The sequence below is a fragment of the Dermacentor variabilis genome, chromosome 3 (genome assembly GCF_050947875.1).
Source record: "Dermacentor variabilis isolate Ectoservices chromosome 3, ASM5094787v1, whole genome shotgun sequence".
NCBI classification, from domain to species: Eukaryota; Metazoa; Arthropoda; class Arachnida; order Ixodida; family Ixodidae; genus Dermacentor; species Dermacentor variabilis.
Genome location: NC_134570.1, coordinates 239257063 through 239545420, shown reverse-complemented (window position 1 = coordinate 239545420; position 288358 = coordinate 239257063). Strand labels below are relative to the sequence as shown.

The 288358-nt window shown below is 45.5% G+C and overlaps 1 protein-coding gene across 1 annotated transcript; it reads right to left on the bottom strand.

The window, feature by feature from the left end:
* Positions 1 to 143283: 143283 nt before the first annotated feature.
* On the bottom strand, positions 143284 to 274424 carry LOC142574442 (uncharacterized). Its single transcript, XM_075683519.1, has 5 exons — positions 274248 to 274424; positions 237654 to 237892; positions 191538 to 191717; positions 176626 to 176786; positions 143284 to 144114 (listed from the first exon to the last, which is right to left on the bottom strand). The coding sequence occupies exons 1-4, from the start codon at positions 274370 to 274372 to the stop codon at positions 176782 to 176784; spliced, it is 549 nt and encodes a 182-aa protein (XP_075539634.1). The 5' UTR covers positions 274373 to 274424; the 3' UTR covers positions 143284 to 144114; positions 176626 to 176781.
* Positions 274425 to 288358: the final 13934 nt, after the last annotated feature.

Here is a 288358-nt window from a genome sequence, read left to right as displayed (position 1 = left end):
GGCTTTGCCTCTCCAGGTCAGTGAGCATGCATTGCAGTTGGTCCCCTGAGTTACTAAGCAAGGCAATATAATCAGCGAATCGCAAGTTACTAAGGTATTCTCCATTAACTCTTATCCCCAGTTCTTCCGAATCCAGGTATCCGAATACCTCCTGTAACCACGCTGTGAATAACATTGGAGAGATCGTATCTCCCTGCCTGACGCCTTTCTTTATTGGGATTTTGATGCTTTCTTTATGGAGGACTACGGTGGCTGTGGAGCCGCTATAGATATCTTTCAGTATTTTTACATACGGCTCGTCTACACCCTGATTCCGCAATGCCTCCATGACTGCTGAGGTTTCGACTGAATCAAACGCTTTCTCGTAATCAATGAAAGATACATATAAAGATTGGTTATATTCCGCATATTTTCTATCCCCTGATTGATAGTGTGAATATGGTCTATTGTTGAGTAGCCTTTACGGAATCCTGCCTGGTCCATTGGTTGACGAAGTCTAAGGTGTTCCTGATTCTATTTGCAATTACCTTATTTAATACTTTGTAGGCAACGGACAGTAAGCTGATCGGTATATAATTTTTCAAGTCTTTGGCGTCCCCTTCCTTATGGATTAGGATTATGTTAGGGGATTTCCAAGATTCCGGTACGCTCGAAGTCATGAGGCATTGCGTATACAGGGTGGCCAGTTTCTCTAGAACAATCCGCCCGCCATCCATCAACAAATATGCTGTTACCTGATCCTCCCTAGCTACCTTCCCCCTTTGCATTACTCCCAAGGCTTTCTTTACTTCTTCCGGCGTTACCTGTGAGATTTCGAATTCCTCTAGACTGTTCGCTCTTCCATTATCGTCGTCGGTGCCACTGGTACTGTATAAATCTCTATAGAGCTCCTCAGCCACTTGAACTATCTCATCCATATTAGTAATGATATTACCGGCTTTGTCTCTTAACGCATACATCTGATTCTTGCCAATTCCTAGTTTCGCTGAACGTATTCCTAAACAATCACAGCAAATAGCACCACCCTAAGTGTTATGTGCCTTCTGTCTCAAATTTTCTGTCAAAAATTGTTAGTTTGGGAAGCTGGGGTTGGCAGAAAAACTGATTTCTGGAGCAATATTAAATATTAAGTAGTGTTATCTCAGTGCTTTTACTGCTGTTTACGAATCATCGGGTCTTACAGTAAACAAAATGAGGAACAAATACATGTATTTTCCGCATTGCAACCCTCATGAGGTATTTAGTACTGTGAATTATAAAGGATTCTATATTTAGATCGGAAGACAGATTTTATTCCACTGAAAGGATGGCATCATGCAAATGATTCTTGCATTTGGTGCTATATATTTATGCAGTTGGAATGTGTATGCGTCGTCGGGGATATCGCTTGACATGTTTTAGATTGACTGTTTTCCCAATTTAGGCAAATTCGTATTCACAAACTTGTTTAGCAGGTGTATATAATTACCATTTGCAAGATACCAGGCTCTTGAATGCATGCTTAACACTGGGATGCACGCCGCCCTCTGATCGCATCAGCAAGTTCCCGAAAATCATCTACAAGGTTTCTTATCAATGTTAATTTGTTTGTACAGGAAAAACAGGGAATTTAAACAGGCGAATTAGGTAGCATAAGAATGAGGTCAGCAAGAAGCAAGCATCAAGAAGCACTGAATCAGGAAGCACTGCCGCTCGACACGCATAGACTATCAACAACAAGAATGATTGGGAAGATGTAAAATTCTGGCAGTGGAATGAAATCTGTCTTCTAACCTGTATCTAAACTCTTTGATTATTCAGTCTACTATCACTACCTTCACCTGAAACTTTCATAATCATTAGCGTATCTAAACAAAATCATCCTGAACGATTTGTTGAGACATAGTTACTAGTGCTAAAAAGACTAACGGAAAAAAGCTTGGACAGGACAGAGCGCTAGACTTCAACTGGCAGGCTTTATTCGGGAAAAAACATTCAAGACACCACTGTATGCTCATTTAAATGCGCAGACGGCCACATAAACGAATGTGCCACGTAGAATAAAACCACATGCGCAAAGAAGCCGATAGGCGTCCAGAGCAAGCCATTACAAAGCATTGATCAGGTTTTTCTCAACATACGACAACTCTTTATCAGTGAGTGCCAGGGATGGAGCGCTTACACATTCATCCGCAGCTTTTGAAATGCAGTATGCTTCAAATATTTCCCTATTTAACTGCCTGGTGAACGGTCTAAGCACTTACGTTTTGTGAAAACACAGGGAGCATTTTCGTGTGCATATACGGCAATGGTCATCCAAGTGGCTAGCGCCTGCCAGAGCATTTACATCATTCCTGTACTCCTTAAGCCGCTCATTCAGGTACCTGCCTGTTTGTACAATATAGCACTTTCCACAGGGAAGGGAAATTTTGCACAACACCCCCACGTTGCAGTCAACAAAGCGGGTGACATGGTCTTTAGTGCATGTACCTACCATGTACCTTTAGGGCTGAGGTGTGAAGGTTGAAGGGAGTGGCCATGCTGTTAAAAGCGTTCTCAGTTTTTTTAAGTGTGGAGTAGGTCTTAAGTTTACACATTAGTTGCCAGTACATGGTCGCCTACAATTAATAGATATCCGTATCATTATCAATGCTAATTCCATTTGTCGCATCTACTCCCCTAGCAGTATGAAGCCGTTGCTTGAGAACCATTCGGCCCAGTCCAAGCTAGTAAAAAGAAATATAGCTGCTAACTGCCTGAAAGCTGCTCTAGTAAAATCTTGTGTGCACCAGGTTTCCTGCGGCGTTTAGCAACAAGCGAGTCGCTTACGTAGGGCCGGGTATCCTGATGACACCTCGGTGTCCGTCACTGACAGCCTCCTAAATGAGGTCAAAGCTGACCCGGCAGCCGCTCCGTGCAATAACGCGCGCCCTAAGGGGTGCTCTGTGGCCGCGCCATGCGTACATGGGGTTGCCCACTGCCTAAAGGAGGGGGCGAACAAGTGCGGTGTGGGCTTAGAACGACAGACAGCGGAGCTAGCTGGTAAGGATTTATCATGCAAACAGGAGGTGAGGCGTGCAGACTTGACACAAGAGTAGAGAACTGGACAACACCAACGGCGTTCGCTTTGTCCGCTTTTCTACTCTCGTGTCCTGTCGGCACGCCTCACCTCTATTGTTGCATAATGCGGTGTGGACGTTCTTTCAGCGCCACTCAAGCTCGCAAAAATGTGCAGGCCGGTGAACAACGCAGGGAGTCAAGGTACATGCACTAAAGACTGTGTCACCCGCTTTGTTGACTGCGATGTGAAGGTGGTGTACAAAAATCCACTTCCCTGTGGAAAGTACTATATTAGACAAATAAGCAGGTGCCTGAATGAGCGGCATAGGGAGCATAGGAATGCCGTAAACGCTCTGGCAGGTACTGGCTTCTTCGATGACCGCTGTTATAGATGCACACGAAAATGCTCCCCATGTTTTCACACCACGCAAGCGCTCAGACGGTTCGCCAGGCAGTTAGATAGCGAAATAATGGAGGCATATAGCATTTCAAAAGCTGCTAATGTATGTGTAAGCGCTCGATCCCTGGCACTCCCTGATAAACATTTGTTGTTTCTAGAGAAGCACCTGATCAATGCTTTGCAATGGCTTGCTGTGGGCGCCTGTTGGCTTCTTTGAGCATGCGGTTTTCTCCTACGTAGCACATTAGTTTATGCGTCCGTCTGCGCATTTCATTGAGCATACGGAGGTTTCTCGGACGTTTTTTTTTTCTAAATAAAACCTGCCAGTTGAAGTCTAGCGCTCTGTCCTGTCCCAACTTTTTTTCCGTTAGTCTTTTCAGCGCTAGCAACTGTCTCAGAAAACGGATCAACACCAACTAGCTCAATGTTTTCGTTAATTCTGGCCGATATTCAAGCCTTCATAAGCTGCTTTGTTAACTGCTGATTGTCTGCGGGAAAGAGGTGTCCTTATGAAGACCATACCACCTACTTATTTCCCGGTTTTTGATCAATGATGAGGGAAGAATATCGGATTTAAACTGCATTGAACTTGAGCAAGTTCTTTGCTTGAAACCGTTGATTCATTTCCCTTTGCCATCTTTGACTCACCTGGTTAGCTAAATAGGTAGAAAAGCTGCAGGAGAAAGGTGGTGGCACCAAATTAGACTTGTGACCATGGGGACCTTTTCTTGGTCACTGGAGGAACTGCTAGTGATCTTGGCTTCTGCAGTCTACTGCTGTGGCCTCGGCATCTTTCTGTAGGGGCATGACCACGTTCAAGAAACCTTGTATCCACAGGCTGCATAAAAAAGAATAATGTCCTGAGCTAAGTCTCTTTCTTAAAAGAACCCATTTAACTTGTATTCGTAGCTTTGCGACACAATATTGCCGTGTGGCTGGCCACTAAAGGCACTTTACGTGTATTCGCGGGCTTCGCTCTTGAAAAAACTTTTATGTAGCACATAAGGAGTAACAGAAATCTGTATCTTGAGGCTTTCATGTCGCTCTACAGTCTTCTTATAGACACTTTTCATCTAATAATCTGAGAAGGTAATTAATTAGGAATAATTCTGTAATTAGGCAGAATGCAAAAATAATCCCAGTATCTCCAAGCAACTAGCTACATGGTATTTACATATTTCTAAATCTTGGTGCATGACAGTTGGGACACCCTGTAGATGAAAAAAAATATTCCAATTTTGATAATCATGTCATGCGTGCTATTGGTGGCTAGCTGCTTCAAGTAATTCTTTTACTAAGGTGGAAGCAGTTTTGAAGTTAGATTGTTTTCAGCAAGCGCGTGAAATCTAGAAAATCAAGCAAGAAGGTCAAGTTGTATTCACTATTGAGATGTTTAACTAAGAAGCTGGAGAAAAAGAAAGCAGGTCAGAACACCTACTAAGCAATGCAAAATTGGAAAATCTCAACTGAACAAGAAAGCACCTATTGAAAATGAAGCAGATAGCTGCCAGCTTATGTGGAGTACACCCTTGCTACGTAGTCCAAGTGGAGAAGTTGTTACCGCAATGCTTGGGCACCATATGAACGTAACAATCAACAACTTTAAGCAGTATATTAACACCATTAATTCAACTGGCCTTAGAAGATTCTCGATCTGAAATCCTCAAGAACTTGTTTTGGCGTACAATGTATTCTGTATTCTCAAAAGCTGGTTCTCAGGAAGCAAGCTTGCCGTCACAACTTTTCTAAAGGCAACTTCAGCTTGAGTCTCAAGATAAGCTTGGCGTGCAGATAAAGTGGGCAATGTAAGACAAACATCATAAACACTCTTACATGTTAACCAGCGGGCTCACTCATGAAGCTATGAAATTATGTGATGCAGACACATCATATATTGAAGCTGGTTTCGTGAAGTATTTCACGCTTCCAAGGCTACTTCTCCAGTTGTGAAAGCTGTCCCCACTACACAAATAAGCGATGAGAATAAAAAAAGAACTTCAACATGCTAACAACATGTTGGCCATTTGCACGCGACCAGCAGACCTTTTGGCTCCAAGCTTGCCTCGTGTAAATCTACTTTGCCACAGTACTTGCTTTGCCCAGTACCAGCCACATTAAAATTAAGTGTGTTCAGAGCCCATGCCCTCTGTTTTTCTGCTTTGGAAACAGTTTACAATGTGTTCGTTAGCATTGAGGAAAGTGACACAAAACACTGTGCACCACTTATCTCTAATATGTTTTGCTGGGTGCCGCTCGCCGCGATGAACACAGGTGAATCCAGTGGAAATGTGGTGTCGTGCAGCAGTTTGTCCTGGAAGCAGGGCGTATGGTACACTAACTAGTGCATGTAATCAGATAATATTGCTGCCGTAAAAATTTTTCTGCGTGGTTTTCCACATTTTAATAATTGTTGCTTCTACATGTATGGTAAGTGCTTTTACGACAGTCTGAACCCGTATACGATAGTATTTTCTTACATAAAGTGTTTTCTTATTTACCAGTGTTTCCAATGTCCACCCCTTATGTTAATGATGCTGTGGGTGCTGCAATAGAAAATTCTCGACACCTTCTCGAAACACTGCTCTTGCCTGCTTGGGTAGTTTACAGCACAACAGGCGGGTGTTTTAGGGGAAGAAATGTCACACACCCGTGCAAAGGAAGTGCTGCTGCAAATTTGTGAAGCGCCAACTTCCGGGACAACGTTGACTTCAGTCGAGGGAGCTTTCTTTCTTTCTTTCTTTCTTTCTTTCTTTCTTTCTTTCTTTCTTTCTTTCTTTCTTTCTTTCTTTCTTTCTTTCTTTCTTTCTTTCTTTCTTTCTTTCTTTCTTTCTTTATTCATTTATTCAAGACATTCCTTACAGAAATGCCGTGGGGGACGCGACAAAAGGCACTGAACGTGCCTGACTGGGCCTTGCCACCCTCGCTCGATGTGCTATTCACCCCCTGTAGTAGAGATCCGTAATTCGGACCCTTTTATACTGGCTTTCGTTTGTAGTCGGAATCTTGGCAACAACTCACACTTTACTTTTTTGAACCTGCAAAACGTGCAGAGAAAGTCACATCACTGTGTGTTGACTCTATGGCTCTATTTTTCTAAGCGAATTCCCTACACATTCTATCAAATCAATAAAAAAATACAGTTGGCCCATTTTTACTGTTGTTGCAAGACAGGCTAGTTGCTAGACTAGCGAAACATGTTACCAGTCCTCTGACAGAATGCAACAATAAAGAATACACTGGAAAGCTACACTACAAATTAATCTTAAAACTTCTTGTGCGCAAACAAACAGGGACGAAGAATAGGGGCAACACAAGGACGAGCGCTTTCTAGCAAATGATTTTATTTTTGAAGAACCAGCTGCCGACACGGGAGAAGAATGGTCAAGATCTTGCTATGAGAGAACCGGAGACAGGTTAGACATTTCACAGAATGTCTAAAGGTGGCCTGTTGGTCTGCTTCCGATGGTCTTTTTAACGTGAAGGCTTTTCGGGACTGGTGCAGAGAGGCAATTATTGTGACTGAGGCTATATGGAACAATGTTCGTCGAAAATTGCCGAAGAAGAAGAAAAGGGAAGTGCCAGAGGGACGCCTTCTATTACTAGGGGGTGCAACGGTGGAAGAACGGCATCAAAACGTTCTCAAGTTGGGGCCAAAGTTCTGCGTAGAACCAAGGATCGACATCGTCGACAGGTTATCACTTACAAGGGACATTGCCAGGAGTGTACCAGAGAAAGAAAAAGAACGATGTGTGGTGGAATGTGTGGACGTGGTGGCCAAAGCTTCGGTAAGCAATAGATCCAGACCCAATGTTGATAGGTCTGCTAAGTATTTGGTTGAGAATAATCTGCGTGTTGTTCAAGCAGACAAGGAAGGCTTTCTCGTACCAAATCATACCAAATGATTCTTACTTAGAAAAGGCTTTCCTAGCGGTGAACAAGTGCTTCAAGAAATGTGATGTGAATGTGGAAAACGTAAAAAAGAAAGCGGTGGAGCTATTGAAAAAATGTCACCAATATAAGCTTCCGTCACGTGTAAAGAACTCTAAAGGAATGAAATTGGAGATATTTTTTATGGCAAAAACCCACAAGCAAGAAATTCCGTTTAGGCCAATTGTGTCCGAGCGAGAGTGTTGGCAGGTTCTGGTCGCGGAGTTCCTGCAAAAAAATGTTGAATTCCTTAGAAGTACAGGATCCGTACTTATTGAAAAACTCTGAAGGCCTTGTGAATTGTCTGGCATCAGATAGTATAAGCTGCAGCTGGGGATTCAGCATAAATGTTCAAGATCTTTACTATTCCTTATCGCATGGGCCCTTAATGTGCAGTGTTAAAGATTGCATAACAAAGGAGAATGACGAGGTGTCATTCCGAAATACGTGCGGCATGGCCGTTGAATCCTTTCTTGAACTTCTGCATTTTTATCCAGCAAATACACATGTAGGATTCTGTGGTGAAACGTATATACAGGCAAGGGGTGTGCGCAACGGGTCAAAGGTAGCTCCCATCCTAAGTAGCATTTTTTTGGGAAGCATAGACAGAGAGTTCGCCAAATATTTAGAAGGTGTAGTAAGTAAGGCATACAGATATGTCGATGACTACTTGATTTTAGGCTGTCATGTAGACAAAGGTGCTTTCAGGAATAGGGTTGTAGAAGCCTTCAATTTTCTGGGCAAGGGCTTAACATTTACTTCGGAAGTACCGGTAGATAATAAGCTACAGTTTCTTGATGTGAAGTTAAAATTCCTTCCGGAACATGTGTGTTGGTCATTCTCACCCCGAGCTGGCAAACCGCTAATGAACTATGCCTCAAACCATTCCAGGCTTGTGAAGAGTAGGATAGTCATTTCGGGTTTCCGGTAAGCGTTGTTGAAGTCATGTCACCACACTGTAAAGATTGCATTATTTGAGCAAGTTGATAGGTTGAAAAATTCTGGGTATCCGCTCGCTGTGATGCTGGCGTCGTGCGCTAGACTAATGAAAGAACTTAAATAGGATAAAGGACAATGCACAAAGGATCAAAGGCAGAAGGATGTAGCTTCCAAGGTTTCAATGATTCCGTATGTGCACGGCATTTCACACAGACTTAAAAAGCTGGCTGGTAGTCATGCAGTAAAAGTGGTATTTTCGGCAAAAAACAAGATAGGTAGTGTGTGTTCTAAGGTTAAAAAGAAGTACGAAAGTAAGGATGATGTAAAGAAAGAATCTAGTGTTAAACATCCGCGCAAGGACCAATTTGTTGATTGCGCGAAGAACGTCATTTATAAGATTCCTATGACGTGTGGCCATGTGTACGTAGGGCAGACTGCGAGATGCTTTAACACGAGGTTAGCTCTTGTCTAGTCTAAAAGGTCGCCCTAGTACGCATTTGGCAATGCATTGCCAAGAACATGATTACTCACCTTGTCTTAGTAGCATAGACATTTTATATAGGCATAGGAATCAAACCGCTAGGGAAATTGTGGAAGCGCACTGGATTGAGAAACAAGAAGAAAGATGCATCAGCCATCCTTCCGTTTCATTATTGGATAAAGGAAATTCGCTTCTATCATCACATCTTTAACGCATTTTATTGTAAGTGGTTGTTTTATGCACCTTGCTGTTTTTATGTTGACCGGGTGGCTTTTGTCCATGTCTTTTTATCACAAGTGTTATATGTACTATTGACGTGCTCTCTTGACTTGATCGCGCAGATCTGCGAGTATCATATGCGCTATAGGCGTGCTCTGTTGACTAGATCGCGCAGATCTGGGGGTATCTAAAGAGACACTAAAGCGAACCAATAAATCAATTTAGACTAATTAATCATTTTTTCAGAACCCTGCAGACAGTCATTTCAAAAATATAGTTTAATTATTAGATGAGAAAATGAAGGTCCAAGTATCAGTATTTGAATTTCGCGCCGAAACCCCAGTGCCGGTACGTCAGCGTGACGTCAGGGATTGCAATATATGTTTTCCATTTGGGCCGCGTTGGCTGAATAAAGGTTCCCTAAACTTGCCATGTTTAATATTTGGTTCCTTTAGAACACAATATTGTCAATCTGTACGGCTATATATACTTAGTAGGCCCTAGAAGATGACATCAAAATCCAAGACGTCACAGCCCCCAGGTGCGGGAACTTAAGTAGGCGTCGCCACTCGTGTTTCGTTCTTGCGCTTTTTCTGGCTTACCAAACGTCTTATCGTTGTAAGAGTGGTGTTTTTGGTGTTGTAGAGCGGTAATTTACTGATGCAGAAAAAAATCATTTTTTCCTTTAGTGTCCCTTTAAGCAGGTGGTTCTTCAAAAATAAAACCAGTTGTTAGAAAGCGCTCGTCCTTGTGTTGCCCCTATTCTTCGCCCCTGTTTGTTTGCGCACAAAAAAGTTTTAAGATGAATCTGTTCCAACTAGGCCGATTCGCAGTTATACTGCAAATTAAATTTATGTGACACTGTATGATCATACAATATGGTTACTGTATGCTCTAGCCCTGTCACAAATAAAAGTTAATTCTCCAGTGTTTATGGCATACCTCTACTCATTCTGAATCATCAAACTGCACAACCAATGGTCCAAGTTTACACATAGTTGGCTTTTGATTGCCAATGTGATTCGTTTCCTACTGACACATGCAGTAATCCCACTGCAATAAGAGAAATGAGTCAAGGAAATGCCATGATGATCTTCCCAATTTGCTGAGTGAAATAGCAATGCCCAATGGCGCGTGGTTGAAGCTACATAAATATACAGTTTTTGCACAGCCTTATTGTTCAACAAGTAATGAAGAGGTATGCCACGCACCTCTGCATGACCAATGCAATCACTGAGGCTGAGACAACACTGAGGCTGCTGCTTGGTACTGTTCGGCAGTTCGCCTTTAGTTTACTGCTATACAGAATTGCTTACTTAGCGATAAAATGGAACTTTGAGCACTGGTCATCTGCACATGAATGATGCGACGGCAAATATAAAAAGAACACATATTCTTTATTCTTTATTCAGACATATCCCCGCTTAGCCCGAAAGCGTTACAGCAGGGGGGTTACAAGCATGAAAAGAATACATCTTGATTCTCACTGCACACCTGTTCACATGACAGTCTATTCCACTGAGCGATAGTTTTTACAAAAAAAGAGTTGGCATACAGGCCCGTCCTAGCCCGGTATTCTCTAATTTTGCACTGGTGGTCAGTGCGTGCCGATATATAGTTTGGCGGTTTTAAGTACATTTCCCTATCAATTCCAGTTTTGTTATGATAGATTTCATACAGAAGCTTTAGCCGCAGCCTCTTTCGGCGAGACGACAGGGACTCCCAGTTGAGCTCTGTTTTCATTGCTGTGCAACTGTGCCTCCTCCCGTACCTACTCAAGACGAACCTGGCTGCTCTGTTTTGTATTTTTTCTAGTTTATTTATCAGACATATCTGTGATGGGTCCCATAAGGTACAAGCATATTCCAAAATAGGCCGTATACAAGTTAGGTACGCCGTGCTTCTAAGGTTGGAATTTGCGCATTTTAAATTTCTTTGAATGTAATTCAGAGCAACTGCCGCTTTGCCAACTACATAGTCCACGTGTGCCCGCCAAGAGCAGTCGCCCGACAGCATTACGCCCAAATATTTAGTCTTGGATTTAGTACTTAATATATTATTCATTAGACTGTAGCTGGCATCGATTACTTTTTTCTTCTTAGTAAACCGCACATGGACGCACTTTCCGGTATTCAAATTCATTTTCCACTTTGAGCACCATTCGCAAATACGATCTAGGTCGGCCTGCAGTTTGAGAACATCGTCTTCATTATCGATTTTTCTATACACAATACAGTCATCGGCGAAGAGCCGCATGTTAGAGTCAATACCTAAGTTAATATCATTAATATATATAAGAAAAAGAAGAGGCCCCAGAACTGATCCTTGCGGGACGCCTGATGTGACCTCAAGATAATCTGAAGTAGTACCATTTAGGACCACACGTTGACGGCGACTTGACAAATAGTTCTTTATCCAGCTAAAAACACTAGAATCTATACTTAGCCTTCGAAGTTTATGAAGTAGTAAAGAATGGCAGACAGTATCAAATGCTTTGCGGAAGTCCAGAAATATGCAGTCTATTTGTCCACCCATATCAACCACCGACGCCAGGTCATCATAAAATTCAATCAGTTGTGTCGAACATGAAAACCCCTTGCGAAATCCGTGTTGTCTGTTCGTAAGCAATGTGTTGTCCGTTAGATGTTCCATGATAGCCTTATATATTATGTGTTCCATGATCTTGCACGAAATCGAGGTAAGTGAGATAGGCCTATAATTAGTAACTTCTTTTTTAGAGCCCGCTTTGTGAATAGGGACTACATTTGCAATTTTCCAGTCCTGTGGCATCTGACCAGCAGTTAATGACTTGCGAAATATTAAGTAAAGGTAAAGCGAGATGGCGTGAGAACACTGTTTTAAAATTCTCGGAGAGATACCGTCAGGGCCAATAGCCTTACTTTCATCAAGGTTTTTTAGCAGAGATTCAATGCCGCTAACGCTGAGTTCGATTGGTTTCATAAGAGGAACGTTGCTTTTGGATGATTTTGGGCTGCATGCAGATTGAGAAAGAAAGACTGATTGGAAATATCTGTTTAGGCATGTCGCTTTTTCTGCATCGTCAGTAAGAATGCGCTCATTGTAAATAATTTCATTTATTCCAACAGGATCAGACCCACATCCCTTCAAATATTGCCAGAATGGCTTAGGATTTATTTTCATTTTGTCATTTAATCGTTTAAGATACTGTTCTTTTGCTTTTTTCGACAGGTCTTTGTATTCGCGTGTAAATTCTTGTAGCCTTTTAAAACACGCGTGTGGTTTTGTTCTTTTATATCTTTGAAACACATGCCTTCGTTTTTTAATTAACCTCAATACACGAAAGGTGATCCACGGTTTCTTACGCTTTTGGAGTCTAGCCGATTCAATACTTGGTACGAACTTCTCTGTAAGGCCAAACAGCTTTTCTTTAAATGTGCTCCATAAAAATTCTACTTCATGTTCCTCCGCAAAGCATTCAAAAACAGGAAGAAACTCAAGAAGTTTATCCGAAATGGATGAATAATCGCCCTTTTCAAAGAAGAAAATTTTTCTGCTGATGCACTTTTTTATGCGCTGTACTTTCGTTTTGATCTCTGCAACCACAACCCGATGATCACTGATACCTGGAATGACATCAACATTACCAACTAAATTTGGCGAATTACAAAGGAGAAGATCTAGGGTACTATTAATTCGTGTGGGTTCGAGGACATACTGAAAAAAGCCAAAGCTATCAACCAGGTTCCTCATTTCTAGATTAATACGGTTTGCACTCATTAACTCGCATGTACCGTTTTCCCACTTTAGGTCGGGTAAGTTAAAATCACCCGCAAGCAGTATTATTTGCCCAGATACCTCCGAAACGATATCGTACAGTAATTCTAAAACACTGAAATCCGTACTTGGTGATCGATAAAACGCTCCAGTGACAAAAGAAAGATTATTAGTCAGTGTAACTGTGCACCAAACCGACTCGACCGAGTCATGACCGATGTTCAACATCGAAGACGAAAGGGACGAATGAACTAATATAAAAACACCACCGCCATGACCCGGCCTGTCATTGCGATACGCAGTATAGTTGCAGGGGAAGACATCGCTATCAGTAATGGATGGGTTTAGCCAGGATTCAGTACCAAACACTATATCTGCCTTTAATGACTCAACCAATCCGGCAAACTCATCTATCTTGTTGACTAAGCTACGGCAATTTACCACCGCAATAACTAAATCACGATAAATAGGGCAAATATCTTTTGTACGTCACCGTTTTGACAGGGCAATAACTTCTTCCTTCTCATCGTCCCATGTAAACGCTCTGCCATTTATGATCAGTTTATCGTCCTTCAACTTAACCTGGTTTTTCTTATCCGCCTTCTTTACTTTGCCGTATTCCCAAAGTTTCTTTCGCACTACTCGAGTTTCAAATGAAAAGTCCTGTTCTACACTGTAAGAGGAGCCCTTGAACTTGCTTGCATTCTTCAGAACGGCCATTTTTTCTTTATCGGATGAAAAATTTACAATTATAGGTCTTTTCTTCCGTTCATAAAAACGACCAACCCGATGTGCCCTTTGAACCGACTGCAGCTCGATTCCCAAATTTGTAGCGCAGATACCCTTTACCAAGGCTTCAGATTGTTCCCATGTTTCGGACCGATCATCGTCATCTATCCCGTAAAACACGAGGTTCGATCTACGGCTTCTGTTTTCGAGGTCTACATTTTTCTTTTGCAGAATTCTTACTTGATGGCTTAGGTCCCTAATTACAATTGCTTGTTCTTGTACTAGCTTCATAACGTTTCCTATCTGGTCTTGGGTTTTGTCAAGCTTGCTGTCCATTTCAGCCATTTTGGCATCGTGACTAGTTATCCTGGCATCAGTATTTTCTAACTTATTCATAATAGTATCCTGTAGCGTCTTTAAGAAATCCATTTCGCCTTTATCAAAAGGCCCAGGGTTGAGCTCAATGTCGCCGGAAAGAAGCAAGAGCAAAACGAGCCATAAAACTCGGTTCACAACCAAACGAAAACGTCTATCACGTCCAGTGCACTGTACTCGCGCTGTAGATGCAACACATCCCCGCGTGGGAAGAGCCGGCAACGCCATTACTGCTTTAGAAATTTCAATTAGGTGAACAGTACTAACCTGCAGAAACAACAGTGGCGTAAGCTGCATGTCGGCAAGCGTGCCGGCTCTAAATCCCACGCAGTCAAGGTGCTGTGCAGCTATATAGGCCAGTCCTGGGTCACGTGCTTCGCAATGCTCGACGAGCCTGCCGCCGACGTCATGGTCGAAGAAACCATCCCAGTGAGCCTTGCAGCATTCTTCGTACAGCGATGAGCTTGCGTCGATTGTCGATATGTGCGATGATGGGTCAGAAGATTGCTCGGGGTAGCACGGATTAACCGCACGCCCACCAAGCGGTCGATGTGCGATCACCGTCAAGGAAGCACCGAAAACCTGCAGAAACAACAGTGGCGTAAGCTGCATGTCGGCAAGCGTGCCGGCTCTAAATCCCACGCAGTCAAGGTGCTGTGCAGCTATATAGGCCAGTCCTGGGTCACGTGCTTCGCAATGCTCGACGAGCCTGCCGCCGACGTCATGGTCGAAGAAACCATCCCAGTGAGCCTTGCAGCATTCTTCGTACAGCGATGAGCTTGCGTCGATTGTCGATATGTGCGATGATGGGTCAGAAGATTGCTCGGGGTAGCACGGATTAACCGCACGCCCACCAAGCGGTCGATGTGCGATCACCGTCAAGGAAGCACCGAAAACCTGCAGAAACAACAGTGGCGTAAGCTGCATGTCGGCAAGCGTGCCGGCTCTAAATCCCCATATATTATGATTATAATGTGATGTGATGCCACAATGAAACCGAAAAAAATGCATACAAGTGGAAAGTACTTCTATGCCACCAAGGTTATCGGACAGGAGTTTGCTCGTGTGTATTTCAACACTGCTGCACATGCGGTAGCGATTCCAGTATTGTTGCCCAGTGGTTTAGTTCACCGCAGTTTGAAGTGCCAGAAAATATAAAGAAAGAAAACTGCATTGTAGTCTTGTCTCGAACAACAATATAACGTGAAGTGCATTCTGAGGCCCCAGACTATTGAAAAAATAATCTTGCATTATATTCATGCAAATTGGTAAGCTGCATGACATCAAAATCAAATCAAATCAAAATTTATCATGTTTGACATGATAAATTTTCATGATGCACCAGTGTTCAGGGTTCTATAGACAACGTAAAATACATTTAGTGCAAATATTGCCCTATGATAATACGCAATAAAGCAATTTATCATAATATAAGAGGCGTTGCTTTAATGTTACAACAAAAATGACATTAATAAATCAGAGCCTTGTAAATTTTAGCATGCAGGGGCACCACTTGGTTAAACAATAGCAATGTGATGTCTGTGTATACAAGTATGGCCCATTCATTTCTACCATTGTCTAAAAAGAAATAAATTTTCCCATCTAAGTCAGCCTCATACAAGATTAGAACTAATGCGTAAATTTCAAGTAGTCACCCTAACAGGAACACCTCATTCAAACTTGACAGCAAACAGGCCTCTGTTGACGCCAGACTCCTACAACCCTGAACCTTGCTTCATGCTTTCCAAAAAAATTATAGTGGTATATCACTTAACTCTAAAGCTATTCGGGTCTGCAGCATTGTAGAACACATCAACAAATGTCCCGTTTCGTGTGTGACAGCTGAAATTATTTGCTTGTGCAAGTTACGAAGTACAAATTAATATTACTTCTCCTTGTTTAGCATTTTTGCCTGCTAGACCACAATCGAATGACATCAATATATTGACACGCGTACTTATCTTTATCGGGCGACCACGTTTCGCCACCTAACAAATGTTATCGCACAGCGCGGGACGCGCCTGCATGCATCCGAAGTTTCTGGAAAGTTATCGATGCTTCTATCCCGTTGTCTGTTGTCGCCGAACCTTGTGCTATCAGATTTCATCGCGTGACGCGAATGGTGTAGAACTTTGTGGAAGGCACGCGGGGGGTCCCAACGATTAGTCTGGAACATTCGACGACTGTTGTATAAAAGCCGACGCGCTTGACCCGCTGACCAGATTTTCGACGATCGCCGACTGTGTTCGCCACTATCGTTGTGCTATAAGTGTAGCCTGTTTTGCGGGCACAGGTTCGCCCAATAAAATTTAGTTTTGTCGTTCACAGTGGTGCTACTGTGTTCTTCAGTGTCACCACTACGTGACATTTGGTGGAGGTGCTTGTGCGTTCATGTACCGAACGCCCCTGCAAAGCCGCGATCCAAGCCCGAAGCCCGAGGACAAAACCAACATCGCCCAAGACCAGCGTGCTAGCCGCAGACTGCAAGGACTGCCCCCAGAGCACGGACTTCTAGCTGAGTCGACAAAAAAGATCGTGGTCAAAACAACGGCAATGGCTGCCCCAGCGTCCCCCGTTATCCTACAACAACCTCGGGACCCACCGACCTTCCATGGAGCAGCGACTGAAGACCCAGAATCCTGGCTGGAGACCTACGAGCGAATCGCGAGTTTTAACAACTGGGACTCCGACGACAAGCTGCGGCATGTATACTTTGCCTTAGAAGATGCCGCCAGAACGTGGTTTGAGAACCGGGAGTCGACCTTAACGACACGGGACCTCTTCCGTAGCGGCTTCCTGCGCACCTTTACGAGCGTCGTGCGCAAGGAAAGGGCCGAAGCCATGCTGGACGCCCGAGTGCAGCTACCGAACGAGAACGTTGCCATCTTCACGGAAGAAATGAACCGTCTCTTCCGCCACACCGACCCGGATATGCCCGAAGAGAAGAAAGTCCGCCTTCTCATGCGTGGTGTGAAGGAAGAACTTTTCGGCGCAATGGTACGAAGCCCACCGAAGACCGTAGAAGAGTTCCTTCGCGAGGCAACCAGCATCGAGAAGACACTCGAAATGCGGAACCGGCAATTCAACCGCCGTACAAGCTCTACCCACTACGCAGGAATTCAATCACTGCCCACGGACGATCTGCGCGAGACCATCAGGGCCATTGTGCGCGAAGAACTGCGCAAGGTCTTGCCTTCGTCGCCGCCTCAAGTGGCCTCGAACGCCGACATTGTGAAAGAAGAGGTGCACCGATCCCTTGGAGTTCCTGAGGTGGAACCAGAATCACCGCAGCCGGAAGCAATGACCTACGCCACCGCCGTCGCCCGCCGTCAAGGCCCCCCTGCGCGACCGTGCCAGGGTCCTGCAACGCCGCAATTCCGTCGTCCGCGGCCGCCGCCGCCGCCGCCAGCGCGCCAATACGTCGCCCAGCGCACCTACGCGAGGAAGACGGGCATTTGGCGAGCCCCCGACTACCGCCCGCTCTGCTATCACTGCGGAGAAGCTGGCCATGTGGACCGCCGATGCCCATACCGCGACCTGGGACTGAGAGGGTTCGCCGTCAGCGCGCCGCGTCCACAGCTTGGGGAGCGCCCACGTGAAATCGCCGATTACCTAGCCGCCACTCAGTGGAACTCTCGACGACTGTCCCGTTCGCCGTCACCAGGCCGCTACCTGTCACCGCAGCGCCGACCGTACACTGGTCCAGCTCGGGGCCGCTCTGCGAGCCCATATCTGGAAAACTAAAAGCAGCAACCGATGGAGGTGCGGTTGCTGTTCGTCGAACTGACGAAGATCCTCCGCCGCCGACGAAGTCGATGAAGAAACCATCTCGACGACCTAATGACGACACGCCGCCGTCCCTACGAAGTCAGCAAGCCAAGACTACACCGACGAAAGACGACTTGACGACGCGACGTTCCAATTTCAGTTCAACACGACGCAGCCGTGATCCGACGCCAAGACCTAACTGCAAGGCCAGACAAAGAACCACCGACCTCGACGTGCTTCTCGACGGCCACGCAGTTACCGCCTTAGTGGACACCGGTGCTGATTACTCCGTCATGAGTAGACACATCGCCGCCCAGTTGAAGAAGGTTAAGACTGCATGGGAAGGCCCTCAAATTCGCACCGCTGGAGGACACCTGATTACACCGACTGGAATCTGCACGGCAAGCATAACCATTCATGACCGGACTTACCCTGCCACCTTCGTTATCCTCCAACAGTGCTCACGAGACGTCATTCTCAGTATGGACTTCCTGAACCAACACGGCGCAATCATCGATCTGAAGTCGAAGTCAATAACGCTGTCAGAAGATAAAGCGATACGCTGGAGAGCCTTCGTAGTCACCACGCCTTGAGTGTGCTCGAAGATCAAGTAAGCATCCCGCCTCGCTCCAGCATTGTTATTTCGGTCGGCACCAAAATACCCGCTGACGTAGAAGGCGTCATCGAAGGCGACCAACGTCTAGTGCTCGACCGTGAAATATGCGTCGCAAGAGGGATCGCTCGACTGCATGGAGGAAACACGAAAGTGTTACTGACAAACTTCAGCCAGGAGTTCAAGCACATGAACAAGGGCACGACGATCGCATACATCGAGGAAATTCTGGAAGCGAGCAATGCGTTTGTCCTCTCGGATTCTGTCGCATCCACCCCGACGACCGTAGTTCCCGAGCCAGACTTCGACATAAATCCAAGTCTCCCCGTGATTAAGCGGCAACAGCTCAGAAGTCTGCTTCGACGATACAAAGACTGCTTTTCGGCGTCATCGAAGATTCGACAGACACCAGTCGCAAAGCATCGCATAATAATCGAAGAGTGCGCTCGACCACTCCGCCAGAGCCCTTACCGAGTTTCGATGCGAGAACGCGAAGCTATAAGACAACAAGTCGACGAAATGCTACGCGACGACATCATCCAGCCGTCGAAAAGCCCGTGGGCGTCTCCAGTGGTTTTAGTGAAGAAAAAGGACGGAACCCTACGTTTCTGTGTCGATTATCGTCGACTGAACAAAATCACGAAGAAAGACGTATACCCACTCCCACGGATAGACGACGCATCGGATCGGCTCTGCAATGCTAAATACTTCTCATCGATGGACCTCAAATCTGGCTACTGGCAAATGGAAGTCGACGAAAGGGATCGCGAAAAGGCCGCCTTCATCACGCCAGACGGCCTCTTTGAGATCAAGGTTATGCCATTTGGACTGTGCTCGGCGCCTGCAACGTTCCAGCGCGTGATGGACACGGTTTTAGCAGGATTGAAGTGGCAGACCTGTCTCGTTTACTTGGATGACGTCGTTGTATTCGCCGGAAATTTCGACGATCACCTTAGGCGGCTTGCCACAACACTGGAGGCCATCAAGTCATCAGGGCTCACTCTGAAGCCAGAAAAGTGCCGCTTCGCTTGCGATGAGCTTCTGTTCCTAGGCCACGTCATCAGCAAGTCTGGAGTCCGCCCTGACCCGCAGAAGACAGCTGCCATCGCAAAGTTCCCGCAGCCCACCGACAAGAAGGCAGTGCGTAGATTTCTTGGCATGTGTGCCTACTACAGGCGATTTTTCAAGGACTTTTCGCGCATCGCTGAGCCGCTGACACAGCTAACTAAATGTGACGTCGAGTTCAAGTGGGAAACGCCGCAGGCCAACGCATTTCAAGAACTAAGACGACGTATGCAGTCGCCCCCCGTACTTGCGCACTTCGACGAGCACGCCGATACCGAAATCCACACTGACGCCAGTAGCCTATGCCTCGGTGCCGTCCTAGCCCAGAGAAAAGATGGACATGAACACGTGATAGCTTACGCTAGCCGGTCTTTGTCAAAAGCGGAAGGCAATTATTCTACAACCGAAAAGGAATGCCTCGCCATCGTTTGGGCTACAGCGAAATTTTGCCCTTACCTATATGGCAGGCCATTCAAAGTGGTCAGCGAACATCACGCGTTGTGTTGGCTAGCTAATTTAAGGACCCTTCAGGACGGCTGGCACGGTGGAGCCTCAGACTACAAGAATACGACATCACCGTAACATACAAGTCTGGACGAAAACACTCAGATGCTGATTGCCTATCGCGCCCCCCATTGACTCGCCGCCGCAAAGTAACGAGGATGACGGCGCCTTCCTTGGAATAATAAGCGCGGAAGACTTCGCCGAACAGCAACGAGAAGACCCGGAGCTAAAAGCTCTAGTCGAGTATTTGGAAGGGCACACCGACGTTGTCCCTAGGGCATTTAAGCGTGGATTGTCTTCTTTCACGCTACGAAACAACCTGCTCGTGAAGAAGAACTTCGCACCAGTCCGCGCCAGCTACCTTCTTGTTGTACCGTCAGCGCTCCATCCAGAAATACTGCATGCCCTACACGACGATCCAACCGCTGGGCACCTCGGATTCTCCCGGACGCTGTCGAGAAAACAGGACAGGTATTACTGGCCGCGTCTGACCGCCGACGTCGCCCATTACGTCAAGACTTGCCGAGAGTGTCAGCGTCGCAAGACACCACCGACAAGGCCAGCAGGATTACTACAGCCGATCGAACCTCCTCGCCGACCATTTCAGCAGATTGGGATGGATTTGTTGGGGCCGTTTCCGATGTCAACATCCGGGAATAAGTGGGTCGTCGTGGTGACGGACTATCTCACCCGCTTTGCTGAAACTTAAGCTCTACCAAAAGGCAGCGCAGCCGAAGTGGCGAAATTTTTCGTCGAGAACATCCTGCTGCGACATGGTGCCCCAGAAGTGCTCATCACCGACAGAGGAACGGCTTTTACAGCAGAGCTCGTCCAAGCGATTCTGCAGTACAGCCAGACAAGGCACAGGAGGACAACTGCCTACCATCCGCAGACGAGTGGTCTCACGGAGCGCCTGAAGAAGACCCTCGCCGACATGCTAGCAATGTACGTCGACGTCGAATACAAGACGTGGGACGCGGTCCTGCCGTACGTAACCTTTGCGTACAACACGGCGGTGCAAGAAACAACAGAGATCACGCCATTTAAGCTGGTTTACGGCAGGAACCCGACGACGACGCTCGACGCCATGCTGCCCCACGGCACTGACGAAGAGAATGTTGACGTCGCTAGCTATCTCAAGCGCGCCGAAGAAGCCCGACAGCTCGCCCGCCTACGGATCAAGAACCAACAGAGGACTGGCAGCCGACGCTACAACCTCCGACGACGCTTCGTCGAGTACCAATCCGGCGACCGTGTTTGGGTTTGGACCCCGATACGCCGACGAGGACTGAGTGAGAAACTATTGCGCCGCTATTTCGGACCCTACAAGGTCATTCGACGTATTGGCGCACTGGACTATGAGGTCGTGCCAGACGGAATTTCGCATTCACAGCGGCGCCGCGCACGATCTGAAGTGGTCCACGTGGTGCGTCTGAAACCCTTTTACGCACGCTGACAAAATTCCTTATTTTGTTTTGTTGTTTTCTTCGCTACGGGTGTTTTCTTTACTTTCGTTTGTATGCAGCATCAGGTCGATGCTTTTTAAGAGGGGGGTATTGACACGCGTACTTATCTTTATCGGGCGACCACGTTTCGTCACCTAACAAATGTTATCGCACAGCGCGGGACGCGCCTGCATGCATCCGAAGTTTCTGGAAAGTTATCGATGCTTCTATCCCGTTGTCTGTTGTCGCCGAACCTTGTGCTATCAGATTTCATCGCGTGACGCGAATGGTGTAGAACTTTGTGGAAGGCACGCGGGTCCCAACGATTAGTCTGGAACATTCGACGACTGTTGTATAAAAGCCGACGCGCTTGACCCGCTGACCAGATTTTCGACGATCGCCGACTGTGTTCGCCGCTATCGTTGTGCTATAAGTGTAGCCTGTTTTGTGGGCACAGGTTCGCCCAATAAAATTTAGTTTTGTCGTTCACAGTGGTGCTACTGTGTTCTTCAACGTCACCACTACGTGACAATATTAACTCACGGAACCTAATTTGGCTTATATATTGACATATATTGCTATCACAGCGGCGCCGCTCACGACCTGAAATAGTCCACGTTGTGCGCTCAAGCCGTACTACCAGCGTCCATGAACTTTGGGACTTCGCGTAACTGACCCTTGGACTTTGTTTCTTTTCGTTGCTCTGCCACTTCTGTTTAATAAGTGTCCTTTTGTGTTTCGCTCTCTTATATTTGTAGCATCGGGACGATGCTTTTTAAGAGGGGGTAATGACACGTGTACTTCTTTATCTTTATCGGGCGACGCGTTCTCACCACCTAACAAATGTTATCGCACAGCGCAGGACGCGCCTGCATGTAAAAGAAGTTTCTGGAATGTTATCGATGGTTCCATCCGCTGTCTTTCCCCGCAACTTGTGTTATCTGATTGCATGTATGCGCGACGCGAAAAGTGTAGAACTTTCTGGAAGAAACGCGGGTCCCAGCGGTTACTCTGGAACATTCGACGACTGATCTATAAAAGCCGCCGCGCTTGACCCACTGATCAGATTTTCGACGATCGCCGACTGGGATCGCCACTATCGTTGTGCTTTAAGTGTAGCCTGTCATTGTGGGCACAAGTTCGCCCAATAAAAGGTAGTTTTGTCTTTCACAGTATTGCTACTGTGTTCTTTAACGTTACTACCACGTGACAATATTAACACATTCGCATACTGTCACAGCTGCACTCTGTCACATGTGTTGCAATAACAAAGGGGTGCTTGTCCACCAGCTTTCCAACGTCACTACCAGTGATAACCTACAAAGCTAAGTAGATGGTCATGATTCAGGTAGCAAAAAGTTGATAAAAAATCCCCTCACTTTGAGAGCCACAATACTGCGATAAGTTGAGAGAGATTGACCTATTGCAGGCAGCAGACCTCTTCTCAGGTCCAGCAGGGCAACAACTAGTCTTTCAGTAAAAGAAGATGATTAATGAGTAATGATAAGTTACCTTTTTCCTCCTAAGTATCAATACAATCTGATTTCCATGCATACGTACTCCCCGCTTTAGTAATACAACTGAATTGTTCGTAAACTACAGTCTATGTGATTGCATTCGCTTCTCTTGTACGTCGCAATTTTTTTTCCTACTGTCTTATACGACATTTACAGCTTGCTTACTGACAAGAACGCCTTGGCTACCCAGACATCATTCGAAGCAAAACGTCTCGCTGCACCGCAAGCAGTTGCACCAAGGAAACAGAGCAGAGCAGCAAAAGCGAATAACTTCTTTTGCCCCTATAATAAAAATGTGCATGCCAGCAAGAAAGTAACGATCACACGTAGTGGGCCACTGTTATTATTTCGAACGTTTGTTTCCGTCTTCTAATTAATGTTCTTGCCGTATCGGATGCCCCGTACAAGCGTCAATACAAGTCCGCAACTGAATGCCGTTTTATTCTACGCTTTTAACGCAAGTTAGCAAGAAGTGCCGCACGGAAAATAGCGATCGCCATAGAGCCCATCGCGCTACCATTTAAATCGATCTGAAAAGATAGGTGGTCCTTTTCCCCATTCCTGCGCAATTTTTCCGTAAGACGCTGCTTGGTGGCCTTTTGAAACAATATTTCTGTTGGCGACGCCCGCTTACCAAAAAAAAATTTTTTTTAACACCTACGTTATTCAAGCCAAATAAAGTTAAAATAGGCTTACCTCATGAGCAAGCTACGAGCACGGTGTTGAACATCCGTTGAGAGCAGCAAGCTTATCGCGTGTACAAGCGCGCACGTGCACCCGAACACAGAACAGCTTCGTCAATGCCGCAGCGTGCAGAGTTATGCAGACGAAGTGAAACACATTGAGCGCGAGCATCTACGTGCTATGAAGGCATGTGACGAGCACACAAGCGTGCATCACACAGCGACAAATTTGAAACTTTGGCAATTCGTGCATGCCGAGACTCGAGTAGTGTAAGCATCCATCGCTTCTGTTCTTCGCTCCCGATGCGTCAATCTCTCTTCCTTGATTCCTTGCTCCACTCTTGAGTGCAAATGAAAACATATTTACGGTAAACTAACCATATTTAGAACATGAAATGACAAAAGCCAGTTCACTACACCTGCTTACATCAGAAGCGCAGCGCGAGCTGCCCCCTGGGGCCGCACTCTGTGAGCACGAAGAGCAAAACAGAATCGGCTTCGTTTTCGCATTCGTGCTCTAAGCCGCTATCTTGTACACGTTCGAAAAGCCGACGTTCGATTTCGCCTTACGCGATTGGACTAGACTGGCCTAGGCCGCGATATCGGCGCAGCCTGGACAATCGCATGAGGCGATATCGAACGTCGGCTTTTCGAACGTGTACACGATAGCGGCCCAAGTTCCTGTAACAGTAAAATAATTGCTTGACAAATAATTGAATTCTGAAAACGAGAACGCTTTCTATCCCACAAGGTAGTGCATTCCTTACAAAGATATTGAGAATGCAAGAAGACGAAAGGCAGAGAGGTCAGCCAGACGGTTTGCTTCTGCGCATAGCAAACCCCAGTGTTGCAATGCAGTGCAAAGCACTGCACTGCGATGAGTCAATAATCCCTGGCGTAGTGCTAATTTGGGCTTGCTGGCGCATGTGATTAACGGGTAAATAAATGGATAAAATTCATGGAACAAATGGTGTTGCATTCTGAGTCAAAAAGAAATAAAGGTTGAGTCGTTACGCCAACTCGGCACTGGGCGTTCTTTCTATCCTTTTCCTTTTTTTTCTTGACAGCACACGCAGAGTACTAGCACGGTGCCAGTCGCTTCATCTTCAGTCACCTTCCCATAGTTTGCACACATGTCGGCACATGTTCGCGATTTTTATTCTGCCGTACAAGCACGTGCATGCTCGACGATCTTGTTTCAAGGTGAAGCGCCAAATGTTTGCGATTACATCTTACCGCAAGAACTGACAGCACATTAACTGTGAAGATTTTGCGTAATCGTTGTGTGTCAATGAATGGACAGTTATTGACAGAGACGAGATATTTTGGAAATATTGTGGGAATGAGTTAAACGAACTACATTATAATTCAGCGAAGCCCTTTTACTCTTGGGTTAATTGCTCCTCGCGTTCGGAAATTCCATCCAGCCGTTGCACTTGGATCTACTGGCCGTCAGTACCGCTCGAGACCATTTGTTGCTAGATGCAAACACAGTTACAGTCATTATGCCACTCCCTGCTCTTCGGTACTCATTTAGAGTACGCACAATTTTTGGCGTACAGGACCAATGTCATTCCCAGTGCACTAGCACCTGAGAGCCGCAAGTTTGTTTACATAGGCACGTATGCCCACAGCTCTTCGTTCACTTAAGCATATATGCTGTATTATTAACTACAAAACGCTTCATTTGAGAACATTGCAAACACATACATATATTTGTGCATATGATCAGCGTTACAAGGCCCGCATGCCCGGCAAGCTGAGACCGGAATAGAGGATGCGTCATAGAGGAATAGAGGATACAGTCATATCATAAGAAGCCATATCATAAGGGCTCCTCGGTTAACCCCCTTTCTTCTCGTTTATATATATATATATATATATATATATATATATATATATATGCGACACCACGTACCCGAGCACACGAGGGTTGGACCCTCCCGCGTGTAGCCGTGCGCGGCTTAGCCGTGTCCGGGGAAAAGGGGATCATGGGGGTTGAGCCAATGCCGGGTGTTGGGACCCTTACGGCCCCTTGGCGGCGGCAACACACCCCTTTGGCCTCGGCTTCACGTAGACGGCACCCCCGGACTGACCCACCCGGGGAAAATCGGTAGTTGCCTTTTCCTGTCTCTCTCTCCCTCGAATCTTCGTCTTTCTCTTACTTTTCATCTTTCCGGTCTTCTCCTAGCTTCCGCTTACTTCCAATTTTTCCAGGCAGCAAGGGTTAACCTTGTGTGAATAGCCAACCTAGGTTATTTCATATTTGGTTATAGTGGTAATGTACAGCTGGCGTTTGCAGGCCGTGTTTCACATGCCCTGCAGCGTCCCCTTGTAAAACTCCACGGTGGGTGGCTGGCGTTACTGCCGAAATTACAATCTCCTATGGCTACTTCCTTTCCTTCATTACCTGATCGCTCCCTGGGGCGCACCGATGATGTTTTTGAATTTTTCTCCCGTCAAAAAGAAACTTTTCCACGCTTCCATGTAGTCCACTCCGAAACACCAAACAAACCCGTACGAACAATCTCACCATTTCTCGTGTCCAAGTCTCTGAACCAAGTTTTTGGTACAGGTTACAAAGCATCCAGAATGGCAAGCGGTGATCTCCTCTTGGAGCTCCGCAACAAGAAGCAATATGAGAACCTACCCAACCTAGTATCATTTGGCGACGCCAAAGTGACAGTAACTCCGCATCGTACTATGAATACCACCCGTGGCGTAGTGTCCGATGATGATCTCTTGGAGCTGACTGAGGCTGAGCTCTTGGAGGGCTTCAGTGAGCAGAACGTCATCAACGTTAAGCGAATTAACATGAGGCGTGACAACAAGGAAATACAGACCAAACATCTGATACTTACTTTTGGCACAAGTGTCCTGCCCGAGTTCATCGAGGCCGGGTATATCAAGCTCCGTGTTCGGCCATACATCCCTAATCCCCTGCGTTGCTTCAAATGCCAGCGTTTCGGTCACAGCTCGCAGAGCTGCCGAGGCCGCCAAACCTGCGCTAAATGCAGTGCTAATGAGCACACTTCTGAATCATGTGAAAACTCTCTCCACTGCGTAAACTGTGAAGGCGAGCACGCTGCATACTCGCGGTCGTGCCCATCTTGGAAGAAAGAAAAGGAAATAGTTACGATAAAAGTAAAAGAAAACATAAGTTTCAAAGAAGCACGCAGGCGGGTATACTTCCTGCCAAAGCACACCTTTGCCGATGTGGCGCGTCAGGGGGCAGCGCCACAACTGTCTCCCGCGGCTGCCCGACCCACACCCAGTGAGGCGGCAGTGATGCCATCCGCCCCCTCGGCGGCTGCAGCTAACGCTGCTACGCCAACACAGCAGACGGGGCCATAGATCCCGAAGGTGGGCGCAGCTGAGGCTGCCCCAACCCCCCCGGCCCCTTCCAGCGCTGGCAACAGCCGGCACAGCCAAATCCCTCAGGGAGCGCCATCGACCTCCGGGCTGGTGGGCGCAGGGCTCTTGCCTTCCGAGGCAGGGCCCTCACTGAAAACTTCTCGCTCGCAAGAGCATGTGTCCGGCATCTCACAAGAGGCAATGGACACTACACCTGTCCTCATGGCACGCCAAGCGCCTAAGGAGCGGCGAGGCTCCCTCGAACGCTCCAGAAAGGGCAGAACCCCGGTTACAGGGCCTCTAAAGAGCTCTGTAACCTAAGGCATCACTTCCGTTTCCGTACACACAGCACCAATTTACTCTAAATATGGATACACAAATTATTCAATGGAACGTCAGAGGTCTTCTTAGAAACCTGGATGACGTACAAGAACTCTTACACAAACACAATTCAAAAGTGCTGTGTTTACAGGAAACGCACCTAAAATCAAAACACACAAACTTTCTCCGACAGTACATAACTTATCGCAAAGATCGCGATGATGCTGTCGCATCATCGGGCGGTGTTGCCATTGTTATTCAGAAAGGCATAGCGTGTCAACGTTTGCAGCTACAAACGCCCCTTGAAGCAGTAAAAATAATAATATTTGGGGTTTTACGTGCCAAAACCACTTTCTGATTATGAGGCACGCCGTAGTGGAGGACTGCGGAAATTTCGACCACCTGGGGTTCTTTAACGTACACTTAAATCTAAGTACACGGGTGTTTTCGCATTTCGCCCCCATCGGAAATGCGGCCGCCGTGGCCGGGATTCGATCCCGCGACCTCGAGCTCAGCAGCCGAACACCATAGCCACTGAGCAACCACGGCGGGTCCTTGAAGCAGTGGCGGTTTGTGCTGTTCTCCTAAACAAACTTATCACTGTATGCTCGCTCTACATACCCCCACATTACAAATTAACTAAATATGAATTTCAGTCCTTCATAGATGAATTGCCAGAATCTTATATTGTTCTTGGCGATTTCAATGCACACAACAACCTGTGGGGCGACCCTCGTATAGATGCGCGAGGACGACTTGTTGAACAATTCCTTTTCTCTTCTGGTGCGTGCATTCTGAATAAGAAAGAACCCACATATTATTGTCTTGCCAACAAAACCTTTTCTTCAATTGATCTCAGCATAGTTTCTCCTTCTATTCTGCCTGAACTCGAATGGGAAGTTACAAACAATCCTTACGGAAGCGACCACTTCCCCATACTGATCAGAACATCTAAAGAAAACGAATATCCTCCACAAGCTCCTAGGTGGAAGATTGACACAGCCGACTGGGAGAAAGTCCGAACTCTTTCTAGTAGTTCATGGGATGACATGTGCTCACTGGGAATTGATGCTGCTGTGGAGTATTCTACAGCCGTTATAATAGATGCCACATCTAAATGCATATCACAAGTAAATGGCCTGTCGTGCAAACGGCGTGTCCCGTGGTGGAACGACGATTGTAGGATCGCACGTAAAAAACAGAACAAAGCGTGGGGGTTGCTACGCGCCTCTCCCACTGCGGAGAATCTTGTTAACTTTAAGAAGGTAAAGTCCGAAGGCAGGCGAACCCGCCGACAGGCCAGAAGAGAAAGCTGTCAGAAGTTTTTATCGGGCATCAACTCGTACACAGATGAGGCCAAAGTCTGGAACAGGGTTATTAGGATAATAGGGCGACAAGCACAATCACTCCCTCTGGTAAATCCACAAGGCGATACCCTTGAAGATCAGGCAGACTCACTTGGTGAGCACTTCGAGAGCGTGTCGAGCTCAACCCATTATTCTCAGTCCTTTCTCAAATATAAACAAACAGAAGAATGTAAGCCACTAATTAGACAATCCAGACAGAATGAACCCTATAGCCGCCCTTTCGGTATTGCCGAGTTGAGAGCTGCCTTGAACACATGCAAAAGCACTGTACCGGGACCTGACAGAGTCATGTATGACATGATCAGAAACTTACATACTGACACACAAATTACACTACTTACTCTTTTCAACACTCTGTGGGCTGCCGGATACCTCCCATCTACATGGAAAGAGGCGATTGTGGTTCCTGTCCTGAAGCAAGGAAAAGACCCTTCCTTGGCAGCAAGTTAGCGTCCGATAGCTCTAACAAATTGTTTGTGTAAGCTCTTTGAAAACATGATTAATCACAGACTCATACACTTCCTTGAACTCAACAATATACTCGATCCCTATCAATGTGGCCTCAGACCAGGGCGGTCAACAACCGATCATCTTGTGCGCATTGAAGGATACATTCGCGATGCCTTCGTACACAAACAGTATTTCCTCTCCATATTCCTCGATATGGAGAAGGCATATGATACAACATGGCGCTACGGGATCTTGCGAGACTTGTCGGAAATGGGCACCTGTGGAAATATGTTGTATATAATTGAAAGCTATTTGTCCAATCGCACCTTCCGCGTAAAAGTCGGCAATGCACTGTCACGTCCCTTCACGCAGGAAACTGGTGTACCCCAGGGAGGCGTGCTCAGCTGCACTCTCTTTATCGTTAAGATGAACACACTACGTGCTTCACTGCCACCGGCCATTTTTTATTCCGTGTACGTAGACGATATATAAATAGGCTTCAAATCCTGCAACCTCACAGTATGCGAGAGACAGGTACAGCAAGGCTTGAACAAGGTTTTCAAGTGGGCAGACGGAAACGGATTTAAAATCAACCCCCACAAAAGCTCTTGTGTTCCTTTTACTAGAAAGAGAGGCCTGGTTCCAGATCCTTGCGTTCAACTGTGTGGACATCAAATACCTATCAACAAAGAACACAAATATTTAGGTATTATACTAGACTCCAAGCTTACTTTTATACAGCACATTAAATATCTTAAAGAAAAATGCCTAAGGACAATGAACTTACTTAAAATTCTATCCCACTCAACATGGGGTAGCAACAGGAAGTGCCTGATGAATGTTTATAAGAGCCTAATTCGATCACGATTGGACTATGGAGCTGTTGTGTATAACTCTGCCGCTCCGAGCACACTAAAGATCCTAGATCCTGTCCACCATCTAGGTATCCGTTTAGCCACTGGCGCTTTCAGAACAAGCCCGATTGAAAGCTTATACGCGGAATGAAATGAATGGTCCCTCCATCTACACACGAACTTACATCAGCCTTTCATATTTCCTAAAAATACACTCCAATCATCAACATCGATGTTTTAACACTGTTAACGATATGACATGTACTACACTCTTCCATAACCGTCCCTCTGTAAGACAGCCTTTCTGTCTGTTACCACCTTGGGAGTGGCAGCTGATAGAATGTGACATATCCTTTTTAGAAGTAACAAAACACGCACCAGAGATAGAAATCCGAATGCATTTTCTAGAACTCCAGCACAAGCACTCCTGCGCAGGGTTCTACACAGACGCTTCGAAGTCAAATGCAGCGGTGTCTTATGCTGCCTTCGGCCCATCCTTCTCAGAATCTGGTGTACTACATCCGGAAAAAGTATCTTCACGGCCGAGGCCTACGCAGTATTGTCTTCTGTAAATCATATATGAAAATCAAAACTTCAAAAATCAGCGATATATACAGACTCCCTAAGCGTCCTGAAGGCCTTGATGTTACTCTATAGACACAAAAATCCAGTACTTAACGAACTGTACACCGTCTTGTGTAAAGCGTACAGATCTAACCAGCATATCATTATATGCTGGGTGCCTGGCCATAGGAGCATCGAAGGTAACGTTCTGGCGGACGAGATGGCCACATCAATCGCATCGCAAGCTGTTAACCCTACCGCTGCGGTGCCTGTCACAGATCTGAGGCCTTTCTTGCGAAGAAGATTGCGAGACCACTGGCAACGCATGTGGGACGCGGAAACGGATAATAAGCTCCACTTGATAAAACCACAGTTAGGATTCTGGCCCTCTACTACAAAATCGCGCCGAACAGATGTCCTATTCTGAGACGACAGAATTCTGAGACGACAGACGACGTTTGGCACCGATAATTTTCTACTCACTGGAACTGAGCCTCCAACCTGTGGCAGATGCGGGGAGAGGCTGACCATGCTCCACGTCCTCCTGGAGTGTCGCGAAGCCGAATCTGACAGAAAGAGACATTTTCCGTTAGCATACCGGCAGCACATTCCCCTTCATCCTGTAATGTTACTCGGCCCAGAACCGCTCCTTCACAGTAACGCAGTCCTAGACTTCCTGAAAGATGTTGTGTTACATGTAATTAGCCCTATATGTTCATAGTGTCTCCTCCCTTCAGAGGATGCCGCTGTGAAAGCTATTTCGTATACACATGCCTCTCGGTCCTTGCGTTTCAAGGGCTCTGGCGTGGCAGTAGTGCTCTTAGACATTTTTAGCATCTCGCATATTTTATATAATGCATCATTCTTTTTTAATGCATTTTAGGGATCATAGTACCATGTCATTAATCATTGCCATAATTTTATTACGTGTAATTTTTATGCAATTTACACAAACTCTTTTAGGCCCCTTTACAGCCACGTCACATTGAATTCACAGAGCCCATCAGACCACGACATATTCGTTATCACCAGCATGGCGCTGTTTGGGCATACCTGACCCTTGCGCCATTAAACCTCAAACATCATATATATATATATATATATATATATATATATATATATATATATATATATATACATGAGCACAAGAGCTCGTTGAGAGGGTGTGTATAGTTTTCCTCGCAAAAATACTGATGTGCGCTACACTATTTCTGCGCGAAATAGTGTAGCCACTGTACTATTACAGCGAAATTTCCGTAAATATTAAAATGGAGAGCACTTTCTGTGTATTAACGGGAGATTCTGCCGTATTATTGAAATCCGACATACTTTCCTTATTTTTACCTGCAACTTCTCCGTGTATTGACGGAAATTTCTTACAGTACAAGAAATGGGACTCGTTCCGCACCTCCCGGGCCTCCCGCACTCTACAGACCATCTGAGACACAGCTACTTGGTCCAACCAGCTCCAGCGTGACGTCCTCGCCGTGACTCGCCCCCTCCCACAAGGCTGCCCTGCAGACGCGATGTATTCCCATCTCCTGCATCTCTTGGAAGCCAATGCGGGCCTCTAACGCAGCTGGTGGCGCCAGCGCTGGAACAGAACACTCAGACGCCCGCTAGCCCGGCTCAACGACAAGATTGAGACGCATGCTGTGACCCTCCTTCGTGAAAATTGGGAATCCCTCTGTAGCAGGCTGACGGCAACATGAGCCCGCCTCAGTCTTGGAACTTATTCCGCCATCTTAGATACACCACAGACACAACCTCAGCAATCTCATATACACATTCGAGGCCTCCCTGCAGTAACTCTTCGAGACGCTTCGTGATCTGTACTTCCCCGCATATCCCCCCGGAAACCATCCAGACTACACAGGCTTCCCCAACGACCTCCTCGACCAACCCGTCACAGAGGCAGAAGTCAGGGCAGTACTTCAGCGCCTCAATACAGCCTCAGCTTCCGGTCCCGATGGAATGCACAAGGCACTACGAAACATCGATTCTCACTCCATTGCAACCCTAACCGAATGAGTCAATGAGTGCTGGCTACGTGGTGCCCTCCCACCTCAGTGGAAGGATGCTAAGGCAGTCTTCATTCCCAGATCAGGCAAACCACTTCTCTCATCTAATCTCCGGCCCGGCTCAGCCGGTATGTGGAGAACAAGATCTTGCATTTGTACATGCTTGTTTTCCGCCCGTGGTTATCCGCCCAGGACATCTTTCTACAACTGAAAGACCACCTCCTCGACTCCCCTGTGCTATCCTCGCTGTCGATCTAACGAAAGTTTTCGACAACTTTACCCACGCAGCCTTTCTAGAAGGCCTCCACGCCCCATGCGTAGGCCCAGGGATGTACAATTATGTCCGCGACTTCCACTCCTAGACCCCAGCCACACTCACCCTGGGCGACCACCGGCTCTCTAGTGCCTCACTGGGAGCGTGAGAGACGCCTAAGGGTGCTGTTCTGTCCTCTATCCCCTTCCACATAGCCCTTCTCTAACTCCCCCACCAACTAGCCCAAGTCCTCGACCTACATTTCAGCTCGTATGCTGACGACGTCACTGTCTGGGCCAACCGAGGCAGTGATGCCAACATGGAGCACAACCTACAGTCGACCCGCCGTGGTTGCTCAGTGGCTATGGTGTTGGGCTGCTGAGTACGAGGCCACGGGATCGAATCCCGGCCTCAGCGGCCGCATTTCGATGCAGGCGAAATGCGAAAACACCCGTGTACTTAGATTTAGGTGCACGTTAAAGAACCCTAGGTGGTCGAAATTACCGGAGTCCTCCACTACGGCGTGCCTCATAATCAGAAAGTGGTTTTGGCACGTAAAACCCATAATTTAACCTACAGTCGGCCCTCAGCATCCTCAACTCGTACGTTCGTAAGCGCGCCTTAGCCTTCTCCCCATCTAAATCAGAACTTTTCCTCTATACCGCCCCAGACCACATGACCCTACCAACCCTCCCATCTCACTCACGCTAGGGGACCACCCTATTCATCTAGTTTTTAAGATTCGCATCCCGGACCTCGTCCTTTACTCCCACGGCGCACATGGCGACACTCTCCAAGCTCTCCAGATCCAAACCCAATGAGCCACCCGTCCAATTCGTCGCGTGGCGCACCGACGCGCGGGTTTGAGAGAGCCGAACACTTTCTGCCTCACCCAAGCCTAAATAACGAGCAGCACGGCGTACGCACTCCCCTACCTCCCCTTTAAAGCAGAAAAAGCAGGACCGCGGCAACTCACTCCTCAACGCGCACGAAGGTGACCCTCTGCCTACAATCCCGGCGCCTCGTCTGCCCGACTCCGCAACCTCGATACACACAACACGTTCAGGAGCTGGCAGAAGCAACCCTAACAGCACAGTTCAATCAATCAATAAATCAATCAATTTTATTATTACATAAAAATAATATACAGATAGAAGTATACATAAGGAGGTCCCATAGTTAAAACTGAATTGGGACCTCCTGTTCACGGTTAACATAAAAGTTCATTTAGCAAGCAACAACAGCTCAATTGGTATAATTCCAGTAATAATAAATAATGACATAAAAATCTAATTAGATGAAGTAATTAATAGACAATATAACGGCAGTAAGCAATATTTCGAAACTAGATAAAACGAAAGTAAAAGAGGACGAAAGGGAAAAAGAAATTCAAGAAAAAGAAATTAATTACTTGTTGGAGTGCATAACAATGGCAGGTCTAAAACCAAAATCGGATTATACAATGCATAGTGTCACTTACGTATCACATAACAGAAAATTTTTCAGTTCATCATAAAACCGATGGGGTTTGAGGAGTTTTATTATAAGTGGTAATGTATTCCATGATGGTATGGCGGCCAAGTGAATTGTCTGTTTCCCATAATTAGTGCGCACTTTGGGCAGAATGAAGTTAATATGCAACGCAAAACGAGTTGAGTTAGTGTTTGTTAGAGATGATATAGGAATTAGCGATAACGATATTTTGTCATTTATTATTTTGAAAAGAAGAGTAACAAGGCTGTACTTGACAAGGGCTGCAACGTCTAGAATGTTATTTGCTTGTAGCAACTGTTTAGCATTGGTGGTGTGTGGATTCGACGTGATTATTCTAATTGCCTGGTTTTGGATAGTTTGTATCGGCTTCAGGTGAGTAGTGTACGTGTTACCCCAGGAGGTTATGCAGTAGTTAATGTGAGAGTGTACAAACGCAAAATAGAGAGAGAGCAACACAGATCTTGACAGGCACTGATGATAATGCGTATTCCATGTGATAACTTGTTTTTAATATGCGTTATATGGCGATGAAATTTTAGGTTACAGTCAATAATAACACCTAAGTACGTGCATTCTTCACTTGCTTGTAATAAATGGTCACCAATGGAAATGGGCGAAATGCATAGTGATGATTTATTCTGGGATGAGAAAAAAAGAAATTTAGTTTTAGTAGGATTAATGGTAGGTCTATTCATTTTAAACCATTCTAACAAGTTATAATGATCAATATTAAGCTTGGTTATTATCGTTGACAGACATTCGCCAGAAATAGCAATTGTTGTATCATCGGCATATAGTATACATTTAGAATATGTGAGGCAGTTAGGTAGATCAATAATATAAAGTAAAAAGAGTAACGGGCCCAATATGGATCCTTGTGGCACACCTAAATTAGTCATTTTAGGCTTAGAATGAGCATCGGAAACACTAACAACCTGGTATCTTTCTTGCAAGTAGCTGCGTATTATTAGTAAAGGAGGACCTGTGATACCAATTGAATATAGCTTAAGATAAAGAATTTCGTGGTCAATGCTGTCAAATGCCTTTGAAAAGTCTACGAATAAGGATGCTGCGAATTTACCGGTGTCAGTAGCTTTCTTTAATTGATCAGTAAGAGATGCAAGTGCTAGGTCAGTAGAGTAACCGGATCTAAATCCAAATTGGTCAGGTGAAAGAATATTAAATTTGGTTATGTATTTGAGCAATCGCTTTTCGATTATTTTCTCGATGATCTTGCTAAAAAGGGTAAAACACAGATGGGCCTGTAGTTAGTGATGAGCGATCGCCTTTCTTAAAAACTGGAATAACCCTACCACATTTAAGCTCGCGAGGAAATGTGCCTGTTTTAAACATGAGGTGAATAATTTCAGAGAGTACAAATGATATTGATTTAGAAATTATTTTAACATGACCAGGATGAATGTTGTCCAGTCCAGCACTAGTTATTTTTAAATTGTTCATTACTGATACCACCTCATCAGGAGTAGTTGGAAACATATAAAATGAATGTGGAAGGCGCTTTGATGCGTATAAGTTGTGTTGAGTTTGAGTGGAGTTATTAGCAAAAAAGAAATTACTGAAAGCATCCGCAATCTTAAGAGGTTCGAAATAAGTATTACCATCGTGGGATATTTTAGTTATGCTATCCGCTTCTTGTTTTCTATTGAAAAAGGAGTTCACTATTTGCCATTTTTTCTTTACGTCTGAACCACATCTAAGTATTGTTTCTTCGTAATATTTGGTTTTGGCTTTTTTAAGCCGTAAGGAAAGTGTGTTGCACAATTTCTTGTACCGCGCATGTAGGTTTAAATTGAATGGTTGTCTCTTAGTTTTTTTTATATAGGTTTTCTCGTGTGCGCATGGCCTTCAGCAAACTATCGGTGACCCAGGGATTTTGAGGTGAAGCCGCTTTCTTTCTGCATTTACTTATCTGAGAGTAGGTATGATAGTATGATATCAACTTTGCTATAAATCGCGAGAAGGCTACATGCGGATCATTTGTGTCAAGAGCAAAAGGCCAGTCAGTGTGAGATACTGCTGTTGAGAAGAATTTTTTATCAAAAACAAGTTTGGTGTAAGAATTTGAATAGGAACAATGTGCAGATGTAGTGCGCAGAAAAAGGGGAAAATGGTCAGTAATGTCATATTAAAGTACTCCTGCACCCGCCGTGGTTGCTCAGTGGCTCTGGTGTTGGGCTGCTGAGCACGAGGTCGCGGGATCGAATCTCGGCCACGGCGGCCGCATTTCGATGGGGGCGAAATGCGAAAACACCCGTGTGCTTAGATTTAGGCGCACGTTAAAGAACCCCAGGTGGTCGAAATTTCCGGAGTCCTCCACTACGGCGTGCCTCATAATCAGAAAGTGGTTTTGGCACGTAAAACCCCATAATTTAATTTTTTTTTAAAGTACTCCTGCATCAGGTGGATTCAAAAGATAAGACAATGCATGATCGATTAGAGTGTTAGAACCCCCAAGAACTGAACGAGTAGGGATATTAATAAGACATTCGTAACCAAAACTTTGGAAACAAGACGAATAATTGACAGAGCTCGGGGATGACTCCATTAAATTTATGTTCATATCACCCATAATTATGACATTTTTTGTCTCAGCGGATAACTTTGCCATTATTTTTTTTGAGTTGACTTGTTGACGAAGTTGACTTGCTTATTGGGTACCGCGGCCCTAGGTATCCGCTGACCTCAGGCATAGGTTTTCTCAATCTCTGTGCCATCATAGGGCCGATGGACGCGTGCCGTTGTTACTTTATCTGGTAAATTGCGTCTCCCTTGTGTCCTCAACTAAGGAGTATATATCTTGTACCGTGACTATTGGACATATAGGCGCGACTGCGGGGTGGCGCCGGGGCGCGAGCCCCCTCCGGAGCTATCCAGGGAGGGGGGGGGGTGGGTCTGAGCCTCCCTCGGGCGATGCCGAAGGCCCCTCCCACCCTTACACACACACCTAAAGTGCCATTACCAGCGCTTTGTCACTCATATCGTTCGAGGTATCTTTTGACTTTCCTCGACTTTGCACTTGAAATTTTACTGGGGCTAATATCTTACGGCATCATCATAGGCACAGACGTGCACGCCTTTAATTCATACTTTCGCTTTATTTCTGTAGATCCTGAAAATAGGAAGACACGCGTATTAGAAGCACTAGCGATGGCTGCCTTCACCCATATTTTCTCACTTCAACAATATCTTAAATTTCCACTGGAAACAGCATGCAAACATACAGTATATTTACATACAGAACAAAGTTTAGTATATTTTTGAAACACATGGAGATGCCCAATTAAAAATTATTCCTAAAGGTATGGATAGCCTATGCCTGCAGAATGTATACGTTTATGTATGTTCACGACGCTTCAAATCGATTTGTGCGCTTTTCTACCATGAAAAAACTTACAGACTTGAGTGACTCATTCAGCAGTCTTTTATCAATGGTGTGTGAAATGCACGTGAATGTTGTGTGTCTCAGTATTGCTTCTCATTGCTGTAAGCAATGCTAACAACTTATGAAAAAAAATTATTTTCAATAATTTACAACAGTTATTAGGAATAGAAACATCGTCAGTTGCACGCGAAGGTCATACAGCGTGATCTTATTGATCCCTGCAGTGCTGTAAACTTCAAGAACGCATGTGGTATGTCGGTGGATGCCTTTCTAGAGCTCTTATCCTTTTATCTGTCAGTTATTGAATTGAAAGGCTCCTTCTTCCTTCAGAAAAAAGAATATATATTGGCTCTGGTGTTGCTCCAGTGCTTTCTCAGATATCTTTAGCAAAATTTGACAGGAAACTTCAGGGCTTCTTTCAAAACAAGCGTGTATGCAGTTTTAAGCTATGTGGACGATTTTTAGTACTTTTAGCGCTTTTACCTAATGACACTCTGCCCGCAGCAGTACACTATTTATTGACTGCTTTTAAAGCTTCTTCACGCACTCTTAATTTCACTCTGATTTTCCTAGCAATCATTCTATCAGGTTCCTAACATCCTAACTAACATCCTTTGATGACGGGCATTTATGCTGGATGTCTTCACCTAGGGGCAAGAAAGCTCTTTCACCATTTGGATCTGCACATGCAAAGCTTGTAAAAAGAGGGATTGCAATGAATTTGTGGCGACACCCTCCGCGCACATTTCTGCGCACCCTCCGTCTTCTTATCATCTGGCCCAGCATAACACAGCTGCACGCTGGACTGCATGGTCGATAAAACAACGCCACCGTTACGTCACCCGAGGTATGCGTCACCGACGGTGGCTATAAAAACAGGCTGCCTGGCTGAGAAAGACCGCCATCTACCTTCCGCTACTGGGACGAACGTAGCGTCGGTATGCCCGTCCGCTGCCATCGTTATTCGAATAAAGAAGCGTTACGTTTTTACGTTGGGATTCGTCCTTCAGCAGACACGACATCCCACATCTGGTGACCCGGACAACGAACAAAACGCATCGCCATGGACGAACAAGACGCCCTTCAACGACAGCTGGAACTTCTCAACAGACAGCTTCACGCGCAGCAAGAGGGGATCCAGAAGCAAGAGCAACAGCTTCAGGAACGGCACGACCAATCCGATGGTTCCGTGCAGCAGCATCCTGCCGGCTCCGCCGTGGACGTCAGAACCCCGGCAAATGGCATCCCGCACGGCGTCTGGCGTGTCCCTGTCAAGCTTCCGTCGTTTTGGGCGGACTCGCCCGAGGTATGGTTCAGCACATACAAGACTTCACCCATTGCATTTCCGGCTGCCACGTTTTTTCCGTGCTAGACTTGGTCAAGGCCTACACGCAGATACCCGTCAATCCGGACGACGTCCCGAAAACTGCAATTATTACTCCTTTCGGCTTGTTCGAGTTTCCCTTCATGAGCTTTGGCCTGAGGAACGCTGGACAAACCTTTTAACGCTTCATCGACGAAGTCGTCCGCGGCCTCGACTTCTGCTTCGTATATCTTGACGACATATTGGTCTTTTCCCGCAACACCGATGAACACCACAGACACCTTCGTCTGCTTTTCCAACGCCTCGATGACCACGGCTTACTGGTCAATGTCCCAAAGAGCACGCTCGGCGCTTCAGTCGTCAAATTCCTCGGCCATGAAGTCTCATCAGAGGGAACTCGACCCTTACCTCAACGCATCTCAGACATGCAAAATTACACTCAACCAACCACCGCTAAAGACCTTCGCCGTTTCCTGGGCATGCTGAACTTTTACAGGCGTTTCTTGCCACACGCAGCCGACTACCAGGCTCCCCTCCATGATGCCTTGGCTGGTCTACGAGGAAACCAAACCGTCACGTGGACACCGGCTTTAACGGAACTTTTCGAAAAATGCAAAGCTGCTCCTTGTACCGCCACACTTCTCTCCCATCCTATGCCAGACGCTCCCTTGAGGCTCTTCACGGACGCCTCTAGCATCGCCGTAGGCGCCGCCCTTATGCAGCACGTAGACAACACCTGGCGTCCCTTGGCGTTCTTCGCCAAGAAACTCTCAGCTCGCAAAACGACCCCTTCTGCGGCCAGTCCCACCGACGAAACCACGACCCCCGCGCCGTCGAGTTCGCCAGCTTACTACAGAGAACTTCTGGTGATATACGAAGCAGTTCAGCACTTTCGCCACATTGTCGAAGCACAACACTGCACTATCTACACCGACCATAAACCTCTGACCTACGCCTTCTCTCAGCGCCGCGGGAAACTCCCGCCGGTCCAGCAGAACCAGCTCTCGTTCATCGCCCAGTTTACCACCGACATCCAACATGTCAGCGGGAAGGACAACGTGGTCACCGACGCGCTTTCACGCGTGGCAGCTATTAGCCCTTCGCAGATAACAGCTGATGTCCTCGCCGAGGCTCAGACTACGGAAGCTGAACTGCAGGAGCTCCTTAAGGGCGGGTCCTCGCTACAGCTGCAGCAAGTCCCCATACCTGAATCGACAAAGACTATCTACTGCGACGTATCAACAGCACGAAGCAGGCCTTACGTGCCCCTTTCCCATCGCCGTGGCCTCTTTAACCGGCTACATAATCTCAGCCATCCCGGCATACGCGCCTCTGCACGCCTCGTGGCTGACCGCTATGTCTGGCCCTCCATGCAGCGGGATTGCCACACATGGGCGCGCTCCTTCATTCAATGCCAGCGCGCTACAGTCACCAGGCATGTCACTTAACCACTCGGCGCATTCCCCCAAACCTCTGGTCGGTTTCAACACGTTCACCATGATATCATAGGGCCCTTGCCTCCAGCTGGGCGCTATCGCTACTGCCTGACCGCCATCGATCGGTACACTCGATGGCCTGAGGCATGGCCCCTCGAGGGAATCACTGCGGAAGACTCGCCTCGGCCTTCTTCGCTGGCTGGATTGCCCGCTTCGGGCCCCCTCATCGCGTCACCACCGACCAAGGACGACAGTTCGATTCGCACCTTTTCCGGCTGCTCGGGCTGACCATCGGGTTCGAACGCTCGCGGACCACCAGCTACCACCCATGCGCCAACGGGATGATCGAACGTTTCCACCGACAGTTCAAAGCAGCCACCATGTGCCACCCGGACTCAACCTGGCCTGAAGCCATCCCAGCCGTCACCCTAGGCCTTCGCGCCACTTTCAAGCCCGACATTCAGGCTACACCCGCAGAGCTCGTCTACGGGGAACCCCTCCGTCTCCCAGGCGAATTTCTCGCTGCACCGCCATCCACCACCGCGACGTCAGATCCCGCCGATTTCATCGCCCGGCTCCGACGTACAATCGCTGCCCTCCGCCCGTCACCTGCAGCTCACCACTGTAAGGCCGCCCCCTTCGTCTTGAAGGATCTGGCAACGTGCTCGCACACTTTTCTCCGCGACGACACCGTCCGCGGCCTTTACAGCCACCATACAGGGGACCCTACCCAGTTCTCCGTCGCGACGACAAAACCTTCACCCTGCGCATTAAAGGGAACGCCGTCCGCTTCTCTATCGACCGGCTGAAGCCGGCCTACACCGATTTCGCCGAATCAGGGAATACCAGTACACCCACAGACGTCCATCTACGACCGCTGACATCGCAGCCTGCTTCTGTCACTACACGCAGCGGACGTCGCGTACGCTGCCCAGATTTTTTTCAAGCCCAGAGGGCTCTCCACTCCGCGGGGGATGTGGCGACACACTCCGCGCACATTTCTGCGCACCCTCCGTCTTCTTATCATCTGGCCCAGCATAACACAGCTGCACGCTGGACTGCTTGGTCGATAAAACATAACGCCACCGTCACGTAACCCGAGGTATGCGTCACCGACGGTGGCTATAAAAACAGGCTGCCTGGCTGAGAAAGACCGCCTTCTACCTTCCGCTACTGGGACGAACGTAGCGTCGGTATGCCCGTCCGCGGCCATCGTTAGTCGAATAAAGAAGCGTTACGTTTTTATGTTGGGATTCGTCCTTCGGCAGACACGACATCCCACAAATTGTTTCCGCAATGCACTCGAAAGAAGCTGTCACCACGCTATTAAACGTAGCATTGATGCGCAATTCCAACGTTTAAAAGCCGCAGGGTTCCCTCAGCCCCTTTTGAAAGCGGTTGGTGAATCGCTGCTTCAGAGGCTAAATAAGGAACGTACGAAGCTGGTACATGTTGGGGCAACTGAACGTAGGAAACATGAAGTTATGCCGTATGTGCATAAAGTGAGCCACAAAATCAAGAAGGTTGCCGCCAAGCAGGGAGTAAGTGTTGTGTTTTCTGCCCCTTGTAAGCTTTCGAGTCTGTGCTCGCGCATTTCTCGAGGCAGGGGCAACGAACCACGTTTGCACAACGCAGCATGAAAACCGTTTTACGGCATGTGCCGCAGGGGTTGCGTATAAGTACCCTCTCACATGCGAAAGATCTTACATAGGCCAAGTTGGTCGATGTATTAATGACCACTCGCGTGAGCGCCACTCCTCCCTGAGGTCAGATAACGGTGCAAACTTGCCTCGCCATTGCAATGAATGTGGCTGTTACCCTTTGTTCAGCAAAGTAACGGTCCTTGGTAGGGGCAAGGGCAAAGAAGAGCGAGAAATCCTGGAAGCGTACTACATCAGTGTATTAGGTGACAACTGCATTAGTACAACCTCGGTGCGCTTACTTGAAATATAATTTGCATTTCTAGGTCGGTCACGATAGATGCGATATCTTTTCTTTTCATGTTCTGTGATTAGTGAGGCTCTGGTTGCGCATGCGCTGCTGGCCTTGCTGAAACTACGCCGTTTCTAATAAAGCTCACTTGATTGTCCAGTCGTTGTGTGAAGCTCTCCTCTTGTCCTTTGTGTTTCTGACTGGTTTTTTCCTTCAAGTATGTACCAACTGGCCCGGATTTCAACCCTTCTACCGTATTTTGCCTGAACCGAGTGCAGTTGGCGCAATTTAAAGTCGTAACGAATATTTACGTGAGACTTGCTTCTAAATATTGACACGTGTATTGCCTATCTTTATCAAGCGACCACGTTTCACCGCCTAACAAATGTTATCACTCAGCGCAGGACACGCCTGCTTGTATCGGATGTTTCTGGAATGTTATCGATGGTTCGATCCGCTGTCTGTGAACGAACGTTGTGTAATCTGATTGCATGTGTGCGCGACGCGAATAATGTAAACTTTGTGGAAGGCACGCGGGTCCCTGCGAACATTCGACGACTGATGTATAAAAGCGGACACGCTTGACCCACTGATCAGATTTTGACGATCGCCGACTGTGTTCGCCATTGTCGCCGTTCTTTAAGTGTAGCCTGTTTTTGTGGGCACAGTCTCGCCGAATAAAAAGTTAGTTTCGTCTTTCACAGTATTGCTACTGTGTTCTTCATACGTCTCTCCACGAGGCAATATCCAGTTTTATTAGCTTATCATGCCTATGATCATCCGAGCCCAACTAGGAAGTGACCAGTTATGAAACGGCATTCGGAATTGTACCTGCATGTACACACAGGTGAATTGAAGGTTTTATTTGAGTAAAAAACACAATAACAACCGAGTATACTTTTTTGCACATCACATTATTTTTATTGTGATAAAAAAAGCTGTAGCAGTGCAGTGACAGCTCCTACTACACGCATTGCTAGCAAGTGGTAACAGATATATCTCGCATATCTTTGTTGAGAACATTGCAGCTCTATAGAGAGTTCATTATGTAAGTGTTAGATCGCTGTATGTCGGTCTGGCTGCGCAAGCGCCAGACCGACTGATACACCGTCCCGTTTGCCCTACGTAGAACTGCGTATACTACGTATCAATCAGAGGCTAATGGAACATAAATGGTCGTTAACCGGTGGGTCGCCTTCTAATCTTTCGCTACATTGCCGAGATTGTAACTGCACGCCAGAGTTAGATGAATGCGCGATATTGTACAGGCATAAGAATGAAGATACGCGTCTTACGGTAGAGGCATGGCATATCTTTAATGGTGGAAGTGCGTGCGTGAGTCATTCTTCGATTACTTTACATAAGGAAGAGATTAAATGTCTTAACAGTTATCTCTCACTTAGACCGGCACGTGTACCCGACTGACACGTGGTGTTACCATTCCTGAGCATGCGCAGATGAGTTTTGTGTCTTCTTCTTTTTTCGCCTCAGTGCTCCCCTCAGTTGATAGTCGGCGTTCGTGTTGTCCACTTCTCTACTCTTGTGCCTGTCTGCACGCCTCAATTCTTTTTTGCATATAGATTCCTTACCAACTAGCTCAGCTTTCTGTCGTTCTAAGCTTCTTTTCTAGTACCCTGAGCCCTTTTCCATGTTCCCCTACTTATCTGCACAATCCTGCTTCGTTAGCTTCCTTAATTGCGATATGTATGCTCCGCGCTAGAACCATGTCTTGGTTTAGTCGTAATCGTGTCGTCCCATTGGAAGTTCAAATGATGTGCGGCTTCCTTCAACCATCAACTGGGCATGCCAGGAGGATTGGAGCTATTGTTTAGGCTGAATCATGGCGCCAAGTTAGGTTCTACCAGGAGTGTCTAAGGGTCCGTTGCGCGGCCCTGGGAGACGGTCGCCATTGGAACCGCCCCTATGCCGTGTGGAATAAGTTAGCCGTGCAACACGCGGACTTACTCTGGAGGATGAAACTTCCGGAGCTTCAACAAAGTAAGAGGAAACACCTTTCTAATAATTCACCGTCTAATAGCGTACTGGTTCTTGTAGGTGCCATCGTAAGTGATAGCCATAGAAAAACCCTTGCTTTAGGTGCTAAGCATTCTTTTAGGCCGGACATAAAACCCGTTGACGTTTTAAGCATACCGCGCTGCATAACCAGGTTCGTCGCGGAAGAACGCTCACGCTGTATTTCGGATTGCATTGCTAGCACTAAACAATCAAATTCTCATTTTAAGACGCCTGACCCTGTCCGACCGTTAGTTGATTACCTTGTGTAGCATAAACTTAGACCAGTAATATCTGATAAGAAAGGTTATTTCGTAATTATGCCAGATGACATGTTTTCAGAAAAAGCGATTTCAGCCATAGAAAAGAATTTACAGCCAGTAAAACTGAAGCCTTCGGTAGTTAAGCAACGTCCGGTTGACCTCTTGTCAAGACATAATCTTGATCGGCTAGTCTGTAATGTCAAGAAAGCTAAGTCCCTCACCTTAGAACTGTTTTTCTCGGCCAAGACCCATAAACAAGAAATTCCTTTTCGTGCTATAGGGTCAGAGAAAGGGACGTGGCAGGTCTGTGTCGCCAGTTACCTACAGAAATGCTTAGCTTCACTAGTTTTTTCAGACCCCTTTTGCTTACGTAATTCTCAGGCACTAGTTCAGTATTTGAGAGAGGAAAATCCTGGTGATTGTACAGCTTTTAGTATGGATATCGAAGACCTGTATTATTCCTTGCCGCAGGACGGGTTACTAAATTCCGTAAATGAGTGCATTAAAGAACAAGTGCAAGAATCGGCTTTTATTGACAGATGCGGTGTTTCCACGGCAGCTTTTCTAGAAATTCTTTCAATGTACTTGAAGTCGACGCTGATTGGATGGAGAGATGGCGTTTTTCTGCAGAAATCAGGCATTTGTATTGGCTCAAAGGTTGCCCCAATTCTTAGCAACATTTATCTGAGTAAGGTTGACAACTGCTTAGAGAGAGCCTTAGGTGATAGCGTTATCAAGATATTTCGGTACGTTGATGATTACCTTATTTTCTGCAATAGGGAAGAATTCGATTCCGCTGCTACCTCAGTAAGTGATCAATTTAAACTTTATGGGGGAGGATTAAAGTTTGCCAAGGAATTTCCTCAGCGACGCGTAATTCAGTTTCTTCACATTTCCTTGATCTTCGAACAAAACCATGTTTGTTGGCAGTACTCCCCAAGATCTTCGAAGCCGTTGCTAAACTTTCAATCCAAGCATTCTAAATTAGTAAAAAACGGAATTGCCATGTCGTGCCTTAAGTCTTCCCTCACCAGATCCTGCATGCACAAAATAAGCGCCAGTTTTAATGCGCAGGTCCGGCGCCTATTAGAAGCAGGTTATCCTAGTGTAGCGGTGCCACTGCGGCTGAGCGCCTAAAGAAGTCGGTTTCGAGAGGGACGGACGTGATTACAGAAAGCAGTAGTAGCAAAAAAAGAGTAGTGGCTATTCTATATATTCATTCAGTGTCGCACAGGCCTAAAAAAGTTGCAAGTAGATATGATGTTAATGTTGCTTTCCCTGCTCCCAATAAGCTAGGCAAGCTATGTGCTGCCGCACAGAATAAAAAGGAGCGGGTAAAAGGCAAAAACGAAGAGATATTTGTCCAGTGAAGCACAGTAAGAACAACATTTATACTGACTGTCGTATGGATGTGGTGTATAAAATTCCCCTTAGCTGTGGCCAGTTCTACGTATGGCAAACGGGACGGTGTATCAATCAGAGTAATGGAACATAAAAGGTCGTTAACCGGTGGGTTGCCTTCTAATCTTTCGCTACATTGCCGAGATTGTAACTGCACGCCAGGGTTAGATGAATGCGCGATATTGTACAGGCATAAGAATGAAGATACGCGTCTTATGGTAGAGGCATGGCATATCTTTAATGGTGGAAGTGCGTGCGTGAGTCAGCCTTCGATTACTTTACATAAGGAAGAGATTAAGTGTCTTAACAGTTATCTCTTACGTAGACCGGCACGTGTACCCGACTCACACGTGGTGTTACCATTCCTGAGCATGCGCAGATGAGTTTTGTGTCTTCTTCTTTTTTCTCCTCGGTGCTCCCCTCAGCTGATAGTCGGCGTTCGTGTTGTCCACTTCTCTACTCTTGCGTCCTGTCTGCACGCCTCACTTCTTTTTTGCATAATGTTTAACGCTAGAATGTCATCTATTGAGGTGAGTCTAGCAGTGCTATTGGAGGAATTAGAGGGCAGTAAATGGCATATAATAGGGCTCAGTGAAGTTAGGAGCACAAAAGACGTGTATACAGTGCTAAAGAGCGGGCACGTCCTGTACTACCGTGGCTTAGCGGAGAGACGAGAACTAGGAGTCGGATTCCTGATTAATAAGAAAATAGCTGGTAACATACAGGAATTCTACAACATTAACGAGAGGGTGGCAGGTCTTGTTGGGAAACTTAATAAGAGGTACAAATACAGGTATACAGGTATACGCCCCTAAATCCAGTCATGATGACCAGGAAGTCGAAAGCTACTATGAAGACGTGGAATCAGCGATGGGTTAAGTCAAAAGAAAATAAACTATACTGATGAGCGACTTCAATACCTGGGTAGGCAAGAAGCAGGCTGGAAACAAGTCAGTGGGAGAATATGGCATAGGCTCTAGCTATAGCACGGGAAATTTATTAGTAGAGTTTGCAGAAGAGAATTAGATGCGGCTAATGAATACCTTCTTCCGCAAGCAGGACAGGCGAAAGTGGACGTGGAGGAGCCCGAATGGTACTAGAAATGAAAGACACTTTATACTCTGCGCAAACACTGGCATCATACAAGATGTGAACGTGCTGGGCAAGGTGCGCTGCAGTCACCATAGGATGGTAAGATGTCGAATTAGCCTCGACTTGAGGAGGGAACCGAAGAAACTGGTACATAAGAAGCCGATCAATTAGTTAGCGGTAAGAAAGAAAATAGAGGAATTCCAGATCAAGCTACAGAACAGGTATTCGGCTTTAACTCAGGAAGATGACCTTAGTGTTGAAGATATAACGACAATATTATGGGCATCGTTAAGGATTGTGCAATAGAAGGCGGTGGTAACTCCGTTGGACAGCATGCCAGTAAGCTATCGCAGGTGACGAAAGCTCTCATCAAGACACGCCAATGTATGAAAGCCTCTAGTATGAAAGCCTCTAACCCTACAGCTAGAATAGAACAGTCAGAACTTTCCAAGTTAATCAACAAGCGTAAGACAGCTGACATAAGGAAGTATGATATGGATATAATTGCACATGCTCTCAGGAACGGAGGAAGCCTAAAATATTTGAAGAAGAAACTAGGAGTAGGCAAGAACCAGACGTATGCGTTAAGAGACAAAGCCAGAAATATCATTACTAATACGGATATGATAGTTCCAGTGGCTGAGGAGTTCTATAGATATGTATACAGCACCAGTGGCACCCACGACGATAATAGAAGAGAGCATAGTCTAGAGGAGTTTGAAGTCCCACAAGTAACGCCGGAAGAAGAAAAGACAGCCTTGGGAGCTATGCAAAGGGAGAAGACAGTTGGGAAGGGTCAGGTAGCAGCACATTTGTTGAATGGTGGGCAGATTTTTCTACACAAACTGGCCACCCTGTATACGCAATGCCTCATGACTGCGAGGGTACCGGAATCTTGGAAGAACGATAAGATAATCCTAATCCTTAAGAAAGGGGACGCCAAACACTTGAAAAATTAAAGACCGATCAGCTTACTGTCCGTTGCTTACAAAGCATTTACTAAGGTAATGGCAAATAGAAACAGGAACACATTAGAGTTCTGTAAACCAAAGGACCATGCAGGATTCCGTAAACGCTACTCAACAATAGACCATATTTACGCTATCAATCAGGTTATAGAGAAAAGTGCGGAATATAAGCAACCCTTAAATATAGCTTTCATTGATTACGAGAAAGCGTTTGATCCAGTCGAAGCCTCAGCAGTCATGGAGACATTACGGAATCAAGGTGTAGACGAGCGGTGTGTAAAAATACTGAGAGATATCTATTGCGGCACCACAGCCTCCGTAGTCCTCCGTAAAGAAAGCAACAAAATCTCAATAAAGAAAAGCGTCAGGCAGGAATATACGATCTCTCCGATGCTATTCACAGCGTGTTTACAGGAAGTATTCAGAGACCTGGATTGGGAAGAATTGGGGATAAGAGTTAATGGAGAATACCTCAGTAACTTGCGATTCGCTGATGATATTGCCTTGCTTTGTAACTCAGGGGACCAATTGCAATGCATGCTCACTGACCTGGAGAGGCAAAGCAAAAGGGTGGGTCTAAAAATTAATCTGCAGAAAACTAAAGTATTGTTGAACAGTCTCGGAAGAGAACAGCAGTTTACGATAGGTAGCGAGGCACTGGAAGTGGTAAGGGAATACATCTACTTAGGACACGTAGTAACTGCGGATCGGGAGAATGAGACTGAAATAATGAGAAGAATAAGAATGGACTGGGGTGCGTTTGGCAAGCATTCTCATATCATGAACAGCAGGCTGCCATTATCCCCCAAAAGAAAAGTGTATAACAGCTGTGTCTTACCAGTACTCACGTACGGGGCAGAAACCTAGAGGCTTAAGAAAAGGGTTCTACTTAAATTGAGGATGACGCGACGAGCTATGGAAAGAAGAATGATGGGTATAATGTTAAGGGATAAGAAAAGTGTAGATTGGGTGAAAGAACAAACGCGAGTTAATGACATCTTATTTGAAATCAAGAAAAAGAAACGGAGATGGGACATGTAATGAGGAGGGAAGATAACCGATGGTCATTAAGGGTTACGAACTGGATTCCAAGGGAACGGAAGCGTAGGAGGGGGCGGCAGAAAGTTAGGCGGGCGGATGAGATTAAGAAGTTTGCAGGGACAACATGGCCACCATTAGTACACGACCGGGGTAGTTGGAGAAGAATGGGAGAGGCCTTTGCCCTGCAGTGGGCGTAACCAGGCTGATGATGATGATGATGCATCAAATATTCATCGGTTGCTAATACCCACAACATGAACAACAATCATGCTTGAGCCCTTTGGAAACGTTTTATCAACAGTGCCGCAGCAACGTCGCGAGAACCGCCTCAATATAATGTGCTTCTATGCAAAATGGTTCACTCACTCGTATTTTCTTTCCTCTTGTTGCTTTCAGCAAACTTTCAGCACCAATCGGTCTTGAATCTTGAACGTAAACAAAGCTGCCCATCGGCCGTTCCATCTGTGGCCTCCTTCGAAGTCAATCCGGCTCGGTCACCATATACACGCACAAATGATCCATTATAATCGCCATTAACAACCGGACAAATGCCGGTGCAAATTTTCTGGGTTTTCAGCCATGCTTCATCCTTTCAGTTGTTGGGGTGCGATTGTTGCCAGACCTCAAACACCTCTTCCGCTAAATATATCAGTCGAATGCTCACAGTGGCAGCGTTGTCGAGCTAAAGTTGTGCATTGCGCCATGTAGTCGTTTGATTAGGAAGACGAATTAACGGAAATATATATATTTTTTAAGAGGAATCTTTAGCTCGGGTCATCATCATCATCAGCCTAGTTACGCCCACTGCAGGGCAAAGGCCTCTCCCATACTTCTCCAACTACCCCGGTCATGTACTAATTGTGGCCATGTTGCCCCTGCAAACGTCTTAATGTCATCCGCCCACCTAACTTTCTGCCGCCCCCTGCTACGCATCCCTTCCCTTGGAATCCAGTCCGTAACCCTTAGTGACCATCGGTTATCTTCCCTCCTCATTACATGTCCGGCCCATGCCCATTTCTTTTTCTTGATTTCAACTAAGATGTCGTTTACCCGCGTTTGTTGCCTCACCCAATCTGCTCTTTTCTTATCCCTTAACGTCACACCCATCATTCTTCTTTCCATAGCTCGTTGCGTCGTCCTCAATTTCAGCAGAACCCTTTTCGTAAGCCTCCAGGTTTCTGCCCCATATGTGAGTACTGGTAACACACAGCTGTTATACACTTTCCTTTTGAGGGATAGTGGCAACCTGCTGTTCATGATTTGAGAATGCCTGCCAAACGCACCCCAGCCCATTCTTATTCTTCTGGTTATTTCAGTCTCATGATCCGGATCCGTGGTCACTACCTGCCCTAAGTAGATATATTCCCTTACCCCTTCCAGTGCTTCGCTACCTATCGTAAACTGCTGTTCTCTTCCGAGCCTGTTAAACAATACTTTAGTTTTCTGCAGATTAATTTTCAGACCCACCCTTCTGCTTTGCCTCTCCAGGTCAGTGAGCATGCATTGCAATTGGTCTCCTGAGTTACTAAGCAAGGCAATATCATCAGCGAATCGCAAGTTGCTAAGGTATTCTCCATCAACTTTTATCCCTAATTCTTCCCACTCCAGGCCTCCGAATACCTCCTGTAAACATGCTGTGAATAGCATTGGAGATATCGTATCTCCCTGTCTGACGCCTTTCTTTATAGGGATTTTGTTGCTTTCTTTGTGGAGGACTACGGTGGCTGTGGAGCCGCTATAGATATCTTCCAGTATCTTTACATATGGCTCATCTACACCCTGATTCCGTAATGCCTCCATGACTGCTGAGGTTTCGACTGAATCAAATGCTTTCTTGTAATCAATGAAAGCTATATATAAGGGTTCGTTATATTCTGCACATTTCTCTATCACTTGATTGATAGTGTGAATATGGTCTATTGTTGAGTAGCCTTTACGGAATTCTGCCTGGTCCTTTGGTTGACAGGAGTCTAAGGTGTTCCTGATTCTATTTGCGATTACCTTAGTAAATACTTTGTAGGCAACGGACAGTAAGCTGATCGGTCTATAATTTTTCAAGTCTTTCGCGTCCCCTTTCTTATGGATTAGGATTATGTTAGCGTTCTTCCAAGATTCCGGTACGCTCGAGGTTATAAGGCATTGCGTATACAGGGTGGCCAGTTTCTCTAGAACAATCTGACCACCATCCTTCAACAAATCTGCTGTTACCTGATCCTCCCCAGCTGCCTTCCCCCTTTGCATAGCTCCTAAGGCTTTCTTTACTTCTTCTGGCGTTACCTGTGGGATTTCGAATTCCTCTAGGCTATTCTCTCTTCCACTATCGTCGTGGGTGCCACTGGTACTGTATAGATCTCTATAGAACTCCTCAGCCACTTGAACTATCTCATCCATATTAGTAAGGATATTGCCGGCTTTGTCTCTTAACGCACACATCTGATTCTTGCCTATTCCTAGTTTCTTCTTCACTGTTTTTAGGCTTCCTCCGTTCCTGAGAGCCTGTTCAATTCTATCCATATTATAGTTCCTGATGTCCGCTGTCTTACGCTTGTTTATTAACTTAGAAAGTTCTGCCAGTTCTATTCTAGCTGTAGGGTTAGAGGCTTTCATACATTGGCGTTTCTTGATCAGATCTGTCGTCTCCTGCGATAGCTTACTGGTTTCCTGTCTAACGGAGTTACCACCGACTTCTATTGCGCACTCCTTAATGGTGCCCATGAGATAGTCGTTCATTGCTTCAACACTAAGGTCCTCTTCCTGAGTTAAAGCCGAATACCTGTTCTGTAGCTTGATCCGGAATTCCTCTAGTTTCCCTCTTACCGCTAACTCATTGATTGGCTTCTTGTGTACCAGTTTCTTCCGTTCCCTCCTCAAGTCTAGGCTAATTCGAGTTCTTACCATCCTATGGTCACTGCAGTGCACCTTGCCGAGCACGTCCACATCTTGTATGATGCCAGGGTTAGCGCAGAGTATGAAGTCGATTTCATTTCTAGTCTCGCCGTTCGGGCTCCTCCACATTCACTTTCGACTAACCCGCTTGCGGAAAAAGTTGTTCATTATCCGCATAATATTCTGTTCTGCAAACTCTACTAATAATTCTCCTCTGCTATTCCTAGAGCCTATGCCATATTCCCCCACTGACTTGTCTCCAGCCTGCTTCTTGCCTACCCTGGCATTGAAGTCGCCCATCAGTATAGTGTATTTTGTTTTGACTTTACCCATCGCCGATTCCACGTCTTCATAAAAGCTTTCGACTTCCTGGTCATCATGACTGCATGTAGGGGCATAGACTTGTACCACCTTCAATTTGTACCTCTTATTAAGTTTCACATCAAGACCTACCACCCTCTCGTTAATGCTATAGAATTCCTGTATGTTACCAGCTATTTCCTTATTAATCAGGAATCCGACTCCTAGTTCTCGTCTCTCCGCTAAGCCCCGGTAACGCAGTACATGCCCGCTTTTTAGCACTGTATATGCTTCTTTTGTCCTCCTAACCTCACTGAGCCCTATTATATCCCATTTACTACCCTCTAATTCCTCCAATAACACTGCTAGACTCGCCTCACTAGATAGCGTTCTAACGTTAAACGTTGCCAGGTTCAGATTCCAATGGCGGCCTGTCCGGCCTGTCTAAATACGCGTAAAAGTAGAATTCGTTTTTCTCCATACCCGCTGCACCAAATTTGACGAGGTTTGTTGCATTTAAAAAGAAAACATAAAATATAGTGACGGTTTGTTTCAAATTTCGGAGTTGGGTCGTCAATTTGTAATGAAAACCATACAAAAATCAAGAATTTTCAAGAACGAAACTATCACGTTTACAACTCTGTGACTCAACAACGAAAAATGATAATACAATTCTGTGAGTTGACGTAGTAGTTCTGCGGAAACCCGCAAGGTGGAGAAGTAATGAATAAAGGAAAAATGAGACATCCACCCGTTTGTAGCAATTACTACAAAGGAAACCCATACGGGTTCCTCGAAAGAAAAGCCTCAAGTTGAAGAAAAATTCGTCCTGGTCCGGGACTCGAACCCGGGACCACCGCCTTTCCGGGGCAGCCGCTCTACCATCTGAGCTAACCAGGCGGCTAGCAGATGGCAGGGCGAAGTCGAATTTCTCGACAACACGAAGCAAAGGCAAGTGTTTGACGTAGTAGTTCTGCGGAAACCCGCAAGGTGGAGAAGTAATGAATAAAGGGAAAATGAGACATCCACCCGTTTGTAGCAATTACTACAAAGGAAACCCATACGGGTTCCTCGAAAGAAAAGCCTCAAGTTGAAGAAAAATTCGTCCTGGTCCGGGACTCGAACCCGGGACCACCGCCTTTCCGGGGCAGCCGCTCTACCATCTGAGCTAACCAGGCGGCTAGCAGATGGCAGGGCGAAGTCGAATTTCTCGACAACACGAAGCAAAGGCAAGTGTTTGACGTAGTAGTTCTGCGGAAACCCGCAAGGTGGAGAAGTAATGAATAAAGGGAAAATGAGACATCCACCCGTTTGTAGCAATTACTACAAAGGAAACCCATACGGGTTCCTCGAAAGAAAAGCCTCAAGTTGAAGAAAAATTCGTCCTGGTCCGGGACCACCGCCTTTCCGGGGCAGCCGCTCTACCATCTGAGCTAACCAGGCGGCTAGCAGATGGCAGGGCGAAGTCGAATTTGTCGACAACACGAAGCAAAGGCAAGTGTTTGACGTAGTAGTTCTGCGGAAACCCGCAAGGTGGAGAAGTAATGAATAAAGGGAAAATGAGACATCCACCCGTTTGTAGCAATTACTACAAAGGAAACCCATACGGGTTCCTCGAAAGAAAGCCTCAAGTTGAAGAAAAATTCGTCCTGGTCCGGGACTCGAACCCGGGACCACCGCCTTTCCGGGGCAGCCGCTCTACCATCTGAGCTAACCAGGCGGCTAGCAGATGGCAGGGCGAAGTCGAATTTGTCGACAACACGAAGCAAAGGCAAGTGTTTGACGTAGTAGTTCTGCGGAAACCCGCAAGGTGGAGAAGTAATGAATAAAGGGAAAATGAGACATCCACCCGTTTGTAGCAATTACTACAAAGGAAACCCATACGGGTTCCTCGAAAGAAAGCCTCAAGTTGAAGAAAAATTCGTCCTGGTCCGGGACTCGAACCCGGGACCACCGCCTTTCCGGGGCAGCCGCTCTACCATCTGAGCTAACCAGGCGGCTAGCAGATGGCAGGGCGAAGTCGAATTTGTCGACAGCACGAAGCAAAGGCAAGTGTTTGACGTAGTAGTTCTGCGGAAACCCGCAAGGTGGAGAAGTAATGAATAAAGGGAAAATGAGACTACCACCCGTTTGTAGCAATTACTACAAAGGAAACCCATACGGGTTCCTCGAAAGAAAAGCCTCAAGTTGAAGAAAAATTCGTCCTGGTCCGGGACTCGAACCCGGGACCACCGCCTTTCCGGGGCAGCCGCTCTACCATCTGAGCTAACCAGGCGGCTAGCAGATGGCAGGGCGAAGTCGAATTTGTCGACAGCACGAAGCAAAGGCAAGTGTTTGACGTAGTAGTTCTGCGGAAACCCGCAAAGTGGAGAAGTAATGAATAAAGGGAAAATGAGACATCCACCCGTTTGTAGCAATTACTACAAAGGAAACCCATACGGGTTCCTCGAAAGAAAAGCCTCAAGTTGAAGAAAAATTCGTCCTGGTCCGGGACTCGAACCCGGGACCACCGCCTTTCCGGGGCAGCCGCTCTACCATCTGAGCTAACCAGGCGGCTAGCAGATGGCAGGGCGAAGTCGAATTTGTCGACAACACGAAGCAAAGGCAAGTGTTTGACGTAGTAGTTCTGCGGAAACCCGCAAGGTGGAAAAGTAATGAATAAAGGGAAAATGAGACATCCACCCGTTTGTAGCAATTACTACAAAGGAAACCCATACGGGTTCCTCGAAAGAAAAGCCTCAAGTTGAAGAAAAATTCGTCCTGGTCCGGGACTCGAACCCGGGACCACCGCCTTTCCGGGGCAGCCGCTCTACCATCTGAGTTAACCAGGCGGCTAGCAGATGGCAGGGCGAAGTCGAATTTCTCGACAACACGAAGCAAAGGCAAGTGTTTGACGTAGTAGTTCTGCGGAAACCCGCAAGGTGGAGAAGTAATGAATAAAGGGAAAATGAGACATCCACCCGTTTGTAGCAATTACTACAAAGGAAACCCATACGGGTTCCTCGAAAGAAAAGCCTCAAGTTGAAGAAAAATTCGTCCTGGTCCGGGACTCGAACCCGGGACCACCGCCTTTCCGGGGCAGCCGCTCTACCATCTGAGCTAACCAGGCGGCTAATTCTGTGAGTTCCATCTAATATTGCATGTAAAGACAAAATTAATATGTTACTCATGAATGTAAAAAAAATTTAGTAATATGGAAATACAGCTTTTGCAGAACCCCTGTAACCAGCTTAACAAATTTACGCAAGATGTAAAATGACAAATCGAATTTTTCCGCTTTGAATGTTCTAATGGATGGCGTTTACAGAACCACGATATGTGTTCTTGATGCAGAGCTAGAGATTTGTAAACTTCGTGCTTCTATTTTTTTCATGCGGTCTAATATTTGATAATGTTTTTCACAATATCCCCAAATCAATATGCATATCCCCAAAAAGCCCTAAATCGTAATTCCCCTCCCAACAGTCACTAGAATTTAACTTTCTCTCTCAAACGCAACACATTTCATTAAAATTGGTCCAAGGATTTTCTCAGAGAAACGTTTTTGCGTTTTACAGGTATTATGATAGGCCGCGTCGGAGTTGGGCCAGAGCTAAAGCTTCCTCTTAAATAATTGTAGTTTTGATAAGCACATTTAGGAATAGTCTCGATATCAGACGCCTTTCTCGGTCGGTTCACTTCACTCGAGTCAAGGGCGCATTTTCAGGGCGTTCTTCGGCGGAGGAAATGTGGAGTATTGTTCATGAAACGCAACGGCGCCTTGAGTGAAGGAAGCCCCGTCACCTCGACTTGGCTGAGTCGAGAAGAGTTGAGTGAAGGCGTGTTTAAGAACAAAGGGGTTAGCCTCTTAGCGCAGCGTGGTCAGGAAAGAGTTGGTCTTGCTTCTCGATGTGGTGGTCCAAGCTGGGAAAAATTGAAATTGGCATATACCGGATGAGAAGTGGAGGCTGATGACACTAAATTCAAATGGCTGGGATGGGTTGATTTGGTCGTAGGGGACAAAGTTTGCGGAGCGCATGTGAAGCGCGCCCGTCTCCCCAAGGGACGCCAGCGTTCCTCTTCGACGGAGCAGGAACGGCGACGCGACGCAGCGTGCGGGCGCCGTTCTTCCGCGCACATTCCTTTTCCGCGTAAGCTCTCGTACGCGTTCTAAGTGAAGTTGCGTCGTGCCGCCGACAGGTATCCGCTGCCGTCAGCGAGCCGATGTACTCGCGCCATTGCTACTTTATCAGGTCGATCCTGTTTCGCAAGCAAGCCGAGAAGTGTCCCCACTTAAAGTTTATGTATTCGGCATTCGGTATTCGGTATTCGGCAGAATTCGGCAAACCGCACCAGCACGCACCGGTGCGACGGTGATTGGATGAAACGACGCATTGGGGGGCCGCGGTACGCACTTGTGCGATCTGCTGAATTTGCTAGTACACTGTTACCCGAGTGCATGCACGGCGTGCTGCCTTGACTGGCTGGCAGTATGATGACCTACCACCACTGAAGAGAATGAGCTGACTTTGCATGCTCGCCAACATTCCGGGAGCGTCGCCGCACACCTCTAGCCACGGCGTGACTAAGTCGACTGTGTGTGAACAACAATACGTGCGTTCTCGACTCTCCGTCGCTGGAGCCGAGTTTGACGAAGTCGCCATTGTAACTAAACGGGCTCGGCGGACCAACTATTGTTACTGAGTCGCGGGAACGTCTACTGACACCCCTTCCCACGCGCCGACCAAGACGCCAGACAATGGGCGGCCGGCGGGCGCGCTGCAGTTCGAGGAAAAAATGCCCCTACGGTGCCGGGTCGTCTCCCGTACGGTGCCTCGTCAACTCCGCTACGTTGCTTCGTCCCCCCTGCGGTGCCTGGTCAACTCGCCTACGGTGCTGAGACGGCCGTTTCCGTCACCTGGGTATCGGGAGAGAACCGAGTGTTTAAAAACCGCTGTTGTGCGGCTGCTCAGGACACTCTCTCTCAAGCAGTCATGTTAGACTGATGTACTTTCTCAAACAGCCATGTAAGACTGATTTAAATACTGTAAATAAACCTATATTCCTCATTCTCGATGAGCCCCGCAGGGGCGTCTGCGTAAGCAGGCGTTTGGTGTGTTGCGACACCACGTACCCGAGCACACGAGGGTTGGACCCTCCCGCGTGTAGCCGTGCGCGGCTTAGCCGTGTCTGGGGAAAGGGGGATCCTGGAGGTTGAGCCGATGCTGGGTGTTTGGACCTTTAAGGCCCCCGGCGGAGGCAACACACCTCTTCGGCCTCTGCTTCACATAGACGGCACCCCCGGACTGACCCACCCGGGGGATATCGGCAGTCGCCTTTTCCTGTCCTCCTCTCCAATCTTCGTCTTTCTCTCCTACTTTTACATCTTTCCTGTCTTCTCTTCACTTCTTATTACTTCCGTATTTCCTGGCGGCAAGGGTTAACCGTGTGTATTATATCCTGCCTTGGGTATATATATATTAGGTTATAGCGGCGATGCATGGCTGGCGTCTGCAGGTTCTCTTCCAACCTTGTAGCGTCCCCTTGTTGGGCTGGGTGGTGGGTGGCCACCATCGCCGCCGAATTTTCCAGTGTTTACATGGCAAACGCTTTCCCCCCCTCCAAGATCGCCCTCCAAAACGAGGGCGCACCGAAGCAACATTTCAGTTCCTATTAAAACCAAACTATGACACCTTCCCAAAGTTCCATGTCCTTCACAGTGAAGGCAACACAACTATTAGAAAACTATCACCTTTCATAGTATCCAAATGCCTATCAAACGCGATCGGATCAGGCTACAAAGCATCAAAGATGGCAAGTGGAGACCTCCTCCTCGAACTGACAAAGAAAGAACAAGTCGAAAAAATCAGTGAACTCAAAAGCATCGGTGACACTAATGTCACAATTTCCCCACATCGCTCGCTCAACACCAGCAGAGGAGTAATATCAGAAGAAGATTTCATGAACCTCAGTGACGAAGAGCTCCTTGAGGGATTCCAGGAGCAACATGTAATCAAGGTACAAAGGATAACACTTCGACGAAACGACCAACAGATCCCCACAAAACACGTAATACTTACATTTGGCTCCAGTACTGTGCCAAGTTCACTCGACGCAGGCTACCTGAAAATCAACGTCCGACCATATATACCGAACCCAAGGCGGTGCTTCAAGTGCCAGAGGTTCGGACATGCATCACAATCATGCAGAGGAAAGGAGACATGTGCAAAGTGTAGTGCCAACGACCATCCATCTGACAACTGCAATGCTCCCGCACAATGTGTCAATTGCAAGGGCGATCATCCAGCTTGCTCGCGGAGCTGCCCTTGCTGGAAAAGAGAAAAAGAAATAATTGCAATAACTGTAAAGGAAAAGATTTCATTCCATGAAGCGAGGAAAAGGTTAGCGCACTTACCTCAGGTAAGGTATGCCAGTGTGACGCGGCAGGGGGCAGCGCCACACCGGTCTGAGGAATCTACAGGGTCCACGTCCGGTACTCCTGTAGAAACCCCAACCGCCCCCTTGGTGGCTGCAGCCAGTGCTCCTCCACCAGCAACGGATACGGGCCCGCAGACAACAGTGCCGCAGGGCCCGAAGTTGAAGCGTACCCCACGGCCCGAGACGCGCGTCTCGGCGCCTGGCTCTCGATCGTCCAGTGCCTCGGAAAAGGCGATGGACGTCGATCCAAAAATCCCGGCGTCATTGACGCCAAAAGACCCGCGCTCCTTGGAGCGCACACAGAAGGAGAAACATATTTTAACTTCTGTGAGAAAGGGAAAGGTAACCTGAGCGGTTACCGCCCTTCATAAGAGTAACCAGGTTTTAAATAGATGTCACCTACAATTTGTAAGCTCACACACATAAGTATTTTTTTCCCAATTCCAATAAGATGGCTTTTATCATTCATTGGAACTGCAGAGGCCTAACTCACAATCTAGGTGACATCAAAGACATCATAAATAAATTATCACCAGTAGCATTCTGCCTTCAAGAAACGAACCTGGGACCCAAACATACACATTTTCTTAAAGGTTTTACTGTCATAAGAAAGGACCGCGAGCACTCCAGCCGTCTGTCAGGAGGTGTCGCTATTATCGTCCAAGGCGGCATCCCCACACGGAACGTTTCACTACAAACTGCGTTTGAGGCAGTAGCCGTCACTGTTTTAACATTTAAGACTGTCACCATACGTTCGTTGTACATCCCTCCCCATACCCATTTCACAACTCGAGATATGGAAAATTTAATTAGGCAGCTGCCGGAGCCTTTTGTTTTAGTTGGAGATTTTAATGCTCATTGCACTCTTTGGGGCAGCGATAAGAATGATCCAAGAGGACAACTGATCGAAGATTTCATTTTGACAAACAACATCTGTCTTTTAAATTCAGGTGCGCCAACTTATTTTTCACCAAGTTCACGCAATTTTAGCTGCCTCGATTTAGCCTGTTGCTCTCCGGACATTTTTACAGATTTTAAATGGGATGTACTCGAGACTTCATATGGCAGTGATCATCTACCTGCCATAATCAACCTCACCTCAACGCTACCCATTATATCCTACAGGCCACGCCGATGGAGGTTACAAATGGCAGACTGGGCTGTTTTTACAGAAAGTGCCAGGCTGGAGGAGCTCACTTTAACAAACTTAAGCATCGACGAAATTAATGAAAAATTTACTAACTGTATTATTTCTGCAGCTGAAAAGGCCATTCCACAATCTTCTGGCGTTGTTCGCAAAAAGCTAAATCCTTGGTGGACACACGAGTGTACCATAGCAAAAAAGCTGCAAAATAGGGCCTGGGGAATCTTACGCAGGTACCCAACACATAACAACCTTCTAAATTTTAAACAAGCCAAAGCGAAAGCTCGATACATTCGGAGACAGGCAGAAAAATATTCATGGCAAAAATATGTATCAACAATTAATAGCACCGTCACATCCAAAAGGATGTGGGAACAGGTCAGGAAGTTTAAGGGGGACTACACACCATACACGATACCCATACTCACACCTTCAGGCACTCAGACAACACTACAAGAACAAGCGAATATACTTGGGGAACATTTCTATAACGTCTCTAGCTCGGCTAATTATACAAACAGGTTCTTAACTTACAAACTATCTGCAGAAAAAGAAAAACTACCAACTACTTGTACGTCAAGGGACGAATACAACGCTCCATTTACGTTACAAGAGCTTAACAGGGTTCTCTGTGCTGGCAAAAAACTGCAGTAGGTCCTGACCAGATCCATTATTCTATGATCGCACACCTGTCCCAAGCATCCGTAGATGCTCTCCTTAAATTTTTTAACAAAGTATTTGAATCCGGAAGCATGCCAAAATGTTGGAAAAATGCAATAGTTGTGCCTTTTTTAAAAACAGGAAAATCCCCCACATCCCCAAGCAGCTTTCGACCCATTGCCCTGACAAGTTGTTTGTCAAAATCGTACGAGAGTGTCGTAAATGCAAGGTTAACCTTCACGCTTGATAAACGGAACTCCATTGATTTTCACCAGTGTGGCTATAAGAAAGGGTGTTCAACGACAGACCACCTCGTCCGACTTGAACACGAAATACGTGAAGCATACGTGAAATACGTGAAACAGCACTGCCTGGCGGTGTTCTTCGACCTTGAGAAAGCGTACGACACCACGCGGAGATTTGGAATCTTACGTGACCTCGCCGCGTTAGGAATCCGTGGCAAAATGCTGAACTGTCTCGCTGATTTTATGTCCAACAGAACATTCCAAATCCGTCTAGGCACTGTGCTCTCGCGCACATTTATCCAGGAGAGCGGCGTGCCACAAGGTTGCGTACTTAGCACAACACTCTTTACAATAAAAATGAACTCTGTCAACAATGTAATTCCCACCTCTGTTATGCACTCCATATATGTCGATGATCTACAAATAGCGTGCCGCGGCTCTAACTTACGAACATGTGAAAGGCAACTCCAGATAACAATAAATAAACTAATGGAGTGGGCTGAGAAAAATGGCTTCCGCTTCTCTACTCAGAAAACTGTTACAGTGCTATTTTCGCAAAAACGAGGGTTGTACTTAGACCCGGTTTTAAGATTGAATGATGTCGCGCTGCCGGTAAAACAAGAATATAAATTCCTGGGAGTAACCTTTGACAAAAAACTAAACTTTCTTGCCCACATTAAAGCACTAAAAATTAAGGCAAATAAAGCATTGAATATCCTCAAAGTGTTATCTGATAAGCACTGGGGTTCCGACCGAACGTGTCTTTTACGTATTTACCGGTCTCTTGTTCGTAGCCTTTTAGACTACGGCTCCATTGTTTACGGCTCAGCCAGACAATCCTACATCCAAAGACTTGATCCAGTACATAACCTTGGATTGCGACTGGCGAGCGGTGCCTACAGAACTTCACCCATTGAAAGTTTATACGTCGAATGTAATGAACCCTCCTTACAGCAGCGCAGAGCATTACTCACTCTTTCCTACGTACTCAGAATTCAGTCATCACCGCAACACATATGCTACAACATCCTCACACAATGCAACTCACGCTTACACTACACGAATAAACCGAACATGATTAGGCCACTTGTCCTGCGGTATGAGCAATACTGTCGGGATTATGACATTCCCCATGAAGTCCTCCAGGTTGCCAAGAAACCACAACGGCTGGCCCCGTGGTACGATTTCACACAGTTGTGCGACTGGACATTGGCACATTTAAAGAAAAGAGACACTCCACGCGAACACATTATACAAGAATTCAATGCTCTTCAGGACAAATATCAAAATAACATGCAATATTACACTGATGGCTCTAAAACAAAAGATCACGTGGGTGTGGGGGTCGTAGCGGAAAATTGGGAAACAAGTATTCGATTACCACAACATGCTTCTGTTTTCAGGGCTGAAGTTTACGCTATCTGGGTTGTTGTTAAAAAGATTATAACTGATAAACACAAACATGCAGTCATATACACAGATTCTTTAAGCACACTGAAGGCACTACATCTGAAATCTGAGTGTGAACCCCTGATTGGAGACATTTTAAACATGGTGGCTTTTAACGAATACGGGAGGACAATTCGTTTCTGCTGGGTCCCAAGCCATGTTGGGATACCGGGTAACGAAGCAGCTGATACATATGCATTGATGGCAGCGCACAAAGATATTACAAACACGAAACTCCCATATAATGATAGCATCCGTGCAATTAGAAACGCCTTCAAGTTAAAATGGCAACGCGAATGGGACCGTTGTGCCGACAACAAGCTACATCTCACGAAACCCATAGTTGGCGAGTGGAAGTCATGCTATCATCAGGAGCGGTTCATCGAAGTAGTTTTATGCCGACTACGCATTGGGCACACACACCTCACGCACAATTACTTACTTACGAAAGAAGACACACCAACATGCGAGAAATGTCAGCAGCCACTAACAGTTATGCACATATTACTCACATGTACGCAGACTGAAACACACAGACGAACACTTTTGCACAAATTATATCAACTACACATACCTTTACACCCTGCTTTAATTTTAGGTGATGACCCGCTAGTCCCATTATGTGACGTCCGTAAATTTCTACACGACACTGGATTTTTACATAAAATATAGATTAACAAAGCCTTTTCCTTCATAAACTTGATTTCAAAACACCTCGTGTTTGGCGCAGCATAGCCTCAGCCGCTTTTGCGCCATTAAACCCCATTTAACTAACTAACTAATCATTCTCGATGAGAAGCAGTCCTTCCTTTCATCAACGTCCTCAGCGTGGATAAGTTGGACGACGGCAGGGGCCAGCTACCGTCTAATTCATGCCCAACTCCAATCTTGACAATGGATCACGAGCGATGGGATTGAACCCCCAATCGTAACAATGCTCTGCCGCAGAAGCTGTTCGCCGCGTTGCTGCGGGCCACGTTCACTGCGCCCAACTATATAGGCCGCAAATTCTACGTTATACCGGTGTTGCCAGTATAACGTATCCGACTTCGCCGGCCGCTGTGTGGCACCACGAGGCGGTCATTTGAGGATACGCCAGTCCACGGGATTGGCCAGTCGTTTCAGCGGGTGCGAGAGAGAAAATCTGAGGGCGTTTGCGCCTGAAATTTCTCCCTTTGCCTAGGTACGGCGGAGGAGCAGTTTCTTTGGTCGTTCTGTCCCTAGGCGTGCCCTGGCGTCCCGGCATTTTGCCATGTGTCAGCTGGCGATCCGTGCGTCGTGTACAAGTTTTCCTCGTGCGTCTCCTTGGGTGTTGCTGGTGCAGTGCACTGGCGCGAACGATTGTTGTCGTTTGGTCAGTGGTCTCCAGTGAAGGCGAGTATGATATGGCGTTACCCTGTCACTACCAGTGTCACACGTATACTTCTGATCGCGATCGGCACCGATCCGGATCGAAATTCTCGACTGTGATTGGGTCTCTCGCTCATTTTGTCCAAAGGAGGCAATCACGACCGCGCAATTCGATCAGGATCGGGCGTGATCGCGATGAGCAGTGAGCCGGAACACAAGATACACACACAGCGCACACTGTCAACAATTTCATTGCGAAAGCATTGCGACCTTTGAAGATTAGAGCATGGCACTAGTCACTTGATAGATATAGCATATTACATATATAGCAAAATATATACCATCTCCACAGTTTGCCCTCTGTGTGCGTTTTCGTTCCTTGCTTGTGCCCCTGTCACACTGGTATCTTTCCGTCCTTGCGAATTTTTCCATGCGTCGAACGCTTCGAGAGGGCTCAGTTGCGCGCTATCCAATTGCCATAATTTAAACTTTAAGATACTACTAACTTGTAGCGTGGGGTCTCTTTTTCACGTTTCTGCGTCTTCGTCCGCTTCCGCTGCTGCCTTAGTATGTCAAACGGCAAACTTCTGACTGCTGTTGCAGAAGTCATGGCGTCACAAGTTGGCGGCTGGACGTAATAATATTTATTTTAAGTCCAGCACGCTTAGGCCTCCGCCACTCCAATCAACGGGCCACCCTGCTTCCAGCTTTGATCTCCCCACTACCCCTTGAGTGCCCTGGGGATCCTGCGCCGCCTGCTTTATTATAACCTCAGGTCCCCTCCTGAGGCCTCCGGTTGCATGTGCCCTCCTGGAGCAGTGCTTGTAAAAAATCCAATCTATCGTCGCGACTTAAAAAGCAACCCGCGACCTATACAACACCAGTCAGAACCTTGCCTGTCGAACCAAGTCATTCTCACCTAATTATTTATATGATTAAGCGACTTCTGTAGGTGTCGTTCAATGTCATATTAAGCGACTGGCGAATTTGTTCTCTTTACTGGACGGATCCTGCATCTCGGCATGCATTTTGTAGCTGTGTATTCGTGTAGATGTAGGAGCTCGGTGGGAGATCTATTAGTGCAGGCAGCATGTGCTAACACCATGTGGCAGATACTGCTTGATGATTTCTAGTATATCATACCCGCGCGCAGCTATCATGTGCGCCACAGCCCTTATAAGTTACTTGGCTCAGCCATAAGTTCCAACTTTGCTCCGACACCACGTGAGTGCTAGTTTCCCATGTCTGTCTGTCCACCCAGTTCTTTAAGCTGACAATGACCGCTGTCATCATTGATTTTCATTTTTCGTTGCCAGGATCGTGATCCCCATCTTCACATTGCATTAGTACAAATAATAAGAAAGCTTTGACCACTATTGTCACCACTTTGATTAAAGTTCAGGTCCCTGCAATAATGTGCATTTCACTGTTCAGCTACCCACAGCACTAGCTATTAAGCAGTTTTGTTCCATTGTATATCTATCATGAAAAACTAGCATCAACATACATAATTACGGACACTATGATTCAATTATGCACTCAGCATCTCTGTAAACTTGCATCATTCACTCTCTCAAGCATAAAGCGCACTCTCAAGGGCCATCATAAAACAATATCTATACATTTCTTTTCTTGGCAGTTCTTTGAAAGTATATTTTTTCACTAGAAGGTTGGTAACAATGAGCACCTCACCGTCATGGGCTACCAGTTTGGTGCAATGTCCCACTCATTATAAAAATCTTATATATGGATCGTCATTTGAAGAAAACCAATTCTTTAACAAATGGTCCATTCTGCGTTATGGTTCTACCTACCTGTCTTCTACAAGCCATGCATTCACATATGAAAGAACTGTATATAATGATAGTGATGAAGCGGTGCATCTGAAATAACCTTTGACATCATCACAGGAACTTGGAAACAGGTACCACATAGTGATAACTTTGATAATCATTAATCATGTCTTATACGTGGCTGGACATGTTTTCGATCGCTTCTGGCCTTCCTTGGGTCACATGATATTCTGTGTACCTCACAATGAGACCTTGAAGCACAGGCATCTAAGGCTTTCACCTTAAAATGGAAGGACGCAAAATTGATTACTTCAATGTTGCTTCCCATGAAAATGAACTACTTGTACTTTGTTTAATTTATTCACTTGAGAAATGCACATATAATACCATCCATGTTACCATAGCAGCATAGGCGGCGACTATGTGGGGGGCTCCGGGGCGCGAGCCCCCTCCGGAGATTTCCAGGGGGAGGTGGGGTGGCCTGAGGCCCCCACCCCAGGCGAAGCCGAAGCCTCCCTCCCCCTTCCCCCACACGCACACACCTAAAGTGCCAATACCAGTGCTTTGTCACCCACATCATTTGAGGTTTTTTTCACTTTCCTCGACTTTTTCCCTTGATATTTTACTGAGGCTAATAGCTTACTGCATCCTTGTTGGCGCAAACTTAAACGGCTTTTAATTCATATTTTTGATTATTTCTGCAAAAAAATAATAAATAATGCGGTTTTATGTGCCGAAACCACGATCTCATTGTGAGGCATTCCGTAGTGGGGGACTCCGGAAACTTTGATTACGGGGGGCTCTTTAACATGTACCTAGATGTAAGTACATTGGTGTTTTCACATTTCGCCCCCATCGAAATGCGGCCGCAGTGGCCGGGATTAGATGTGGCGATCTCGAGCTTAGCAGCCCAACACCATTGCCACAAAGCAACTACGGCGGGTCACTTCATTTCTTCAAACCCCGACAATAGGGGGACACGCCCATCAGAAGCACTTGCGGTGGCTGCCTCATCCGTACTTTCTCACTTCAACATTATTTTAAATTTCCACTGTAAACACCATGCACCATATACAATATATTTCAATGTACACACAGGACAAAGTTTATAATATTTTTGAAAGAGATGGAGGTAGCCAATTAAGAATTATTTCTAACGGCATGGATAGCCTATGCCTAGAGAATGAATACGTTGTTGCGTGCTCATGACGCTTCAAATTGTTTTGCGTGCTTTTTTGATCATGAATAATACCTATAGACTTCAGTGACCCCTTCAGCAGACTCCTTTATCAACGGCGTATGAAATGCACGTGAATGTTGTGTCTCACAGTATTGCTTCTCTTTACAGTAAGCAATGTCAACGACTCATGAAAAAAAGAACATTTCTAATAACTTACAACATTTATTACGGATGGGAACATCGTCACTTACATGCAAACGTAAATATATACTGAGTGTCCCAATTAATTATAATGCACCAAGATTTAAAAAGAGAGCAATGCGTTACTCGAAGAAAACCTAGCGCATATTGTTTACAGTATATTGCAGCAGCTGCCAGTAATTTTTTCGTTACAGAGATTTAATTTGATCATTTAATTAATTATCTAAGTCGAGATGTACTATCCTAATTATCAAATTATCAATGAGGCATCTGAAGGCACAGCCAAGGGACATCTAACTGCGATATTTTCAGCTACGTACTAATTGCGTACAAATTTTTTATGATAGATAAATAAACGCTGCGAAATATGGAGAATACCACGTGACTGTGCTCCCACCCGCATCATAACGCAGCGCCTTCGAACATGCTCCCTCTGAGTTATCCAGGACGAAATAAAGAAATAAAGAAAAACATTGTGATCGACCTAATGCCTTATCTGCCGCATCCCTGCAGAAGTAACACGTCTCGTTTGGTGTTACCTGGAAAAAGTTGTGACAGCTGCTGTCTTAGCGTAGATAAAGTGCACGGATGGTTTTCTTTTTGCTACAGAACCTGTCACCACAAAAGTGAATTGACGTCAGTGCAAAAATTTAAAGGTACGTTTTGTTCCATCCCACTTGCCATGTGTTTCTCTAATGAGCACCCGGTAAGCATGATCTTTGCCTTGGCATTTGCAAATGGCAACAAGAGGAAGACCGCAAATATGTATATCACTCATGGAAGTGTGGCGGTAGACCAAATGCATCGACTATCATCAGAAATTGGGAAAACCTGAGGCAAACCGGCAGCTTCAACAAACCGGCGGAGGACTCCATCTTTGAGTCCTAGCCTACGCAGGGATGTTCTAGCATTTATGGCCTCAAACCCTCATACTAGCATGCGGGACGTGGCCGCCCAGGTACCGATTTCCAAGTCAGTTTGGAAAATTCTAAATGACAGCCATTCACCCGTCCCACCTTAACCAGCAACAATGCTTGGAAGATAGGGACCCGTAGAATCGTTTAGATTTCTCACAAAAGCCCATGAGCCACCATACTTTTTGAGCAACATCATGTGCACACATGAAGCCAATTTTCGCCGAAAGGCCTAGGTAGATTTGCCTAATGCACACTAGTGGAGGGACTCCAATCCACGCTGTGTGAAGTGCAATAGGCACCAGTACCAGTAGTTGCCCAAATTGTGATTCAGAATTTATGCTCGTGCTATAATCGGTTCCATCTTCTTCGATCACATACTCACTGGACAGTGTTAAATTAACGAAATCCTTGAAGGAGTGGTGGATGAGTTTCTCTGTGAAGTCCCGTTGTCACCCCTTCCGCTTCTGTGGTGTCAGCAAGATAGGGCACCCGCACACAGCAGCAGCCAAGCACGAAACTGGCGGGATGCGACTTTCAATGCGCAATAGATTGGAAGGCATGGGCCTGTGAATTGGCCCGCTTGGTCATCTGACCTCTCTCCACTCGATTTCTTTCTTTGGGGTTATTTATGGGAATGATCTTGCTTACGTAATTGAGATAGAGTCAGATTAGTTCAAGGCAAGAATAAAGGATGTCTGCCGTAGAACTCCGGCGTTGGTCATCAAGAAGGCCACTGAAGATGTTTCATATTTAAAACAGCACCAAAAAACACGGACAAGGAAGGACACAGAACGAGCGCTGGCTGCCGACGACACCTTTATTGAAGCGTGCACAAATATATACAATTTGCAATGGGCATAAAGAAAGTAAAAGAAGAAAGGGAAGGCGAGTCATCGTCGTTCAACTCCTGCTGCGCATGCGTCAATAACATTAAACTTGAGCAATGTCAGTGACATGTTAGTCGCACATTCAGCCACACAAACTATAAACAAAAATAATAGTGACCTATTTCACTAAGTGTCCCTTAATTCATAGAATAAGGGTTCTCTCTTCTTTAACATGTCCAGCCTGCTCAATTGTTAGCGGCGGTGTGGTGTACAATCTTTACAACGAAGTGACCTGTATTACGAACGATTTTGGAAGTCCCAGGTACTTTATTATGTCTTTGACTGTACATGTCAATGCCCGTCTATCTGTCACCCTGAAGGTCCAAGCCAAGTAGGTCCACTTGCTAAGTTTCTGTTACTGAGTAAGAGGCATGCCAAACCCATTTTTTCTAAGACTTCCATGCCAAAGAACCAGCAATAAGTGCAACATTGTTTCTCAACGTATAGATCAGAAGACACTTTTTGAAGCCAACCAGCTTGGTGCCTTTGTACAAATGCTGCTTAGTCACTAAAAGTCGTACCATAACACGTTTGAGGAAAATCGATTAGAACACTGATGCTTTAATGTAGTGCTGCTGTCGTGCTTAACACTGCACTGTAAGTCAATTAGAACGCAGTATTTTCTCATTCCAGTTACAGTGGAATCTTGTTAATCCCAGTGGTTCTGAGGCACCACAATACATTAGTGCTGTAAAATTTTGCAAAGCCTTTGCCAGTAGGCAGTGAGATGTCATGCTCATTTCAAAATGCCTTTGTTTTCTTCACAACCTTGTGTTATACTGTGAGATGTGGATCCTTCAAATATTACAGGAACTTGCATGGCTTGTGTATAGGATACAACATTTCCTGGGACTGTTCTGAGCCTAGGTTGTGAAAGACTGCTTTAAACTCATGGGGACAACTGAGAGTGACAAGAGGCATTATTTTCTTGAGGTAAGCAATCCTTAAGCTAAAACAAGAGGCGGTATGCATGACTGGAATTGAACTTTCATATTGAGTGGGCAATCCTCTAGCAGCACTGGCACGATGCTTAGATCTCTGTGCTTCGTGCAGTTCTTTTTCTTTGCCTTGTTGTTGCCACAGTGTTTCACTTCCCTGCATTCTTGTCATTGACTCCTGCTAAGCTTGTGCAATTTTTCGTCCTTGCAAGCATGGACTGATTTATCTTCTGTTTGGGAAACAGTCATAGTTTGTCCAGTGACCCACTGGGCTATGTGAATAATGTACACAATGATTCCATTTCAGACTTTTCAATCATCATGATGTCGATGGCACTGTCTACAAAGCTATCACCACCGGATTGCCCCTCTTCAGCGGGCAAGGCAGCAGCAGCACCAATAGGTGTGGTACCATGATAATGCTTACTGCATATGTTCTGACCATCCCTTCATTGCTTCATAGCTTGATTGCCCACATAGTCAGTGCCTTAATTTTGTTCCTACATATGCCCAGGTGGTGTCCCAATCCTGTAGCCCTCTGGTGAGTGGTGATATTGACATGAACCATCGCCCTATTAGACCAACTAAAAGTCCGCAGGATAAAAATTGTAATCTTGGTCCCCCACTTGATTAATGGCTAGCGTCATAACTATTGTAGTGTTGATAGCTCAGATATGTTGAAATAATTTTTGCTCTTCAAAATGAGAAAACACATGACATTGCTGAACTGTGGCTCTTCGTCAACACTTGATAATAAACAATAGAAAATCTTCTTACCGCCCTCAAATAGTTGGTGCGCGGTTTACAAGGTGGAACATACATGCAACAAACTTTCTCCTCAAAACTTAATAACCACTTCTCAGAATTACAATATTGAAAATTGTTCATGGCAGAACAGCTCTTTTTGCATCATTTTGTGGAGTCTTTATAATAGTAATCCCTTGCTATTGAAAGTTGTAACATTCTTTTCATTAACATTGCAGTTCAAATGCTTTCGAGTCCTCTTAAATAAAAAAATAGCAGGCTTGGGACATTGTGATATAGGGCCTATCCAGACATTTTTAAACTGCTGGAATAAGAAGTTAACATTCACGAATGTTTGTACTGAGAAAAAGGTACCGAGTTCGATTTAGCTAAGCAGTGGTTCATATACACCTCTAACACCACCCCAGGAGGAGCCAGACACTGCCAAATTATTTCCAATATACCCCCCTCCTTACTTTCTCCCGCACGCAAGAGGTATTCGCCAAATGCCAGTTAGGTTGGAAAAGACAAAATAGAAAGGTGTCTTTTTACGCCTCTTGTTCATCGAGCAATGTTTAAGAAAAAATGAGGACATACAAGGCACTGTTTCCAACAAAATATTTTATCCAAGGAAACCAATATACAGTAAACTACCACTTGAACATCACTTAAACAAATTATTCAGCTGTACGAACTTTTTTATATCCCCCATCGAAACCCCATTCAACCCAATGCAAATGCCTTTCAGTTTAACAAAATGCAGTACAGTGGCATTTCAGTTCTGTGACCATATTCTGCTACATCATCATCATCATCATCATGATTTTTATTTTCACCACTGGATACAAGATGAAAAAGGGAGGGCCGGGAAAAAATCCGAAATCTCTTCGGCTTGACAAAGTTCCGGTCTCCCAGACAGGCACGGAAGCGGCTGGTGTAGCAATACAACTACGCATAAAGTGTGGATATAAGAGTTTTTTAAACACAAATACATATAGAAATTTTTATGTTATTACATGGAAACTATTTGTAATACAGTTGTGTCAAATGACTCCCAGTATACAATTATAATCTGTTATCTTGCATATTATTATTTAACCCAGACTCAGTTGCATATATCATAGTGGACTCGGAAGCACCGAACGAGCACGGATGCTGATCAAATTTTTTCTGATCGCGCAGATCGTGCTGTCGAGGACCGAATTCGTCGACGCAGGGTCTGAGCATGCGCTGCATCAGGCCTATCTACTGCTACCTGCGGCTGTCAGCCCTGCTGGTTTCATCGGATGAAACAAGTCGCAGGAAGCTGTACCACGTGCACTGCAGTGGGACCACCTGACCAACACGGTGACGTCGACGGAGACATCGTGGCACCCGGATAAAAACAGCAGCCTTTTCGACGTTCCCTTCAGTGGACTTGGAAGCACCGAACGAGCACGGATGCTGATCAAATTTTTTCTGATCGCACAGGCTAGTGACCGGCATTTAGTCTCTTTAGTTAGAGACAACGACGTAACGTTAACGGTGCTCCCAAGTCCACAGTGCTGTGTTGCTATTTTGCGGGATTGTTTTAATGTTGTTCGCTTAATGTTACTAACATCCGGAGACGAAGAAAATCCAGGCCCTGACTCTGATTCAGATGAATGTTCGCAGCGGGTACTAATGAAACGCATTCTAAGAGAACAAAAGGAAACGAACAAAACACTGAAACAACTGTCTTCAAATATCAAGCACGTGGAGACAATAGTTGCAGATTAGCAAATAAGAATGACAGTTATTGAGAATGAAAGGGGATTATGGAAAGAATGCGAAGACAAGATAGTACACTGCGAGGAATCTTGTAAATCTACCATGATACAAGTAGAATTTCTAGCATCGAAGTCGATGATTTAGAAAATAGAAGTAGGCGGAATAACCTAGTAATTTATGGATTAAGAGAGAGCTCTGATGAAGATGTTAAAACACTTGAAGAAGAAGTGCGAGACGGTATATTTAAGAAGATCCTACGAATAGAAATTAACTCAATAGAACGAGTTCACAGAATCGGTGCAAAGCAAAGCCAAAGGACACGCCCCGTTATTATCAGGCTATTCAACTTCGCTGAGAAAAACAAAATATTATCAAGCTGCTTCAAGCTGAAAAACACCCAGATTTCAATATCCGAAGATTTCTCAAAGAAAGTATGCGACACATGTGCTAAATTATGGTGTTCTGCAGTAAGCGACAAGGCGAAAGGGGCAAAGGTACCTCTGTCATTTGATAAACTAAAAATAAATTTAAAAAACTAAAAATAAAACTAAAAATAAAAAAAACCTTTATATGAAATGAGTGTGAGGACAGAAGAATTGAACTATCTAAACCGATAACTTCTGCACACGCTGGCCCAGCAGCTTGCGATGGCATGTGACAACAACGTACGAAATGTATCAGAGTGTTATCACTGAATGCGCGCAGCGTAGTCAATAAGTTCAGCCTACATGAAAGAATAGTTGCAGCCCATCAACCGCACGTTATAGTCATCACGGAAACCTTGCTTCACGAAAGCGTCCAGGATTCCGAAGTGTTTCCACCTTCTTATCGGCGCATACGGAAAGACAGAGAATCGTGGGGGGGAGGTGTAGCTGTCGCAATTAAATGTAACATAAAATTCACAGTTATAAACAGCATACCTGACCATGAAAGCGTACGGTGTAAACTTACATTTAATGGAAAAAGCATATTTCTGGGTGGCGTATACTAACCTCCGAATGCACCCCCTGAATACCTAGACGTTATGCATGATTACATTGCAGAACACACTAATTCACGTTCCAATATTATCATCACAGGTGATTTCAATTTACCAGGAATCAATTGGTCTAATCTTTCGCACAACAGCTCTGACGCAAAAAGTGCTGAATCACTATTGTTCATGTCATTTACCTTCTCTCTAGACCAGCTAGTTTCCGAACCGACTAGAATAGCTGGTCCGTCATGTTCTGTGCTTGATTTCATGTTCGTAAGCAGTCTATTTCAAAATAACACATTAAACATTGAAAATAGCATTTCGGACCATAAAATGATTGTATTCTCCTGTCCAGTTTCAGGAAACCGTGAACGCGTTAAGCCATCGATTGCTGTTATCAGGGATTAATCAAGAGCGGATGACAATGCTATCTCAGAATATTTAAACGCCTGCTTTCTGCAGTTTCCATTACTTCATGACGTAAATGAAATATGGTTACGTTTTAAGCATATTGTACACTTTTGTGAAGAAAACTACATTCTCTCCAGAAAGAAAAGAGTGAACACAGAGCATCCTTGGGTATCGCGCGAAATAATACATTTAAAACGAAAAATTAAAAGGAAGCGCAGAAGGAAAACCACACATGACCTTCAAGATCTCGTACGCTTATTACAAGATAATATCCACATGGCCAAGGAGCGTTTTTTCACTGTTACTCTGCCTTCTTAGATGACGAATAAACCACAAAAATTCTGGCGCTACCTATCGAGGGAGCGGCACACCGTAACGCAGATTACTGTTTCGAACGAAACGGTTGTTCAGCCTGACATCATAGCAAGCAAATTTAATGAATTTTTTCAATCTGTATTTAACAGAACTACATTTAACGGTCCCCCTCCACAGTATCAGTTCGAGAATCCAATGCCTGAAATAGATATCGACCAACAAGGAATTTTTCTACTCTTACAAAAACTGGATGTAAAGAAACCCTGTGGCCCTGATATTATATCAGATGCATTTTTGCAAAAACATGCAGTTTGGACGTCAAAATACTTATACGTAATTTACAGGCGATCTTTGGAAACTTCAGTGATACCTGACGACTGGCGAAGGGCCAAAGTAATACCTGTGCACAAATCTGGCTCTAAACTCGACGTAAGTAACTATAGACCTGTTTCGTTAACATGTGCATCCAGTAAATTGTTCGAACATATTATTTATAAGGCCATAATATTGCACTTAGAGAATAATAACCTACTATACAGCCGGCAACATGGATTCCGTTCAGGTCTAAGTACTATTACTCAGTTAGCTTTGTTAACCCATGATGTAGCTACCGCAATAAATAACAGAAGCCAAATAGATGCCATTTTCTTAGATTTTTCAAAGGCCTTTGATGTTGTTCCTCATCCAGATCTTATTACTAAACTAATTGCCATTGGTGTACACGAGAAAACAGTATCATGGATCAAGCACTATCTCGAAAACAGAAAGCAATGCGTAGCTGTGAATGATATTACGTCTGATTACATCAACGTTTTCTTCTGGCGTTCCACAAGGCTCAGTTCTTGCGCCCCTCCTATTTCTGATCTACATCAATGATATTCGTTCATGCGTTCAGCCGCCTATTCAAATGCGCCTATTCGCCGGTGATTGCGTAGTGTACACAACAGTGAATACCCGAGAGGATCAGGTAAAACTAGATGATTCGTTAGCTGCTGTACAAAATTGGTGCAACATTTGGGGGATGAAACTGAATGCATCAAAAACTACCAGTATCGCCTTCACTCACAAGAAAAATGCACTTCAGTTTACATACACAATAAACAATATATCACTAAGAAAATACGAGGAGGTCACATATCTCGGGGTCACTCTTACAATGAAATTAAATTGGGAAACTCATATGAATAACATATATGACAATGCCCTAGGTAAACTACATTTCTTGAATAAAGAAACTTAGAAACACACCTCCTAGTGTTAAATTAAATGCATACAGAAGCCTCATTAGACCCTCTTTAGAGTATGCTGACATTATTTGGGCCGCGCACCAGGAGTATTTAACCGAGAAACTATAACGCATACAGAACTTAGCATTGAGATTTATATATTCACAATATTCACATTAAACGAGCATTACGAACCCGCACGTCAAGGCTAACGTTCAATCACTGGCTCCCAACGTAGAATGCTTTCCAGATCAAAATTTCTATACTTACTTTATCACATCTCCTATCGAATACCACAAGCAACATACATTCAAGCGCCATTCAGACTTTCTGCCGGAACCAACCATTATAAATCAATACGACACCATCCCAGCCATAATAACACTCACAAGTACTCTTTATTCCCACACGCCATTTCCCATTGGAACATACTACCCTCTAGAACCGTAAATTGCCCATCTGCCAACGCAATTATTGGCAGTATTGAGAATCTGGAATTCGAATGGTGATATTACCTGTTTTTCATATGCAGCCTCTGTAGATGCATTCTTATGCTAAACGCTGTTTCTCCTGCTTCCCGGACGGCTCATTTAAACAGTGTATATATTTATTGAGTATGTTCTTTCTTGTGTGTGCTAATGCTCTTTGTTTTGGATACACTAGTTTCACTTTATTCTTTTTTTATACTGTATTCCATGTTGTAACCACTCCTGCATGGGCCCGACGATGGCCTGCAGTATTGTAAAATAAATAAATAAGAATGCAAAAGCAATATATGTATACATGTATATGCATATACACATACACACACATACATATATAAATATAAGAAATTTCACAGAAGCCTACAATAAACACAAGTTACTATCAGCAAACGTCCTTTTTTTGAGAAATTATTTTACATACTTCCAAATATATATGTGCATCTATGTTAAAAAAGATAAAAAATCAAATCTGCATATAGGCTGCTGCTTTCGTGACAGACATCTTGGCAACGTAGCCCAGGGCGTCGTCACATCCTTGAATTTTACCAAACGCGAAGACGCCCTTTGCAGCATCCAGTTTACAACACGAAACCCTGCCACGTGGTGGAGGCACAATTACTGCAGCGGAAACCCGGATTCTAGGAATAGTAGTTACAAGTGTGAACGTATAAACAAAATGAGAATATATGATAAGTTCTGCGGAACTGTTGGAGCAGTTAACAATACACATCTATAAGAACAAATCCAATATTTTAGTTTTGTTTAGAGATAACACATCAACATGTTGTTAGTTCAAATAGTTAAGTAGGGAAGGTAGTGTATGTTTAAGGCATTGGCAGCCATAATTAGTACGTGAGAAAGGGATCTGCCATGGTGCCTGGTGACGATATGAATATGCACTTCTATTTTGTTGTAGAGTTGCCGAGGCTAGGAATGAATCGAGTTTTCCCGGCATAGCATTTCTATAGCTTAGCAATGTTTTGAATTTGTATATGTCACGGGCTCTGATTATTCTGTTTTGTTGTAAAAGCTCTTGCGTATGCTCGAAAAAAGAAACGTTCGCTATCACACGAATTGCTTTCTTTTGAAGTATTTTCAGCATTTGAATATTTTGCTTAACTTGAAAAGGTAAGGCACTTCAATTGCAATTTAACACACCAACAACTTTTCGTACCTTTGAGCAAACATGACTAACGTGTTCATTCCAGGACATATGCTTCGTGAGTATTATGCCTAGGGTTTTTATGGATGACGTAATGTTAATTTTATACAGACCCCACACAATATTATCTGGCTATGTAGTAGAACTTCCCAGAGCATGAAAAATAACGCACTTTGTTTTGGTTTCATTGAGGATGAGGCCGTTTGCCTTAGACCTTGCTCGAAGTCCATAACAAACGGAGCTTGCTATAGGCGTTATTTCTTTTAAATCTTTACCTGTAACGAAAACAGAGGAATCATCTGCATACGTGACAAATTTACACATATCGCTCACTTGTGCAATATCATTAATGTAATACAGGAAAAGTATCGGGCCAAGAATGCTACCTTGGGACACACCCGCTGTCAAAGCTTTATCGGCAATCTGTTCTCATTAATTTCAGCAAACTGATGTCGGCTTTCTAAATAAGATCAGATAAGTTCAAGTGTTATTCCTCGGAAGCCATATTTTTCCAGCTTTATCAGCAGCAATTTGTGGTTGACCCTATGAAAGGCTTTGTGGAAGTCTAAGTCTAATCCTAAAGTCAGAAATTTTTTGTCAGTGTTCTCTAGAATAAGCTCCTTCTGTATACTTAAAGCAGTTTCCGTAGACCACTTTTTCTTAAACCCGTGTTGACAGTCGGTTAGCAGGCCGTGTTCTTGCGAAAAATTATCAATACGGAAGTTAACAATTTTTTCGAGTCCCTTTGATAGCACAGGAAGTATAGATGCTGGCCGATAATTGCCCACATTATTTTTGTCACCTCCTTTGTGAACTATTACTCTCGCTACCTGCATATTACGCGGGAAAACTCCGGTTGACAAGAAAATAATAAAAATCTGCATTACTGCAGGTGCAAGTAAGTCTATGGCGTACTTAACTGGCCTAATTTCTAAATCATCTACGTCTCGACTATGGCTATTTTCAAGGATAAAAATGTTGTAATCACCTCAGGGATGCTAGTAGGCTTTAGGAATAAAGATTCTCTTAATGAAGCGGCATGCATTGTATCTTGAATGTCGTGATCTATGCATCCTACTTTAACAAAAAAATTGTTAAAACGGTCTGCAAGTTCTGTACCACCTACAAAAGTACAATCAATGTTCAACGTATCTGTTTTTGTATTGACTGACTTCCGATTTAGTGATTCGTTGATTGCCATACTTTGTCACTTCTGCTATTACCTCCATGGAGTTGTTAGTAGAGTTTCCTTCTCCATTAGTTGCAGGTGTGCCTAATACAGTGTTTCCACTTTAACCTCCTTATTTGCCTTTCTTCACTCTCATTTCTACTTGAGAATTTTGAACTTTGAGTGCCTATATAACCTATATCAGGAAGTAGCCGCTAGCAACACCTGGGAAGCAGTGTTCTTTTTTATTTTAAGCATGAATGACATTGTCATTCACTGACTTTTGTGTGTAGTGCACAAAGCATCACATGGCAATAATTTCTTTGTTAAAAAACTATAAAAGACAGACTGGCAAAAATTACTGCATATTTCATTTGGGATAAGTAAGTTGAAAACCCTGTATTGTTTTTAGAATGCTTTTCTTCCCAATTAGATGTTTTACTGGAAAACATTTTGCAGCAGAAATTATGTTCCTGTGTCGTTCTTCCAAAAGACACGGTGAAACTTGTGAGCCCACTTAGTGTCTGCAAAACTGAATGAATTGGTTTTATGTGTAAGATTAAATTGTCCAAATTATATTGAATTTTTAATGTTAATTATTAAGCTCAAGGATGTAATTAATGCTTTGAAACATTCGTTCTATGCTTCCGTATATGTAAATGTAAGTTTTCACACAGTGAACACACTAAATTAGAAATATGCTTGCTATCCATGCTTTTTGCACGTTAAAGGAACTTGCATGCTTTTGCATGTTTAGGAAATTGCCTTTCATTCTGTTTATACGGCATAATTTTCTCACCTATACTAGTAGATACAGTGTACTGAGGTTGAGTGCCAAGGCAAGGAACCCGGAAGTTTTACGGGAATAACTACCCAAAATTACTGTGAATGGATCTGGCAGTGGGAGCGGTTCAGGAAGTGCACTGAAACTTGGAAATTAATGTTCAGTGTGACCTGCAGTATTCTGGAGTGAGGGTCTGCGCTGGAAGGAAACTATGAAATATGTTAGCAACTAGTCAAACATTGTTTCTACCCCAATTAGTGCTTTTAATGGTGCATAATGGGAAAAGACAACCAGTGACATCAATGCGAGCCTTCCGACTCTAAAGTTTGCTCTATGCATTCCTCTGTGTCATTTCATCAATGGCAACAGAGCAGGCGCGTACGCAGTAATTTTTTTCGGGGGGGGGGGGGCAACCATAGGTCTCCTTCCTATGCAAATTAGGGGAAGGGTACCTTTATTATACAAATATGAATAATGCCCACCATTCACCATAGACACACAAACCTGAAAAGAGAAATGAAATAAGGTGCATCTCACAGGTAGTCCTGTGAGATGCACCTCTCCTTTACATGGCAAGCAAGGAACCACTTCAAATGGACTCACGCTGGAAAGAACCGCAGGAAGAACACTGCCAAGAACAAGTAAACAAGTGAAAATGTAAATTAAAGTTTTCTATAGTAGAATACATAGCAACCATGGCACATGAACCGCGCGGGGTTGTGTTACAGAGCCAGCCAATCACAAAAGCAAACAAAATCATTGTCATATGGCCTCTTCAACAATGCGTCGTACTTGATAGATCCGGAGAGTCTGCTGTTCTTGAAGAGCCTTTTCATCGGCGGAAGCAATGAGGTGTGCAACAGACATGGACAAAGTGTATGGAGTCTGAGCATTTCACTCTTCAAAAGTCTGCGGTACAGTTCATTTCACTGCTGAAACCGTTTTACTCAGGAAACTTCACTTCCAACTGCAGTGAAACTTGAAAACAAATAGTTGCAGCAAAGCAAGCATTTTGTAATTTTCAGTTCAATAAAGAATTCGACTTTCGCCACTATACTTTAATAGGCGAGGGAAAATGTATAACATTATGCGCTAATAATTTTATTTTTGTGGTTACCGCCTTATTTGCCTAGCAGGAAAAGTTTGAAGTATGAATTATTTGCAGCCTCGCAGAGGAACAGTGGCTGGCGGTTATGAGGCCGTGGGCGGGGCTTCACTGCATACTTAAGTTGCATCCGACTATAGTTTCGTTTTTTGAATTATCTCTAGAAGAATTATAGAGAAATATATATTTGCGGAACAATCACGTTTCTTTTGGATCCCTCGTTTACTGCTCTACCAAGTGCCAAAACTGACTCTTATTGTTATTTGCGAAGTTGTGTAACGATGCGTGGCCACCAGTCCCGTGCAACCGCATAGAGCTCAGATGCTGCGGTTCTAGACATGCTGCACCCGCCGTGAAAGGTTAGAAAAAAGCCCACATAAGCACAGCAGAGAATTGGCAACATTAGGCGGTTTGACTGATAACTGTACAAGCGTCATTCAAGACACACGGAATTGTTCCCCACTTTTGGCGGCGTTTACTCTACTTCCTTTTTATATAGAAAGATGTTTATCCATAATTATTTTCATAAACAGTGGTTAAATTTGTTAATGTTCGCTTTATTTTCCTCTTTCGCTGTTGCCTTGGCTCTCTCCCTTAGTAGATTGTTTAATTTCTCAGCTCCTTGTGACTCTTGTTTCCAGTTTCCAATTTTGCGCGAAAAGTGCTGTACAATTAGGGAAAAACCAGATGATGTAACACATGACAGTCATATTGCTTATGAGTTTAAGATGATTGCAGGGTTTCGTGATTGATGCTGTTTCGCATTATTTTATTTTCCACTTTATCTAACCCATATCGCGGGTATATTGTTCTGGCTCGCCAGCGTTGCGGCGAGCCGCCATGCGAGGAAATAATGAAGCGAAGGGAAAAGTTAAATGCAATTGATCTTTCTCTGACTGCAACTCGTTCCACGAGCATACAGACCAGCTGACTAAGAAACGAATGCCTTTCCTGGTCCATGTATCAGTCTAAACAAAGAAGGTTGAACTAACGAAGCAACAGCGATGCACGTGACTGTTGAATAGATGGTGAAAACTAAAGGCATCTCGAATTCATCGCGCAGGCACCGAATCTATAAGAAAACTGGCCTTCACACCTCAAGAGATGCCGATAACTACCATCATCCAAAAGGAGTGAAAAAGGCAGCAAAATGACAGCTCAATAGCTGTCAAATCTCAAAATTCATTTGGCGGTGCTTTAGGAATGTGTGAGGAGTGGTGGCGGGGAGGGGTCGGGCAGGGCCCCCACCACCTGGGTTCGTGCCTGCAAGAGAGGAATACTTAATGTGCTGGAACAAGCTTAAATGGAACCTGGCCTTTACACAAGCAAAATAGTCTTGCAAATCACCAGATGCTAACTGCGAAGGCCTGCAGTTACCACGCTGATGGTGCAAAACAAGCTGACAAGAAATAAAATCAGAATGAGACTAGCTATGAATCTTGAGAATCTCTAGCTCTGCTCATGTTTTTTGTAAGCACTGCAGGCATTTCAATTTTTTTTTCTCTGGACCCGTGTTATTGCATTTCCTTTATATACCAACAAGCGTATGAGCAAATCTTGCAATATTTAAACTTAAACTTTCTACAATTATTCTTAACATAGTTGTAGTTAGTTATTCAATGAACTGCCAAGATTGTATGACTTTTTATAAGACTCCATTTTATAGCAAGGCATACCTATCGGAAAAGCACATCTTTATGATAGTGGATGGTGACATGCTTAACGGATGCAGGAGAACAGTTCATTACAAATGCGGTGGAGTATGAAATAGTTTTAACAGTCAAGCACTGTTATTGTACATGTCTATAAACTAGGTTTTACTGTATTTCTTTTTCTTTCTTTTTTGCACAAGATGCCTAATGACAATTCACTATTTGAGTAGACTCCGTTTCTATGCTGGAGTGCATGGAACTGCTACACTCTTAGATAGGTTTACACCCTTTGGGTTGTATTTTGACCCCAAACAATAATCATCTGTGTCGCCCCTATTTCCTTTCTTTAACACTGCGAGCCCGGTACTTCCTAGTCACGAACGACTTGCGCTTTATAAGCTTGACAAAGCATTCTCGACAGGAAACCGCAGGGTTTTCAAGGGAGGAAACGCAAGCAAGGCAGACGACGATTATCGTTATGGGACAAGATAAGCCTCAAAGGGTGTAAACTTTTTTAGGAGAGTAGACCTTAAGAGAGTCACACGGCCACTTTCGATCTCGATCAAGTCCCATCCGCATCGAAATTCACTACCCCGATGGCTTCCTTCCCGCAGATACCGCAAAGGAGCCATTCACGACCGAGAAATTCTATCCCGATCGAAAGTGTGTCGTACACTCCACAGGGTGTAACTGTGCCTGAGAGTGTACACTCTAAGAAACGTTTACACCTTTCGGAGTGTATACTTGCCACACAACAATACACTCTTAGAAAAATTAACACCCTTTGGGGCGTACCTTGTCCCACAACTATAATCGTCATCTGTCTTGCCCGCGTTTCCTTTCTTTAACGCTGCGAGCCCGGTACTTCCCAGTCACGAACGGCATGCGCGTTATCAGTGTGACGCAGCATTCTCGACAGGAAAGTAGCCAGAGCCGAGTTTTCAAGAAAGGAAACGCCAGCAAGGCAGATGACGATTATTGTTGTGCGACAAATACACACCCCAAAGGGTGCAACCGTTTTAAGAGTGTAATCGTCATCTGTCTCGCCCGCATTTCCTTGAAAACGCTGCGCTCGTTACTTTCCTGTTGGGAATGCTATGCCATGCTGATAACGCGCATGCCGTTCTTTACTGGAAAGTACCGGGCTCGCCGCGTTAAAGAAAGGAAATGCGTACAAGACAGATGACGATTATCGTTGTGTGGCAAAAGGGTGTAATTATGCTTAAGAGTGTTTGCTAGGCACCATACCCTTAGTATAAACATACCTTCTCTGTAAAAAAAAAGTTTAACACAGCGATTTTCGTCTGGCGACAACAACAACAACAAAAAAAACTCGCTTCCAAAGATTGTGCGCATTTATAGCCAAGCCGATCCATGCCTAACTTCCCGAAATGGCCGACTGCATCGTTGACATCGTTAATACACTCTAATCGTTCACTTGATTTTTCGCTGCATTGGAAATGTAAGCGGTTAATTTCACCGAATGAGATGTCTCGACGCCTTCCAGCGCCCGTCTCATGCTTCTGAAAAGAGCTTGCGGTATTGGCGTGAACAGACAGGCAAGTGGAACTACTTATTCTACAGTTATTGAACAGTTACTTATCGATACATCTTGAAGTTAGCCTACAAGCTGTCGTTAAATGTTCCGTCTTTCAGTAGTCCTTATGCAGCGTACTCTCAGCTCAATGCGAAATTCTTGACTGCGTTCTCGAGTTTTGTTTAACGGTAATGAGAAGGAGTTAGATAATGCACAGAGGCAAGGTTTTGTCTGGTCTTGCAGGAGTCCCAGGTGCTTTTTCCACCGCGTACACTGTCGCAATCGTTACACGTCTGAGGAACCAGACTGGCGGCGCATAGGTAAAGCCGGCTGCCAGTACAAGCCACAGTCCCCTACCTTGTCGCTATAAAGAGGAAATTTGTACGTGTACTAAGTGTACGCAACATTTCTTTGTTTAGTACAATTTGGCGGTGTCTCCAGCAGACAAAATGTGCATCCCATACTGCTCCTTCAGTTTGGGCTCGGCAATGCCTCCGCGTGGCGGGCGCGTTTAAGAGGAAGCTTTAGCTCGGGTGTTCCAATCTAAATACATGTAAACGGAGTATTCGTTTTTCTCGGCAACCACTGCACCAAATTTCACGAGGTTCATTACATTTAAAACAAAAGCTTAGAATCTAGAATTTCTGCTGGGTACACAAAAGATTTAAGCGAAACAATTGAAGCAAAGCGGGGCATGGTGCTTTCAATGCCCAATTTTTTATAGAACCTGTAGTTTTCCATTATAAAGGGGACTTGTAATGCGATGTCTTTAAGTAGGGGGTTGTCTTATATTCAGAGTCGACTTATGTTTCAATATGAACGGGAATGAAGTGTTGTGCAATTCTATTAACGAAATTTACCTCTGCTGTTTAGCTTCCATATTGTGCGTAGAAGCAACAGTGCGTGCACTTTCAGCTGCTCAGTTTATCTTCAATGCTGCTCTCATTTTGTAGAGTTCATCACATGTGCATGTGCAACACATTGGCGGAGGCAATGCGAACTGCATTTCTCGCTAGCTGGACAAGTCGGAATGGCAATGCACCTTGGAGAACAAGACTCAAATTGTGAAAGTCTGGTGGTAAGTCTGAAGTAATATATTTTCATTTATATTTGGTGTTAACTTTCCAGAGCAAACTTTCTATCCTATTGAAGAAACATTTAGCCTCCTGTTTGGCCTGTTTTTTGAGGGCCTTACATCAGGCCCCCTGATGCAGTTAGGGGAAGTAAATTGCAGTTTACACTGCAATTTAAAGCTTCTTGAGACCCGAGTACAGCCATGGGACATAATTACTTTTCAAGCTGGTTATTATTGCCTCCAGGCATGTTACGAACATGAAAGATGTTTTTTTAATAACATAGTTTTAAATGACTAGCATCGTTTTTAAGCATCACAGTCATACGTAGACAGGCTAAGAGCTGCATCTCCAACAAGTAAACATCTCATGTTCGCTGTGGTAAAAACTGCATTTCATTGCCTGAACGAAGAGGCGAAGATGGAGTTATGTGTAGTAGACTGTTACTTAGCTGCTGCATCCTGGATTTTCATGCATTAATGAGGAATTCAAAACAGACTTCAAGGTTGCTTCCTGCTGTTTGTGACAATGCAGAGGTCTAGATCAATTTAGTGTGAAATTTCTTGAAAGTAGATGAGAAGAATATGAGTGAATCACTTTCGACAGTTCCACATGCATTGGACTTCATATCCACGATGAATGTTTGGAGTAATGACTTCAGACTTCTGACATTGCTTTACCGAAATAATCTTTTAAACTGGTTTATTATTAGAGGAGACAGAAGAAATTGAATGCCCTCTTACCACACCACCATGAGGTGAGCGTGACTGCCAACAGAGGCACACTCTCCCTCTGCGTCGAGTAGCATCCGCAAGCGACGTTCCTTCCTTGCCTTGTCGCATACTTGAGCCGAAGAACCACATCGGGTTCACGTGACCAGCACCACCCGCTTTTTTTTTCTTATCCAGTTTTGTTGCGTGGCACATTTTCCACCGTGGCATTGCGCATTCTGAATTGGGCGAATTACCGAAGTAATGAGTCATGGCGAGCGACACTTTTAAGACTGTGTTTTGCGTCGCACTGTTTGTTTGTGTTGCTTTGACTCTGGCTGGGTGTGGTGCTTTCTCGAGAGGGAAGAAAGTGGTGTTTCATTTGAAATTTCAGCTGTCTGTATGACATGCACAGATTTGTCATGAATACCTGTGTCATGTGCTGTAAGGCTGTAAACTTAACATCAGCATTAAATACATTCTCTTAGTGGTGAATGCAACGCATACATATCTTTTGCGCTCAAAGAAAATGTGAACAGTGTACAGTGCTCCCACTTCTGCGTCAGTCTGATAACAAGGCCAACAAAGAGTGATACTGCAAGTATCTTGAAATTTGGAGGCATACTAGGGATGCTTCTGCAGCAGACATGATTGACCAGAGAGGTTAACAATGTACAGCTGCTTGCGGTGACCAAATGCACAGCACCATCAGTTTTGTGCAATGCTATAATTCTATCAAAACCGCCTAAAATTCTTGCAGCTTTTTAGGAAAGGATTAGTGGCACATAACAGTGCGCCTCTTTTTCCTGTTTTTTGAATGTATATTTTGCTCCCACGTAGCTGATGTGACTCAAAGGTTTATAGTCCTGAAAGCTTGTTTGCTTTGTTATGAATGTTAGCAAAAACTTATGTGTGCAAGCTTACCCCTGCCCACACTGAACGCAGACCCAGTGAGTTTATTTAGTATGGAAAGCTAAAACAATGTAGTGGCTGCACTATTGTTATGAATCTGTCGTAATGATAGATGTTGCTGATTTCATTTAGTGCTTGTTTTCATCACTCAGGATATCACCCAAAATGCTAAGAGGCAAAAAAAGAAAGATGTATATACCGTATTTACTCGCGTAATCCTCGCACTTTTTTCCCTGAAAATCAACGCGAAGTTTCGGGGTGCGATAATTATGCGGGGAAAATTTTCAAGCAAATGTTTCGGAGTGTAAATGCAAAGATGAATGGGTGCAAGATCAGGATTGTCAGGTCCGCAATTGTAGATATAACGAAAACATTACTTTCAAGCATAACTTACCTTCGTTATGAAAGTACAGGGTGAACGTAAGCTCAAGCTGCTAAAGCACTTTATTTGCTGCGCGCAACATCCCCGTCACTACTCGCGTTGCGTACGTCCTGCAGGCAATTGTACTCTTCATCAGAGACCGTGTCGACACTGGAATCGATGGTTTCTTCATCTTCAAACTTTCAAACTTCCGATGCTTCTTCGTCGTCCCACACCAGGTGGTCCTCGGTCGCATCCAGGGCGTTCGAAATTCCTGTTTTCTTGAAGCTTCTGGCCACCATGTTTACATCAATCATCCCCCATGCCTCTGATACCCAGCTGCCCAGCAGCTCCACGGACGGTCTTTTGATCTTGCCGCCCGGCGTCAGAGCATGTTCACCTTCGGCAATCCATTCTGTGTACAGCCTCCGGACATTATCTTTAAATGGCTTGTTCAAAGATACCTCTTACCAGTCGTCTTGAATTCGTCGTGCTGCCGTCTCCAATACCGGACGCAAAACTCGTTGACGCCGAAGTGTCTGCTGCCAGCGCGGTTGCCATGTTCCAACGCATACTCAATAGCTTTTAGCTTAAAAGCAGCTGTGTAGCTTGCGTAGCGTCCCATGGCGAAGTGGCACAAAGAGCACGGTGCAACACGCGAACAAGGCAAACGAGGCCTACGAGACACCGGAGAGCTGAATACACCTTCGCAAAATGGCGTAGCGGTGGTGAGTGGATGAGCGGTAGCGGCGGTGGCAGCGAATGATAGCACAGTACCACCGCCTAGTAGCATGCGCGCCCAACCATGGCGATCGCAACGACAAGCAGACGGCTCGCGGCAGAAATTTTGGGGGTTCGATGATTATGCGGGGAAAAAATATTTTCCCATTTTTGATAGCCAATGTGGGGGGTGCGAGCATTACGCGAGTGCGAGCATTATGCGAGTAAATACGGATGTTCACAAGATATGGTTGTGATGAGTAGAGACTGGGTGGTGGCAGCCGATTGAGGGATCGAGCGCGCCTGCGGATCTTGCAACCACAAGAGGTTCAAGTAGATTTTATCGCATTAAAGTGCAACAAGTGACTAGAAAAAAAAAGCCTGGGCATGTCATCAAAAGATACCGTTGGGAACAAAATTCTATGGATCTACACGCACCATGAAATACCCAAATTTTTTTTTTACTTGCCATGTTGGCATAAACTGGTCCACAGTAAAGTTGCAGAATGGGGCGGGACCTCCATTTCATTCCTACTTGACAAAGTTGAGATCTCTTAATTCCACTCTTCTTAACTCCCCAGAATGCCAAGAGTTGTACCATTCCTCCAACTTTAAATGAAATTCTTACTATAGTTGTTTACTAGTTGTGACTTTCAACAAAAAACTTATTTTTGAAGTTCTGACAACATTGCAGATAATGTTATGCTTCTTTAACGAGATCAAATTCGCTTTGTGACCTTTTATTTTAGCAGTGCGTTGCTAGCTTTATAATCTCTCTCAAATCTACTCTTTTTGACAGTACATACATCTTACCTGCGCAAGTTTAATTCATGAATAAATAATGTGATTGCAGAATATATTCAGTAATGTTAATCTATAATGGCATCAGTTGGGCAGATGCAGTTGGAATGGAACTGGCACACAGTCATGTAGCGCTAAACCTTCACTTAGAATAAGACTGCAAAAACAGGTATCTTTGCCAATTACTCTAAACTAGACTAGGTCAATTTTTTTTTGCATTTATAAGTTTTTACTGAATACTGGCTCTTTCAGTATCTACCTATAGGTTACTATCTCTGCCGTACTGCTTGCCAACAAAATGGTATTCTACTTATTGTGAAATTCTGAAGTACTGGAGACTGTTCCAATGACGAGCTTTAATTGCACTTAAACACTAACCTTTAGTTGCCAAGAATGATTCTATTTAGCAAGAGCACGCTTGGACTATGACACAAGGATGGAGGCCAAAAAAGTTACTGCCCTTCCACTGTTGTGAAGCGGGGTGAAAGCGAAGCTTAGGATCTGCGGCTCTTTGTAACGCCTCACGGCGAGGGTGGCACGTCAACGTCGACCCCTTTCTCGAACGAGTTCCCGGTGGTATAAATCAAACACTGCCTGTTCTTTGGCCAAAGGCACAACACGTGGCCTGCTCCCACTGCCATTCCTTCAACGCAGCCTGCTCTTCGGCAGAACAGACCGAACGCGGCCTCCCCATCTGACTGCTGGGCCTGAACTGGTGTGGGAAACTGCGGGTGTCAGGCGAGCGAACACACCCTTTCCCTTCTCTGGAGGAAGGGGACGCCCGTGATTGGCTCATGCCTTGCGCTGCTTCTACTTACCCACCTTAAAGGCAGCGTTTGATGAACTGACAGTGGCTGAATCGGTTAGCGTGGTCGTCTCGCAACCCAGAGGTCGGTGGTTCGAGTCCGCAGCCTGATAAGCAATTTATATTTTTTGCGCAGCTTGGTTTTTTTCGCGCGGTAACACCGACACCAGTGAGGCAATACAAGCTTCTGTTAAAAAGGTCGCAAATGGTTGCATCTTATGGAAGTTCCTGTTTATGTGGACATTCAGTGTTATTTTTCACTGTCAGAAGTATCCTTGAAGAAAAAAGGGGAGTGGGGTGAACAAACTATCAACACTAAAGAAGCAACGTCGACGTACATGGTAGTTGAAATAAATCGATGATTAAATGTTGATTATGCTGTCATGTACGACGCACAAATTGTGAGATGGATCTGGCGAGCATCAAGCTCACGTGTCAGCACTCTCATTGGCCTGTTGAGCGTATGCAGCGTCGGTAAGATTAGCATTTCCTCTCTTCAGCGTTGACTGCTGCATTGTGGTGTGGTGGAGCCCTGCCATTACGAATCCCCTCACAAACTATGAGCTACCAAGCTGCACTAAGACCAGTGCACCAGTTTCACGTCTGTGCGCACTCAAGGTTGACAGTACGCATACATGCGCACTCAGATGTGCATACATACAAATTCTTGATTGCGTCTCTCATTGTACTGTTACACTAAGGTACGTTTTAATACTGCATAAAATTACTGCTTAATTTGCACATTACATAGCATTAATATAAAAAATTCAGCATGTGCATATTAGAGCCGGCTATAAAGAAAAAAGGTTACAGGGCTCTTTCCAACACATCATGCTATGTTTCGCAAGCTGTTCCAACAATGAAATAGATGATTACACAATAGTGGCCGCTTTTCATAAGTTAGCTTCCCTGGAATACATCCGTGTTAGTGGGAAAGCATACGAATTTGGTTTCGTGTCTTGGTGAACTGTGCAAGCTATTTCCGGCCCAAATTTCTTTTTGAAGAGTTGTACGCATTCATCATCATCATCCTATCTTAAAGTTCAATGCAGAACGAAGGCGCTTCCCTGCAATCTCCAATTATCATTGTCTTGCACTAGCTGACGCGAGCTTGTTCTTTCAAATTTCATCATCCCACCTAGTTTTCTGTCATCCTTGACGGAACTCCCCTTCCCTTGGCACCCATTCTGCAACTCTAATGGTCCGCTGGTTATCTACACTATGCATTACATGGCCGGCCCAGCTTCATTTTTTCCTCTTAATGTCTACTAGAATATCGACCATCCAGACCGCTCTCTTCCTGTCTCTTAACATTTATCATTGCATTGCTCTTGTACGGTCCTTAACATGTTCTCGAGATTCTTCGTTAACGTCCAGGCTTATGTGCCATACTGCATGCTTAGAAGAACAACGCGTCTACCAAGTTGACATTTTCAAATTCCCTGATTTTTTCAGGTTTTCACCAAGTTTCACAGAACTTTGTTTTATGTCAAGATGGGCTGACACCATGTCACCTGATGCTGTCACTCTCTGGTAAGCATGTTAAAAAAATAAAAACAATCCAGTTTGAACAGTAAGGAGTAGTGTTTATTTTATTCAAAATAGAAAACTGAAAAGAGGGGTTTGTAAAATGCACAGCTACTAAAATATCTTCGAAAGAAACTCGGTGCCCTTTTACTCTGTGAAGGATGACCAGCGAAGCTGCGTATGTGGGCCCCTTAATGGTGCACCTCTACCGCGGGTCGGCCTGGTATTACACTACCTATGGGATTGGCCCATGTGTGGGGAGTGCTTAAAGCCTGCTTCATCTCCGCCGCAGGTTGGACTGGCATTTCACGACCTTCGGGATCAGCCCACATGTGGGGAGTGCTTAATGCTTGCTTCACTTCTGCCTCGGGTTGGCCTGGTATTGCACTTTCTTCAGGGTTGGCCCACCGTATGAAAAATTGTTGGTCTATGCGCGGATGCGATCCGCCAGATCTTAGCCATAGACAGCTTCACTGTAAAAAAAGTGGTCTAGCTCATGGCAAATAGAGTCGAACATTTTAAAATGCGAATCAAAAGAGATGCATACAAAAGCAAATAGAGCTATTTGTATCAACTGATAGCAAGCTCATTGGTATTATGCCCGAACTTTGTCACATATGAGATTCTCCAAGCAACTGGAAAGTCAACCTCAACTGTCCTGACATACTCTCAGCCTGCGCATAATGCCTCAGTGTTGCATTTCACTGCTTTAAAGGGTTTATTTTGGTTTGGATGTGGGTAACCTGCATCTTAGCGTCAGCCAACACTTTGCTTTTTGAGCTCAAGCTTCTGCAAAGAGGCGGCGGCACAGTTCCTTTCCTGATCATTCCTCAATGCAATGGTCCTTCCTATTCTTGTCCTCGTTCCGCTGCGTGTTCGCCCCATGGACCATTTGAAGCATCCTTTTGGTCAGTTGTACAGTCCGATTTTTCAGACTCCCTAAGGGCCGCTACAATGTCCGAAAAAAATGAATGCATGTCTTTTACTGCCCTAAAGGGCCCAAATCGCCACAGGCACGTCCGAAAAAGCTCTGAAGGTCTGCCAATACACTTACTAGGCATATAGATGCTTGCACTGTGACAGGAGACGTCAAGTGCACGTGTGTATATCATATGTGCTGCGTCCCATACACTTCACCGCGTAGCATCAGTGTGCTGAGGCAAAGCTGCCTTTCGAGCACTAGCAATATGCAACGCGCCGTGCTTTACGAGGATTGCAGAGGCAGAGTGGGTACCATTGCTGACAGCGGTGAATTCTTTCTATGAAAAAGACAGCACCGAATGTCAAGAACCGCAATAGCGTACCTAGGCCTAGCGTTCCCGCCATGGTGATTACAGTGGCCAGTGGATCTGCGCGTGAGAGTGTCAGTTCAAGGTGGTGAGATAACACAGCGGTGTTGGTTTCGATTAATGCCATTTAATCTGCAGTTGCAGCACATTCGGAGTGCGGATCAATGGTGCATATCTCGGCAACAGTGGGGACAAATTACTAGTGATCGAGGACCTTAACCAAAAAAGTGTTAGAGTGGGTATGAAGATTAATATGCAGAAGACAATGTTCAAGAATTCACATCGCCAGTCAGCCTCTAGAGTCTGTACAGGAGTAATTTTACCTAGGTCAGTTGCTCGCAAGGGACCCTGATCATGAAAAGGCAAATTACTTAAGAATAAAAATGGGTTGGAATGCATATGGCAGGCATTACCAAATTATGGCTGGGAGCTTACCACTGTCATTGAAAGAAAAAAAAATTAAATTATGGAGTTTTACGTGCCAAAACCACTTTCTGATTGTGAGGCACGCCGTAGTGGAGGACTCTGGAAATTTCGACCACCTGAGGTTCTTTAACGTGCACCTAAATCTAAGTACACGGGTGTTTTCGCATTTCGCCCCCATCGAAATGCGGCCGCCGTGGCTGGGATTCGATCCCTATCCTCGTGCTCAACAGCCCAACACCATAGTCACTGAGCAACCATGGCAGGTGTCATTTAAAAGAAAAGTGTACAACTATTGCATTCTACTAATGCTAACATATGAGGCACACATTAGAATCGGGTAAATACCGTAATTCAACTTTGTGATATATGGTTCTTGCTTGAAACGTTTCCTAGCGCAAGCATAAATGGGAGTTGTCGACACGCAATCACACGTGTTGAATGCATACATTGTTTCCTAAGCATCGCCGAGGTAGACATGCTGCCACTAAAGGAGTTGCTATGGGGTTGACCATAGGGGTCAACAGCGAGTCACTGTTCCAAGTTCAAATTATCCTGCGAAGGCCAATTTTACAATCAAAATAAGAGATTCAGGACTGTAGAAATGTATGACTGCCGGCCAAGACCTTTGGCCAGGATTGAATTAACCGGAGTCGACTTAACAGAAGACGACTGTACCATATGGCAGTGGACTTTGCAGCAAGAATGTATCTCCTACTACACATAGCAGAATATTGGCATGCTGCAGTGCTCAGTGGCTGCAGAACAGTAGACTCCTATAAATTTGATCCCGGCTGAAAGTCCCAGCCGATACATGTGCATTTCTATAGGTCCAAACTTTAGTTATTTTGATACTAAAATAGGCCTTCACCCAATAATTGCAACTTGAGCAGTCAGCATGCATGCTGACCCCTACAGTGAACCGAATAAGCGACCCCTTGGTGACATACCTTAGAGGACAGTAGATGTGTTAAACAGACTTCATCTCCTGCAGGAAATGCCTATTTTCTGCCTGCCCAGGAGGAGCTCCAAGCAATAATCACAGATCAAAACGTCTGATTGTGGTATTTACACATTTCTAATGTGCCATCTTTAACAAAACTTCCTTGGCGATTTTTTTATGCGTTACCGCATAACACGGATGTTTTGCGGCAAAGCTCACTTTGGAAAATTGGTTGCAATGTGCAACACATTCGACCCTTGTCCATTTTTTTAAAATAAAAATTGTGTGCGCATTTGATTTCTCTTTCATTTTAGGGGCTTTTGTCCTTTCTATGCTAGTTTACACTTTGGACACACAGACAGCGGGCGTGTGTTTCACTCTGGGGCATGTTAGAATCTGTACATAAACCATGGCAAATAAATCAGTGATGTGTGTTGGCATTTCTTCTGCATCTTCTTAAATTTGACCCACCAGATAATTCAATGTTTCGTCAGTCCCGTCAGAGTCGAATTAACGGAATGAAGTCAACTGCATTTTGCTTGCTGCTCAGAAGTATGAGCTTGAATAAAAAACATAACATTACAACACATAGGACATAAAGGAGACAAATGAAGTGCTGTAACATGTGCCAACTTGCCTAAGTTAGCACTATATAAGCTTGAACCCAGATGTGTCAGCTGCATTAGGATTGTGACAAAATGTAAAATCGCATGTGTTGGAGACTCGGTAGGTTGGCTTTCCTTTTCGAAAAAGTGTTGCAGAGTACCTGTTAAGGATTCACTGATTGATGCTGTCAAACCGTCAACAAGGCTGCCAAAAAATTATTCTTAATACAACCCTTTCATGGACACAACAAGGTAACAAATTGTTTTGTGTGGGAAGCATTAAGAGTATATTCGTGATCAAATATTATTCTTAAAAAGTGACCTCAACGAGACAGCACACGAGACCGCACAAGATCTAACTCACCCTGTGAGCCCGGACTCCCTCTCGGCAGGATGGGCAAGCGAGCGCGATCCCCTCATCACTTACAACGATCTCACCCAGCATTACAAGTTAGTCAATAGAACCATGCCACTACCGCACAAAGCACCCAATAAAGCACAAGAAGTCACGTACAAGTGGCTTCAGACGGGCCCCTATCCATGACCGGCCTTCCTGCACAAAATCTTTCTGGACGCGCTCCCTCACAATGCGTGTCGCTACTGTAAGGATATAGCTAGCCTTGATCACATGCTCTGGGCTTGCCCCCTGGTGCCGGGACCACCAAGGGGGAGTGGGACCGAGCTCCACACAGCTTGGACCTTGAAGCACAGCTCTGGGCTGTCGTTCGGGCCCGCGACGCAGCGGAGGGGCATGGCCTCTCTGTCTCGATGTGGGAGTGGCCCGCTGCGCACTAATCGCACGTACCGACAGACCTCAAGAAATTTATTCATCCATCCATCATCAAAGCAGTTGTCAAAAAACATTCTGCAGGGAACAGCTAAAACACTATGCATTCCTCATTATAATGATATTATGTGTGCGTGAGTTTAATAAACAGATAATTTGCAGGCGTGTGTATGGCAAATTCAGATGCTAACTTCACCAAAGTCATAAAAGCACACAGCACTCTACATAAAAGGAATCTGAGCATTTGGCCACTGTTGTGTCACTAATGTGCACTGTCGTAGCCGTCTTCATTACCAAGCAGAAATACACCCAACAAACTATTTTTCCGGCATGCATGAGAATTCGGGTATCTTTGCAACACTACCACGTGCCTCATAGAGGCAATGAATTATAAGGACAGCTGAAATTTCGGATGCTGAAATGCTTTGCCTTCAAAGTGCGGAAGGCACAACCATTGTCGAAAGTGTTGTATAATGCCGGTTTTCAAGCGTCAATTTTGCTGCAATATAGCTTGCTACGGGAAGAGGCTTATGCACTGTATTGTGGTGAAGCACACCAGCAGTGAAAAGGGGCCATTGTAGGATGGCATGATTTACATTTCTTTATTTACACACATACATACTCTCTTTTGTTACAGCACAAGCACCAAACAGCACAAGCACCAAGAAGCCTAATAAGTGTTGTGGTTGGCTTACAAAATTAGGGAAAATAAAATTATGGGGTCTTACGTGCCAAAACCACTTTCTGATTATGAGGCATGCCGTAGTGTGGGACTCCGGAAATTTCTACCAACTGGGGTTCTTTAACGTGCACCTGCAGTAAATCTAAGTGCACGGGTGTTTTCCCCTTTTCCCCCATTGAAATGCGGCGGCTCTGGCCGAGATTCGATCCTGCGACCTTGTGCTTAGCAGCCCAACACCACAGCCACTAAGCAACTAGGGCGGGTACAAAATTAAGTTCCTTGCCTACCCAAACAAAAATGTTTGCAACAGGATGTGCGTGGTATACCGTCCTTGGGAAGGCAAGCTTAATTGGTTGCTGTTGGCTTTGTGTCTTGCTTCACTCTTGAGCAGCACTTACTGACTGTACAGTAATAACAAGCTCCACAAAATGGCTAGATTACTTCTGTACTATTCCAAGTGTTCCAAAAAGACTTTTGGAACACGGAGTAGAAAAGAAATTTTCTGCTCCTAAACTGCTCCAGAATGACAATTTTGTGCTTGAAATCCTAAACTGTCTTGACCACCACTGAGGGTTTGATCTTCAACATCACTTATATACTTAAGATAAAATCTTGAGTAACACTTACTGGTTGTCTAAACATTTTGAAATGGTTTCACAGGTTCTAATTTAACACTTCTTATATGCACTTTTTAAAACATAACAGTGAGTAACGATTTCGGTATCTATTTCAGTATTCTACAGTTGATTTGGAGGATTATCCGCCATCACTGGTCTGCAATTATGGAAGTTTAGAGATAAAAAATTGGGGGCAAGAATGCCTACGTTTTACATATTGTCGTTGTACAGAACACAACCTATGCTACTTGCTATAAAACTGATTTATATAGTATTTGAAATTACCGTAAGAGAGTATGTAAACAGCTGGGGTTTCATAGTTCTATGTTCTTGTTATGTTTTCGACTATCACCTCCCTTTAAATGGCAGTAAAAGGCATGCAATAATTTTTTTTAGACTGCCTGATTTTCTAAATGTTTTGTTTTCGCAGTCCTCAGGGAACCACCCCCCGCCGCCAAGAAAAAGCACCTTTGACTGTAGCAGTAATCAGTGATTCGCCTAATTGGCAAACAGTTCAGGATGCCAAACAGCCTCGAGACAGCTGTACCTCTGACAGAAGGCACTAATACACAGTGCAAAGCACTGTTTCTGCACTCTAGACTGTGGGATTCTCATCCCGTACTCTTCGGTCAAAAGAACGACAGTACAGTAGTGCAAACAATCACAAGGGCATTTATTGCACCTTTCTTAGATCAATGCCTGCTGGCCGAGTTGCTATCCACAAAACATGCCGATGGGCGCGCGACAAATCGCGGAAGTCCGACTCACTGCGACCGGATAGCGAGCGAGTACGTTCGCCCCTTGCTGGATCCCAACGCCTGGTCGTTCACGCGTACGGTCACGCGAACGGTGGCTCTTTCGCACAAGGCCTCACGAGACGGTCTCGCAGAAGCATGGATCGGCGCATGCGCGGCACGTCCGCGCTGCTTGCCGTGCCGAACCAAAGAGGAAGCGTGTTCTCCCTTGCGCCCCCAAGTAACCCTGCCATGAGGCGGCGTAAGCAGCGCAACACTCGCGCCATCTTTCGCGTGGCCTGGGGCCCGCGGCGAAGCCTCAATGCAGGAGACGGAAGCTATGCGGGAAAAGCAACATCAGGGGACGTGCGACAGTCGCGCATCCCCACAAGACAAATGTGATAAGAGCTGTATTATGTGACCTATTATAACTCTGTGGTGACAATACAGACAGGATATGCAGGGCATGTAGCGATGAGGACAGTAGCAATGGAATGCTATCACCAGTGTACAGAGCGCTGAATTCATTCTTGCTCTGTCACTGATAATCGAGAACTGCATCAAATAAAAAAGCGAGAAAAATTAAGAGAAAAATCAGGTGTGAAGGAATACTACTCATCATATATATTGCAATTATTCTCAGACAGCATTCTCTCTTTTTTGCTTTTATTATTAATGCATTTATATAGTACTGCTCACCTGCTGTTCCATGTGTTCCATCGACACATGCACGATCAGTTCCAAGCCTCTTCGAAAGCTCCTGTTGTGGTGTGGTTATGATGACTAGCATAAAATCTCTGTCATCCAAAAGGTCCTAATTTTTTCTCTAAAAAAATGTCACTTTTTGTCAGGTTGTCCTTGGTGTTTAAAGAAGAGCAATGGGTTCTCCTTTTCACTATGCATCTTCTCAACCCAGAGTTGCACGTTCACATAGTCATTATCATGCATCCGCTCAGTCTTTGAGACTCTGGCATCCCTCATTATGTTGCGGAGATCCTGCTTGCTTAACAGGTTAATGCGGTGGAATGTCTCATCCACGCTGGACCGCACATTATCCAGTACTGCATCCATGGACACGCCTTCTCGCAGCTTGTCTTGAGAGAGTAGAGAAAAAGTGTATATTAGTTGAATCATAAGTAAAAATTACCGAGCACGCAAGGAAGTCAAATGGGCACTGATGAACATTTTTAACATCATCATTTAAAATTCCTTTAATTGAATAATGAGTTACATTGACTTACAAAAACCTTTTGCCATGGTGCGTGTTAAATAGTTCAAGCTGTCGCAATTTTTGTTCTTTTTAGGTCAGCTCTTGGCAAGGACATGGTGCTATGCAGCCTTCAGCTGCTGAAGAGGCAAGGTTGTATTTCTGAATCACACTACACGATTACATTACATTTGAAGAGGCAAGATTACATATTTAAGTGTTTCAATGTTTGGTGTCATTGATAAACCGTCATAGGGATTATCTGCACCAGTGTTATCAGGTACGTAAGTGAAGAAATTTATTGTGTGTACCAAATTTACAGCTAGGCTGCGAATTTCATCCTTCACTGTTGGTAACCTTGTTTGCACAAAAGACATTACTGAACCATTGTGAAAGCATTGCAGTGGACTGGACATGCGAAGAGTGTCGTACAGATCCTACCCAGGGCAAGAATGTCTTCCACTTTTAGTTCCTTCACTAAATATTACCATTGTTTACAATTTCTATCCTTCAGTTAGAACTTCATTTTCCAATTACATTCCATAGCACAAGCTATTGCCACTTCCATAGTGGCATGCCACCATAGAAGGGCAAAACAGAGTCGGCAATCGAAAACATGTGCAGCATTACCAGATTAACTTAAATATAAACATCACTGTTACTGACTGCATTGATGCACATAATTTGATTAATGGCAATATAAAAATTGTCAATAAAGGTTTCAGCAATTATTTATATAGTTGATTTATCAGTCATTCATCGATATTTACGGAGCAGACACACCTGTAAATGTATGCTTTGAAGGCTATGCAGTCATGTGGGTTTTTGAGTTAAAGATATTATTTCAGTCAAGTAGGGTACTGACTGGACACTTGAAGCTGTTTTACGAGTTCATGTCTAATACCCCTGTCACACGGCAAATCTAATGTCATTTACAACGAATGACATTCGCTGATAATGCCATTTCTTTGGTGTCCCACGGTAAAACGTAAGGACATTTTCGAAAATGACATTTACAAACAAATGAGTTCGCCAAACTCATTCGCATTCGTTTGGAACTGAATGTGTACCCTCGACACCACGAGTTTAAGAGTGTTTCGCAAACAGTACATGCTTCTTTATTGTTTTAACAAAAAATCACTATTATTCTATTCATTTTATTACCTAATTATTGCTTTAACGACATTGAAGTCCATCACATGCATAAATACAGAAAACTACTCTCAGTCCAGTGACCAGACAACCGTCTTTAGCTTTCGCTGCAGCAGTCGTGTTGGTTCTCACCGGAGCATCGGTCGCGGCCGCTTCAATTGACTTGGCATAAAAGCGTGCGCATGTTTTCCTGTGGCACGCGCCAAGAATGAAGATATTAGAAGCTCGCATGCACATCAGAACGGCGATGACATGCAACTGCCCTTCTCGTACCGCTTTAGCAGATGTAGCGGACGCGCCTATCGTTCTCTTCGCCCTGTTGCTTGCCTTAGCTCGACTCGACTTCGTTGGCAATGTCGACAAGTTAGTGATCGAACGCTATGGTTTGAAAGCAATGATCACATATTCTAGTGGAATTTAGCATATTGGAAAATAATTATTGGACAAAAGTGGGTTTGAGGCATGTCTTTTTTTTACTATCGTCATTGTCATCATTTTCAAATGACATTAGTTTTTGCCGTATGACAGCGCACTGCGATAATGACATTAATCGCAACAAATGTCATTTGTTGGAAATGACATTAGATTTGCCGTGTGAGAGGGGTATAAGCCTAATTATCGTGATCGTTCCAATCATGTTTCATTCACATAGCTGATTCATGAGCATTCAAAATATTTAGGTACCATATTTTCCAAACCATAGGTGACACCATTTTCTTTTCATTTTCGTCCAAGCGTATTGTACAACAGCGTTAACTTATATATGCAAGACCAACATGAGACATTCTTTTTCTCCAGCAATGTGATGGCAGTTTATTTTGTCTGCTTGAATGTGTGGCTCATAAAATTTTTTTTACTGAAGTTTAGTGCCGTGACACGAGTAAGTACGACATTTTAGGATAAGTGTATAAACATGCACAATCGCATTTCACGATGCTGACCCAAGTTAAGATAGATGCATCTTATACAATGAGTTATATACACATATGTTTTCTTTGAAAGTTGTGAAAAGAGGGGGGAAAGGGGGTAACTTTTACAACAGTTCAAATTATAGTCGGAAAATATGGCACATGGTTTGTGAGCCCTACATATAGTAGAGTAAAATACAACTTGAGCTGATGAAAGTTTCACATGGAAAGCACATCTGCTGTGGATGACCTACAGTAGTGGCAAGAGGTCGCAGTTTCATCGATGTCTAATACTTGCACTTCAGTTTAGGCAAAATGGCAGACATAATTATGTACAATGCACCTTAATTAATCCCAAGTGGAAATTATTCCAGCTTACTGCTATTTTGAGACATTGAATCCCACTAGGATCATAAGTCATACCAATCCAGTTAACTGCAAGCCTGAAAATTTAAGCAGAAAGAGAAAAAGCCACAGTCTGCTGCGTGGCCTATACAGTGCCCCAGGAGCCACTACACCTTCCTGCGTGGTACATGAAGTGATGCAAACAAGTATAAAATAACTAAAGTCGTTGCCTGCAATAAGAATAGCCATATAGGTCAAATATAGGCCACTGGCTGTGCCAAGGTAGTTGTTACCGCTGTGAAATTGGAGAACGGTTCCCTTTTTTCTCTCTCTCTCTGAACCCTTCAGGCATTGATACAATGTAGCAAAATGATAAACATGTTTATGATGTAAATAACTATAATGCCCTGCAGTCAGTAAAGGTGGCCTCGAATTATGTGGAAATTATGAATTTCAAATGCACTAACATGTGCTCCAAGTTCATTGCATGGTCTGGCATGAGTATTGCCCTGTATTTGGGATGTTGAAAACTCAACAACCACTCTTTATGTATTATAAAGCAGAGCAAAAGCGGTTTCTTACCAGCAATAGCAGCTCTTTCCGACTTGGACAGAAAAACACGACCCAGTTCAAAGTCGTGGCCTCTGTGCTTGAATTGGAAAACCACAGACACACCTGTGTTGTCTTCAGTCACAGCCATTGCCGCAAAACATCTTTTTCCACACTTAACACTTGAAGGCCGCTTCAGCTTTTGTTTACTTGTGGCTGTGGAAAAAGATAACCGGGTGGTTTATTCTAACTTTAGCACTGTACTTCCAACACATGCTTAGTGGTGGTTCTACTACACCATTTACACCCTTTGGCTACAATTCAACTTGCCTGAAACCTGGCTACGCAAACTGCGCAAAGTGCGGTATTTTCACGCTTTCAGGGCAACGCAGCGTTTTCAGCAGGGGTATGAGCAGACTTAAATATAAGAAACAAATAGTGAACATGCAAGTAATTCAGTATGAGATAGATCATCTACTAGACTTTTCAAATATTGAGTAATATTTGCAGTAATGCAATGGATTGCTCGAGGTCAATGCATTGCATGCAGCATTTCAAGGGCACTTGGTTTGCTTCGAAACAAGAACACAAATAAAACAAATCTGGGTTTTCACATGCCAATACCATGATCTGATTATCAGGCATGTCTCTCTCAGTAAAAGTTTCGTCCTGGCCGTCAACACCAATCGAAGCAATTACTATATGCAGTGCTGACAGGGTACGGTGACAAAAGCAGCATTCATAGCAAGCACAATGGCATGCGCTAAGACCCATTGACCACTGGAAGGCACACAGTTTGTATTGCATACATGCGTTCTTGCACGTGGTTCAGAACTGTATGGCAATTTGTGATCTTTTAAGTACAGGAACCAGTTTCTGTGCACACTTTTGATAGTTGCCGACTTGTGAAAAGAGGGGGAGGTTACTTGTGCCAGGTTCAAATTATTGTCCGGAAAATATCGTATATGGTTTGTGAGCCCTGCATATAGTAGAATAATACACAAGTTAAAGTGATGAAAGCTTCACATGGAAAGCAGATCTGCTGTGATCTTGTGGACTCATACAGCAGTGCTTCATCAGTTATCAAAAACCCGTACGAATGATCTCGGAAACAATCGCCAATCGTACCAATATATTAACACCAAGCTTCCTGCAACTGCTTGCAGCCCATATCACAATCACCAAGAGCTAATTTCATGGCACACTACCCTGACCATTGGCCCTAATCAGCACTGCTTCATCAGGTTGGTTGGGTATCAGCAACTAAAGCTACAGTTAGCTGATGAATCGACTCATATCTATTTGCAGAGGCCAGTAAACCACCTTGTAACAAAATTGAGTGCATGTAATGGTAACAATGTTGTTTGTGTCCACCACTGCCATCTTTGCATCCATTTGTGCTATGGCACCTCCTTCTGGACGCCGTTCATAGCCTCGCAGCAGTCTCTTGTCGAGCTTCTTGCATTGTTATCGGGTGTAATACACTTGTGCATATGCCGTAGTGCATATGAAAGCACATGTGTCATTTGCAATGCACATAAGACATTCACCTCCACTTCTTTTGTTATGTGTGACAGAGCAAATTGTTCTAGTGCAGTTGTAATTTCTTGCAACTCTGACGCCTAGGCACACAGCTGCTTCCATTAGCCCACAAAATTTTTATTTAATTATTTACAAAGGCGTTCTACCTACTCAAATAAAAGTACTTGCAACATGCTGGCATTGTACTAATTGGCTGGTTCTGGGTGTTAAAATTTTCTGAAATGTGTAAGTATTTCTATGCTTACCAAACGTTCATCACGCAAGATAAAAATGTGGGCCGATCCCAGAGACAGTGCAATACTGGGCCGACCCACGGCGGAGGTGAACAGCCTTCAAGCACTCCACAAAGTGAAAAGTGGCTACAATATAGATAGAGCATGCAGCAGCGAGTGGCTTTACCTTTGTTCTGCCTGTCGCTACCACGAGATCGAAGCAGCGCTCGCAAATCTCTCAGCACACACCGCACCCTTACCCTTTCACAGATCGCTTTCAAGATATGGGCTCGCTCTTCAAGGCAAAGCGACGAGAACATGGCGTTTAAGATATGGTCCACGGGGCGCATAATGGTTTGACGTGGATGGATAAGGCACTCAAGAGCAGTATCAGCTTATAATGATCAGAAAGTCATCAGCACACCTGGCGCCGCCGTCTGCAGGAGTCCGTGTTGCTGCGCCGCTGCTGTTTGTACCGGTCATATTAACTTCCATAACACTCTTTTTTGTTCAAGTACCCTAAAGAGCCCAGGAGGCATAGGGGTGGGGGATGTTACGATTGGCCAGCGGGGATAGTGACCTTCTGGCTTCGCTGCAACGAATTGCTTCGTGAAGCCAGCAACATGCCCCCTTCGAATAGCCCTTCAGAGCCAGTAAGGCTAGACACGTTTGGCGGACAGGATTGTTAGCTGGTTCGCTGTCACCTTCAGGGACCAATTGGAGCAAGAAAACTCCTGGAAATGTTTGTTCTATGGCGTTCCCCCATGTACTCTGGTAATAGTCACGGTCATGACAGATTCAGCAGCAGCTAACTGCAGAGTAAGCTCAGAAACCAAGACGTGCCAGCTTGAGTCAAGCGTGACAACACCTGTCTATGAGGCCTCACTCGTTTTGGTGTGTTCAGTAAAACAAAAGTGCAAGAGAGTGTGTCAACCTTCGCCCTCAAAGGCGGGTACTTCGACGACTTTGGACGCTTTGATTGGATGAAGGTTGGATGGCAGCTTTCCCTGGCCTAGGGATCTAGTAAGGACAGAGAGTGTTTAAGCAGACATTTTCGGCTGTTCAGTGTGCATTTCAGTCATGCTAGACTGATCAGATGTAATGTTCTCCACCCTTCATGTAGATATTGTAAGTAAATCCCCTACTCCTCGTTCCTCCCTTCAACAACATCCTTAGCATGAATGAGTCGGATGATTATGTGGGCCAGGTACCCTTTTCATGGCAGACACCAACTCTTACGGGGATTACAATGAAAGGAGCAAAAAATACCAAAAGTACACAACTAAACAAGAAATATGAATTGGAACAACATGAATTAGTGCAAGAAAACGACTTATTACAGGGTATATACAATGTGTGAAAAAACATAGTAATGACAAGGTTCAAGGTTCCTAAAATACTTGACTTATTACAATGAGCTGTTTTACATTACAAAACAATGGAAAAAAAATTAAGTATACATTACTAAGCAGGAAAGCAAAATTGCATATTAAATAAGAACATCAAGAAATGCAACTGGAACGGAACAGCAAGGTAAGAGATAGTTCAGATTTCTAGGAACAACTTCAAATTATGTACAAATGAGTCGTGACAAATAGCAAGGAGGAGAGGTGAGTGGAAAAATGGATTAGTCTGGGTGAAGATGGGTGCAATGTTAAGTTGGTGATCAAGCCGTCAAGACACATGTCACAAGCTAGTCTGATATTTAGAGTCACGTGGGACAACCGACTGGAGTAAAGTTTATGAAAGAAGGACAATAGTGTGAGAAGCCTGCGTATATTGAGAGGAGCTAAGTTAATTTAATATTTGATTTCCGTAACTCTAGATGTATGCGAGTAGTTTCTTGTGATGAAGCGAGCAACGTTATCTTGCAGAGACTCTAGTTTGTGTTCGAGGTAGGCCTCATGTGTGGATTCCAAATTAAGGAGGCATGTTCGATTTTAGAGCATACTAAGGTGGTGTAAGCGAGAAGTTTGGTCTCGGAGTTAGCCGGGTGCAAATAGTGCCTTATGAAGCCAAGTGATCTGGTTGCTTTAGTAGAGTGTTCTAGTTTGCCGTTTTTACACTCCGCTAAGCAGCTGAGCGGAGCGTAAGCGCGAATGCACATGCGCCCTCCGCTTAGCTGCAAGCAGGCTGGCGGAGTAAGAAACACGGTCCGCTTACAAGCTGCCTGAGCAGAAGGTTGCTGCCATTTTTTCCTAGCAAGGGTGGTCGATGCACACAACCAGTCTGGCACGTGCATCGAGGCACCTTGCCTGCCTTGCTCTTTACAAGACAGATTTGCACAGACGAAGACTTATGTCTGCTAGAAGGTGCGCATGCTGACCCATTTGAAAACCTCGCAGCGCGGGAGTATTTGATGCATGCTGTGCAGCATGTTAGCATCAGAAAGGATCAGATTGGATGCAAAATGCAAGCTCGCTGGCTATCACGTGGCATTTCCCAAGATGGGGCTTTATTTTCCACTGGATAAAATGGACCGGTAACGCATTACAAGTTCACGTTTAGATGCTTTATGCACAAATAAGCTATATGTATTCGTTTTACTTCGAAATTTTACTTATAGGTGCTTTTATTTTGTTTCATTACCCTGAATTCGGCCAGAAGGCACTGCAAATACGAAAGGAACATCAAGCGGAAAGCCAGAGAGGCCGAGATAATCTCGTGGGTGGCGGCAATGGAAAATAAACCTGCTATGAGTAACTACTGAAGAGGAAATAACGATATCAGGAAAGAAACAATCTACTATAACTCAAAGGAAAGCTTATTACATTCTGAAATGAGCTCATGATGCCTTAGAACACGCACTTATACAGCAAGATATAAGAAGGAAGAAGCTTGTGCTTGCTGCGGTAAAGCTAGGGAAACAATAGAGCATGCTTTACTAGAATGTGAAATATCTCCCCAGCAGTAGATTTAGGCACGACTGGCATATACACCATTAATAAAATATATCCAGAGAGGGAGATTAAGATGGACTGCAATGATTGTAATGGCATCATTGGAATCAGACATATGCTGGCGGGGTGTCCCGCGACTCTCCCCAACCTCGTTGAAGAATGGACACAGTGAGAGAAAAGGATTCAAAGCCCATTGTTTCAGGACCAACTAAGGGCAGTCCAGGGGGCCCACGATGTCGCTGAAAGGCTTGGCCTGACAGTGCCAATGTGGGAGCGGCCCGCCTTGGCTTGAGAAGTCGAGCATCTGGACCTCATTACAATAAAAGTTTTCACACACACACACACCACTGGCCTGCTTGAAGCCCTTGGGTTCAGCAAGAGCAGGGGGAAAGTAAAAATGTATGCAGTAAAGATTGGTAAGCAGCGAATGGAAGATTGATGGATAAAAAGTAGGGAAACGACAAACAACAGAGGCTTGCAAAGACAAAGTTCAAAAAGTTTGGTTATGGGAAGTCATCGTGGGTTTTTTTTTCTTTGTTAACATAGGTAGAACATTAGGCAATACAAGAGCTTCATGGCGCAACCCACACATCTTTCCAAAGGGGACACTCGTAGCACCTATCCATCCATCCCTCTGCTCCGCTAGGCTAGGCATACAACTAAAACGTGCAATCACCCACCACTCCACCATGTGGCTTAGCGTGGCAACTTGGAGCGGGGAGGACCGTAAAGACACTAAACTAAAACACTCTAGTGAAAATCACATCTACGCAAATGTTCCATGACAGATCGGATGACAAATGAACACCCAGATATTGTGAATACCGAGGCTACGGGCATGTTTTGTAATTATGTAATTGCATAACACGGGTTTAGCTGTAGTCCCGAATCTGATAGCTTTTGTTATATTAATGTTGATTTCCGCTTGCTTACTGCCCCACTTACGGAGATTGTCTAGGTAAGATAGACAGTAGCAGGTATCCTCAGGGTTAGTAGATCACGCAATCATCGGCAAATAGTCTATGAAACGCCTACCATTACTAATATTGTTAATATAAAAACAAAATAGGCCTGAGCATGCAACCTTGCGGTACCCCAGATTTGACATGATTTAATGAAGACAAATGGTTATTGATGTAAACTGATTGCTACCGGTTAGATAAAAAGTTGGCAGTCCACCTAGTTATTCTCACATGTATGTTAAGATCTGTCAGTTTATGAATAAGCCAGAATTGAGGAACCTTGTCAAAAGCATTCGCGAAGTCTAGAATTATTACATCGATTCGATAAAAAGAATGAGTGGAGTTATGCAAGTCATTAATTCAAATCAATCGTGTAAAAGTCCATGCCGATTGATAAAGAAAAAGTTATCTTCTGTAAGAAACTTCATTAGCGCAGAGGAAATGATGTGTTCGAGAAGTTTGCAGCACATGCTGGTTAAAGAAATTGGTCTGTAATTTGATGGGTTAGACGAATCACCATACTTAAATATGAGAATTATGCAAGCTGCCTTCCAAACATTTGGGACGCATCCCGTGTCAATACATTGCTGAAAAGGCTTGGCTAAAATGCGACATATTGCAGGTTTGGATATCTTAAGAAGTTTAGGGCAGATGCCATCACGGCCAGGAGCAGAGTTAGTTGGAAGACAATCGATACAGGACTGTACTACTTCAGAAGCGATAGTAATGTTGTGCATGCTTGAATGCAAAATAGGGGCCTGAAAGCTACTAGGTACAGGAGTCTCATCCGTGAAAACGGATGAAAAAAAACTTGTTGAATTCAATAGCAACATGTGCCGGAGAAAGAATGTTACCATCCTTAGATAACGGTACCGTCAAGTTCGATAATTTGGGTTTCCTAAATTTTTGTGTCATTGCTAAGCATGTCTGAAATGTCAATGTTGAAAAATTTATCTTTGGCTGTTGTTTTTACGGTCCTGCATAAGTGTGCGTGCTCACGATAGGGCCTGCAATCTTCCACAGATGCTCATAGTTTAGCTTTGCAATATAAAGGTTTCACATGCATCGCAAAAATTAAATTACAAATGGAGATTTACATGCCAAAACCACTTTCTGATTATGAGGCACGCCGTAGTGGAGGACTCCGGAAATTTCGACCACCTGGGGTTCTTTAACGTGCACCTAAATCTAAGCACACGGGTGTTTTCGCATTTCGCCCCCATCGAAATGCGGCCGCCGTGGCCGGGATTCGATCCCGCGACCTCGCACTCAGCAGCCCAACACCATAGCCACTGAGCAACCACGGCGGGTCACATGCGTCGCAAACCAACTGCTTTCTGTGCAGGCTGTTATTTTGAATTTTGGAATATGCTTTTCGTTTAAGTGTGATCAGCCCATCATGAAGAAGTACCCAGTTTGTGTTTATGTTGCAATGAGGGAATGACTGCAAAAAGCCGACAGAAAAGGTGAAAAGGTCACTAACAAGCGCGCTGACATTCACGCGGGTGTAATCAAATATTAATTTCTTTCTATTTTCACGTTTTTTCAGGGCACCTATGAATTCACAATGCAATATATTGTGGCCACTGATACCATCCAATACATTTTTCGCAACATTATTTGGTTCTGTGGCTAGTATGAGGTCAGAGTGAATCACCATGAGCGGGAACAGAAACAATTTGATGCAAATTGAAATTTGAGAGCATGTCAGGAAAATATTGGCATTGAGGTTTTTCTTGTGCCGTACAGGGGTCGGCATCAATGCCATTCAATATTGGGATAGTTGAAATCGCTGTCAAGAAATATTGGCGATGTTGGGTACTTGTTCTGGACAAAACTTAAAGACATGTTTAGATAATCCGGAAAGTAGTGGGATGAATCAAGTGGACGATAGCAGACTCCAATGACAGAGGTAGAATGTGTGGGCAGACAGGGAGGAACCCTTAAAATTTTGAGGCAGGAATTAGTTTCAATAACGCAAGCTTCCAAACTAGATTTTACTGCGATTAACACACCGCCACCTCTCGATTCAGTTTTATGTTTTCTAAAGAATGAAAACTGACGAGACAAGGACGATCCGAAATGTCGAATGACAACCAGGTTTCGGTGCCTAAAACGCCTACTGAACAGGATTCAAGATAAGAACAGAGGTGATCTTGCTTACGAAATAAGCTGCGGAAGTTTGACACAAGAATTGACACATATGCATCACAGCGTTCATTTTTACATCACTGGGTTTTCGCGAGGACGTGACGTTTCGCGAGGGCACTTACTTCATTAGTGGTATGGTCAAAGACAAATCGTGTCGTCTAGTAGAAGCTTGTCAAACAGAAGTTTGAACCTTTCAGCGGGCTTCTGTTTGGAACGTCCGAAATCCCGGAGTTTCTTCCTAATGGACTGCATCCTCATTGAAAAATCCTTATCAATCCACACGAGACGATTGAAACCTTTTTTTTAGTTTAAATGCACTTTTCAGTATGTGTTTTTTTTAAGTTTAGGAATTTCACAATTATCAGCCAAGTATGGCCTTGTCTTTTCTGTCCTATTCTATGGGCACATTCAATTTCACCAGCTGCAATGCCTAAATATTTAGAAACTAACTCAGTTACAAGCCCTTCCTTTTCCTGCCACGTCTCTGAGTCTTGCTGAATGATTGCTTTAAAGATAAGGTTGTTGTGACACAATCTGTTACTGAGGTCGTCTACCACCAAACTTGTGTTGCAATTGTCCTGGTTTTATGCTTTCCAGTTTTGTCCTGGGTATCCTTAAGCATGTGAATTACCTCGTGACGCCAGAGGTTCCTTCCATTTTGGAAAGAAGTTCAGTAACATTCGTTTGGACGTCTTTTACTTTCCCTAGGATGTTTTCTGAAATTTTCCATTACAGGCTGCCGTATCCTTGAAAATGGCTTGATAATGACATTGGGCTGCGTGGAGATGAGCAAGTGGTACAATGCTTAAGCGTACTTAAGTCCCAGAGCAGTTTCTGCATGAATTTTTCAATTGTTTATGAAGGTTTCTTACCTATTCAAAGAAAAGTGTTTGCAACATACTGACGTGGTACTAATTGGCTGCTGCTGGCTGTTGGCCTTGGTGTCTTCCTTTGCTATTGAGCAGCATTTACTGAGTGCACAGTAATAATGAGCTGCACCAAATGGCTACACATTATTGCTGTACTACTCCAACTATTCCAAAAGGGCCAATTTTTCTGCTCCAAAATGCACCACGACTACTTATTTCCTAGTCCAAATCATTAACTGGCTAGGCCACCACTGCATGCTGACGCACCACCCACTGTGGGTGTGGGCTGTATTAGCCAAGTCTCAGTAAGACAAAGATAACTGAGGCACTGTTCTTTTTGAGCTTTGTTATTTAATGAAAATGCTTTGAATTCAGGCCACCAGTGCCGCAATAAAGTATTCCTATTCCAGCCGCCCCACTTGTTAGAGCTGCATGCCACCTGCATTACTAGCTGGGCCAGTCACTTGAAATCGGTGGACTATAAGGTTAGAGTAGAATCAAACAGAAGAAATTTTTTTGATATACTGGCTTTGGACGTCCCCAAACTTTTGGGATGGGCCTGCTATAAATTTACGCATTCATAACATGAGAAGGCTATGACGACATGTAACCCAGGCAGACAATGCTTTTGGAAACGAACTTTAAACTTTGCCACTCCGACAGTGGCGAATAGAGTGATCTGTTGTCATGTTGAGCAGTACTACTTGCATCTGACCGCTGGATCTATTGTGTCACTGTTCATTATTTATTACATGTGCTTATAACATGTGCTCCAAAAAGATCTTCCAATCATTGGTGCAATCTACTAATACCAGCTACTTTCGCAATGTCTCTGTAGGCATCTCTTTAAATCCTTTTATGTCTAACACAATACACAGGGACTCCCCTGCAATCACTGACACAGAAATAGTACAGTGTAGTTCTAAAACAAATGTGCTTAACTCATATTGGTGACAACAAATAGTTTAACATTGGTGCTGTCATAGGTCTGGTTTGCGATTACAGCCGATGTCTTGTGGTTGATTAAAGGTGTTCTTTAACAGCAAGGTCCAGCATTACCAGAGCTTTGTTTAAAGGACAGCCACTTGGGCAGTTGTACGCTTGGACTCGGGTGTAAGTAGTTTAATATTGATGCATAGGCTTTGAGGTGACCAGGGTCAGGCTAGTGTATACAATTTTTATCCTGTTCTATTTTCTTTTGCATCCCTCACACTTCATTCAGTGTTACTGCCTAGATGGTGTGTTGAATGATAGGAAGGAAATAGAATCATATGTATAATCTTGGCCAAGATGGCGTTAAAGTATGTTTAAGCCCAACTTTAGGTATACATGATTCCCAGCTTGGGTGAGCGTACCGAGATGACTGTCCAGGTTGAGGTTCATTCCGATGTGCTGTTAACGCTTCTTTGAGTAATCGTATAAACATGACTGAACAAAAATCTCTGTGGTTTTTAAAAACCCATCAAAGCCAGAGACTCAGACTGGTGGTCGTGATACGGGCATTTCACGATACCTTGTGAAGCATAACTTCCAGACCGGTGACAGACGAAGTAGAAATGCTTCTTTTTCAGGTGGCCGCATGTCTTTGCACCTGTCCTTGCAATGAAGTGACTGCAAGTGTCTTTCTCCACCTTTTCCTTCTATGACTTGAAAGCTGATCAGGATAATAAAATAAAGCAAATGTTACATGTATGCAGTGTGTCAAGGGGCATCAGTTTATTGTAAGCCCACGTTGGCTCTGCAGAATATCTTGGGTAATTTAGAAGAAAAAAGAAGATTAAGTGCCCTGGACACTTGTATGTGCAGTCTGCGTTTCAGGGTGTGTAATGCGCAGAACTAGCGTTACAAAGTTGAATCATTGACATGTTGTGGAACTCAGTAGTTATGAAGAAGAGGTTCAGTGACATCTTTTCTCTTTTCCTGATGAAGATCAATCATTTGTTTTTCTCCGGGCAAAATTTTAGAGCGAAACATGTTGGAATTAAAGAAAAAGAAGATATAAAAGAGTGACAAGAATGATGTTGCTTCTTGTACATTTTTAGACTATGCTTTGTTTGGGTACATTTTGCAGCTTCCATACAGAGATCAAACTCCTGCGAAGGCAGTATGTATAGAAACTGTAAGCTAATTTGCTTTATTAATTTGAGGTTGACACTGTGACATGGCGTCTAATTATAGCAGCACAAAGTGACTGCCATCAAAATTTTTTTCATGAGCAACACCAAGAACTGCATGAAATGACAACTGAAAATGACAACTCTACATCTTACAGTCAAATTTCCGTTCTGAACGAGAAAGAAAATACAGAGAATCATACCTTATCCATAAGTTCAAGGCATTACAACAAATAGGCATAAACGTTTCAAAAGGAGCTTTATAATCTATCCGCTATGCTAAATTTCAAGCTATAGGCAACAACACTTAGTTTGGTTTCTTGTCGTATCCTTCTTTTTTTCTTTCCTCCTCTTCTTTTTCTCAGCTGGCGTGTCAGACGCCGTCGACATGCCAGCTAACACGCGTGCGTTGGAACGTGGTTGACACCATGTTTTCCCCGTGTTTTAACTGAACAATTAGTAGATTTAAATTGTTTGCACATTGGGGATTCAGGAAATATAAAACTTCGACAGGAGCTATCATTAGAACTAGTGTACAGTACTTCTAGCACTTCTTTAATCAAACAATGCAAAATTTGTGCTTTGGTTGACTCAGCTTTTACTTATTGTGTTAAGATTGATATGAAGTGCTACTTTGTTTTTTCTGCTGTGTGTACATGTTTTTAAACGCAATCCTTTCCGTTGTATAAAGTTCTCGCTCACACAAAGCCATGCACTCGATTGCAGATCGACCTTAGGCAGAAGTGCAATCTCATACCTGTGAACTTGCCTCTATTGATTACTGTGCAATACCGCTCCAGCCTGTATATAACTATGCGACGACTGTAAAGCATATGAAAGCTCCAGCACCAGTTTAAGGCACAAGACTAGAACAGATTTCTTGAACAGAAAAGCTGATTTAACACAGTATGAACGTACAAGGAGGCTTGTACATGCTACCTAACCTGACAACTATTGCTTCTAGACCCTAAAGAATGCAGTAAAAAATGTAGGTGCTTGCCGCAATGAGGAGAAACACATTTTTCCTGTACCATACTATAGGTGCTTACCCATATTCAAGTTTGCAAAGCGAGTGCTTTCCTGCATGGCATGACCACCATTATGGCTAATATTCATGCTACCAAATCTGCATATATTGTATCGCATGGTTTACCTTACAGAAGTTGGGAACTAGAAGCAGCGTTCATACTTTGTATATTTGTTTTCTTTCTTTCATTACCTAAAGTAAAAATAGCAAATCATTAACTTCATTCATGCTCCTCCAGTCACTTTTCTTTTATAGAATGTATTCTAGGGTTTTATGCGCTAAAACCATGATTTGATTATGAAGCATGCCATAGTGGCGCAGTCCGGATTAATTTTGACCACGAGGGCATCTTTAAAGGGACACTAAAGCGAAACAATAAATCAGTTTAGACTAATGAAGCATTGTTTGAGAACCCTGCAGGCAGTCATTACAAATATAGTTTGATTATTAGATGAGAAAACGAAGGTCCAAGTATCAGTATTTGAATTTTGCGCCGAAACCCCAGCGCCGGTACGTTAGCGTGACGTCAGGGATTCCTAAGTATGTTTTCGCACTTGGGCCGCGTTGGCTGAATAAAGGTTCCTGAAACTTGCCATGTTTAATATTTGGTTCCTTTAGAACTCAATATAGTCAATCTGTACCGCTATATATAGTTAGTAGGCCCTAGAAGATGCCATCAAAATCCACGACGTAGAGCCCCCAGGTGCGAGAACTCAAGTAGGTGTCGCCACCCGTATTTCGTTCTTGCGCTTTTTCTGGCTTACCAAACATCTTATCATTGTAACAGTAGTGTTTTTGGTGTTGTAGAATGGTAATTTACTGATGCAGAAGAAATTATTTTTCACTTTAGTGCCCCTTTAACGTGCCACACAGGCGTTTCTTGCATTTTTCTCCCATCTAAATGCGGCCGCCGCGGCGGGTACATTTTTTTACAGCTTAAATATGCGATTCATAAAATAGATCCATCAGCAATTATTCTGCGTTGCTTCGATTCAAAACAGCAATGATCAGCATGCAATTTAGTGTATGACGGTATAAGTTGGAGCTAGTGAATGGTCAGATAAAATGTTAAAGCATGAAAGCACCACAAATGAGCACATTTCAAGCAATAAGTGAACAAGTGAATTGTTCACTCTGCAAGCCCGTAATGCAAAAATAACAGGTGCAGCGGTAATCACGCGTTGCTTCGAGAGAATAAGCAAGTGCCTTATCTGGCATAGTCAGAATGTGATACCGCTCATATTCCGGCTCGAAGAAATGCACGCTAATATGGTGGGACTCCAGTTCTTTCAAAGTCAAGGCTACTTCACACTCGTCGCAGTTGTACTTCGGGTGAGTGATTTTGTGCACAAGTTTTATGTGCCGCTGCAGATTGCGATTGTTCACTAACCGCCGGTCGCAGTACTAACATTCAAAGGAAGCAACTTTCGCCATTGCGAGACCGCGAAGAGAAGCATGGGGTTTCCTAAAAACCGATTACGTAACTATGCTCAGTGCGTGCAAGCAGGCCTTTTATATCTGAGGGTGCTCTGACGATGGAGGAAAGAAAAAGCTGAGAGATGCTGACGTCACTCTTTGCGAAGCATGAGTGACGTCGGAAGGCGTGGCAGATATCCTCTCTTGCGCATATCTCTCTCCTCCGGCCCGCAACCACGCACGAACCGCGTGGGCTGCACGGGCGCCCGCGCACCTGTAGGAATCCGAAAGCATCTACTATTCTGACAAAAGATGCAATCGCGATGTGACGTTGGCGAAGTCTGGGTATTCTGCCCTGGCATTGAAACAAGTTCAAAATAAACTCCTCACATTAGACCGTCACGTTGGACTCCCCATCTTTTGCGGGATTTTGTGAAAAGCAATGTGGTTTATTGGTCCAGCCAACTGAAACTGTCCTGATGGCTTCTAGACCCACCATGTTGTATTAGTGGTTTTGGCGTTGCGCTGCGAAAGTGAGGTTGTGGGATCACATCTCGGTCGTGGAGGCCGCATTTCGACGGGGTTCGACGAGCTAAAAATGCAATGCCCGTGTACCGGACATTGAATGCATGTTAACGAATCCAGCGCGGTGAAAATTAATCCGCAGTTCACCGCTACGGTGTGCCTCATTATCAGTTCTCGGCTTTGGCACGTGAAGTGTCAAAATTTGAATGTTTGATTAACCGCAGGTACAGTCGCTGCCTAGTTCCTGCGTCATTTTATCGTTCATTTCTACCTTCGTTTCCTCTGTTTGGGCTCCATAGTGGTTATGGCTAGACGCGGCGATGAAAAAATCGACGAGTCGACGAGTCTAGAAGCGTTGCAAATTTCGGTTCCTTAAAGTCAACTTTGCCATAATACACTGCGGTGAAGTATACCACGAATGCAAAGGGGCCACTCTGAGGGGACACAGCACGAGTTCCTTCATTATACACGTGCATTCCAGTTTTATGTCACAGTATGAGCACGGAGACAACTAATAATCAGAACTTTATTTCTAAGAAGTCATTACAATTTGTTGGGGTCCTTCAAGCTGTTGCAAACAGCTTGAAAGTGCTTGACAGCACAACAGTCAGTGTAGAGAAAATAAAGCACGCATATAATATGTTATATATAGTGATATACTACATACTATATTAGCTCGTGCTTAACAATGGTAATTGCACAGTTAAAATATAGTAAAGAGGGGTGGACAGTGCAACTCTGTCTCAACCGAAACTAACATGAACACTGTATATATATATATATATATATATATATATATATATAGAGAGAGAGAGAGAGAGAGAAAGAACAGCGCATTGGTAACTCCCAGTTAGGGATATCCATACATTTGTTCCCGCGCGCAGGCATCATGTAATGAATGATTGTAGACCAGAAATTATTTTGCCTTTGTTTCCGGATAAAGACATGAACATTAATAATGCCTTGGTTTTCATACTTATTAAGAAGTTGAAGAACATTACAGGTTAGCGATTGCATTAGATAAATTGTTAGCCTTTTTGGCACGAGCCATTTATCCTGGCTGTAGTCCCGACAGTGATGTTACAAGTGAAGAGACTTTGTTAGAGGAAAAAAATACGAATACAGTAAAGGAAAGCCATACACATCTGGCAGTTTGAAGTCGCGTTAAATTTGCTGGAAAGTGGTGATGTTGTGTGGAGGTATGGAACGTTAGCAATAATTTGGACGTGCACGTTTCTGAAGAAAAAGCTTGTGTTAGTGTTCACAGTCGTGCCCCACACACGCATGCAGTAGTTAATATGAGACGCAAATAGTGCCTGGTAAATTTGTAATTTTAACTGTTCTGGAAAGAAATAATATTGTTACCAAGAGTTGCGACGAAATGGTTTTATTTACAGGCGATGGATGATGATCGTAGCGTGATAGTAGCGCAGCTCGGCCTCTCCAAGGCTTCGTCCTCTTCGTCTTCCCTTCCTTTCTCTTGTCCGTGCCTTTCGTATCTGTTACATTTCCCCGCAAGCAGACGAAGCCCGTGGGGCGAGTCAGGATGCACAAGCAGGGTAGAAAGGCTTCAGGCGAGCAATGTGTCAGCTGAGTTCTGCTTGATCGCCGACCGTTGCACAGTAGACGAGCTATGACGTAAGTGAGTTCGCTCAGGCGGTCCACAACTACAAATGGGCCTGAATATTGTGACAATAACTTTTGGCACAATCCACGCTTGCGTTGCGGTGTCCAAAGAAGGACCAAGTCACCTTTTTCCAACGATACTTGTACGTGACGGTTGTCGTATCGCTCTTTCGAACGACTTTGCGAGGCCAGAGTACGAAGACGAGCTATTCGACGCGCTTCTTCGGCGAGACACAAAGTCTTCGATACAGAATCGTCACTGTGCAGAACGAAGGGTAAGAAAGTGTCCAGGGGGCTTCGCGGTAACCTTGAATACAGGAGATAAAATGGGCTATAGTTCGTGTTTTCATGCTTCGCCGTGTTGTATGCGTAAGTGATGAAGGGCAGCACGTCGTCCCAGTTCTTATGATTGGAGGAGACGTACATGGCAAGCCTGTTGGTCAGCGTTCTGTTCGTCCTTTCAACGAGGCCATTGGTCTGTGGATGATACGGCGTGGAATGACGGAACTGGGAAGTGCACAAACGAAGTAGCTCTTCAATGGCATCAGCAGTGAACTGGCGACCACGGTCGCTGATGATGACACGTGGTAGGCCATGACGAAGGACCACGGAACGCAACAAGAAGACCGCCACGCAAGCGGCGGTGGAAGACGGTATGGCTGCAGTTTCTGCATACCGTGTAAGATGGTCTACGCAGACAATTATCCAACGGTTCTTGTTGCTAGATAACGGGAATGGACCCAAAAGGTCACTGCCTACTTGCTCGAATGGCGTGTTGGGTGGTGTCAATAGCCGAAGGGGACCCGGGGCTGCGGTGGTCGGTCGCTTGTGACGTTGGCACGTTTCACAACTAGCGACATAGCGCTTGGTTCTTTCGTGCATCTTGGGCCAAAAAAAGCGCTCCTGCGTGCGGTGTAGCATTCGTACGAAACCGAAATGGCCGGATGTCACATCGTCATGCATGGCGCGTAGAACGTCGGAGCGAAGGCTCTCCGGGACAACAAGCAGAAAACGCGCTCCATGCCCGGAATAATTAGTTTTGTAGAGTAATTTATCACGGACGGTAAAGCGACCGGTGCCTTGAGAAGTACGGGCGGCGACAAAAAGCGGATCGAGGGTAACATCACTCCTTTGTTCTCGCTGAAAGTCTGCCGCGTCAGGGAACGTAGAAGTAACAGCAGCGAGACAGTCGTCAAAATTCTCAGCATCGCAGTCGGTAGCCGCAAGAGGAATCCGAGAGAGGCAGTCTGCGTCAGCGTGACGACGGCCACTCTTGTATGACACCACAAAGTCGTATTCCTGGAGGCGCAGTGCCCAACGTGCGAGGCGACCAGAGGGATCACGCAAACCGACCAGCCAGCATAAAGAATGATGGTCGGTGATAATCTTGAATGGTCTACCGTAAAGATAACACCGAAACTTCTGTATGGCGAAAACAGCTGCCAGGCATTCCTGTTCCGTAACCGTATAATTCCGTTCAGATTTGCTCAGGCAACGGCTGGCATATGCGACTACATGTTCTGCGCCACTGTGACGTTGTACAAGCACCGCTCCTATCCCAATTCCACTAGCATCAGTGTGAACTTCAGTTGGGCAAGACGGATCGAAGTGACGCAAGAGAGGTGCTGACGTTAGTATAAACTTCAGTTGAGAAAATGATGCGTCACACTCTGGTGTCCAATTCAAGGATGCATTTTGTCGCAAAATACTTGTCAACGGGTAAACGATGTCGGCAAACCTGGGAACAAAACGACGAAAATATGAACATAGGCCAATGAATGAGCGAAGTTCTCGTGCTGATTGTGGTGGCTTGAAGGAGCTCACCGCTTCAATCTTACGAGGATCGGGTCTGACGCCATCCTTGTCAACTAAGTGTCCCAGGACCAGTGTTTGACGTTCGCCAAAGCGACATTTCTTTGAGTTTAGAACCAGTCCAGCTTTCTCGATGCAGTCGAGAACAAGGCTGAGGCGTTCATTATGTTCTTCAAACGTGCGGCCAAAGATTACAACATCATCGAGGTAACACATGCATATCTCCCACTTCAGACCACGTAGTACTGTGTCCATGAATCTTTCGAAGGTGGCAGGAGCATTGCAAAGGCCAAAAGGCATAACATTAAATTCGAATAGGCCATCTGGAGTCACGAAAGCGGTCTTTTCTTTGTCGGCAGGGTCCATAGGTATTTGCCAATACCCCGATCGCAAATCAAGTGTTGAGAAGTAAGAAGCAGCGTGTAAGCAATCAATGACGTCATCTATTCGCGGTAGTGGATAGACATCCTTCTTCGTCACTGCGTTTAGATGTCTGTAATCCACGCAGAATCTCCAGGAGCCATCTTTTTTTCTGACCAGGATTACTGGGGCTGCCCATGGACTAGACGACTCTTGAACGACACCTTTGTCCATCATCTCCTTGACTTGTTGTGCAATAACTTTTCGCTCGGAGGATGACACTCGGTAGGGCTTCTGGCGGATGGGGTGTGCGGAGCCGGTATCTATTCTGTGACGAGCGCGGGACGACGGCAAATGAAGGGGTGCATCTCCATGCGTGAAGTCGAATGCGGCCTCATGCCTGGCAAGGACATGTACCAGTGCTTGCCGTTCCCACGTACCGAGAGCCTTGCTGATCATGCCAAGCATTAGCTCTTCAAAATGGCTATTATCGCAAGGAGAGCAAGCTGTAGAGACGTCTGTAGTTAGGGCCGCCATTGAGTTACATGCGGCTTCATCGAAGAGTGCGATTTTCATACCGCGAGGAAGGACAACCGGCGTGGCGGTACAGTTCAGCGCCCACAATGTGGCGACTCCTTTCGTCATGCACACGACAGAGCAGGGCACAAGGATATCTTTTTAGCACAGTTTATGCGGAGAGGCCTAACTACAAGATCAACACAACCAGCGTCAACAGTGGTTGCAGAAACACGAACGGGCGTCAGGCACCACGATGGTGCAATCACTTCATCAAGAACACTGAGTGTGTCTGTGTCCCTGTGTTCGCCACGCGAGCTTTGTTCGGAATCTGTTGTTATAATTAACTTGTTCAATGATATTTCGCCACAACCACAGTCCACGGAAGCGCCGCACTGTTCAAGAAAATCAATACCAAGAATAACATCGTGCGAACAACGAGCAAGAACAACGAATTCCGACACAAAAACTTGCCCAGCCAACAAAACACTCACAGCACAAACACCAAGGGGATGAAGCCACTCGCCACCCACTCCACGAAAAGTAATACCGCCATTCCAAGAAAACATAACTTTGTGGCCTAGACGGTTCTTGAAAGCGAGGCTCATCACAGACACAGTCGCCCCAGTATCAACTAACGCCATGGTCGGTATTCCGTCAATCGAGACATTCACTTTGTTTTTGAGCATCACAACAGGCAGAGAAATTTCTGGCAAAGACCGTCCGGCGACCTCACCTCCACTGGCCGCGGATGCTAGTTTCCCGGCGGCGGTGACGAAGAACGGCGCCGAGGGGACGGAGAGCGACGGGAACGATTATTTGGCGGCGTCAAACTCCGCTCAGAAGTTGGCGAATCGCTGCGTCTGGTCTCGTGTGGAAAGTGGTCCATTGGAAGGGAATCGGTCGTCCGCAAGTCATATGAAGTACGGGTTCTGGGTGGCGAGAACATTGGTGGTGTCCTTCGTGATTGACGGCCTTGTCGACAATATCGTGCTATATGGCCTGTGGAACCGCAGTTGTAGCACACGGGAGGGTCGCGGTGCGCAGCATCTTCCTCGAAACGGATGCTAGGCTGCTGCGGGCGGCGAGAAAGTTCGTTGTAATGTGGATAACGTGTCTCTGCGCCTCGCTGAAATCCGTCATATCGTTCATAAGTCACGTCGTGGTAGTAGGGTCGGTGCCCTTCTTGTCGCGGCCTGACAGAAGTCACAGGACCTCGGGGGTAAAAACGCGGCTGCTCTCGTTGTGGCCGAGCGTCATAAGTAGCGCCTCTGTCGTAGAGACGTGGCTGCTGTCGGGGCGCGAGTTCATAATCCTCGGTGCCCCTCGCCGCAGGATACGGGGCGATGGATGCCACGTTTGACTCGAAATCTGGTGGTAGGCGGAAGCTGTGAGTGCCTGAATGTGTCGCTTGTGCGTGCAGGCTGAGCTCTTCCCGAAGTATTTGTCTGATCGTTGATGCAAGATCGAGGCGCTGGTTGCTGTCCACGCTTGCAACTGTTGTCACATTGGCTAGCCTGCCAAACTTCGGCGTGATGCGCCTCGTTTTCAGCTGCTCGAAAGTACGACAATGCCGAATGATGTCAGTGACGGAAGCCAGGTTGTCCTTTGCGATGAGGAAATTATAGACGTCTTCGGCAATTCCTTTCAGGATGTGCCCGACATTATCTTTCTCAGACATTCCGGAGTCCACCATCCTACACAGTTTTATCACCGCCTCAATATAGGTCGTGCAGGTTTCGCCTGGCACTTGCGCACGTTGCAGTAGCGTCTGTTCCGCCCTTTTCTTTTTCGTCGCGGAGTCGCCGAATTTCTCTTTGATTTCGGAAACAAATCTTCCCCATGTTGTGAACGTTTCCTCGTTATTGTCGAACCACAGCAACGCAGTATCCGTTAGGAAGAACACGACGTTCGAAAGCTGAGAAGCACTGTTCCATTTGTTGGCGGCACTCACCCGGTGATAATGGATGAGCCATTCCTCGACGTCTTCGTCCGATCTTCCGGCGAAGGGACGCGCATCTCTCAGTTGCAGAACGGAACTTGTCGGCGCAGCTGTTGGAATGGGCCGTTCTTCGTCTGCGTTGTGGGACATATTCAGCTCCGGTAGATACGGCGGGAGTCCAGCAATGGGACGGCTCCGTCGAAGAATTTCTGGTTGAGCCTCCGTCTTCGGGTGTCGATTACCCCGCACCTCCACCACAACTGTTACGAAGAGTTGCGACGAAATGGTTTTATTTATAGGCGATGGATGATGATCGTAGCGTGATAGTAGCGCAGCTCGGCCTGTCCAACGCTTCGTCCTCTTCGTCTTCCCTTCTTTTCTCTTGTCCGTGCCTTTCGTATCTGTTACAATATTTTTAAGGCCGTTTTGGCTGGAGCATCCCAATGAAGTGGAAAGGAGCGCGTTCGCTTTAGGAATGACATCGCAAGCCTCCAGACCAAAGACAAACAGGCTGGTATCATCCACATATAGAATGGTTGTTGCCTCGCTTTCTGCGAGGGTTCATCGAGCAATAATGTTCCCAAAGAGCTCCAGCCGCACGGGAAGGTGCGAGGTGAAATCCGGCAACACTCATGCACGCGGCTGTTCCCCCACTCTCCATTCCCCCCAGCCGCGCTTTGCTTCGCTGCACCGCTCATTCTTGGCTCAGCAGCCGTCCGATATGGAGGTTCCCATTGTTGATCCCGCCAAGTACGAGACTCGTTCCGTAATTCGCTTTTTGCACGCCAAAGTGACTCCATCCGTGGATATTCATCATCAGTTGACAGAGGTGTATGGCGACAAGTGCATGTCCGTTCAACACGTCCGAAAGTGTTTCAGGGAGTTTACTGCCGGTTGAAAGAAAGTCCACGATGAAGAACGGAGTGGAAGACCGTCAGTTTCGAAGGTGGTTATCAAGATGGCCCAACGCAAAGTGCTTCAAAAGAGGAGGATCAACATCCGTGAACTTATTGCTCAGATTCCTGGAAGTTCTTACGGTACAGTGGAAAGAGCTTTGACTAAAGTATTGGGTTATCAGAAGTGTTGTGCTCAATGGATACCGCGGCTATTGACATCAGACTACAAAGAGAAACGCCTTGACTGTGCTCGCGAGTTTCTTCAAAATTGTCAAGAAGACAAGGAAGGATTGTTGGACTCCATTATTATGGGATCAGGAGTGTTTCATTTCACTCCTGATATGAAATAAAAATCCAAAGAGTGGCGTCACCCAGAGTCACCAGTCGGAAAGAAGTTCAAACTCCTTCTGCTGGCAAAGTCATGGCCACTGTTTTTTGGGATCATAAGGGGGTACTGCTGATCGATTTAATGGAACGTGGGACAACAAACAACTCTGAGAGCTATTGTGCAGCACTGAAAACTCAGGCAAGCTATCCAGAACTGCCGGCGAGGACGACTGGCAGCCAGTGTAACACTGCTTCACGACAACGCCCGACCTGACGTCTCCTGTCAAACCCAGGAACTTTTGACAAACTTTGGGTCGACTGTCATGCCCCACCCACCGTAAAGTCCGGACCTTGCACCTAGTGATTATCACTTGTTCCCCAAGCTAAAGGAACATTTGAGTAGCCAATGCTTCCGGAGCGATGAAGAAGTCGAAGAGGTGAAATGCTTCCTCAACGGGTCGGCGGCAGACTTTCTACAACACTGGGATACAGAAATTGGAGCACTGTATACAAAAATGCGTAGAAAAAGATGGCGATTATGCAAGTTTCATCTTTCCAATAATGTAAATTTCTATGAGAATAAACAATGTTGTCTATTTCTAAAATTGATGGGAACCTTATTTCTGGATCAACCCTCGTATGTTTATCATGTCATTAACGTAAATGTCGAAGGGGACCTAAAATGCTGCCCTGTGGGACACCTAACAATATTGCCCTGTCGGAGGAAATACTATTTCCAATGCATTGCCTGCAATCAAGCAGATACGAACACAACAAAATATGTCATTCCATGTACACCGTTGGCAGTCAACTCTGTTAATAGAATCTTGTGTTTCAGACTGTCAAAAGCCTTGCTGTAGTCAATAAATATCCGGACGACTAGGTTTCATTTTTCTAGCTTCTTGATTAACATCTGCTGAACAAGCAGTGCAGTTTCGGTAGAGCAGGTCATCAAAGCTGTTTCTCCATCGCCAGGGTTCGTGTCATGCTCTCCAACCATGATTCCTCGCTCCTTTGTGCCCTCCAGAGGGGCATGGTCATGGCCCCCCAAACAAGGGGCTTTAAATCACCACGGCAATGAAATTGCAATTTTTCGCTTTTAATATGCTTCAATGCAATACATTGCATAAGCTTCCCTGCTTAACTCGAACTGTAATGCGGCAGAGGTGACTTTAGGAACACTTTCTAGACATGCCAAACAATATGTGCATTCTGGTCGGAACTACACCGGACTTAACATTCCGACACGTCGGCATATGGATGGCCCTTGTGCAGTCTAAGAGCACGAATACGCATGCTGGTTGTGGCTTGAGGAAATGTGATTTCTTAAACAAGTTTCAATGCCAATGCCCTAGACTGAGCTTCACCGCAATGCAGTTGTGTTATCCACTGGAGCTTCCGTAATGTATTGCGGTCCATCACTGCAGCAACGTCAGAACCAGCTTTGAATGGGTGTCATGTGAGTTATTAGATGTCTCGGTGCTCATACTGTGACAGATGACGACACATGTGCGCAGGTATAGTCGGGAACATGTGCAAGGCTGTGTTGCAGTCTCGTATATGGAGCTTGCAAGATGGGCGAATCAAACGCCCAAATCAACACAACCCTGCCGGAAATAGCTCTAAATCCCTGCCTGTACACATCTTAAGGGTCTCGGTGCTTTTACCATAAACGGAGATTGCACATATAATACTATATTTTCAAAACTGAGCTCATTGGAACATCTTCCTGTTCATACTACGCACACGAAAATGAGAAATAAGAGAAAAATTATGCAGATCCCACACCCTGTGGGAATTGATGTAAATGAAGCTTTCCATGCTGGATGCTCTGATTGATGATAATTAGCAGTGTTGACGGCTAAAGCTTAATTTCTTCAACGTTTAGGCTAACACGAGATTGGCGAATGGATGTTAAACGTTACCTTGTGGGCACCACTGCTGTGTGTCTGTGTAATAGGCAGAACATACAGGGAGAGGTGTTTGCATGAGGCATTGTTGTGCGCCATATCTTATAACCCCTGAGAGGGTTGAGTGTTGTCATTGCCTCATATGGCACATCGCGTTATGGTAGAAGTATTAAACTTGAATTGGATTATGGGGCTGTAAGTGCCAAAACGACACTCAGATTATGAAGCACGGCATAGTGGCAGACTCTAGATTAATTTTGACACCGTGATGTTGTTTAATGTGTCCCAAAATCTAAGTGGACATGGGTTTTCTATTTCGCCCCCGTCGCAATGTGGCTCCCGCGATTGGGATCAAATAGATGACCTCTCGCAATGCCATAGCAGCAGAGCTAATGCGGCGGGCACAGAAGTGTTGATTTGACGGCCAACCACTTCTGTAGTGTTTCCTGGACGCTGCAGTGTGCTTTAAATAATGCGGCTCTGCTTCTGCATGCCCTGTGTGAGTCGCCCGCTTGACATATTTGCGTGGTGTTTATTTTTTTTAGAAATAGGAGGAACGTATTGTGTTGTGCCATGAACATAAGCACGCCGCAAAAGCTGTTGTATGTTAGTGGAGTTTCCTTGCCTTCTCACGTCACTTCCCCCATCTTATATGAGAACTGCCTCTGCTCTTCCCTCTTCTTCTCTCTACAATTCTATCTGTGTCCCCTCTCGCCTCGCACGTAAGCGCTGCAGTTTCTTCAGTGCTTCTGAGGGGAGTCATGGATAATTGTAGCTGTCAGGTGGCTAATGTGACAACAGCCAGGGAGCTCCGGAGGGCATTGTGCACCACGATGCGGTGGGGTGAAAAGCTTCTCCCATCTCCTTTCCTCTTTTACTTGTGCCTGTCATGTATATCCACACTCTGAACAACCCCCCCCCCCCCAACGTGGTGTGTGCGACATGAGCAGCAGTCCACAGCGGCAGCTGGAGTGGGAAAGTCAAAGGAAGAGACAAAGAAAGCTTCACTTTAAAACAAAATGCGTAAATTTTTCTATGCTTACACAGTGAGGAAACCCGTCCGTCACGCAAGATGATTGCTTTCAAGATAAGGCCCGCATGAGCGAGCGAATTGTAAGGTTGGGCCTGCGCAGCAGCGCCATAAGCAGTGGCCGCTGATGTACAGTTGATAATGGTTTGCATCGAGAGGAGGTAGCATCATTGACCACATCTACGTATGACGTCTACCTAACGTGACACTGTTCAATTACGTCACGTAGAACAGCACGCATTGGCCAATGCTCATCTTCCATGAAGCAGCAACATCATCCAAATGCACCATGATATAAATGGAGTGAACAGTGCTACTACTGGCCTCTGCTTCATACTCATGCTGGTCTCAGTTTAACAATTTGGTGTTGCAACTGCGCTTCTCCATTTCATGATTTTTTCGTGGCGTTTCTCGCAATTATATGAAACGCAGCAGCATATAACGACAAAACAGTAGGTGATCAGTAGCAAATGCTTATGCATCATATAGATAACTCCCACAGGATACTCTGCATGTAATTTTATCTTTTTCCACTTTCAGTATGCTTCAGCGCTATGGTATGCTTGACCGCGTAACCTTGCTATGTCCAGTGTTTGTGACCCCTTCCCACTGTTGGTATACTTCCTCACAATGCTAAGTGCATGGTTGAATGCGTAACACCACTGTATTGGGATGAAGCTAACTGATGGGTCTGACATTAAACAGCTTTAATTTAGCGTACGCAACTATAGCGTATGCTATACGCTATAGTATATATAGCGTATGCTAAGCAGCACATATTTTTTTAGTTTTAGTTGGCCTGTGAGATGTTCAGATCTCAGAGGCCATGTGCCGTAATTGCGGCTATCTCGCGACTGTAGCTATAGGTGGTGCTAACATGTCGGATGTTTCTTTCGTTAGGCTTCGACTCACTCGAAACGAGAAGCGATCTCGAAAGCACCACAAGGTTATCCATAATACTCTGTCCTCGAAGCAGCCTGAGACTAAGCGAAAGCCATTTACACAGTCAGTTGCAAAGAACGATGTCCATTTTACAAAAGCAACGCCAAATTCAATTCGAAGCTCGCAGCCGGGGCCGCCGCCATGTTTCACGCAAATTCCGCAAACCACGCAAAGACGCTAATGCTAAATCTGAGAAATAGTGTGCGTACGCTATACGCAATGAGTCGTTTAGCGTTCAGCGCATGCGCAGTGATGAGCCGCTATTTTATAGCGTACGCTAAACTAAAAATGTCTATTATGCAGCACATTTTAGACGCTTGCTGGTTTTAAAGTCCGAAAGCTGAGATACAACAGCACCACACACTATCACGTGAGGAAAACGAACCGCTGCATGCAGCAAGTAGCGTCAGCATAAGCACTAGATTACAGTCGAACAGCTCTACAATGAAGACCACAATTAATTTGCCTGTAAAACAAAGAAACTTATGCGTCCCTGGCAGCTGATTTACGTTTATAGAACGAATGCCACACCAGTACCGCCGCTGCCCCACGAAGATGTCACCAGGGTAAGCTGTGCGCTAGCGCTAACAGCAGTGTATTTGAAGAGCGTGCTGATATTACTAGTCCTGTTGCCCTGCTCCAGGATTCACTCACCTCGTATGCTACTTGTTGTAACGGATCAACGGCTGAGGAATGCATGGATAGGCCGTGAATGTCGACGAAGGCGACCAAAAATTTTGCAGCAAGGGAGGCTTAGGGGCACTAGACAATCAGGGGCTTTGCTTGCATGGTTCCTGCATTTGGTTGGAGAGCAAGCTGGGAACCTCAATGGAGCATAGGGTGGCTACAGTAGAACATGCTGTCAGGAATATTTTGCAGAGAAAAATTAGCGGTCTATATCATTAAGTCTCTTTTGAATTCTTTATAAAGATTTTCTTTTGTTGAAAGTGCTTAGCTGTTGTGAGCAGTGAGCTGCGCAACCTTTAAAACAAAGTGACCTGCATAGCAAGGGATTTTGAAGGTGCGAGGACTTTGTTAAAAGGCGTTTGACTACATAGATACATTCAGAGAAGCGCTTTCTACCCTTTAGCCCATGCAGAATTTGTAGGTCCTATTTGCGCCACCAGGATCTGCCGATGTACTGCAGTGAAGCCTTTAATATGTGTCCCAATGTCCAATGCTGTGGAGTACAATATATCCATTTATTATCTGAGCAAGTTTGATCTAAGACGTTTCATATACATGTAATTCTCTTGGTGATTCACCACCTGTTATTTAAGCAATAATTCTATTTTTAATTGTTTCATATAACAAGGTTAAATTGTAATGAATTATTGCTATATGACATTCTTCCCATTGTTATAACTAATACTCTCAAGCTTGGAACCTCCCAGCTTCCTCATACAGTTGGCCAATGTGACAGTACACATGACACAACAAGCCATGTCGTACACTTACTCTGTGCATATTCACAGCCCATGCAAGCTTGTGCTGAAAGCTTGTTGCTGCTTGCAGAGGTAAACATTTCACTTGACTGTTGTAATGATCTCGCCGACTATGTGATGGAATAAACAGTTACTCCACAATAAAACATAGTATGAGGCCATTTTGTAAACATGAGTGAAGTAAAACTGTGCCATGCATCGTCGAGAAAGGAAAGCAACATTACAGGGATGAGCAAAGTTATCGTGCGCTTGTCTCTATAGCTTTTATGTCTTGCTTGGTCCACATTATGCTGCACAGATTTAGTTGAAGTGGTTACTGGCTGGCAGACGTCTTCCCATCATGTTACTACGAGTTTTGATGAAAGCAGTCTTAGCCAGCCTCTCTACCCCTGGTTCTCTGGCTTAGGTGCTGGTGCCTCCAGTAGTTCAAATTTGAATAAATGCAAATTAATTTTCTCTCTCATTGAAATCATACCAGCTTTCCCAGGTTACCGGACTTCTACAATTCCTCCTAAGTTGGACTTGTTCAACAGCTTTACCGAGTACTTTAAGTAGGCAGTGTATTCTATGTCGTAGGGCAAACAGAAAATTAGCATAAGCACTCTTGTTTTCAGGCTGCCATAGACTTCGAGTTAAAGTGCAGTCGAGATCAACATGCCCGACCTTGATCCCTCCAGCCTTCGTGCCAGCCTTCCCTATGAGCCACTACTTGTGCAGGTGAACATACCTTCTTTGTTCCATGCAAAACATTTTGTTAACTGTTTCCAGGAAAAAGTACTTCAAGCATAAATGGCGAACACATGCTCTTCATGCCAGGTTGCCATGGATAATGGAGATGATAGGAAAGTACAGGCCAGCGTCGCTGTCCCAGATCCATCCGGCAGCTTCTCTGTCACAGGTCCATGTGTCCTAACTGCTGGTCTTCAATGGGACTTGAGACTGTCTCCTTCTATAGGGGGCATTTTCTGACATGCTCTTCTGTGGGAGAATGTCCCATTCATAAAAAGAAACAACAAAGAGTGGACACGAAATGGTGCAGCTCATTAAAAAAAATTACTTGCTGGGTTCGCCACCGGGCCATATGCGTCGGCGCTAGTGACTCGAAAAAAAGCAGCCGCAGCGGCACGCGCAAGCTCAGGCTTTACATAGTTGCGCGCCCATCGCAAGAGGGGCACCTCACGGCTACATTCGGATATCGCCGGCGCACAAGGAGGAAGTGCAGAAACATGCACGCTTGCAGTCTCGGAAGGACGCGCAAGCGTGCAAACTCGATACCATGGGTGCACAGCTAGAAGGGGAGAAGGGTCGTTTTGCCACACGCTCGCGCACCCTGTAATATTTTGTGGGCGAGTGTACATGCTAGACATGTTGTCTGTAGTGCTTATTTTTGAAATGTGATCTTTTGGGATGTATTATACATATAATATGCATCTTAGCTATGTTGCGCATTAAGAAGAATTTATTTTATAAATACTATATAATTATCTGAAAAGGTGAATGTTTCTTTAGATTTCACACATTTCTTTTGTTACATTGTAAATGTATATCCTAATAGATTAGTGTTTCGTATGTTATAAGTTTGCCGATACGAGACTTACTGCTGCCATGCGAGGGCCTTCAGGCACTATAAAGCTGTATGTTGCAGCTTTTCGCCTGGAGGACACCCAACAAAGTTTGTTGGAAATAAAACCATTTCTGGTATGGTAAGTCGAAAATTCTATTTCAAGTCGCTGCCTCTAGACCCTTCGTGCCAACCGCCATTTTTGGCAAGGCTGTGTGATGTCTGGGAATAAGGCTGCTTCGATGGATTTCAAGACCAGATAGCAGCCTTCCTTCACAGACTCTGGCACCAAAAATGGCAGCACACGTGTCAGTGTTACTTGTGCTACAATTCCTTCACTTGTGCTATAAATGGCAGCAGCAAACTGCCAAGATGTAAAAGCGAAACAATGAATGAGGGCCATAACGTATTTCCCAGCTCCTGAAATCAGTTCCAGTTTTTGCAGTATAAAAAAGCATGGCCTTCAAGATCAACTTCGATTACCAGTGGGAACAGTTTCCGAGGGTGCCAATTCATTTCATGAAGACTCAGTGTTGCCACACTGCTTCTGATTCAAGTGTGAGAAAAAAAATTGAAGTGAACATTTTCTAACACATTGAATGCAGTCAAATTTTCTTTCTGTTATGCTTTCCTTTTATTTCAAAGAAAAAAAAAACCAAAAATCTAAGAAAACAAGAAGCAAAACAGAAAGAAAAATATCTCAGTATAGGGCATCATTGCACAGTGTTGTGAAACCAGATGTGCACGCCTGTGAGGGTGATGATTGGCCAAGTGTGTGCACTATACATTCAGTGATGCTACAGGCACGCACTCTGCTGTTTGCGTTTCATTTGACGCTGATAGTACATCCACACAATGTAGCCACAGGGACAAGTGAGCAGTCAAGTGAAGCTTTTTGAGATCATGTTTAGTTGGATCACGCAAATAAAATGCATTAATTAATCATATGCCATGGAAGATACAAGCACAACTACACAAATTACTGTGCACGACAGGAGTGGCTGCGAAGATGTACAAGGCTCGCACAAAGGCCGGACAGCAGACAAGAGACGATGATATTTAACTAATTTCGCCAGGAAAAATGACTTCGAAGTTTGTGCATTAAGTACGAAGAAAATCCGAGGACACCTAAGCACTTCTTATGAGTTCTGAATACTTTAATGTCCAACTGAACGCCACTCTGAGGAGTCCGAGTTATGAACTCCTCGCGGGCAAGCGGGCACATTAAGGCGCTTGGCACATATTGATTTAGCCTTACCGAGGCGCAGTTAGAACACGCACAAGAGCATGAGTAGACAAGGAACAGGTGGTAACACAGGCTTGCGAGAGGGAACGTGATGTGTTGTCGTAGCAATGCACTCTCCCCTCTCGAAGTAGCGCAGCAGCAGATGTTCCCCTTCGCTCGCTTTCCTCTGCTGAGACACGAGCCAGCAAGTGCAAGCTAGTGTCGTGAGCGCGCCTCGTGTGCTCACATGGCGTCACAGTCAACGGGAAATTAGGCACCGTTTTGCTGCTACAGATGCTGCCGGCTTTTTCACTGAAGGAACCACTTAACACTCTTGCATAAAAAAAAAATACTGTCACTGACCACATAATAAACAGCAATAAAAAATTCCATTAAAAGTATTGCATCAAACCAGCTCAGAGCACGAAAGATTGACCAAAACTGTCAGGCTTGACTGCTGAAAATTAATGTCTTGTAGCAAAGTTTAACGAGCAAAAATGATATGCAAGAATACTCAGAATGATGCGAATGCTAAGATGCTAAGCTCTGCTCTTGTGCGGGAGCTTGGCAATGCAGCTGGCATAAATGCCAGTCTTTTGACTACTACTCTGGTTTCATGAAAAGTAGGTTATTCTGGCAAGAGTATCACTGCAACATCACTGCAGTACATTTTTACTTCATAGTGAGTAAGTACACTTTTACTTCACTGTGTCAGATAAAGAAGTCAACAGACGTCGGAAGTGGTTCAACCAAAATTCACAGCTGGTGAACAGTATAGGAACCATAGAATTTGGCGAGATGATTAGACAACAGGCAAAGGAGAGTGGACAAAAGTTGGGGGTAAAAGCTGTTCTGTTTGGCTGTGACAAGGTGTATTGGAGCCGTCAAGCAACAGGCAATGGCGATGGTGCTTCCTAGCGTGCTGATATTGTTCTGGCTGCAAGGCACATAATGGTGATTACTGCATTTTATAGTGTCCCATTTTACTTTAGATGACAAAGTGTTTAAATTTGTGTATTTGTTACATTTGCAGTGACATCCAAAATCTAGATTTGTACTGGGCAAAGACAATACTTAAAAATTAAGTTCAGTGGTTTTACATGCAAAAATCACTAAATGATGATGAGGGATGCAATAATGAGAAACTCTGGATTAATTCTGACCACCTGGGTTTAACGTGCACCCAATGCATGGCGTAAAGCATTTTTTGCATTTTGCCCCGATTGAAATGTGGCCGCAGGGGCTTGGATTTGACCCCACGGCCTTGGGCTTAGCAGCCAACACCAAAGCCACACCACCAGTAACATTAAAGCAAAGCAGTGATTTGATCAAGCGTGTAAGAGCACAACGGTTTTTAAGCATTGCTTCATGCTAAGGTCTAAGTTCGGTACTGTCACACAACAGCCATAATAATGATATGAACAAAGGGGGTAAAATGCCAAATTAAGCTGCAAAATTATGAAACAAAAGCCGTTGAAGCTGTGAAGTTCTTCAGGAACTTGGAAGGTGTGGATATTTGGACATGGAAAGGATGTAGTCTTTGGAAACAACTTGCCAAGTTAATTAGTTGTTTTTTACTAAAGCAATACTTCATCACAAAGCAAATAGCTATAATTTCAGTATGCTCCAAGACTGAATGCCCTATGATGAAAATTTCTATTGCATTGCTAGCAAGTTATATGGAGCAACCAAAGGTAAGAGACATTTGATACTAGTGTTCAATATATTGCAGTTATTAGACAGCACTCGCCCGGTGCCCTTCCGTGTGTCTTCCATTGTTTCCGCGCTGATTAGTAAGTATGATGCTAGTGACTGCAATAGAAATACGCGAAGGCCGAGAAAGTAGCAATGGCAATGAAGAGCTATTGCTTGAAGAAAAAAAAGCATACGTGTAGTGCCAAAGCAGAAAGGAAAACATGAACGAAAAGTATGTGCAAAGTCATGCATGACAAGAGAAAGCAGCAGGCAAGGAGATGTGGTGAGCAGGGGGGGGGGGGTATTCTGTAAGAGCCCACCTAGTGGACTGGCCATTTCGGCCGTTACTGATTGGCTAGGGCTGCTCGTCTCCTCCTCTCTCACACAGCTGCATCCAATCAGCAGTGGCCGAAATGGACAGTCCACTAGGTGTACTCTTACAGAATACACCCCCCCCCCCTCCCCCGGAGAAAATGATGAGATGGATTCTTGCCTTGTGAAGTGCAGGAACTGTTTTTTTTTTCTGTTAAGAGCGAACGTGAGTGAGAATGGAGATGTAATGGTGATATGAGGCTTTGATGTGGAGATAAGCTGTGGTCTGGGATGGAGCACAATTTTGGTTTCCAGCTGTAGATGAATTGAGACCCTGCATATACAAGTTTTCTTTAGCAATTAATAATTCATGTATCTGGCGAAGGAAATCATTACAGTGAACATGCGGCATAAGCAATAGACAACCAGGCACATATAGCAAAAGACAGTGCCACTGTAGAGGAAAGGCGGCAGGGAAGAGCAACGAAAAGTGATCAAGCATGTGCAGGGAGAAGGGTACAGAAAATGTACAAGGGATCACACAAAGGAGATCAGTGTGACAGTGACGAAAAGAGCAGCACTTAAGAGCACAAATTTCAGAAGAAAGTAGCAAATTAATTGGGTCATCAGTTGCCAAAGAGCAAGCATTTTCTGTCACAAATGTTACTGATGCCAAGCATCAGTCCTGACGTTGCTAAGGAAGTGAAGGCTAAGTTGTGGCAAGGGATAGCAGCAGCAGGTGTCTCATAAAAATGGAAGTACCGGGCAGCACTGGGCTACAGTGAGCCAAGTGTACCAGCCTGTGCTTCTAGAAATCTGTCAACTATGTCGAGTTTAAATGTACTACTAAAGTGGGTGTACGTCGTAAAGACTTTCTCGCCCGTGCGGCGCTCGTGCGGAGTCGGTGATGGCGGGTTATTGATTTAATGAGCCATCTTTCGTCTCATTAAAGATGTTTTGTGTCTCTTCCCGGGGGAGGAGTAGGGGCCATAGTGTAGACCAGGCTGGAGCAGTACCTTCGCTCGTGCAAGGCTTTTTGTATGCTGTTCTCGGTGACTTTCAAATGGCATTTTTGAATGGTCCCCTTCGACGTAAATAAAGGTTCTTCAGCAAAACCATCTGCAATAAATCGGTAAGCGGGAACCGCACAGCTAGCGAAACGGAAGCAAAGCAGGAACGTCGGACGTACTGTACATACATTTAGACAGAGCGTTATCGTAAGCTCAGGTGCTCTCGTGAGGGCTCCGTTTGCCGGTGACGTATGCCGTCCTATCGCACTACTGGTAAAAATCCATTATATCGTCGGGACGAAAAACGCACCCCGCCACTTCTATAACACCAGTCGGAACACTGCGGCCGCCATCACCTTTTAGAGTGGTCTACGGAAATAAATTGCATAACGACTTTCGCTTTTCCTAGCTACAGGGTGCTAAATATGTTTCAACATGCAGACATGCATGTTCACGCGAATCTCTTGAAGGGTGCAGTATGCACTGATAACCAACACATGATGGACACGGCGTAATGCTTTGGCATTAAAGTTATCCGATTGATCCTCGATATCACAGTACAGATTCACTGATCCCGTCGCACGTTCCGTATGTTACCGTTGCGACAAAAAGTGCCACAAACCTACCAGCAACATCCAAGGAGACGCAGGAGGTAAACTTGTGGACGACGCACGGCCCGCACGGCTTCCTCAAGAAAGGAAACATTGATGTGAAGGAATCGCCTGCCGACGCACTGCAGAATGCCGGCTCGCGTAGGGACAAACCCATACAAAACGAGCAAAGAAACTTCTCCTCCGTGGTACCTAGGCAAAGGGAGAAATTTAAGGCGCAAACGCCCCCAGATTTTCTCTCTCGCACCCGCTGAAACGACTGGCCAATCCCGTGGACTGGCGTTTCCTCAAATGACCGCCTCGTGTGTGGCACCCTGGAAACGCTGGGCTATAATAATAATCATCATCATCATCAGCCTGGATACGCCCACTGCAGAGCACAGGCCTCTCCCATACTACTCAAACTACCCCGGTCATGTGCTAATCGTGGCCAAGTTGTCCCTGGAACATCTTATTCAGGAGTTTGCAGGGACAACATGGCTACAATTAGCACATGACCGGGGTAGTTGGAGAGGTATGGGAGAGGCCTTTGCTCTGCAATGGGTGTAACCAGGCTGATGATGATGACGTTCCTGCAATCTTTTTAATCTCATCCGTCCACCTAACTTTCTGCCGCCCCCTGCTACGCTTCCCTTCTCTTGAAATCCAGTTTCTAACCCTTAATGACCACCGGTTATCTTCCCTCCTCATTCATGCCTGCCCATGTCCATTGTTTTCTTGATTTCAACTAAAATATCATTAACTCGCATTTGTTCCCTCACCCAATCTGCTCTCTTCTTATCCCCCTTAACGTTACACCCATCATTCTTCTTTCAATAACTCTTTGCGTTGTCCTCAATTGAAGTAGAACCCTTTTAGTAAGCCTACAGGTTTCTGCACCATAGGTGAGTACTGGTAAGAGACAGCTGTTATGCACTTTTCTCTTAAGGGATAATGGCAACCTACTGTTCATGATCTGAGAACACCTGCCAAACACACCCCACTCCATTCTTATTCTTCTGATTATTTCATTCTCATGATTATTACAGTCTCACTACCTGCCCTAAGTAGACGTATTCCCTTACCACGTCCAATGCCTCGCTACCTATAGTAAACTGCTGTTCTCTTCCGAGACTGGTAAACAATACTTTAGTTTTCTGCTGATTAATTTTTAGACCCACCCGTCTGCTTGCCTATCCACGTCAGTGAGGATGCATTGTAGTTGGTCTCCAGAGTTACTAAGTAAGGCAATATCATCAGCGAATCGCAAGTTACTGAGGTATTCTCTATCAACTCTTATCCCCAATTCTTCCCAATCCAGGTCTCCGAGTACCTCCTCTAAGGACGCTGTGAATAGCGTAGGAGAGATTTTATCTCCCTGTCTGACGCCCTTCTTTATTGGGATTTTGTTGCTTTCTTTACGGAGGACTACGGTGGCTGTGGAGCCGCTATATATACCTTTCAGTATTTTTGCCTACGGCTCGTCTACGCCCTGATTCCGTAATGCCTGCGTGACTGCTGAGGTTTCGACTGAATCAAACGCTTTCTCGTAATCAACGAAAGCTATATAAAAGGGTTGGCTATATTTCCCATACCGGGCTATATCCGCACCTTAAAAAAGTATTTCAAAGCCAAATTAGTTCTGTAACGCGTAACTAATGTGTCACAGGGGATAGCCTTTTCTGCGTCTATTCGCCGCCGTATTCGACACACCACACTGCATCGCACAACGCTTTGGCGCAGGCAGTTGTCAATATCCTGATGCTGCGACATTTACTGAATTTTATTACCCACTCAAATATGCTTACTTGTAAGTGCGAATTATTGTTGCCACAGTGAAATTCACATTTGCATACACACGCGCCCTAAGTACTGGTACAAACTACAGTACTCAATTCTCGCCGTAAATAAAAGAAATTCAGTTGGCGCAGCGGGGATTACCGAGCTGCCCTTCATATGTATTCGGAAAGGTGAATCAGCAGCGGCCGCTAGGTGACGCTGCCAACTGGTCATGACCAGTCGCTTTAAATCAGGGGTACAATCAGGACTCGATGTGAACCGAAAATCAGTGGGTGGCCTCGCATAGGGCGCTCACGGTAAGACTACAAATGAAGCTGTGCAGGGTGATATGGGCTGGAATAGTGTTGAAGTGAGGGAAACTCGCAGTAAAATTTAGTATGAAGAACGACTGAGGAATATGGAAGAAAGTAAATGGGCTGGGAGAGTGTTGAGGTATCTCTACAGGAAAAACATTGATTCACAGTGGAAGAAAAGAACTAGGAAGCATACCAGCAAGTATGCGGCCTGTAGGGTTGGCAACACAGCAACAATGAACGTCAAGCGGAAAGTGAGAGAGGCTGAAATAATCTTATAGGTGGCGGCAATGGAAAAGAAACCTGCAATGAGTAACTACTTAAGAGGAAAAAATGAAAGCAGGAAAGAAAATATTATGATAACTCAAAGGAAAGCTCATTACTTTTCGAAGCGAGATCGGGAGGCCCTAGAACACGCACCTATAAAGCGAGATATAAGACGGAAGATGAAGCATGTGCTTGCTGCGGTAAAGCTAGGGAAACTATGGAGCATGTTTTATTAGAATGCGAAGACGTCTACCCAGCGGTCGATTTAGGCTACACTGGCCTCCTTGAAGCCCTTGGGTTCAGATGGAGCAGTGGAAAAGTAAACACGTCCGTAATAGGGATTAGTAACAGGCGATTGGAGGATTGGTGGAAGTAAGGAAACGACAAAAGACGGAGACGTACAAAAGCACAGTTTGCAATAGGTACAAGAAAATTTGATTGTGGGAGTTCATAGTGTTTTTTTATTTTTTACGCCAGGTAGGACATTAGGCAGCAAGAGCTTGGTGGAGTGACCCACCGCCCCGTTCCAAAGGGAACGCTCATAACATCCAAGCATCCAGCTATAGTGTGTGCATGTGTCGGCATGCGCGGCAATAGCTCCACAAGCCTGCGCATAGATAAATCACAGGAGGGTTCTGGATTTCGCAGCAAGCGCGCGTGCACGAGGCGAGTGCCCTGTTGAGACCAAGGCAACCCAGAATTTTCGGCCAGCACTCCGAGATAATTGCCGGTACCGCGGTCATGGTTTTTATGTAGCGTTGTCTTCCTTGTGTTCGTGGCGCAGTCAATACCGGTTTGTAATGGTCAACTAATAAATAACGTTTCGTTCACGCTAACGGACACAGTTACTGCTCCGTACTCAACGGGAAAGACACCACGATTTTGTTATTTTCTCTCTTTCGTGCCTTTCACATCTTGCTGCTAGCTTCACTGGCATTGTTTCACGATGGTCCTGATTTATAGATAAATTGAAGCACTTAAGAGCGCGGCATCAGCCTATGGGAGCAGCTAGAAGCGCTACTGCACTCTTAAGCATTACGCATTACCTTTGTGTCGGCAAACTGACAAATTTCACCGGATATTTGCCACGCCTATATGGTGCCCTGCATAAGAGTGAAGATCTAGGCCAAATTTCTTTTTCATTGAGTAAACAAAGGAAGTCTGTCGTCGATTGAATTTCGTTGAATTGCAGGGTTTTGCGTGCCAAAAGGACGATTTGACTATGAGGCGCGCCGTAATGGAGTGCTCCGGATTAATTTTGACCACCACGGGATCTTTAACGTGCCTTCAATGCAATGGACGCGGGCGTTCTTGCGTTTCACCCCCCATAAAAACGCAGCCGCCGCGTCCGGCATTCATCCTGCGACCTCGTGCTTAGCTGCGCAATACAATAGCTGCTAAGCCTCTTTCGTTGTGCCATTGGTTTCTTCAGCAAGTTGTATCACGGTTCATATTGGTAAGCGACAAAAGCGACTCTTTTCTGTGTTGTTTTTAAAACCATGCTAACAGATTGCCATGCCTGACTCTTTTTGTCGGTTTTGCTGCTGGCGCTAGCCACACAATGCCACGGTTCTTGTTTGAAGTTGTGGCGTCCTATTGATTCCTCAGGGCAAGTCTTTCGTTTCAGTACCTTTCCAAAGTAAAAAAGAAATCGTCTAACCCAGCATTTTCTGCAGAGTGCGCCGTACCATTGTATCGGTTAATGTTCGAGGAAGGGCATGGTCAAGACATGCTCAAAAGGTTTAAAAGAATATAGATACCTGCGAACACTAAGACATCTTTCTTCAAGCTGCCCACCTGAATCTTGCCTCTTAAAATGTGTTGAGAAGAAAGAGGAACTTATGTGCCATGGTGAAGCAAGCGTTATCTGTGCAACAAAGCCGGAGCCATTCACATGTTTTCATTTATTGTATTAATGCCATATTATTTTAGAATATACTACAGAGAACTTGAAAGATAGACCTACCCGTCAGTCAACATGGAGTTGGTTTTATTTTACTGTCTGAGCGTGTTTTTAACAGATGGACGTTAGTTTCTTTTACTCAGGCTGCTTGCAGTCTCTCATAATGTTGGAATACAGATACTGCGATGTTGCATTGAAAGATAAGCAAAGTAATATCATCAGCAATTTCGAAGATATAGTAACAATAGCGGAAGAATTCTATGCTGACCTGTGCATTACCCATAGGAGCCACGATACCTCCATTCGCATTAGTAATGAACAGGTTAGGGAGGCTCCTTCTACAACTACCGATGAAGTTACACATGAAACGGGGGAAGAGTGACAGGTGAAGTTGGACGACCTGTTGATTTAATCAAAGATGGCGGATACATGATGCTTGAAAAACTAGCGGCCCTTTATGCGAACTGCCTATCGACTTCAAGGGTCCCAGAGAATTGGAAGAATGCCAACATTAAACTAATCTACGAAAAGGGAGACGCTAAATAATTGAAAGATGATAGGCCCATCAGCGTACTTCTATTCTTTGTAAAACATGCACGAAAATAATCTCCAACAGAATAAGAGCAACACTGGACTTCAGTCGACCAAGGGCTGGCTGCAAGGAGGGATAGTCTTCAACGGATCACATCCATGTCATCAATAAGGTAATCCTAAAATCTGCTTAGTCCAATCGGCCCCTTCATATGGCTTTCATAGATTACGAAAACGCATTTGATTTAGCAGAGATACCAGCAGTCACAGAGGGATTACATAAAAAAGGAGTACAGGACGCTTACGTAAATATCTTGGAAAGTACCTACAGGAATTCCACAGCTGCCTTACTTCTCCACAAGTAGGAAGATACCTATAAAGAAAGGGGTCAGACATGAAGATACAATCTCTGCAATGCTATTCACCGCATGCTCGGAAGAAGTATTCAAGCTATTAAATTGGGAAGGCTTCGAAGTAAGGATCAACGGCGATTGTCTCAGCAACCTTAGATTTGCGGATGACATTGTCCTGTTCAGCAGCAATGGGGACGAGTTTCAATAAATGATTGAGGACTTGAAGAGAGAGATTATAAGAGTTGAGTTGGAGATTAATATGAAGAAGAAAAAGAAAATGATCAATAGCCGGGCAAGAGAACAAGAGTTCAAGGTCCTCAGTCCGCCTCTAGAGTCTGGGAAGGAGTACGTTTACCTAGGTCAATTACTCACAGGGGACCCTGATCATGAGAAAGAAATTCACAGAAAAATAAAACTGAGTTGGAGCGCATACGATAGACATTGTAATATCCTGAGTGGAAGCTTACCATTATTACTGAACAGAGAGGTGTACAATCAATGCATTTACGAGTGCTATCATATAGGATAGAAACCTGGAGACTTACAAAGAAGCTCGAGGACAAGGACCGCGCAAAGAGCGATGGAACGAACAATGTTAAGTGTAACGTTAGGAGATACCAAGGGAGTAATGTGGATCAGAGAGCAAATGGGGATAGCCGATATTCTCATTGAAATCAAGAGAAAAAAAAATGGACCTGGGCAGGACATGTAATGCGTGGGTTAGTTAACCGGTCGTCCATGAGGTTTACAGAATGGGTGCCAAGAGAGGGAAGCGCCGTCGAGGACGGCAGAAGACTAGGTAGGGTGATGAAATTAAGAAATTCGCAGACGCTAGTTGGAATCGGTTCGCGCAGGACAGGGGTAATTGCAGATCGCAGGGAGAGGCCTTCGTCCTGCAGTGGATATAAAATAGGGTGATGATGATGTTAAAGACCAACATGTGCATGCGTACTTTGGGGAAATGGTTGTGAAAGTACTTGATGTGCATAAGACTTGAACACGATGAAGCTGTGACGCGAATCTTTGATGCTTTAAGATATATAAAACGAGTGTGATCTGTAATCGCCAACACCGTTCTTGGAGCCAAACCGGAAAGAAAGAAGTAGTGCGGAGTGGCGGAGCGCTTCCGACCGAGAATCTGTAGGTCCGCAGTTCGAATGCAGGTTGTCTGGCCGATGTTTTGATAAATGTCTCGGAAATTGAGGAAGGGCATCTGGTAGGAAATCACGGACGGCAGCAAAACACGGACACTACAATTAAGCGATAGAGGCACATAAGCGTGTCCTGGTCTTGTTGCCCTATATCAGATACCATTCCATGATGACTAACCAGCAAGCCCATATCACCACCTTCGTCAAAAATTAGATTTGAACATTGCTTCAGCGAACTTACAAAAGACTAGGGTAGTGATAAAATAAAGGTTATTGCGGTAAAAACAAAACTTCGTGTGCATTTCCGCAAAATGAATATTTGGAGAAAGGGTGCAATTCCAAAAATTTTGCCCTTAAAATGGGTGTATTGGTTAACTTCAACACCTTTTTTATGGGTTTAACGGGGTGAGTTATGGACACGAGAAAGCAAGCTAAGGGTTCAGTTTTCCCTAGTGTTTTGGTTATTCGCAGATTATTTAACCGTGTGTACTTTATTTTCTTACTCTCAATTTATTGTTCCCCATTGCTTAATTTTCGTATAAATTTTACCTCATTTCGTAGGTACAAGTAGTACTTATATTTCATTATACTAGTGTTAAAAGATTCTTTGTTTCAATTGTACTCGTATTTTGTGTGCGTACCGTTGCTGCACAAATGAGAGTTGCCTTTTGCGTCGCGATCATCCTTGTATTCAAAGCAAATCAAGGTTGATTTGATTTCAAAAAGAGGAACTTGAGAATTTCGCAATCAGGTCTCCGAATTGGTACGTCAGGGTGGCATCACAATTTTAAAGTTGGATTCGTACCGTTATGGCACAAGGAATATTCTTGAAAGTTTGCGCATTCAGTATACTTGTACTTTGCATATAGTAAGCTCTCTCATAGATTGGGAAAACGCTTCGAGCTGGTGCATCAGTGCCAGTTTGACGCAACCAGCCGTCTTCTGTTTCTTCGCCTTTTCCAGCATACCAACCTTTGCTCACGCTCAGAGTTACCATTTTTGGTGTGGCAGAAAGGTACTCTACTGATAAAGCGTAGTTTCACGAATCTATTTCCCCATGCTTTCATATATCGAAGTCAGAATCAACATGGCTTGGTAGGCAACTAAGTACCATATGCAGCGATTTCAATTTTAACTCGTAACCACTGATTGCAATGACACATTCAAACACGATTCGCAAATTCCCCCTCAAAGTGACCACTTTATGGACAAAAAATCGCAACGTACGCCCGTGCGCTCAAGACGAGAGACGGCGAGTCACGATACGCCCCCGTCTTGGCATGTTCGACAGCGCGAGCCGACTAGTAGTCTGCGAAGCTGACCCTGCGCACACTTCGCAGGACGGGCTCGTCGTCCGAGACGCCCGCCGAGCGCACGTCGTCGGCCCCGTTGACCGAGCCGCCCGCGAGCGACCGCCGCAGGAAGTCGTCGTGCGTAAAGGCGGCCGCTTGCGCTCCGGCGGGTGCCGCCGACTCGCCCGTCGGGAAAGACAGGAACGACGAGGCCTCCTCGCTGCGCGCTGAGGACCGCGCGGGGCACTGCGGCCTCTCGACGCGGCGCGGAGGTGACGTCACTGGCCCTTCGAGCACGATGGGTGCAGGTGCGGGCAGTACCGGCGTCATATTCGCCGGCACGCGCGCCGCCACAACGGCGGACGCCTTTCGGGGCCTGGAGTGCGGCGTCGCGACGCCCGCCAGACGCCCGGCACCGGCGGCACACTTCCGCAAGAAGGCGCCCGTGGCAACGCCACCGCTCACTCCAGGCACTACGTTCTGGAGAAGCTTGCCCTGGTAGAGCGGCGAGGGCAAGAGCCGGACGGCGCGCTTCGCCCAGAAGATTGGCGTCGGACCCTGATGGTTCGCACCTTCCGCAGACAGGCCTGGGCCAGGGTGCGTTGCGGGGTAGTTGCTTGCGGTGGCACCTGCCGGCGGCTGGCTTCGCTTCTCGTAAAAGCGCGCCCACTCGCGCATGCGCTGGTGCACGGTCGGCGGCACGCGGAGCCAACGGAGGATCAGCTGAGGCCGCCGCGTCGGGCTGTTCGCTCTGGCCGTGAAGCTACCGTCGACGGTTGAACGGTTGGGCGGCCGATCGGCGGTCGTGTCGCGGCTGGACGCGCTCTGGCTTGTCACCGGCGGCACGTGCTCAGCCATGCGCCAGCTGCGTCTGTACGGGAATTCACGCGCAGGGATAACCCGTTCTTTTCACCAAGTGTGCAGATTTGAAGCGGTAGCACACTGCCCAGCAACCATCATAAGTTTGAGGCATTGCATACATTGTATGCATAGGCAACGCACATTGAGTGCTACAGTGAATTCTTGTGAAACACATTTTCTAGGGTCACGAGCTTTAGTAAATGATTGTGTGTGGAAAGACGTTAATGACGAGATCATTCGTTCAGCAACCTCAAATTTTACGTATGACGACTAGCTATGAGGCGGTCAGAATAGCTTTCTCTTAGTTTTCTTTTTTCCTTTTGGTAGCGAAATGACCGTTGCTTTTCACACAATTCTGTGTATTTGCAGTACTTTCGTCGAGTTGGCTGAAAGCATGCGAAATTTGCACTGCCATTTGTTGTACGTAAGGGGAAAATCACACTGTTTAACTGCCAGACGCATTTGGCGAAGAATCGTTCCCGGCTGACTGTTACGTAGTTGATAGAAAAAACATTTAAAAGCACTTTATACCGTGAAAACACGGCAACAACCAATGACGTAGCCTTGTTGAGAACTTGCAAGACGTATCTGTTACGCCTAGTTTCGATTTAATAATAATAATATTTGGGGTTTTAGGTGCCAAAACCACTGTCTGATTATGAGGCACGCCGTAGTGGAGGACTCCGCAAATTTTGACCACCTGGGGTTCTTTAACGTGCACCTAAATCTAAGCACACGGGTGTTTTCGCATTTCGCCCCCATCGAAATGCGGCCGCCGTGGCCGGGATTCGATCCCGCGACCTCGTGCTCAGCAGCCCAACACCATAGCCACTGAGCAACCACGGCGGGTTTAGTTTCGATTTGTTTAAGCACAGAAGTCTTGTATTACTGATATCCTACGTTACCAGAATGTGCTGTACTCTGAAGGCGGTGCTACCGTGTTAACTAAAAAAACAAGTGCGCTGTTATTACAATGTGATTGCCTTAATATCATATTTATGTTAAGGGATCAGAAAAAGTTATATACCTTAATAGAAGAAAAAAAAAGATGGACGCCGTCACTGAGAAAGAGCGCTAGAGAGGTCACCGGGCAGAAAAAAGTCTATATAGTGAATATTCGTAAAAGAAAGTAGCGCAAGGAAGCTTATATTTAAGAAAGGCGATTCGCGGTCAACTAATATATACGTCATTTAGCAGCTACCTATGAAATTGAGTTAGCGCTATTGCCAGCGGCCGCAAGACGTTCGCGGACGAACCAAACCATCAAGAGTCTTGGTAAATGTCTGAACGCTCCATATGCTTCCCCTCATGTTTTCTGTAATAGTGAAACCATATGTGGAAGTGATACCTAAAAGAAAATAATAATGTGTGGAACTTCGCGTTCCTAGGCCACAATTGTGACAAGCCAACAAACACTGACACCAAGAACAACATAGGGGAAATCACTTGTGCTTAATAAATGTAATGTAGAAACGATAAGTTAATGGAAATGGAAGTGGATGAAAAAAAAGAACAACTTGCCGCAGGTGGGAACCGAACCCACAACCTTCGCATTTCGCGTGCGATCCTCCACCAATTGAGCTACCGCGGCGCCGTTTTCCCATCCACTTTCTTGGGCATTTATGTGTACTAGTAGAACCCTGGGAGTGTTAGCCAGCGCCACCACTCACAGACCTTGGCGGCGGACGTGGAACGTCCTGTAAGCCGCAGGCGTCACGAGAACGTGATCTTTTTGGGTGAAGGCAACTGGTCAATAAACCCACATATGCTACCGGAAGGCATCAATGTTGCCGGATTCGAGAACCTCGTTAGGTCACAATTGGCAACTATAGACAGCGTAGCGTGGGTGTGGGAGGTGGCCACCGGGATTTTTTTTGTGGGCCCCAAAGCTTGGTGGACCTTCTTTGTGCAAGCCGTTGCCCTTGGCTCGCGGTTGAACCTTTGGCAAAATAATAGGCGGCAAAACGTCGTAAGCAACGTGCTAACGTGGCGAGTAAAGAAGCCGAGAGCCGTAGCAACAACCGTTTACGAGATGGCCACTGTTCTAAAAATGACACAGCGCGCACCAAAACTAGTTCGCTTTATTAACATATTCTGCTCGTATTTGCTAATGAAGTAGACCCAATAAGCAAGAAAGACTGCCGGGTTATTTGGTGATATCAGGATTACAGCAGGAATTGTGAATGCGAATTGATTTTGGGAGCAACAAATTATGACATGTTGCACACTTGCTAGAGGGGTTCTGTGAACTTCACATATCCGCATAGCAAGGCGCACATGTGCGCATAAAATACAAGTTATGAGTTGCATTGCATGGCTTCACAGGAATTCGCCAGCCACGATATCTTAAGTATATCCACAGACTGCCGAATGAGCAGTCCTTACGTCACTCAAAAAAGGCATTTCATTCATATCTGCGCCAACAGCGAATGTTAGAAGCAATTATTTAACCTGACTACTCACCGCCTGTGACTACGCGTTTCTCCACTGCACAGAAGATAACAGCAAGGAAGCGTCGCTTGGCATTGTTTATTTTCTGAGCTATAGAGAACAGGACGGACACAACATAATATATAAGAAGCTCGTACCTTTGAAAATTCAGTTAAGCGTGCGCAAGCTTAGCGCAAATATTTTTCCGCACCACAGAATATAACGCGTTTCACTGCCCCTCGGGTGAAGGCGTGCAGCCATATGTTAAGTGCGCCCCTACGGGGATGCGATGTGATTGAGTGGGGAAAGTGCGAATGTCAGTGTCAGCATTGTGCGCGGCCGAAGTTGCACACGCTGACGCCACCTCCACGTTGTCGTACCGCCGGGAGAAGAAGCAGGCGACCGAGGTGACCAGTGTCCCGACCACGACCACGACGGGCCCCAGCCACGACATCCATTGCCGCAGGTCGTTGGCTGCATGCAGTGAGAGGGAGCAAATGTTATTGTATTCTTGACGAATGTAGACCAGTTTTTCCTGCAGGGTATCTGAGCGCTTTCATAGGTCCCTCCCGAAGGCCATGCAGCGTTTGAAACACTGACGCAGGTCTGCATTTGGAGTTCTCATCTGTTGTCCGACGTCCAGATAGCACTCAATATAGAGGTTTAAAATCGCGTTGACAACTAGATGCAAAAGCATTGCGTGCGCAAAGAAATAGTGTTGTCTTCACTAGGCATGCTTCGTACGCTTTTGGGCTTTCATTGTTTCCGCGAGCTATGACAATGTATGCTATTCGGCGAGTTTAACGTTCGTAATGTTCACGAACGCTTAACAATAGCCTTGTCTGACATGGTGGCACACATAGCTACCGCTTCGGCGTGAATTGTCGGGATGGCTACGCTCTCACTATGGTTGATCGCAAGTAACTATTAAAATGAGCTTTCGCTTTCTGTAAACTCGCATGAAGCATTAGTTAATGAGCGCTCAGAGCACACAATTGCTAAGGCCATTCCGCGATTCCAGCCTTCATTGGCCTAACGATACCTGCACGCATAGAAACTACAGTATGGTTGCTAATGGACTGTTTTGGCACAGATACGCTTTCCACAAGGCGCGACGCGGCGCTCTGCCTTCCAACGTCTTCCTTGCGTTTGTGTTCCCGTAAGAGCACCATCAAAGGTGCTTCCTTTTAACGTACGTAAATTGGCAAGCTATTCGAAACCTGTCTGATGTGACTTTCAAAACCGGTGGAGCGCAGATTAAAAAAGAATTGCGCTAGAATGTATCTCATGATGACTGTCAATGGTGCATGGTGTGCCTGTGCGTGCGAAGGCTGAGAAACGCGTCACGTGGCAAGTGGGCTTCTCTCTCACACTGATTTCTGGATACGCGGCGCCACCTAGTGGCACTGCCGAGAAGTCTGCGCGTGCCCTCCGAGACGAGAAGCGTTGCCCGCTTCAGAGACAATTTCAAAGACAGTTATTGGTGTGTAAATCCACGCTCGATTGGTTAAAAAAATAAGTTAATAAATATAAGTACTACAAAAATAATTGATAAGAATATAGGAAATAACTGCAGAAAATAAAATAAAGGCATTAGAGAACGAAATTGTTTGGACAGCAGAACCTTCGAGGAATAGTTGAAAAATTGACTGGGTCATACACTGTGAAAATCTTCCGCAACACGTGAAAAGATAGGCAATGTGAGATCTCGCACGGTCTGCCTTCTACGGCCACCTTCACGTGCGCAGGAGCCGTCGGGTAACAACGCTATCAAGGGCAGACCGTGCCCCGCGCGCCGCATTACATTTTATTTTTGCTAGGGAGCGCACTGAATAGGATGGCCGGAGCAAAACCTGCCACAGCGCGCAATCTCACAGGCCATCCACCAGATCTTGTATTGCAGCCACAACACCGAAGAGAACATGCGCTATTTCGAGAGTCGTCCATTGCTGTAGCAACAAAACGCTTCGCGTTACGTAGCACACAACGGAAGTTGTGGCTGCCACATTTTTCTAAACTTTTCGCAATGTCGAGAATGGTCTGTGCTTGTCTTCGTTGGATTCACACTACGTAATGATACGTAATAGTAGGCGGACAGCGACCATCTTCGGTCTTGTTCTAATTCTGACAAAGACGTCAAAGAAGACGTCCTCTCAAAGAATGCAAATAACTTGGTGTATGGATAAACGAAGGCAATAGATATGTGGTAACAGAAAAAAAAAATAATAACAAAGGAGAAGTGAAATGCGGCCATAATAAAACACAGAGCGCTATGGGGTTGCAATAGGTACGAGCGGCTCAGGGGTATATGGAAATGGTTCCAGGAAATGCGGTTGTTTGCTTGAAGCTCGTATTGCGGTCAAATTCTAACTGCCTCAAGATTAACCCAGCTCAAATCAAGGTACTTTTCTTCCGTCCGCAAAATAAACTTAATTATTTATAACAGAATATATACTGCGATGGGCACAGGATCGAAGTCGTCAATGAATATAAAATTCTCGGAGTAACATTTAGCTCAAATCTAACATGGGATTCACATGTTGACAAATTATGCAAAAAAATTTCAATGACCACAGGAGCTCTATCGCGTTGCCGTGCAATTCTCCCAGTGGAAGCCAAAAAACAAATTTATTCTGCATTGTTCGCTTCCCGTATTAATTACTGTAGTCTCGTATGGTTGACCACTACACAAAGGAATATTACGAGGATTTGTTTATCACAAAAGAAAGTTGTTCGCAATATCGCAAATATTGATTATTTAGCTTCCACAGTATATTATTTTAGGTTGTACAACATTATGAAAATATAACATATTGTCACCCAGCTATTACAACTAAAACAGTTTATCACCGACAGATTGGCAAAAAAAAAAAAACATGTCTGCCTTCAGCGATGGCTGTTCCTCGGAGAGCGCGCGCGCAACCACGAACTTCGTCGTTCTCGCCTGAAGGGACGCGTGTCATCACGTGCAAACTTATTTCGCGTGAATATGCATGAATTTCGCGTTTTGCATTCATTCTATGTGTCTTCACCCACTTTAAAAAACTTTATTAATACAATAGCACTCCTTCAGCAAAACACCAATGTTCGTACACGTTGTCTTGACTTTTGGATAATACCACATTTCCGCACTTTTTACAAACTGCAGTCTTTGAAATATAATCTTCCGTTCCTCAATAAATACAAAGTTATAAGTGAAGCCCACACTAGCATTACTTCAACAGCTCTTTTCTTAAAAAAAAAATCATGCCTACCACTATTGTCGTGAAGCAACGTACATTCATAATTCTTCTTTTTTTTAACAGAAGCTAAATCCTCCTGTGTCTCCAAGTATGTCACATTGCAGTGTTTTCAGAATGTGATATATTTTCTGTTGTATTATGTGATTCTGTGTATGCATATGTGAATTCATAAATAACACACACACACACACACATACATACATACATACATACATACATATATATATATATAGTCATATCACGAGAAGCCAACAAACACTGACACCAAGGACAACATAAGGGAAATTACTTCTGCTTAATAAATGGAATGAAGCAACGGTAAATAAATGGAAATTAAAGTGGATGAAAAAACAACTTGCCGCAGGTGGGAACCGAACCCACAACCTTCACATTTCGCGTGCGATGCTCTATCAGTTGAGCTACCACGGCGCTGTTCCCCATTTCTTGGGTATTTATATGTACTAGTAAACTCTGGGAGTGTTGCCAGCGCCACCACTCACAGACCTTGGCGGCGGACGTGGAACGTCCTTGATGCCGTAGGCGTCACGAGAACGTGATCTTTTTGGGTGAAGGCAACTGGTCAATAAACCCACATATGCTACCTGAAGGCATCAATGTTGCCGGATTCGAGACCCTCGTTATGTAATAAACGAGAAGAAAGGGGGTTAACCGAGGGGCCCGATTTTTATTAGTCATATCATGAGAAGTCAACAAACACTGACACCAAGGACAACATAGGGGAACTTAAGGCACAGATGAAACATTCTTTGATAAGCCTAATGAATTTCGTTGCGCAATCCATGGCTACTTCAGCAACATAGTACTTGGCGGTGACTTCAATGTCCCTTCAGTCACATGGGATACGGATTTCCCTGTACCGTTTACAAATGCAGCTAAACGCTTATTTGACATAATCATTTATCATGATCTAACCCAACTGGTTAAGCTACCCACCCGCATCCAGAACACTAGTGCCTCAATCCTGGATCTTTTTTTCGTTAACAGTGGCATGTTGCGTCGTGTGTCGGGTATCGACGTGGTTGACGGAATATCAGACCACAAATTGGTGTGCCTGAGCGTTACACTGAACGAAGTGACACAAAGAAAGAGGGAAGAGCGAGTGGTCTCGGTCTTCTCGCGTGCCAATGACGTAGAAATACTAGACACACTTGACGTACATTTTTCTCGATTTGTCACGCTTTCCGAGTATAGCAGCTGTACTGTTGACGCCCTTTGGTGTTTTTTCAAGAACCTTTTATTGCGATGCGTTCAGGACTATGTACCAACAAAAGTAAAGATAATAAGAAATGTTCGCCCGTGCCAGTGGTTCGCTTGGGAAGAAAAGCGAAAAGGTTAAGAAAACAACATCATCAGAACCCATCCCCGTCGTGCGTGCATAAATTCAGTGTCGTGCGCAAAGAATTGAAAGACAGTATAAAAAAAGCAAAAGATTATTAATATAACGTTACTTTAGAGAACATTTTACTTTCGTCCCCAGCGAAATTCTGGCAGCACTTTTCTCCTAGAAAGAAGTGCTTCCTTAATATGTGTGTAAATAATAATAATAATATAATATTTGGGGTTTTACGTGCCAAAACCACTTTCTGATTATGAGGCACGCCGTAGTGGAGGACTCCGGAAATTTTGACCACCTGGGGTTCTTTAACGTGCACCTAAATCTAAGCACACGGGTGTTTTCGCATTTCGCCCCCATCGAAATGCGGCCGCCGTGGCCGGGATTCGATCCCGCGACCTCGTGCTCAGCAGCCCAACACCATAGCCACTGAGCAACCACGGCGGGTTGTGTGTAAATGGTGCTATTGTTACGAACAAAGAAGTAATTGCGGAATCATTTAATGCATTCTTTTGTTCAGTGTTTACCGAAGATGATGGTAGAAGGCCATGCCCCAACACAGCTAATGATATTCCACCAATAAGTGACATCTCGACATCTGAGGAAGGAATCTTCTCGCTGTTACTTAATATCGATCCAAAAAAGTCGTCTGGTATAGGTGGCATACCTAACGCATTTCTTCTGAGTTATGCTGAATGGTGCTCTAAGTTCTTGTGCATTATTTTTCAGAGATCATTTTTTCAGTGCGAGCTTCCCAGCGATTGGAAATTCGAAAAAACATTGTTCCTTTACCTAAAACATCATATACTTCCCTTATTTCATCTTACAGACCGATTTCCCTGCTGTGCTCTTGCGCAAAAGTTTTGGAACACATCATATTCAAGCACCTGTCACTTTTTCTCGAGCAACGTAACCTAATCAACGACCGACAGCAGGGCTTTCGTAGGGGACTCTCAACTATCGCACAACTGCTGGAAACTGTTCATGATATTGCGGCTATCCTAGATAAACAAGGCCAAATTGACATGATCTTCCTAGAATCTGAAAAAGCGTTTGATCGTGTGTCTCATCCGAAACTTCTGACAAAACTAAAACCTATACTGAAAAATGATACCTTAATTTCATGGATCGAGGCCTACCTCTGGTATCGAAATCAAACTGTCACTATCGACAACGTGTGCTCCGATTCACGACCGGTGAAGTCGGGAATCCCTCAAGGTTCAGGGCTTGGGCCACTGTTCTTTTCAATATTCATAGATGACATCACCGTTGATATTCCGGTCACTATTAAGTTATTTGCAGACGACTGCATCCTTTATCAGGAAATACGCAGTCCACGCGACCAGGCTCTTTAAACGCAGCTTTAATCAAAATATGTTCTTGGTGTGAAGTCTGGCAAATGAAGGTCAACGAAAAGAAGACGGTGGCTATAAGCGTGACGCGTAAACGGTCTCCCTTAAAATGCGATTATTTTATTAATGGCCAAAAACTATCTTTCGTTGATACTTACAAGTACTTGGGCGTCATACTTAGCGCTGATTTTAGGTGGAACGAGCATATTGCATACATCGAAAAGAGAGCTATGCAGAAATAGGGATATTAAAGAAAGTCTCTGCGCAAATCCACCCCAAAATTAAAACTAATTGCGTACAAAACTTACATCCGTGCAATCCTCGAGTACTCTTTCGTGGTTTGGGATCCGCATAGCCAAGAAAACACTAAAAAGCTTGAAATGATTCAAAGGAAAGCAATTAGATTTGTTTACAATCGCTATAGTTCCTTTAAATCCCCCGCTACACTTCTAAATAACACTAACCTGGATACATTGCAGACAAGAAGACTACATAATCGGCTGAAATACATGTTTTTACTTTATCATGACAAGCTGCGCATAAACAAGGACACATACATAGAATCCGTTAATCGGCGAACCATGCGATCCAAGCGTTCAATGAAACTAAAGGAGTGTTCTTGCAAGACACGAACTTTTAAAAATTCTTTTTTTCCGCGCACCGTTACTGAATGGAATGCTCTTCCTGCTGATACAGTAATTGAGTCGTTCATGGCAAAGCTGCAGCAACAATCCCCTTGATTTACTTCATCGTACATGCCCCCTTCCCCTATCTGGCCTCGTTCAACGCACGCGCACTACGCTTCAATTTACGTTTCTAGTACTTTTTCAGTGTGCTAAATATATTTGCTTGGCGTCATGTGGATCTTTCGGTGTTCGCAAGGCGTAATGTTTACAAATTTATCTTGCTCTGATTATGGTATGTTCACTCGATGGAGAGATGTTTGTCAAGAGATGTCTGTTGCCGTCATTCTGCCCTTGAATTGTATAATTTCTAGTATTCGAGTTTCTAGCCTTTGTTTCTTGTACCTGTGCATGCATCCCGTTCTCCTAGTACCTGCATTGGACTTGCTTTGGGAACTTTTTCTGTTGTGCTTCTAGATTTGTTTCTCTTTACTAGTTTACTAACACACTTAACGCGAAATGCGAAGGTTGTGGGTTCGGTTCCCGCCTGCGGCAAGTTGTTTTTTCATCCACTTTAATTTCCAGTTTTTTATCGTTTCTTCATTCCATTTATTAGGCACAAGTAATTTCCCCTATGTTGTCCTTGGTGTCAGTGTTTGTTGGCTTCTCATGATATGACTAATAAAAATCGGGCCCCTCGGTTAACCCCCTTTCTTCTCGTTTAATATATAACGAGGGTCTCGAATCCGGCAACATTGATGCCTTCAGGTAGCTTATGTGGGTTTATTGACTAGTTGCCTTCACCCAAAAAGATCACGTTCTCGTGACGCCTGCGGCTTACAGGACGTTCCACGTCCGCCGCCAAGGTCTGCGAGTGGTGGCGCTGGCTAACACTCCCAGGGTTCTACTAGGACACATAAATACCCAAGAAAGTGGATGGGGAAACAGCGCTGCGGTAGCTCAATTGGTAGAGCATCGCACGCGAAATGCGAAGGTTGTGGGTTCGGTTTCCCCCTGCGGCAAGTTGTTTTTTCATCCACTTTAATTTCCATTTATTTATCGTTTCTGCATTCCATTCATTAAGCACAAGTAATTTCCCCTATGTTGTCCTTGGTGTCAGCGTTTTTGTTGGCTTCTCATGATATGACTAATAAAAATCGGGCCCCTCGGTTAACCCCCTTTCTTCTCGTTTAATATATAACGAGGGTCTCGAATCCGGCAACATTGATGCCTTCAGGTAGCTTATGTGGGTTTATTGACTAGTTGCCTTCACCCAAAAAGATCACGTTCTCGTGACGCATGCGGCTTACAGGACGTTCCACGTCCGCCGCCAAGGTCTGTGAGTGGTGGCGCTGGCTAACACTCCCAGGGTTCTACTAGGACACATAAATACCCAAGAAAGTGGATGGGGAAACAGCGCTGCGGTAGCTCAATTGGTAGAGCATCGCACGCGAAATGCGAAGGTTGTGGGTTCGGTTTCCCCCTGCGGCAAGTTGTTTTTTCATCCACTTTAATTTCCATTTATTTATCGTTTCTGCATTCCATTCATTAAGCACAAGTAATTTCCCCTATGTTGTCCTTGGTGTCAGCGTTTTTGTTGGCTTCTTATGATATGACTAATAAATATCGGGCCCCTCGGTTAACCCCCTTTCTTCTCGTTTAATATGTAACGAGGGTGTGGAATCCGGCAACATTGATGCCTTCAGGGAGCATATGCAAGGTCGATTCAAATAGGTCGCGAAGCTTCGAGCGAAAAGCAGTTCAGTACAGATTGTCACCGACATCAGCATGGGGGGTTATGGGAGCAGCGATTGAAGCGCGACTACGTTTGGAGGGAACAAACATTGGGGAAAAAAAACGCGTTTTTTAATTCAAACGAGACACAGTTAGATTCATTCAACGAAAATAAAATTGCTAGTTATTCTTATATATTCGTGACGAGTTAAGAAAATACAAGTTTAATTTTATTATTATTAATAAATGCATTTCTTTTCAGCGCCCATCGCTACAGGGGGCGCTGACGCCACTATCACTCGCAATGCAATGCATGTCTTGAAATGGGCAGAAAGGCGCACTCGTAAAGTTCACGTGTTGAAATACGCCCCCCTCACAGTTTGTGCTTTCTTGCTTGTCGAAGTTTGTCTGCATTTGGTGACGTGGGTACCTTCATCGCTTCTGAATCTGTTCAGTTAAAAGGAGTGGGTTACGACCGCCAGATAATTGTTTAGTTGTTTTCATGTGACTGCGCTGGCCGACGGGCTTGGCATCCGACAATAGGACCAGCACTCTACACCTAAAGCTTTCGTCGGCCTCCAAAGAAAGTATGTTCTGTGCAGGGATGCGATTTCGAGAACCGTACGGCTGGCCTCTTCCTGCATCGCTTCCCACGCTGAAAGCTCGAAACGCCCATGAAGTCGAATGGTGGGGCATTTGAATATATAGCTCCAAATTGGAAGGACAACAAAACAAATTTCGCGCCTTCGAAAACAAAATGACGTCACTTCTGCTTTTAACGGACATGGCGTCACATTATTTTTTCTTCCGCCGGAAGTGTTCCCACCACATACAGATGGCGCTAAGCCCCATGAACCGCCCATGGACCGCCATGTTTTGAACGTATGGGCTCCTATGGAAGCTTCGCTACCAGGTATATTTACCTTGGCATATGTGGGTTTATTGACCAGTTGCCTTCACCCCTAAATTATCACGTTCTCGTGACGCCTGCGGCAAAAAGGATGTTCCACGTCCGCCGCCAAGATCTGTGAGTGGTGGCGCTGGCTAACACTCCCAGGGTTCTACTAGGACACAAGAAAGCGGATGGGGAAACAGCGCCGCGGTAACTCAATTGGTAGAGCATCGCACGCGCAATGCGAAAGTTGTGGGTTCGGTTCCCACCTGTGGCAAGTTGTCTTTTCATCCACTTTAATTTCCCTTAATTTATCGTTTCTTTATTTCACTTATTAAGCGCAAGTAATTTCCTCTATGTTGTCCTTGGGGTCAGTGTTTTTGTTGGCTTCTTATGATATGACTAATTATATATATACAGTGAAGTAGACGCGCGTATGAAGCGGTTTATTGACATTTCGGCCTTCATTGACATTTCGGCCTTCATGAGAAACATCTGATGAAGGCCGGACCCCGGCCGTAATGTCAATAAACCGCTTCATACGCGCGTCTACTTCACTGTGAATATTTACCCGGACCCAGGACTGCTTTTTTTTCTGGTACAGATATATATATATATATATATATATATATATATATATATATATATATATATATATATATATATATGTGTGTGTGTGTGTGTGTAATTCCCCCTCTTTTTCTTTCATTATGTTTGACTTAAAATATTTAAAATATATATATTAATATATACATATAATTTCTGCTTCTGTATATAAAGCATTATATCTGGTATTGTGTATTCTTATTCTGATGATCTGTTATTTTCTGCTTCGTACGTTCTTGCGTAACGGTTCGACATTCACGTCGTGGTCAAGCCCTGCCTTGAATGTGGTGCCCGGGCCTCTGTTAAGCGGCAGGCCGCAGCTTTTAGCCCTGCCAACCACAAAACTTGTTTTGTAAAATAAAGAATGTGAATTTGTGAAATGTGAAGGACTCGATGGCAACCAAAGCTTAGTGGAATGCTTCGCAATGGGCGCTCATGTGAAGGCTACAACAGAAGCTGTGCAGGGCTGGACAAGTTTTGAAGTGAGGGAAGGTCACAGTAAAATTGATTATGAAGAACGAATGAGGAATATCATCATCATCAGAATGGTTACGCCCACTGCAGGGCAAAGGCCCCTCCCATACATCTCTAACTCCCCCGGTCATGTACTAATTATGGCCATGTCGTCCCTGCAAACTTCTTCATCGCATCCGCCCACCTAACTTTCTCCCGCCCCCTGCTACGCTCCCGTTCCCTTGTAATCCAGTCCGTTACCCTTAATGACCATCGGTTATCTTCCCTCCTCATTACATGTCCTGCCCATGTCCATTTCTTTTTCTTGATTTCAACTAAGATGTCATTAACTCGCGTTTGTCCCCTCGCCCAATAAGCTTTTTTCTTATCCCTTAACGTTACACCCATCATTCTTTCCATAGCTCGTTGCGTCGTCCTTAGTTTAAGTAGAATCCGTAGTAAAATATTTAGCGCGCACAATTGACAAGGACAGAGTGAAGGGGAACACACGAGCGCTACTCACAACTATTTTATTTTCGGGAAGATACAGAACATATGTACACCCCAGCAGTCAGCGCTGAGCATGTGCAACAAGGGTGGTCCGTAAAAGAGAAACAGATTAAAAACAGATTAAGAAGGTTCAACCAGTATTTAAAACAGCAAATTCATTTTCAGTGATTACAACCGATGGTCGGCTTATGCATCTTTCAGCGCACTTCTTGATATGAAATGCTTCTGGGATTTCACGTTTTAGTTTGTTTTTATCTGAAAACAAAATGTTAGTGTCGAAAAATACCGGATCACAATAACATAGAATACAGTGGTTCGACAAGTGCGAATGGTTTTCTTTACCGAGAGAACGTTCATGTTCTGTGAGACGGGTGTCAATTGTGCGCGCTAAATATTTTACTATGAGTTCATACCAGCTCGCCCAACTATCAGTTCTGCTTAAGAAGAACCCTTTTCGTACGCCTCCAGGTTTCTGCCCCGTAGGTGAGTGCTGGTAAGAGACAGCTATTATACACTTTCCTTTTGAGGGATAATGGCAGCCTGCTATTCATGATCTGAGAATGCCTGCCAAACGCACCCCAGCCCATTCTTCTGATTATTTCAGTTTTATGATCCAGACCCGCGGTCACTACCTGCCCTAAGTAGATGTATTCCCTTACCACTTCCAGTGCCTCGCTACCTATCGTAAACTGCTGTTCTCTTCCGAGACTGTTAAACATTACTTTAGTTTTATGGAGATAAATTTTTAGACCCACTCTTCTATTTTGCCTTTCCAGGTCAGTGAGCATGCATTGCAATTGATCCCCTGAGTTACTAAGTAAGGTGATATCATCAGCGAATCGCAAGTTACTAAGGTATTCTCCATTAACTCTTATCCCCAATTCTTCCCAATCCAGGTCTCTGAATACCTCCTGTAAACACGCTGTGAGTAGCATTGGACAGATCGTATCTCCATGCCTGACGCCTTTCTTTGTTGGGATTTTGTTGATTTCATTATGGAGGACTACCGTGGATGTGGAGCCGCTATAGATATCTTTCAGTATGTTTACATACAGCTCGTCTACACCCTGATTCCGTAATGCCTCCAAACTGCTGACGTTTCGACCGGTTCAAACGCTTTCTCGTAATCAATGAAAGCTATATATAAGAATTGAATTAGGAAGGAACAGCGCCAACGAAGACGATCACAATGGGGAGAACGACACAGGACAAGCGCCAACTTCATCTATCTTTATTCATCGAAAATCAGCAAATATAAGGAAAATCACAGACATGCGCACAATGACCATAATGCATCATCTGCCAAACCGTTCTAGATAGGACATTTCGCTTTTGAAGAGGGTCACGGAAGTATCACTAACACAGTTTTTCCTCTTTCCTTTATATGGAAGGCTTCCAAAACCTCACGTGCCTTTGTTTCCCTGCTTCTGCCAAGAATCTTTATCTCTCCGAACCGTGGTTCACACTTCTTGCAGTACTGGCATTGTTTTCGTGGCGAATGTTCTGCGGCTCGGTCACACGCAGTGCAAGTTGCGCAATGTTGCGAAAGATGCGCACATCCCTCTTTCAGCGACCGCACATGTTCAGCTGCACGGTCATTCACGCATCTTCCCGTTTGGCCCACATAGGTTTTCCCGCAGGTCAAAGGTATTCCATATACCACACTGGTGCAGCACTTTACAAACTGCTTTCCATGTTTTTTGGTGCAGTTGCTCCTCGTACCCTGGCTCGCGAAGCGGGCGCAGAGCTGAGCTTGTTTTCGAGGAGCCGAAAACACGACTGGGACGCCGTGTCTGTTCCCACCTTTTTCATATTGCGGGCTGTCCTATGTACATACGGAACCACTTCCGGCTTCGCAGCTAGTTTTTCTAGTTTTTCTAGCTAGTGATCGTCTTCGTTGGCGCTGTTCCTTCCTAATTCAAGTATGCACCATCTAGCCCAAATGAATGTTGTCCTGAACTATATATAAGAGTTGGTTATATTCCGCACATTTCTCTGTCACATGATTGATAGTGTGAATATGATCTATTGTTGAGTAGCCATTACGGAATCTTGCCTGGTCCTTCGCTTGACATGAGTCTAAGGTGTTCCTCACTCTATTTGCGATTACCTTGGTAAATAGTTTGTAGGCAAAGGACAGTAAGCTGATCGGTATATAATTTTTTAAGTCTTTGACGTCTCCTGTCTTATGGATTAGGATTATGTTAGCGTTCTTCCAAGATTCCGGTACGCTCGAGGTCATGAGGCATTGCTTATACAGGGTGGCCAGTTTCCCTAGAACAATCTGCCCACCATCCTTCAAGAAATCTGCTGTTACCTGATCCTCCCCAGCTGCTTTCCCCCTTTGCATAGCTCCCAAGACTTACTTTACTTCTTCCGGAATTACCTGTGGGATTTCAAATTCCTCTAGACTATTCTCTCTTCCATTATCGTCGTGGGTGCCACTGGTACTGTATACATGTCTATAGAACTCCTCAGTCACTTGAACTATCTCATCCATATTAGTAATGATATTGCCGGCTGTGTCTCTTAACGCATACATCTGATTCTTGCCAATTCCTAGTTTCTTCACTGCTTTTAGGCTTCCTCCGTTCCTGAGAGAATGTTGAATTCTATCCACATTATACTTCCTTATGTCAGCTGTCTTACGCTTGTTGATTAACTTCGAAAGTTCTGCCAGTTCTATTCTAACTGTAGGGTTAGAGGCTTTCATACATTGGCGTTTCTTGATCAGATCTTTGGTCTCCTGCGATAGCTTACTGGTATCCTTTCTAAGGCAGTTACCAGCGACTTCTATTGCACACTCCTTAATGATGCCCACAAGATTGTCGTTCATTGCTTCAACACTAAGGTCCTCTTCGTGATTTAAAGCCGAATACGTGTTCTGTAACTTCATCCGGAATTCCTCTATTTTCCCTCTTACCGCTAACTCACTGATCGGCTTTTTATGTACCAGTTTTTTCCGTTCCCTCCTGAGGTCTAGGCTAATTCCAGTTCTTACTATCCTATGGTCACTGCAGTGCACCTTGCCGAGCAAGTCCACATCTTGTATGATGCCAGGGATAGCGCAGAGTATAAAGTCTATTTAATTTCTAGCCTCGCCATTCGGGCTCCTCCACGTCCACTTTCGGCTATCGCGCTTGCGGAAGAAGGTATTCATTATCCGCATATTATTCTGTTCTGCAAACTCTACTAATTACTCTCCCCTGCTATACCTAGAGCCTATGCCATATTCCCCCACTGACTTGCCTCCAGCCTGCTTCTTGCCTACCCTGGCACTGAAGTCGCCCATCAGTATAGTGTGTTTTGTTTTGATTTTACCCATCGCCGAGGGAACTCACCAGCAAGAATGCGACCGTTGTAGTAAGCAACATGACAACAAGGAATGTCAAAGGTACAGTCAGAGAGGGTGAGAAAATCTCGCGGATGGCGACAATGACAAAAAACAAACTAGTAATTAGTAAGAGGAAACAATTAGGAAAGAAACAATCCATGATAAATCAAAGGGAAGTGCCTTATTTTGCGAGGCGGGATTAGGATGGACACTGTACGCGTAGTTATAAGGCGAGGTACACCAAGGAAGAAGCATGTGCTTGCTGCGGTGAAGCTTGGGAAACGATGGAAAATATATTTTTTTTTTAAATATGAAGATATCTGCTCAGCTGTCGGTTTAGGCTCCTATAGCCTCCTTGAAGCACTTTGGTTCAGGGATAGCACGGAAAGGTAAGCACGTCCACAACAGAGATTAGTGAAATGCGACTGGAGGCCGACCCAGTGCCATAAGTTATCTTGCAGTTCTCTATTAGACGATAGCGCACAAGCGCAGTCACGTGGTTTTATTTCATATCTCGCGGGCTTTCTTTAGACGCCGAAAAAGATCGCCACAAAGCCTGTACGTTGTGACAAAAAATTGAATCGGCCGTTTCTGAACCCCCTCTACCACATAAGGAAACGCACTTGGCCCAAAATGAATATTAAAAATTTTGCATAATTCATTTTAACTAATTAAGCGTAATGTAAAAGAAAAATTGAGCCGCCATCCCGACTCTGCGAAAGTGGATGGCCAGCGAAGCTGTTCGAAAACCACTCAAATGCCGTCGATGGGGGGACGTGAAATGTTTTATTGTTCTGCCTAGTGTTAGCGTGATGCCATTGCTGAGCGTGGCGATTTAGCACTCTTCCACGCTCATTGTATTCACGCTGCTCTTCGGGAGTTTTAACTCTGCGTGGTCTACCGATAGCGGTTTTGGAATCAACTGAGTTGCTAGGCGGGTCTCCCTTTTAAATATGAAGTTTGGTGACGTCACTCAGTGATTCATACGCTGCTGTTGTCCCTTTCCCACTGGCGCAGCTTATGGAACCGTAATCATTGGCGGGAAACACACGTGGGGAGAAGGAACGCAAAAACAATTGCAAAAACAGTTGAAGCATTTGACGATTGACGACCCTTATGGCATAAAGGATTCTTTCGATGTTGTTTCCTTTCTGGATGACAAGCATTCAGTAGCCGACATTTTTTCTGTTGAGGTCGAAGATCTTTACTATTCAATACCGCATGGTGAGCTATTTCGCGGTGTGATGACGTCTATCGAAGAAAGTGGGGAGATAGATTTTCGCAATGCGGCCGGGTTCTCCTCGGAAAGTTTCATGTCCCTTGAATTTTATTGAAGTGCAACTTTTAACCGGTTTGAAAATAACCTTTTTATCCAGAAACATGGAGTGTGTATTGGTTCATGTGTAGCGCCTGCTCTTTGTAATATTTTTTTATCGTTTGTCGAGCGCGCTCTTAAGAGTGCCTTAAACAATGACTCGGTTCAAATTTTTAGATATGTTGACGATTTTCTTGTTGTGATAAAACAGACTAACAACGAATGCTCCGTTACGGTAGCTGACATTTTAACTCTGTTCAATGACAATGGCAAAGGTTTAACTTACACACATGAGCTATCTATGGACGGTGAACTCCAGCTTTTAGATTTGCAGCTATCCTTACAAACAGGCCACGCCTGTTGGATGCACTCGCCATGTGCACGTAAGGAGCTTTTACTTTACGTGTCTGCGCATTCAAAGACTGTGAAACGCGATATTGCTTTGATACGTCTAGAATCTTCGTTAATGAAATCTTGTCATCACTCTGCGAACCTGAGTTTCATTGCACAGTTAAATAGGCTGCAGGCTGCTGGTTACCCAAGTGTGGTGGTGACGTCAGTCTCGGAGGTATTGTTTCAGAAACTGAAAGGGAAGCGGCACAAAGGTAACTGCATCACACAAAAGAAGAGGCCCGAAGTTGTGCCGTTTTGCCACAGAGTGGCTCGCAATCTAAAGAATGTCGCCACTAGATGCCAAATTCCGGTAGTGTTTTCCACTCCTCAGAAACTGTGGACGTTGTGCAGCCGTATTTGTAAAACAAGTGAAAAACCAGATTGTGAAAAGAACCACGCGAAGTTTGTAGATTGCAGCGTCGGTGTGGTTTATAAGGTTCCCTTATCATGTGGCAAACTGTATGTAGGGCAGTGAGGCCACTGTGTTAACCAGCGCCTTAGAGAACGTGAGCGATCCATACCAAGAAGCACAGGTTCCCATTTGCCTCAGCATTGTAAAATATGCAAGTGCAAACCCATGTTTCGGGATACCACGATTTTGAAAAACAGCAGCGACACCACCGCCCGAAAGTTATCGGAAGCATTCTTCATTCATTCATTGGGTTCACAGTGCATTAGTGTGCCTTCCTTAGCCTTGTACAGCGCTGAATTTGGTTTTTTTTTTTTATTCTGTCGCATGAGTGCGCTCTTGTGATCGAATGTTGGTGGCTCCACCGCATGGTGCTCACTGCGCATGTTCCTCTAGTTGCAGCTGTCTATAAAGGAGTGACTCAATAAAATGATGTCATGAGTGTAGCGCCTTGTCCTGTCGTCTTTCTTGTGTCTGTTGTTTTGCGCTAAACAAAGTATTCATAGAAGAAACGTAAATCGCGTTCTTCACAGGCGCCTTATGATCCATCATGCGGTTTCGACGCTTATTTTGTGCTTTTCTTTAATGAAATACTGAGCTGTGTGTTGTATGCCTGATTCCAAAGGAGATAAGCACTTTTTGTCGGTATTTTTTTTTTTTTTGCTAACAGGCATCAGAAATGCTCACCAACTAGAGGCGAATAGCATCGCTGTAAAAAATACTCCAAGGAGCGCCACATGACGGCAAACCATATGTCGACTGTTTCATTCAGCGGCGACTAAACCCTTATTTAAAATTCTTGGCACGTGTTGCGTGAAACACCCTGTACAAAATTTCCGTTACTTCATTGTTCACATCATCTGTGTTGCCTATGACAGATATCACGGACGGGTGCGTGCTCAAGTATGATACATGCAATTCCACGCCCTTGGTCAACTATTAGCATTTCGCCGATTATAGCTACTCGCTAACCATCCTGCATCTTACCACAGGTCGCAAGGAATGTTCTTTCTTTTTGCGCCGTCCATGTTTCGAGGTCAGACTCTTGTGTTCTCAATGCGATCTCACATCTTGTTAGCAATACTAGCGTCCTAATGAGGCACGTATTCCGAACCCCTTCGTATTTGTTAATGCGGTGCCAAGGATAATTATTTGCTTAGCATGATGTCGGCCCACGTTCGATTCCTCGTAGATGACTAGCTAGTCTTAATCCTTTCACGCGGTTATTGTTTCAAGGCCACACCTAACCAGCTAGGTCAAAGTGAGTGGGGGTGAGCAAATAATGATTAAAGAATACCACTCAGTCCAACAACAAATCTGAACGGTCGCCTAAATTTAGGGACTGTTGTCTTCTCAACTTATCTCCGCCTCCACGTTTACAGCATTGTAAAATTATGTCATTGGTTTGTTGTTCGTCTGTCATGCATTGTGCTTGGCGCCCCCCGTGTACTCTCGCTCCGGTGACTTATCACCCACAGTCTCGTAAACATATGATAGTACGGCATTTGTTGCGCTATGCCCCGGTCGTGATACCTGCGGAAAGCATTTTTATGGCTGTGAAGCGAAGGCTGTGGAAGCCAAGCGCGCCTGCGGTCTAGCTGTGGCACCCACTGCTTGAAGTAATCCCTTAATTTCTTAATGTTTTCTTATGTGGAAAATAGAGAACATATTTGAGTCATTGTTTACAGCACACAACTTGAAACGATTCGTAACATTACCGAGTCCGATCATAATACTCGTGTTTTAAGATATATTTTAGTGTTCGCACATGTGAGAACATCGCACTGCTCAGGCATTACTCAAAGGTAAAATAATGCCCATGTCGCCTCGAAAGTGTTCGTTGCTTGCTGTCCCTCCCACAGGCTTCAAGTGACGCCTGTCACATCTCCAGAGGGACTTCAGGAGACCAACATCAGCAGCAAATGGCTGTCGAAGCAAACCAAATAAGTGTGTGCAATGTCCATGCGGAGACCAGGTGAACCCATCTGGAAATCACAACCGCAAACGTGTCAGACAAGTGAGCGAGTATGTTGCGCCGGCTCTACCGGCGCCGGCATCGTTGGTGCGTTGTCAATGACGCGGAGGACAGACGGCCGCTTCGGGGCCTCGACACAGGCTGCGGTGCTGACATGAGTGCTCACTGGATGCAAACACGTGGTCATGACCGCAACAATGACCTTGCCGACCGCACTGCTCACTCTTTATCGCACCCTGTGAGCCCTTCTCTTTCCCTCGCCCCTTATCCTCGCTTTGTTCCATAACAAGAAAACCTATCCTCAGGTGGAACATGCCTCAACAGCCCTCTCGTCAGCTCCCTCTTACACAATTTTTCGAGGCTGGAGGAAGACTCTCTCCTGAGATTTCTAGTTGCGGTGGCCCCTACGCCAAGCCATCTCTGGTGCTTGGGGTCAACCGCGCGGTTTTCAGAAGTGCTCCACTTCTGCGTCTGGAGCGGGTTCCCGCCATTCACGTTGGGCGGGACAGAGACGGCCCGGGAAAGTGTACACAGGCGGGTGAACACTATGAATCTACAATACAATCTATAAGTCGCTGATGCAGTATTTGCATGAAAAGGTAATCTTTTGTTACATATGTAAGTTAATTCTGACATTATTCCGCGTGTGGTAACATAAGTAAACAATAAAAACAGACAAATGAATTACTTTTCTTGATTAAACAATCACACGCTCAGCGAGCCGTTACACAGGACTGGGATAGTTGTAGCACAACATATATTGTAAGACAAAATCGTTAAGGAGATAATGGCAGACTGGAAAATTAGAGGGTCTGATTTGGAGACGGTGAAGGCAGGCAGCTTATATTAAAGTCTACGCTGCTTATCGGCATAAAATATTCGTGGTAACATTGAATGGCTCAGGCGTGTCGGGGACGCGAAAGTTGAGGTGGCTGTCTACACGCGAAAATACCACGTGAGGGGCAGAAAAACAAACAAGATTAGATTATGATTAAAACAATGAATTTTACGGAAAATGTACAAGCGAGAAAAAGTTTAGTCTCCTTCCTTGAAATCTTGAGAAATGGAGAAAAGTTCCGCTATACAGGCTTGATGGATATTTACCGATTTTGAAAATTAGTCGCTGACTGATTTGCAGTCACTGATTGATGATGAACGCTGACTACATCAGCTATTGTATGGGACTAGGCTATATATGGTATACTAGGTTGAATAATCAATTCGTTTTAATTTACTCGCGGAATAATTATATTGAAATAAAATTACAAAAATGTAGCTGCTACGAAGAACGAGCCGATAAATATCGTCATATATCGATCGAACAGGTTATGGCACGCACCGTCGTACTTATATATGCTGCAACCTCCAGCGTGAAAGTGCGAGAGATTATTGGTTCGAGGAATTCAGTGAAACCTTTAAGTGGCATTACCTAGGCCCAACGTATTGAAATAGGTTTTGCAGGTCGCTGCTCGTGGCAGCCTTTATTGTCACATACCTTTTAAAATTCTCTTTGATAGGGCTTATATCAGCCGAATAGTTCATATTTTGTCGCCGCTGAAACCAGAATCTACGCCCCGCTCCCGCAACCTCTCCTTATTACTAACCAATAGTGAAAAGAAATCTTCGTAGCTAAGAGAGCACGTTGACTGCCATATTTTATTCATAACAAAAATAGGTCTGCTCACGTTGGGACGTATGGACGGTATTTCCACGCTATCGTTTTTTAAGCAAAATGCGATTTTAATTTATATTCGCGATTTGAACACAGCATCAGTAAGTGAATCTCTGAAGCTTCTTATTCTTAACATAAAAAAAATTAAGGTTTTAAAGCATCTGCGCCTAGGAGGAGGCGCCTTACTAGCCAGCGCAGAGGAACCGTGGGCTACTCAACGAAGGCGGGTGCATGCATTAGACGGAATACGCGCATCTGAGAGATATGGTAAACAGGACGGCAAGACTGCTCGCATTACGGTTTCACGAGGATGGTGGTACTCCGCGTTTTATGGTGACGCACATAGGGCGCCTCCTGCTTCTCTGGTTCGACAGCTGACGCGTTTTTCAAGAATGGCTGCCTATACGAATTCCAGTCCCGCTTACGCCGTACGGTGCATCTCAGTGTTCGATGATATGGATATGTTAATAGTGGCGATGATAAAGTAGTATAAAATATTTTGCCTTCATACTTCAATATGCCACATGATAGCCCTTTTTGTACCTGCCGCGAGGACTGTCATTAGTAGGGAAACAGGCCTTCAGTCAAGTACAACCACGACTTGGAAACTTCTGAAGTAAATCAAACGTTTGATAAGAAATGTACGTGACTCACTCTTTGCATTTCACTGAGACGCTCAGTGGGTTGGTCAACAACGCAATAAATAAAGCAGCCTCGGCTTCATGTACTAGATTGCAAATGCTGCTGTACGTTCAGGACAGGCCCAAGGAAGAAAACACACAGTTCACAATCATATACGAGGGCTGCTCAAGGCATAATCCATAGTACTACTGTTGAGACAACGATCCAAACTTTAGAGATGAATTGTCCAGTCGAAACGAATTGTTGGGATATTTGGCTTGTGATTATTCACAACGGCGGCCAGTCAAGATGATGGTCAAAAACATAAATGATCACAATGCTTCGTGATACTCTAGCTGCGCTTTTTTCTCTTCTCGGGTTCACGTAGAGCCCAGGAATTCAATGCAATTTCACTTTCCAAAAAAAAAAAATCAATTTCGCTCGAATCAATGACATTTGTAGGAAGGGTACACAGCAAGCAACTCCTCCTTTGCAGACGTACAACTACAACCCAACAACGCTGGCGTGATGAAGAGAGGCGCTAATGGTGTTCCAGGCGCCGCATCTTGATGGCACACGAGATGAGGTCAAAGTGAAACCGTCGGGTTTAATCAGCGCGCAATATGAGATAACGTTAGCTTCACGTTTAATCCGGTTCCGCTCTGAGGTGTGCGTACAGTGTGGCGGTATATTTGCTTGCGGACAACGCCCGCGCCAGCAGTGGAAGGAAGAACGATGCCCTGGCTCTGCTACACCGCGGTGACGTTATAGCGCTGACGGTCCGTTCACTTCGCTTGCTAGCTTTTGCGGACAAACGCGCTGCTCGTTTCCGAAGGCCCTCCAACCAGCCGTGCGCAAGGCGCGCATGTTCCCGCGAGGGGTGCAGTGCAGGACTACAGCGGCGAGGGTTATCACGGAAAATTGGCAGCTTTGCCCGAAGCACTAACTGTTATAGCAAGGTTTGGCGTTGCGCTTCCTCAGACGGTCTTCTAACTATAAGTGGGTCGGAATAACGCGGACGGGACAAATGCCGGTGCTCCAAGATCTTATGGCCTCCTTAAAAGCTGCAAGGGCTGCATTGACGTCTCACAGGCATGACTATGCTGCCCGTATACAGCCACACTAGTAAAATAACATCACTTGCAAGTTTCAGTGCTGATATTATTGACTTTCATTGCGACAGCAATCATATGGGCGCCCGAAGCGCGTGGGCGTCGCCGTAAGGTGGCGCATAAAGTGGGCGTGGGCGATGTCGCCGCGACGCCGCAGTGCGAGGGGAGCCGATGACCGCAGCTCAATATCGCCCGCTCGAAAAGGGCGAAGAGGAAGCCCTCTCTCGCACTCGAGGTCCCCAATGTTGCGAGGCACCGGGGGTTGGAGGGGGGAGTGGGTCAGCGTTTTTTCTGGCTGCAACCGCGCCTGTGGCGGCTGCGTGCGGTAGCGCGGCCGTATCTTGCGAACGATCCTCGTTGGGGTCAGCGTCTTCGTACGTCGGCGGCTCGTAGATTTGTGCGTGATGTGTGTCCCCAGCACACGCTTTGCGTTGAAGCAACAGTCAGCACGAATTTCACTTCGCTGGCTGCTGCTGCCGCGTCTTCTCACGCCTGTGTTTTCACAGCGAGTGTTCGCAGTCAACGAGTGTGATGTGTTCATCTTTTCTGTAGGTGCTGACACCATGCTTATTAATTTATTTAGCGAGCGAATATTTACAAGTTGGTACGGCCTATAAAAGTATTATCCTCACTTCGTATGGCTGTCTCATAATTTGGTATTGCAATCGGTGCTTTGGCTTTCGGGAAAAACTGCATCTGCTTTAGATTTGATAGTCTGAGAAGAATGAACATTAAAGGCGTGATATGAATGACATTTGTTGGTCGGCTTCCATTCGCAGATGTATACGGAGTAATTTAGTCAAAAACGTAAGACCTGCTTTGAGCGACTTTAGCGCTTGAATCAAACAATCTATTTTCTTTCTTTATTCAATACTGCAGACCTTGTACAGGTCCAAGAAGGGTAGGATAAATTGCTACAAAACAATAATAACAAAGTTAAAAACATCAAAGTGTGGCGAAAGGCAATAAAGAATCATTCCAGTCGGTTACAGTGCGAGGAAAAAATAAAAGCTTCAATAAATCCGTTCGCACAATATACGGTGTCAGGGAATTAGGATGATGGTGGCGTGTATGCCTCGACGTTGAAAGCGACAGCTATGAAGAAGGGTTAATTGCTAGATCTTGATTCCAAAGCAAGAAGAGAAATTGCAAACGTAAATTTTTTGTTCGTTGTTCAAGACATTGGATACCGTTAACCTGCATCATTTCAGAGTGTGAGTCATACGGAGAAAATTTAGAGTAAATTAACCTTACAGCGTTTCTCTGCACCTTTTCTAGGCGGGTGATATTGTGTTTATTAAACGGGTCCCAGACAATGCATGCATATTCAAGTTTCGGTCTAATTAGTGAATTGTGAATTAGTGAATTGTAAGCAAGTAATTTTACGCTAAGGGGAGAATTTCTAAGCTTATGTCTTAAAAAGTATAGCTTGCGGAATGCGGAAGAGCAGATGTTATCTATATGTAAATTCCATGATAAAGTATTAGCGAGTGTGACACCCAAAGACTTATATTTATTCTCTTCCAGCAAAGGTGATAACGTAGCCTGTAGTTAAAACAAAGCGGAGCTTTTTTGCGAGAGAAGCGAAGAAGGAGGCTCTTATCAGTGTTGAGTTTCATGTCTCACGTTTCACATAATTCAAAAATCTTAGCAAGAGAGGAGTTAAGATGGATTTGGTCGTTACTTGAAGTTACTTCTTGAAAAAGCACACAATCATTCGCAAACAACCTGACTTGGACATTCGGATCAAGTTCAGTAGTAATATCATTAATATATAATAAAAACAATAATGACCCAACGCACTTCCTCGGGGCACGCGAGAGCCGAACATAAGGCAACCTGATTGTTGCTCATTAACTGCTACAAATTGGTAGCGATTGGTTAAATAGTTTGATATCCATATTATTAAAATTTCCGGGAGACCAATGCGTCTGAGTTTTCATATTAGTTTGTCCTGGGGAACTCTATCGAAAGCTTTGCATCAATCTGACCGTTCTTATCAAGACATGAAGCGAGTGAATGTATTACTATCACTAGTTGTGTAATTGCTGAGTATCCTTTTCTAAACCCGTGCTGGAAATGAGAGAGGACTGCGTGCGCATATAAAAATTAATTAATCTGGTTGGCAATAATATGTTCGATTAGTTATATTATTATATGCATATACTGAAGGCATGAACATTATTATATGCGTAGATCCACGACCAAACCGAAGGCGATAGTTTGCGTGGCATGTTCATATAATTGTTATTGCTATAAAAAATATCAACATGACGACTTTTATTAGTTCACCCTTGGGTTTTGGTTGCCTGCAGGTTGTGAGATTTACTGGGGTAACTCTTGCCTGTAAAGCGTGCTTTGCCTCTAGGACAAGAATACTCTGCGGGGAACCAGCCATCGACATCGATAGAAGGTGTAGATCGTAGCCGATGTTCGATAGTGTACCGACTGTGCAGTTTTTGATAGATGGTAAGTTGAAAGAATCGTACGGACTACAAACACTAAAAATGGATCGCTTATAATTTTTTGAATGGAGTAATTGCTTTCCCCTACGGGAACTTTCACATAAAAATTTACTTGCCTATTACTTTTTCTTTGAATAAGAAATCATACATTCATGCGAATTAAGTAGATCTCTGTTCAATAGTGTGCCACGTTCTTCTTTTTTGTGCCTTGCATGTCATGTACACTCTAAAAAAAGGTGTGACCCTTGCTCCATTAAGGGAGAAACAGCGATCTCCCCTATGTTCGTCTTTAAATGAAGCAACTTTCCTCCCTCATGCAAGGGAGCAACGGTTTCTCCCTGTCCAAAACCAAACATGGCTGACTCCAGGCAAGCGAAACGAAGCGATGGATGCGACTATGCCTACGAAGTACGTTAGTTCGCAGTTGGAAAACAACGCACGCGTCATAAGAAGTGCTCGTTGTTGATATTTGCAAAAAGTATCTCTAAGCTTCGTTTGGCGCATACAAGGAATCAGGTACAAGAACGACGTGATATTGTAGCGGTGCCTTCAGCTCGACTGCCACTCGTATCACCGGCTGGCTTATGTCGATAATGCAAAAGGATAGACAGTTGGGCGAGTTGGTACGGTAACATGATTTTAGCTTCTAACGCGAAGTGAAACAGGGGCACAGAAAGGAGCAGAGGGGACGAGCGCTAACTCTCAACTAAATTTTTATTAAAACGAAGAAGATATATATAGGTGATTGCAAAAACCGCAGCATAGGAACATGAAAAGGTAAAAAGCATCAGTTAAACATATCAGGGGGTATGGAAGTCAAAGAACAAAAAAACATACGTGTACTAATCTGAAGTAATGTTTTTTTGTTCTTTGACTTCTATACCCCCTGATATGTTTAACTGATGCTTTTTACCTTGTCATGTTCTTATGCTGCGGTTTTTGCAATCACCTATATATATGTTCTTCGTTTTAATAAAAATTAAAAATAAAAAAGGAATTAGAACATCGCGGTGTTGAACATAAGTGAACATAGGGATACCCATACGTCAATCCGTCGCGCGCACAGACACAGACGCTTATGTGGGTGTGCATGTTATGAGCGTTCCCTTTGGAACGGTACAGTGGGTTCCGCCACCAAGCTCATGCTATTATACTGCCTAATGTCCTACCCAGGTTAGGTTAGGTTCCTACCCGTGACGATACCTGCAGCGCCACCTTTCCTGTAAAAACAGCGATTTAAGCACTGATCCTGATATAAACTCTGTGCTACGTGAGAATCAACTACATTTTGGACAGCAGTGGCGGCAGAGTGTTCTATGCACACGTCCGGACAACCTTCGTCCTTTTGCGCAGAAGCAGCAGAAAAGCGGCTGCCATCCTGGCATCCGGTGACAACTCCTGCATCTCGTGACGAGCCCTGCAGCGTCACCTTTTTTGTAAAGTGAGCAATTTAACCGGTGATCTTTGTACAAATTCTGCGCTACGTGGTAATCAAGTTTACTTCTAGAAAGCAGTGGCGACAGACGGTGTATGCACATCGCGGGACTGTGTTCGTCCTTTTGCTCAGAAGCTACAGAAAAGCGGCTGCCATGCACGCATCCCGTGACAACTCCTGCATCTCGTGAGGACTCCTACAGCGCCACCTTTACTGGAAAAGTAAGCGGTACAACCGCTGATCCTTATATAAACTCGGCGCTACGTGGGAATCAAGTACATATGGGGTCGCATTGGTGGCAGATGGTTCTATGCACATCGCCTGACTACCTTCGTCCTTTTGCGCAGAAGCTACAGAAAAGCGACTGCCATACAGGCATCCCGTGACAACTCCTGCATCTCGTGACGAATCCTGCAGCGCCACCTCTCCTTGAAAAGTTGTCGATTTAACCGCTCATCCTTATATAAGCTCGATGCTACGTTGGAATCAAGTACACTTCTGGCAGCAGTGGCGGCAGACGGTTCTATGCACATTGCCTGACTATCCTGGTCTTGTTGTGAAGAATCTACTGAAAAGCGGCTGCCATCCAGGCATCCCATGACAACTCCTGCATCTCGTGACGAATCCTGCAGCGCCAGCTTTCCTTGAAAAGTCGGCGATTTAACCGCTGATCCTGATATAAGCTTGGCGCTACGTGGGAATTAAGTACACTTCGGGCCGCAGTGGGAGCAGACGGTTCTATGCACATTGCCTATCCTCGCCTTTTTGTGAAAAATCTACTGAAAAGCGGCTGCCATCCAGGCATCCCATGACAACTCCTGCATATCGTGAGGAATCCTGCAGCGCCACCTTTCCTTGAAAAGTCAGCGATTTAACCGCTGATCCTGATATAAGCTTGGTGTTACGTGAGAATCAAGTATACATATATATATATACACTTCTGGCCGCAGTGGCGGCAGACGGTTCTTTGCACTTACCCGGACTACTTCGTCTTTTTGTGCAGAGGCTACAGAAAAGCGGCTGCCATCCAGGCATCCCATGACAACTCCTGCATCTCGTGAGGGCTCCTACAACGCCACCTTTATTGAAAAAGTCAGCCATACAACCGTTGATCCTTATATAAACTCGGCGCTACGTGGGAATCAAGTACACTTCTGGCAGCAGTGGCGGCAGACGGTTCTACGCGCATTGCCTGACTATCCTTGTCGTTTTGCGCAGAATCTACAGAAAAGCGGCTGCCATCCCGTGGGAACTCCTGCGTCTCGCGACGAGTCCTGCAGCGCCGCCTTTCCTGGAAAAGTCGGCGATTCAACAGCTGACCAAGGCCAGTGAACTAAGTTCAATTTTGTACGATCGTCCGATGGAAGAATCTTTGTCAATCAGAACCAGGAGCACATGCGATCAGAATTTCTTCAGGACAATACTTAAACAAGATCGTGTGAAAGCTTTCCTAACTGATTTCTTATTCTTTATTTTCTTAAATGATACCTTGTATTACAACGCCGAATCTTTTATTAAATAATAAAAAGCGCTAATTTCCTTTCTTAACACGAGTTTCCCTTGTATCAGCTCAACGTGCAGAGTATGAGGAATAAGTGTGCGGAAATTGAATGTGTATTAGTACATTGATGCTTACATTTTGACATTATGGGTGTCACGGAAACTTGGTTCTCTTCTAACGCTCAAGTACATAGCCTTGGAGGATACAACATTGTATCTGTCTTTCGGAGTGGAAAACGTGGCGGTGGTGTGTCGCTGTATATTAAAGAAAGCGTTGCTTATGAATCTTGGCCTGATAGCTGCACGGTATGCAGTGATTATGAAGTAGTTAGTATGATCCACCGTAACATCGCAATAATACTTGCATACCGACCGCCTGATGGCTACAGTGATTTCTTTCTTGAATATTTAAAGCTCTTCTTCATCGTGCGACTTCTAACAAATGGTTTACAGTTGCATTTGCTGACCTAAACTTTGATATTTCTGAAAATATCCCCTCTCATTTAAAGGTGCTAGAAATACTGCTTTTGTATGGCTGTGAACATGTTATAATACTCCTACTAGAATAACTCGGACGTCAGAAACGCTTATAGATGTCTCACAAATTTGTTGCCTTAAACTGCTTCGAATGCAGTATTTTCGTCTGGTGAAGGTGATCACTTACCGTTATTAGCATTTTTGAAAATGCCTAAACTACACGAGCCACCAAACTATTTGCGAAGAGATATCAACGATACAAACGTTTTCTACTTTCATTCGTTAATGTTTCAGTGGAACTGGGCTGACATATGCCGGGAAACTGACCCCTCGAAGGCATACAAATTCCTTATAAAAGAATTGTTTGCGATTACAACATTGCGTTTCCATATGTAATAGCAAAAATCATAAAGCAAAAGAAGAATGGATTACAGCAGCGCTTCTGAAGCGAATAATAATGAAATATAAACTGTTTGCGTATTTCTCGTGCACTAACGAACCAGGACACTTTTCAGAATACGAGACATTTAGAAATAACTTAACAAAGTCCTAAAGAAGGCAATGACAGATTTTTATGTCTACAAGTTTTATAAAATGATGGATAACCCAAGATTACTTTGGGATTCAGTTAACGATTTCATAGGTCGGAAGGAAGCTACCATCCCCGTGGAGTTACATATAACTGATATTCACTACAGTGGTAAGTCACATGCAGATAAGTTTAACTTACACATTCTAGATTCCGGTTCATCAGGTGATACGGCAGAGGCGGTCGGTTTCAAACTTTCCGAGTAATATATTCACAGTTCACTTGCTGTCTTTTTATCTCCTGTTACTGAACTTGAAGTGGCATCTGTTATAGGGTCAGTGAAGAACAAAAGTTCTCCAGGCAATGATGGTATTACTGCTGCTCCTATTAAGACGGTTATTGGTTTGATTACGAAATCAATTACTCACATTTGGAATCAGATTTTCCTGACGGGTATTTTACCAGATGGCATGAAAAAAGCCCCTGTAACCGCAACTTTCGAAGGAGGAAATAAAAACGAATTAAATAATTATCGTCCCATATCCTTACTGCCTATTTTTTCTAATGTTGCTGAACGCTTAATATATTAGAGACTGTATTACTTTATCAAAAAATGATGTCATTTGTGAACAAAAGCACGGATTCCTGTCACGTAGGTCTTCCCAGACAGCACTACTGCACATTAAGGATCACATACTTAATAACACCGAAGAAAAATTTTACACTTCGGGGATCTCTTGATTTACGCAAAGCGTTTGATTCCCTAAAGCATGATATTTTGATTAGGAAACTCGAAATGTATGGCACACGTGGAACTGCGTTTGCTCTAATGAAAAGTTGCCTTAGCAATAGAAAACAGTACACAAGGATTCGTGATAATAAATCTGACTTGCATATTATCAAGTATGGTGCACCGCTAGGGTAAATCCTCGGCCCATTCCTCTTTCTTCTATACATAAACGACATAGTAAATATTCATCTCACTCCTCACCTTGTCATGTATGCAGACGATACAAATGTATTTGTTTCTAGTTTAAATTTAGAAGACATTGAGCAAAAATCAAACCGCTGGTTACGCGAACTAAAAACACGGCTTATAGCCAATCAGTAAGAATTAAACGTAAACAGAATCAAATCTATGCTCTTTTGGCCGAAAAATAAGCCAATAGATTACAATGTTTCTTTGCAAAAATGAAAGCATCACACTGACGCACTCGCGCCAGTTTCTTGGGGTATGTTTCCGAAATGATCTGAGCTGGTCTGACCATGTAAATAACGTTCGAGTTAAAATATTAAGGTCTATCGCCCTAATTCGGTGCTTAAATCATCTTATTCAGGGTGGGGTTAAGAGACAGATGTACTTTTACATTATTCATTCCCAACTTTTGTATTGCCTTTTGGTCTGGGGAACCTACAACAAAACGGACACCGACAAACTGTTATCCCTGCAAAAGCGTGCTCTAGGTCTAATAAATTACACAACCGAAAATGATGTGTCAATATTTTGCGCGCATAATGTGATACCATTTTTGGATTTCTATCTACTAGCAGCGATAATATTTCGCAAAATAAAACAAGATTCCGAACGTTTACTCATACTTTCTTGAGTAGAAATATGTCACATAATCTACGTGTTGTAGCAATTATCGGGCCAATACGTCGCGCCAACTCTGGAATGCAGTCAATAAATATTCAATTTATTGCACTGTGCAATAAATATCAAGAAATCAGAATACGCAAAAAAAACCACTAATATACTGCAATTCATGAAAAAAAATTAACCACGTGTTAAAAAGTTAACTACCTGCATGTACATAGAACGGAAACTACAAAGCTTTTCTCATACTATATACGTATCAAATTAAGTGCGAATTCATATTGTCATATTGTGAATGTTTCGTTGTATTTTGCTAATTGCTTGCTTCTATGTAAATTTGTCATATGTTAGACACACATCGTTTTATATCGGAGACGTGCATATTGGGGTGTGTCACTGATGTTTTGTGCGCTTGAATATTTATTTTGTTGATGATGATATACCTAATCTTCTTTGTACATAGTGTATTATTTGTTTTTCTGTTCTACTTTGCTGTACCCGTTCGAAGTGCAGCACGAATAGTAGGCCTAGTCAGGAGACAGATTGTCTCCATTTGCCCCTCTTCGTGGGCATTTCTTGCAATGTCCGAATAAAAACGAAAACAAAAAATCTAATGTGCGGCCCCAACTGCGCCGTATTCGCGAGCCGCCGCACCCGCTGCTGTGTTACAAGCAGGCTGCAGCGTAAGCGATTCGTGGGGCACTGAAGCGGGACGGTCACGCTCGCCGATATCGACACGCACGTCAGCTGGGTCGCTACAAGTGCAGAGGGCAGCAATTTTAACTGTGCGCGCAAATTTGTTGTAAAGTAGCGAATCAGCCACCGGGGCCGCCTAAATTCCTTCGTTGTACAGGCAAATTTGTTGTAGTGCTCTTCGTTTTAGAGAAGTTCACAAGAGATATGAAAGATGGGAATTCATCCGGCGCATGTAACGAATCCTTTGTTATGAGGTCATTTCGCTACAGAGGCGTTCGTTGTGGATTGGTTGCGCGGTATATCAATTCTCCTGTCCTTTTAAAAAGCAGGGTGAAGTACCGCCCTTCTTTTACAAATGGCTGGTTATCCGTTCGTTTTTATTACGACCATTTTTCGCCCTACGGAGTGAAGCGGTGCTGTGCCACCATACTGCGGCGCATTTACACGTGACAGCGTTCTTGTATTTAGCAGCTTTGCGCACTGCATATTCTAGGCTATTTCACCGCTATTTCTCGCTATAATGAACAGATATTCTTTAAAAAACGTTTCCATTGCTGTTCAGGTGGATTACCTGAAGAGGCAAGTAGTACTTGTGGGACCTGTTGGAATATGCAGACACCTATTTATAAAAGCTGCAGTAATTAACATTTACTTCACAACTAGGGCACGTGATGCAATTGCGAAAATTAAGCTACGCAGTAGTGCGATCATGCTTGCTCAGGAGAAAACCAAGGCATTGCTCGTGAACGTGAGCTATCCAATGCGTTCCTGTTCCAATTACTCACCTCAACAGCGTCCCTCTAGCAGTTCTAAACAATCTTAGGTGCAATTGACAACTGATTTGACAGAGTTGAGAATTCCTAAAGTGACTTCTTAACGCACACACATTGCAGACCACATGAAAGAGACCAAGAACTTTGCTAAGAGGATTACTGCCAGGCAGGTCAGCTCCAAGAGTTCGTCATCTTGAGTTCGTCAAACTCAAGATGACGTTCCTATAAGGGCAGTTTGAATCGAGAGCCGTTTTATGTAAGTTAGGTTGGCGTCCTCGGCATTTCATGTTTGGACGTTAAAAGCATTACGGTTACGCGCATTATGTGCGACAAGCGTCGAGGATTGCTCAACGGGGTCTGCTGCTGACGATGACTGGCGTCTCTGTATTTCCCAGGCTCCCAAGAGAGCTTCGATTCTTTCCGTGGTTTCTTATGTTGGTGACCCTATATCATAATTGGCGGTGACGCCTTGGCACAGCGCTGCCGCAGAATTCCGAAATGAGCATCCACCAGTGCGACCGTCTTTTCCCCTGGCTTCCATGAATTTAAGTTCACCACTCAAGCACAGTGCCGAGCCTTGCCAGCGTCGCGCCGGTCCGCTGTCTTGGCAACGGCTAAAAGCTAGTCTGGGCTGGCCAAAAGTCGCTGCGCGCGTGTGAGCGCAGGCGTCGTATTCTGCCATCGAGACTGCGCGTGACTTCCCTGCCGGCCGTTGGCGCGTGCCGGCGGCGCAGAGATACATTGTCTATCTCGCGCCTTCGACGATTGCGTCACCCAAGACACTCCACGCGCATGACCGACCATCTCTGCGCGCAGAAGGAGCAGAGCGTGAACTGAGCTGTGGTGGTGGCAGCTGCGCTCGCGCAACGCACGGTGGTAGATGAAGCACGTGTACCAGCACTGCAGTTAAAAAGATCACGCATAACAAGCGTCCACCTGTGCTGTCGTCGTCGGCCATGGTATTACAACACAAAAAATATGCATGTAGATCCCACTCACTTTGTAAATCAATATTATACGAAACAATTTGCAGTTGCTATGCGAAACATTTTGCATATGCTATCGAACATCGTATCAGCTCCTTAAGCGAGCTATCGAATCAACCAACGTGTTGGAACGAAGTAAGCAATCGTGAGCGCGGTGCAAAGCTTTGCGTTACGACACAAGTAAGGCAACGACAGCGAAGAAGATAGTAGACGTTGGCGGCATGACGACAGTTCTTGTTCTACAAAGGAGCTTAGAACCTTTCGACCAAGGTCCATCCCCAAGGCGGTACAACGTCACACAGCGCCATCTTAGCGATATTTGTCAGGAGGAAAGAACCTGGGGAATGCAGGCCAGTCGCGAAGACCGGGCAGATGAACCCAGCGCCTCAAAGCGCTAGGTTTCACGAGGAATGATTGTAAGAAACTGGCATGCCCCCGGTCGCGACGCGTGGGAAAGACGGTGGCAAGTCCGCGGCCAATAGTAGACTAGCGCGCACACACGTGGTCTCGTTCGTGCCATGTGACATGACGCCGCGGCAGCCCTCTGAAAGAGATAGTTGGCATTGGCGCAACAAAATCATGCATGTGATCGCGGCCTAACTATGTGAAGTGTTACTTCATACGGAATTCGAGTATTCGAGCGATATTACTAAAACAGACTTGATAACCATCTGGATGAAAGGTAATTACGACGCCTATGCACTATTCGCCGTGCTGTGGGCACTCAGGAAAACAAATCCTTAAATGGATATCAAATTCCGGCATCACCGACTGTTAAAAGCGTTTTCTTTAATTGGCCTGAAATCGTTTGCCCAGCCAAGTCGGACCAAAACGAGCCTTGAGGCACATACGATTAGTGAACGAGGAGCCGATAATCTACCGGGGTCTCGTGTCCCGCCCGCGCAGCATGATCGCCGCGTGCAGACCTACCGGGCCGGCACTGGTCCCTGTCGTGGAGCACGTGCGGCGAGGCGCACACGCAGAGGTGGTTGACGCAGCGCAGGTACGGGTTCACCGCGGTGCACTCCTCCGTGGCACGGCACTCGTCGAACAAGTCCTTGGCTGCATGCAGGCGAACACATGGCGTCACGCTGTGCGAATGAAATCGACATGTAACCATAGGTAAATAATAAGGAAGATGGACAAAGCGGAACTAAAGAGCGCTCGCACGCGCACAGACACAACGCAAACTTGAAATAGACATACAGGAAAGCAGATTGTGCATCCCCAGTAGTGACATTTTGGCGAATAACGCTATATTTCAGTGCATTCAGTGATGTGTTGTCCGTTGATCGCATCACATGAAACGTAAATGACTGCCATGAATCGCGCTAGTTAACTGTAACAAAGTTTGACCTTGTACACACATTCTTTAAAAGCCAAGAAAGTGCACGTGGTAACAGTCTTCCGCCGCAACACAACTGGTAGTGCGATGTGCGCGCAACGCGGAAGTGGTGTGTTTGGATATATCGGCGGCAAGTTGTTTTAGAGCCCAGTCCTCAGGCGCCTGTCCCTGCCTTGAGCGTCGTCGTAACCGAGCGAACGAGCACAGCGAAGGATGAAAGAGCGAAGGCGGAGCGCCGCGGAGAATGAACGATGGCGATAGCGAAGAGAGCGCGAGGAGAAAAGCGGAGGAGGAGGTTGCAGCAGTACTATGAGGCAGAAAGTGGAGGAGGAGGGCGTGGGGAAAGCGTGAGAAGAAAAGCTTAGTGCCGCTAAAGACGTGCTCTGCGGCGTAAGACCGCTACGGCATGGCGCCACAGTAGCGCGCTGTTCACCGATGGCAAGTCGCGGGCGCGTCCACCGATACCATATATGGAAACAAAGCTCTGCGTGAGCGGACGTCACATATGGATGAATGAATCAACTTTATGTTTCGTCTCAGTGAAGAGAGACTGGACTGAAAACAAAGTGCTGCATCAGCGGAGGTCAGTCTGCGGCGGCTACTGCGCATCGCGCCCACGCGTTACCCATGCGCTGCCTCTGGCGAGCTCCCGATTAACGAGCCAGTCGCGGCAGAATTCGCTCTATGTGCAATGTGCCGCACTAGAGATATAGTCCACGCCAGCCAATATATTGCGAAACGAAAACACGCATAAGGCTGCGCTCACATTTTCGCATTAGGGAGTTTCGTAAAAGTCGGTGAAATTCGTCCGTGCACTTTAATTTCCGTTTAGGTTACGTTTCTACACTTTAAACAAAACTGCAAATAAATCAGCCTAGGTTCTCGAATATCAGTTATCAAAAACAAAAGTATGACCCCTCCGTTCACTTTCCTCTCGTTCATTATTACCGTATAGACTAGCGTAAGGGCCGCCGCCCGAACTTGGCAGCCAAAATTTTTGAAAAATATTCAACGAAAAAGCAATCGCGTTCGGGAACCCCATGTCGTGCGCGCGAATCCGCCAACTTTTGCTCGCTGTGTTACTAGATTGCGAGACCTGCGCCTTGACCTTGTTCACCTCTAATGCAATGGTACATCCGGGTATCCGGTGTGTGCACAAATCAAGGCTGCGCCGGCAGTGTTTTAACGAAAAGGCTCGCTCCCATGTAGGCGGCTACAATTCACCAAAATTGTTTAAAAAAAGTGCAGCCGTTACACGAGCCTATACGATATATTCATGGTGCGAAAGATCCGAAAGACACCGCATAAAAAAAGCTCCTTATTGACTGCACACTGGGGTTTTTTATGCGCACTAGATATAAGTCCATGCACAGTTACGACCGGCGCGAGCTCCTGTACGCGATTTCTCGTTTTCTTTTTTCGTGCTACGGATGCTACTTCTTGGTCCCTCAATGATTGACGATATTTGGTGCTCATGCTGTTCATTTTTTGGGATAAACTGTCAATAAGCCGCAAGCAAATGAAGAATAATGTACGTAAATGAGCAGCGGCAACCGGGAACAACCGGGAAGGCAGCAGAGCAGCTTCGACTAAGCAGAACTTCCTTCTTCGTCTGCGCCATTATTTCCTCTTGAAGCGTCCATGGAGTGCAACAAAATGTGAAGCGCACAGTCGTTGTCCAACCCGCAGGAAATGCACAAAATTGCACTAACACTGCACTAACATCATCATCATCATCATCATCATCATCATCAGCCAGGTTACGACCACTGCAGGGCAAAAGCCTCTCCCATACTTCTCCAACTACCCCGGTCATGTACTAATTGTGGCCATGTTGTCCCTGCAAACTTCTTAATCTCATCCGCCCACCTAACTTTCTGCCGCCCTCTGCTACGCTTCCCTTCCCTTGGAATCCATTCCGCAACTCTTAATGACCAACGGTAATCTTCCCTCCTCATTACATGCCCTGCCCATGCCCATTTCTTTTTCTTTATTTCGACTAAGATATCATTAACTCCCGTTTGTTCCCTCACCCAATCAGCTCTTTTCTTATCCCTTAACGTTACACCTATCATTCTTCTTTCCATAGCTCGTTGCGTCGTCCTCAATTTAAGTAGAACCCTTTTCGTAAGCCTCCAGGTTTCTGCCCCGTACGTGAGTACTGGTAAGACACAGCTGTTATAAACTTTTCTCGTAAGGGAAAATGGCAACCTGCTGTTCATGATCTGAGAATGCCTGCCAAACCCGCCCCAGCCCGTTCTAATTCTTCTGATTATTTCAGTCTCATGATCCGGATCCGCAGTCACGACCCGTCCTAAGTAGATGTATTCCTTTACCACTTCTAGTGCCTCACTACCTATCGTAAACTGCTGTTCTTTTCCGAGACTGTTAAACATTACTTTAGTTTTCTGCAAATTAATTTTTAGACCCACCCTTCGGCTTTGCCTCTCCAGGTCAGTAAGCATGCATTGCAGCTGGTCCCCTGAGTTACTAAGCAAGGCAATATCATCAGCGAATCGCAAGTTACTAAGGTATTTTCCATTAACTCTCATCCCAAATTGTTCCCAATCCAGGTCTCTGAATACCTCCTGTAAACACGCTGTGAATAGCATTGGAGAGATCGTGTCCCCCTGCCTGACGCCTTTCTATATTGGGATTTTGTTGCTTTCTTTATGGAGGACTACGGTGGCTGTGGAGCCGCTATAGATAGCTTCCAGTATTTTTACATACGGCTCGTCTACACCCTGATTCCGCAGTGCCTCCATGACTGCTGAGGTTTCGACTGAATCAAACGCTTTCTCGTAATCAATGCAAGCTATATATAAAGGTTGGTTATATTCCGCAAATTTTTCTATCACCTGATTGATAGTGTGAATATGGTGTATTGTTGAGTAGCCTTTACGGAATCCTGCCTGGTCCTTTGGTTGACGGAAGTCTAAAGTGTTCCTGATTCTATTTGCAATTACCTTAGTAAATAAATACTTTGTAGGCAACGGACAGTAAGCTGATCGGTCTATAATTTTTCAACTCTTTGGCGTCCCCTTTCTTATGGATTAGAATTATGTTAGCGTTTTTCCAAGATTCCGGTACGCTCGAAGTCATGAGGCATTGCGTATACAGGGTGGCCAGTTTCTCTAGAACAATCTGCCCACCATCCTTCAGCAAATTTGCTGTTACCTGAACCTCCCCAGCTGCCTTCCCCCTATGCATAGCTCTTAAGGCTTTCTTTACTTTTTCCGGCATTACCTGCGGGATTTCGAATTCCTCTAGACTATTCTCTCTTCCATTATCGTCGTGGGTACCACTGGTACTGTATAAATCTCTATAGAACTCCTCAGCCACTTGAACTATCTTATCCATATCAGTAATGATATTGCCGGCTTTGTCTCTTAACGCATACATCTAATTCTTGCCAATTCCTAGTTTTTTCTTCACTGCTTTTAGGCTTCCTCCGTTCCTGAGAACATGTTCAATTCTATCCATATTATACTTCATTATGTCAGCTGTCTTACGCTTGTGGATTAACTTCGAAAGTTCTGCCAGTTCTATTCTAGCTGTAGGGTTAGAGGCTTTCATACATTGACGTTTCTTGATCAGATCTTTCGTCTCCTGCGATACTTTACCGGTATCCTGTCCAACGGAGTTACCACCGACTTCTGTTGCACATTCCTTAATGATGCCCACAAGATTGTCGTTCATTGCTTCAACACTAACGTCCTCTTCCTGAGTTAAAGCTGAATACCTGCTCTGTAGCTTCATCTGGAATTCCTCTATTTTCCCTCTTACCGCTAACTCACTGATCGGCTTCTTATGTGCCAGTTTCTTCCGTTCCCTCCTCAGGTCTAGGCTAATTCGAGTTCTTACGATCCTATGGTCACTGCAGCGCACCTTGCTGAGCACGTCCACATCTTGTATGATGCCATGGTTAGCGCAGAGGGAAAGGGCGAGGGAGGCAATAACACTGACGTGTTATTGCCTCCCTCCCCCCCTTCACCATCAAAGCATTGCCTCGAAGCTTAAGTAGTTGTGAAGGCAAGTGACGGTCGTCAGGTTGAGTAATATGGTTTCATCCAGGCCACATGGACGACATGTGGTTGCGGACGACAGGTTGCGGTTGCTCATGGGCATCGTGAGGGGCTTTGTCACAGCACTCGGTACTTCACGTCGTTGAGCCTTTGAATAACCCATTAAAGCACGTATTAGGGACAAGCAGTTTATCCTACCTGATGGGTTGTCGGACAGGGTTCCACATTCAGACTTTGTTGCCGCGACGGTCGGTGGCATCGCTATGACCCTGGCTGTAATGATGAGCGTTGTTGCACATCTGACCGCGAAATAGGAATCGAGTTGACGAGCTTCTTCAGCGCGTAGGACAAATTGTTCAGAATGCTCAATCTGGTGGGTGCAAAGGTTTCAGGTGGGAGCTTGGCTTCTAAAATTGTCGCGATGTCTCGGCGGTGTCACGGTGGCAACAGCGGTGCTATACATGATGACTACGAAAAGGGGAACGCTGTCTCAGTTCTTGTGCTCGATTTGAGCATACATTTAATGCTTATCAGTGATAGTCTTGGAGCATGTCATACTCAATAGACTGACTAAGTATGTAGAAAACAGAAATATTCTTCCGCATAACCTGATCGGTTTCCGTCCTGGACTTTCGACTCAAGATGCAATGCTTTTAATCAAGCATCACCTTATTCTTGCTAGCCCGCTACATACGAGAGCTCTTCTAGGCCTAGATGTAGAAAAGGCCTTTGATCGCATCAAGCACAGGGCCATATTGGATATCCTCTCAGAGATGGGATTGGGTAAGCGATTGCACAATATCGTCAAAGCCTTTCTCGGTGGCCGTTCTGCTTGTCTCAGGTTAGGCGAACTCCAATCGACAACCCTGGAACTTGGGAATCGTGGGACACCACAAGGGTCTGTCCTATCTCCCATGTTATTTAATTTGGCAATGTCAAAAGTGGCTCGAGGTCTCGCACAGATTGAGGGTATCCACTTTGCTATATATGCAGATGATGTAACAATCTGGAGTGCCGAAGGTAATATGGGACAAACAGAGATCAAACTACAGGAAAGCATTTATGTGGTAGAAACAACACTTGAGGGTATGGGACTGAACTGCTCTGCTAAAAAATCAGAACTATTGGTATTACGGAGCAGTAAGCGTGGGCGCAGGCCGAACGGATATATCCCAGAGGAAGAACCCCGCATTGACATATGCGCCAAGAATGGAGAACCAATCAGGCAGGTGGAGACTATTAGAGTGTTAGGACTTCTCCTGCAAGCGAACGGATCTAATTGCAGGATGATAGAATACATCTCTAACAAGTCAGAAGAAGTCATTAGGCTTCTGCGTAGAGTTACCAACAAGCATAAGGGGCTAGGAGAAGACAGTGCCATAAGATTGGTACATGCATTCGCCTTTTGCCACTTCTCGTACGTGGCTGGCATGCTCCAATGGACACAGGCTGATAAGAACAAGCTAAACGCTTTAATCAGACGACTTATAAAGACTGCACTAGGACTTCCCATCAGCACGGCCAATGATAGCTTATTGCGCCTAGGGCTGCATAACACACTAGAGGAGATAGCTGAGGCTCAACAGGTGGCCCACCAGGAGAGACTAATGGGGACACGCCCTGGGAGGGCGCTACTTGAAGAAATTGGCGTAGAAATTAACCACACCAACGAAGGAGAATTATTAACACAATTGCAAGCGGGACTACGGGAAACAATAAAGACGACCCCGTTCCCTAGGAACATGCACCCGACACATAACCTCGAGAGACGGAAGGCAAGGGCGAAGGCACTCCTTCAAGACATAGGTCAACATAAGCAGCAGGCGGTGTTCGTTGACGCTGCCTGGGTTAAAAATAAGGATGCGTATACCTCCGTTGTCGTAGACACTCAAGGTAACATACAGGATGCCATCACCGTGTATACCAAGGACCCCACAGTAGCAGAACAAGTAGCAATCGCCTTAGCCATCCGGGCTAATCGGTGGACACATATTTACAGCGACTCTAGAACAGCCATACGCAACTTTACGAACGGATATGTGACACGGATAGCAACAAAATTATTAGAGAAGGTCAAGAGTGAGAGGATCGAAATCCGCTGGTTTCCTGCACATCTGGGGGTAGTGGACGGAGCTCGGAGAAACCTCAATGAGGTGGCAAATGAAGCAGCACGAGGACTTTCTAGCCGTGCTCTTCAAGACCGAGCAACTTACACTTCACCCGGGGAACACAGGGATCGATTATTAACATATAACGAAATCACGAAGCATTATTATTTAAGCAGAAGGGAATACCCATTGCCACACGGTAAGCTTTGCAGAGCCCAAGCGGTCACATTACGTTTGCTACAGACAAGAACATACCCAAGTCCATATTTTATTAACAGAATCTATCCGGAGAGGGAAATTCAAACCAACTGTAATAAGTGCAATGGCATCATTACTCTTGACCACATGCTTTGGCAGTGCCCCGCGGTCTTCACAGACCGTGACAAGGAACAATTATGGTGGCGGCAAATGCTACACAGTGAATCACTCTCTGACCAATTACGGGCAGTCCAGAAGGCCCGCGATGTGGCTGACGGGCTCGGCCTGACAGTCCCAACGTGGGAGCGGCCCGCGTCAACGTATGGTTGACCTTCAGGACCCAATAAAGTTCTCCATACCATACCATAGTCTTGTTGATCCTTTGCGTTAAGCCGTTCGCTTCGTTACGGTAAGAAATCGCGCGGCGAGAAAAGGCATCACTGAGTGCCATGACTTGTTCTAGTACCTGGGCAGTGAAGTCTGTGCCTCAATAAAGCCTGCAGGTGCGCCGTGCCGGAGGACGACAGTATGGATGATGAAGTTTGTGTCTTCACTACCACCTGCTGCAGTGGCTTTGTTTTACGGAAGCGGATGAGGCAATCCGGCCAAACTATTTTCCATCGGTTCAAAGCCGAACACTGAATTGACCGGAGCCAATTGGGCTAGTCAATTGACTCTACTCAATTGGCTACGCTTTGAAGGTGACGACACTATTGTACTGGGGGTGGCCTTCCAGTGACGGCGTTTGGGAGGTGCAGTGTCCGGGAGCGCTTCCGTGGTTTTATCGGCCTCAAATCTTTCGTCGTGCTTTGAGAATGCTCCATTCAACTAATCTTGGGAATGGACTTTCTTAGGGAATATGAAGCATTCCATATATCTTCGGGGTCTCCTGGTGACATTTTCACGCAGCGTACGCTCAAGCGAACGCAAGACGTTCGCGACGGCGTTGCCTGTTTCTGAAAATTCCGTCACAATAGTACATAAAGAGAATGCTCATCCGGCGTAGATGCCGCACAGCTTCGGCTACATCAACTGGTTATCGGAGAAGCAGAAAGCTTCCTGCGCCAGCAACGAAGCGCGAGCTTTAAAAGTAGCAAAGGCTAGAAGAAGTCGTTGGTCACTCCATCCAGCTTACCCGGCGTGGTGGCTTCGGCATTGCCCTTCTAAGTGCGGGAACGCCGGATGAAATCGCGGCCACTGCGGCAGCATTTCGACGGCGGCGAAATGCAAAAACACCCGTGTACTGTGCATTGGGTGCAAGTTAAAAAAAAACACGTGGTCATGTAAACTAATCAGGAGGCCCGCACTATCGCGTGTCTCATATTAATATCGCGATTGGCACGCGAAACCCCATAATTAAATTTAAGTGAGCAATTTACTAAACTGTGGTTAATGTCTGATGTGCTGATACGGTGGCTAAGCGGTTGGCATTATGATGCTGAGCACGAAGTCCCGGGTTCGGCCCCCGGCCCTTGGCACCGCTTTAGAATGGGAGCGAAGTTCAAGGCGAGAATAAAGAACCTCATGTGCTTGAGATTAATCCGACGGGTTCCTCCACTACGGCAAATCCCATAGCTGCAGTATTGCTTCGGGACGTTAAACCCCAATAAATACCCAACCCCAATAAACCCCAACCTACGTTTCTGCTTCGATTATCGTCGACTGAACAAGATCACGAAGAAGGACGTATACCCTCTTCCACGGATAGACGACGCATTGGATCGGCTCTGCAACGCTAAATACTTCTCGTCGATGGACCTCAAGTCTGGCTACTGGCAAACAGAAGTCGACGAGAGAGATCGCGAAAAGACCGCCTTCATCACGCCAGACGGCCTCTACGAGTTCAAGGTCCTGCCATTCGGATTGTGCTCGGCGCCTGCAACGTTCCAGCGCGTCATGGACACGGTGTCAGCAGGATTGAAGTGGCAGACCTGTCTTGTTTACTTGGACGACGTCGTCGGAAACTTCGACGATCACCTTAGGCGGTTTGCGACAGTACTCGAGGCCATAAAATCATCAGGGCTCACTCTGAAGCCAGAAAAGTGCCGCTTCGCTTACGATGACCTTCTGTTCCTAGGCCTCGTCATCAGCAATCCCGAGTATGCCCCGACCAGGAGAAAATAGCTGCCATCGCAAAGTTTCCGCAGCCCATTGAAAAAAAGGCAGTACGTAGATTCCTTGGCATGTGTGCCTACTATAGGGGCTTTGTCAAAGACTTTTCACGCATCGCTGAGCCACTAACGCATCGAACCAAATCTGATCTCGAGTTCAAATGGCAAACGCCGCAGGCCGACGCATTTCAAGAACTAAAACGACGCATGCAGTCACCGCCGGTCCTTGCACATTTCGACGAAGACGCCGATACCGAAATCCACACTGACGCCAGTAGCCTAGGCCTCGGTGCCGTCCTAGTCCAGAAGAAAGACGGACATGAACGGGTGATATCTTATGCTAGCCGGTCGCTGTCAAGACCGGAAGGCAATTATTCTACGACTGAAAAGGAATACCTCGCCATCATCTGGGCTACAGCAAAATTCCGCCCTTACCTATATGGCAGGCCATTCAAAGTCGTCAGCGACCATCACTCGTTGTGTTGGCTAGCTAACTTAAAGGACCCTTCAGGACGTCTGGCGAGGTGGAGCCTCAGAGTGCAAGAACATGACGTCACGGTAATCTACAAGTCCGGTCGAAAACACTCTGACGCCGACTGCCTATCACGCGCCCCCATCGATCCCCCGCCGGAAGACGACGAGGATGACGACGCCTTGCTCGGAATAATAAGCCCAGAAGACTTCACTAAACAGCAACGAGCAGACCCGGAGCAAAAGGACTCGCCGAGCATTTGGAAGGGAACCCCGACGTAGTACCTAGGGCTATTAAGCGCGGATTGTCTTCGTTCACATTACAAAACAACCTGCTCGTGAAGAAGAACTTCTCACCAGTCCGCGCCAGCTACCTTCTTGTTGTTCCGTCAGCGCTACGTCCAGAAATTCTGTACGCCCTACATGACGATGCAACCGCTGGGCACCTCGGATTCTCCCGAACGTTGTCGAGGATACAGGAAAGGTATTATTGGTCGCGTCTAAACGCCGACGTCGCCCGTTACGTCAAGACATGCCGAGATTGTCAGCGACGCAAGACACTACCGACAAAGCCAGCAGGATTACTGCAGCCAATCAAGCCTCCTTGTCGACCTTTTCAGCAGATCGGGATGGACTTGTTAGGGCCGTTTCTGACGTCAACATCCGGGAATAAGTGGATCGTCGTGGCGACGGACTATCTTACCCGGTTCGCTGAAACTAAAGCTCTGCCGAAAGGCAGCGCAGCCGAAGTGGAGAAATTTTTCTTCGAGAACATTCTTCTGCGACATGGTGCCCCAGAAATTCTCATCACCGACAGAGGAACAGCGTTTACAGCAGAGCTCACTCAAGCCATTCTGCAGTACAACCATACAAGCCACAGGAAGACAACTGAATACCACCCGCAGACAAATTGTCTCACGGAGCGCCTGAACAAGACCCTCGCCGATATGCTAGCAATGTACGTCGACGTCGAGCACAAGACGTGGGACGTGGTCCTGCCGTACGTAACCTTTGCTTACAACACGGCGGTGCAAGAAACAGCAGAGATTACGCCATTTAAGCTGGTTTACGGCAGGAACCCGACGAAGACGCTCGACGCCATGCTGCCGCACGTCACCAACGAAGAGAATCTTGACGTCGCGACCTTTCTCCAGCGCGCCGAAGAAGCCCGACAACTCGCCCGCCTACGGATCAAGAGCCAGCAGCGTACCGACAGCCGATACTACAACCTCCGACGACGCTTCGTCGAGTACCATCCCGGTGACCGTGTTTGGGTTTGGACCCCTATACGCCGACGTGGACGGATTGTACAAGATCATCAGACGAATTGGCACACTGGACTATGAAGTCGTGCCAGACGGCATTTCGCTATCACAGCGGCGCCGCTCACGACCTGAAATAGTCCACGTTGTGCGACTCAAGCCGTATTACCAGAGTTAATGAACTTTGGGACTTCGCGTAATCGACCTTTGGACTTTGTTTTTTGTTGTTGTTTTGTTACATTTCTTTAATAAGTGTCCTCTTGTGTTTCGCTCTCTTATATTTGTAGCATCGGGACGATGCTTTTTTAAGAGGAGGGTAATGACACGTGTACTTAACTTTATCGGGCGACCACTTCTCGCCGCCTAACAAATGTTATCGCACAGCACAGGACGCGCCTGCATGTAAAAGAAGTTTCTGGATTGTTATCGATGGTTCCGTCCACTGTCTTTCACCGCAACTTGTGTTATCTGATTGCATGTGTGCGCGACGCGAATAATGTGCAACTTTGTGGAAGGCACGCGGGTCCCAGTGATTGCTCTGGAACATTCGACGACAGATTTACAAAAGCTGACGCGCTTGACCAGCTCATCAGATTTTCGACGACCGCCGATCGTGTTCGCCGCTACCATCATTCTTTGAGTGTAGCCTGTTTTTGAGGGCACAAGTTCATCCAATAAAACTCTCGTTTCGTTAATCACAGTTTTGCTGCCTTCTCAACCGACACTACCACGTGACAATATCTTCGGCATCTCCTGGTGACATTTTCACGCAGCGTACGCTCAAGCGAACGCAAGGCGTTCGCGACGGCGTTGCCTGTTTCTAACGATTCCGTCACAATAGTACATAAAGAGGAATGCTCATCCGGCGTAGATGCCGCACAGCTTCGGCTACATCAACTGGTTATCGGAGAAGCAGAAAGCTTCCTGCGCCAGCAACGAAGCGCGAGCTTTAAAAGTAGCAAAGGCTAGAAGCAGTGGTTGGTCACTCCATCCAGCTTACCAGCCGAGGTGGCTTCGCCATTGCACTTCGAAGTGCGAGAATGCGGGACGAAATCGCGGCCACTGCGGCAGCATCTCGACGGCGGCGAAATGCAAAAACACCCGTGTTCTCTGCATTGGGTGCAAGTTAAAAAAAAAGAAACACGTGGTCATGTAAACTATTACGGAGGCCCACACTATCGCGTGTCTCATATTAATCTCGCAGTTCTGGCACGCGAAACCCCATAATTAAATTTAAGTGAGCAATTTACTAAACTGTGGTTAATGTCTGATGTGCTGATACGGTGGCTAAGCGGTTGGCATTATGATGCTGAGCACGAAGTCCCGCGTTCGACCGCAGGCCCTTGCGACCGCTTTACAATGGGGGCGAAGTTCAAGGCGAGAATAAAGAACCTCATGTGCTCGAGATTAATCCGACGGGTTCCTCCACTACGGCAACTCCCATAGCTGCAGTATTGCTTTGGGACATTAAACCCCAATAAATAATGAGTAAAATCACAGTTAGCGTCTTGAGTTTCGAGGGAGATCTAAGACTACCTGCAAAACGAGAACAAGGTGAAAGCACGAGTCAACGTTTCGACAAGCGGAATTGCCTTTGTTGAATGCGACACCGAGACAAGGTGTATAGGTGTGGTTCTCCTAAAGGGGAGAGAGAGTAAGGCGGATGGACGAGGCAATGATCGAGCGTGTATTAACGGCGGGGCTGTAGAATTGAAAAGAAAGGTGTGCTGCTGAACGTCAGTGGAGCAATGTGAGATAGCGTCGAGTTTCAGCCAGTTGACGTGTCACTCACTGTAGGTTGGTCTTTTCATAGAAGGGGCCTCGATAATGAGGGGTGGGGGTAATTATTTGCTCCGCTGGAGATCAGTAAACTATCGTCCCTCTGAAAGAGACAATAAAAGTAGCAGGAGAAAATAGTGCTCGTGAAAAACACTAAAGAATAAATATAGAAATAAATAAACAAAGGAATTAATTAAAGAAAAGGGAGTACAGAACATTAATGACCTTCCATAACAAAAAAAGAAACAAATAATCTAAGCAACCCAATGAAAAATTACTAAGTGGTACTGCGTACAGTTTGAAATTTAGCGTAGCGAGGTGCTTCTATAGCTCTGTTTAAACGTTTATGCTCAGTAGTTGCAATGTCTTGAACTTATGGATGAGGCACGATTCTCTATATTTTCTGCCTCGCGCAGAACGGAAATGTGAGTGTAGTATATGTAGAGTTTAAGTTCATCAAAGGTATAACCTGGTTGGTTGAAATGCTCGGTGACGGCTTTGGGAAGCTGTTTAGCTGTGTCAGAAACCTCAGCAGTCATGGATGCATTGCGGAATCAGGGTGTAGACGAGCCGTATGTAAAAATACTGAAAGATATATATAGCGGCTCCACAGCCACCGTAGTACTTCATAAAGAAAGCAACAAAATCCCAATAAAGAAAGGCGTTAGGCAGGGAGATACGATCTCTCCAATGATATTCACAGCCTGTTTACAGGAGGTATTCAGAGACCTAGATTGGGAAGAAATGGGGATAAGAGTAAATGGAGAATACCTTAGTAACTTGCGCTTCGCTAATGATATTGCCTTGCTTAGTAACTCACGGGACCAACTACAACGCATGCTCACTGACCTGGAGAGGCAAAGAAGTAGGGTGGGACTAAAAATTAATCTGCAGAAAACAAAAGTAATGTTTAACAGTCTCGGAAGAGAACAGCAGTTTACGATAGGTAGTGAGGCACTGGAAGTGGTAAGGGAATACATCTACTTAGGACAGGTAGTGACTGCTGATCCAGATCATGAGAGTGAAATAATCAGAAGAACAAGAATGGGCTGGGGTGCATTTGGCAGGCATTCTGAGATCATGAACAGCAGGTTGCCATTATCCCTCAAGAGAAAAGTGTATAACAGATGTGCCTTACCAGTACTCACGTACGGGGCAGAAACCTGGAGGCTTATGAAAGGGGTTCTACTTAAATTGAGGACGACGCAACGAGCTATGGAAAGAAGAATGATGGGTGTAAAGTTAAGGGATAAGAAAAGAGCAGATTAGGTGAGGGAACAAACTCGAGTTAATGACATCTTAGTTGAAACCAAGAAATAGAAATGGGCATGGGCAGGACATGTAATGAGGAGGGAAGATAACCGATGGTCATTACGGGCTACGGACTGGATTCCAAGGGAAGGGAAGCGTAGCAGGGGCGGAACAAATTTAGAAGGGCAGATGAGATTAAGAAGTTTACAGGGACGACATGGCCACAATTTGTACATGACCAGGGTAGTTGGAGAAGTATGGGAGAGGCCTTTGCCCTGCAGTGGGCGTAACCAGGCTGATGATGATTATGATAGCTGTGTCGACGGGATGTCCGTTTAACCTGACGTTCATTGATCGTCCCGTTTCACGGATAGATTGCTTCTTGCAGAAAGAACATTCAAGCATACCAATTACATCGAAAATAGTGCAAGTATAGCTAGTTTTCACATGTGAGTATAGCTTTTCGCACTGCGTTTCTTTTAACGTCACTCAGTAAGTCGTACGATGGATGAGTAGTAGTCACAGTGCTCCAGAGTTATCGATTGTACTATTGGTGGTTGTCACGGTCTAAGTGTTGATAATTTAAAATATATTAAAATATCATGAATAGCGCGCTATCTATATCTTGTACTATTGAGAATGCACTTTTGATAATGCTAAATTCCGCGACGTATAGCAGGCGAATACTGCAACATGCACTCGCCGACGTTTCCCTGGTCCCAATGGCGTGAACTGTCTTTTACTGATAATCAGTTACCGCGAAATTTTTTGTAATAGCACTATTAAAATATTGCAGAACTATCGGTAGCACTGCAAATATTTATTTATTTATTTATTCAGTTACCTCACAGGCTCCCAAAGAAGTATTGCGTGAGGGGAGGATACAGCGACCTATCGCAATACTATTAATTGTATTACTGATAGTTGGAAGGGAGGAATTACTGGGTTTTACACGCCCAAACCACGATATGATTATGAGGCACGCCCTATAGCAGGGGACTCCGGATTAATTTTTACCACCAAGGGATCGTGCCCGCAATGCATGCACGGGGGGATTTGCATTTAGCCCCCACTGAAATGCGACCGCCACGGCCGGGATTTGATTCTGTGACCTCGTACTTAGCAGCGCAACATCATGACCGTTCAGCCACTGCGACGGGTTATCGATAGTTTCCTATCCAAATAGAGTAATACAATAGGTAGTTGACACTTAACAATTTCAATAAACAAGCGCTACTATCAGCAACCGATGAGGCGATGATTTCGTCTCTGCTTGCGGGCCACACACTCACCGGTGACGCACCGCACGACGGCGTCGACGGTGATCTCCACCGGCCGGTAGAAGGGGCACTGGCAGCGGCCGAATGGCTCGCGCGCTCGTTTCACGCACACCTGGCTGGGAGACACGCGGCAGTCCAGGTCGTCGTCGCACCGTTCGTGCCGCTCGGGGCGGAAACGGTGCTGCGGTGCCCCTGCGGTGACGCGAGGCCGCCGCCGCGTGCGCGTGACTGAGATGGAAGCGGCCGTAAATGCTCTGAGAGCGTTGTTCCTTCTTTCGCTGTTCTTGAAATGCGTTTCCGCTGAACCACATGCGTTTGACAGACCTTTATGGTACATTCCGGACCACGTGCAATAGAAATGCCTACAAATACCAATGACATTACCCCTCAGGAGATAGTGGAATACTTTAGGAAACTAGCCATACAAGAAGCGATAGATTGCAGAAAGACCTGAGCAAAACTAGGAAATCGATTACTGAGGTTAAGCAGTACATTAAAAGTATAAATATCGAGGTCCAAGATCATCTGCAGACCGTCGTAAACGTTAAAAATTGCTTATGACATGATGCCATTTATAAAGACATCGCCATTGCACATCCTATATTGCGAGAAGGTAAAATATAAATCGAATGTGATGAAAAGATTCCTTTGACATGTTTGCCCCGCGCGAAAGACGAGGACAGAAGAAAGAACAACACAGGCGCTCACTTCAACTAAGATTTATATGCGAAACCGCCAGAACTATGTACTTTATACACCAGCAAAAAGTAATAAAACATTCGTACGATGTCACACATCTCATGAACCCATATTGAACCACAGCCAGATAATTGATTTCAATTTTTTTTTCAGGGCAATAGCTGGCATGCTGATGCACAAGTTGCCCAGCCGCTCTTTCGTGTCGGCCTTTATGATGTTTTATGGTGTCATTGATGCTAAATATGTATTAACTAAGGATAATTCTATTTTATCTACTAACAAAGTGACCATTGACATTGGCGAAGTTTTAGTAAATAATGAAACATGCCAGGGCACAGTTCTATACAGGTTCAACGAGTACATCACATCATTAGTCGACAGCACCCACAGTCACGAATACGAATCATTCAGGTTCTCACCTCGCGCATTGAAAGATTTTCAATTTGCTAATCCTACAGATGGATAAAAGCTCAATTATTTGTTTGAGAGTTTCATCATCATCCTCCTCAGCCTATGTATGGCACTGCGATCTCCCATCAGCCCTGTCTTGCGCCAACCTATTCCAACTAGCACGTGCAAATTTCCTAATTTCGTCGCACCATCTAGTTTTCTGCAGTCCTTTACAGCGCTTCCCTTCTTCTGGCACCCATTCTGTCACCCTAATGGTCCATCGGTTATCTAATCTGCGCATAACATGACCTGCCCAGTGCCATTTTTTCTCTTAATGTCTATTAGAATATCATCTATACCCGTTTGCTCTCTTGTCCAAACTGCTCTCTTTCTGTCTCTTAAAGTTATACTTAGCATTCTTCTTTCCATCGCTCCTTGCGCCGTCCTTAACTTGTTCTCAAGCTTCTTTGTCAGTCGCCAAATCTCTGCGCCGTATGTCAGCACCGCTTGTATGCACTGATTGTGTGCTTTCCTTTTCAATGATAACCGTAAGCGACCAGTCAGCAGCTCACGATGTCTGCCGTATGCGATCCAACCCATTTTTATTCTTCTGTGAATTTCCTTCTCATAGTCAGGGTTCCCTGTGATTAGTTGACCTAGGTAAACGTACTCCTCCACAAACTCTAGAGGCTGACTTGCGAACTTGAACTGTTGTTTCCTTACCAGGTTATTTATCATTGTCTTTGTCTTCTGCATATTAATCTTCAGCGCCACTCTTACACTCTCCCTGTTAAGGTCCTCAATCATTTGTTGTAACTCGTCCGCAGTGTTGCTGAATAGAACAATGTCATCGGCAAACCGAAGGTTGCTGAGGTATTCGCCGTCGATCCTTATTTCTAAACCTTCTCAGTTTAATAGATTGAATACTTCTTGCAAGCACGCAGTCAATAGCAGTGGAGGGATCGTGTCTCCTTGTCTGACCCCTTTCTTTATAGGTATCTCCCTATTTTCTTGTGTAGAATTAAGGTGGCTCTGGAATCACTGTATGTATTAGCCCCGGTATTTACGTAAGCGGTCTGTACTCCTTGATTACGCAATGCCTTTATGACTGCTGGTATCTTTAATGAATCAAATGCTTTTTAGTAATCCGTGAAAGCCATATAGAGGGGATTATTGTACTCTTCGGATTTCTCAATAACTTGCTTAATGACATGGATGTGATCCGTTGTAGAGTTACCTTTCCTGAAGCCAGCCTTCTCCCTTGGCCACGGAGCAAGAAACATTTAGGCGAGGAAACTCCGCTGTTTGCGGCGACCAGAAAAGGTCACAAGCCCGCGGAGCCGTTATCGTGCTGGCGCGCCTGGCGGCCTGGAAAGAAATTACCGCCGTTGAGAGCGCGCCGGTGCCCGGGCGCTGCATTTTTTTGCGCCGCGGCTTCTACGACGCGCCGCATGGCGCCGCCACTGTATATGGCCCCGTCGGCGCATACAACGATTGTGACTTTATCTGGTCGCCCGCGCTCGCTCGCGCTGACAGGAGTTTCACCTCCTAAATGTCTTACTCCGTGCCCTTGGCTGATTAAAGTCCAATGTTGCCCTCATTCTATTGGAGATTATTTTGGTAATATTTTATATAATACTGGCAGTAAGCTAATGGGCCTATAATTTTTCCGTTCTTTAAGGTCGCCCTTTTTGCGGATTAGTATAACGTTTGCATTCTCCCATTTTTCTGGGACCCTTGCAGTCGATAGACACTTCGCATAGAGAGCCGCCAGTTTTCCAAGCAATATGTCTGCTCCATGTTTGATTAAATGGACTGTTATGCCATCCTCTCCTGCCGCTTTTCCCCGCTTCATGCCTTGCAAGGCCATTCTGACCTCATCTCTAGTTATAGGAGGATTTCTTTTATACTGTTCATTATTGTTTCGAATACAGTGCTCCTGAGTCCTCTGGGTAGTGTAAAGGTCAGTAGGAATTATTGCACTGCTTTTCTGATACCTTCGAGATTGCTGAGGATATTACCCTGCTTATCTTTCAGCGAATACATCTTGGGTTGTCCTGTGTCAAGTTTTCTTCTCACTGATTTCAGGCTGCGTTCATGCTAAATGGCTTCTTCAGTCTGTCTCCCGTTATAATTTCTAACATCACTTATTTTCGCTTTGCTGATCAGTTTTGACAGTTCCGCGAATTCTATCTTATCTCTTGAGTTGGACACTTTCATTCTTTGTCGTTTCTTTATTACGTCATTTGTTACTTTGGAGAGCTTGCCTACTGGTTGCCTTGGTGCTTTGCCTCTGACTTCAAGTGCTACCTCTGAAGCCAGCCTCGTTACGGTTTCATTCAGTACCTGTATGTCATCATCATCATCATCTCGCTGTTCTAAGGCTAGATATTTGTTTGCAAGTACCAGCCTAAATTTGTCTGCTTTTACCCTTACTGCCTCTAAGTTTACCTGTTTTTCTTGAATAATTTTATTCTTTCTGTGTTCCAATTGAGGTGATTCCTGGCCCTCACTAACTTATGATCACTTTACTTAAGCCTCACCAGTTTGCATAAGTACGTATAAGCCTCACCAGTTCTTCTAATCTCACTAAGGCCGGTGATATCCCAAACAATGTCTAATAGTTCCTCAAAGAATCTTGCTAAGCTAGCCTCAGTCGACAGAGTTCGGCTGTTAAAGGCGGACAGGGTCAGTTTCCGTTGGCGGCCTGTCCGGACTCAGAAATTTTTAGCATCCTCTGCTACGTTGCAGTCTTACCGCCGCCTTGGTCAGTGCTCTACAGCTGCTGGGGACTGAGGGCCATTGGTTAATTAAGATGTCATTAGGGAAGTTGTGATGGAATACTGCACCAAGGAGGCCAATTCCTGTTCTGGTGAGGGAGTGTCGTTGTTCAAACTTAGTGGGCCTTCCTAAATTGGTTGTACCTGGATTAGTATAGCCCCACTCGCTCTCGGCATCTTTCGCCGGTGTCAGGCGTGACTCCAAGCATGCAGATGTAGTGCACTGATGAATAAAAAAAGGAAGAGTGGAAGTGAATACGTAGACGCTTTGACCTTGGAACTTATAATAATCATTTAGGCCTGCTCGTGTTTAGTACGTATATGTGTTTCCTGAGAAACAGAACGTATATATGTACGTGCTGTACGTACTTACTCGGTACTTGCGTGTGTTTCCTCAGGGAATGAAAAACACAAAAGTAACGCTGACATATAAAGGCGGAGAGAAAAGGAACTGCGGCAATTATAGACAAATTTTTATTTTGCATTATGTTCCGAGTTTGAAAAAATAGTGTTGACCACACTGTGCAAGTTTTTTGAATAACACAACTTCATCATATCGTCAAAATACGACTTTCATTCAGGTCTTTAAACGCAAAGTGCTTTGCTATACCAAAAGTTGAACAAAAAACAAACGCTTGCCTTATGAATGTTAGATTTCTCCAAGGCACTCGACAGAATTATTCAAGATAGCGTGTTTGAAAAGCTATATTGTCCCGGCATTGGCAGTGCTGTTCTAAACCTAATAAAGTTATTTATATAATCGGCAGCAGTGTCTACCAACAAATCGAGAGTTGTCTTCATCCGTGAATGTTGAGATTGGCGCACCATTAGGTGCTATAGTTGGTCCCCTCTTATTCAATATTGTGATTAACCATACCGTCAGATTCGACAGCTCTGCAGATTATGCCACTTATACGCATGATACCAGTCTATTTTTTAGTAAATGGCTGACAACCTAGTTGTGTATACTAAGTAGGACCGGAATAAAGTATATATATGGACTGTTGTAAATTTCCTTGGCACAACCTGCTCTGAAACCTAGGCTGTACTAACCCGAGCCAAATCAAAATAATGTGAAATGTCTCTTAAGTTAACCAATAACTCTCCGACCAATAAAATTCCCGTTCTTGTCTTTTACGAAAACATCTTATGGGATTAGCATACTGAACAAATACGTCACACACTTTGTAGAGTTACAGGGAGATTGCGTAGGTGTCAGCATACAGTATCTGTAAAGCAAAACTTACTATTGTATAATGCCCCTTTTACATCTCATTTAAGTTATTCGCATCTGGCTTTGTCTACAGGCTCTAAACCAACGGTAAATACTCTGGTTACACTGCAAAAACGTCTTCTAAGATCTATTGCAGGTGTCCCCTACATCGCGTACACTTGAAAATTGTTTAAGGAGTACAGAGCCTTGAGGGTGGGCAACAGGTAAGAATAATTGCTTTTGTCGGCTTTGAGATCAGATATAAGCAGCGGCAGTAGATTCATACTTACTTTAGTTGATTGGCAACCTAATCCCGCCTGTTGCCTTACTCGACATACACAAAACTAGTACACGCCAAATCCTTGGTATAACTACTGACTTGAATCTCTTCGTTTCTGTCTTCCAAATGTAAACAGATTTGTGGGCTAGCTGCTACTGCGTAACTTGAAGTATAGCACAAGTCCTCGACTCGTCGGTCGTCTTGAATGTATATTTGCACTATACCTAAGGTTATGTACTTAACAAGTGTAGACTAACAACTGACAGCTTACGCGTTCTTTCTAAAACTGCGTTACAGGCTAGTTGGCGGAAGTTCATCTTGCAATACTGGAATTACTGCGCTAAGACAACGGAAGGAGAAGAAAGGACGCGCGCGGGACAGGACTGCGCGCACCCTGCCTTCCTCTGTTGTCCGCGTGTCTTAGCGCAGTATTGCAAGATAAAACTGCGTTATTAGGATTATCTGCTGACTGTGCTATTTAAAGAGATGTGGTTATTGGTTTCGTGTTACGTAAAACTGTTATTTATTAAAATTACTGTGTTTTTAGTTCGTTTTTGTACTCTTATTTTCAGAGTTTTATTTATTCTTTTAGATAAGTAGGCCACATGTGCGTTTGCTTGTGCACAGTTGCTTTCTGCTGCCTGTGTTTTTTTTTCTAGTTTTCAAGTGACGGGGCCAATCAGGCTTCCGTGAAAGAGACTTTTTCTTATCAAACCAACCGTTTCCTAGGTTTATTTTATATTGTACCATGGAGATAAACTACAGCTTAGCATGTCGGCGGAACCGTCACATAAAAAAAAAAGAAAGAAAGGTGTCCGAAGGACATCCTCCAGACGTGGCTTTCAGACTTGCGGATGTCGATGATCAACAACCTATTTCATGTCCACTGCAGGACCAAGGCCTCTCTCTTCGACCTCCAATTATCTCTGTACTGCGCCAACCGATTCCAACTAGCGCCTGCGAGTTTCTTAATTTCATCACCCCATCTAGTCCTCTGCCGTCCTCGACTGCGCTTCCCTTCTTTTGGCACCCATTCTGTAACACTAATGGTCGACCAGTTATCTAACCTGTGCATTGCACGACCTGTCCAGCCCCATTTTTTTCTCGTAGTTTCAATTAGAATTTCGGCTGTCCCCGGTTTCTCTCTTATCCACACCGCTCTCTGCCTCTCTCTTAACGTTAGGCCTAACACTCATCGTTCCATCGGTCTTTGCGCCGTCCTTACCTGGATCTCGAGCAACTTTACCAGTCTCAAAGTTTCTGCCCGATATGTTAGCAGCGGTAGAATGCAGTGATTGTACATCTTTCTTTTTAATGATAATGGTAAGCTTCCAGTCAGGATCTCACAATGTCTGCCGTATGCGCTCCAACAAATTTTTATTCTTCTGTAAATTTCCTTCTCATGATCTGGGTCCCATGTGAGTAATATACCTAGGTAAACGTGTACCTTCACAGACTCTAGGGGCTGAATGCCGATCCTGACCTCTTCTCTCGCCAAGCTATTGAACAATACCCTTGTCTTCTGCGTATTAATCTTCAACCCCTGCTTTCTCTGTTAAGTTCCTCAATAATTTACTAATTTGCCGCGAGTGTTGCTCTAAAGGTCAGTTTTACCTGCAAACCGAAGGTCACTGAGATATTCGCCGTTGATCCTTACTCCTAAGCATTCCCAGTTTAATAGCTTGAATATTTCGTCCAATCAAGCCGTGAATAGCATTGGAGAGATTGTGTCTCCTTGTCCGACCCCCTTTTTATTTGTGTTTTATCCTTTTCTTGAGGAAAATTAAGGTAGCTGCGGTATCTCTGCAGGTATCTTCCAAGATATTTACGTTGGCACCCTGTGCTCCTTGTTCACGTAATGGTTCTGTAACTGCTGCTTTCTCTACAGGATCGAATGCATTTTGCTACCTATTAAAGCCATATAGAGAGGCTTATTGTAATCTGCAGATTTCTCGATTACCGGGTTGACGACATGAATGTGGTCGATTGTACAGGTATCTCTTCTTGAAGCCAGCCTGTTCTCTTGGTTCACTGAAGTGTAGCCTTTATTCTAGTCGAAATTATCTTGAATATTTTGGAAGTAAGCTAATGGGCTTATAGTTTTTCAATTCTGTAACGTCTTCCTTTCTGGGAATTAGTATAATGTTGGCATTCTTCCAGTTTGGGACCCATGAATTCATTAGACATTTCGTATATAGGGCCGTCAGTTTCCTGAAGCATCATGTCTCCTCCATTTTTGAATAAATCGACTGGTAGTCTATCTTCTCTTGCCGCTTTACCTCGTTTCCATGCCTTGCAAGGCTCTTCTAACTTCATCGCTGGTTATGGAGGAAGCCTCCGTAACCTTTTAATTACTACTTCGAATGGAGGTATCGTGGCTGCTCTTGCTTTCGCACAGGTCAGTGTAGAATTGTTCCGCTGTTTTTACTATATATTCGAAAATTCTGACGATATTACTCTGCTTATCTTGCAGTCCATACATCTTGGCTTGTGCTATGCCAACTTTTATCCTCACTGATTTCATGCTGCGTCCATTTTTACCGCTTCCTCACTCTTTCTAAGCTTTTACATTCGAAATCGCACCCGATGTTAAAGTTTGCATATTCCTAAATTTGTTAAAATTTGTATGCACATCTAAGCGATGCTTAAAGACGTACGTTTTACCTTCAAACATCCAGGGAAAATTTAGATGCAGCATTCGTATATATGGCGTTGATGGAATATCCATTGGACGGCAATCAGCTGTTATCACCTGTAATGATTTTAGACGGTGGCTTTAGAATGTGTCGTTTCTCTACTGTACACGGTTGCTATGCAGCGCACATTAGCTCGCACCAGAATGCAGCGCAATGTTCGCAGTGTATATTCGCAGTACATGTGACATACACTGAAGGTTACGAAACTCACACACGCACACGCACACACACGCACACACATTATGCGCAGAATGCATGCATTCCGCGAGCGAGGAAGAGCAGATGCATGGCATGAGAACGAACGCTCAGACGCGCTGCCGCCTGGAAGTAGACTGGGCAGTTTCTTCACAGGAGGGACATTCCACCATGTAATAGTAACAACGCCAATTCTTTCTAAAAATTCTAGGAGCGGGAGAATATCAGTTTTTAGAATAAGAATCGAATACGAATAGTAAGCATCGAATATGGAATGATGAAACTGATGCACCTATATTTCAAGCAAAAATATTTATTTCAGTATAATGTGCTACCACGCTCTGTAGTGACTAGTGAAAAAATAAACCTAACTATAAGGAACAAAGGCTCAATTTTAGCCACAACTCTGTTAATCGTCATTAAACGAAACTGTTCGAATAGCTTCCCAAATGGGTGAAGACAGCTATTTAGCCGACTTTGGTCAGCATTCCAGGCGGGTAAATGCGCCTAAGATTCAAGGACGAAGGAAAGGAGAAGACACACGTCCGGCCTCCCAAGATAGCTAGAGCCTGGTTGCAGACAAGCTTTTCAAGAATAAATGGCTGCTAAGTGATTGTAGCTTTCCAAGAACGCTAAATAAGATTTCCAAGAACGCTCAAGAAAAATATAAGTTGGGGAAAATAATATAAGCTAAGTTATATAAATAGTGGGCCCCATCCTCACTTTTACGCCCCAAAACAACGATCTCTTTATGAAGCCAGGCACAGTCAGGGTCTCTGTTTAATACTGATCTCATGCAATAATTTAACGGGCAACAAACACACACTACACGAGTGTTCTTGCATTCCGCTCCCATCAGGATGCAGAATTACCGTCCGGCTTTTCCTTGTTTTGCAGGACTGTGGATTGAGACTGGGGAGCATCAACGTAGGTGTATAAACAAGTCAAGATAAAGAAAACTGACATTCCTATATCAGGAAGATAGTTCCTGATAGAATAAAATTTTCGGGGACCTCATGCGCTACTAATCTGCTTATCATTTTCTACCATCAGAAACGCGTCGTCTGGAAAATACAAAACTTACCTGGCAGTAAATATGCCAGCTTTGTATTCAAAAAGTATTGGTTGCTTATTGTTAATCAGGCATATCAAAAGAAAGTAGCCCTTTATATCGTACCATTATTTAATAAAGATGAAAGACAATTTTATTGGAAATATTTAGCTACACACCGTTTACAACTGTATGTACAGTCGACCAAAAAAGTTTACGGACCAAGAGACCTGACAAAAACCGGAATATCTCCGCAGCCCCCAAATGCAGCCTGGTATTCCCATTTCCAGCCTTTACTGGTATATGCGAACAACATTGTGAGGCACGGTTTTACTAGCTACGTTTAAAGACTGCTCGTATAATTAGCATTTTCTAAGACCCCGTGGTCTGTAAACTTTTTTGGTCGACTGTACACCTACTATATACCAGTCTCCGGAATAACTACGGCATCCAAAAGCTTATATTTAAAATACCTCTGCTATAAACTCTCCACTCAGATAGACTCGAAATTGCATTGGAAAGATACATTCCCTATAAATTTAGGAAATGCATACATGACCTCCTACATATATGTATAGATTTTTAAATGATCGGTTTTCGATTGTTTTTGATTGTTACTGTGAACTCAAGTTATGTTTTTTTCTGGCATGCTTAGAATACTACTTTCAATATTCCTTAAATATTCTCCAGTAGTCATTCTTCTTTGTCTATGGCTTTTTACTGCAGCGATCACGCTTGATTATTCTAGGTGTGTTGGCACACCTTTAGATTGGTGCCCTTGCGCTTCTATTGGGCATGCTTTCTATTTGGTGTGACTCATACTTTGACAATATGCTTGTGGTGACATTGCATTTGTGCATTGATAAGTGTGCGTTTTTTCTATTTCTTAATGTCATAAAATGGCAAGTATGACTTTAGCATGCGCAGCCATCTTTGTTAACGCAGCTGAAGGACACGCTGCCGCCAACTGCCGAGTCTTTCTTTTGTTTTTCTTCAGGCTGCAAGAGACCAAGGGCTTAGTCACGTGGTGTACCGCCTTCTGGCTCCCTTCCTCGGTTTGTATGTCATCCACCGAAATACACTCGTATTATTATTGTTATTATTATTATTATTAGTAGTAGTAGTATTGTGCAATATGCAAGCTCAAGAAATAAAATTAAGCTATCCGTCACAACTGTTTCTTTTTTCTCGTTAAAACGTAGAAATGATCAGCCTGTATGTGCAGATAAAACATAATAGTGTACACTCTAAAAACTAGGAAGGGTATCGCAGGAGTGAAGCTGCCGGTTCACTCTTCAAAGCGTCGTTTTACTCTCGCAAAATGTCGAGGAGAGTGAAATGCATTGTTCACTCTGTCACCAAGGAGAGAGTGAAATGTGCTTTTCACTCTCCCCTTCAGAGAGAGAGAGTGAAAAGACTCTTGCGACATTAGAAAAGAGAGACTCTTGCGGCAATAGAAAACAAAACGTAGCGTAATCTTCTGCTTCAACTGTAGGTGGCTGGCCCCGAACATGGCAATGTATCATTCATGCACGCTGAGCAAAGAACACATCGTTTTGCTTCTAAGAGAACAGGCCGCCGCAGTTCAACGGAACGCGTAGCGAGCGCTCTACTTTTTCACTCGGAGTTGCTCCACCGCGCGCGCGCGCGCTCAAGATCGCGGAACAACACAGCACCGGAGAAGGGTGACCGTCCGCCGAGCAGCACAGCAGCAGCCAATGCATTTCAGCAGCAAAGGCCAGCCAAGGGAGATCGTATGTCAGCCATCTCGCGTCGCCACGAAAACACGACTGTCGTTCGTCATGCCTTGGATATAACAGCAAATCCTCCACGGTAAGTGAATTCTAACTTAGGTGCACATTGTCCGTATATGTCATGCTATCGCCAGGAAGTCGTCGCTGCGCTTAGTCGACGCGATTGACAAAGGACTAGGCATACGCGCTGTGTCTCTCGATGTCAATCGAAAAAGCCAGTCGTCGCGATAACTGCATGTGATTTTATCACTTTGCCGTTGTCCGTAAGAGCTTTAAAAATCGCAAACGCTGCCAGAACTATGGTATGTTCAATAAGACGCCAGGCGAGAGGACGCTTAAAATGGTTAGTTCACCAGCCCGTGATTCCGAGCCTATGCGGAGCGTGATTAGCGTGCGTTTTGTGTGTTTGAATTTATTTAGTTTGGCAGTCTACTGTGTACGGAACGCTGTTGAACTAAGGAATCACATAACAGAAAACGTCATTTTGCTGGCAGCATGCTTTTTTTTTTATAAATCGCGCGCTTGACGGTGTCTCGCGCAGGGGGAATCTGCGACCACTGAAGTTACGTGCAGCACCAGTGCTAGTTAGAAACTTTGCCGCAGGCATTCAGCTGCATGCTGCAAGAGGTCAGTTGGGCGCGTTATCTTGAACTTACTGAAAACGCATGAGGAATCCATGTTTTATGCTGAAAAAAGTATAAACCCCATATAAGCGATCTTGCGCGCGGCAGCTACAAGCGACGCGACGAAGATGGCTGTCGCGTTCGCTCGTCGCCTACAAGTCGTACTCCGTGCGAGCGACGATTTTGAGCGACGCCTCCCCGGTGTTGCCGGCATGAGGGCTGCAGTCACGCGTGACGCGTGCTTTAGTAATTTACGTTGATGTATTTTACTATAAAAAGTAGCATAAAATATTTCCGGAGGTCTTGCAGTACGTTCTTATCCTTGCACGTATAAAAATTGAATCATTTGCTCGTTCCGCGCGACAATCGGTAGTATTTGAGCGATGTATGTGCATCCAGTTCCGGCTTCGCGCTATTGGCTAGTCGCTCATAGCACTTCTGGGCGACGAGCGACGATTTCTAGATTTTCAGAACCGAGCCATCTGTTCAAGCGACGGCCCGTTTTGTCGCTCGAAGCCGTCGCTCGTCGCCGTCGCGCACTAAATCACTCTCACAGTGTTTATCCCAAAGACTGAACTGTTTTTGCTCATGTTGAAATGGTGTGATTATAGGTCTGGTTTTGTCTCCTGTTGCGGTTTTCGTGCACGGTGCGAAACTGAAAGGATGCTTATGTCTACGAACTCGGTGAATTGTCGAGCAGCTAGTTACGCATCGGCATCGAATATAACGGCTGCTGTGTGGAAAAACAATTGCAGGGGCGCTTTGCATACGCTTATTGTTTTGGACATGCCTGTGCATTTGCTAATATGAGTTGGCGTGTCAGAGTTATGTCATATGAACAGCTAAATCAGCCTTCCTGTGGGGGTTACAAGCGTAATGTGTGCATTTTGCTATAGCATGGCAGATCAAGATGTGTTTATCGCTTGAATATTTTTAGTAGAGAAATAAAATATCAAAATAAAATGTTGCTTTAATTCTGTGTTACCAGTCTGTCGTACACAGAACAATAGGTTGGTGTAATAAACTAATAACTGCGGTTTAACTGCAACTTTTACATGCCTACAAGAATCTAAAATGCTAGATTTCAAACTGCAGCAGTAGTCGGGTATGTCAAAAATGAACTCCACTGCGCACCTCATGCATGAAAATAAGTTCATGCCTTTTAGTAAGCTTAGATGCAGGCTGCAGTGAACTTGTTAGTATTGAAATGTGGGTAAGCTTGCCATAACAAGCCTTGTTGCCCTTTTTTATAGGGACATCCATATATCCATTGAGCTGAAGGACAATATTTTCATCCCTACTGAGCATCATGTTTGCAGCTATAATCCTCAAATTATGTCTTCAGCAGTGGCACAACCAGGGATGGTGCAGGGGGGGGGGCACACTGGGCACGTGCTTAGGTTGTGTCACAAGTGGTGTTTGCGATACACCAGACTCATGACAGACCTATGACGTCTGAAAATGACCAATATTCTATTCATTAGCAGGAGTATTCTAACATTCATGAAAAACAAGGATGAACTGTGGTTTATTTGTTTTTTTTGCTTAAATCTAAAAATTGAAGTTAGTTTAGCAGTTAACTGTTGCAGTCATTTGGATGTTTTGCATGCATTTCACTATGAAGACTAAGAGCTAAGACTTTTTTATTGCCATGGCCTTGACTGTCTTGATGTTGTTTTGCACCATGCCCTTGTGTTGACTTTTGCATACGATATTTTTCAGGCACCCGCTTTATATAACGCAAGAAGGCATCTGCAAGGACACGAGGATGTGAAAGAGCCAGTGCAGCGCGACTTCACGTAGTGCAGAGGAGCCAATGCCAAGAAATCAAAATACATTGGCATGTTATTTGGACAAGAAAACTAGTATGTGGGTATATTGGGTGTACCATTTGACCAAATGTCAACAAAATCAAGATAAAGTATGTTACACGAAGATGAAAATTCTCACGTGCTCCAGGCAGTCATCTTAACATGGTATATTTATGTAATGTCTCTGATTGGAAAGGCAAATCAAGTATGATCTCTGGAGACAAACACATACCAGCAAGTGTCATTGAAAAGTTAAAAATGTGTTTTAAGAAAGCTGATTAGTTCTGAGAAGTGACTGCTTTTTGTCTTGCCTCTCAACAGATATATCCATGTGATAAAAAAATAGTGGTACAATGAAATTGCATATTTGCTTAGCGACATGATACATACTTGCAATGAGCACGGTGCCTGTGTTTACTATAAAAAGCAACAGCCCATGCTTGGTTAGGTTAGGCCCACTACAACATGCAGGCATGGGTGATTGGCGCTTTTTTATTTCTGTGTCGTGAGGTTTATTGACGTGCGTATAGGTGCAGTGGCACGCAGTATGGCTTGTACAAAAAAGGGGGGGGCAGATATATGTAGCTCACTGTACACGACACAGGGCAAAGCAAATCAGTGTTCAGCAACTATGTTAAATGCCATGTACGTAAATTTTACAACACTACTCGTTCGAAGCGCGCACAGGTGCATATTGAAGAAAAGTTTCCAGGGTAGATAATTTAGTTCGTAATTTGCACTAATTTTGCTCTAACCACGAGACATAATAATTTGAATATACTGCACGGAAAAACCTAGAGCGAATTAAATTGTGTGTCAGTTTCGTGTGTACACATATAGTCTTTCCTATGCATCAGGTTTTTTGCGTAATGCATTAACAGTTGACAGCCTATCTTATGATGTGTACTCTGTTTACATTACAGTTGTTTATTAGTTTACTCGTTTGTTTTGCGACTGATGAAATGCCGGCATATATATATTTTCAACATTTGACATAACCCTGTATGTTTTGCAGGGACAACCCAGGACGTGCATTTCTCAGCACCCAGTCAACTGCCAAAAGTGACTCAAACACAGGCCACCAGTAAGTGGACATCAGTTGCAATTTCACATTATGCAGTTGGCGGCTGCCTTGTACGGAGGCTTTTTTTTTTTAATGAGATGGTGATGTCGTTCTAATGTACATTTTGACCACAAAGGTGGGATCATGTCTCAGAGGCATATATGGTTGCTATTCTCTGCGAGGGACGTGTTCTCGTGTTCATGAAGCATTTGTGTTTGGCAGTATTGTCGCCCAATGAGTCGGATATAAACACTAACTCACCACTGCCGGCAAGTAGTTGCGAGAAACGCATTATGACGCTGTAAAGTTATTTCATTAATTCGAAGGAAAGTTTTGCAGCAGGAAAAAAGGTTGCTATTCCACGTAAACATGTCTTTTTCTCACAGGTTATTTAGCCAAACTGTAGATGCATGAAATTCGTGACTTATGAATAGATTTTAATTTATTCTTTAGTAATGCTTCTAAAAGAGACTAGAAATAGCATGTGACTACCTCTCCACTCAGCAGATCATACACTTACAGTCATAAGTGGCAGTTCCATGCAGTCTCGCACTTTATATAACCTTTCCTTTCAGCAACATTGGAACTGGTGGCTGCGTTTTCAGAAGGAGAAGTGCACTTGACACTGTATATGTATGTGTGAATTCGGTTTTCTTCGTATGTGTCGGCTCACCGACAAACAGTGCAAAAATCTGTTGTACCATGAGCCTGACGACGCCTTCTGCTGCTAGAAATGCGGCACTTCGTATTTTATAGTACTGCATGACATTTAAATCAAAGCTACCACATAAAATGATCAAGAAAACTAACCGCTGTTATAGCTGTTTTCCTCAAAGAACGCTTGTCCTTTATGGGCTGTGTTAATCTGAGCTCTCCACCGATGTTTCAGTAGTATTATCCCTTAGTGAGTGAGAGATTGGGGGCAATTAATCGTGTTAGTGTTTAAGTGGTGTCCTAATTATGTGCATTTGTTCCAACAAAGTTGTCTAGATTACTTTATTGTGTAGTGTAAAGCTTATGAAACCATCAGCAACTACTGAGTTGCTAACACGCATGTGGATTTGTCACTATACAGGTGGAACTCGGCTGTACCACTGCAGTGCTGCGGAAATTGCCTTCACCAGCGGCTTTGCAACAGCTGTTTCGCAGCATGTCGGTATGTGTTAATTTATAATTATGTTGGGATGGGCTAGTATTATGGACCACTGCTACTCTGTATTGTGACAGATCCATATGATAAGGGATGTAATGGGCACAGCGAAAACCTTTGAACTTTTTACTATGGTACATAAACAGGCTCTCCTTTTCGTCACTGGAGCAGGAGAGAACGGCATGCAGGCACTCCTGAATGTACATATATTTCAAAACATGAGAGCGACACACACACACACACACACACACACACACACACACACACACACACACACACACACACACACACACACACACACACACACACACACACACACACACACACACACACACACACACACACACACACACACACACACACACACACACACACACACACACACACACACACACACACACACACACACACACACACAATTAAACTAAAGGCAGGGACGTTCCATCTTTCATCTTGAATTGAATTGTGCAGCGCAAAAATACAACACAGACCACAGAGAAGCACACATGTTAACAGGTTTGATACACACGTTAGTTCAACAGATTTGATACTTCAAGTGTGCTATTTTACACAAGGGGGAAGGGAAAGGGGAGAAAATCTGAAAAAAAAGTGGAGTGGAAAAAAAGGAATCGTGCCAAAAAGCATGAGAAGCATCGCGCAGCCAGGATCACCAGCAGGACATCTAAAAAGCACTCTGATAAATTACATACAGGACAACCTTACGTATAGTTTGTTTCAATCAACTCAGATCACATGCAGCCATTACTGCAATCAAGTTGTTTCCTTATGTCATATGAGGGAATGATGTGGGCCCAAAAAACTGTTTAGAGCTGAAGGATTATGTTCCATTCTAGCCTCATTGCCTGCTTTTTTATCATATTGTTATCAGCTGCTTTATGTTAGGGACAAAAAGTAAGAGTACGAACTGTTTCCCGATTCGCCATTCCACACAACATGTCTTTGTGACTATATGTACATGCAGATGATCCATAGTTGAAAAATATTCAGTACAGTAGAATCTCATTACAAGATGCACTTGGTCGTAAGAGACATCTGAAAATGGTTTGGTTGGTTTTCCGATGTTTGCCACGTTAACAATACTGTATACAAGAGACACCTTTGTTACTAAGGATGACTTTTTAAGTATTCACTACTTCGAAGGGACACAACCCAGACACATTCACTTTGTGCACCTTGTGTGCTCCGAAGGGCGTAAAGATCCCGCAATCCTTACACAAGTCAATCGCGCATGTCTCTTTTAGCATGAACCAGAAAAGGAGGGCAACAAGGACAGTGCAGGGCAGAAAGTGTCGGCAGTTGAAGCTGACGAGCGTCTAAGAGCACCTCAAAGGTACTGCGAGCAACAAGGCTTGCAAAGTGAAGTGTTTAAATTCCAGAAGTTGGGAAGGAAGCTAACACAATCTACAGTCACTAAAAAGCTGTGAATGTCTTCTTCAAAGGGCCCCTAAACTACCGAGGTTGAAATTTAGTTGCGGTGGTGCAGTTCTACACAATAAGGTAATGAACAGGTAGGCACGAGAATTTTTCGAAACGGTGCAGTAATAGTGGAGCTACGTGTGTTTGATTATCGAAAAGTAGTCCCCACTCATTTTACTCTTTCATCTGGTACACGCCATATGGACAGTATTGTCTTTTCCTTGCCTAGTACACCTCCAAATGTTACGGGACAGGCCAACACCAACGAGCTCTGTTGCTGCCGCGCTGGCCCGTCGTCCTGCGAGGGGTGGCGGTAATACAACGGAACTATATGGTGACTCGTGTTGAAGAGCCTCGTAGGGAGACCCTTCTGTTGGCGTTTCTGTTCTTTGCCCCCATTGGCTGCCCACAATGGCATCGCGCGCAACGCGACGAGGAAGAAGGAGTGTGTATATTTGCTTGCAGGCCTTGCCGGCAGTCGTACACTTTCGTTCGACCAATCGACAGCATCGGAAACTGGTGACATCATCAGAGACAGCCTGGTGACGTCAGGACAAACTGGGGGGTGCAGGATAGGTCCAGAGAGGCACACGGGGTCATTTTCTTCATATTGTGGTGCTCCGGCAGTGCTACGCACTCTGGCATTTGGCTTCGTCGATCGTGACGGCATTCTGATTTCGATACGCGTGTTTACTTGAAATGTTCAAAAAATGTCGAGAAGTGGTTTAGGGGCCCTTTAAGCCACCCTGAGCATTTATTCCTTCAGATATATCAAAACATACTTTAGTGATGATGCATAATAAAGTGATCTAGTCTGGCTCCTCAGTGTCTCAAAATTTTTGGTTTCGAGAGACATGTTTCCCGTGCCTCTTGAATATCTTCTGATGAGGCTTTACTGTAATATACAAAAAGAATTGTAACTCCTCCTGCAAGTATTATTCATTAAGCCCGGTCACTTATGTGCAAAGCTTGTGGTTAAGTCTTGATGTCCGTACTTTTTAGAGCTATGTTTATTAATTCATGCTGTTCTTATTGGTTCTTCGATGCAGGAGACAATGCCTACGAAATTATTGGCCCTGATCATGAGAGCCCTCAAGGGGCAAACAACATCTCTGTTGCAGAAGTGAGCTCGGTACCACTTGGAAGTTACCATGACAGATGACACGGCAGCAATAGATACAGAGACTGCCACGTCTACTGCAGCTGCAACAGTGTACGAGGCAAGCAGCAGCGCGTCAGCATCAGCAGCAGTGTCAGAAGGAACCACACCAGGCCTGGTAGAGCAACATGTGTGCTATCACTGACTTTTTTTGTAGTGGATACAACTCATTTGGTCAACATACAAAAGCTTTTCACCACGACTGTGAGCCAGTGTTATTGTGCAGCAAGTGCAAGACTAAGTTAGGTGTTATAACACAGTACAAGCATCACTTTAATATATGCAAATGCAAACATATTACAGTTGTTGCCTCCCCAGCCAGCCCACATAGTGACAGCAATGTGGAACACATGGTGGGACACACCTCTCCCCCATTACAAGATAGTAGAGACTGTCAGTGTTGTTGCTAGATTGACTGGTCTTTGTAGGCAACTAGAAGGAAAACACAGGTGTCATAAGATTGTTGTTGATGTTGTTATTGAAGAGGTAAAAAAGAAGTTTGATGCAGCTGAAGTGCCAACTGATATTGAGCAAATCAAAAGCAACCACCTGAGAAAGCAACACTATCGAAATTTGGGTATCTATGTGCCGCCAACTCTGGTAAGAATGGCATACGACAGAAGTGTGATGAAAATCACACAGACACTGCTGTTGCATCACTGGCCACAGTGAGCAGCGACTTGTAGGGCAAGAGAGTCAACTGAAACTAACCTTATGATAGAGTGTCATGCTGCCATGTGACCACTTTTCAAGTTATTTTGCAAGATACAGCTCAACCTCCAGAAACGAGACTGCAACTTGTCTGTAAAAAAGCTTTCACAAAAAATTATTCATAACACTATTAACATAGCAGTATCTTTTTTTTTTGTGTCGGTTCGAGGTTCCCGGCTGTCCATTAATGCAAAAATTGAGGAAAAAAAGAACATGTGTCGTACTCACACCTTTTTAACAAGTACGAGGGGGACAGAACTTTTCTAGGCATGCATCTTCATCATACTATCAAGTTTTTAGATGCCTTTTATAATTATTATTACCAGTTATATCTGAGTGCATTGTATGCATGTAGCAGGTGTAAAATCAGTTCAGTTGGATCAGATGCCTTATCTGCAAGCGAGCCCTATATTCAAGAAATTTGAATTAAAATAGTTACGTTAGAGACGCAGTCTTTCAGCACTTTATTGCCTGTGGTTTAAGCATTGCTCAATACTTTTGTGGGTGGCAATTTCAACCGGCACAGCACTGCGCTTTGCCACAGTCACATTTGTCTTCAAAGCGGTGTTTACCATTTGTGTTGATCTGTTTGTGTATGCATAGAGCAAGTTCTTAATTTATATTTTTCTGCATTCTTGTGCTTGCACTAAGCTTGTATAAGGCAGTTACAAAATGTGCGTCACTATAACAAACTGTTCTGTTGAGCTTACACTTGCAAATAATCGTGTTCAGATGGCCGCACTTCTATGCGGGTGCACCGCTAGCTTTGTGTATGTTCTCATGTTTGTATAAAGCTTATATAAGCTAGTTAGAAAATGTATGTCACTAAGCATTGTGATATTCTTTAAAGAACTGCTTGGTTGGTTTTACACTTGTGAATTAGTATTGAGGCGGTGGTATTCCCATGTATGCCCACTGCTAGCTTTCTGTGTCCTCACGTGTTTGTATTAAGTTTCTACAAAGGAGTTACAGCATGTACGTCACTAAGCGCTGTGATATTTTTTAAAGAACTGCATTGTTGATTTTACACCTGTGAGTACTAGTACTCGGGTGGCACTAGTCATGTGTAGGTACACAGGGACCATTTGTATACATTATGCTCATGTAAAGCAGTTACAAAGTGTATGTCACTAATTACTGTGATATTTGTTGAATTGCTGGGATGGTTTTACACATGTGAATAATAGTGGTCAGGACACAGTACTTGCGGTGTATAGTTGAATTTATACACTGCCAAGACATGGGCTGTATACGTACCAAAAGAAATGTATGTCATTATATTGTTGTGATTATTACTGTTTGGATTTTATTAAACTGTAATAAAATTGTTTCTTGTATCTATTGAGGTATGGCAATTTGTCATGCAACCAAACTGAGGACCTGAACTTGTGCATACAAATAAACAGCTAATTTAAGAGTATACTGCTCATATTCTGCTAAACCAGTTTAGCAAATCTTGTACTACAATGCTGGAAAAATGACAGCTGACTCGGATGTACAGAAAAAGTTGTGCACTGGCTGAAGCACTGCCCCACACTGGAGTTCGTAATGTTGCGTTTATTGGAGTAGAACAGAAAGTGCACTTCTATTAAAAATGCGACAGTCGGTGCAGAAACATAAGGCAGACGAGCGGATGTGGCACATTTTTTTCAGGGCCCTCCATGCCTACTACTGCATTTCTAGTCTTCCTGTGCTCTGCGTATAAGCCCCTGTTCAGCCAAGGTTTTTACTCCATGACAGTTGTTCTACTGGGTTCGTAGCAATATTGAAGAAAAAAATTCAATGGTTTTCAAGGACTTTCGAGGCCCCGACACAGTAACTTCAAGGACCTCGTGCAATGTGTGTAGTAGTTTGGACAGGCAATAACTTGTTCAAGAACACCGTTAACTTTAATGCAAACAAAAGAAACAAATCGCATTTCAGTGATTTCAAACATTTGAAAGACTGCTAATTTGCCTTTCACCGCCCACCACTAAATGCACACACAGAAGGATTTCAAGAAAGCGCTGAGTTTTTCTGCAATAGCACAATTAACTACTTGGACCTGCAACATTTGCAGTTTTTGAATACTGTTTGGTTTGACAGTGTATGTGATGTCATCTGTTGCCTCAGCTTTTTTCACGATCAAATAAGCAATAGTCATTTCTAATTTCTTTTTATTGTGTCTGTCGCTCTCAATTTACTCTTCACGGCTTCTCTTCGAATGCCTCAACTGTTGAGCTTCCTGCTTCTGCTCCTCCAAGCACATTTGTCGCCGGTTCCATGCGCATAAAACTGGTATCTGCAGCTCCTTTGTAATTTCAACTTTAAGGATGTCGCTTTCCTTCTATTACCTCCAGAGACAATTTTCTGTGACATGCGAAAGAGTGTCACAGAAGGGAAAAAAAGCGCTTGGCAATGTCCGCTAAGTCTAGCCAAGTGTACAAGTTTTAGGGCTTTCCAGTACTTCTAAAAATTCAAGGGTTTTCAATGCCTTGAAAATGGCATTTTAGAAATAAAGGATTTTCAAGGATCGCTACAAACCCTGGATTCTAGCACCTAAATAATTTTACAAGCTTATTTTGGCATGGAGTTAGGAAATTCATGCTTTCTAGCTAACGCTGCACTATCTCTGTACAGTGAAGCCACGAGAGCGCAACTATTTTGGAGTAAAGAAAAATACTGAAAGCTTTTAATACCACTCTTCTTTTTTTCTATGGAGCTTCGTATTGCCTAGTTAAGTTTACAAATGTGCCTGGTTTTGGCGGGCGTTTCTTCGACATTTTCTGGAAGAAGCAGATGTCTAGCCCCCGTATTCAGAAATGTATCTTAATACAAAGCTCATGCTTGACTTGATATAAACGACGCCTGGTGCGAACGTCCCCCAAGACGCTCACTGCCTTTCTTTTGGTGCGTTCACGACTTGCGTCGTTTAGATCAAGTCAAGCATGGGCTTCAAGTTATGATGCATTTCTGCATATGGGGGTAAGCGTGCACAATTCCGGGCAACGCACTGTGCCATTGACATCGAGAGAAAACGGGGAAAACAGAGTTAACCACTTATGCTCCTAAACTTTCGCGTACCTGTGGTGTGCGTGTATCGTGGAAGAAGAAACAGCGCAAACACAAGGACGAAAAAAAGCATCAACCACACCAGCGCTTCGTAGTGTGGCATGTTTTTGCGTCGTCCTTGTGTTGCGCTGTTTCTTCTAAAATGCTCAACCAACTAGCCGGCAAGTCCATCCTGTGCATATATAAATTGAACACACGCATGAGTGTAGATGGTCTTCGAAGCTTTTAGAACGAACACTGCCACAAGATACGAGCAGTGCACGCGTAACAAGTGGACACATTAGTCATTTAAACATGCGTGCCAATGCATTTGACGCGGCTATCGGCATAAGCAGTCTCCAAATGTTGGAATGCATGCGCTTCAAAACGCTAACGATCCGCTGCTAATGCAGGACAACAGTTCACAGCGGACTGAACCAAACTCTAAACGAATGCACTTGAAAAGAACGCCTACACGGCAGCGTGAGGCACGTCGAAATGCCTGGTACTGGCGTCGCAGTTGCTCACCAGTATACGCGCGAATTAAATTCACATACGTGGATGGTTGGCGCAATACTTTGTATCCGCGTATTTTGGAGAACATGGACTGGAGAAGCACTCGATCATGAGCTGAACGGCACATTTGTTATCTTCCTGCGGTGACGACAAGCCGTGAATAGTTCTCACGTTGTCGTCTACGTTGTCTTCCTTCGTTAGTCGTAGCAAGGAATGGAAATGATGCAAACGCACACGTATTCCAGTACACAACAGCACAGCACACTGCAGAGAAACCCCACCCACCACAGCCGATTCATCAAATACGTTTGGTATATATATAACCTCTAAAAGAACACGACTGGGCGTGGCGGCGCTGTGGTGTAATGGTTATGATGTGTGTTTTGTATTGTACAAATGCGAGTGTACGCGGGTTCGAATTCACATGATGTATAGAGCATTGTGATTCTTGATAAGTATGTGATTCCCTTGACAATTGTTTCTAATTAGATTGTGTGACTCCTGATTGTGAAATTTGCGAAGATATTTGCAGATTAAGTGTTAATTCGCTTTTTTTTCTCCTCAGTGGCGTTCGTGACGCATACGCATAGGCCGCTTCAGAGCAGTCACGCCTCACGGTAGGCAGCAAATAGCCAGGAAAAAATGACTTTAAAATCCTGCATAACTTTGCTCACGCCTATTCTGAAGGCCGCTTGGAATCGGGCCAGTGTCTCTGAGGAGCCGCCTAGGGAACAGTATATCAGCGGCCCTAATTTGATCTGATTTCCTGCCTGCATGCGTGACCAGGACTTGGCTAAGAGGGCATTGGGAAGAGTACTAGCACTCTGTTCTGAAGGAGTACAAGCACTCTGTTAGGGGGAGTAGAAGTACTCGGTCTGGCGGTGTACTATTAACCCTGCGGGGAGAGTATTAGCACTCTGCGGAAGAGTACTAGCACTCCCTGTGGGAAGAGTATTATCACTCTGCGCAAGAGTACTAGCAATCCCTTGCGGTGGAGTAACAAAACTCTGTCAGGAGGAGTTGACCTACTCTCTCTCAAAGAGGGTCGATCTACTCTCGAAAAGAGAGTGAAATATGGGACAAGCAGCTACTCCCTCAAAGAGAGTGCCCGGCACTCCCTTAGTTTTTAGAGTGTAATATATGTATACAATATTTTGACGCTTGTTATACCGCTACGAAATTGCCACCAGGTTCACAATTCTCAATTTTTAGCATCTCAGCGGTGGCACAACTGCTTCAGTAGCTTGGCAGAAGCACTGTCATGCAAATGATTTATGGCGTGAAGGTCGTGTATTGTTGCAAGAATTAATTATTTATTTAACGAACCTGCTTTGCCGCCTACGAAATAATCTTCCTACATATACGGGAACAACGTGGTAGCTTTTAGGAAAGGGCGGGATGCTCAGTTTTTCCTACGGGTGCACGTGCATTTGTTTTGGGTGCTTGAGGAATGTTTGTGATGCCTAGTAGATGCGTCGTTCGTAAGAGGCCCCTAAACTATGCTCCAACGTCAAAGGCGAGAGAACGTTTACTTTCTCGCCTTCGCCCCCCAGGAGCGATCGCTCGTCCTCGTCATTTACTCATCTAGCAGACATGCGGACACTACGTAAGTACCGAATGTCAGGTTGGCGTCCCTTATCTGTTCGATAAAAGTACGAAGCTTCATCTAAGAGGACGCTTTTCGGCTACACGCTGTTGCTGTGGCATGCGAAGTGCAAAGACACGCCACACACGGTGAAAGCGACATTCAGGCAAGACGCTAATCACGAGTGGGCGCAAGGTTGCACAGCAAAGGAGTGCTAGCTGGTAGATTGGGAGTAAAGCTCATCCTATACGGACTCATCGGCACTTTCTACCCTGGTGACGAAGCGTGCATAACGCTGTCCGCATCATGACGTGTGATGACTGGACCAGAAAAGTCGAGTGGATGCACGCAACTATGTTTTGAACTTCCAGTGCTGGTTGAGGGCCCGTAAAGCGTTGTATAACGCCGCGTTTTCTCTATGCACTTTATCTACTACTTACCGAACAAGGAAGCTGCCTGCTTGTTCTCTTTCCACTATATAATGTTTAGACAGATTCGTATGAGAGATACGCAACTTTCATTACACAATGTTTGGATATTGGAACCCCTGCAGAGCCTGTAAAATAAACTCATTTTTATCCTCACTTTATCAAGTCACAAATAAATAAGTATATACATATATATATATATATATATATATATATATATATATATATATATATATATATATATATATATATATATATATATATATATACATACATTGTTACGTCCAAGGGCGTAAAAGGGACGCGGGGCACGGAGCAAGAAACATATACGAGAGGAAACTCCGCTGTTTGCGGCGACCAGAAAAGGTCACAAGCCCGCGGGGCCGTTATCGTGCTGGCGGCGCCTAGCGGCCCGGAAAGAAATTACCGCCGTTGAGAGCAACGCTCTTAAATTAAAAAGGATCTAGTAACGTTGGTTGAGAGCGCGCCGTTGCCCGGGCGCTGCATTTTTTTTTTCGCCGCGGCTTCTACGACGCGCCGCATGGCGCCGCCACTGTATATGGCCCCGTCGGCGCATACAACAATTGTGACTTTATCTGGTCGCCCGCGCTCGCTCGCGCTGACGGGAGTTTCACCTCCTAAATGTCTTACTCCGTGACGCGGGGTCATGGAGGGAGAAGAAGAGAAGAACGAAGACTGTGCAGCGCCCATTCCTGTTGTTCGTAGCCTGCTGTTCCTGCTCTCGCACGCCTAAATAAACCCATTTTCCCCGTACTTGCAACAAATTGGTGGACGGTGCGGGGTACATCTCGTAACCACGGAGCCTACGCTGCTACAACTTCGCCGAAGCCGTCGACTTGCCGGACTTCCGCCACCCTCACCTGACATGCCTGAATACGCCTGCCAGATTCCCGAAGGATCTGACGCCGCTTCAAGGCCAGCACCTGGTGTTCCGTAGCAATACTACCGGGTGCCATTCACTTTCAGAGGAAAAGCCGGAGAAGATGTCGACGAGTGGCTCACGAACTACCGAAGGTTGAGCCGGTCTAACGGTTGGAACTCGACCGCACAGTTTTCCAATGTTGTGTTTTCCCTTACCGACACAGCGCTCGTCTGGAATGAGAATCAATAAGACACGCTCACTTCGTGGGAGCTTTTCGTCGAGGAGCTCCCAGCGTGTTTTGGAGACTCTAGCGCAAAAAAGAAACGCGCTGAACAGACACTTTCGCAAAGAGCTCAGATTCCCGGCGAGACCTGCACGACTTATATTGAAGAAGTGCTGAAACTGTGTAAGATAGTCAACTCTCAAATGTCTGAAGATGACAAAGTTGGACATTTGTTGAAAGGGATAGCCGAAGACGTCTACAATTTTTTGATCGGGAAGGAAAGCTTGGATTCCGTGTCTGACGCCATTCGCCACTGCAGGACTTTTGAGTCGCTGAAGATGCGACGGATAATACCGAAGTTTGGTCGCCTCGCTAATGTCACAACGGTGACAAGTGTAGACCCGAGCTCGTGTGTTGACCTTCCATCAACAATACGGCAGATTGTTCGGGAAGAGTTGCTCCATCGGGAAGAGATGTACCGTTGCACACCCGGCATCACTGGTGCGCACTTACCACACGAGATGAGAAACAAGGCCGTTTCGACCGCATGGCAGCCCACGGTTCACTCAGCGACCGTCGAGTATAGGTCTACCCCTCAAACGAGAGGGACCATGAGCTATCAAGATCATGCAGTCGACACAACATGCATGACTACGTGGAAGAACATCGAAATTTGCAGCATTTGCCGGTGTGTTTCCAATGCGGTGTCGCGGGACACATAGCGAGGTTTTGCAATCGTCGCCCAACAACGTGGAATGGTCGATCGGGGTCTTCAACAAGGACTACACCTCCTATGAGGACAACTCAACAGCCGTACACCACCTCTTGGTCAGCTGGCGTCCCTCCCGGCAACGATTATTGGCAGAGAAGTTTTCGGAGCGGCTCGCCGGCATCTGACAAGAGTTTGACGCCACTGCCATCTTCTCGTGCTCCGCGTTTACGTCAATCGCCATCGCCAGCGCGCCGCTCCTCCTCGCCTTCACAACCGGAAAACTAGCTAGCGCGGCCGATGGGTGTGAGGTCGCTCGATACGTGCTATCGACAGAAATGCCCCCTGCATTGGCTATGATTAAGAACAAAGTGCATGTACTTGTTGATGGTGTTCCTACAATGGCTTTAGTGGATACCGGGGCAACTGTATCCGTAATGAGTCTCGGTTTTAAATGTCGGTTAGGGCGCAAAGTTGTAATTCCGTGGGACCAGGCTGCAACGTTTTGAGGAATGAGCGGCGAGTCGTTGCGCCCTGTTTGTGTGTGCACTGCTGAAGTGTCCCTGGCTGGTGGAGTTTTCGCGACGGAGTTTGTAGTTATTCCCCGATCGACGCATGAAGTGATTTTGGGCATCGACTTTCTGCGGCAGTGTGATGCGACCGTTGATTGTCGCACGGGGGAAGTTTGCGTCGATGGCCATGTTTCGTCAGGGCTCTTAGAGGACACTTGCAGTCGAGGTGAACTTTGTGTATCTGCAGATACTTTTGTGCCTCCGTCCACCTCTGTGTGCGTGCCGGTGGTATATCGCGGTGAAGTCCCAGACAGTTTCGATGCCTCCGTAGAGCCAATGCATATAAATTGTGTGAAGAAGAACGTTTTTTCCCCTCATTGTGTGGTATCCATCGACAATGGGCGTGCTGGCTTGTGGACAGCCAACTGCTCGGCAGAAACCATCCTGCTTCCAGACGGCTTGAAACTCGCCGACTTTACAGAATACAAGTCTTCGTCCGTAGCCGTACTAACAGACCCGCCGTGTGAACTTGCTGACGTTCGCCACGTCTCAGACAAAAAGCTTCTGTCTATGATAAACAAGTCGCTCAGCACAAGGGAGCATCATACCTTGGTGGACACGCTTTCTAAGCATCTGTAAGTGTTTGACTTTGCGCAGCCGGACAAAGCGTTCTCGATTCCCGAGTCACGAATGCGCCATACTATCGATACAGGATCTGCGTGCCCGATCAGGCAAAAGCCTTATCGCGTGTCGCCTAAGGAGCGGAAGATAATCGGAGAACAAGTGAGTGACATGATGAAAAATGGGATAATACAAAAGTCCTCGAGTCCTTGGGCAGCTCCAGTCACACTCGTCAGAAAGAAAGACGGTAACTGGAGATTTTGCGTCGATTATCGCAGATTAAACGCCGTGACTAAGATGGATATCTACCCGCTGCCCCGGATTGATGATGCAATTGATTGCCTTCATTCGGCCTCTTAGTTTTCTTCAGTGGACCTGCGCTCAGGATATTGGCAAATCCCGATACACCCGGCAGACAAGGAGAAAACAGCCTTCATAACCCCGGATGGATTATTCGAATTCAATGTGATGCCATTTGGGTTGTGCAACGCTCCAGCAACCTTTGAAAGGTTCATGGACACCATTCTGCGTGGGTTAAAATGGAACATCTGCATGTGCTATCTTGACGACGTTGTTATATTCGGGCGCACATTCAATGAGCACAATACGCGCCTGGATATTGTCCTCGACTGCATCAAAAACGCTGGCCTAGTTCTGAACTCCAAGAAGTGTAAATTTGGTGACCGTGAAACCCTTGTGCTGGGTCATCTTGTTGACAAAGACCGTATCCGGCCTGATCCCCCAAGACGGCAGTTGTTGAGGCATTCAGTGCACCGCAGTCAGTGAAGCAATTTCGTAGTTTTCTGGGTCTTTGCTCTTACTTTCGCCCATTTATTCGTGGTTTTGCTGACGTCGCTTATCCTCTGACAAGTCTGCTACATAAAGACGCACGGTTTGAGTGGACACCCAAGTGCGAGTCTGCATTTCGTCAGTTGAAGTTCCTGCTGACCTCCCGACCTATTCTTCGCCACTTCAATCCTACTGCGCCGACAGAGATCCACACAGATGCTACTGGCGTCGGTCTGGGTGCCGTCTTGGTCCAACGTTATGACGACCGTCCACACGTGATTGCTTATGCAAGCCGCGCATTGAGCGAACCTGAACGAAATTACACGGTGACAGAGCAAGAATGCCTCGCTGTAATCTTTGCAGTACAGCGATTTCACTCGTACTTGTACGGACGCCCATTCCTAGTCGTCACAGACCACCATTCCCTGTGCTGGCTCGTGAACCTTCGTGACCCTTGTGGTCGCCTTGCGCGCTGGGCTTTGAGGTTGCAGGAATATAGCTTCACTGTTTCCTACAAGAGTGGGCGAAAATATGCTGACGCATACTGCCTTGCTCGTATGTCGCTTACCGCGACGGAGTGCGACGCAGACGATTTTGATCATCTCGTCGCGTCTGTGACATCCGCTTTTCCTGATATCGAGGCGTTCAAAGCAGAACAACGGACAGACACCAAATTGGAGCCACTCTTCACTTCCGCCCATTCAAGTGCAACAAGCAGCTACTGTCTACGGGACGGGCTCCTGTACAAAAGGAACTACTCAAGCACCACGGGTGCGCGCTTCCTTTTAGTGGTGCCGGAGCGTCTCCGGCCAGCAATCCTTGAGGCTATGCACGATGACCCTACCTCTGGTCACTTAGGCACTGTGCGCACCCTTTATCGCATTCAAGAACGCTTTTACTCGCCCCGGATGCGACATCAGGTTGAGTTGTATGTCGCCATCTGCATACAGTGTCAACGTCGGAAACGCCCAACCACTGCCCCATCTGCTCTCCTTCAACCTGTGCCGCCTCCAAGCTCACCCTTTCGGCAAGTTGGAATTGATCTGTTAGGCCCTTTTCCAAAGTCATCTAAGGGAAGCCGTTGTATAATTGTCTGCGCCGACTATTTCACACGCTGTTGCGAGACGGCGGCTATACCATCAGCCACTGCCACCGAAGTGTCGCTCTTCTTACTTCACCCTATTGTCCTGCGACATGGACCACCTGGTGTTATCATAAGCGACCGGGGACGTCAATTTACGGGGGATATCAAGGCAGAGCTTGTGCGTTTATGTAACTTGCACCTTAGGCACTCGACGCCGTATCATCCGCAAACGAACGGCCTCACTGAGCGCACTAATCAAACAATCACCAATATGCTTTCCGTGTATGTTGCGTCCGATCGCAAGAATTGGGATGAAGTTCTACCATTGATTACTTACGCCTATAACACCGCCAAGCACGAGACAACCGGCTTTAGCCCCTTCTTCCTTCTATATGCTCGGCCGCCCCGGTATACGCTCGACACTGTCCTCCTTTTTTACCACCCCGACAATCCTACGGTCGCCGATACGCTATGCCTCGCTGAAGAGGCTCGGAGACTTCCGCGTCTGCGGACTTTAGCATCACAAGAAAACTCCAAAGCCCGCTACGACGCACGACATCGGCCTGTTACATATCACCCTGGTAATCTCGTTTGTCTTTGGACTCCCACAAGGAAGCGCGGTTTGTGCCAAAAGCTTCTGGCAAACTACAATGGACCGCATATTGTCATCGACAAAGTCAGCGAAGTGAACTATACTCTCGCGCACCTCACGAACACTGGTAGACGTTCTGCTAGGACACAAGTCGCGCATGTCACACGGTTGAAATCTTGCACGCCACGACAAGCTAGTTGATTCGCCCAGTGGGCTTTGTCTGCGAGGAGAGGTACATGTTACGTCCAAGCGCGTAAAAGGGACGCGGGGATCATGAAGAGAGAAGAAGAGAAGAACGAAGACTGTGCAGCGGCCATTCCTGTTGTTCGTAGCCTGCCGTTCCTGCTCTCGCACGCCTAAATAAACCCCTATATATATATATCAGTGGCGTAGACAGCAATGTCGTTCGGGGGGGGGGGGGCGCTCACATTGCAGCTTGGCCTCCTCACAGAATTTGTCGCGGGATCAAATAAATGACTACTAACTGCATTGCAATTGCCAGAAATGCTGGAAACAATTTCCTGAAAGCTACCCACTGTCAAGACAAGTAGAATACGTATTTTTTCACGAAAGAATATATTCTTATGTCCTAAGAATTGTGCCAAAAATAACTGATATCAATGCTTCCATGTTGTTTGTCTATACATTAAGAAAGAAAATATCACACGAACTTTAGGACTATATCAGTGTGAAACCAGCAAAGCAGTGCAAACCGCTGATATGATAATTGTAAAGACCGTGAAATGAACTAGTTGAGGACAAATATGTTAATGATACTTTGTCATTCGAAGGCCTAGTTTACATTTTTGTACATATGCAACGGCCAGGGAAAAATCTCAGTGACGCTGTACTTCATTCCAATGCACTGCGTAGGAGCAGCTGCCAGCAGTTTCGTATTGTAATTGCACCGAAATCGTAGTCGCAACAGAGATCATATATATATAAAGCAGCAGTTCTGCAAAATATGCATTAGAAATTCGAAGTGCAATTGAATACACAAATGCCAAGGTAAAGATTGTTAAAAAGCAAAAAAAGTGTCTCTGGAAACAAATTTCACTGCATGTATCCACGAAACCTCGCAACAAGATACTTAAATTTACGTATAAGTAACCAATAAATGTACGTATCTAAGCAAAAGTCACTTTATACAGGGTATTTCAGCTAATTTTAACCAGAGTTTAAAAATATGCCGATGCACTCTTAGACGACGCGGCCAAGTGCAAGTTGCTTACTTTTGTACGTTGTGTGTCACGCTGTATTTTGTGTTTTGCTTAATTAGATTTTTAGACGAGATTAATAAACCAACTTCTGAAGTAACGAAGTTAGGAAAAAAATTCCATTTAGAAAATTGCAGAGCGGTTTGCAAAGCGTCCGATAAAACAGTTTCTGTCTTTCTATATATGTATTAGGTATTAGTGTATTTCAGCTTACTGATGATGCCCGTGAACAACAAAACTAGTGACATGCCTGCTTGCGCGTCGTGATTGCACTGCTCCCCAACGTTGATCGCACAAACAGCCATAGGCGCGCTACCACTTAAAATGCGACAGGGCAACCACGTAGGCGTCGGCTGTGCCGTTTACGCCAGCGATGTGCTCCCCTCGCAAAAGTTCGTTATGGCGATAAGCAGACGCAGCGGTTATCGCTTGTGCTGTTGGAAGCAACAGGTCCGTCATTTCGCGATAGCTGTAAGCAAATTGAACATCCATAAATAAAAAAACTCAACTTTGAGAAGGCTGAAAATGGTGGAATAAGAGTATCATTAATGACCAGACGCAGTCTTTCGCTGAATTTACGTAATTTTTGCATGCGCTTTCACAGCAAGCGATCTAAGAGGTCACCTTCTGCAGGGATACAACACTGGGACCTTCTGAGAACGCTTGCTGTCGATGCCTTGAGCAGCGTCGGTGAAATGCTGTGGCAGCAGACTTCAATTATCTTCTCCTGTAAGGCTTCTGGAGTCGTTGTTTTCGTCGAGTATACGTGATCCTTAATATAGCCCCAGAAGAAAAAGTCAAGAGGGTTGAGGTCGGATGACATTGCCGGCCACAGCACATGCCCGTTTCTTCCTATCCATTGCCCTGGGAAAGTAACATCAAGGCTTGCTCGTGCTTGACTGTCGCGCTTGACTGGCCCCGTCGTGCTGACACCACATTGCGTCAAGTTAACCTGCCCTTTGAGGAACTGACATACCTCTTGCCGGTCAGAGTGTTGTTAAAAACCTTGGGCCAATGACTGCGCGGTCATATATTCCGCACCAAACGTTAAAATACCACTGATATTGGTGGCGGGATATTCCTAGCCAGTGGGGATTTTGCTTGACTTCTATAGTGTGCGTTGTGGATATTTACTTGGCAATTTCAGCAAAAGTTCATCTCTTCTGTCCGGATAAAAATTAAATTATGGGGTTTTACGTGCCAAAACCACTTTCTGATTATGAGGCACGCCGTAGTGGAGGACTCCGGAAATTTCGACCAGATGGGGTTCTTTAACGTGCACCTAAATCTAAGTACACGGGTGTTCTCGCCCCCATCGAAATGCGGCCGCCGTGGCCGGGATTCGATCCCGCTACCTCGTGCTCAGCAGCCCAACACCATAGCCACTGAGCAGCCACGGCGGGTCCAGTCCGGATACCTTGGTGAGAAACTCAGAATCCTGCTCCCCCTGAATCAAAATCCAATTCGCAAAGTTGAGTCTCTTTTGAAGATTCCTTGACTCCAGGCATTGATGCAACTGCAGGTGACAAGGGTGCAGTCCAGCTGTTTTCAACATCATCCAGGCAGTTGTGTTGGACACACCGAGCTGTGCGCTCACGCTGCGCGTGCTAGCGTGTAGATTAACTGCCATGAAAGACAAAACGTTAGAGCGAACCTCATTATTTATAACTGAAGTTATCTGCCTCTTTCTTGTGAAGCTGCCGGTTTGCTTCAGCAACTCGTAGGTGTTGAATATTGTCATCGGGCTCAGTCGCGTACACGGGTGCCAGCTTCGAAATATTCTTGCAGCCTGCCGTCTCTGTCTGCTTGCAGCTACTATGGCAAGGATCGTGTTTGCTTTTTCCTCGTTGGAAAAAAGCATCATGGAATTGCTCGCACTTTAGCGGCCGATGAACGATAGTCTGTTTATCGCTCTCTGGAATTGCCACCTACCGCTACAACCATGTCCGTCAGTCGCTTTACACAGCACAGGAGATAACGGTTGCTAGCTTAAATCGAACAGCCAACGCTTGAGTCGCTGCTCTGTCGCTTTTTAAGTGGCAGCTAGTGCACCTATGGCTATTTGTGCGCGGAAAGCTTGGGAGCAGTGCAATCAAGACACGCAAGCGGGCATGTCACGTTGTGTTTTTGTATTTCGCGGGAATCCGCAGTTAGCTGAAAAACACTTATACTTAATAGATATAAAGACAGAAACTGTTCATTGGGACGCTTTGCTAAGCACTCTGAAACTTTATAATGGGGATTTTTTCCTAGCTTCGTTGCTTCAGAAGTTAATTAATCTTGACTACTTATCTAATTAGACAAAATACAAAAGTAGCTACACAATGGATACAAAAGTGAGCAACATGCATTTGGTCGCGTCGTCTTAGACTGCATCGGCATATTTTTAAACTCTGGCTAAAATTAGCTAAAACACCCTGCATATTGCGTCAAACAAGGCAAATAAACATGTTGCGCAATCACAGATTCACAGATCACAGAATCCTAAGGCCTGCACCCCCCCCTCCCTCCACTCCCCCGATGCATCGCGCTCGACGGAAGGCGGCGCGCTTCCTTCCCGCTTTTCTCCGTTGCGCACGCAAGACTGACCCTCCATCGTCGGCTCCCCTCTCCACCCCCGCTACGTTTTCACTCGCACATACAGCATGCGGCACGCGGTGACGATGTTATCGCCCTTGGACTTCATAAGGAACATGACGGCGACGACAGGAATGCGCCTTGAGTGTTCACCTAATTGCGGTCGCAATAATATAGTAAGAGTAACCGGCAAGTGAAGAATGCCATGGCCCATTACTTTTCGCAAAAGTAGTAACAAAATCGAACTTTCAGCATGCGACAATTCGCTGCGCGGCAAGAATGTCTTTTTTTGTGTGTGTAGGGGGGGGGGGTGCACCGAAATGAAGAAACGCAAAGGAAAGCATCTTGGCCACAATCGAATGACTACTTGGGGCACCTAATGTAGCTACCTAAGGAATATCCAAGAAAGCGTGAGACACTTGATCCACAGAGAACCATGTGCATGCTGCTCGTTATCCTACACTGGCGAGATAAGACTTTCCGGAGCCGTTGCTATAACATCCAAACGATGCTGATGCCCTCAAGCGAACGCGTTGCAATCTCTCGAGTCCCCACAATGGTGACGGCGAGCGACCATTGTTTCTTTTTCCCGTCTGCTAGCCAGAAAGCGTCCAAAACTCTCCGAGGCCGAAATCCGCTCGGCCAGAGAAAAACGAACGCGCACCGCAGTGCGCCGCGAGATTGGCAGGGCAACACATCAAAAACGCATGACCTCTGGCTGGCTCTGGTAGCCCGCGGGTAGCGAGTGCAAAAAATTGGAGAGGCTCAATGTGTCCTCGGGAATAAAATTCAAACTAGAAAAAATAAATAAGAACGCAGTTACCATTGCTGGCTTTAGTGTCTTGACATGCATGGATGCTTTGGCGCAGGTGAAAAAGATGTTGATATTGATTTCTGTGGCATGATGGAAAATATGAACCATCACAACGCTTCTTCTCTTTGGACCTCGTCTCATTGGACCTCGTCTCATTGGGCCTCGTCTCATCGGACCTCGCCTGATCAGACCTTGTCAACTTGGCTGAGAGTCTATTGATTTGGCTTGTTTCGTTGTATGTTCCGATGTACGGCTTTAAAAAATAAATGCAGCTTTGGCATCAAATGTTAATAAGAACAATAAACCCACAAAGATCCGGAAATGAAAACGTAAAGCATGACTTTGGATATGTCAATGCACCTTTCGCATCAAAACATTATATGATTTTTACACCTCTAAAGTTTCTTAATTGAAATCCATGCGCTCCGTAGATTCTACGGCCTCTGCGAGATGCCCGCGGCGGGTCCGCTGGCCATCAAACACCCTTGAAAGTTTGTGCTCGGATGGGGATTTTCACGTTATGCGACTCCAGGTGCATGGGCGTCACTACGAAATCCAGCTCGAGTTCACAATCTTCGCGCCGAAATGTTTTGTTCGGGCGCGAAAATACATTCTAGAGAAAATCCATAATGATTTCCGGCGGCGGGGATTGTTTTTGTTGGCGGCGCATCACAGCACGAAAAAATTTCGGGGGGGGGGGCTGAAGCCCCATAAGCCCCCCCCCCCTGGCTACGCCCCTGATGTGTGTGTATATATATATATATATATATATATATATATATATATATATATATTTCACCTTGACAATATTCAGAACTATCAAGCGGACCGCGATCTCTTCTCACGTGTTGTAACACAGAATGTAGCGGCTTTATGACCGCGCTTGTTAGGAACATGCCTTTCGTGCCGGTGATCCTCAACGGTCAAACCCATCTCTGCTTCCGTCACGATATTGTGATTCTGTGGCGGAATCACTATGTTGCCCGGTTCGTACGCAATTTATTAGCCAAAAAGTTCTTACGCTGAGGTAAGGGTGTAACCAAAGCGGCAGCGCTTTTAACTTACGACGTGGTATGAGAGCGAGGAGGAAGCAAAGGTCGGATTAAACGACAAGAAAGAAGTGCGGTTAACTGATAGCATAATCGCACATCATACATGTATAGTTGAGGCTAAATTACTAAGGGAAATCACTGCACACCCCCATTCGACAGCTTCCTTTTCTGGGCATCTGCTACAGTGCCGACAAAAGCAATCACGCTGCACTGTTCACCGCAGCGCTGTCAACAGTTGAAGTGAAAGCGTTAGGCATTCTTCTCACATTTCTGCTAGAGACAGGACGGATGGTTCCATGCTGATATATTTGGTCCAGAGAAGTGCCCTCAACGGGAGCAATTGCCGGCTAGGTCTGCCAGGCTGTATAGATCGCCACCACCACCAGCACCAGCACCGCAACCACCAGCACCGTATTACAAAGCAGCTAAATGTCTTTATTTCGAAACTAATTACTGGAAAAAAATGCTCCATAACATTTAGTTCATAGGGCCTTAAGGCAAGGGGCACAGAACCCGTACATTCACCGGTAGGGTTTGTGGTCGCGCTGCACGCGGTTGCATGTCCGGATATAATGCCGCGCATAGGCCCAATATCAGCTCCCTGGGCAGCCCGTACCATCTAAGATGCTGGTCGACGATGTCGTCGACCACTGACCGACGACGTAGGAAGGTAGTGGTCCCTCCCTTCCCATAGAATCACTGTCGAGGGCAAGAAAAGCTATGAAATCAGCCATAAAAAAGAAATGCTAAATGTAGCCGGCGCTACCAACATTCCCAATATTATGACAGAAAACTTCACTATACGTAGCATCCAGACCTGCATGTTTCGCTGCCTATCACATTTTGACATGGCATCAGCGTTCATCGCTTCTTAGCTTCTGCTCAGCTGATAAAACACGGCGACACATCGCACCACGCTAAGAGTTTCTTTTTGCAGGTTCAGGCTGCCGCGTTCAGACAGAGCCGAAATGCGCAAAGACGCATACACATCAATTTTGAAGACCGGTAATATAAATCATAGGTTGGTGACGTCGGGACCTGCAGCCCTTAACTACACGGTCTGTCATAGACACAAGTGGCACCTCATAAATGTCAAGGCTAATGAGTCAGCATCACCACGACGCTCAGCAGCGACGTTGCTATAAATTTACCAGCCTCACAAGAACATACGCTCGCGTGCGCATCAGAATACTGTACAACACCGTACACGAAGCACATAGCGGTTCAACATGCCAGCTGGTCTCCGATCGGGTCGGTTCAAGTTGTCGATCTTGCTACACTGATGCACTTGGTTCAGAGCAGACACTGCATATATAGTACGATGACAATGTGGTGGTGGCGGTTTCCAAGCAGCGCCCGACGCCATTCTCTAAACATATGAACGCGGCCTCGCATTGGAAGCGAACAGCGGCTCAGGAGAAACAGTCAGTTAAAATTCCGCATGAATTTTGGATGTTGTAAAACGTCATCAGCCTACTTTTGTATTTACTGCAACACGAGGGCCTCTACCAGCGATCTCTAATTACCCTGACCTGCGCTAGCTGAGTCCAAATTATGCCTGCAAACTTCCTTATTTCATTAGTCCCTTTAATTTTAGGCCGTGCTCTACAGCGCTTGATTTCCCCAGCGCCCACTCTGTACTTCTAATCGACCACTGATTATCTACCCTATGAATTAAACGGCCTGCCCAGCTCCGCTTGGCTTCCTGATGCACACCGCTTTCTTCGTCTCTGTTAGCGTTACGCCTAGCATTTTTCGTTCCATCGCTTTTTTGAGTGGTCCTTAACTCATCCTCAAGTTTCATTGTTAACCTCCAAGTTTCTGCTCAATATGATACTACTTGAAGAATGGAATGATTGTACACTTTAAGTTTCAACTACAGCGGTAAGCTACTGGTCATGATTTTATTAATGCCGGCGGTATGCACTCTGACCCATTTTCATTCTTCTGTAAATTTCCGTCTCATTGTCAGGGTTCCCTGTAAGTAATTGACCTAATTGACCTAAGTAATCTTACTCCTGCACAAACTCTAGAGGCTGACTGCCGAATATGAATTCTTGTTCGATTGACAGGTTATTCAACATAAGCGTTTTCTTCCACATATTTTTCTGCATATTATTCTTCAATCTAATCTTTCAGTTTCTCAGTTAAGGTCCTGAATAAATTGTTGCTGAACAGGACAATGCCTACAAACCGGGATACATAGCGCAAGAATGACAGTGACAAGCAGGAACACGAGACGAGCGCTAATTTTCAACAAATGATTTATTGCAGCTGGTGAGCATATATATACTCACTGGGACGCTACTACAACAAACACACTGAAGGGAAGGAGGAAAAGCAGTCATGTGACTACTATGCCCAAAAATTCAAGCTCTTTCTTTGATAAAAGAATAGACGGCGTGCTAACACAATCGTCAACTGCTCTGGTTATCTCAGCTGCTTCGACAATTTCCCTCGTAATCTTATTCCTGTGGCGATAGACAACAACAGTTTGCTTTAAGAGAGGGAAGCATGGTGCCTTCGCGTCGCATTTTTTTTACAATGGGCAGCCAGATGTCCATCTTTATCACTATGCCCCGCCAAACGCATGTTTAAACATCTGCCCGTCTGGCCCACGTAGTACGTCCCACACGAAAGTGGAATCTTATACACCACATTGCGAGTGCATGAAACAAAAGGATCCTTGTGCGCGGTAGCGCAAGCAGGCTTTCGTTTCCTCATGGGACAGCTCAACACACTCAACGTCAAGAGTCTGTTAGGTGCTGTAAAAACAACGTTTACACCAGAACGTTGCCCAAGCTTTTTTAGGTTGTGGGAAACCTTATGAAAGTAGGGAATTACAGCCACCTTTCGTTTGTCCCTTTGTTCTTTCCTCCCTCTCGTCATCCGCTCTCTGCTCATCGCTCATGCGTGAAGTTAGCTTCCTTCGACGATGCAGGCCTTCAGTAACCAAGATAATGATATGTCTCGGATAGTTCGCTGCTTCCAGACGAGCCACCTGCTTACTAAGGCCTTCATCTAGCAAGTGAGCACATGACTTAGATAGAGCGCATGACAAGAAACAACGTACGATACTTCTTTTTATGAGTGTGCAGAACTGTAGCTCAAGGGCGGCTTATTAGCTCTGGGCTCATATACCCAACACACGTGTTCAGCTTTGAAAAGCAAACGCAAGTCTAAAAACTTGATATTGTCCGGCGCAGGAAATTCAGTGGTGAACGTAAGTGGCCTATAATACTCATTGAATGAGGTGAGAATACTGTCAACAGCATGGTTTGAACAGTCAAAACCGCAATCTACATGAGAACTGGCGGCCGGATCAAGTAGTGCTCGATCTAAAACTACCAAAAAATCATCTACATATCTAAAAAACGTTACAACGCCCAAGTCGCCCAACCGCACAGAAAGAGCTTTGTCACATCGAGATAAAAACAAGTCACTTAATATGGGCGCTATGCATGAGCCTATGCAAACGCTCTGCTTTGCAGGTAAATGTTATTGTCAAATTGAACGAACGTGGAACTGAAATAAAATGATAAAAGCTCTAAAAACCTTGCACCACTAACACCACAAGCGTTAGGAAAAAAGACAGCGCCGCGCTCATCTATTGCCGCCTCAACACTGGAAAGCAAACCCTCATGTGGCGCTCGCCCCATGTTCCTGCTTGTCCATGTGTCATTCTTGCGCTATGTATCCCAGTTTGTATGTATCCCACCAACACGCCCAAACTAAAGGACAATCACGTCGGCAAGCTGAAAGTTGTTGAGATATTAGCCGTTGATAATCGCCTTTATCCTATTGGGAGCTTGGTTTACCGGAGGCAAGTAATATAGGTTTTGAGATACGCGACAGTGTATCACCTGCCTGATTTTCGTTCCCAGAAATATGACGGACATCCGTAGAAAATTCGGAGGTAAAGGAAAGTTGCCGAAGCTCACGTTCTGAGTACGAGCAACTGTTGTTCTTGAAAACGAAGGTTAACGGCTTGTAGTTAGTCAGGAAGTAACAGCTATAGTCTTCAACAACAACAAAAAAAAAAACAACTGCTTTACAGCGCAGCAGAGGTGCTCTAAGGATCAGCAGTCCTCGTTCCAGGCCAGTTTTTCCGCACCCAGCAAGGTCCTCCGCAAGCGGACGCGCAGCTATATTCCTGCCTCGGACTGCTTCGACCTACAGGGCCACGCATCGCCCGAGGGCAGCCCGTGTGTAGTTTCCCGACAAGGGACTTCACGTATGTCTTCCTGCTTGAAGATTGACGTTCGCAGCAAAAAAGAGTGTCGTGCGACCGCGTTGAACCAGGCTACCTTGAACATTAACGCTGCATTCTGTCCGCCATTCACAGCTAAGCCTTCGGCATTCTAGGTGGGGGGGGGGGAAGGGATAGCTCTTGTAGCGACCGTTCGTCACAACACGTTGCCACCACGTCTGGGAAATCCAGTTACTTCGCCTGGCCTCCACGTGGAGGTCAGGCGAGGTAACTTGTTTTCACAGAAGCGGGGACAACGTGTAGTGACAGACGGTCGCTTCAATTATTCCCAGTCTGAAAGCTTGAATACTACTAAGCACGCAGTGAATATAATCTGTCAGATTGTGTCTCCTTGCCTGACCGTCTTATCTATAAATATTTTTTCACTTACGGCTAATTAAACCATGAGATGCCGGAACTATATTCCTGAGGCAGGGTCGAAGCCTGAGAAGTAGGGGATACATCGCTGTGGCTGAACGTAACTGGGGAAGTTACACACAAATGAAAGAACAATTGAGTTGTCAGCCTCATGCTGCAAGCACCATGGCCTTGAAGTGAAGTTCATTCTCCACAGGCCATACGATATGCACTTACACCGCTAATTACGCATGGCGCGCAAAATTGAATTTTATTCTGAAATCTGTTCTTCCCAATGTTGCATACAATGAGACCCATTCCCCCCTAATAATAATCTATTTTCCTTTTTGGAGTTACCCTCCCACTTGAAGCATTATTTTTTTAAACTGTGGTGATAAAACAGTTTTGGAACAGTGATTTTCTGTTTCCGTTGATTCCTGCCAGACCACAGAGACACCATAATACGTTCACTACCCCGCGGTGTTATACCCGTGTTGGTCGTTATACCAGAAAATATTATGTTCCTAACGTTCTTAATTATTTACCCACTGAACTGTACTCTATCTCATCAAAACGGACAGTCAAACTATACCTCAAAAATAATTATTCTTCTGTTTAGTTGTCATTAGAGCCTATCCTATAGTTTCGATTAGTTTCGTGTGGTCTAGATTGGTGTGTATCCTTTTCTGTTCCACTTTGTATCTTTTCTAGCTTGCGTTTGCTCGTAGCTAACGTTTTGTTTGTGGTACTTTGCTTTTGTCTTGCAGCCTCATTTTTCGTTGTAGTTTGCTTTTTGTTTTGTAAATTGCTTCAGTTTATAGCTTGCGAACCATGCTTTATTTTTATTTTTTTGAGTACTTGTCGCTGACTGCTGAGTACAGCCCGACAAGCCTCCATGGCTTCGTCTGACCAATTTTTTGAATGTGTAATATTTTTATGAAATAAAGGATATTATTATTATTATTATTGTTACTATTATTAAATGTCGTAGCTCTGTCTAAACACTCTGAATAGAGTGATCAAACTGCGCGCCGCCGGGAGTGCGCACAAGGGCGGCGAAAATGCCGACCTTCCTGATGCGAGGCGTTTAGGGAGCGCGTTTAGCGCTGTGCACGCTTCAAGTTATTCATATCGCGATACCAGACCACTGTGACCGGGTTTTTCATGCCGTCATGTTGACCTCACTATTGCGCAGCAGGTGCGGAGTACCGTAAGACTGTCGTCGGGCAGAAGTACATTCTTGTTTATTTATTTATTATTTATTGCACTGAATTCATAAACGTCTATAAAGAGTTCCTTAATTAAGATGAAGAAACTACAGAAAGAAGATCGGAGGGAACCACTGAAAGAGGTGAGTGACATCATTTTTCCGAGGACTGACGTTATTCCGGGGTTTGGAATTAGACTGTAGTCTGCTGTCGCTTTTCTTCGTCTTCTGGTCTTCCCATTTCCTGTTGCCTTTTATTATCGTTGCGCAGGGAAAACAAACGCTGTGTACTTTTTTACCAAAAACGAAGTGTCCCCTGTAGTTATCGTCAGTGTGGTTATATAGATATAAATGTGCGTGCGCGTGTGTGTGCGTGCGCTTGTATTTCTGTCCGTCTCTCTCTCTCTCTCTCTGTGCGTGTGTGTGTGTACTCATGCGACAATTGTTCGCTTAGTTCCTCAGGTGTGTTTTATTTCACAGCCACATAATTTTTGGCATGAGTGGTGGTCGTGATTTCATTCGCCATTTCTTTTTTTTATATGTCGTCGCATCGATATCCCGCTTCATATCAGAGAGAGGATTGCCATCCGTCGTGCACATATGTTGGTTCACGCCGTAGGCCGCAAAAATGAGGAACGCCCAGACCGTCTCCGCGCTCAGTTGAAACTACGAGCTACACAATGGAAGGCTGAGGCTAACAGCAGGGAAGATGATAGGCAATTATGCAACAGCAACAAGTTTTAAAATTTAGAAACGTTAGATATCTTTTTCATGTCTCATGGAAAATTATAGCCTAAAGGTGGTGGAAGAAATAAGCATCCGCGATGCCTTACGAGCAAGAGAAATGTCAAAAAGAGAAAGCAATACAAGTGCCCAAAACACACCAGTGACATACTTCACTGTTGTCAGGGATGGACACTGCACGAAAACCAAAATTCAGGCCATTGCGCGCATACCAAAACACAGTATATCAGACACTACGTGGAAGTTCGCCGCACATGATTAATGTTAGTGCCTTCTACAGCAGCGGACGCACAATGTAATCATACACTGAGACAGTTCAAAGCACTTTGAGATGACAAATCAGAGCATGCGACAAACCTATAGGCACGTGCCATGCTCGGCTATTAGTTATGGCCTATGGCCAATAGGGTGAAACAGCACGTTCCTACGGTTACCCGCGCCAGCTCGAGCGGCGCAGATAGACATAATTATGTTCCCAAGACTGTTACAACCGTATCGTAGAGATTTTTTCTTAAGTCGTCGTCTGCAACAGCTGTTTAGGTTTGGTGAATCGACCTACGCTTATTGTTAGTGAAAGTGCTCAAGCTCGCGCCTGTGGTAACGTTACATATGTGAATTTTTTGGACTACAGCGCTCGCCTATGCAGCGACGGGCATTGCAAGATTGCTGATCTTACGAAGAGTTTCAGCTTTGTGAATACACTTTTTCGTCCGGTTTTTCATCCGCCAAAATTTGTTCGTAAATGCTCTTAGTGAATTCCGCCCCTGGTTACTTATCCTTAGAACATGTCTTAGTACTGAGACGTGTTAAAGTCACACTGAAGAGAAACAATATATTGCAGATGTATATTTGAAATAATCGTGTATTATTTGAAAACTCTACTCTCGTATATTCGCGACAGTAGGGGGGCTAGTAGGAGAGAAAATGAAGGTTCCATAATTTATATTTCCCGCCGACACCCCAGTACCAATACGTCAGTGTGAGGTCACGGGTTTCAAAGTATTTTTTCGTACTTGAGAGGTTGATGCTCAGTAATGGTTCCTGAAACTCAGTAAGTTCAGCCTTTTTTTTTTTAGAATTTAATGTACTGGTATTTTTGTTTGGGTGTATAAAAATTGAATTCTGGGGTTTTGCGCAATAAAACCAGGATTTGAATATGAGTATCGCCATAATAGGGGATTTTGGATAAATTTTGATCACCAGGAATTTTTCAACGTGAATCCAATGCACGAGACACGGCCGATCTTGCAGTGCGCCCCCTTGGAAACATGGCCGCCGCGGCCGGGATTTGATCCTGCGACCTCGTGCTTAGGAGCGCAACACTACAGCCGCTAAGCCACCGAGGCGCGTGTAATAGAAACATTAGACCCGCGCAGTCGTATTGTAAATCCATGACGTGACGGCGAGCTGGTGCGAAGGCTTCAAAAGGACGTCGCCTACATTTTCTTGTCTGTCCTAGCCTATTAAGCTTCCACTCACGGTGAGAGCGTTGGCACTGCGCAGACTTGTGCAGCTCAACAATGTGGCAGTCTGAGTACGTTCCATTCTTTAGGAACTGCTTAGAGCACACGGACGAGTAAAAGGCTCACATACACATGTAGGCGTGCACCTATGTACGTGTGTATGTGTGCCTTTTTACGTCATTGTTTTCCATGCGGTTTAAACGTTTCTTAAAGAATGGAATACAGCTCAAATTATAGAGTCATCTTAAGGAAGATACAAGAACTCGCAGCGTGACGCGCAAGCGCTGCCGAAGTGCAGCCGTAATTTGATCTCCTACTGTATCCTTAAAGAAAGAAGTTTGCACAGCCATTTAAAACCACACAATGCCAGCTGCCATACATATGCGAGCATCCTCTAATATCCTACCCGACAGGAGCGCCTTAAGGATGTTGTTGTTGTGTTTTCACGGCTGTTCTTTGAGCAGCATGAACCACGCAATGCCCGTTGGCACCTAAAGCTTTTAAGATGACCATTACTGCTAGCAAGCAAGTTTACCATATGAAGGCTCGGCTTTCTGCTAGTTGAAAATAATTATTGGGAGTACAGGCTGCAATGGCTTCCGAGAAACACAATTGTAAGATGTTCGCATTCGAACGTGTTCGTGTCCCGGGCGCATGCTTTGTGAACGCTTTCAGCGCTGTTTCCCACAAAGCTTCTAGACGGCCTTCACTGATCTGATATTTCTGGTTGACGGTGACTTCGCGCACTCGTAAACTCGTACGACTCGTACTAAAACACGCGTACTTCGCTGCAGGGCCGACGGCCATAGGAGCCCTACATATCGTGACCCGCGCTCAATCGCTTTCTTGAAGCAAGGCGATCTTAGATAACGCCACTTTCATGTGAACGAACAAGCGCAGACGGGCCCACCCACACTGCAGCAGGTATACCGAGGACAGACTATGCCCGTGAGAAGCTCACTCGGCGTGAGACAACGTCTTAGAAAAGCCGAAGAAATTACCCAGCCCGTCAACGCCGTCCGGCATTAGTATTAATTTACACTTTTTCTCAGCATTGGCTTCACAGTGTTGCGTAGCGTCATGCGTGGTAGCGCAAACGGGGCATAAGATGAATGAAAAGGCTCAGAAAGTCGCTTTGACTGCGCGCCTTCAACTGGTCTGACATCTTGCGCGCCCCGCTTGCGCCAAGCCTCACGTATTGCAATGCATACTATACCACCAGTCTGCTTTCTTTTTTAACTATAGTGCTCAGCAGTTTTGCTGGCTATTAGCCGTGGTTGCTCTGTGGCTATGGTGTTAGGCTGCTGAGCAAGAGGTCGCAGGATCGAGTCCCGGCCTCGGCGGCCGCATTTCGATGGGCGCGACATGCGAAAACACCCGTGTACTTAGATTTAGGAGCACATTAAAGAACCCCAGGTGGTCGAAATTTCCGGAGTCCTCCCTCACGGTGTGCCTCATAATCAGAAAGTGGTTTTGGCACGCAAAACCCCATAATTTAATTAAGTTTTGCTGGCTAGCCGCCACGGCAGTGCCGCGCTACTGAGCTGGAAGGTGCGAGTTGGGTAACGCCGTCTGAGGGTGCGGCATTTTGATTGAGGTGGAAATGCAAAAAAAAAAAAAAGAAACCCGATCGTATGCGTAGACTTAGATGCAAGTCAAATAAACAAACCCAGGTCGTCAAAATCAACGCCTACCACCCATTAAGGCGTCCCACATATTTAGGTCACTCTTTTGGCATTTTTCATATGTTTCACTGGCTGCGGAACCTGTACGCAAATTCAACTTAATGCCAGACCCGCACCCCGCGAACTTTCCACGCGGACCGCACGCTGTGATGAAGTAATCCTGCTGCCGGTGGCCACACTTTTTTCCACGTTATGGATACCTTAAACTGTGGCTTAACCTTAATTACATGATGTACTCCCTCCCGGCCTCGTGGATCTAATATTTACGTTTAGCTCTTAATCTGTCGACATTTCGCGGAATTTGCAGCTAAAGCACAAAGGCTTTAATGCAAAACTTCTAGTCCTAGTCAACCCAGTTCTTTCTTTGCAATTGGCTGTTTTTGTGGCCCGATCCCAAAAATAGTGCCATCTAAAAATATGTGCCACCGGGTAATCTCGCGCTCTTCGACGAGCCTTTTTGACGCGAACTTGGGTCAGTCGGCATCATAACAACAAACGCCGGGGTAGTGAAAGCAACGTAATACTTCGTAGATGCCAAGTGGAGTTCATCATGATGGGATTTCTTCAGAAATTCTAAAGCTTTGTATTGCTTCTCCATCGTTATTACTGAACGACAACCTGCATTCAGGAACGCTAACGCACGACGCGGTACTATAGTTAGGTATATGGGTTTTGCAAATTGACCTCTCGTTTGGCGCGCAAAGCACCATAGTACGTGTGGCTCGTACCACTTTAAGTAATGCACGTATAGTCCGGTGGGGAGACGAGACAGTGCTTACTGTTAACATCAGCGTTGCGTGCTTGTCGCCGGTTGAAGAGGCGCCGGTAGAAGGGGTCTCCGTCATCGAATTTTAGGTCGTCATCATGCCTTCGGCCAGGCCCTGTCCACTGGCGGTGCAGTCGCCGGTGGCCCGGCGCTGACATGGGCTTGCCCCCAGCCGCTGCCTCACGGCCGCGCACGTGGACCAAATGGGCGGCCTGCTCGGCTGTCGAGACGTCCCCGTCCTGACCGCCACTCCTGCGAGCGTCATCGGTTCGTAGCAGTTTCACAGGCGCTCCTATTATTGCCTCTTGTATGTAAGCGCAAGGTTCGTGGTGGCGTCCTTCCCAACAATTCTTGGAGCGTGCGTGCGCAGATACAGACATTAGGCAGTTTTTGAATAGCGTTTCTCGCCTTACGTACATTAAGCGAAAACCCCTTTGCGGGGTGTTTCTGTTCGCGTCCCTTCAAGAGATTTAGTTTAACGTGCGGGATCGAAAACGTAACGAAACAGGAAAGACGACACCGTCTGGTGCCACGCGCGAAACGTATCATAACCAATAAAACCCATTATCATATATCCCGTCGTTTCTATGCTGAAGCATCTCATTAGGCTACTGTACGCGATGTAAAAGAGTACCTTTAATTCAAAGCGCATGTGTTGCATAGCAGTCTGACCACGCCAATCGCACCGCCCAAATAATTATACGGCTCTTGTATGCTACACGTGTGTGAGAAGTGGTGCGCGCAAATTTGAACGCCAATTCTTTTCCTTAAAAAAATCATTTGACGACATGTGTCCTTCTTCTTCTGTCATCTTTCCCGTGTTCTACCATGATGTTTTTCTTTTTCCTAAGCGCTGGAAACCTGTGCCATGTCATTAACAAGAAACCGGGTCATTTTGATGTGATTCTTTTACTTGCCGAAGCTGCGCCTTCTCTCCCTCAGTGGATTGCAGTCTGCAGCCCACGGCGAAGACACGACCACCTGCTGGAATGTTCGCAAAGTTTCATTTTTGAGGTTCTTTTTTTGTGTTCAGCAGCATATCGCACCGGATCCATCGAACTTCATTCTTGAGCTAGAAAAATGGCCGACTCTTTCGTCGCACCTTCATAAGAATATGATTTCGTACAGTATCCCTTTGGTCAACCTTATGCGCAAAAATTCATTCTAAATGTGGATTGCTGTAACCAGATATACCCCGCTTAAGTCCGCTACTCTGATTAGTGGTTATGGTATTGTGTTGCCGAGCACAAGGTTTAAGGTTTGATTTCCGGCCATATCGGCCGCTCTTTGATCAGATTAGGTGGCAAAAGCGCGTGTGTAGTAGTATTTGGGTGCTGTTTAAAAGTTTCCAAGGGCTCAAAATTCATCTGGCGTCATCCAGAACGGTGTCTCTCATTGTTACCTTGTGGACTGGCAACACAAAATCCCGTCGCTAAATGTTTTTTTTTTTCTGGCTGTGCATCATGCAGCGACTAGGCCAGCTGAACACTATCACTACAAGTAGTAAGCCTCTCCCCCCGCCGCGTAGAGTGATCCGGATTTGAAAATTTAAAGAGTGTAATTACTGTTCACATTCATTCACCAAACCTTTTCGTCCCAATCACCAACGCCCATAGAGTTTCTCACTATAACACCTAGAGGGAAATCTGGCGCCACCGTCTATGGGAGTTTCTTAAGGGGGCACCGTGCCGTCATGGGAATGACGGTATATGTGTCTGCGAGGCTCGCGTTGGCTGGTGTTGTAAGAGGCTTCGTCTAAAACGTGGATATGGCTACACAAATAACGCGTTTTCAAAGTAAAATCTTCATAAAATGTTTCCATTCACGCATAATACATCTTTACTCAGCTACAGTGCATGACCAAGTGAAGAAAAGCAAGAACAGACTACAAACTGTTTCAAAGCGAGCGCGAATATTGTCGACTGTCCTCCAACTTTAGCGGCCCGCTGGTACTTCTTACGTAACATATAATCGTACACGCAATAACAAGTTCTCATAGTTAAACAAAACATGTCTTTGCGTAATAATAAAGCCAAAACAGTTTTTCACGTGTTGTTTTCGTAGAAAATGAATCATTGTGACAGACGGAACGGTGCTTGCCAAGCGCGTCTGCAAGGTGTCCTGTCTCTCCGAGAACGATGCCAATCCGAAGTCACAATATACCGGCTTTCCCATGCATACCACAGCGTAGCCGCGCCAGATTTCCCTCTAGGTAATGTAGTGAGAAACTCTATGCCAACGCCTATCTATCTATCTATCTATCTATCTATCTATCTATCTATCTATCTATCTATCTATCTATCTATCTATCTATCTATCTATCTATCTATCTATCTATCTATCTATCTATCTATCTATCTATCCATCTATCTATCTATCTATCTATCTATCTAATCATTTTACTGCTATTTGCCTTCCCCAATGCTGAGTAGCAGTTCAAAAGGTTGATGCAAGTCATCCTCTCAGGTTTTCTGCCATAATAAAGGTCTCTCTCTCGCAGCCGCGAAACATCACTGCGCGCGTTCAAGAAAACGCTGCAATCATGCTGTTTTTGGTAATGGTATATGTTCGCTTTGAGACTTTAGTGCGAACCCAACATGCCAGCATGGCGGCAAAGTTGTTATTTTGACAACACTTTGGATTGGAAATTAGTCAGCCCATTGGAATGGTGTGATGCCTCTAATATGGGGCAAAGGTTCGTGTACTCAATGGTTCGGTTAGTTCTCTTAGGCGGAGCCTCCGAGAACCCAATTGAGGACAAAGCCGTTGGTTTGAACACACACACAAAGACTTTTAATCAAACTAAAGAGAGGCATAAAGCAAATAGAAGGAAATGGAAAGCATGCCTAAAACAAACACTCAAGAAGACATTGCGGCAAAGAACACACATAGGGCTTGCATGAGGTTAATGTGTGCGCGAGTCCGGGCTTGCCACGAGGGCGGGGACGCGAAACAGTCTCGACGCGGCGACGCGGCGAGAAGCTGGCGAAAGGAGGGGCGCCGGTCTCACCAGAGGTCGCGGTGTACGTTGACCGACCGGGCGACCGGAGCGCGCCAGCTCTGGCTAGGCGAGGTAAAGCAGGCGGCTTGGTGGCAGAAGTAAACGGCGGCGGCGTTCTGGCCGGGCAGCTGGATGTAGAGCTCGGGCCCGCAGCCCGACTGCTCTTGCCCTGCCCACGGGCACAGAAGCTGGAACGCCGGCCTCGGGCAGCAGGCGGCACGACAGACGGGGGTGGCGTTCTGGCCGGGCAGCTGGCGTAGAACTCGGGCCCGTAGCCCGATTGTTCTCGTCCTGCCCACTGGCGCAGAAGCTCACCGGCGTTGAGGAGCTGACGGCACGCTCGGGTAGACGGGCGACGCACAGGAACAGGTTGGCAGGAGGCCCCGGTCGGGTGAAGTCCTGGTGGGCTCGGGTCCGGAACCCGACGGCCCGTCTTCAACGCCCGCTCCGGTGGTTGACCTCCTCCTGCCGTCGCTTCCTGGGACTCTCCAGGCGTCTCCCCTGCGTCTCCTCTGCGTCTCCTTGCGTGTCCCCTCTTCTGCCAGCTCACCACGCTTTTTCTTCTGTCTGGCCGATTAGGCATTCTCGGATTGGCTGGCCGACGCCCCGTGGTCTTTTCTAATTGGTTGCTTTTCTTCTTTTTGTTGTCTTTCATGCGCCGCGCGTTCTCGTGCCGGACGCTCTTCGGCGTCGTTGTTTTCCTTCTTCCACCTCGGCGCGCGTGCACTCAGTGTCGTCTGCTCCTGACCGTCCCGATCACCGCACCATGTCGCGCACCACACATCACAAATGGATTGCCAATATATTCACTTTGTCAAGATGGTAGGGAATAGCTGCCAGAAGCGCTGGCGCTCAAAGCTGACGGAAGCGTTAACTGGTCATCGGCCGAGATAAGAAAGATATGTTTAGAGTATTGGTGCGAAAAAACAGGAAGAGTTGGAGCCAGGGTCCTTGCTGGCGTGCAAAGTATGGAGACATGTTCTGATGCAGATAGGGCATATGAACTAGATAGGCAAAATTCTAGACTGCTATAGATGTAGTAAAACCTGAAAAGCTTCAATCAGTCAATCAAGTTTAGTGGTGTGTGAGAGAAGGTGCGCAACTTTAGTTGTGTGCAAGTGGTGTGCAGAAAAAAAAGTTATGGTTCCTTTGCCGAAAATTAAAGCTAGCAACCACACCCGTCAAACTACTTGCATATTTAACTTACATTAGACCGACGTTAGAGTATGCCAATGTCATTTGGGATCCATTTCAATCAGGATTAATAAACCACATTGAGAAGATACAGAGAAAATCGGCAAGGTTCATTCTTTCCCGGTATTATCGTACTGACTCTGTTTCCGAAATGCTTCGGTTGCTTGATTTGCCTCCACAAGCTCAACGGCGGAAGTTGGCTAGACTTAAATTTCTTTTTTTGTTATCAAAGGGCCACTTCAATATTGAAACCACACGCTATCTTGCTCCCAGGCAGTCTAGAAAGGTCAGGTCAAGCAATCATTGCATGTTCTCAATTCCTAAAGCATATCTGGACATGTACGCGTATTCATTTTTTTCCGCGAACGGTTAAGGAATGGAACAGGTTCCGGCGTCTGTCTTGCGGTCGAGTAGCATTAAAATCTTTGAGGAACGCGTTAAAGACCTTTTATGAAATTGAATCTTAGTAGTGTCGTGCAAACGTTGTTACACTATTCAAGAAATACATACAATAGTGTTTCTTTTATGCTGCTTCCAATATCACTGTCACAATGTTACTAACATGTATTTCTTAGCTAAAATATTGCATTTGTATTTGGTTATTTGTTTTGCATTGTATTTCCAACATTAATTGCTTCATGTACTATTTACGTTTGTAAGGTGTTTACATTTTTTACGCTATGTGCAAACTTGCTGTACCCACCCTGTTACGGCCAAGACGGCCAACAGTATTTGAAAATAAAAATAATAAAGCAGGCCGCGGTGACCATCCCGAGGGCAGTATAAAGGGCCAGTGCTAAATACTCACGATACAAAACATGGAGAGGTTTCACAATGTAAGTGAAATTAACAGTTCTTTGCGTCGATTTGCCGCACTTGTACTCAAATTATTATTTCGATGATACTATCAGGTCTAGGATGCAGCGTAGGTGCCTGGCCCTTTTCCACCCACAAATAGGAACGCCGCGGGCTTCGCATAAAATGGATTTAATACTATGGCATCAAGTGTAACAGCGAGCATTTCAGTATAAAAGAAAAGGTGTAGTCTCTTACGCATGATACAATAAGCAGAACTGTTGGTACGACCCGCGCGAGGGCACTTATGGTGGTTTTTTTTTCACCGAGCATCGCCCTACAAGCATTTATTGCGACGCCTTTCCAGCTAGCCTCATTTCTCGGGCTGCTGACTTCATCAGCGACACAAAGCGTGCCGAGTGAGCCGCAATAGTAAAGGCACGCCGGATTGCGAGCTACGGCCGTGCACGTATCCTGCATGCACATCTAATGCGGCCAGGGTAGGCCCGCCGGACAAGTGCACTCACGTGCGTGCCTAACAACAAGCGAGCAGGAACTGAACGGCGCAGCATTTGGAATGCGCAGGCCCTGCCAGGAAAAGGCGCTCTAAGCGGATGGCTTAAAAAGAAAGCGTGCGGTAAGACATCGTCTCGGCACGGCGCTCTCGGCCTCCTCCTCGCGAAAGGACAGCTGGTCCGTTTCTTTCAGAGTCAGCAGGCTGGGATGCCGTTATTCGCTAGACGGTTTGCAATTGAAATGCTCGCTGAAGACGACGCACATCCGAGAGGTGTCCACTGCGACTTGGCAAGCTACACCTCGCGAACGCGCGAAACCTTCATTTCCGCTGACGTGAGAGAACGAGGCAAAAAAAAAAAAATCCTGTGGTAAGGCCTTCTTGAGGAGGAATGGCTAGCGAGCAGCTTTGGCGCCATCGCCGTCATTTTGGGTGTGACTTTCGCGCAGAAAAAGAAAATGGTACAGCCAATATTTTGTGGATTGCGACGTGGCTGGTACGCGCCAAAAAGGATCATTGTCACTTTCGACAGCGTAGGATCTATGGAGGACACAGTGAAAGAAAAACACATGCCTGGCATGAGGATACCTCTTGCGCGCCTTCATTTGATCTAGCTGCCGACATAAGCTATAAGCGAAAAGTGCTGCATTGGAATAAATGTTTGTGTTATGTGAGAAGTCCAAGACAAATATGTATTAACTAGAAATCTACAGAATTCAAAGCTGGAGATCTGGACCCAAACTTGCATTAGTGGAAGTGTAGCAGCACGGGAGCCGAACTCGCCAAGCTTTTTGTTTGAAAGTGTTGTTCGCCACTGCCTAGCCGCTTTCGAAAACGGTGCGTCATACATGACCATTGGCTGGCAAAGTCTATTGTGAATACTATTCTTTACTTACTTCAACCACTTTGACTCCATCTATCTGTTTATCTAGCTTCGTACACTGAGCCAGTGACCTATGTTGTCTATTTGCTTCCGCCCGCAGGTGTGCGCTGACGGTCGTGATGCCGTCATGGTTGTTCCATTGTCGTCATTCCAACTTCGTCCGACTCTTGCCTTCGTCAGTCATCGTCATCTTATTGTCATCATGCCATCGTTCTCACGCCACCGTATTAACATCAATTCAGAAAGGGCATCCCATTGTCGTCCCTGCGCCTTCGTCGACAATTGACGTCCCTTCTCGGTTATTGAAGCGTAATGATGCTGTCATCATTAGGTAGTCATTGTGCCGTCGTTGTCATACTAGCTTGCTGGTGCGGAAACGGTCCTTCCATCATCGGCATTTTAGCTTCGTCCTCCGATTCTCGTCGTACCGTCGCCGTAGTACAATCGGCGTCACCATTGTCGTCATCCCGTCGTCCTCACCCACCGTCGCGACGCTCCCATCATTATGCCATCGTAACAACTTCGAAAACGTTGTCTAATTGACGTTACGATGTCATCATTAGGCCGCGTATGTTGTTCTATCGATGTCATTGTACTGAAGTGATTCCATCGTCGTTACTGCATCATCGTCATACTGTGCCCGCCATGCAATCTTCATCCCGGCCGATCCCGGCGAGAGATAGCCATAGTAAAATGGGCTAATTCCGGCGAAAGGGCATGTTGCATGTAGCCGAAGGCAATGTAAGTCCCAGAATAATCACTAGAGACTCCAAATACAGGTTTCTTTAGCAATACAGTGTTTCTATACATTGCTTGGATGTCTATTGCAATACTCTGACAGTGACCGTGAGATAGCTTCTGCTGGAATTTTTCTAACGAAAATTTCAGGCGTAGCAATTCTATAAAGAATTCGACTCGAGATCCTGAGTTACAAATACCGAAATTACCGCACTTTATGAGTTGCACAAGTTTGAAGAACTTTAACGAGCTCTCGACACAGCGGCTCGGGCATGATTTTCGCAAAGCCCGCGAGAATGCTCGAGCGAAGGCGTTAGCCACGTCACTGCCCGGTAAACTGCCGTCATCGTAGGATTAAGACCCCTCCTTACAATTTCCAATTGGCCAGGTCACACGACAGCCTATGACTGCATATACTCTGATGTCACCCTACCAAATATCTTGCCTACTGCGTTTATCTCGCACTGATATTCATTCTGTGCGCTGAAAATACCACCAGTTATTGACTCCGCACAATATATGATGTGCACAACTTGTCTTCATCTTACTCTCAACAAGTAAATGATCTATTCACTTTGACTCTCCCTCAACCCCAGGCCTACTATTTTTCGCGCCAACGCTCGTTGCGTGGGCCTTAATGAGGGAAATAGTGATGATAACGCGGATAATGGTCATCAGCGCTCCCTGCCCCTTTGTGCTTGATTATCCACTAAAAACTCCAACGTGGCAATCACATTAAATATACGATACCTCCTACGCTTAGAATCAACGCGCAGAAAGGTTCGTTTCAATAACAATGACCTTAAGAGGCAGCTGTAGCTCGGGCCCAATTCCGACGCGGCCTAGTGAAATACATGTAAAACGCAAAAACGTTTTCGTAAGATAATCCCTGGACCGATATTAATGAAATGTATTGCATTTGAGAGAGAAATCTAAAAGCTAGTTTCTGTTCGAATGGGAATGTGGATTGAGGGCCTGAATTAAAGAAATATATTCAGAAATTTGAAAGATTGAAAAAAAGTAGAAGCATGAAGCTTACAAACTAATAGCTCTGCATCAAGAACAGATATCGCGCTTCTGTAAACGGCATCCATTGGACCGTTCAAAGCGAACAAATCCTTATGTAAATGTATATTTTATGTGAATTTGTTACGTTGTGTGAATTTGTTACTTTATGCACGAGGGGTCTGCAAAAGCTGTATTTTCGCTAAAACGGACGTTTGGGCGAGTTGGTAAGCCATATTCGAAACAGCGCGGTTTTCACGGGGACAGCAGGGAGAACGACACGGGCGAGCGCTGACTTGCTACTGAAGTTTATTGCTTGGAACGAAGAGTATACAACAGCTCCAACCAACAGGAGAAACCCAAAAACATACATATATTCACAGTCAATCATACATGCCGCCCTGAACAACGGAGGTAAGTGTAATCATCATATCCCCCCGCTAAAAATTCCAGTTCTTTGGACGTAATCGATAAGGAGGGGCTGCTGACGCATGCGTCGTTTGACCAGGTGATGTGCGCTGCTGCGATTATTTCACGCGTTGGTTGATTACTATGTTTACTTAAAACTTGTGTTCGAGTGAAATGGGGGTGGCCAGCCTTGCTGTCGCCGTCTCTACAGTGGATGCCAAGATGCCCTTTTACAGTATTATGCACATTGTTGTTGTGCTCCTTCAGGCGTTCATTAAGGCATCTCCCCGTTTGACCGACATAAAGTCTGCCACATGACAACGGAATGGCGTAGACAACTCCCTCTTTACAAGAGACGAATTGATTTTCATGTTTGATGTTGCACTCTCTTGGAACGAAATCAGTATTAACCATTTTGCAAATCTTTCCAAGCTTATCCGGTGCCCAGAAAACTACTTTGACACTTGCTCTGTTAGCTATCTTTTATATTCTATGTCTCCCATAGAATAGTGCGGCATGTATGATTGACTGTGAATATATGTATGTTTTTGGGTTTCTCCTGTTGGTTGGAGCTGTTATATATTCTTCGTTCCAAGCAATAAACTTCATTTGCAAGTCAGCGCTCGCCCGTGTCGTTCTCCCTGCTGTCCCCGCGAAAACCGCGCCGTTCTGTTTCAAATATGTATTTTCGCATTACTAGATTTTTGAGATTCATGTGTGACATATCAATTTTATCCTATTTAGATGAACTATTAGATGCGGTTCACAGAATTGTGATATCATTTTTCATTGCTGAGTTACAGAGTTGTAAACTTGATAGCTTCATTTCCTAAAAATTTGTGATTTTTGCCATTTTTTAAAATAAAAAATCCAAAACCTACATCGAAAACGCGAAGGAAACAGTCACTAGATTTTAAGTTTTTCTTTTAAATGCAACAAACCTGGTCAAGTTTGGTGCAGTGGTTGCCGAGAAAAAAGTAATATCCCTTAACATGTATTTAGAAAGGGGCACCCGAGCTAAAGCTTCCTCTTAATTTCGGCTTCATTAGTAAGGGTGCCTTGCGTCATGCACATTTATGTAAAAAGCTTGGGAACAGGAAATTTCTAATTCTTTTATTGACAAGTCCTGCAGCGAACTTGATTTCGTTTGTTGCATATAAAAGAAAATGAGGAAATCCACCGGCTGTAGCAGGTAGATTTCAATTCTAAACCATCAATATCTTTGTGGAGTCTTTGAAATCACTTAATTTCAATAAATTCAGGTACAAAATTCAGCAGCTCAGCAATACGCGCCGTGGTGGCGTAGTGACTTTGGCGTTATCCCCCTAAGACCTGTGGCACGGGATCAGATCCAGGCCGCGGCTGCCACATTTGAATGGGTTCGAAATGTAAAATACTGCTCATTCATGTTAAAGAACGCCAGTTGGTCAAACTTATATGATTACGGGTTAAAACAGCGTACTCATAGGGGGTCTGTACCCGTAAAACTCCAGAATTCATTTTTTTACGTGTAGGTTTATGAAACAATACCTTGCATCGGTAAATTATACATATTGAAGTATCTTAAGGGGACCAAACTGATATATTGTACGTGTTCAAGAAGTATACCAGTTTATTTCTCGAGACAGGTAAGGAGTACATGCTGTGATGAGGAGGACGGGATATAAAGCTGCATTAAGGTAGCTTGTCTTGTCACACCCTTTCATAAAACCACGCCGTACAGACAGCAGGCGATTTCCGCACCTATCAGAAATAAACTCAGCGAACTGGGATTACAGCATGTTGTATAGATATACATAGCAGAGGATCATCGTTCACGATCATCGAACATCCCACAAAATTTCACAGAAGCTTCTATTTATTTTTATTTTATTTATTTACAAAAGACCTTACAGGCCCCCGTAGGAGCATGACGTAAGGGGAGGGGGTATTAACGGAAAGAGTACTATAAGAGCTATTAAACATATTATGTTGCAGGTGGTACTTATACATTTCCAATACAAAGAATTCAAGCACAAGATATAAAGCATACTTTCAAACTGTAACTGATGCGTAGTACAAACCAGAATGCAACTGAGAAATAACAATGAAAAGCAATAGGTCGGTGAACAGATTAAAAGGGTGTTCTTGAAAGATGACTGCTGACTTGGTTGTGGAAGGAATCATGGTTTGTTAAGGAAGCGGTAGTACCGGGCAAATCGTTCCACAGAGAAATGGCACGTGGAAGCGCAGAGCTGTTGCAGGTGAATGTGTGACGAAAGATGTGCGAGTAACTGAAATTGTTGTCGAGGCGTTTTGACATGCGCATTAAATTAATAAAGAAAAACTCAAATTCAAGAAAAGGATTAATGAAGCAGATTGTGCATTGCTATTTTTGAGAGCACGCACAATTTCAACTCGGTCAGGTTAAATTTATAGTGTGTACTTGGTATAGTGTAGGACAACATTTGGAAGCCGTGATTTGTACGCGGCATCGAAACAAACCAGTGTTCACGATATTTTGTGGAGCCCCCACATGGGTGTCCGCGTCAGCAGGCGCTTGGTGTGTTGCGACACCACGTACCTGAGCACACGAGGGTAGGGCCTTCCCGCGTGTAGCCGTGAGCGGCGTCGTAGCTGTGTCTCGGGAAAGGGGGATCCTGGGGGTTGAACGGATATTTGGTGCTTGGACCTTTAAGGCTCCCCGGCGGAGGCAACGCACCTCTTCGGCCTCGGCTTCACATTGACGGCACCTCCAGACTGACCCACCAGGGGGAAATCGGCAGTCGCCTTTCCCTGTCTTCCTCTCCAATCTTCGCTTTTCTCTATATCCTTTTAATCTTTCCTGTCTTCTTTTCACTTCTTCTCACATCCGAATTTCCTTACGGCAAGGGCTAACCATGTGTAGTGTATCCAATCTTGGGTATATACATTAGGTTGTAGTGGCTGTGTACTGCTGGCGCTGGCAGGCTGCATTCATATAGAATCTTGTCACGTCCCCCTTTTGGCCTTAATGGTGGGTGGCTGGCACAGCTGCCAAAATTTGAGTATTTATATGGGTTCGAGCTCATTCCCAAGGCTACCTGATCGCCCTCTTTTGAAAAGAGGGCGCACCGATGAATCCTTAATTTTTTTCGCCAACAGCAAAAACATCTTCCCACATTTCTACGTCATCCATACCGAAACGAACCAGAGGACTGTATGAACAATTTACGCGTTTGTTGTTGCAAAGTGCCTGACTGACACTCTGGGCCCTGGGTACAAAATTATGAAATTGGCCAGTGGCGACCTTCTCCTTGAAGAACTCTCTACCGTTCCCTCAATAGCACAAGAGGTGTAGTTTCAGAACAGGACCTGCTAGAATTGACTGAAGCAGACCTCCTTGAGGGCTGCAAGGCACATCATGCCACAAATGTGCAGCGAATCAAGATCCGTCGAGACAAGGAAATACATGCAAAACACCTGATCCTTACCTATTGTACCAGCATACTTCCCGAAAGCATCGACACAGGCTCTATGAAAATTAATGTGAGACCATACGTGACAAATCCATGACGATGTTGCAAGTGTCAAAGATCCGGTCACGGCTCTCAGAGCTGCCGTGACCGTACCACCTGTGCAAAGTGCGCGTCCCATGACCACCCTGCGGACAACTGGAACGACCCACTCCACTGTGCAAACTGTGACGCCGAAGACCCCGCACATTTTCGCTCCTGTCCTTCATGGAAGAAGGGAAAAGATATCATAACCCTTAAAGTAAAAAAAAAGATGCATTTCATCCAAAGAAGCACGGAAGCGTCTCTCTATTGCACGGCGACCAACATTTCCCGAAGTGGCACGGTTGGGGGCACGGCCACAACGGTACTCGGCGGCCGTTAGGTCCACTACACTAGTGTAGTGTGGACCGGCGGCATCGCCACTCGCCCCCACTGCAGGACCAGCTAGTGCTGTTCCGCCGCCCAGCAAGGGCCAGCAGCCCTCATGGTCTGCGGTCTCTAGTGCTTCAAGGGCCTCTGCACGCGCAGAGAAATCCAACGCCTCGACGGAGGCGATGGATACATCGCAAAGTGCATCGGCCAGACACCGAAGGATCGGCGCAGTTCTCAGTAGCACGCCAAAAAGGGCAAAACCCGCATCATGGGGCCTGGAAAGGGCCCGATGGGCTAAAGTAGTTTCTCTCTCTTAAACATGCAGCACATATTAATAAGAACACGGATACACCAGTGCTAAATTGGAATGTTACATGTCTCTTCCACAACATCGACGACGTCAAAGAACTCTTACATAAATATAATCCGAAGGTGCTGTGTGTACAAGAGACATACCTAAAACCAACACAGTCAGTCTTTCTGTCGCAATTCGCAATTTTCCGCAAGAACCGTAATGATGACAACACGTCGTCCTGCGGTGTAGCAATAATAGGTGATAAGTCCATTGCCTGCCATGCTCTAGTACGTCAAACATCTCTTGAGGCAGTTGCGGTTCAGACCTTACCATTAGGAAAACAAATTAGCATTTATTCTCTCTACATGCCTCCTAAGGTTCGGCTCCATAGAACGGAACTTGAGCGATTAATAGATGCCCTGCCAGATAATATTTTTTGGGGGGATCCACGATGCGATGCAAGAGGCCGAATAATAGAACAAATCCTGTTTTCTTCAGGCACTTGCGTGCTAAATAGCAAACAACCAACATTTTACAGCCTTGCAAATAACACATAGAGTTCCATAGACTTAAGCGTAGTATATCCGCCCTTAGTACCCTGTTTAGAAGGGAATAATATTCAGAACCCTTATGGCAGTAACGATTTTCCTGTGGGCCTCGAATCTAGAAATTAATATGATCCTTCCCCACATGGCCCTCGATGGAAGATGCGTCTGCAGACTGGGAAAAATTTAAGACGACGACATATATGCTTCGAAACGTTCTTAGCGATTTCAATATAAACGATCCCGTTGCTCATTTTACCCCTTTTATGATTGACGCCACATAGAAGCGCATCCCACAAACGAATGGGGCTCTGAAGAAAAGGCGAGTGCCCTGGTGGATCGAGGAATGCAAGAATGCGCAAAAAAAAAAAATAAGCTTTGGCACAGGCTGCGCCAGTCTCCAACAATTGCGAACCTTATTAACTTCAAACACATAAAGTCCCAAGGAAGACAAACACGGCGCACTGCTAAAAGGGAAAGCTGGGAGCAATACGTATCCGGCATTAACTCCTACAAACAAGACGGAAAAGTATGAAATCGGTTGAAAAAATTAGTAGGCCAGCAACCTTACCTCCTGCCTTTCGTCGATGTCCAAGGAAATAACCTTGAAGACCAGGCTAACGCCCTTGGACAGCCATTTCGAGCACGTGTCCAGCTCCGAAGATTATTCGGAGTCTTTCCATAAACTAAAGCAATCAGCAGAAAGCAAGCCGTTAAATAGAAAGTGTGCTGAAAACGAACCTTACCACCGTCCATTCAGTGTTACGGAATTCAGAGTATCATTAAATAATTGCCAAAGCTCTGCTCCTAGAGCCGACCATATTATGTATGAGATGATAAAGCATCTTGACTCTGACGCTCAATTGGCCGTGCTGTCCCTCTTTGACACTATTTGGGCAACGGAGTTCCTTCCAAAGGTATGGAGAGAAGCCATCGTAGTACCCATTCTAAAACAAGGTAAAGATACATCCTCAGTGGAAAGTTACCCTCCCATTGCTTTAACAAGTTCTCTTTGCAAACTTCATGAAAAAATGATAAACAGCAGTTTTTTATATCATTTTGAAGATCCTTATCAGTGCGGCTTTAGAGAAGGCCGTTCTACAACAGACAGTCTTGTTCACACAGCAGCAAATCTTCGCGACGCTTTTATGCACACAGTTTTTTCTGTCTGTCTTCCTCGACATGGAAAGAGCATATTATACAATGTGGCAGTTTGGAATATTACGAGATCTTTACGAAATTGGTACTCGCGGGAATAGGTTTAACATATTCGAAAGCTACTCATCGAATCGCTTGTTCCGCGTTAGAGTTGGGAATGCTCTGTCCAGACCATATACACAGGAAACTGGCATGCCGCAGGGAGGCGTACCCAGCAGTACGCTTTTCATCATAAAAATCAACTCCTTGCGTTCAGCAATGCCGCACGGCGTGTTCTATTCTCTATATGTAGATTATGTACAGATTGGTTTCAATTCATGTAACCTAAACATCTGTGAACGACACATCCAAACTGCACTGAGGAAAGTGCGTAAACGGGCCAGAGAAAATGGCTTTGAAGTAAATCCCAATAAAAGCTCATGTGTTTTATTCACATGGAAGAAAGGACTATCTGCAGATCCCAGTATAGGGCATACCTGTAAACACAGAACACAACATTTTGGGCATTGTTCTGGATAAAAAATTAACTTTCATTCCGCACCTAAGGTATTGACACGTGTACTTCTTTATCGGGCGACCACTTCTCACCACCTAACAAATGTTATCGCACAGCGCTGGACGCGCCTGCATGTAAAAGAAGTTGCTAGGATGTTATCGATGGTTCCATCCGCTGTCTTTCCCCGCAACTTGTGTAATCTGATTGCATGTATGCTCGACGGGAATAGTGTAGAACATTGTGGAAGGCACGCGAGTCCCAGCGGTTACTCTGGAACATTCGACGACTGATCTATAAAAGCCGACGCGCTTGACCCGCTGATCAGATTTTCGACGATCGCTGACTCTGTTCACCGCTATCGTTGTGCTTTAAGTGTAGCCTGTCTTTGTGGGCACAAGTTCGCCCCATAAAAGGTAGTTTTGTCTTTCACAGTATTGCTACTGTGTTCTTTAACGTCACTACCACATGACATCTGGTGGAGGTGTTTTTCGTCCATGTACCGGACGCCCCTGACAAGCCGTGAGACAATTAAGCCCGGACCGCAAAGGGAGTACCAACGTAGTCCCGGACCATCGATCAAGGCGTCGTCTACAACAGCTGCCCCCGGAGCACGAACTTCTACCTGAGAAGACCAAAAATATTGTGGCCAAGACAACCACAATGGCAGCCCCAGTGTCACCCGTCGTACTTTAACAACACAGAGAGCCCCCTACCTTCCGTGGCGCTACGTCGGAGGACCCGGAAACCTGGCTTGAAACCTTCGAAATGATCTCGACCTTTAACAACTGGACATCTGAGGATAAACTAGGTCATGTGTACTTCTCCTTGGAAGATGCCGCGAGGACTTGGTTCGAGATCCGGGAGTCCACCATTGCAACATGGGACCTGTTCCGCAGTAACTTCCTGAGGATGTTCACGAGCGTTGTCCGAAAAGAAAGGGCCGAAGTTCTGGAAACCCGAGGCCAACTACCCAATGAGAATATTGCCATCTCCACAGAAGAGATGACCCGTCTTTTCCGGCACGCCGACACGAAAATGTCCGAAGAGAAGAAAGTACGTTTTTTGAAGCGAGGCGTAAAGCAAGAACTTTTCGCCGGACAAATCCGAAATCCACCGAAGACCGTAGCTGAGTTCCTGACAGAGGCTACGACGATTGAGAAAAGTTTAGAAATGCGCACTAGGCGATGTAACCGCCAAGTGCTCATGCCTCAGTGTGCCACCCAAGCGCTGGGCTCTGTTGATCTCCAAGAGACCATCAGGGCCATTGTACGCGAGGAACTGCGCAAGGTCCTGCCTTTGTCGCAGTCTCAAGTAGCTTCGATCGCTGACATCGTGAAAGATGAGGTTCAGCGATCGCTGGGAGTTCCTGAAGTGCAACCTCAATGACCGCATCCCCAGCCAGAAGCGATGACCTACGCCGCCGTCGCACGCCGTCAAGGTTCCCCTCCGCGACCGTGCCAGGGCCCTGTAACGCCGCAATTCCGTCGTCCGCCGCCACCGCCGCCAGCACGGCCACCCGTCGCGCAGCGCACCTACGCGAGAAAGACGGACATTTGGCGCGCCCCCGACCACCGCCCGCTCTGCCACCACTGCGGCTAAGCCGGGCATGTGTACCGCCGATGCCCATACCGCGACCTGCGATTGCGAGGCTTCGCCGTGAACGTACAGCGCCCGAGGGAACGTGAACGCCCTCGCGACATCGCCGACTACCTCGCCGCTACTCAGTGAAGCCCTCGACGACCGTCCCGTTCGCCAACACCAGGCCGCTACCTGTCGCCGCAGTGCCGTCCATACACAGGCCCAGCCTGGTGCCGGTCAGCGAGCCCATATCCGGAAAACTAAAAGCAGCAATCGATGGAGGTGCGGTTGCTGTTCGTCGAACTGTCGAAGATTCTCCGCCACCGACGAAGACGCCGATGAAACTACCTCGACGACATAACGACACGCCGGCGTCCCGACAAAGTGCGGAAGCAAAGAATACGACGAAGAAATACGACCTCACGACGTCCCATACCAGCCACAGGTCAACGCGACACAGCCTTGATCCGACGCAAGGACTTAACTGTAACGCAAGACAAAGAACCACCGACCTCGTGCTTCTCGACGGCACGCAGTCACCGCCTTAGTCGACACAGGGGCCGATTACTCCGTCTTGAGTGGACACATCGCCGCCCAGTTGAAGAAGGTTAAGACTGCATGGGAGGGCCCTCAAATTCGGACCGCTGGAGGACACCTCATTACGTCGACTAAAATCTGCACGGCAAAAATTCCAGTTCATGACCGGACTTACCCTGCCAACTTCGTTATCCTCCAACAGTGTTCCCGAGACGTCATTCTCGGCATGGACTTCCTGAACCAAAACGGCGCAATCATTGACCTGAAGTCGAAGTCGACAACGCTGTCGGAAGATCGAGCGATACCGCCGGAGAACTCTCGTAGTCAACATGCCTTAAGCGTGCTCGAAAGTCAAGTCAGCATGCCACCTCGCACCAGCATTGTCATTTCCGTCGGCACCAAAACACCTGCCGACGTAGAAGGAGCCATCGAGGGTGACAACTTCTACTGCTACACCGTGAAATTTGCGTCGCAAGAGGTATCGCTCGCCTGGACGAAGGAAAAACTAAAGCGTTGCTGACAAATTTCAGCCAGGCGTTCAAAAACATCAACAGGGGCACTACGATCGCGTACACGGGGGAAATTCTGGAAACCAATAATGCGTTTGTTCTCTCCGGTTCTGCCGGATCTACCCCGACGACCATAGCTCCCGAACCAGACATCGACGTAAATCCAAGTCTCCCCATGAGCAAGCAGCAACAGCTCAGAAGTCTTCTGCGACGATTCAAGGACTGCTTTTAGACGTCATCGAGGATTCAACAAATACCAGTTGCAAAGCATCGCATAATAACCGAAGAGTGCGCTCATCCACTCCGCCAGAGCCCTTACGGAGTTTCGATGCGAGAACGTGAAGCTATTAGGCAACAAGTCGACGAAATGATCCGCGACGTCGAAAAGCCCGTGGGCATCTCCCGTTGTCCTGGTGAAGAAAACGGACGGAACTCTACGTTTGAAGCAGCCGTTCGTAGCAATTGCTACGAACGGGTGGATGTTAGATTTTCCCTTTATTCATTACTTCTCTCCACCTTGCGGGTTTCCGCAGTACTACGTCAAACACTTGCCTTTGCTTCGTGTTGCCGAGAAATTCGACTTTGCCCTGCTAACCGCCTGGTTGCTCAGATGGTAGAGCGGCTGCCCCGGAAAGGCAGTAGTCCTCGGTTCGAGACCCAGACCAGGACGAATTTTTCTTCAACTATGAGGCTTTTCTTTCGAGGAACGCGAATGTGTTTCCTTTGTAGCAATTGCTACGAACGGGTGGATGTCTGATTTTCCCTTTATTTATTACGTTTCTGAGTCGATTATCGTCGACTGAACAAGATCACGAAGAAAGACGTATGCCCCCTTCCACGGATAGACGACGCATTGGATCGGCTCTGCAACGCTAAATACTTCTCGTCGATGGACCTCAAGTCTGGCTACTGGCAAATAGAAGTCGACGAGAGAGATCGCGAAAAGACCGCCTTCATCACCCCAGACGGCATCTACAAGTTCAAGGTTATGCCATTCGGACTGTGCTCGGCGCCTGCAACGTTCCGGCGCGTGATTGACACGGTTTTGGCAGGATTGAAGTGGCAGACCTGTCTCGTTTACTTATATGACGTCGTTGTCTTCGCCGGAAATTTCGACGATCACCTTAGGCGGCTTGCAACAGTACTAGAGGCCATAAGGTCATCAGGGCTTACTCTGAAGCCATAAAAGTGCCACTTCGCTTACGATGAGCTTCTGTTCCTAGGCCACGTCATCAGCAAATCCGGAGTACGCCCGGACCCGCAAAAGACAGCAGTCATCGCACACTTCTCGCAACCCATCGACAAGAAGGCAGTGCGTAGATTCCTTGGCATGTGTGCCTACTACAGGCGCTTTGTCAACGACTTTTCACGCCTCGCTGGCCCCCCAACGAATCTAACCAAATCTGACGTCAAGTTCAAGTGGCAAACGCCGCAGGCCGACGCATTTCAAGAACTAAAACGACGCATGCAGTCACTGCCGGTACTCGCACATTTCGACGAAGACGCCGATACCGAAATCCACAGTGACGCCAGTAACCTAGGCCTCGGTGCCGTCCAAGTCCAGAAGACAGGAGGACATGAACGGGCGATATGTTATGCTAGCCGGTCGCTGTCAAAAGCGGAAGGCAATTATTCTACGACTGAAAAGGAATGCCTCGCCATCATTTGGGCTACAGCGAAATTCCGCCCTTACCAATATGGCAGGCCATTCAAACTCGTCAACGACCATCACGTGTGGTGTTCGCTAGCTAACTTAAAGGACCCTTCAGGACAGCTGGCGAGGTGGAGACTCAGACTGCAAGAATATGACGTCACGGTAATCTACAAGTCCGGACGAAAACACTCAGACGCCTACTGCCTATCACGCGCCCCCATCGATCCCCCTCCGGAAGACGACGAGGATCACGACGCCTTCCTCGGAATAATAAGCGCAGAAGACTTCACTAAACAGCAACGAGCAGACCCGGAGCTAATAGGCCTCGTCGAGTATTTGGAAGGCAACACCGACGTAGTACCTAAAGCATTTAAGCGCGGATTGTCTTCGTTCACATTACAAAACAACCTGCCCGTAAAGAAGAGCTTCTCACCAGTCCGCGCTAGCTACGTTCCTGTTGTTCCCTCAGCGCTGCGTCCAGAAGTACTGTACACCCTATATGACGATCCAACCGCTGGGCACCTCGGATTCTCCCGAACGCTGTCGAGGATACTGGAAAGGCATTACTGGTCTGACCGCTGACGTCGCCCGTTACGTCAAGACATGCCGAGACTGTCAGCGACGCAAGGCACCACCGACAAGGCCAGCAGGATTACTACAGCCGATCAAACCTCCTTGCCGACCATTTCAGCAGATCGGGATGGATTTGTTGGGACCGTTTCCAACATCAACATCCAGAAATAAGTGGATCGTCGTGGCGACGTACTATCTCACCTGCTTCGCCGAAACTAAAGCTCTGCCGAAAGCAGCGCAGCCGAAGCGGCGAAATTTTTCGTCGAGAACATTCTGCTGCGACATGGTGCCCCAGAAGTGCTCATCACCGACAGAGGAACAGCGTTTACAGCAGAGCTCACCCAAGCCATTCTGCAGTACAGCAATACAAGCAGTGGTGCAGCTAGGTCGTCTGGCACCCGGGGCCCATAGGTCTTCTGCCACCCCTCCCTCCGGGTGTAGCCCTCGGAAGTAGGGGTGTCTTCAGACGTATATGACACCCCCCCTCCCACTGACCCCTTACACCCGGGGCACACGGCCCCCCGGCCCCCCTCGTCGCTACGCCACTGAATACAAGCCACAGGAGGACAACTGCCTACCACTCGCAGACGAATGGTCTCACGGAGCGCCTGAACAAGACCCTCGCCGACATGCTAGATGTCGACGTCGAGCGCAAGACGTGGGACGTAGTCCTGCCGTACGTAAGCTTTGCTTACAAAACGGCGGTGCAAGAAACAACACAGATCACACCGTTTAAGCTGGTTTACGGCAGGAACCCGACGACGACGCTCGACGCCATGCTGCCGCACGTCACCGACGGGAATCTTGACGTCGCTACCTATCTCCAGCGCGCCGAAGAAGCCAGACAGCTCGCCCGCCTACGGATCAAGAACTAGCACAGTACCGACAGCCGACACTGCAACCTCCGACGATGCATCGTCGAGTACCAGCCCGGTGACCGTGTTTGGGTTTGGACCCCTATACGCCGAGGAGGAGTGAGCGAGAAGCTTTTGCGTCGCTATTTTGGACCGTACAAGATCATCCGACGTATTGGCACACTGGAGTATGAGCTCGTGTCAGACGGCATTTCGCTATCGCAGCGGCGCCGCTCACGACCTGAAATAGTCCACGTTGTGCGACTGAAGCCGTACTACCAGCGTTAATGAACTTTGGGACTTCGCGTAACTGACCTTTGGACTTTTTTATGTTTTATCACTTTTGTTTAATAAGTGACCTTTTGTGTTTCGCTCTCTTGTATTTGTAGCATCGGGCGATGCTCTTTAAGAGGGTGGTAATGGCACGTGGACTTCTTTATCTTTATCGGGCGACCACTTCTCACCACCTAACAAATGCTACCGCACAGCGCAGGACGCGCCTGCATGTAGAAGTTTCTGGAATGTTATCGATGGCTCCCTCCGCTGTTTTTCCCTGCAACTTGTGTAATCTGATTACATGCATGCGTGACACGAATAGCGTAGAACTTTGTGGTAGGCACGCGGGTCCCAGTGGTTACCCTGGAATATTCGACTACTGATCCATAAAAGCCGACGCGCTTGACACGCTGATCGGATTTTCGACGATCGCCGACTGTGTTCGCCGCTATCGTTGTGCTTTAAGTGTAGCTTGTCTTTGTGAGCACATGTTCGCCCAATAAAAGCTAGTTTTGTCTTTCACAGTATTGCTACCGTGTTGTTTAACGTCTCTACCACGTGACAATATCTTAAGCGGAAATGCCTGAAAACAACGGACATTCTGAAAACTTTGTCGCATGCAACATGGGGGCAGTGACAAGAAATGCCTCATGAATGGGTACGAAAGCCTTATAGGTACACGCCTAGACTAGGGGGCCGTGGTTTACCTGTCCGCCACTCCAAATGCCTTAGATTCTTGACCCCATTCATCACCTAGGTATCCGCCTGGATACCGGTGCCTTCAGTACGAGTAGTGTAGAGAGTCTCTACGTTGAAGCCAACGAGTGGTCGCTTCATCTTCTGAGGTCATCCTGCAGTTTACTTTCTGAAAGTTAACGCGAGCCGCGACCATCCGTGTTGCGAAACCATAAACGAGCTACGATATGTGCACAGCTGTTTGATGATCGACCTGTAGCTAGAGAACCATTTTCTCTGCGCGTAAGAAAACTTTCTGAGAAAATGGAAGTTCCGACTCTTGAGCAAAATCTCATCGTCCCAGCGATGCCATTATCACTGTGGCAGTGGCAGCACATATAATGCGATAAATCGTTTGTAGAGGTGACAAAGCATGCTCTGGAGGCATATATTAGAAGGCATCTCTTAGAACTCCTGCAGAACTCCTGCACAAGTACCCGTACACGGAATTTGGCACTGATGTTTCGAAGTCACACGCTGGCGTTTCGTATGCAGCTGTCGGCCCATCGTTCTTTGAATCCAACGTTATGCACCCAGAAACACGCATCTTCACCGCAGAGGCTTACGCAATACTGTCTGCTGTTCAAGAAATCAAGAAAACAGAGCTATAGAAAGCCATTGTATTTATAGACTCCCTATGTGTCGTAAAATCCCTGATGCCACTCAAAGGCTCAAGAACCCCATACTCACTAAGCTATACTCACTCCTGTGTAAATTATATAGGTCTAATCTACACATCATAGTATATTCACTGCCTCAGCACAAATGCATTGGGGGCAACACGCTTTCTGATGAAATTTCCAAGTCCGTTACAACGATAGTTGGCAACCCTTCCATAGGTACCCCAATCTCGGACCTAAAACCATTTTTCTCCAAAAAACTTAGAAGGCATTGACAACAGATACGGGACGCTGAAACCTCCAATAAACTCCATTCAATTGAGCCACACATAGAAAATTACGCTCCAATAACAAAAACACGGCGAAATGAGGTCACATTCGGTCGCCTTAAGATAGGCCACACCGATGACACGTACTCTTATCTATTGACCGGTAGCAAAGCTCTAACATACTGGAAATGTGGTAAGACACTGACCGTCCTCCAAGTCCTGCTGCAGTGTCGGGAAGAGGAATCTCAAAGTAAAAAAAACACTTCCCTCTGGCCTACCGACAGCATATCTCTTTACACCCGGGTGTGTTCCTTGTTGCTGACCCGCTTTTTAACCCAAAAACAGTTTTTAACGTTTTACAGGATGTTGACGCATTACAACTAGTTCGCCCACAAGTTTCGTAGCACGGTCTCTAATCAGAGGCTCCTGCTGCGAAAGAAGCGCTTTGTATAGCACTTGCCTCTGGGCCCTTTGCCTTAAGGACCTCGTTGAGGGTTTCCTGACAGGTTTTCCTGTCATCCGTCCTTATGCTGTGCCTGCCTCCTGCTCAGACAGCAGTCACCGTATCTACAGCTCTGGAACACGTGGACTACACCGAATAATGCCACGTTTTTCCGGGTGTTATCTCGGATGTTTGCCCGGCGCCGCAGCTCGCTCTCTGCAGGGAATACTGATCGACACTGGCAACAGTTCCTCAGACTACCTATATCTACTGACCGCAAGCTCGTCACTTCAGTGGGCAAGGGAGCAACGTAGGCAGCATGATTCACGCTTGACTCGTTTGCGCTTCGCAAGTGTTCCTGTCATCCGTCCTTATGCTGTGCCTGCCTCCTGCTCAGACAGCAGTCACCGTATCTACAACTCTGGAACACGTGGACTACACCGAATAATGCCACGTTTTTCCGGGTATTATCTCGGATGTTTGCCCGGCGCCACAGCTTCCTCTCTGCAGGGAATACTGATCGACACTGGCAACAGTTCCTCAGACTACCTATATCTACTGACCGCAAGCTCGTCACTTCAGTGGGCAAGGGAGTAACGTAGGCAGCATGATTCACGCTTGACCCGTTTGCGCTTCGCAAGTGTTCCTGTCATCCGTCCTTATGCTGTGCCTGCCTCCTGCTCAGACAGCAGTCACCGTATATACAACTCTGGAACACGTGGACTACACCGAATAATGCCACGTTTTTCCGGGTATTATCTCGGATGTTTGCCCGGCGCCGCAGCTTGCTCTCTGCAGGGAATACTGATCGACACTGGCAACAGTTCCTCAGACTACCTATATCTACTGACCGCAAGCTCGTCACTTCAGTGGGCAAGGGAGCAACGTAGGCAGCATGATTCACGCTTGACCCGTTTGCGCTTCGCAAGTGTTCCTGTCATCCGTCCTTATGCTGTGCCTGCCTCCTGCTCAGACAGCAGTCACCGTATCTACAACTCTGGAACACGTGGACTACACCGAATAATGCTACGTTTTTCCGGGTGTTATTCGGATGTTTGCCCGGCGCCGCAGCTCGCTGTCTGCAGGGAATAATCATCGACATTGGCATCAGTTCCTCGGACTACCTATATCTACTGACCGCAAGCTCGTCACTTCAGTGGGCCAGAGAGTAAGGTAGGCAGCATGATTCACGCTTGGCCCGTTTGCGCTTCGCAGGTGTGTAAACGGTATTCTTTATATGCCAAGAAAAGCGGCAACCCGTACTCGCTCTTGCTCCCTTGTTCACAAGTCTTTTGTGAAATTGCCTGTGACTGTTTTTTGTTAATGTTTCTACTACTATTCTCCGGTGATGTGGAAACAAATCCCGGGCCGGACCCTCGTTCGGCATCATTGCTTTCCTTGGAATACTTGTCCTATGATCCCGCAGAACAGATGCAGGTTTTTTTTTTTTCATTTACTGAAAGATTTGCATGCTCGTTCTGTTCAATCAGCAAAATCTCAGTCCGAACTGTCCGCTGGCATAAAATCCATAGAAAGCAGTTAGAAAAGTACCGAAACGAAGATTGGCAACATTCACGATAGATTGGATAAACTGGAAGAAAAACTAAATCGTTCGACAATACGTCTGAAGAACTTAGCGGAGTACGCCAAACACTGGATGGCGCTACCGCCAAGCATGACTCTTCGGAAGCTCGTCTAGACGATTTAGAAGGTATGTCGCGTAACGACAACTTAATTTTTCGAGGTATACCTGACTTTCCTGAATCGTGGGAGCAGTCTGAAGCACGTGTCTAATCTGCCCTTCTTTTTGTTGCGGATAATTTGCCCGATAATGCTATCGATCGTGCTCACCGTATTGGACCTTTCGCCGCCAACAAGTGCCACCCCATTGTTGTGAAGTTTTCAAACTATAAAGTTAAACAAAATGTTTTGAGCGCACGCAAAAAGCTAAAAGAAAATAACGTCACTATGAGCGAAGATTTTTCACCCGCAACGCGTCGTATACGCTCGGAACTTGCTGATTTTGCCAAAAGTCGATCGGAAACGTAGCCCTATCAGCTTAGATAGAAAACCCTTGTCATGAATAAAAAGCATTACGTGTACACTGCAGAAACAGACAGCGTCGCTGAACTTAAGCAATTTGCTTCCTCTGATAACCGCCGTACAAATGCCAGCGCAACTAAAGGTGCGCCAAGCTAGATGTGCGCGAGGGGCTGTGGGCAAGATAACTTACGCAAATCTGTACTCTTTACTAATGGTCGAAGTTTGCCTAATAAGCGTGCCCTTTTAAACACTGCTATTGATACTTGCAATGCACGCATTCTCGTATTAACAGAAACCTGGCTTCGGCCAGAGGTAATGGATCATGAACTTTTTCGTCAGTTAATCAATTTTCTGTACATCGCAGTGATCGAGGGTCGCGGACAGGTGGAGGTATATTGCTCGCCATCTCGAAAGACCTCCCATCGTACCGCATCCACATTCCAAGTGAGTTGGAAACTGTTTGGGTTGTGGCTGAATTTCCCACGCGAAAAATAATTATTGGTGCCTGTTACCGTTCCCCTTCTCACAATTCCATTTTCTTTGACGAACTGCACGATGTCATTAATTCTGTGGTGTGTCGATTCCAGAGGTTACCGCTTTACTTAATGGGGGTTTTATTATTCCTAATATTTCGTGGGACTGTGAGCCGCCTGCGCTGAATCCCCCTTCTTCGCTCGCAAGATATTTTTGGATAAGTGCTCTGTATTTTCAACACAATTGATAACGAAACCAACAAGAATTGCTGAATCAACAGCAAACATTTTTGTTCTCGTACTAGCAACACACCTTGAATACGTTTCTAACGTCACTCACCTGCCCGGTATCAGTGACCACCCCATTCTACCATCTGGCATTAACCTTTCACGTCCAAAATGCAAAAACAGAAAGTTACAAAACAGTGTAAAAATGCGAATTTCGAACTAATCAGCCAGGATCTTCGCACTTTTCTTGACGGTTTTCTCGATGGTTTCGAAGAGTGAACGGTACAATCAAACTGGGATTTATCTTTATTTAGGGTTCAAGAATTAACAAATAAATATATACCTACTCGTACGATTATTGCAAATGCTGATGCACCATGGTACAACCGCCACATAAAATGTTTGGCGAATGAGGAAAAACGCACATTCCGCTCAGGAATACAGTCCCCAGATGAAGACCGCTGGGCAGCCTACGAACAAGCTTCCGCGTGTACATAGCAGCCATAAAGACCGCTAAAGATACTTTTTAAATGGCACGTTACTTTCAATGCTCACATCCGATCCGAAAAAGTTCTGGCCCGTGTTTCATCCTAAAAGTGATAGCGCAATCAGTCTTGTTGATTCTGCAGGGAATACTATACCTGATGCGCAGTGTGCCTGAGTGTTAAAGGGGTTGGGACACCAAATTTTGAGGCTATAAAAAGCATGTTGTAGGCTGCTTCCGTATGCATGCATGCATACGGAAGCAGCCTACAACATGCTTTCGTTCTGGGTGTCCTTGCAAGGACACCCAGAACGAGGTATTGGACGCTGGAAACATTTCAAAATAATTTTAATTCAGCTCGAAAAAGTCATTAAAAACTGCTTCTCGTGGTCGAGACCCATCGCTGGCGCGGCAGTTATGATGTCACAGAGGAGGAACGAAAATATTGACGTCATAGCACACTAGCACAAAAACATGACGTATGATGAGTAGCGATGAAATGCCGATTACGGAGCCTGCCGCGCCGAGCGACCGAGCATAGCCCCCCTATGACCGAGCTACAAGCATATAGAAATCCTTTCTTAATGCAAAGAAGCGGTAAGGCGTGCAGATAGGGACACAAGAGGAGAGAAGTGGACAACACGAACGCCGCACGGCGGCCCGCGAACGGCAAACTGCGTGTAACACTTGCCGGCCGACTCCGAAAGGCAGGATATGCGGCGTTCGTGTTGTCCGCTTCTCTCGTCACATAGTCGGCAGCTCGGAGCGGTCTCTCGTTCGCTTGGCCTTTCTCAATATGAGGGCCCGTCCAGGTTACCGGCACGGTGACTCGCCGCACGCTGTTTGCCGTTCGCGGGCTCCCGTGCGACGGCGGTTTTGCTCGCGAACGGCGAGATTTCCTTGCCGTAGAGAGGACGGGCCCAGTACCCATTTGTGCGGCAGCCGCACGGCGAAGCGGCCAATCAGCGACCGAGGAGTAGTCACTCTTGCTCCGACGGCAGCCTCACCGCCTCTGATCGTTCGGCGCCGCCGATATCGTCGCTAGGCCTTTTCCGGTTCACTTCAAAGCTAAAGTTTACGGCGCTTCGGAATGAATCACCGACTCTCACAAGCCGCAATATATTTTTACCGTTGTTGTAGCTCTTAGCAATAATTATAATAATCGCGACATGCACTTCGAATCGTCAGTTGTTTACCTCTGCTGGGAGAGCAAGCGTACGCGCGAGCAGACGACGCAGCATCGTTTTACGTCACTATTTTTTGTGGCCCACGTGACCAAGCCATGTTGCGTTTCCTCCTCTGTGACGTCATAGCATCCCCCGGAGCCCAGAAACCGAAACCGAAATCGCTCGTTATAATAATGCTATTGTTAAATTATTTATCGGATATATATGAATCCCGCTTTGTGTATCGTGCTCCCTGAAGCATGACGCAACGTTTGAACCAACAAACGCATGAACGAAAATTTTGATGTCTCCAGCCCCTTAAATGAAGTCTTTTAAGGGCGTGCTCAAGGCTATAAAAAATTTAAAAGCCTCCTCCTCACCTGGGTTACGAATCCATTAATCCTAGGTTTCTTATACATACAGTCTGTTACTCATTAATTAACAAAAATTTTTCAACAGTCTCTAGAGAACAGTTCCCTCGCCACTGATTGGAAGATCGAGAGGGTGGTTCCGCTTCACAAGTCTGGTAATAAACACTCACCTCTAAATTATCGCCCCATTTCTCTAACTAGTATTCCACGTAAAATTTTCGAACATATTCTATGTTCAAATCTTGTTTCTTTTCTTGAATCGAACTCATTTTTTTCGCCTTCACAACATGGTTTCCGCAAGACATTCTCGTGTGACACTCAACTCGTATGTTTCACTCACCGTCTTCGTGCTATCCTCGATCGTTCCTCTTTAGGTGACTATTTTTAGATTTTTCAAAACCCTTCGATGAAGTATGCCATAATCTTCTTTTATACAAGCTGCAGTTCCTAAATTTGGATTCCAAACAACTTGCATGGCTTGAATGTTTTCTACTAAATCGTTCACAGTTTGTCTCTGTTATTAACACTGACTCTCTTGCGAGTCCGGTTTCCTCAGGGGTACCATAAGGATGGGTGCTTGGCCCTCTCCTCTTTCTAATCTACATTAACGACTTACCTTCCTGCGTCTCTTCCCATATCAACTTGTTTGCAGATGACTGTGTAATATTTCGGGAAATAACTAGTCCTAACGATACTATTATTCTACAGTCTGATCTTGATGCTGTGTTCGATTGGTGTAAGACTTGCTGCATAGAATTAAACCTCATGTTATACTTTCGTTGTTTCTTCTTGTTTGCTTGTGCTTACCTGTATCATCTAGTCATTTTACATTGTTTGATAGTTTGGTGATTTGTATAGATTTGATTTGTTAATTAGAGTATGGTATTTGTATTCGTACATCATATATCTCTATGTATAAGTGCATATTTTCACAGAAATGTTTTTTTTTGCCACTCTCCTCTGTGATACTGCGGCCCTGAGGGTAGAATAAATAAATAAATAATAGTGCTACTAGCATATACATATTTTCAGTATGTCACTGCTTCATGCTATACCTTTTCGGTTCACAGCACGCCTCACAAGCCAGTGTCACTATGTTAACATGTTCATATCTTGCTTCCGGTCATATGCCTCCACAGCCACGCTATTTTGTCATAGACAGCCACGTTAACCTTTGTTGTTACTTTCATCACCGAGGACATAACACCATGGCTTGGCACTCTTTGGCCATGATTGGCCCTTGCACCACAAAACCGTATACATCATCATCATCATCTTGTGGAGCAAGCTGACATAATGGCTTTAATTTTCGAGATCCTAGGCTATCTGGGCCATTACGGATTTCCATCTTTGATGAATGTGATAACTTATACTCAGAGTAAAATCGGCTTTACTACGCCCTTACAGAATAAATTAGCAATGGCCCGTAATGCATTTTTTTGGAAGACTATAAGTTCACCTGCGCATCTTCTCGTACCATTGTCACAAATTAAATGGCAATAATGTAGGATTGAGCCGAACTCGTTATATAGTCTTAGTTTCTGTGTAATCGTTAGAAAATTGTGGCATCTCTTAACTCCTACAACGTTCGATAATTTGGACTTCGCGCTTGCGAAGTGGTGATCCCATAACATTTGTCCATGGAAGAAAGCAGCTGAGGTGTTAGGGAAAGGCGCGAAGGTAATGTGAATATTACTGATCCCAAACGGAGAAGGTACGGTGCATACTGTCTTTCTGGGGCGAAAAGGCACCGCCTGGGTTTTGGAGTAGTTTATCAGTAAGCAGGTATTCACTCATAAGGTGTGTTGATTCCGTAAAATATGTTTGCTAATAACGTAAACATAAACTGCAAATTTCTACATCAAGTGAACTGAAACATGTAATAACAAATGCAGTTTGCAGAACAGTGATATCTATTTCTGCTACTGAGTTATATACAGATTGTCCCACATAGTTTGAGCCAACGTTTTAAAAATGAAAGGCACTCCGGACGCGAGTAGAACAGAATGCATAATGTTGGCACTGGCCTAGAGTTACTCAGGCCATTTTTTTATTTTCCCCTTAACTAACGGATTAGTTATGTTTAATTAATCAATTTATAACAATTTGCTGCAGACCCCAAGTGTGATACGCAATGTTCAGAGCACCTTGAGGAACCTCTCAATAAATTGTTTCCGACACGATATATTGCACGTGTTCCTTTTTCCCGCGTTCCAAAGAAAACCCGCCAAAAATTACCGACGATTAGGTTACTTCCTAATGTGAAATTTGAGCGCAGCAAATAAGCTGTTTCACCTTTTGGATAGATTGAGGCAAAGAAATCGAGCAACACATGTATGCGCTATCACAGAATTTTTTTTTTATTTTTCACACGTATTCCTTTAACAAAGACTCCACTAACAGTTCTTGACAGTCATGAAGGAAGCTTTGTGGTCGGAGAAATAGACTGATATATGTTCGACTTGGTACACCAATGCTTGATTCTCAAAGACGAGATCTATACAAGTGCCTCGCGAGGTTGTCACAGCCGTGGGGGAAGCAGAGGCTAAGCGCCGCCGCCGAGAAGACCCTGCCGTTCGCGCCGCCGAAGCGGAGGCTCATTGCCGCCGTCGAGAGCAACCAGCAGTAAGCGAGGCTGAAGCAGAAGCTCATCGCCGCCGCCGAGAAGACCCTGCAGTTCGCGCCGCCGAAGCGGAGGCTCATCGCCGCCGTCGAGAGCAACCAGCAGTAAGCGGAAGCGGAGGGGGGCGGCGTGTACACCCAGCGGCAAACGATGGGGGCAGAAGCGCGCGCAGCAAGCGGACAACACGATAAAGGGAGGAGGGAAGAGATAGCAGCGACTGACTGATGCCTTTGACTGATACTCTTTCTGCATGGCGGCGACGGTGTTCTATGCAGTCACGTTATCTTGACTCTCTAGCGGCGTCAGCGGCATCCAGCGGTATCAGTCGGTCGCTGCTAGCGCTGGGGGGATGAAAGGGGGGCGGAGCTGGTTACGAGGCCGACGCCGACGACGACGCCGACGACGACGCGAAACCCAGGAACGGACGCCAAAGAGCTGCGCTCTAATATGAAAAATGCCACGTGATGAGGCACTAGCGGAAGAGTGCGATGGATGAACAAGGTCGGCTGCAGCGAGACTGGCTTGCGACAGCCTGGTGTAGGTATCTCTGCATGTGGCTCTTAACGCATGACGGTTCAAATGCATGCTGCTGGCCGAGCGTTGCCGAAGCGATAAAGCTTCCAAAGCCACGAAAAAGATAAGACGAAAGCAGCATTCTGATTCTGCTTGAAAGAAGGAAAGGCCGAAGCACATGGGTAACGATGGAAGGCGATGACGGCTGCTACAATTTTGCCTTTGTACACAAATGACCTTGTAGTAGCTTTCGAATTGAACGATGATGCTACAACTTCAAACCTTAGGGCTCGAATAACAGCTGATAAATCACACCGGGACAAAACTAATGGTAACAAAAATAACCTTCGGTCGATTCAAGAAATACTACGCCTGTCTTCTTTAGATGATTCTTTTCGCACTGGCCCCGTCTGCTGTCATTCTCACACTTACTGTCTACAGCAGTTTTTTTGACGTCGCACCCCGCACGTGCGCATTGCTTCGTCGTCGCAGTATCGAGTGGCCGCGTCTAGGTTCACACTTGTACACTGTGACCGGTGCGTCAGTCACTTAGAGAGTGCGCTCGAAGGCTGTTCCAGTTTACCGGATGTAGATCATATCTTATGTACCTCGTTTGAAGCAATCCCAGCCAAGTGCAATATATCCAGTGCTCCTCGGGCACCCGTATCCTTGCGTGTTTTCCACAGCAACGCTATTTGGTTGTAACCAAAGTTGAGCGACAGATATAGCTTACTCCAATGAGGACTTAGAACGACAGAAATCTGAGCTAGTTGGTAAGGATTCATTATGCAAAAAGGTGAGGCATGCAGACAGGACACAGAAGAGAAGTGGAAAGGAAGTGGAATTCGTGTTGTCCACTTCTCTTCTCTTGTGTCTTGTCTGCACGCCTCGCCTTTTTGCATAATGAATCGTAATGAAGCATAATCGTTCTACGTGCGTCAAGTGGACATAGAAGGCGCGCAATTGAGGTATTTCAACGCTGGCATCCAGGTACGCGTCTGAGCTCAATGACGATTGTGCGTACATACTAAACGCTGAGACAGACTGAGAGTTTTACGACGAAACGACATAAATCTTCAATCCTGGGCGATGACGTGAAGAGATATTCTGTAAAGATTTTCTTCAGACCCACATGCAAGTGTTCGTAGCGTGGGTTCTGAAACTGTAGGGTCAAAGTGTTCAGTGTGGAGAGTACTTAACAAGAGGCAACTTCATCCGAACCCCGTGCAGGTGCACCAGATGCTGGAGCTCCGCGATTTCCAAAATCGAAAGAACTTTGCAACCTGGATTATAGTCAAGACGGAAGAGGACCAAGGCTTTGTCAACAAGAAACTGTGGATCGATAAAGCCACCTTCTCATGTAATGCCCGAGTGAACATCCACAATACTCACTAGCGGAGCGACGAAAACCATCGCCGAGTTTTTAAGATACATCAACAATATCAGTGGTCGGTTAACATGCAGTATGGAATATGCGGTGGCCCTATCATTGGCCACGTGGTTTTCGATAAAAAGCTTACAGGCGAAATATACGTCAACGACATCCTTGATGGGGCGCTTGAGGATTTTCTTTGCGAAGTTCCGTTGGCTGGGATCAATGATATTTGGTATCAACATGAAGGTGCTCCAGCGCATGGCAGCAGCAAAGCTTGGAAATGGCAGCATGAAGTATTCGCGCAGCAGTGCATTGGACGCCATGGGCCCAATACTTGGCCGGCACGGACGCCAGATTTAACTCCCCTCTATTTCTTTCTCTGGAGCTACGTCAAGTATGAAGTATACCGGACATTAACAACTACATCAGAGAACCTAAAAGAAAAATAAGGCCAGTCAGCAACTCTATCCCAGATACCATGATGAAGAACGCCTCACAAAATGTACCTATGAGAGGCCAAATGTGCATTGCAGCAGATGGTGATTTCTTTGAACACGAATTATAACCGAAGTGCGCTTTTTAGAATGAAGACCACTGGAAAATTATTTCTGCCCCCTAACGCTGCCTTCCCACCCAACCGCATTACACTGCGTCAGCGGGCTGCCAGCTCTTGTTCTTATATGTTCTTATTCTCTTTCGTCTCCTTAGACGCTTTATCGCTTCGGCACAGCTCAGCCAGCATGATGCATTTGTGCCGTCAGGCGATAAAAGCCGCATGCCCAGATATCTACACCAGACTTAACGCCCTGTCGCGCGCCATGCTCGCTGCAGCCGGCCTCGTTCATCCATCACACGCTTGAGAGCAGCACATAAGAGTGCGCAATCGCCCCGTCACGTAGTGTTTTTTTCATATTTCGCGGGTTCTCTTTGGAACGCGGCAGAAAGTGCCACGTGAGATTTATTGTGTTGAAAACGATTTATTGAGATGTTTCTTAACGTGCATTGCAACTTTGCTTATGATACTTGCGGTCTGCAGCCAATACTTAAGGAGTTAATTGATTAATTAAACGTAACTAATCCATTAGTTACGGTATCAGGGTGTACGTATAAGGGGTTCCAGCAAGTACGGACGCGAGCACAAGTAAGAAGAAACGGACAGGACAACGTTGGACTTACAACTGAGGTTTATTGGGAATAAATTCCACATATCTCCGCCACGCATTCGTATACACTTATGCCATGCATGCTCATATACGCATGCGTGGCGGAGATTTGTGGAATGTATTCCCAATAAAATTCAGTTTATTGGGAATACATTCCCAATACTTCAGCGCTGTCCTGCCCGCTTCTTCCTACTTGTGCTCGCGTCCGTACTTGCTAGAACCCCCTCATACGTTCACCATGCACAAACTGGCCCAGCAAACCACGCTACTAAATCGGGGTGTAGGCGAGCCGTATGGGAAAATACTGAGATATTTATAGCGGTTCCACAGCCACCGTGGTCCTCCATAAAGAAAGCAACGAAATCCCAATAAAGAAGGGCGTCAGCGAGGAAGATACGATCTCTCCAATGATATTCACAGCGTGTTTAAAGGAGGTATTCAGAGACCTGGATTGGGAAGAATTTGGTATAAGAGTTAATGGAGAATAGCTTTGTAACTTGCGATTCGCTGATGATGATGCCTCGTTTAGTAACTCAAGCGACGAATTGCGATGCATGCTCACTGACCTGGAGAGGAAAAGCAGACAGGTGGGTCTAAAAATTGATCTGCAGAAAACTAAAGTAATGTTTAACAGTCTCGGAAGAGGACAGCAGTTTACGATAGGTAGCGAGGCACTGGAAGTGGTAAGGGAATACATCTACTTAGGACAGGTAGTGACTGCTGATCCGGATCATGAGAATGAAATAATCAGAAGAATAAGAATGGGCTGGGGTGCGTATGGCAGGCATTCTCAGATCATGAACAGCAGGTTGCCATTATCCCTCAAGAGAAAAGTATAGAACAGCTGTGTCTTACCAGTAGTCACCTACGGGGAAGAAACCTGGAGGCTTATGAAAAGGGTTCTACTGAAATTGAGAACGACGCAACGAGCTATGGAAAGAAGAATGATAGGTGTAACGTTAAGGCATAAGAAAAGAGCAGATTGGGTGAGGGAACAAACGCGAGTTAATGATATCTTAGTTGAAATCAAGAAAAAGAAATGGACATGAGCAGGACATGTAATGAGGAGGGAAGATAACCGATGGTCATTAAGAGTTACGGACTGGATTCCAAGGGAAGGGAAGCGTAGCAGGGAGCGGCAGAAAGTTATGTGGGCGGATGAGACTAAGGAGTTTGCAGGGACAACATGGCCACAATTAGTAGAAGACCGGGGCAGTTGGAGGAGTATGGGAGAGGCCTTTTCCCTGCAGTGGGCGTAACTAGGCTGATGAAGATGATGATGAAAGAAGATCGCATTTGACCCCGAGGCTAAGCTCCCCTACGAGGTGCTCCTGCGACTCACCAGAAGCGCCACCAGATTTCAAGCCGCCTACTCGTCACGTCTGCAAACTCCCACTGAAGGTGCTGACCCTCCCGACGTAAGCCCACCGCGATTCCTAAACATCGGAGGTGACTACATTAGTACTCGAAAATCGGAGACAAGCGTAGTTTGTGGGCCTCGAGGCAAGATCCAGTGGGCCAGTCACTTAGGACAGGCTAGCTGGCAGCCAGGCGTCTTCAAGCTGAGCGGGCCTCCTAGGTGTGGTTACACCTCCACACGCATAGCCCTAGAGGCTAGCGTTATATATTCTATCCTGCACTAATACAGAGCCACTGCAAGGATGCAAGGTGCCGTCACTTGAAGAATAATTCGGATTAACGATCACGAGCACCGGTGCCTTTGTGTCTCGACTGCACGCTGCCCCGTCACGTGTTTCCGGCCTTAACCTCGCATACCTTCTATATCCTAGGTCGTGCGAGACCTCAGAACATTTATGTCTTGTCTGTAAATTAATGCACAGACTGTCGGCGCAAGAGGAGCGACGCCGCTCAAAAAATTTGTCGTACTTGCTGAAAGCACGATAAAAATTGTGAAGAACGCCATATTGAGGGACTCCGGATTTACTTGCTCTACATGGTTTTTTTATCGTGCTCGCAAAGCACAGTACACGAGCATTTTTTGCCTTCAACCCCCACCGCTAGTAGCAGCCGGGAGCCGATCCCGTGGTTCTGAACTCAGCAGCTTCGATGACGGCAGCGACGCATTCGTCCACAGTGGGAACTGCATCTTGGAACTGTACTCTTTAGATACTAAAATGCCCACGACTGTAGTGCGACCAGTAGAATAGTTAAGGGAAGAATGTTTCTGCCGATATCGTGCATTCATGCTTAAATTATAGGTTACGAATTCGCGACCAATAATGCTTTGAACGGGACAATCGATTGCAAAATTGATTCACGTTTTTCTAGAAACGAAGTCTCTTTTCTGCGAGAAGCCAAAGAAAGATAATAGGGATAAGATTGGGCGACGAAATAAAAAGCGCGGGAACTTCAATAAAGAAGCCAGTTCACAGTGCAGCTACGCCCACAACTGTTCGTTCCCTTTTGTGCCTGTGTCCCACAATTTCTGCTTCTACGATCCTCGAAGAACCAACTTGCTTAAACACTGTTTTGATTCATGTTGCCAGCGCCGTAGAAGCAAGACAAAAGGAGAGACGCGGACACCAAAAACACTGGCCTACAACTACAATTTACTTAATACAACCTAAGCAGGAACCATAGAACCTACAGCATTATTATCGCGCAAGCGTGCCACTAGTCCTCTGGCTGTAATACTGCCCTTCTTTTTTTGTCATGCCAACAGAAGCTACGATAATGCAGCAGCCACCTAATTTTGTGTTGATAATGCCTCGAATACTAATCTCTTCGTTCTAATTTAAAGCAATGTAAGACACGCGTGAGTGCGATCAATGAGCGGTTCACACAGACATCTTCGACAGTGATGAGCTATATATCCACGCAAAAACAACAGCGGGCCGCATATTTCGTTGATCACTGTCGGAGATAGCGATGTCGATGCCGGAACATAGGGATAAAAACATTACCAGTTCGTAAACTCTGTTCTTACTTTGTTTGTCACTTCATTTGTCCATAGAATCTGGCACGCGCGTTTTTTTTATTGCTTTCATGGTCCGTGCTTTTCACTATGACTTGCGTTCACAACTGTGGGTCGGCAAAGCTTCTATCCACAGCTGCCAGTCCGTGGTTACGCCTTTTTCCATGAGTTCTTCCCTGTGTCTGTGTCTGTCTGTCTGTGTGCGCGTGAATGCGTGAGTACATGTACGCGTCTTTACCAGCAAGGAAGAGTAACTAAAACCTGCGCGGTTAGCAATCGCAAATCAACTAAGGTCACATGACGTACCTAGTGGCCGGCTCTTGTGCTTCCATGAAGGGGCTCTCGTGCCGCCGCGCGGGTCCGGCGAACGCGCCGCATTGCTGCATGTGAGCGCAGTTGAGGGCGAGCAGCACAGTTGCCAGCAGCAGCATGTCTTCTGTGGTTCACGTCCAGTATGAACGGGCACCATGCGCCAATGCTCCACCCACGTCGAGTGGTGAGGCACTGCTTTAGCACCCTGGTCAGATGCCATGAGACATTAAGCGTGACATCATATATTATTTTATGTGGAGCAGCAGTATTATTTTTACGGAAACTGACAGTCACCTTCCAACTCCGCAATGGAGGGTGTTTTCTCATGATAGCGGTGCACGAAAACACTTTAAAGTCTCAACATTCAGCGCATTTTAAACAACCACTGGCCGTTGAAAGAAAGCGGAATATGAATAAACACTACTTGCGAAGAAAGAGTGATTTCAACGGCGTGTCTGTCTATAAAATTACTGTGATATTATTACTGAGATAAGTATCTGCTAGACAAAGCTTCATTTTTCACCGACTGGCGTTATTTTTCTCCATTGCGGCACAGAAAAAGGCGCAGGCGTACGTCTACGCGCACAACCTGCGTTTCATAGTGCTGTGCATTTCTACCTGAAGAAGCAGACAGCTTTCTGGCAATGTCAAAGAATCCTCAGATGGAATACGAAGATACTCACGTGAACAGCCGCCGCTCCGGTACAACTGTCTTAACATCAGACTGTTGCTACTCCACGACAGAAGATAGGTTACAGCTTCTCATTATGCGATTGCGGTGGGAGTTTCGACGCACATTCTCACTGGTTTAAAAGAAATGTGGTTGAGCGATGTAGGCCTACCTGCTTTCGTCCTCGCCACACTTCGGATCGGCTCGTGCGCAGGGCGCGATGCTTCTTCGTTGTCGGCGAGAAATAATGATGATGATTATGATGCTGCTGCTGATGATGATCATGATGAGCTTTTGAAACGTGGCACGTACCCACAATGGCGGATGCGCCAAGAATCGGATAGTTGTGCAATAGGGTAGCATATATAATATCGCTCTATATCGGCTAAACCACGAAAGCGTGCGGCAAACCAGTCGCGCGCTATGTGTCACACTGAGATTGATAGTACACATAAAAAAATGAACAGGCAAGACGGAGAGGCGGGGGGCGATTACAACACGAACGCTATAGCTTTCCACAATCGCTTGTTCCGACCAGCAAAAAATCCAAGCACATAAAAAAACTACAGACGAGCTCAAAAGACGAGGAGGTTGTACTGCAGTAGTGCACGCCTCTCGATATTTTCTCGCTGTAAAAAAAATGTCAGTCACTTAAGTATGCTTACGTGATTTGAATGCGAAAACATAACTTGCCTAATTAATTGCTTATGACCATAATACGTGAAGCCATACATTGTCACAGTCCCTCACAGCTCTACCTTAGAGCACTTTAATACACCTTGCTGTAATCTGTAGCATCCTTAATCCACCTTGCTCTTATTTGTACCAGCCTTCGTCCACTTAACCCACCTTCAACCACCTTGCACAAATTTATACCAACCTTAATACACTTTAATGCACTTTAGTTCACCTTCGCTCCTTTTACTCCACGTGAAGTCGTATTGGTTCACCTTGTTTTAACTTTAATTCTGTATTACTATTGACGTCATACAAGACGCTGATGACGCCACTGATGATGATATTTAATGCCACTCTTTGCTTAAAATGCCGGATTTTCTGCCTCATGGGAAATATAATACTTTCGCATTAATAATTTCGTGGTGATCCTAAAGCGGCAAGCCTTAGTGATGAATCCATTCTATACTTAGGACATTCGCCCAGCGCATGCAACTGGTCAGCTCTGACGTGGCGTTGTGTGCAATTCGCGGACGGTACGTCCCATATTAATTATAACGAAGTGTGTAGGTGAACGCTTTTGGTGCGCAACGGAAACAATGTGGAACTCTCCAGACACTCCAGAGTGCAGGCGGCTATTACCGCAAGGTAAAATTGAAGTTGGTGGATAAAAAAGTGCAATAGGGTATCGCCACGTGGGACGGCACTGTCTTAGTGGCCACGTTTGTGCTGACCTCTAAGAGGACGTAGATCTGGGTTTATAATATCGTGAAACGTGATCTTGCCCGCAGGTTGACAGTCATTCTAGTCGTTACTATCGTCACTAAGTTCGCGTTTGAACAGATGAGTGAGTAAGCATTTTGCTACTTTCAATAATTTTGAGAAATGAAGACCATGCAAAACTCATCACTGGCATGCGGGCAGTGTTTATATCTTTCGATATTATCAATGGTTTAACGCCGACTTCACGCTCACGACAGTTTGTCGTTGACAGACCCATCTGCATTGACCCTCAAACGATTGGAGCATCTGTAGGTAGGTGGTCTTCAGATACGTTTATTTGCGACCGCTGCGGTTAGGCTTCTTTTCGGGGGCATGTTAGGTATTGAATCGAGCAAAGCGAAACCCAACTTCTCCCATGGAACTATCCATTGCTTGCATAAGACAACTGTTGGCTTTGCTTTCCACTTAACATGAGGCTATACGGAAGACGGCGTTAAAAGGGGATTTTTGTCCGCGGTGTAACCGGTGCACAAAATGTGGGCCGGTGATAGTGTCCACTTAGTGTTTCCTACTTAATCCACACACGATCATTTGGTTTCCCGCACACATGGCAGAAATTGACGAAGCTCCGACTAATCTCAACGAGTCGGCTCAGCGCGAAGGCTTACAGAACGCGTCACGCCAGGACAGCCAGGCTTGGAGGTTACGTATCTTCTCTCATACAACGAACTCGGGAAGCACTTTTACATGGCGCAGGTCATATCCGCCTCAGTACATAGAAAGCTAAACAGACCCCTAGCTATGGCCCGAAGCTCTTGCAGACGGCGACCTATCCCAATCACTTTTAAGTAAGCAAAATATTTCCCGAAGCATTGGCTTCATAAACTTGCCCGCGATGCGGTAGCGTAGCAGACCTAAAGCATATTGCCGCGACAAACTTAGTGACATTCAAGTTGCGCGACCTTTGCATTGGGCACTGTGCACGTCATACAGTGGTGTTGTTCAGCAACAACAGGCAGCGATCTTTGTGGCACGGGCCGCCAGTTGGACCTGGCTCGCATGCGCCACGCGCACGAGGTGTCACGCGAGGAGAAGAGGAAGACGGTTCGAGCCCAGTTTGCGAACGCGACTTCCGCTGATTTCTTCACGACAGCAGTGACTTTAACTTGTGGGCACAAGTTCGCCTTTAATAAATATCGTTGTTTTACTAACATCGTTACATTTCTGGTGGAGGTGCGGGGTATGAGTCGAAGCCCCACGAACGAAAGTCAGCGTAGCCCCGACAACCCACGAGTCCATCCCGTGGAACTGACACCTGTACACCAGCGGACCAGTCGCCGTCTTCGAGGTGACTCGCCCGAATTCGGCTCTCTTCTCTTCTTGCCGAGAGAAACTCCCACAACGGACGCCGCCACAATTACTACCCAGGTAACACCGGCACAGGTAGTCGTAAGCCAACCTCGCAAGCCACCAATATTCCATGGTGACTCGTTCGAAGACGTGGAAGATTGGTTGGAACTGTTCGAGAGAGTGGCGAGCTTTAATGAATGGAATGAGAGACGGAAGCTCCGTAACGTAGCTCTCGCTTTGGAAGACTTCCCAAAAACGTGGTATGAAAACCACGAACCCTCTTTGACCTCTTGGGAGGAATTTCGAGGACAACTGCTAGCAACGTACGCCAGCACGGATCGTAAAGAAAAGGCGGAAATCGCACTTCAAGCCAGGAACCAGCTCACAAACGAGAACCTGGCTATGTATATCGAGGACATGTCCCGCCTGTTCAAGCGTGCTGATCCCACCATGAGTGAAGATAAGAAGCTGCGCCATCTCATGCGTGGAGTAAAGCAGGAACTCTTCGCAGTTCTCGTCCGCAACCCACCGCGCACGGTCGTCGAGTTCAGATGCGAAGCAACGACCATCGAAAAGACGCTGGAACAGCGGGCTCGGCAATACAACCGTGAGGCAAACTGCGCACCTGTCCGTGTTTTCCCTGGAGGCCTGCCAAACGACCTGGAAGCCCTGCGGGAGCTTGTCCGGTCAGTGATCAGGGAAGAGCTGAACAAGTTGCAGATACCTCAGGCTCCAGCTGCGCTATCGTCGACGTTGTCCGGGACGAACTCAGGAACGTCATACGGGATCCAGAGCGTGAGTCACAGCCGACGCGGCGCACCCCAACGTACGCCGACGCACTCAGGCAAACCGCGGTACACAGTAGTGGAGCAGTTGCGACGACCGCTCCCTACCCACCTACAGTACGCAGTGCACCTCGTCTACTGAAACCACCGGCTGCCTATCACCCTTTAGCACGTAGTGCACCTCGTTTGGTGGAACAATGGCCCCGGAAAAGTGACGTCTGGCGTGATCACGAGCGCAGGCCTCTGTGTTACCACTGCGGAGACGCGGGTCACCTTTATAGGTTCTGTCCGTACCGTCAAGTTGGGTTAAGGGGTTTTCCCTTAAGCGCACCATGCCCCCGAAACGGTGAACGGCCAGCGGAGATCGAAGAATGCTTGTCGACGCGCCAAAGCCCCGTTCCTCCTCGCCAACGTCAACCACGATCACCGTCGCCCATGCGCTACCGATCGCCTAGCCCACGCGCGTCTCCAAGATTGCCTAGGCGTCGTTCACCAAGCCCACACCAGGAAAGCTGAAGCAAGCGACCTGTGGAGGTGAGGCCACTGATAACCAGAGTTACGAAGATCCTCCAACGCGATTCCAGTGCGGTGACGAGATAATTCCAGTCTACAGGTGCAGGAACGAAACGATTACGTCAGATTTGCGGTTGATAATAGACGGATGCGAGCTGAATGCCTTTCTCGACACCGGCGCCGATTATTCGGTAGTAAGCTTCGAGATGGCGAAGCACCTTAAAAAAGTTGTGACGAAGTGGACTGGTCCGCAGATACGCACGGCAGGCGGCCATCTTATTACGCCCCTTGGCCGATGCACCGCAAGACTTACGATAAAAGGCTTTACTTACGTTTCTGACTTTATTGTACTGCCAGAATGTTCACGGGAACTTATATTGGGAATGGATTTTCTACAAGCTAACGGCGCCATAATTAACCTACGTAGGTCCAGTGTATCTTTCTCGACAAAACAAGCTATACCTGTGGAAGAATCGGAGGAGCGACGTCTCGCTGCACTGCGCGTCGTTGACGATGACGTAACTGTGCCGCCACGCTGCAGTATAATGGTTCTTGTGGAGAATGAAAGATTTTCCGACCGCGAAGGCATAGCGGATGGAAACATAGAGCTCCTTTTCAACAAAGGTATTTGCGTGGCTCGGGGCCCTGTTCACTTAAGCGATGGCCGTGCAAATGTCGCACTTACAAATTTCGGTAATGAATTCCAACACATCGCACAAGGAACAGCTATTGCCTATTTCCACGAGTTCTGTGAAGCGACCGAATTATGCAGCCTAACTACGTCAACTGCCCTGCCAGGAACCTGCAGTATCGACAGATCAATTACCGTCAACCCGAGACTCCCTGAAGCCCAAAAGAAACAGATATATGCCCTGATAAAGGATTTTTCTGACTGCTTCTCCACGTCCTCGAAGGTACGGCGCACGTCTGTTGCGAAGCACAGAATCATAACAGAGGACGCCACAAGACCGGTATGCCAGCACCCGTATCGAGTGTCACCAAAAGAAAGGGAGATCATCAAGAAGCAAGTAGAGGAGATGCTTTCAGATGACGTTATTCAGCCTTCCAGCAGTCCATGGGCGTCTCCGGTAGTGCTCGTTAAGAAAAAAGATAACACACTTCGATTTTGCGTCGACTACCGTAAACTGAACAGCGTAACGAAGCGGGATGTGTACCCCCTTCCGCGTATCGACCATACGTTAGATCGGCTCTTATGTGCAAAGTTTTTCTCCTCCCTGGATCTCAAGAGTGGATATTGGCAAACAGGGGTGGATGAACGGGACCGTGAAAAGACAGCATTCGTAACCCCTGATGGCCTCTGCGAACTTAAAGCACTTCCATTCAGCCTATGTTCCGCGCCCGCAACGTTCCAGCGAATGATGGACTCTTCGCTTGCAGGATTGAAATGGCAGGCATGCTTAGTGTATTTGGATGATTTGGTCGTATTTTCCACCACATTTGACCAACATCTAGAGCGCCGGCGACTAGTATTAGAAGCTATTCGCGCAGCAGACTTGACAATTAAGCCGGAAAAATGTCAATTCGGCTTCGATGAACTTCGGTTTCTCGGACACGTCATCAGTGCTGAAGGCGTTCGGCCAGATCCCGTAAAGACAGCAGCTGTTGCGAGGTTCCCGACACCCACAGACAAAAAAGCCAGTGCGACGTTTATTGGGTTTATGCGCATACTACAGAAGATTTGTGGAAAACTTTTCAAACATTGCTGAGCCCCTTACAATACTGACAAGAGAAGACCAACCTTACATGTGGAAAAGCGAACAACAAGACGCCTTTGACGAGTTAAGGCAACGCCTGCAAGCTTCTCCAGTCCTTGCCCATTTTGATGAGACAGCCGACACCGAAGTTCATACCGATGCGAGTAACGTCGGCCTCGGTGCCATACTAGTGCAGTGGAATAACGGCCAGGAGAAAGTAATTGCTTATGCCAGCCGTAAGCTCTCGAAAGCAGAGGCAAACTACTCCGCAACCGAGAAAGAGTGCCTTGCAGTCATTTGGGCAATATGCAAATTTCGGCCCTACCTCTATGGTAGACCATTCAAAGCAGTCAGCGATCACCATTCGCTTTGCTGGCTAGCGAATCTCAAGGTCTGCGAGGAAGTGTCCTCTACAAGAGAAACTTTGAGAACAGCGAGACAAAGTTTTTACTTGTCGTACCCACATCTATGCCAGAACAAACTTTGAATGCATGTCACGATGAGCCGACGTCTGGACACATGGGCGTGAGCCGTACAGTCGCCAGGATTCGTCTGAAATACTACTGGCCCAAGTTATTAGCATCAGTGCAGCACTACGTCAAGACTTGTCGCGAGTGTAAAAGGCGCAAGACTCCATCGGTAAAACCGGCCGGCCCCCTCCAGCCAATAGAGCCACCAAAAGCCCCATTCCAACAAGTCGGTATGGACCTCCTTGGACCCTTCCCAACATCATCTTTAGGCAAAAAGTGGATAGTTGTGGCCACGGACTATCTGACCCGTTACGCAGAAACTGATTCCGTGTACAATGCAATGGCTGTCGAAGTTGCAAAATTCTTTGTCCACAATATCGTGCTCAGGCATGGCGCCCCCAAAGTTGTTATTACCGATCGTGGAACGGCCCTTACTGCGGACCTAATGAAATGCTTGTTGCAAATGACACATACTGATCACAGGAAAACTACGGCGTACAACCCTCAGACAAACGGTTTAACTGAACGCCTCAACAGAACACTGACCGACATGCTTTCCATGTATGTCGACGTTGAACATAGGCTGTGGGACGAAATTTTGTCATACATCACCGTCGCCTATAATACGGCCGTTCAGGAAACAACACGAGTCACCCCGTTTGAACTTGTATTCGGCCGAGCAGTAACCACAACTTTGTATGTTATATTGCCGTTAGATAAAGAAAACCATACCTCATCTGACCTAGATGATTTCTTGCAACGAGCTGAGGAGGCACGACAGATGGCAAGGTACCAAATACGCCGCCAACAACGCATCGACTCCAGCCGGTACAACCAGCGCCGTAGTGAAGCTCATTACTTGCCCGGTGACAAGGTGTGGGTATGGACCCCTGTGCGACGCCGTGGACTGTCTGAAAAGCTTCTGTGCCGATACTTCGGCCCTTACGAAATACTTCGTCGCATAAGCGACGTCACTTAGGAATTGAAATGCGCTGGACACGAGAGCCCAATACGGTGCAACTCCACGGAAGTTGTGCATGTTGTCCGCATGAAACCCTACCAGGAGAGGTCATGAACAACAACAAAAGAAAGTGAGAGCCCACAGGAACCCCTACTTTCTCTCACGCATCGGGCCGATGCGGTGAGGAGGGGGATAATGCCACGACAAACTTGGTGACATTGAAGTTGCGCGCCCTTTGCATTGGGCACTGTGCACGCCATACAGTGGTGTTGTTCAGCAAAACACAGGCAGCGATCTTCGTGGCACGGGCAGACAGTTGGACCCGGCTCGCATGCGCCACGCGCACGAGGTGTCACGCGAGGAGAAGAGGAAGACGGTTCGAGCCCAGTTTGAGAACGCGACTGCAGCGGATTTCTTCACGACCGCAGTGACTTTTACTTGTGGGCACAAGTTCGCCTTTAATAAATATCGTTGTTTTACTAACATCGTTACAAAATGCTCTGGCGGTGCTTCGCATTGCCCTACGGCAAGGATAACACCAAAGAGCTTTGGGAAGCGGCTCTCCGTAGCCCCGAACTATAGACCAGGCATCGGCCGCTCATGAGGTGCACGATGCGGTCTCCACATGGGAGCGACCTGCTTCGGGCTAGGAAACTAGCGCGACCTGAAGGACCTGAATATGCTTAAGCTTTAAGCTTGCACCCTCAGTCCTAGTATCGAACAGAAGCATGGCATTCATCTTTTAGGTAAAAAGCTCCGACATAACCTGAAGACGTCTAAAGATAATTTTTATAACTCAACGCTGAAACGATTTCTCAAGAAAGCCCCAGATAAGTATTGGAGTTACTTGAATCCAACGGCTAAGTCGTGTAGCATTCACACAGACAAAAGTAGCCAGGATCAAGCGGAGGCATTTAACTCCTTTTTTCCTCAGTTTTTACCATCCATGATGGTATCTTGCCTACCATTAAGGATTATGCGGACAGACTTCCTATTCAGAATATCAAGATTACACAAGAGGGCGTTTTCAATCTGTTGCTTCACGGTAATATAAAAGAAAGTCCCGGCCCTGATGAAATCGCCAATAAATTTCATTATAAATATGCCGACTGGACATCCAAGTATTTAACGCTAATTTTTCAATCATCCATTTCTGGTGGCTCCTTTCCCACTGCCTGGAAGCACTCAAAAATTGTGCCCATTCATAAAGATGGTCTAACCTCTTGCACTAGCAACTACCGCCCGATATCGCTCACGAGCACCTGTCCTAAAATGCTAGAACACATTGTATCAAAGAATCTGCTCACCTAGTTAGATGAACATAAATTAAATTTTCCAGGTCAACATGGCTTTTTCAAAGGATTGTCCACCGTCGTTCAGCTTATTGAACTTGTACGTGACCTTTCTAGCAAAAGTAATGACTGCGGCCAAACTGATATAATATTCTTAGACTTTCCAAAGGCCTTTGGCAAGGTGTCCCACAAAAAGATTTTACTTAAAGTCAGTATTACCTTCAAAAACTCTTCCCTTACGCGGTGGTTCACTTCCTACCTTGGACATAAACAACAATACGTTCAACTGCGACATCCGCAATCTTGTTTATCTCCCGTGGTATCTGGGGTACCCCAGGGTAGTGTCATAGGGCCCCTTTTATTCCTAGTTTTTATAAATGATCTGCCAAATGACGTCACTACCGAAATAAGAATGTTTGCCGACGACTGCATATTCTACAAGACAATACAGTAAACAGGTGATTAGGCCGACCTTAATCTTAACTTACAGAAAATTAAAAGCTGGTGTGATCTGTGGCAAATGTAGCTTAACCCAACTAAGTCGGTTTTTATGTCCATATCTAGAAATATTTGAAATTTCTCATAGGGTATCAACGGTCATGAACTTGCTCGAGTTAAGCAATATGAACACCTAGGCCTTATATTTTCACCCGACATGCATTGGAATCTTCACGTAAATGAACTTTTTGCAAAAGCTAACAACGTATTGGGGGGGCTGAGACGTAACCTGCACTGTGCCTCCCCTTAAATTAAAATTTTAGCTTGCAAAACCTTGCTAAGACCCATAATTGAGTACGCAAATATAGTGTGGGATCCCTACACCCAAAGTAGCTGTCTAAATCTAGAGAAGGTCCAGCGGCGTAGTGCTAGGTTTACATTTAAAAATACCGCCGTTTTCGCTCTCGAACTGAATTATGTAAACTTGCAGAGCTCCAACGTCTGCAAAAACGCACGCGGTATGAAAGGCTTAAATTCATGTTCTTAGTAATTCATAACATTGTCAAAATAAGATACGATAAGTACTTCCAAATCAAGACATAGGAAACGTCACGGCACAGACACAGTGTGTATATACCTCCTTCCAGAGTGCACAATGACTGCTACAGGTTTAGTTTTTTTTCCCCAAGGGCAATTCAGCAGTGGAACTCTTTGCCTGATTCAATTGTCCAAATAAAATCACTTAATGCATTCTTGGAAGCAATACACTGCCTTATGCACCCTGATGTTCCGTACTAATCATGTGATATAATTAGTCAAAATTTGCTGGGTAATTATATTGTTAATGAGTTTTATATCAGTAGTACTACTTCATTTTTTTTCTTCTTTTTAGTGCAGTGTTCAAGCGCACTAATGGACTTCTCTGTTTATGTGTGTTAAATCCACTCCTATAACGGCCCGTCATGAGCTGACAATATGAATAAATAAAAATTAAAGTTTTCAATACCATACAATATATAATCTCGCATTGTAGAAATTCTGCTTTATTCTATTCCTTGTCAGCTGTATTACACTCGAAGGTCATGGATTGATTTGTACGCCGATATCGACGTTGCGCCCGGCGACGAAGTGCTCGAAGTCGCTTTAATTCTATGTCGAAGTCATTTCGTGCGGAAGAGATCGTCATCATGCGAGTGGCGTTTTGCATCGTATTTTTTATTTAACGCAGGGGATAGGCCCTCGCCGCAGGCATCTTCCATATCAGATTGGAAGTTGGTCCATTGAATCGTCCGAATGGTATTGCGTGGGCCACATCTAGACGACCAGCTTTTGATGTTCAGATAGGTGTGAATGGTATCACTCCCATGTGCCTCAATATCTGGAAACCACTTCACACATCTGGCAAGAGAGTTGGAGACGAAAGCAAGGTCGAGGCAGCTGCCGTATGTCACGCCTCGAAGAAAGGTGAGGCTACCATCGTTCAGCAGATGAAGGCCATAGTTGTAGGCGAAGCTTGCTAATCTTCATCCTCTTGCATTTGTTCTTGTACCTCCCCATGTTGGATGGTGTGCATTTCAATCTCCTATGATGACCCATTGGGTGGGACAAACACTCAAGATATCCTTTAATTTGTGGTATCGAAATTGCTGGAAGGCGATATATACACGCCTATGACAGTAAACAAGCGTTTGCTCTTTTTAACTGTAATGCATATATATTGAATGTCGTCGTGGGATGAAATTGGTTGCTAAACATAGGTGAGTTCACGACGAACAAAAACAATCATTTTGCTATATGCACCATTTGTTGATGACAGGATAAGTTCCTACCCTGACAGTCTGATTGGTTTCGACAAGTTGGGCTCACTAACGACGATGAGTGGAAACTAGGGGTGTGCGAGTATTGAAATTTTCGAATACGAATCAAATACGAATAAGGCAAAAAACTGTCTTCGAATGTCGTATATGTACGTAGTTTTAAAAAGTTTCAATATGTGGTAACAATAGCTTTATAACCCTTGTTAAAAATAATATTGCATTTTACAAGGCTGCTGCAGGTTACAAAGGCACTCATTACAGATAATGCACTAAGGTAATGACCGGTAATGCTTTTAGTCAAGTAATGTACTTTTTATTGATTATCATGAAGGAAAATTAACTCAACATGTTCAGAAAGTAAACGCTCTGTACGCACTGTGACAACATTTCAAAGGGTAGAAAAGACTTTCACTTGGAACTGAGGTGGCAGCGATGGCGATGTACTTCTGGGCGACTGTACTGAAAAGCGGGTACGTGAAGCGACCAATGGACTGCCACCACTCAGAAGGATCCTTGTCCCTTTGGAGAAGATGCTTTTCTGTGTAGTCTTTAACTTTCCTCTCAGAGGCAGATACCAAATGTGCGTTCTCCTTGCTCATCACTCGACCATCAAAAGCTTTCCATACAGTAAATACCACCAGCGGACATCAACTCGACGCTGGCGTGGCAGTGTCCTCACTGGATTCTACGCCAGCTGCGTGGAGCTCCCTTGTTACAATGTCTTTCAGACAGATCATCTAGCCAGAAGCCAGATGAACTGTGTCCTGAAAGCGTAGATCAAGAAACATGGCCAGGTTGGCCACTTCGTCAAATTCGCACTCAGAAAAACGAGTCTTGACACATTTTGCGAGATTGTTAGCAAACGCTTAGTTGCCTTTGCAATCTACGAAGCAATGCAGCATTCCAAAAATAATTGGAATTTGACAGGACAATGAGGGGTACTTTCCAGCACTTAAGATCACACTTGCGTCAAATAAGGTTTTCAATGCCTCCAAAAACTCAACTGCATCTCTTCACTTTGCATAGTTAAAGGTATCAAAGCTCGTGTCCGAAAGGTTGAGCTCAAGTCTGATGGACTCTTAAGGCGTAAAGATAGTCCGACGTAGCGCGCGCGCTCGCGCACGCTACGTTACGTTGACGAAAACAATTTCTATAGTCCGACGCACTGCAGCGCCGACGTAACTCTCCGGCTGCCAGCGCGCCCCGACGGGCTCTGCGCAAATTAGGCTCCTGCTCCATTCGCGCGCCGGCGCCGCCGACCGCGTCGACTCACAATGCATTGCGCGCGAAGAAAAAGGCGCCAACACACCTCTGCAGACGGCTTTTGCGGAGTTGTTCTGCGCATGCTCTGCGCAGCTCTGAACGTTCTGCGCATGCTCCGAAGATAGAAGCCGACGGCGCGCGCTTGGAAGTATAGAGGGGATGGCATCTCGGCTAGCGCAGCGCACCCGACGTAGCGTGACTGACCGCGAACGACGCTTGCCTGCGCGTCGGACTATAAACGGGCCTTTAGATTTCAAGGAGCTTTGAGTGCATGAGGTACTGACTGTTCCATCTTGTGTGAACATCCTGCACAACATAGAGCACGTCTTTGTTAAGCCACGTCTGCAGATCGTTCAGTCTTTTCTGTGCCCTAGGGCTATGCTTGTAGTTCCCTACGATCACTTTTGCCTTCTTGCAGAGTCTGCTGATTGACTGAGTACACGACATCTCATTGCTCATCACCAGGTGCAGAGTGTGCGCAAAGCAGGCTCGCTGGAGCCAAGGCAATCTCCTGGAAGCCGCGCGGATATTGCAGCCGCTGGGATATAGCAGCCGCAGGGATATTGCGGCCGCTGTACGTCGCGACGTACTTCGCGCAGTCGATTGGTGTCTGCCAGACGGTGCATAGTTGCTCCAATGACGCAGTATGTTCACAGACGTGTGACTCTCCGGCATATGTCGCGTGTTCAAAGTGAACTTTTTCATGTTGAACTTCACCGCAGGAAAATGACGCGTGAGCCTTACAAAACCCTCGTTGGCAAGCGACGTCGAGATATCGCTCGCAATAGCGAGAGTGCTTCTTCCGTGTTCAAGTGCTTTTCGGAGCTCGTGTCGTACCTTTGCTCTTGTGTCGTTGTACATGGGCGGGACGAGCACACGCGACAATTTTGTTCGAGATGGCTGACTGTACCACGACTGTACAGCTGCTTCGACCAGTGCTTTGAACTGATGTGGCAGTTATAGTGAAGAAATGAATGCTGCCACATTCTGGTAAAGTGCGTTTTCTTCCTTATGAGCCTATGACTGCTGTCTCTGCTAAAGTATATCGTCCAGTGTCGGTTAATTCTTCACCGGAGAGTTTGCGGTGGCCTCTTTTTTTGTGCTCTTCCATCAACAAAGGCTGCTGTTGCATGTCATTTTGAATAGTAGTGGTTATTCCCGTTGGCATTTTAAGAGCATGTTCGCACGACCTGCACCGAGCTGTCGACTGCGAGGGCTTTGTGTATTGGTGCCAAAGGAGATTTCTTCCGGCTTTCTTTTCTTGCTTGCTCGGTGGCTCGTCATCTGCAGTTGATGTCATTCTTGGAGAACACGCCTGATCGAGGGCTGTATCAGCACTGAGATAGTTGTAAATATCACAGTGGCGAAGTTAGCGTGTTTTGCGTTTGTCTCACGGAGAAGCAGCGCAGCAGGTAGCAAAGAACCGGCGATTA

Bases quoted from the DNA above. Each gene is read 5' to 3' on its own strand.
- LOC142574442 (XM_075683519.1), bottom strand. From the start codon at position 274,372: ATGCTGCTGCTGGCAACTGTGCTGCTCGCCCTCAACTGCGCTCACATG. The intron at 237,893-274,247 runs GTACGTCATGTG...TGACGCTCGCAG, and splicing joins GCACAAGAGCCGGCCACTAG to GAGTGGCGGTCAGGACGGGG. The intron at 191,718-237,653 runs GTAAGCACTGTC...GCGTCACCGCAG, and splicing joins ACGCAACGCTGATGTTAACA to GGGCACCGCAGCACCGTTTC.